Source organism: Calypte anna, chromosome Z (assembly GCF_003957555.1).
Source record: "Calypte anna isolate BGI_N300 chromosome Z, bCalAnn1_v1.p, whole genome shotgun sequence".
In the NCBI taxonomy this organism is placed as follows: Eukaryota; Metazoa; Chordata; class Aves; order Apodiformes; family Trochilidae; genus Calypte; species Calypte anna.
In genome coordinates, this window is record NC_044274.1 from 36,254,160 (window position 1) to 36,542,517 (window position 288,358).

The 288,358-nt window shown below is 39.2% G+C and overlaps 1 protein-coding gene across 5 annotated transcripts; it reads right to left on the reverse strand.

The window, feature by feature from the left end:
- Positions 1-44,767: 44,767 nt before the first annotated feature.
- On the reverse strand, positions 44,768-146,412 carry LOC103539396 (TLE family member 4, transcriptional corepressor). Of its 5 annotated transcripts, none has more exons than XM_030467494.1 (20): positions 146,220-146,393; positions 145,708-145,805; positions 144,507-144,570; positions 143,103-143,147; positions 114,195-114,257; positions 103,183-103,257; positions 89,061-89,262; positions 88,661-88,677; positions 58,956-59,075; positions 58,392-58,445; positions 57,619-57,771; positions 56,212-56,344; positions 55,736-55,929; positions 55,469-55,545; positions 51,671-51,920; positions 50,347-50,594; positions 49,264-49,411; positions 48,529-48,679; positions 48,112-48,188; positions 44,768-46,497 (listed from the first exon to the last, which is right to left on the reverse strand). In XM_030467494.1, exons 1-20 carry the CDS (start codon positions 146,262-146,264, stop codon positions 46,390-46,392), a joined length of 2,322 nt encoding a protein of 773 aa, XP_030323354.1. In that variant the 5' UTR covers positions 146,265-146,393; the 3' UTR covers positions 44,768-46,389. The 5 variants fall into 5 exon arrangements, with proteins under 5 accessions (XP_030323354.1, XP_030323355.1, XP_030323356.1 ...); XM_030467495.1 differs by having other exon boundaries at positions 46,240-46,497; positions 56,227-56,344; positions 89,061-89,265; positions 146,220-146,412; XM_030467493.1 differs by having other exon boundaries at positions 46,242-46,497; positions 89,061-89,265.
- Between the last annotated feature and the right edge of the window lie 141,946 nt (positions 146,413-288,358).

The following is a 288,358-nucleotide window of genomic DNA, read 5'->3' on the forward strand; positions in this document are numbered from 1 at the left end:
TTAATTGGAAAAACATTGCAATTATAAACTCAGGTAAACTACATTTAAGTAAAGAACCCAATATTCATTGGTACTTCTAGGGGCTTAGACAAAGGCAGAAAACTTGTTGGTTTTATAGCGTGTTTAGTCAGTCATGACAATGAAGGTGAACACTATGCAGAATGCAGCATATACTATGCAGTGTATTAACTACCACATGAGGAAATGTGCTCAACTTTTTTATTTCAATGCAAATAAACAAGTAGTATCTTGCATCTGATTTTACTAATTTCACAAATAATGTGGAAAAATGTTAATCTATCCAGTTTTCCCCTCATCTTGCCCTGAACTTAGTGTGCTCCTTAGTGTTTTGAAATCCATAGCGAGAGTGAAGTGTTTGAGTGGGGGAAAAAAGGAAAGATTAGGAATTGGAACTGAACATGGGTTGTGCAAAATACCAAGAAATCATTGTTGCTTCTTTATGTAGCGTATTGACATGGCAAACATCTTATAGTACAAAATGAACACTTTTTGAAATCAATGAGAATGATTTTTTGGAACTAACTTCCAAACTCTTATTAGCCATAATTAACTGACTATAAAAACTAACCACATAAGCTGACATAAACTGTGAAAAAGAATGCAGCTGTTTACATAATGATGTATCACAATAATATAAAAATACTATATGATCAATGATACATGTATGATACATAAGGTATAATATATAAGGTATAATATAATATATAACACACAATGTAGAATAGATATCATATAAAATATGTTATATAATACGTAATATATAATAAATATCTAATATATAATAATCTGTAATATATAATAATTCCTCACAATAACTGAAAAATTAGACCACAGTCTAGTAAGTATTACATTAAATAAGATTTCTCTGTTCCTTTATCTAGGTGTTAGGAGAAAAGTCGCTGCTTTTTCATTATCAAGTAATTATTACCAACTATATTCAACAGGTTGGGCTTTGTATTTCTGTGGTAAAAATTTGGCGTATGTCCATTTTAAGATATTTAATTTTTCTTTTTCCATGAGATGGGACATCTCCCTTTTAATTTGTCTATGATGGCAATTTTTTTTGTCTCCTGAGGACATGAAATATAATTCTTATTCATATACTTCCTGTTTTGAAAGAATATGCCTGCCTTAATTTTTCCCATGTGAGAACACTTTGTAACTTGTCTCTAATAAATCTGGCCAAGTTTCATTTATAACAATACTGCATTGTGTTGTTTTTGACCTTGCCCACTAGATTGCCCCTTAAAAGTGCAAATGAAACTTAACTTGTCAACAAACAAGGCACTGTACTGTCTTTCATAGCCTTTTTTATGTTTTTTAATTCAGTGCCAAGTTGCCTGGTATATTCACATATTCTAGATGTTTAGTTGTCCTTTACATTTTAGCAAAAAAGGTGTATTATGGAGGTGTATTATGGATTGTATCACTCATAGTCAAGTGGTCCTCTACCTCTCTGGAGGTCACTAGGTATTCATTGTCTCCTACCAGTGTTTAGATTACTTTTTTGGAGGGGGATGGGGAGAACCAAAGCCATTGAAAAAAACCACAAAACACTATATAGGGATTTATATGACAGTGTATACCCAGACACCACTTAAATAATGGGAGTATGCTACCACCGTGTTTCTGAAACTCATTTTTAATCATTTATACTTCAGCATCCAAAGGACTTGGCTAGAGAGATATAAAAGTCCTATATATCATGCAAAGATATGCTAAATGAGAGTCCCTGCCAAAAAGAACCTAGCTTTGTACATCTCAGTCACAAAAAGAGTGTGCAACACTGAATATACTGAGTATTGTACAACTCTCAGCTAAAGAAACGTGATTCTGTGTGGACTATAAACACATGAGACTGGAGATATCTGCCTCTGTCAAGATGTCAGGAATGAATTTAATCAAATAATGTAAAAATGTTAGTTTTTTAAGCCTTCAAGGCTATACAACTAACAGGGCATTTACCCTTGATACAATATAAATTAAGATACCTCTTCTGAGGAGTAGCATAATTTAAATATATTTTACTCTCCCCCTTTTCCATAAAAGGGCTGTTAACAAAAACTGAAATTTAAAAAAAAACTGAACATGAAATATAATGAGTCTTTCTGAAGAAGGACTTTTTTGCTTTCTTACTTTGCATACAGTGAAATATCATTCCTGGTTTTTCTAAAAGCATGCAAGCTATAAGAGAGAGGGCATCACTGCAGGAAGGTTAGCACTGTCTACACCTGCAACAACTGATAGCCTACCCTGAATGACAGGAGATATTTGATATTTTTGCAGTGTGAGGACATATGGGCAATATTTCAAAAATGTATTTCAGCCAAGCTAAGTTGTCTGTAGTGGCTGGCACAGCAGGAGGTAGAGAAAGGTGGACCAGTTCCAGCCCTGATGAGACACAAGATCTTCAGTCTTCTGCATCTCATTTGGCATTATCAAAATACGGAAGATTTCTACTCCTTCTTCTTATCAGGTAGTTTTTTGATTAGAAAGAAATAGAAATTATTTGCAAACACAGTACACAAAAAAAAAAAGAAAGTCTTGAAGAGAGTAAAAAGTTGCTCACACCATGCACAAAGACCACACAGATAACCAGGTTTATGGTTTATTACAAACTCCTCAGAAGTTTCACATACAAGAGAGTGAATCTGACCTATGATTTCATGATGACATCAGACAGATATAACAGTTTTCAATGAATGGGAGAGAAGTTTAAACTCTGCAGTGGCAGATTTGCTATTCAACATGCAGATAAAGAAAATCCATTTCTCCACAATTAACTAACTAAATACGTTTGCTTCAATTTTTGAGTCACAAACCTTCTGAGTTATGTCCAGTGTGGTTCAAAGTCCATTAGTTCTTTCATGTCAACTCCGTTTATGTGACTCCACTGTCACAGAGAATATGTCATTCACAAATCTTTCCTATTCAGTCAACTATTTAAAATAGATTGCAAAATGAGTTTTGAAAATGGATGCTATGTCTCAACTCTAGCAGTAATCCAGGTCACTTATTTAGTGAAGAAAAAAAAAGCACAAACAAGTAGGAAAAATAAAACAGACTGAATAGTACTTGGGAATATCAAGCAGGTTGATTTCCAGACTCTTCTTCCTTCAAGATCTCCTGCCCCACAAAGCTGGAACAGTGTCTCTCATTCTACCAGCCCCTAGAAATCTTTCTGCTTACGCTACCAAAAATTTCTGGGGGGAGAAGTATTGCCTGTAGTGGCATAAGTTTTAGCTAGTGTTCTAGAGAGACCCAAGAGGTGAGAATAATACATCCCTGCCAACCCAGTTTTTCAAAAGGAAGCTCTTCTTTCTACTGCTTCTTTGCTTCCCGATGGATGGTGCCTTGTACCTGTGGCACACAAATTTTGTTAGTTTTTTTTCCAGAAAAGGAGCAGGTGGAAAATATAAGAACATATGATAATATAAGAGTCAGGGCTCATCCACATCCCTCAGCTATCCTCAGCTCTCTCCAGGCACATAACTTACAGACCCCCAACCATCCTACGGACTACGATGTGAAGTCAGCAGATGAGTTAACATCTTCCTCATTCTTGTTGCAGACATTAACAATCTTTTAATTATGAAGAAAAACTCAGTATTTGATCTGAGCCAAAAGTGATCACAATACCTATGTAAGCAGTAGTTTTAGTCAGCCAGACCCAGAAATTCTATTCATGGTGAGACAAGAAATTAAGCTAATGCAATAATGAAAGTAATTTTCATTGAATAATTGCATTATCTTTTTGCTGCGTATGTAGAAATAGATTTTTATCCCTGATTATGTTATTGATATGTTTGATTGTCTGGAGAGAATCACCCTGCTGAATGTCAGTGAACGGTGTAACTTGCACCGTAAGTTACACTACTGCATGGTAACTTCAGAGGCACATTACAACCATATTTTCAAACTCAATTTGATTCTTCAGCATTGTAAAATGGATTTCACACTTACCTGCTGCATCACATGGTTTTCTTGTTTAAACACTTTTAAAAAGTGTTTGTCCAGTAAACCAAAGACCCAGCTACAAAGGAGCTGTGTAACTGATCAGCTGCATCTTGGACAAACCTCAAAAGCTTTTTTCCTGATTTGGAAAGATTGTTCTATAATTCAGCTGAGATTTTCCCATAGATTTTAATTTAGTTATTACTTGTTATCAGAGAGAAATAAAAAACTGTAATTTTCAGAGCTCTATACATGATATTGTGATTAGTAGAATGAAAGTTTTTCACATCAGTTTGTCAGATGTTTTGGGAGAACCTTTAAGCCACTTATACAACATTAATTATCTAGTAAACTAGTGAAGGAAGAGGGGAAAAAAAACCCAAACTACTTATGGCTTTGTATAGCTATGTTTTATTTCTTTTCTATTACAGCTAGTGAGGTGCATAAGCCCAGCCAGAAAACTATTTTGACCAATGACTCACAGACCATAACTTGAGCTTCTGTGATAGCTTTTGACTGACATAGTTTTTAAAAGTCACTCCTTCTTTATTGTTGCAGAATCAGGAATTTTATCCTTGGACTACAATACGTTTGTGTTTCATGCTGTTTTGTGGTTTTTAAGGGCTTGGTATAGAGCGTAAGTTATTAATATGGTTAAAAAAAAAAAAAACAACAAATTTTTTCAAGTATTTCTGGAGCTTGTTTTTCTGTTGAAAAAAAGCAATGAGTTCAGACTCCTGTGGATTTAAACAAACAAACAAACGAAATTGTAACAATTAATATTCTCATCTGGAGTACAAAACACACAATTAGAAATAACTTTTGGAAAGGCAAGAAATCAATACTCTGTTTTCAGCAACTAAGTTTGAATCCATGACACAGATTGCCTGTTCTAAGGTTTCATTTCAGTTTCTTTAATTCAGAAATTTGCAGCTTATTTCCATGACTTGCAGACCTGCTAGGCACTTGAAACTAGGCCTCTTGAGAATAAACAAGCTCATTGTTAGTTTGTAAGAATTTAATATGACTCCACTTCTCTACAACAGGATGCCTGACTCCAGAGAAGATCAGCTTTCTCATTACAGTATGAGGTTATTTTGCTTAACAATGGCCTTGTTTGTATAAAGAGACAATTTGAGGATTTTGGTAAAAGAAAATATAGATAAAATAAAAGAGTCAGTAAGGATCAGATTTACTCTGAAGTCTATATAATGTACTAACACTGAAATGAAATTTTCCACAAGGCTTTTTTTTTTTTTAACAAAAGAACTAGATTTCTTTCTGTTCATCTAAAGTCATAGAAGGATATGCAGCTTTGACAGTAACAAGTCTTTAAGTATTCAGGAATTACAGTTTACAAAGTCATGAAGAAATACAACATTAACAAGCATTCTTGTGGAATACAGAAACATGGCTACATTATTTCTCTGATATTTAGTCGGTCTTGATACATAAAAGTAAGGGAAAATAGTCCCATTCACATTAATAACAGCAAAAGCGAAATTTCAAATGTTGTCACACATTTCCTTAATTCCTTGCTTTCTTTTCATTTCATTTCTGAAAATTGGTATATCTTCAACTTTCATTTTGGTTTTGCATCACACTCCTGCAATGCATTCTTAAGACAAACCTATGAAACAAACATTACCAGAATATCTAAAACAATGCATTTGCTGCAGCTCATCTTCTCGTAGTAATTAGAGAGTTTAATATTTTGGTTTGTTTAACTGTTTGATTTGTTTGGGGTTTTTTTATGAATTTGCATCTGAAATACTCCAATTATTATACCTCATTTAGTGATATCAATGGTGACTTAATATTTCTAGACAGGAAGAGAACTCTGACCAAATTTCAGCTATTGAATTGGATTTACTAAAACTATCTGTATAGATATAGATTATAGATTAATCCACACAACAAGGTTATACACCTGTCAGTCCATTCTTTTAAGATCTGTGTGTTCATGCAGAAATGGTAATATTTTGCCATAACATTTACCACCAGGTCAAAGAAATCACCAAATTCAAAAATTTCTTAATCTGTAAAATCTGATTCTGCTATGATATATAAGATAAAAACCCTCCAGATTGCAAGCAGTGAAGAGCAACTCCCATCATGCGGGCAACAATACTTTTAACTGTCTTCCAGGGATTCAGAAAATTCAGCTTCCAAAGGTATAAAGTTAAGACAGTGCTCTAGGATAAGGTGAGGAAGACAACTGCAGTGATAGCTGCATCCAAGTTCAGTACAAGTGCTTCTATCATGGGTCAGAAGAGCAGGAATTACTTTTGTATTTAGCAACAATGAAATAAAAATTGTAATGAGAAGCTGAGTTTATTTACACTGCACATCAATGCAGCAGGATTTAAGTGGGTCTTATTTAAAATCACACAATAATGTTTATTTACCAAGCTGCTGAATTTACTTGGAATTATATAAAACTTCATATTCTAATTTTATGATGGTCTTAGACCCAAAGACATATGTTGGTTTTCTGCATGATTTTTATCTCTCTTTTTCAACACATATTTGAAAGAATTGATAAATGAAATGGCAAAACTGACAAACACCTTAACTACATTGATGTTAAAATGCTGTTCTGCAATAAAGGATACACAATCTGTGGCAATTGGAGTTTAAGGAAAAAAGTTTGACAATAGAGATTTTTTTCCAATATATATTTCCAATATATATTGTATGGAACTTAAAACTACTATTTTTGAATAAGCATGGCAATACAGTAACTGTAAAAATACTGCAAGGAAAATCTTTAGGCTGATTCAATGAAGTGACTATTTGTTCACAAATGTTCCTCTTCTAAATATTTTCCTGCAGCTTATAAACTGGTCATGAGGAGTGTGTTTTAAATGGAACTCAGAGTGACAGAACTTAGTCTAATAAATTCTAAAAATACCATTGATAATGTGTCATTTTCAGGTTTGTTAATATTTTTTTCCTTTAGCGTATGTAAAGATGCAGTGTAAAATTAATCTTTATATGCAGACATATATCACACATAGACACATGAATGTTTTTAAGATCGTCTTTGCGCTTTGCATTATGGAATAATCACCTCCTGAAAAGAAAGAGCAGTTTTTGCAGTTTCTATCAGTAAAAGGGTAATTATTTTTGTAGTATTACTTTCAGAAAAGCTGGAATTCATATTTGTTTTTTCCAAAAATATGTTTTATTTTATATTGTGAGAAGCAATTATACTACTGAAAAAAAGAAAAAAAAAAAAAAAGAAAAATTAGTTAGTTGTTAGTTTTTAATTTAGCAGATTATGGTTTTCCTGTCTGGCACAAGGTTTATAGCAAAACTAGACCAATATTTTTCTTGATGTTTACTTTTTTTTTTCAAATCTGGCAGAAATTACCTGAAATCTTACTAAAAAAATAACTTTCATGAACATGTAGGAATGCTAGTGGAAGGCTAGGGGGCACATAAAAGTAGTTTATACACACCTGGATTAAAAACAAGATTAATGTTTTTATCTGGTATTAGATCATAACCTAATTTAAAAAATTTAAAAAAACAAAAAACAAAACAACAACAACAAAAAAAAAAACCCAAACAAAAAAACCAAGACAATCCAGCTTTTTTGATGCCACATGGGAAGTGAACAATATTCTGTCTGTTTGAGAGGCTTTAGGGGATGTATGAACAACAGTGAGAAAGCACTCAGTAAAGCAAAGCTCCTCCAGGCACACAGCTAAATTCTCAGCTGAGGGGCATTAGGTTGCTGTTGACTTTGCACCTCAGAGTGGAGGGACCTGTACTCTTTCTTACCTACTTCCCTGATGGTCTGATGAAGATCAGTACCTTTGCATTGCCATGGCTGCTCTCTTACCCCCTCCACAATTCCATGGGCTGGTCAGATAGACCTGGAGAGAAAATGTCCAGAAGCAGGGAACATAAGCTACGTCAAGTTTGCAGTCATATAAGGAAGGTCTGTCCTGATATACAGCAGCGGTACTCCCACCCCAGCCACCTCACACCCTCCCTTCAGCACTCAGGACTAGAAAGGGGACTGGGTTGTATATCCCTGCCAGCTCTACTGCCTATCACTTTTACAACAGCCTCTAAAGGTCTGTTTATAATGAGAATTTCCAGAAAGTTAATGTTGTTTTGGTGGAATACATAACCCTATGGCTGATACCGCACTGATAGCTTGATATAAAATGGTATATGCTGATGTAATTTATCCCTGTTCAAAATTAGGTTTATTAATACCAAAAAAAGACAACTTTTTACATTGCAGCAGTTTACCTACTCTCTAAAAAGTAGAAGAAGAAACAGTCATAATGTTTATGATTTAGCTTCCCCTTCAGGATTAATTTTACTTTATCCCCAGTTTACCTATAAAGCCCCCTTTTACTGGATGAAAAAATTAAAATTATCAGACTGAAAATACAGCAACTAAAATTGCAAACTTTTGGAATTTTTTGCTGAGATGGAAACCAAATTCTCATGGTTAAAAAGTTGCAGTATGAGAAAAGACCTTGATCTTTCTGAAGTATTTGGGAAAAGGACAAATGTTTAATAGCGGGAACCAAAATAAATTGGGCTTGGTGAGCTACAGAAAAGGGAAACGTATTTAAAAAGATTATTCACTAAATAAACATATTCATGGGTGTGTATCATGAACCAGGTTCAATGAACACTAGAGAATGTGTATAAAATTCAAACACTTATGGCAAATTGTCTTAGGTGAATACGTAAGTGCTACACTGAACAGAGATTTTGCAAGTGAAGTTATGTTTGTTAGCTTCACTGACTTGCAACCTGTTAAATTTTCTGCAAAGAACATAACTAGTATTTTACACTCAGATACTTTTCTCATTGCCGTCATTCCTGTTTAACAGTGGAAAGGCATGAATGTAAAGAAAATATTCTTGACATAGATAAACTGTTGAGCCCATTCATAATTTCAAAGCATCCTGTCATGCAGCTTGGAAAAAAAATAAATAAGGACAGTAACTGTAGTGCTATACAGCTGTGCAATGATTAACAAGACTAAAAGGATTCAGATTTAGTATTTATTTTATGAAGGACATAATGGTACTCTGAAAGATCACATAGAGAAATCACAAAATAATCTGGATTTTTTTTGACGAATGAAGGTTTCTGTTATCACTGTAACTTCAGAGCATATGGCTACTGGCAACCATTGAAAAATTACATCATCTTTGACCTCAGAAATACAAGTGATAAATATATGAGGATTATAAACTATTTTCGATAGTACTTTAATGCTGCTTCCAAGCTTGTCAGAAATTATTGCCTTAGAAGCAAAGTAGTAAATATTTAAAAGTCTTCATTGCTGGCAGATTTAGCTTGTTAACTGTGAAGGCAACATTAACATAAATACCTTCTAAATAGTACCATTATCACTTTCTGGCTGTTCATATAACCAGGCCAGAGCTGAGCTGAGCTCATCACTCCCTACCACAGAGAAAGGGCTTACTACATGTTTTGGAAATCATTTATTTTCTGTGGCCATGGCTTACACTTCCAGTTTTCTTTTCTCTTCCTTCCCATTTCCATCCCTGTGTGTCCAAAGCCTCACAGCTCTGGTGAAGTTTACACATGATGCAAATAAAACACGGGTTCCATTTATTTTGAGGAACATAACCCAGATGCACAACTTAGAGACACAACCCTGCCACAGAGCTGTACACCACACACAGACTTGCTGATGCAAAGTGCTTTAGCTCCACAGAGTATGAGCGTTAAGGAAGGGCTGAATATCTCCATCATCTGCCTAAAAGCATTTTGAGGGGGTGAGCATTTTGTTCTATGCAGTGTCCTGAATCTCTGCCCTTTTTGCCACCTCCTATGAACTGTAGACAGCAAACAGAAGCTTTAGAAGACACCAGTTGCCCGCCATAATTCAACTTACCAGTTTACAGCACTAATGTCATCCCATGAGCTCTTGTGCCTATCAGGTGCATAGAAACACCAAGACCATGAATACAGATCAATGAATGCATTTTTATAAAATATATAAAGTATATCTAAAACTCTTACATAAATTTTTCTTTTCATAGGAAATTAGAATTAAAATCAGAGATATTTTAGAAATTTATCACCTAGGGAAAAGGAGAGTAAAATATTATATCACCCTTGTGTAACCCTACCCTGTTTATTTTATTTATTTCATATATCTGATCAAGAAAGTTAGTGTCTGGAATAGCATGGTATTCAGGGTTTAAAATTTCCAGCATTTAACAGTTTGTGCTGCAGTCCTATATGCAGGAGAAGGGGTGTAGAATTAAACCTTCAGGCTTATTCGGTGTACTTGTCTACTTCATATTTCATTAATTATATGGCTGCCCTGTAAAAGGAATGCCATTGAAAACAGGGCTTCTGTTACACACTCAAAGCTTGGAGTCATGGAAACACATTTACAAGAAGCCCTTTCTCATTTGGAGTTTAAAAAAAGCCTTTTAACATTGGCACTACTCAGCTGAAAGGAATAGCAAGATCTAAGCCTCGTTACAGGACAATCCTAAGTAATGAACTCACATGTCTGATCAGGCACTTGCATAGTGCTCTTGAATTCAAAACTAATGAATGATGCTTAAGTACCTTTGCAGAATTAGAATTGCAAGGAGTGGAGTCTCTACAAAATAAAACTATCTGCCCAGTATCTGTCTTTGTTTAAGGATAACTTGCATAAATAAGTTTGCAGAAGATGGAGTAGTTATAAATCCAAGAAAACCTTTCACCTACCCTCACTGCCCTGAAGAAGCAAAGGGCCAGTGCTAACCTTTGAATTCCTGACAAATCAGTTCAAAATAAAAAACTCACTAGAACCAAATGAAAGGACCTTCCACAACATTTAATTTAAATAAGAAACACACTGCTCTAAATTCAATTTCAGGTGAAGGCAATTTGAAATAATTAATTTTCTCAAATTTACTGTTTGAAGCTGGTAAGATACTGCAGTTTTCACAGAATTATTCTAAATAATTGATGATGGTTTACCAGTGTCAGCTTACTTTTGATGTTATATTATTTATCTTTCAGAAAGCACTTAAGTCTTTATAGTAGGATGGTTTTATTACCAGTAAACTGACCTATCATAGATTATTTCTTACACAGATCTCCAGTCCTGATATCACCAGATCAACAGGAAATATTTCTTTAAATTTAATTAAACAGTGATTAATGTTTTCAGCTGTTAGCCCAAAGGAGTAGAAGATACCCATATGTACCCTTGGGAGAGTCAAACACTGCATTCTTACTCATGTAATTAAAAATATGTCCTCCTACCTACTAAGGGGAAGATGTCTCAAAATGATGGAAGAACCATTGCCATAGTATTAATTATACCTATATCAAAAGAACTGGAGACTCACAAGTTAAGATGCTATGCAATCATTTGACCTGTGTTTTCACCTATCCTATCAAAGTAATACAGACAAGAAGCTGCTTTGATGATTGGGAGAGGGTTTATTTATTTGTTTGCTTTCTTGAATTTTAAGTCATCACATCTAAACACCAGCTGCTGCATGAAAGACCATCTCACATTTAAGAGAAATATAAATTTATAATCACATTTTCACATAGGCCAAGAGTGTCTTGAAAAACAAATAAGTAAAAACGTCCAGACTCAACCACCACAATTCAGAAGCCAGAAAAGAAACAAAAATATATCGGCATCAACTACTCAGCATTTATCACATGGTACTTTGGGGTCTAGCTTAATTTATTTAACCATATAATCAAAGAATCATGGGATCATCGAGGTTGTAAAAGACCTCTGAGATCATCAAGTCCAACCATCCTCCCTACAAACAAAACCACTAAATCTTCCACTGTAGCTCCTCATCCACTCATCTTTTGAACGCCTCCAAGGCTGGTGCCTCAACCACCTCCCTGAGAAGCTTGTTCTAATGTTTAATCACTCTTTCTGTGAGGAAGTTTTTTCTAATATTCAATGTGAATCTACCCTGGTGGAGCTTTACCCCATTTCCTCTTGTCCTACCACTGGTCACCAGGGAGAAGAGGCCGACATCTGTCTCACTACAACCTCAGGTAGTTGTAGAGTGCAGTGTGGTCTTCTCTCAACCTTCTCTTCTCTAAAATGAACAGCCCCAGTTCCTTCAGCCTGTCCTCATAAGGCCTGTTCTCCAGACCCTTAATGAGCTTGGTTTCCCTTCTCTGCACCTTCTCCAGCACCTCGGTGTCATTCCTATACAGTGGTACCCAAAACTGCATATAGTACTCAAGGTGCAGCCTCATTAAGTCAGAGTATAGGGGCTCCCGATCCCTTAATGACTTGACCCAGAGCCCTGAAATCGCTCTTTATTGCTTTGGAAGATCTTGTTACCACATTGTCAGTACCCACCTGAAAGGTCAAAAGTAGTTAGAGATCCTTACCAGGGTGGGAATTTTCCCAACAGAATCCTTTATCTTGGTCCCAGGGAGGCAGCAGACCCCCCTACGAAGTGGGGCCAGTCTGCACATTGGGCCTTCTGCCCCCCTTAAGAAGGAGTCACCCACAGCAATGACCTGTCTATTTATTTATATATTTATTTGCAGACTGAGTTCTGATGCTTGGTTTAGTGTGAGTTGCCCCCATTGGCACTTCTGGCCTACGTGAGGTATCCTCACCACTGCTGGACACTTCCTCCTGCAGGGCCTCATACCTGTTCTGCAAGGACAGAGGTGATGTTGTTCCCAAGGGGACACCCCTGTCCCATTCACATCGACATGCAGAGTCCTATTCCCATTGTCCCTGCTCCTGCAAGTTAGCTTGGGAATCTTTCAGATGCTCAGTGCACTATTTTCATCTAAAATATTTCTCAAATCTTAAGTTCTTTTTTTTTTTTTTTCCATTTTTGGAAATTCAACAGATGTTGTGGAAAAGACAAAAATGAAAACAATAATTCAACCTGGATGAGGCTGCCTTGAGGCTGTCTTTTCTTAGAAGGGAGGGCCAAAGACCCACCTGACCTTCACCTCCTCCTACTGAAAACTATCCCTCAAATTTTGCAGTGGAGTTTCCTAATGTGTGATTTCCAAAATAAATCAAATTAAATACTTTGGACTGTTTTAACTAACTTGATACATATGCAACAAATCAGCTTACAGAACATTCATATAAACAATTTTTCTAGCAATATAGGAGGCATGAATCTTCAGATGGAAGACAATGAAATAATCTGTCTCTCTACAGGAAAGGGGACAACTACTTCCCTCCCTCTTAGAGCTGCTCCTAGAACCTTCTTATTTGTCCTCCTCTGTCCTTGACTCTCATATTACTCTATGTACAGCTTCCTGGAAAAATAATATTAAAAAAAAATGCAAGTATATAATTTCAAATGTCAGAAATACTTGTGAAAACAGCTTGCACTAATACCTGTCATGTTAGTTTCCAATCTGGAATATATGTATGCATGTGATAATTTAGATGACTGAAAATGATCTATTAGTATAGATATAAGAGTTTGAAATGGAGATCCATCTTCAGGTCTCTGTTCAACTTATACATACAAGCTCACACACGAGTACACACTTCTGTCCCCATGATCAGTGCTATGGAGGAACTGCAAAGGAATGTAGAAGGGAATCAACCAGATGAAGAAAAGCTAAGGGATCTGGAATTTGCATATGCTACAGCACATAAATGGTTTAGAAACTTCACAAAGAACAACAGATGATGCAAAATATAGCACATATTTGAAGGAATTAAATTAAAAAATTATTCCCTCAAAGCTATGAGAAGTCGTGTGTATACATTTCTGAAGTTAAGTGGTAACTGTAAGGAAGACAAAAAAGTGTAAATAGGAATCAGCTAAGAACAAGACTAACTGTCAAAAAGATCTAAACAAAACCAAGCCCCAACAGCAAAGTATGCACTGAGACAAAAGAAGATCTGATGCATCTGCCTGTTCTAAACAAAAGACATGCAACTGCAATGCCTTTTCAACACTGAAAAGGAATATGGAGCAAAATGCACAGAGATAGAGGGTTTCAACACCTCTTGTCTAAAGATGATTTTTAGCTGGCAATACCAAAAAGGCTGTGGTGATAGCCAACCAGGCTTATGTAGAGATCACCATCTGGAATGTTAAGGCTGACAGAAAACTTAAGAGCAGATGACTACACTCAGATCTTACACAGTAACAAGAATTTTACGGGCACTGTCTATTATAAGCTTGAAAAACATCAGCAATCTTCAATTTCCTTCAAAGAGCTTCATCTGGAGGATATGTAGCATCTGGCTCAGGACAGATAGAGTGAATGAAAGAAACCCAGAGAACATATAAGGCTTCCCACATCTCCTAAAAATCCTTTTACTTTAATTTCCTTATTTAAACATTAATGACACAAGAATGCAAACAGAGATCTACCTGAAGAGCAGAACCTAGATCTGGGTTTAACTATACCAAGGGCTGTTTATAGGTTGATGTCTCATGCTGTATTTGACTTTCCTGACTTTTCAGATCATGCAATCTTACACTGCTCTTAAATACTCTCTCTTTATGAACTACATTTTAAAATGGTAAAAGAGAAAACTTCTAAGATTCAAAATGTAAGATTACTGTGTTGGAAGAGGGAGTCACAGTTTCATCCATGAAAATAAAATTCCAGCATTTCTGACATTTTTATTTTGATTGACTGATGAATAATTTCTTACATTTTTAAAGCAGAAAAGCATATGTATAGTATTTCGAGATACAAAATACTCTAAGTCTACAAAACCAACAAACGAGTAACTCTGCCAAAATGTCATGTGTCCCAGCATAAAGCATTCCATAAACAAACAAAAAAACCCACCCTATTCAAATGTAAAAAAAGAAAAAAGTGAAGATTTCATAACAAGCAAAACTAAGACTAGTTCTCTTGTTATCACATAATCACAGACCAACCATTAGAGAAGAAAGCAAGACAGAAATTTCTACAATTGTATCATTTGAGAATCTGTTTACAAAGAGCTGCACTGTGCTTATCTTTTCTACAAAAGCACTTTGGACACATAAAATACCATGGCTGCACCACCATGCAGCCACTCCCTGCTTCTCTGTACTACATGCTGCAAGTTGACATTGCTGCTCCTGGATGACAGTCTCATTATTATCCAAATTAGCTGCAAAAAGCAGGCTCAATAGCAGGTGTCTCTGTCATTGTCTAAAACAGGTTAGAGAGTACTCACCCAAACAGCTGTACCAAGAAATTTCAAGGAACAGTCACAGCTGTTAGGAGCTGGTGATAACAATTGATAGCATAAACAAATTCAGCTGGCAAAGATGCATTACAAAGAAGATGTATTTCTATGGAAAGAAAATTCTTGTTTTGAAAAGCTGACAATGCAAGTGGACCACACAGAAAATGGGGGTAGAAAAGAGTTGGTACTTTTCATTGGGGTTTTTTGTGTAAGAATTAAGATTATTCTATCTGTTCCAAGAAACATGTCTTGTGATCCCAGGGAAGTAAATCTGTGCTCAAGCCTTTTGCCATAATGTGACCTGGGCAGTCTGCTTGAGGTCATTCCTGGCACCAGGAAGAGCAAATGCTGTGTCCTGAGTCTTAGGTCAGTGTCTTACTGGAAACACAGTGTTCCTCTTGCCACAGAAGTTGCTGAGTATGATGCAGAATGTCCTAATTTGACTGTCCCTACGGAAGGTCCTGTTAGCTGCTAAAAAAAGGTAGTGCTGAACTTTATCTTTTGAAATGCTTTAGAAATGCTGACATTCCTCAAATTGATGATCTCTTGGAGAAAACTAGAGTCCTGTCTCCTCTGGGAAAAGCACTGGATTGGTTACTGCAGGACATCTCTTTCAGAATTTATTTCTCAAATGGCATTGTTTATATTTGAACTCCATCTGGACTTCAAGCTGTTGACCACTCTACTCTGGCTGTGACCGTTCAGCAAATTCCTTATCCACCGACCAGTCTTCTCACCAAATCCATATCTCTCCAACTCAATGAGTAGGATATCATGGGGGACCAACTCAAGGGCCTTGAAGAAGTCCAAATAGATCACATCCATAGGTCACCCCTTGTCCACTGATGTAGTTACCCTACCATGGAAAACCTCTAGGTTTGTCAGACAGGATTTGTCCTTCATGATGTCATGCTGGCTGCCTTGGATCACCTTCCTGTCCTCCACATGCCTTATCAGATCTTTTAGGAGAATCTGCTCCATGATCTTACCAGGCACAAAGGGGAGGTTGACAGGTTGGTAGTTCCCAGGATCCTCCTTGCTACCCTTTTTAAAAATGGGTGTTGTGTGTCCCTTCTTCAAGTCACCAGAAACTTCACCTGACTGACATGACTTTTCAAAAATCATGGAGCTTGCCCTGGCTTTCCTGACCTCATCCCTACACAGTTGGGCAGCACCTCTATACTCCTCAAGACACCTGTCTGTGCTTGAACTGTCTGTGCTTGAACTATCTGTGCAGTTCCCTTTCACCTTTTAATTTGGCCAGCAGTCATGGCTCAGCCATGCTGGTTTCTTCCCTTCCTTGCTAGATTTCTTATACCTGAGGATCAAAATCTCTTGCATTCTATAGACAGTGCCCCTGAAGATCTTCCAGCTCTATTCTGCTCCCTTGTCCCTGAGGACTGTTTCCCAGGGTGTCCTGTTGATTAACACCCTGAAGAGCTGGAATTTTTCTTTTCTGAAATTCAGGGTCCTGAATGTGCTCCTTGACTGACTCATGACTCTTAGTACTGTGAATTCCATCAGTGCATGGTCACTCCAGCCCAGGCTGACTCCAGTCTTGAGATCCCTGATAAGGTCGCCTGCATTGGTGACCAATAGATCCAGTATTGCCCCTGGGATAAGGGTATCTATCTCTTGTCTGAGAAAATTATCATCATATTCAAAGAACATGTCCATCTGAATCTATACAAAGAATTAAAAAGCAAATTTAATTATCTTAAAACTCTTCTCTCAAGATCCAATCCACACTCTTTTCATTCAGAAATACAGCATTATCTGTGGGAACTAGACAGACATTTATTCAGTGTTAGCCAATTTTTGGTCTGGCAAGCAAAAGTAACATCTGCTTCATGCCAGTATTTTTCATTCTTGTTTTAACAGTCATGAACACTTTCTCAAACTGAAAAAGAACAGGGTTGCAATTCAGATAAATTAAGATTTCTGAACTCTGAAAACTAGTTATTCACCGAATCAGAAGAAAATTGATTTTATTCCCAGAATGTCACATTCCATATGAGTATGAGACAAGGTTTCATAGTTTTAATCACCCACTTGCTTTTGAGTTCTGCAGTCCCAAGAACACCAGTGATTATAGGCATCGAGGACCATATAGGTTTAATCTCCTCAGTCATCTACATCACATAAGCACTCCAAAGAGCTCTTGAAAACCAAGAAGTCTTCATACTAAGAAAGTTAACCATAGTAAGTTGATCACAGATATCTTGGGAACAGAGGACTTTTGGGAAACTAATCAAAACCCGAATATATCTTCTCTCAATACTCATACTCTGGGGTATCATAAATTAAGTAGCATTTCCAGATATAAAGGAGCAAAATAAATTCTCTCTTAGTTTCCTGAGAATTTTTATACCTCATGTTCTCCTACTCTGAGAAAGGAATTATATAAATATTTACATCGGGTATACAAGCACACCATACTCTTAACTAGAAATAAATATAATTTCTAGGCAAATAGAGTATTACATAAAAGGACAAGTTCTGTAGAACATATGAAAACCTCCTTCACATATTAGTACAGATTTTACCTGTACAGAACAGGATCAGAATATATGCTTGCCTTATTTTCTGAAGCTGAGCATTAGATAAATCTTATTAAAAAAAGTTCAGACTCTCTTCAACAGTCATTACACTTAAAACACATTTCTGCCAACAGAAAGAATTTTCCTCTCTCCTTTCTCCAATATAACACAAGAGTTACTTAACAATTCTCATTGCAATCAGACTTTTGTTTTAAGAACTGCAATCACATCAGGCTCACCTAAACTTCAAGTGCCACCACATTACAGGACTTACATATTGAAGACAAAATTCTCTGAAATGTTTCACTTGCTCTTTCATTTTCCAACAGACAGAACCTAAAAATTGAACCAGAGAACTAGGAAAAAGTCCTAGGGAATCTAAAAATGTTCCACACAGTTGAAATACACACCCCCATTTCAGTCAATAATACTATAAATACATGGTCTCATACAAATTATAGCAATTAAAACAAGGGTGAGTTAAAAAGGAAGAGTAATAACATCTGCTGAATAAAACTGATATAAATTGGATCTCAGACAGTCTAAATTTGTATCCTTGTCACAGTTTTAGCCAATAACAGGGTGACAGATGCTCTCTATTATGCCTCCACTGCCTTCCCAGAGAAACATAAAAGGAGAAAAGGGCTGGCCTTTAAGTCTGGGAAATAAAAAATACAGAATAGGTTGCAAACAAAATACTAAACAGTAGCAATAATGTTAAATTACATACAAATATACACAAATATGTAAAGATATTGAAATATTTAAATGTCTACATACATACAGAATTCCAGCTCCTAAGTTGGCAATTGCTTTCCAGCCAGAAAATTCCCAAACTGGACTCAGTAGCAGATGGGTTTGCCTGAGTTCAGGGTCCCAGTGACAGTTCACAAAAGCCTTGGAGCAGCCAAGCTGGTCCTACTTGGGTAGACAGGAGAAGAAGACCTGTCTGGATGAGCAATGTTCTTCTCTAGCAAAAAAACATGATGCACAAACACCCACTGAAGGAGAGATAACGGACAGACAAATCCCATCCCAGCCAGCACACCAGCCAGGAAGACCAGCAGAGGGATGGGCAGGGATGCCTCTCATCGAGACAAGGTTTCTCAAAGCCTCATCTGACCTGACCTTGAACACCTCCAGTGAGGATGAACATCCACAGCTTTTCTGGCCAATCTGTTTCATAGTCGCACCACCTTTATACTAAAGAAATTCTTCCTAAAATCCAGTCAAAACCTATTTTCCTTCACTTTAAAACCATTTCTCCTTGTCCTATTGTAACACGCTTATGAAAATTCCCTCTCCAGCCTTCCTGTAGGTTCCCTTTAGGTACTGGAAGGCAGCTATAAGATCAACCTGGAGTCTTCTCCAGGCTGAATGATTCCAGCTCCCTCATCCTCTCCTTGTAGCAGAGGTGCTTCAGCACCTAGGTCATCATCATGGCCCTCCTCTGGACTCATATCAATAAATCTATGTCTTTCTTATGGTGGGCACACCAGAACAGGACACAGTTCAGAGTAGATGGTGAGAATCACCTTTCTTGATCAGCTGGCCTTGCTCCTAGGATGCATTCTAGGATGTGGTTGGCTTTCTGAGCTGTATGAGTGCAATGCTGACTTATGTTGAGCTTCTTGTCAATCAGCACCCCCAGGTCCTTCTCTTCACGGCTAGTCTCAATCCAATCTGTATTCAGCTTGTAATTGTGCCTGGGAATGGTGCAACCCAAATGCAGGGCCTTGCTCTTGGACTTTTAGAACCTCATGCAGTTTGAACTGGCCCATTTCTCGAGCCTGTTCAGGTCCCTCTGAATGACATCCCCTCTCTCAAGTGAATCCATCACACCACACAGCTTGGTGGTTTGCATGAGCAAACTTACGGAAGGTGAACTCAATGCCAATTGAGTCCGTGTCACTGACAAAGATGTTAAAATGAAAAAAAACCCCTAACATTGATGACCAAGATGTTAAATTAGAAGGTCCCAGAAGCTTTAAAAGATTATAAGGAAGAAATGGGACAGAAAGACTTCAAATAAAAAAAAATCCCAAAAGAAACCAGCTACTTTCATAAGTATGGTGTATTATTTGCATAGTATACAGATTTGACAAAACAACAAAACTACAACTACTACAGATAAAACCACTACACTACATCCATATACAAGCTGGATGGAGAAGGACTAGGTAGTAGAAATATATTGTATCAGCAAAAACCCTGATTACTTTTTCCAATAGTAGAAAGACACCCATCAGAAAAGCTGAAAAACAGGTATGACTTCATTATTTAAAATTGACACTTAAAAAAAATAAAATCTTCTAGGCAACCACAGCAGACTTGTGGACATGTCTGGCATGAGATGCCTCCAGAGGACACTCATCCTTCTGTGTGAGAAGTGTGAGAAGTCCACGTTATCTAATCTGTTCTTTTAAGATAGCAGTTAGAAGGAATATCACTGTCATCAAGAACTGCACACAGCTGTATTTATCTACATGCAGCCAATCTATGTAATGCATATCACTTGACAGCCCTGTTAAACATTTAAAGACACTTACCAACTGTTAATGAAAACAGTTTCAGACTACACAACTGGCCTGATGCAAATCTTTACTCTCAGAGAGACTAAATGTTAGAGTCTGCCAGATTTATGCAAATGCCTAATAATTCTCTTCTGCAAGAAAAATCAACAGTGCAATACAACATGTGTCTCAAAAAAAAAAAAAAAAACAAACCAAAACACCAAAAACAACAACAACAAACAAATAAGCCAGCACCTAAGGCACACTGGAAGTCCCTCTTGACTAGGTTGTTCAAGATCTGGCCCAAATGAAACCATTCATCCATTCACTTTTATCCTGGTATTGGAGAAGGAGTGAGGGAGAAAGCCTCAAAGCACAATTTAGGAAGAAACTTTACCAGACAATTTTCCATTGTAAGCTGATGGGAGTAAGGTAGCCAGGTGCCTTTGCAACTGTCCTCTCTAACTGCTTTCTTGTCATTAAATTTTATGGGGAGTAACAATATGTCTTATAAGTGATTAATACCTGCTCTAAAACTGGGAAGAATATAAGGTCCCGTAAAGGACTGCTTTTTTAATTTCATTTCCAAAGTACCTTGTAAATATTTGTACACAATGTGAATGGCATAAAATAGTGCATTACCCAAAGTGAGTATCTAATTTTTTTATTCTAGCAAAAATTAATTTTTAACAATTCAAATGTTCTTAATGTAATTCATGAAAATAAAATAAAATAAACCAAAACACTAAAACACTAAAAGTATTCCATGGCTGTATTTAATTTTCTTTCCACAAACCAGGATATATTTCCAGAGGCAAATTTCAGTCTTTCTTGGGGTAAGATGTTCTTTTGTAGATCCTTTTCCTGAGCTGCAAAAAAGTTTGCCCTTTGACAGGGAGCCAGCACTGGTTTTAAGCCCATAGCACAAACTATTCTCCAGCGTGGTTGCTTTCCCTGAGAGAAGCTTTCTCAACATTGTATCAGTGGTTTCTGGAACAGTCAGTGCATTCTTGCTCACCCAGTCCATCTTCACAGTGAAATGCCTCTTCCTGCTCTCACATTGCAGCATTACACCCAAGTCTCTCCCAGACGGCAATAGTGATTGAAAATCAAAATACTGAGTGATTTTCATGTCCATACTGGATTACTGAGATATAGAAATTTATTTTGTTTTTTATGTAGAAAACTGTATGAAACAATAGTATGTTGAGCTGGGCAAAAGAAATTGTTTTCTTAGTGGCTGAGAGAAATTTGAGATAAAAACACCTTTTACAGATACTTACTGCTCTTCCAATGGATAAAGTACTGCTGCAAGACATGACTCAGTGCTTGGTAGCATCTGACAAGGGTCTTATATGCTCATATCTCTTGTGATTTTGAGAAGAGAGGTGACCAGGATTTCAGTGTGGCTTATGAAGCACATGTCCATAATCTGGAAAGATTGCTCAGCATGTCTTCATGGTCATTCAGGCTCATCTAATCACACATCACTAGCAATCACTAGGTCCAATGTACCAAGGTCTTTTTGTACCAATACAAAAAGAGGACATCAAATTTTATGAACAACACTTTTGTTATTTAGCATAGTTGCAGTCAACTTCAATTCTCTTAAGCTCAACTACTCGTACCACAAGTGTGATTTTGCATAGTTTAGCTTTTGCTCTTCTGTTTTTCCTACAAATTACTTCATTCAACTTGAAAACATTTCAGGTTAAGATTCTTGGTGAGTGCATGCCACAGAATGCCATATCCTAATCAATAAGAGGATGCCCAAATGCTGAGAATAACCTCAAACTACTCTCCTTAAGACTTTTGGCAGGAATTCTCAGGAATGAGATCAAGTAAGTGGCATTTATTCATTCTCCCTCTGCTACAGAAAACAAGACATCTGAAAAATCTGTTAAAGAGCTATTCATCTTCCCCTTTTTCTTCCATTAACACAAACCCCCCCCATTAAAATAGCCTATTAAAATTGACAGTTTACTATACTGCAGGTGGAGCTGACTGTGTGAGCTCTTCATCCACTTTGGCTTGCCTGCGATATCTTTTGAAAAAAAAAAAAACACCACACAAAATACCCCCTAAAAAAAACCCAAACAAAACAAAAACCAAAAAAACAAACAAAAAAGCCACCACCACCACCAAAAAAACCAAAACACAAAAAGCCACACCAAGAATATTTAGAAAAGAAGGCAGTTTCAAAACCACATTCATCTGGGAGTTTTCTTCAGATATTAGAGAAAGAAGAGCAGATAAACAGAATAATCCTATTCCAGTGTTGTTTGGTTTAAACAAAGAGCTCTTTCTTTAACTGTGAGTGTCCTTTTGTATTCTGTATTTCAAGCATTTCATAGAAAGTAGTTATAGAGACTGAGATATCTTCAAGATTGTTCGTCACCTTACAAATGGTCCAATTACAATTACAATAATTTTTAACATAATTTATCTATCGCTGGTGTAAATCAAAATTAAACATTGACCTAAAGACCTTTGACCTTTGTTTACAGGAACTATCTACGCATCTTTGAATTTCCAGGTACATATTACATAATATGCAGTCTGGAGAAGAGGAGGCTCAGAGGAGACCTTACGACTCTCTACAACTCCCTGAAAGGAGGTGGGAGCTGGGGGGGGGGTCGATCTCTTCTCCCAGGCAGCTACCAGTAAGATAAGAGGACATGGTCATAAACTCTGCCAGGAGACGTTTAAGTTATATTAAGAAAAAATTCTTTAAAGAGGGGGTAATGAGGCATTGGAATGGACTGCCCAGGGAGGTGGTGGATTCTCCGTCCCTGGATGTTTTTAAGAGACTGATGTGGCACTCAGTGCCATGGTCTGGTTACCACAGTGGGAGTGGGCCAAGGGTTGGACTTGATGATCTCAGAGGTCCTTTCCAACCTGGCTGATTCTATGATTCTATGATTAATTATATATTTGAGCACTCCATTCAGCACATGCTGTTTATAAGAGAAAGACGGGAGGGTATTATATTTCACACCTGAACTGTACTTCACATTTGATTTTTTTGTAAAGAAAATAAATCTTAAGCTCAGAGTCAGTTTTCTGACCATTTTTTTCTTCCATGAAGATGAAAACATGTTTGATTGTAGGCTATTTTCTTTTGTGAAAGTGCATATGCAAATTCAAAGAAGGCACTTTTCAAAAACATTTTCATAGCCCGGATATTAGCTGTATAACAATATGAGCAAAGTTGATTGAAAGTGCAACTACAAAGCCTACTTGTATACATTAATCTTGGTGTTAGACCTAAGGCTTTCTCCCTAAGCAAAAGCACATGGAAATACTTTGCCCAAGTGAAACTAGATGAAAATCAAAGGACTGTCTCTTTAAGAAAAACGTATCATCCTTTATCACTCTGAATAGTTGCATTACAGCTCTACTACTTTTGTGCTTCAGTTGAGCAAGTTACAGATATTAAACAGAATGGCACATCACAATAGGACATGAAATGAATTATAGCATAATGAGTGAACACATCTACTGTATTATTATAGATAGTCACCTTTTATGTATTATGTAAAAGAACCCGACCTGAGCTCATTTTTCATTTTAAAAGAACTTCATAGGGAACAGTTATAATGTCAATTACTTCAATATCAAACAACAGATTTTTTGAAAACTGTAAGGTGCAGGAGGGAGTAGCAGAGGTAAGTACTTCACCATACACTTGGGATAAATGGCAAAGCAGTGTCAGGACCTGGACAGGCTACACAAAGGAATCACTAGTGTCTAAGGAGTATCTTAATGGTTACACCCACCATCCCATTTTACAAGTAGCTGCCTGTACTGCTGAGACATTTTGATTCAGAAAAAATGATGTCTGGATAACAAGGCAAAGCAGAGTTAAACAAAACATTTCTTTACAGGAGGAAATACCGTTCCCAGCAGTAGGGTGCAAAAATAAGGTTGGCTGCAGCAAAAAGGGATACAAGTTAAAACTAACTGAATTTTTCAAAAGGAATTACAACATTTTGTGGATTTTCTAACTTCTTCACAGAACAAAAGAGCATCAGATTCAGAGAGATGCTTGAGCTAATGCTTAGATCACCAATAGGTCATCCTGCACAAGATCAAATCTATGTCCATCAAAATTTACAGATGTTTATATAGAAAATAATACTTCAACCTGACTTCATGAATTATGATGACTTCTATGACCTTTTGATTTTTCAGTTACTAAAAAGAATACATCTGCAAATAAGCCATCAGAAAAACATAACAATGGAAACTGCATGTTATACATGGTGTCTCCAGATTAAAAGGTAGTTTCTTTTTGTTTCAAGATTAAACATTTGGTTTATATGTGTTATTTATTTGTAGCTCATCTGCATGCAACCAAAAGAACTATTGGACAGGTGAAACACTTAAAGAGGTTGACTGTTCTTATACAACTTTAGAAGCCTCAAGAAATACTGTTTCAAGCAAATCTCATTTTTTCCTTTAAGTTTTGCAAAATATTTACCTTGATGACACAATTTTTGTCTCAAATTCTTATATAAGCAATGTCTCTCATAAAAGGAAATATATTTTTTACCAGTTTCATAAAAAGCAAAACTTGGAACAGAAATGCAAACAAAGATACTGGTGTAAATTAATGAAAGCATCTTCCAACTCCTTGAGCTCATCAAGTACCTTCACCCACCTCCATTCACAGAAAATGCCACATTTACCCCAACTGATGGAACAGAAAATATACAGGACTCAACATCATACAACAACCAGGCTTCCATAACTACCACCATTTGCTATTATAAATGATGAGCAACAATGTACTCTAAAGAAATAGAAAAAAAGACACAGTTACACACTTGCTCTATGCTCTCTATTCACATAACAATGTCTGAAGAAGGTTTTCAACTACAATACAGTCTTTTGACAAACTTCACTCCTCCAGAATCTGGGTTCAGAAAAGGAGAAACGAGTCCCTAGTTGTGATAATGTATATATTAGAAGCACGTTTAGAGACTCAGAGTAGGCTTAATATTTTAAGTGTCTGGTCTGCTTGGGAAAGTGCTGCAAGCCTCCTTGTTATATTAAGTCCTCCTAAGAGACCAGTACCTCCAAGAGTAATATCATAGTGTGCAGCAAACACCAGCTGACAGACATTATGATATTCCTCAGGGAGGTACCTCATTTTATACATGAATCTGCATAATGAGACACAATGTGCAAGTGTTCTGGATTTTGGAATATCTACAGATGTGTCAGGTTTTCACACTAGCCTTTCTTTTGATCTCAAATTTCCTAATTCAGATAGGTTAAAAATACCTTTCTGCCTGTTAAAGTCTTTCAGAGAAATAAAGATACTAATTTATAAATTAATCCCTAAGTAAAAGGTAATTGTTACATTTTCCACTTCTAATTCACAGATATCAAAGTGTCTCATAAAAAAAGCATATTTATCAACTACACTTTAATATGGGATAGAAGCTCAGTTAAAGTAGCTTAGTAAAAAAGATTTCTAGAGGTTTCAATGGAGGACATTATCAGAATACTTAATTAGGAGCCACCGTTGAATAATTAATCCATTGTGGCCATTACAAAGAAATGAAACTTAATTTACACCTCACTGAAGTCACAGGTGCTGGTATATATAATGTAATAGAAAGCGACATCAAATTTGTCTTTAAGATCATAGAATCTGTCAAGTTAGAAGTGACCCATCAGGATCATCAAGTCCAACTCCTATGCCTGTGTAGAGCACCCCTAGAATCACACCAAGGGACTGAGAGCATCATACAAATGCTTGAAATCAGGCAGCCTTGTTGCTGTGACCGCTTCCCTGGGGAGATTGTTGGAGTGTTCAACCGCCCTCTGAGTAAAAAATCTTCTCTTACCTTCCAACCTAAACCTCCCCTGACTCAGCTTTCTACCTTTTTCCTGAGTCCTGTCATCAATCACAGGAGTGAAGAAATTAGTACCTGTCCTATCTCTTCTCCTCACGAGGAAGCCATAGAGGTCACCCCTCAGCTTCCTTTTCTCCATACTGAATAAACCCAGTGACCTCAGCCACTCCTCATAAGTCATCCCTTCTAGACCCTTCACCACCCTTGCTGCACTCCTCTGGATGCTCTCCAATAGCTTGATGCCTTTTCTACACTGTGGTGCCCCAAACTGCACACAGTACTCAAGGTGAGGCCAGACCACATCAGAGCAGAGTGGCACAGTCACCTCCCTGGACCGGCCAGTGATGCTGTGCTTGATGCACCCCAGGACACAGTTGGCCCTTCTGGCTGCCAAGGCACACTGCTAGTTCTTATTCAGTTTGCCATCAACCAAGATCTTCTAGCTTGGCCTGGATAGGATTGCAGCAGCTAATATAGTACCTCCTACGCCCCAACACAGAAAAGAGCTCCCAAGCCACCATAAGAAATTGATGGGAAACCTTATTGTAACCATCAACTCTAAACAGATCAAAAATTCGCAATTAATAGTTCAGGAGGACCTCTGGGCCCATGATTCAGTGAAGGCCTCTAGAACAAGCAGTGAAATACACAACTGCATATTCTGATAAGGTACAAAGATCTCAGAGAGAAAAGGGTCCGGTACACCCATAGAGAAGGCAATTCTTACAGACAAGGAAGCCAGAACCTAGGAAACAAGAAATGAAAAAGACACAGATGCACAGATGTGTACCCAATGGGTATGAACAATAGCCTGCAATGTTAGCAATATCTCTTGCTATTTAGCAGAACAGATGAATAAACATGAGCCACCCACCTCACCCAAGGTCATGCCTGGCGTGTCCTCATGCCTAAGAAGGTCATAATTTCAACAGAAATAGTAATTCTGAGTAATAAGAAAGTTTTGAGATGGAAATTTGTCCAAAATATAAATTACAGAGTGAATTAAAGTCCATAATCTGAGGTTTTCCACACAGGAAATATTTAACACTTTTTAATATGTACTTCCAGTTTTCTTGGAGGTTTTAATTTTATTTTTTTATTATTTTTATTTTTTATTATTAGTTAACATTAGTTAACTGGATTTAATGTAGAATAGAATAATTAATTAAAAAATAATAAAATATTTAAAATAGAATATCTTGAGTGGGAAGAAATCCACAAGAATCATCTAGTCCAATTCCTGAATCCACACAGAGAACCTAATAGTTAAACCTTGTGTCTCTGAGTTGTCCAAAAGTTTCTTGGACACACACAGGCTTCAATCTCTATGGCTTGGCTACCTTCACTGTTGAAAACCCTCTACTAATATTCAATCTGAACTTGCCCTGCTGGGTTTTAAGCCAATGCCTGTATCCTGTCACTGGACAACAGAAAGGTGCACAGCACCTCCCACTTCACCTCCCCTACTAAGGGAGTTGTAGAGAGCAATGAGATGACACCTCAGTTTCCTCTTCCTTAAGTAAACAAACCTAGTGTCATCACCTGCTCCTCCTGAGTCATGACCTTCAGTCCTGTCACCATCTTTATTGCCCTCCTTTGGACATGAAATCTTTCCTTTATAAAGGAAAGTTTACAAAATTAAGGAAAAGACCAACAATAGGACAAGGGGCAACAGTTATAAATTGCAGCATAGTCAGTTCCGTATCAATATAAGGAAGAATTTTTTTCTGTGGGGGTGACAGAGCTCTGGAACAGGCTGCCCAGGAAGGTTGTGGAGTCTCCTTTCCTGAAGATATTCAAAGCCCACCTGGACACGTTCCTGTGTGACCTGCTGTAGGTGACCCCACTTTGGCAGGGGTGTTGGACTAGATGATCTTTTGATGTCCCTTCTAACACCTAACTTTCTATGATTATATGAATCTTTGATAATAGAATTATAGAATCAGCAAGATCTTGAAGATCCTTTCCTAACATGATTCTATGATTGATTCCAACAGTCAGTCTTATAACACCCTAACCACTAAATCACCTCCTGAAGCACCACATCTACCATTTTTTTAATACCTCCAGGGATGGTGACTCCACCACCTCCCTGGGCAATCTGTTCCAATGCTTCACCACTCTTTTGGCGAAGAATTTTTTTCCTAATATCTAATCTGAACTTCCCTGGCACAATTTGAACACATTTTCTCTTGTCTTATCACTAGTCACTTGAGAGAAGAGGCCAATGTCTGCCTCAATACAGCCTACTTTCATGTACTTATAGAGGGCAATATGGTCTGCTCTCAAGCTCCTCTTCTCCAAGCTGAACAGCCCTACCTCCTTCAGCTTCTCATAAGAACTGTTCTCCAGTCCTCTCATCAGACTGGTTGCCCTTCTCTGTACTCTCTCCAGCTCCTCCATGTCCTTCCTATGCTGTGGTGCCCAAAACTGTGCACAGTTCTCAAGGTGCGATCACACCAAGGCTGAGCACAAGGGTAAAATCACCTCCCTGGCCCTGATAGTCACACTGTTCCTGATACAGGCCATGATGCCATTTGCCTTCTTGGCCACCTGGGCACACATGACAGCTCATGACAGCTGGCTGTCAATCAACACATTCGGGTCCCTTTCTCCAACCACTCCTCTCCAAGTACCACTTCTGGGAGTTGTTGTGGCCAAAGTGCAGAACCCAACATTTGGCCTTATTGAAGCTCATGTAGTTGGCCTCAGCCTGTTGCTTGAGATTGTCTAGATCCATCTGTAGATCCCCAGAGGCTCTACACTGCCCCCAGGAAGATCAACATTCCCACCCAGTTTAGAGTTGTCTGCAAATTTACTCTGTACCCTCTGTACCCTCATCCCAATCATCAAAGAAGATATTAAACAGAAGTGACCTCAGCACTGAGCCCTGGGGGACACACTCATGACTGGCCACCACCTGGACTGAACTCCATTTAACACAGCTCTTTGAACCTAGCCATGCAACCAGTTTTTTATCCATTGAAGGGTGTGCACATCTAAGCTGTGAGCCAACAGCTTCTCCAGAAAAATGCTGTGGGAAACTGTGTCAAAGTCAAGGCAGAGAACATCCACAGCCCCTCCCTAATCCAATAAGTGGGCCACCCTGTCATAGAAAGAGAGAAGTTAGTCAAACAAGACCTGTCCTTCATGACCACATGATGACTAGGAATGATCACCACCTGTTTTTTATGTACAGATGATGGTATTACTGGTATTAAGGATGATCTGCTCCATCAGTATTTCTGATGCTGAAGAAAAACTACCAGGCCTGTAGTTTCCTGGAACCATTTTCTGTCCCTTCTTATATATGGGGGTTACACTGGCTGAATTCCAGCCTGCCAGTACCTCTCCAGCCAGCCTGCACTGTTGGCAAGTGATGGAAAGTACCTTGGTGAGCACCCTCACCAGTGCTTTCAGCACTTTTGGGTGCATCCCATCCAGCTCCATAGATTTGTGGATATCTGTATGGTGTAGCAGATCACCGACCATCTCCTCCTGGAAAGGGGAAGAAGGACAAACATTCACCTAGTTGGGCTAAAGGGGCTATGCAGCACACACACTGCCCGCATATCTTGAACAGTTAATCTGAAACATAAAACCGTTTTTCTGTAAAGACTATGTTGCCACAAACCGACACTGGTTTGGGGCCACATAGAGATGTTGGTTGAAAGGCAGAAAAATTAAGAGTTTTCTTTTGCCTATACCTATACCTTGTCAACAAATTCAATAATATTCTTAAAGTAATTAACTGCCTCACACTCTGTTGCTTAATTAGGTCAGTTCTTACAAAAAGAAAGAAGAATGAACAATAATGAACATTTTTCTACTTTTTTGTGAACTGCAAGCACAAAAAACCTTGAAATTGCCAAGAGGTTGAGAGCCGTTGGTTGAACAAAATAAAGAACTAATACGAGATAAAGGACCTGCATCAAACTTTTTTTTTTTAATAGGAGAAGACTATCAGGAAGAAATATCAAAGATAAAGTTGCTTTTCTGAAAGACTCACTGAGAGCTGAGAAAAAGAGTGGATCTCCTATGAGGTCGCAACAGCTGAGAGAAAAGACCTTGCAATGCTCCCATTTTACAACCAGTCCAAGCCTTAGAAGTTTTAGATGCCTCTAGGGCTGGACAGTATAGGTGAGATGAAGTGAGAGGAGATCACTACATCATGTAAGGGTGAAGGCTGTACAGTGTGCCTCTGAAGTCAGAGACCCTCTGCACCCAGACAGCTAGGACCACCAGGCAGAGAAAACTGACAATATGCTCCTTAGGTCTCAAACATTTCAGTGACACCAAGGTGGAGGTTAATATTTCAGTGAGAGGTAATAAGAGAAACCTAAATGCTCCATGATCATTTCATGTCCCTCCTTCTCAAGAAATCATACAGCTATTTTGTGAAAGAATGGTTTGGAAAACAGCTTTATAATAATGAGAGATTATCAAAACCTGCTCCCAGTGCACCGTGGAACACATCCTGGTTAAAACCAAAAAGTAGCTATCCTGTATTTTCAAAAGAATATTGAGTTACTTCCTACTAGTACTGAGTATGCTTCCTCTGCTAAGTAGCTTCCCCCTACCAGTCCAGCTACAGCTGGAATTCAGAAATAAGGTTTTCCCTGGATTGTGCCTGTGGTTTATCAAGTACGTTGGACAAGGTGCTACATAAATGACACTATTTCTGGTGATTTCCTAAAGATGTTATAAATGATGTTAGGAGTAAATGTTACCACATGCTTAGTAGTAGTTACATTATCCTTCTAAGTTCCCAGAATAGTATTCAGTGGTCTCCTCTCTTAAGCCATTGCAACAGAGTGATGAAAATATGAGTGATCAAGCGCAGGTGCCTGTGTTTTTTTAGGTACATTCAACGTGCTGGAAAACAGAGGGACGTTCTTTTGAATTTGTTCAGTTTTGTTTTTACTTGTTTGCTTGTTTGCTTTCTTGTTTGTTTCTTAACATGGCAGGTACAGTCAGCCTCCTGACCACTTTCTGCATAAGAAAATTCAGTCATCATTTGTTACATTTCTTGTTTGTGTTCCCCTACCAAACTGCTGCATTCCAGCTGGGTACCATTCTAGGTACCTAACTTCAATGACATCAGACTCCTTTTTTACTTACCTACAACTGTTGTGAAGCTACACAAAACTCAGCTCACAATTTTCTTATGTTGTTGTCATTGCACTCTGGCACATTAAACAAGTTATTTGAAAAGATATACAGGATGGCCAACAATTTCTCTGGTCAACTGATGTTCAGTTTCAGAAAATGTTATGTTTGAAAAGAAAAAAAAAAAAAGGAGAAAAGAGAAAGTTAATTGATATGGACCAACTCTCATGGTGATCCATCAAGCCTGTACATGCACATTCACATTCTTCCAGCCAAAGAATTGCCCAGCCCAAAGTATACAAATAGCTGTGGCAGGATCAGAAATTTTCTTCTGCTAGGCATTAAGAAAATAAATGCTTCATCTAAAAGACAAGGCTAGTAAAATTTAACCTGGTGTAAGAAGGCTGCGTGTGAATCACATGTAACAATTTGGCTTTTAATACCATTTTCCTCTATGCTTCCTGACATGGTAAGGGAAGGGAATTCTTGTCCTCAAGCCATATTGCCCCCAGCAGTGCACAGCAGCGGCCAGTACACCTATGCTGAGCTGTAACCTTGCAGCCTCCCTCTCTTCCCTTGCTGTTATTCTGAGCAGCTTACAGCTACTTAACCCAAGTGCTACAGACATGACCAGTGAAAGACATCAAGGAGATGCATCTGCCATATCTCCAAGCTCAAAAAACCCCAAACATTTTGACTAGAAAAGAAACTAGATTACTTGTCTGGGCTGATAAGAATAGAAGCCCAGTGAGTATAAGCAAGCTCAAGCATATTAGAGCTTGAATAACATTCAATTTCATTGTTAACTATTGGTTTTAGATATGCAGAGTCATAATAAATAGACCTACCAGAGAAGTGCTTATTTTTCAGCTGCAGTGAAACACTACAAATTAGTATTTTCTCTTTGACAATCCTTCTGGTCCACTCTCTTCAACCACCTTCCTCCTCGTTCTCTCTCCCACCAAACTTTTAAAAAACATTAAATATTCTTTCATTTCATTACCTCTATCCTTTATATTTGCAGGTCAAGCACCTAAGAAGGATTGAAAGAGACCTATGGGCTATGGATGCCAATGCCTTGTTATCACACACACCTTTTCACAAGTGTGCCATGCTCCATCTTAAAAGCAGCCTGCTTTTTTCTTGGCAGTCTATGGATTAAAACCTGCTCCAGGGCTTCCATGCTCTAATGGGAGCATCTTTAATTCTAGGCTACACTGTTTTCCTCACTTGTTTTTTGTGCTAAGACTTATGTCTTTCAGATGTAATACCTTTTCACCCTTTATGAAGACATTTGGAGTTTTTTAAACATTTGCATCTGCTCTCAGTCTGCCAGTTTGATAAATTAAAAGGATATAGAATTTTCTTACATGATGCATTCTCCAACCCCTTGATTTTCCAGTCTACCCAGTAGGCCCTTCTGCCAACATCATTCCCATTCTCAATTAAATTTTTTGAGCTGGATGACCAGGTTTGTACTCACTATTCCCGACAAAGTCTCACCAGCACCTTGAATAATGGCAGCAATACTTCCCTATCTGTACTGCAAAGGCCTCTCCTGACAAATCCTAGATCACATTTGTCTTTTTCTTAGCTGTCTCCTGCTGTCACACTGCACTCAGCTAGGACTCCCAGTTCCTTCTCCCCCTCCATCATTTCCAGCTGATGAGCACCTATGAAATTTGGCAAAGCAGAAGGGTCAGCTAGACAGAGGATTGCTCCTACTGTATCTCTTTACTTAGACTGCTCAGAGGAAGAAAGAGGCATAAATGAGTCTGTAACAGCTGTTGCAGCAGTTGTTACAGCCAGCCAATTCCTGTGAACACTTTCCATTCCCATTTGCTGAGCAACCCATGAGATCAAGACCAAGCCTCAAGCAACAACATCTCTTGAGTGCTGAACAATAGCTTCAGGAAGGTTCTTAGTGGAAGAGGAAGGAATAAGAAAAAGCAGCAGTGAAGTGATACACAACCTCAAAACCCCCTAACTTTATTGTGACACTGAAAAACTATTCTGATTGTTTCTTAAAAGCCTGAATTAAATAAGCTAATATGCAGTGGAGGTGGGAATTGGAATTTTTTTAATTGGGAAAAAATGTGTGCATGGGTAAATGGGAGGATGACATTAACATTGCTTTGGAAAAATATTTTCATTGAAATAGTAACATCAGTATCCACCCTTAGGAGGCTAGACTGTAAAATGAGCAAATTTTTTTGTGTGTAATATCACTCCATGTGTTGGAGAGGGGAAGATGTGATAGCTATCTCTATTTTTTCAGTGTCACTATTTTTTGTGAGGTGGCTAGCCCTGCCACCATTAATAGCACAAGAGGATTTTGTGAATGTAAATTGGACTTCTACTGAATACCTCAAAGCCATGTTGTAACACAAGGAAGTTTGTTACTTTTATATCACATATTTTAGAATTTTTTTCCTCCCCACTCCAGGAGCAGACCACCAGTTTATGATGCAGCAGTGTAACTGCTTCATTTACACGTTTGCTGTGTTTGATGAAAGGCTGAAATGCTTGATTCCCCTGAGGTCTTCTTTGTTCTTTCCCCAGTAGAAAATGACTCCCTATATTTCAATTTGCTGTGAAATTTTTTCTAAATAATGGATATCTAGCCTTTAGATAAGGTCTACCATATAGAAAAATGTAAAAACACTTTACACAATGCTCATGCAAATCATTTCACTACATGAGGCAGCAGAGAGCAGAGCCTGGAGTCAGAAGCAGAGAGGCCCATTCTACCTGGCACCTTATGGCCATGGCCCTGGGACCTGACTCATTCTTACACAACATTTCTTGAATCAAACACATCTTAAATTATGGCCAAAAATAATCAAGACAGAATTTTTGAAAACCCTCAAAGTTTCCCCAAGCCATACTGGATAGACATCCAAATACATTGCCAAAAATTGTGGTCATTCAGAAAATGAGGTAACACCTTTGACCACCTTTGACCATGCTGACTCTTTTTAATGACAATAGCACTAAACCCTGCTTTGAATAGCAGCCGTATCACCTATGTATAGCATTAGTGTGGATTGTGCCAGAGCAGATTTGTTATAAAATTCTTCAAGAATAATAATAAAACCATGATAATTACTCCTGCAAACACTAGCACTGGGGTACTTCTTAAAGAAGAGATTTGATTGAAAGATAAAGATTAGCTTTAAATCCCTCCACCCCTTCTTTTATTTGCATATGAAAAGAAGGTGTAATACAAATGCTTACCTTGATACGACATTAAAAGAGAGTTTGGGTCAATATAACTGCTATAGAACAGTGGAATTTTTTTTTTTTAAATCCTTAAATATTTGTACTTATTGATTTTAACCTTCAGATGCATTTTAGCATGCTGGAGTAATCCGGTAAGTAAAAACCACAGATGCAGAAGTGACTACTAGACAATCCTTCCATTAATGTGTATACTATTCATACAATATCATAGGTTCATTATCCTTAATCAGATAAAAAATATTTCTGCAACAACATCATAGAATGTAACCATTAGAATCAAAAGTGACTGCCCAGAAGAGTTTCTTTGCACTTGACGGGCAGGTTTATGGACATGTTGTAAATGTCAGCCTACACCATTTTTAATAATAAAAAAAGACACTATAATACTGTTTCCTTGTAACCAGGACAGAAAATCATTTGGTAAGAGTAAGAACATTTATTGGTTTTGACATAAAAAATTCTTGCTGTGAGGTGGAAATGCTGTACTCCAAATACCAGAAGAAACATGAAATCTCAAGAGTTATGTTCAGTAACTCTTGGTTCAAAAGCAGACGTGGCCAGTGCATTATTTAAGAGCTTGTCAGAGATGATCTTCTACAGCATGCTACTCCAGGATTCACCTCCTGCTATGCCTGGAAAGTGGGACTCTGCTGTAAGTATATGGCAGAACTATCTGGCTGCATATCAAGGCTGTACCACCCAACCCGTGCAATGGCACTGTGGTCACTGCAAAATGTCAGTATCAGAAAAACTCTTGCTACTGAATGCAACTACTGCTCCCACATACCCCACCTAAGAGCAGTCCTTTTGATGAGCTCTTCAGTGTACATCTTCAGCAACATTTTCCTCAGCAGCTGTACCTGATATCCTAAACTATACTTTGTACTGTTGTATTCAGTGCTAATTTGGCACCACAAAGGCTTAGTACATTCAAGGCAAAAGAGAAACAGTTGCAGCCCCAGCTTCTGCTTTCAAGTTCCTGACTCACACTCATACAAAAATGTCAGCATATTTTATTTACATTTTTTTCTTCTCATTTTTTCAGAGTATAAATCCTTGAGCAGAAGGTAGTCGGATCAGGATTTGAGTAGGGAGGATCACAAACATGCTAGTGAAAAAACAAGAGAGGCTCAAAGGACCAACCAGTCAAAACAAAATAAAAAAACCCTAATTCAAATGAGTTGATTGAGTCCTCCATGCCTACATCAGAGAGCTACATTTTCAGCTGTGTAGGACATGGGAGCATTGTTATCTTCAGCACAGATGAGCCTGTTTGTACAGAGGCTCTGACATGTGGCTCTGTAGAAGGTATTCCCAGACCTGTAGATCTTTTTCTCTCACACACCCACCAACATTCCAGGAAAAAGGAACTGCTTGTGTGTTTTGGGTGACAGAGTAAAAAAAAAAACACAAAATCCAGTTTTAACTATACCAGTACAAATTTTTAAATCCTGCCTGTAGGAATCACATCTTTTTTTTTTTTTTTTTCTTTTTTTTTAAATATACGACTACCTTAAAAAGAAATAGAAGAGCAAAAATTACTTTTGGCTAAGAACAAGAAAAAGAAATATAATTTAAAATTACATATTTTTGGAAAATCTTATTTTGATGGAAAGTGCTCCCCTTAAGCATGTCTACACTGGCCAGTTAGAAAGGATACCAAGATTTAGAAGGAAATAGCTTTCCTAATGTATCATTGCACTAAACAGCATTTGAGAGAGGTAGAATAGAAAGAAAGCAATGTTTGTACCTTGAATACGGAGTATCCTGGTCACATGTTTGCAGTGCAAAAAAATACCTGTAACAAAATATTTTGCTCAAAACTGTCTTCTGCAGTGGTGAAAGAAACTGAAGAATGAAAAAGGAAAGTGAGTGGAAGGGAAAAGGAAAGAGACCTCATGTATATTTAACTGAAAACAAAAAGAAAGTAGCTCTGTGCATTCTCTCAGTTGCACTGAATCCTGGAGGGGAAAAAAATTAGGATGATTACACATTTAACTACAGTAATCCTGTATTAAAGCATTTAATTCACACACTATTAACAAGCCACCAATACAAACATTAATAATCAGATGTATGGCAGGCTGCTTTCACAGTATATGACTTGGCTGCCAAAATTAGCACTGGTACAAATTTAGGAGTATGTGATGTTTATTTTAAAGGGAGGCTTTATGCTAGGGGTCTTAGGGTTTTAGGTAATCTCTTTTTCTTGAACTACAAGATCATAACATCCTCTGCAAACATTTAGTAGGTGGGTTCTCTTTTGTTACCAAATGGAGCACAGCCTAGCCTTTTGAATTTTTGAATGTCTTGAAAATAGAAGGCACCTCTAATATAATATTTATTACAGGTAAATTTCATCTCTTCAGAAAAGAGTAACAATTAACAGAAAACATCTGTACCATGTTTACCTTTATGAAGCATTATTGTACTACTTTAAGTAGCACAGAATCTCCAAACAAGTGGGATCTTCTTCTGGTACATCGGGAAAGCTTTTCACCATTAACTCTAAGGAAACCAATAGCTCTGAGAGAAAATTGGCTCAGCATTTCTCCATCAACAAGTACTACCAGGCACTCACAGTACAGGTAAATGAACTCATCAGCTTAAGCCTTGCTGTGGTATTTCAAAAAAACAAAAAATATTCTCAGCCTGGGTTCAATCACCATCAGTCACCAAGGGCTGGCACATAACCACAGAGCAGTCTTGTAAGCCTGGGATTTCCAACATGCACAATGTCTCTTTTCAGAAATGGGTTACGGCAGAAAGTTTTAACAATTACCTTGGATTTTTCCGTTTCCATTTCTCTCGTTATGAATAACACAATTCCTCCCACTTCACTTCATCTTCTCCCCCCCCACCTGAAGAGGCATGCTGTGAGAGTCTGATCTCACTGGTTTGAAATTGTCTCAAAAAAAAACAATTTTAAAGTGAATAGTCCTGGCGAGGGTGAAGGACCTGGCCTGGCCAGAGGTGAGCAGGGGGTGACACCCAGGAAGAGATAAGAACTAAGAACTATTGGCTGTGTGGAGACTCCTCCCCCTTTTCTGAGGGCTTACAATGCTGGGATGTCCCTTCAGACACGATTATCCTGGCCAGGGTGGAGGAAGCCACCTGATGCTGATGTACCTGGCTGAGGGGGTTGGAACAGAGCTAAGAGTGGCACCTGGAAAGAGATAAGAACTGTGTGATGGAAGACCCCTCTCCAGGCAAGCCTGTTTTCAATGGCTCTGATGCTAATGGACCTGGCCTGGATGAAGCAGAACAGGGGTGATGCCTGGAAGGAGATAAGAACAAATGAGTGGGTGGGGGACTGCACCCTTCTGCAGAAGCTCCCCCCCTCCAGGCATCCTGTCTGCAATGGCTCTGATGCCAATGCCCCTGGCTTCTGTGGCAGATGACTGACAGCTGCCCCTTGGGAACAAAAGGAACTCAGGTACATATGGCTGTCCATGCTGTGGATGTTTTTGTCATCTCTTCACCCACCACTCTTTTGCATCGGACCCTGTCCAGGGTCAGTGACATCTTGAAGAAATTTGCTTAACAGCTGCACCCCTGGTGATGACTGTCTCTCTCTGTCTGTCTCTCTTTCTGTCTCTCTCTCTCTCTCACTTTCTTCTCACTTTCTTACCCTTTTTCTCCAGTTCTCTCTCTCTCTCTCTATCTTCTTCTCCTTTCTCCCTCTTTTGCCTGGTTCTCTAGTTTTGCTTCTGTCAATTGTCAAATAAAAGTCTGTTTGCACCCAACCCTTCTATGGTTGGACTTTGCTTCATGGATCCAAAGCAAAAACAAAAAAATTAATGTTACCTCGGACTGTAACATTTGGCATAGTTGGCACGACCCCATGAACAAAGGGTTGCAGCTGCTGAGCGACTTACAATAGGGGAGTGAAAACCTTAACCCAGCCACACCTGGGCTCCTCACAATAGTGAAGGATTTTAGAAAGCAAGAGGCTTTTTCCTAATCTTCCGCAAGCTGTTCACCAGCCTTGAGTTAATGTTCTAGAGTACGTGTAAGGGATAAAGTCACTATGGGGAGTTGAAGCTCTCCTGAATCTGTCTGGGTACAGGTAGTCATAGATGACTTTTTCTGGCAACTGGGCCAGGGTCACCAGATTATTGAATTGTGCCGACAGATTTGTCTGTGACAGGGTACTACCGTCCAGCGGACATGTGTGTAGAAAGTCAGGGGTGAAAACTGTTCTGGCAGATGATTGTGCGTGTGAAGCTCTCCTGAATCTGTGTCTGGGTGCAGGTAATCACAGATGACTGTTTCCAGAAACTGGGCCGAGGTCACTGGATTACTGTAGCTGTACCAACAGATTTTTCTGTGCCAGGGTGCTACCACCCAGTGGACGTGTATGTTAAAAGTCCACTCTGGGGATGAGAAGTGTTCTGGAAGATGTTTGTGTGTGTTGCTTGTATAAATGGGATAGCATCCCTTCATTGGAGCATGTTACGGTCTGACACAACATTAAAATTTATTTTTGTTTTGGATTTGCGAAACAAAGTCCAACCATAAAAGGGTCAGGTACAAGCAGATTTTATTTGACAATTAACACAGGCAAAAGAGGGAGAGAGAAAAAGAAGCTATAAGAGAGAGAGAAAAGTGGTAAGAAAGAATGAGAGAAAGAGAGAGTCACTACCAGAGATCCAGCTGTCCAGCAAGTTTCTTCAAGATGGCACTGACTCTGGACAGGGTCCGATGCAGAACGGTGGTGGGTCAAGAGACTACCCCAGCCACAGCATGGACAGCCATATGTACCCTGAGTCCCTTTTGTTCCAAAGGGGCAGCTGTCATTCAGCCAGGTTCGTTAGAAGGCAGGCTGCCTGGAGGGGAGCTTCTGCAGAAAGGTGTAGTCCCCCACCCAGTCATCAAATCTTCCTGGCACCACTCCTCCTCTGTTCCAGCCACCTTAACCAGGTACATAATCATGCCTCCAGGGACGTCCCAGCATTAAAGGCTGGCCCTCAGAAAAGGGGAGTAGTCTCCACCCAGTCATCAGTTCTTCTTCCAGGCGCTACTCCCTTCTCTGTTCCAGCCACCTTAGCCAGGTACTTCTCAAGTACAATCAAGGTGGCTCAGTCGTGCCTGGAAGGACCACCCAGCATTGAAGGCTGGTGCTTAGAAAAGGGGAGCAGTCTCTACCCAGTAGGTCTTATCACATCCCAAGGTGTCACCCCCTGCTCAGCTCTGGCCAGCCAGGTCCTCCACCCTACCCGGGGCTATTCACTTTAAAATTGCTCCTTTGAGACAATTGCAAATCAGTGAGGTCAGACTCTCACAGAGGAGTTCTTGGAAAAGTTTAAGTCTAAACTATCACCTTAGGGAAAAAAATGGTCCCTTAGAAAATTGGTCAAACCCCTCTGCACTGGCAGAAAGCATAATATTGTTACAATCACAGGCAAAACTTAAAAATGGCAAAGGTAAATCAGTCATTTGTGCAGTACTGGGTGGTGCTGTATTACCCACACAGGAGGAGGTAATTGCCCTCCAGAGTGAAATTGCAGCTCTCAAGACTGTACATGTAAAAGCCCTCAATACCGCCTTGAAAGAGGCTGACCCTCTCCTAAAGGAGGTAGAGACTTATAAATCTGACCACAAGGAGGTTGTTGTTCTCCACAGAGAATTAGCAGTCCTCCAAGCAACACATGTTGAAGCCCTTAAAAATGCCCAGGAAAGGGTTGACACTTTCTGAAGGGAGACTGAGGCTGCACAGGAGGAGCTTTGAGAAATGGCAGCTCTTCAAACGACGCATGCAGAAGCTCTCCTGGAGGTAGTTAACCCTCTCTGCAAGGAGGTGGAGGCTGGCAAGGTTGCTCAGCAAGAGATTGCAATTCTCCGCAGGGAAATAACGGCTCTTAAACAGAAGTTAGAGAACTAGAGTGCGTTTTTGCCCCTGTACTCAGCGCTGGTGAGGCCACACCTCGAGTACTGTGTCCAGTTCTGGGCCCCTCAGTTTAGGAAGGATATTGAGGTCCTGGAGCGGGTCCAAAGGAGAGCAACTAGGCTGGTGAAAGGACTTGACCACAGATTCTATGAGGAGAGGCTTAGGGAGCTGGGGTTGTTCAGCCTGGAGAAGAGGAGGCTCAGAGGAGACCTCAACACTCTCTACAGCTCCCTGAAAGGAGGTTGTAGCCAGGTGGGGGTTGGTCTCTTTTCCCAGGCAACTCTCAGCAAGACAAGAGGGCATGGACTTAAGTTGTGCTGGGGGAGGTTTAGGTTGGACATTAGAAAGAATTTCTTTACCGAGAGGGTGATCAAGCATTGGAATGGGCTGCCCCAGGAAGTCGTGGATTCTCCATCCCTGGAGATATTTAAAAAGAGACTGGATGTGGCGCTCAGTGCCATGATCTACTAACTGCAGCAGTAGTGGTTCAAGGGTTGGACTTGATGATCTCTGAGGTCCCTTCCAACCCAGCCAATTCTACGATTCTATGAATCAGTAAAGCCAGGGAGGTGCCAGATCATGCCCCTGTAGGAGAATTAAAAGAGCCAAATTGACTTAGTCTTCTAGTTCCCATCCTCTTAAGACTGAGTATGCATGTGAGAATGAACATCCATGTGTAAATACTTCTCCCCAATATCAGCTGTCGAGATCTAGTTTGTGCCTCGAGGGGCTTCAACTGGGGATTTCCCGGAAGCTTATAGCAAGGAGCTGCCAAGGCAGGTCCTGCAAAAACTTCTACACCACTGGCCAGAGATCCCTGGTGCTTGCACCATAAAAGATGAATTGGCAAATAAGCCCTATGCTGATTTGATCAGTCCATCTATGCCTCCAGCTGATCTGGAAACTGACACCTTCCACCCATCATAGCAGGTGCGGTGTTGGGGGGTGGGAGTTGATAGGGAGGCTCACTAAAAATGAGAAGGAAGAGGTTAATACAGTGGTAAATATTCATTCTTCACTAGCGTTAGAGATGGCATCAGCCACTACTCCTGAAAAGGTGGAGTTTCACCAGCATACTGACAATTTAATTGAATATCCAAAGTTTCTCCGGCACCGGACACCTATGACGGGATCACTGAACATTCAACTTTGTTGGATATGCAGATCCCTGAAGAAAAGCCGCCACCTCGAAGCCAAGAGGTTAAAATTCTGGGAATCTGGAAAGGGAGAATGTGTTGGTTTCCCCTGCAATTTCTAAATTCTCTAATCCAGATCAAAAGGCTTTTGAATCAAATACTTTGCCAAGTTATGGGCCTGTCACTGTTCTGGCAAAAGCATATCCCCCACTCCCAAAAATAAAAATAAAAAAAATAAAAAAAAATAGGGGGTTGGGCAGGACACTGGGCGACAAACTGGCCAGCTGGGCACTAAACCATGTTTTGATAACAGGATGGTGCAAATGCTCTCAGCAGTGTGTCTCTTCACCCCACTCCAACTCATTGTTTTATTCTTCCCTCACTCATTTTACAGTATGTCATTGGCATAATCCAAACCCTCAATGGGAGAGGTACTCCCTTGTACCTGCTCCTGGAAGGCTTAACCTTGTTATGCTGTTTCATGGGGTGAAGGGTGAAACAGACAATAAGCTTGTGAAACAGACAGTATGCTTCTTTGTGTTTTCTTCCAGATCCCTGACGCTGAAAGAAGAATGCAGTGTGGAGCTCTTGAAGGGACAACTTTATTTGTTATTCTTAGTATATGGGGACAGTTTTGCACCACTGATGCCTTCCCAGATATGGGAAAATAAAGGGGTTTACAAATACTCCTACTCCTTGTTTGAGCCAGGTGCTCAAGGTTTTACACCATTTGGGCCTGGGTTTTCTTTTGGCACTATATCAAGCCAGTCATCACTTTGGTCTTGCCAAAAGGTAATAAATTGTTTCAACTGGGAACAAAATGATTGGGGTAAGTACTATTGGCCAGTTTCTGCTTGTGCCAAAACCATACAAAATTGAAAAGCTTGCACCTCACAATGACTGCTATGTTTTCTCTGATGTTCTGGCTGGTTTAATCTGTGCCTGTAACGACAAGAGTATGTATACTTCCTTGTGGGATGGGTTATCTAGGCTCCAATGTACATTAGGTCACCCAACACTTTGTCCCTTATGAAAGTGGACTCCTATCCATCCCCATTGAATAAAGAGGGCAAAGGTTACCCTGGGATGAGAATGGCAAGATGCAGGGGCAGCAGCTGTATGACTTGGGGGGATAGGAGAGTTCTCGGAGTTTAGGAGTGCTAAGTTAGATCTAGTGTTACATGAAAATGGTCTTTGTGGTTACCGGAATTTCTCTAATAATGATTGTTGTATCTATATCCCTAATGCCACACTGGAAACTGGAACATGACTACTGACTGCACCATAAGGAGGATCTTACCCACGTTTCCTGTGGTGGAGGAAGTGTAAATAGAAGCCATAGCCCCCATGATAGTGCAAAAGCAAAAGGTGCTAGCTGTGTGGAAATACACACACAAGCCTGCACAATATTGATAATTCCAAGATTTCTGACCTGAGTGCTTGATTGGGATGGCAAAAATAAATAAATAAATAAAAAAAGATTCAGGACAAAATTAATAGTACACTAAAGTACATCTATTCTAAACTATAGTGAAGTTTTAAGTGGCAGCCACTGCTTCACCTGTATCCAAGTGACTCCTTAATGAAGGATTTTTGTTATTACTATTGTTGTATTCAATACTGTTACATTGTAAAAGATGTTCACAGGGTGATTTAAACTGTGTTTGATTGCTATAAAAGGACAATTATAAACAATTATAAAATTAATTTTCTTTCCATTTCTATTTCTTCACACTCCCTCTTTCTCCCACCTTCCTTTTTCTGTTCTGTTTTCCTCCTTTTTTTAGTTCTCTGTAAACACTACCCAGTGATTCTTTAAAATTGTCTTTGAGACATGGGCTGATGTGAGAGTCTGATCTCACTGATTTGAAATCGTCTCAAAAAAACCAATTTTAAAGTGAATAGTCCTGGCGAGGGTGAAGAACCTGGCCTGGCCAGAGGTGAGCAGGGGGTGACACCCAGGAAGAGATAAGAACTAAGAACTATTGGCTGTGTGGAGACTCCTCCCCCTTTTCTGAGGGCTTACAATGCTGGGATGTCCCTTCAGACACGATTATCCTGGCCAGGGTGGAGGAAGCCACCTTGATTGTCCTGATGCTGATGTACCTGGCTGAGGGGGTTGGAACAGAGCTAAGAGTGGCACCTGGAAAGAGATAAGAACTGTGTGATGGAAGACCCCTCTCCAGGCAAGCCTGTTTTCAATGGCTCTGATGCTAATGGACCTGGCCTGGATGAAGCAGAACAGGGGTGATGCCTGGAAGGAGATAAGAACAAATGAGTGGGTGGGGGACTGCACCCTTCTGCAGAAGCTCCCCCCCTCCAGGCATCCTGTCTGCAATGGCTCTGATGCCAATGCCCCTGGCTTCTGTGGCAGCTGACTGACAGCTGCCCCTTGGGAACAAAAGGAACTCAGGTACATACGGCTGTCCATGCTGTGGATGTTTTTGTCATCTCTTCACCCACTACTCTTTTGCATCGGACCCTGTCCAGGGTCAGTACCATTTTTGAAGAAACTCAATGGACAGCTGGGCCCCTGGTGGTGACTCTCTCTCTCTCTCTCATTCTTTCTTCCCACTTTCTTACCCTTTTACTCCACTTTTTTTCTCTCTTTCTCATATCTTCTTTTATTCTCTCCCTCTTTTGCCTGCTTCTCTAGTTTTGCTTGTGTCAATGTCAAATAAAAGTCTGTTTGCACCCAACCCTTCTACTTTGTTTCGCAGATCCAAAACAAAAATAAATTGTAATGTTACATCAGACCGTGTGTCTTAACTAAACATAAGCTGGGTTAAATTCTTCATCTAAAACCAACTGTACTCAAGAGAAGCCTTTCCTTGGGCACAAACAGGTTTCACCTCTGAAAATCACATTTCAGTACAATGGCACTCCCTATGTCCTCCTCAGCTCTGCACATTTCAGCTTAGTCAGAAGCAAAAATTGTTCCAACTTTCACTCTTTCCAAGGTATGGGACATTGTAAAGCTTGATATCTGACAGGTAACTACACAAAAGGGAAGTGGCAAATGTGGTGACATGGCCAAAGTCTTTTGGCTGATGCCTCCAAGAGTTCAGAATCACCAGTCAGGTAACTTGGAAAATTATAAATTAATTCATTTTGCTGTCTCAGAGAAATATTCTGAAACTCTGTATTGTCTCTCATCAGTAATGAAACCACAAAGTATCTGTAGTAGCACGCCCTTGGTAGTGACGGAATGCCTACTGCCCTTGCAGATGACGTTCTGCACACACAGCTGAGATTCTCACATGCAAAGAATAATGAAGGAGTGAAAAAACAAAAACAAAACAAAACATAGAAAAATGCATCTTAGAAGTTACTTATGTTTAATGCTTAAAAGTCTGAATGCACAAACAATAATCTACCATTATAGAAGTACTGGTGGCCAATACAATTCATTAGAACTATGTACAATGACACAGTTTAGTATAAAAATCTTTCTACAGTGTAGAGTATTACGAAACTGTTAATGACATCAAACACTAAGCACTTAAGACACCATTTTTTGCTACCACATTTGGAACTTCAATGAACAGTCCATTTTAACTTGCAGCATCAATCCATTTCTAGTATGAAATTAAGTAATTTTCTACTTATACAATAAGATTTATCTACACGGGTCTTTTGATTTTGATCCATAGCAGCAAAGGCACTGTACATCAGCAGATCCACAGACTTAAAGATTTTTTTTTAAAGCATTCAAAAAAAAAAAAAAAAAAAGTCACAGATCATAGTTTAACAGCAACAACAACAACATAAAAAGATAACACGTTGTCTCTGGCACAATGGCTCAGTCTGCGTCCATTTTAGGGACATCCAATCAAGACTTGGATTGAACTGCTGGCGAACAAAGCAAGTCCTTATTCCAGTGAGAATCCATTCCTTTTTTATATGTCGGAATGATTACTCTTGTAAATCCTACCTCAGAGGTCATTGCTTTTGTAGTTTGTATATTGGTAGGCATCCATTCTTATTTCAGTGCAGTTTCCAAAGAACGTATCAAATATTTTTCATAATCTCTTGTAATTGAAAAATTGCCTAAAGACACATATCCCCATTTTCAAGGAAACATTGCAAAAGTTTCCAGAAGTAACAAAGGTGATTCTTTGAGGCAACTTATTGTACTCTCTACAATATAACAAAGAGAGGTGTTTATATTAAAAAACCTAGCTTGACACCAAAATGCTTTATGTTTATCGACAGAAAAGCATTGAGAACAAATCTGTACACAGGATGCTATATTAACATTGCAAATATATAAATTAGCACATTCTTACTTAAAGTGAATTTAATTTAGATGTGAACTGAATTAGCCATTCATCACAGGCATGTAGATTACTGGCTACAGTTTGCAATTTCCTAAGTTTCCAAGACTGTCTAAAATAGTTAAGATACAGCATTTTCCCACCAAATTATACTGTAATAACACTTAGAGGTCTCATCCAAGAACAGGACTAAAAAATATAACAAAGTTTATTTTTTTAAATAGAAACTACAAGTCTATTTAGTGTAATTTTAACTATCTCCTGAACATCCTTCTCCAAGATCCCCAATTTATCCACCTGTAAAAACACAAAGTATACAATGCACCTTTCAAACTAAAGCCGGGCCAGACAGCTTTATTTAGTCAGTTCAATGTTAGAAACCCTTCTTTAAACAAAATAAATACATTGCAGCTATAATACATAGTTAAAGTCTCAAGTTCACTGCTAAGTATGCTTATTCCATCTTCTTCCAAGCAGATCTCTGACAATTTGGTATAACAAGTTCTTAATGAACATTCACAAATCAATAGCAAGTTAAGAAGGTAAAAATAAATTCCACAACTGTGATGAACACTTAAATTCTCAGTTAAGAAAGGAAAATAAAAGGAACATACAGCAAAGTGCTAGGAGAAGGAGTTCAGCCTGTGTTCAGATTTGTCTCTAATAGATAACTTCATAGACTGTAGCTTTCTTGTCCCCAGAGCCAGTGACAATGTATTTGTCATCCACAGAGATATCACAACTAAGCACAGATGAGGATTCTTTGGACTACGGGAAAGAAAAAAGAAAAGAGAAAAAGAAAAAAGAAAATTACATCTTTACAATGCTTCAATCCAGAAGGGTTTGAAGATTAATTGGTAGAGTTTATAGAGAGGGAATACACTGAAAGCTCATTTAAATACCAGTACCGAGGTGGGAGCTTTGCAAGAAGGCTGTTGCTCCAAACTGGTTCCACCTAGAGCTCTATGGCAACAAAAACAGCAGTGGAAAGGGAAATGAATGCCATGGACCCAGAAATAATCTACTAATCAAACAAAAAGAACTAGTCCTTTCTATACCCTTAACAAGCAGTGAGCATTTATTAATATTTCATATGTTAGCTTTTGCATCAAAATGAATAAAAAGCCATCTTCTGCCCTCTTTTGTTGTAAACCAGAAAGCCACACTAAGAATCACTACAAAGACCTACCCACCTACAGGTATGAAAAAAAGAGACTCCACAGAAGTAGCTGCATCAATTCTCACTATTTCCTCAACACAGCAGACAAAAGCCTTGGACAAATAAACTTAAGTCATCAGGAAGGAGGCACATATGAAAAGATACTGTGATGGATTAGGTTGTGCAACACTGTACAGCCAATGAATAGGAGACAGGATACACCAATGATGCAGGAGCTCTGTCTCTCCCAGCTTATCTGTCTTTTCTGAGATGATACTTAAGTACTGTCACATTTTACTTGCTATTTTACTGCATGTTGTCTGTTGTCTTTACCTAGTGTATGTCCACATTCTTTTATGCCTGTCACTGCAAGAGCTGAGCACTTCCCAACCATGCCAGGGTTTTGCCAAGAAACCTTTGCTGCACTGCACAGGAAGTTTATTTCTCCACCCCTCATTAAGAAAGCTGCACTGGGGTTTTAACATCACTTTCAATGATGTGTTCTTGTTCTGTGGGAGGTTGTTCAGGAGCTGAATAACCTCAAGTAAGAAAACTCAGACCTCAGCTTTCTCACGCCACGGCAAATTGCACCATCCCCAAAGGTGCAAATGTGGCATGAGCTAGTAAAGGTGGAATCTAACCACAGCAACAGTCAACTTAATTCAAAATATTCCCAGTACAGAGGTACTGTACATGAGAGAAGGACATACCAAAAATCCCACTTTTCTTTAAACACAACGTGCCATTAAATTTGGCACAGAGTGGTGAAGAATTACAGAAAGATTACAACTTCCAGTTACACTCCATAGGGCTCCTCTGCAAGGTCAGAGTCTTCAGGTCAGGAGTCTGTGGGTTCAAGCGTCTCATGCCAGAAAAATACATCTTGAATATGACTTTCCCTGTTTCAGCTACATTTTGTAGTGAATGCTCACTTAACAGCCTTACTTGCGTACCATATTACAACAATGCACCCATGAAGGTGGGAAAGAAGGATATTAAAAACAATTTCAGATTAAAGTCCTACTTTACTGTAAGAGCTGAATTACTCAAATGTTAGAAAGGACAAAAGTGGCTCTCTTTTATTACAGATAAAGTCTTACAGAAACATAGTAATTAGCCAAGAATTTTCATTTAAAAACTCCTTAAGCTAATGACAGACCAAGAGATGTGCAGCTCTACTGCACTGTAATGAATGTGGAAAATCACTTTTAGGGGATGATTACCTGGAATATACTGGCTCCATAAGGTGTTCTCCAGGCATTAAGAAGATTATCTTTTCCAGTGCTTACAAACCATTTGCCTGTAACAGATTGTTTAAATGTTATTGTTACAGCTTTTTGTTTTTTGGTTTTTTCCAAAGGACGCACAACAAGAGAAAGACAAACCTTAAAAACAATGCATTCACACATTAATGGAAAACATATCCAAAGAATAGTCACATTTTTATCCATGGTATGCACAACAATATTCATTCACAAGCTAAGCAGTTTACACAAAAAAGCAGTCATACACAATTTTAAAAATAATTATAATACTTACATTTAACATCTGATTTGTAAATAGATCCCTACTTTCTTTTAAAGAATAAATTGAACTAATTTCTCAGGAGGGAAAACACCGGCATAGAAACACTTGCTTACCACAGTGGGCAAATTTGAGTGACAACACACAGCTCTCATGAAGATGCAGTTGATACTTGTCCGGCTTAGTAACATGCAGCACCTCGACATTGCTGTTCTCCATTCCCACAGCCAACCATTCACCAGTTGGACAATAGCCCAGTGAGAAGATCTAGAATTAGCACAGCAGTAAAGGAATGAGCTTGAGATATTCAAAGCCAGCTCTTGCTACACTGTTAATACCATGCAAAAACACATTTTTGTCTCCTACATTTTAAGAAACATGATGATCCAATTACTGCAGTCATCAAGACGAATTAGTTCATGTAAAGAACGCTCAATTAAAATTGTCTTAGTAGAACACTGAAACAGGCTAAAACAGTCAGTCCTAACCTATCTGACAAAATTTAAAAATATTTTTGTAAAATATTTTTGAACAAGAATATAGAGAAAGGGAAGCAGACTGCACACAGGAACATTTTAATCTCACAATTCTTATACAAAAGGATTCTCTTATGGGAGAAGTGCTAATGTGTTAAATAGTCATAAACAAGAAAGATGTTTAGCTGCCACAGGAAAAAAAAGAAAAGGGAGGGGGGGAAGGGGAAAGAAGAAAAAGTGTGAGACAATGTGAAAAATTCTTTGGAGTTCTCTTTAAGCCTGCTTTTTTTTTGTTTAAAACAAAACAACAAAAGTGTATGTTACAGAAAACCATGAGAGATTTTTCTTAACATGTCTAGACTTCTGAAACTGAACCTGTGACGTGAAGTCATGTTGCTGCAGTTGTCTCCCCTCTCTGAGATCCCAGGATCTGACTGTATTGTCCAAGCCTCCAGTCCACAGTTTGGTGCCATCGTTAGAAATGTCAATACAGCTTGCTCCATCTGTGTGGCCCTGAAATTGCCTGAAATATTGAAAGAAAATACACATGTTCACACACTGGAAAGAGTTCTGAGAATGTATACAAAATACCTTCTTTCTTTCTGTCTTTGCTACGCAGCCATTAAGGAGTAATGTAGATTCCAACAGCAGTGTGAGATTAATATCCAGGAAGACCACATGAGTTTTGTGATGAACTGATGAAGCAACGTGGCCAGACAGCCCAGTGCTAATTTGATTTCAAAAACACACTTTACATGTCGGATACTCTGGGGGTCTTTGCTGATGATTGTGTGATACTCACTGTTTGACTGAAAATGCCCAACTCCCCCAAAGGAATGCAGTATGATTGTCAAAATTCACTGATTCTAAGAAAAAAATGGCAGATTACCAATAAAGCTGGAAAAAAAAGAGCACTCTAAATAGGAACATCATGGAGTAAAAGCCTGCCTTTACATCAAACACTGATATATCACATATAGTAACATACACATAGTGAAGTGCACAGAGAAGCTCTGTGTGACTGGCTACTAGCTTACTGTACATTAGTGTTAAGTAGTAACTCAAATTCTTAAGATGCTAAGTTTGCAGTGTAGTAATCTACACATATCTTTACCTGAGACATATTTGCTGAAGCACAGATTAAAGAGATTGGAGTGTGAGCACAGTGTATTTCATGGAAAAAAAGAAAACCAGGTGCTCAAAGTACATCGAGCAGTGTCAACAACAGCCAATCTTAGAAAATTATAGTTACAGCTTTTCAAATTATGAAACTCTCAAAACCTATAAAAAATTATACAGACTTTTGTCAAGGTATTACCACAGCTACTGGCCAGCAATGAAATACTGGAAGCAACTATGCAGATACCATGGAGAAAATAGTATATGTATTGAAACTAGCGCATAAGACCATTTCTAATTAGTTCCTCTCAACCTGGTGATCCAGTTCTGTTGACCTACCTTACTAAAGTCTGGTTATGCAGATCCCACACTGCAATGTTTCCATCGCTACAGCAAGAGAAGCACACCTTGGAATCAGGGCTGATAGCGAGAGCATAGCAAGCTGGAGCAGAAGATGTCAGTTCTGCTTTGATGCGAGGAGTTGGAGCTGCCAGGTCCCAAATGGATAATGTGCTGGCTTCCCCGCCAACAATCAGGGTGCGGCCATCAGGGAGCAATCTGCAGGAACGGATGTAGTTATCTCTGTTCTGTGGAGACAGAAGTCATCAAGAGATTACTCATGAGGAAAGGAAAACAGCATTAACATGAGAGCAGAAATCCATAAAAGTATTGTATTCCCTCCTGGTTTTAATGAGCCATTTATACTTATGACAATGATAAAGTGTATTAATGCCAGAAAATTACATGACATTAGGGAAGTACTTAAACTTGATCTACAAAATTCAGTAGTGAGAGATACTTAATCTTAATTAGCATCAAAACGCAAAGACTTGAACCTAGCCCAAAACAATTCAAGATAGCTGTATTCAACAGCTTGTGTAGAAAGTTACATTTTCATACTCGGTTTATTACAGAACATTAACCCCTCGGCATGGAGGAGTACCAAATTTCCTGTACACTCCACCCCCCTCTGTTCCAATGAGACTTGCTGCCACCATCTAGGAGATGTCAGAGGAAAATATTTGGGCAGTTTTCTTCATTTGTGTAACAACTTATGTAGCAATTCATTATATGTCTACATGTGCCTCACAGTTCTTATTTTACTGACTCTGTAACAAGAACGAACATCTTACTAAGAACTGGTAAATGACATGAGAAAAGCTCCTAACAATGGTTCATCTTGTTAGCACATTCACATAATTTGTGAACAACACTCAAAGATATTTTTAATTGTCACATTAAGATAGAGCAGTACATTCACATACATACACAAGACACAAAATAAGTGACGTAATCTTCATATAACCTCAGAGAATATAGTGGAGAGATAGGAATTTTTTAGGATATCAAGATTTAGGATTGCCAAAATCATCAAAGTTTATAAACAATACTTGCTGTGCTGTCTTTGATCTTTGCCCTACCAATAGCACTTTAGGATTTTAAAGACATTTTGATTCATTTGTGGGGGAGAACCACAAGCATGACACAGAACATACTTCAAACTCTGTTGTTTCTAAAAGAAACAACAAAATTACAATTGGAATACTGAGTTTTGATACTATTGACAGTACTCAGCCACTGTTCACTGTCACTTAATGGTATAATTTTGATGTTAATGCAGCCTGCTATCTTCTTCCACTATCATCTGCTGAAGTTCACTTACCAGGCAGTCCAGCTGAGAGACAGGGCTCTTGTTGCCAGGGTGGCTGATGTCCCAGACTTTCACACACCCTTTCCCACCCGTGTACACGTGTCTCGTCGGGTTGCTGATGGTAACTGCACACACAACTTCCCCGTGGTTCAGAGTGTTGATCTGACGGGCATGGCGAGGGATCCCAGGACCGATGAGGGCATCCGGAGGGAAAGGAACTGGCTGCATCTGACCATCTGCACTTACATGAAATGAATATGCTCTGCATGGGAAAAAAAAAGATAGGGGTTCATTTAAAAAGTTTTTATTGAAGTCTGTTTAAGAAAACAGAATTAAAGGTATGTGTCTGCTGTGGGCATTCAGACTGTGCATTCAGCACATTCAGCACAGACTGTGCATTTTGCCATTTTTTTTTAATCTTGTGAAGAATAAATTATTTATCTATAGCATGGCCCTCGAAGCATAAACTTGGGTATTCTTTTTTTAACATGGAAAGTCAAGCACCATCTACTAATCAAATGAGCTTTTACAACTCATACAATGATAATTTCTGACATGACTAAGGATACATGACACTACTGTTGAACCTGGGGCACAGGATGACCAGCACATGCAGAGAAGGGAAGGAAGGTTGGGTCAGGGCCCCTGGAAGACAGAAAGAGATGGCTGGCTGCTGCAGAGTATAGGAGGTAGCTGAGCACCAGGGGACATTCAGTTGTCTCTTACTGACTATAAATTGCAAATTTCAGCTGGACTGCTGCCAAACTGCTCCAAATGCCCTGTGGGTCCCACGCTCCTCAAGCAAAACTGCCCCACACTGTACCTAAGGGTGCAGTGAAATCTCCACCGTCAGTAAGTTAAATCCTGAAGGTACAGTTACTGACATCTGACATGACAGACAAGCAAAAACACACTGGAATTTTCTTCCTTCTTTTGGGATTGCTGCCTTTTTTTTTTTTTTTTTCTTTTTTTTCTGTGGACCTGACACAACAACTACAAATCCCAATTTCTCTTGGCAGAATCAGGGCTCTCGCTGAGGTAGAATGTGTTGTGTGACTGCCAGTTATGCCACCTGTGAATAACCTATCAACAACTTCATCTTGAAATATTTTTCAGGGGGAACAGTTAGGTTGTGAAATTGTCTTGTTCTGAGATGCTACTTGACACAACACATCTATTATAAGAGCACAAACTTTATAACAGGGTTCACCTACCCATACCAAGGTATGCTTAATGGAAGGTTTTAATTTCCTTAGACTTAAAAATTTATCACAGAACTGATGAAAAATCTATTGGCACAGTGGAGGGATGAGAAGAGCTCAGGAAAAAAAATATTTTATGAGAATACTTAAAATCACCTCCTAATTGTTACTTCCAAGTCACTGGAGAAGATGGTCTCCCGAATTCAACTACTAAATTTGTTATTTAAAATTCATAGTACATTAACATTAGAACAATAACTTTCAGTGGAACAAAATGCAACTCTCATTTTCACCTTTCTGCCCTATTCCCAGGTCTTTACATAGTCTTCTTATCCAGCACTCTATTTCTTGTTCTGGCAGGTCTAAATGACAGATCATATCATTCTCCATTTTTTGACATGGCATACATTCAGGAAAGGGTAGAATAGATTTCTGTGGTTGTTGGAAGCAGCAAACTGCCTGTATGAGTAGAATTAGGGTTCAATTATCACTGCAGAAATCTGCAATAACTTCCTTGTTATCTACCTAATTCCTGTTTGCTGAAGTAAAGTACTGCAAAAAGCAGCTGATGGTCACCTGAAATCTCTAACAAAACAAAGAGAATTTAATTTTCTGATTTCTGTATGGAGTCACTCTCTGCAGAGGCATGTTGAGCACTGAGTGTATGATACTGTTATCAGCCAAAGTGATTTTTAGCATGTTTATAAAGTACACAGGGAGCATATTTAACAATTACAAAAATAAAGCTTAGATCTGGAGTGATCTGAGAGTACATTATTCTCACTCTATTCATTACTCCATACTAGCAGATGTAATTAAACTATTGTTTTGTTGCGTGGTTTGGTTTTGTGGTGGCTGAGTGGCTTGTTTTTCTTTTTCACCCTGAGAACTAACACTGCATGCTGCTTATTCGAAGTATTCTAAATATCTTACAAATATCAAACACTATAAACACCTGGTGAGGACTTCTTTCTTCTTTTAGCTACCTTTTCTGATTATGTATTATACAGTATTTTCATACATATCCAAAGTGAAAAGAGAGTTATTAGGCCAGATGCCCACATGCTGCCCACTCCAGCAGACACTGAACAGTGTGGAGAATTTATTCAACTTTCGCTCCAAGGGAAAAGAAGGAGTGAATAAAAAAGAACAATACTGAATAATAGCTGCGAAAAGTACTGCACTTAAGATGAAGAAAAACCAATGAAATCATGCTAAAACAACAACACATTTCAAAGGTTTCAGGCTCAATGGCAGACAAATGATGGATACATTTTACAGGAAGGACTCCGCATTCCTGGTATTGCCATTTCTCAGACCCCACTCAGCACAGCCTGGTCAAGATGGTCCACCCCTCCTCCCAGGTAACTGACTCCACCAAGGATGAACTTGAAGCCAGCAAACATTTCAACACTATGTCAAGACATTTCTAAGGGCCTGTTGCATGTGTAAGATGAAGATCTGTGACCCACAGTTTGTAACACAAGAAGCTGGTCCAGAAGCTGTTGCACACACTGATTTCCATACCTATCTATGCAGCCACCCAACAGGCAGGGCAACAAGCAGAGAAATCAACAGACGAGAGATGGCAACTACTGTGTGACACTCAGAGGGCTAGATGTGGCTTATGATTTGTGTGGCACCTACGTACAAGAGGAGTGTCAGATACAAGGACTGATTGCTTGCCACCATTATATGTTATTAACCCTGCATGTTCACCAGCTCACTGGCAGGTAAGGGTACACATTTACTCACATGCACACAACTGTGTGACTACCCTCCAGCCACTCCTCCACTCCACAGAGGAGTAAGAGAAGGAATGGCACAAACATTCCCTGCCCTTCCAACTCTCCAGTACTAGCTGGTCACAGTTTCTCACAGGTGCCACACAAGAAGTGGAACTGGAGGACCCTTCCATAAAATCTGGAGCAGTGGGGTCTACATAGCTGTTTTATTTTTTTTCCCCTCTCTAACTCAAGAGGGATGTGGGCAAAGAGTTCTTCGTATCTGTGTAATTCTTTTTCCAAGGCTTAGAACAAGCAAAGCATGATAGAGCAGGTCATCTTTTAAGGTCAATTCCATCAAGGATGAGAATGAACATTATGATACAATACAATAATTCTTTATGGTATTTTCAATCAAACAAAGTATTTTGGCATTCCTTTCTCTGTACACTGCTGTTTATAGCAGTGCAAATAATTGCTTGCAAATAATTGCTAGGCTTCTGTGAACAAAAGAGTAATTTTTTTTAAACAGAGAAGCAGAGTGTGGGAGAGATGGGAAGCCAAGATCCCATTTCAGTTTGCATTTCCATGCAAGACCAACCAGTCAGATTCAGTATATAACATCTTGAAGCTCAGCTCCTTTTTCCATTTATTTCTGTCTCCTTTATTGTATATCACTCAGTCCTTGTTGGCTGCCATAAGTCTTCAAAACAAATTCACAAATGGAACTTTAAGATTAAACAGTGTTTCTCCGGTCCTTGCCAAACAGCTATATTTATTTCTGTTCACACAATAGTTTCCAGTAGCTAAGGGGTATTCCAGCTGGCAAACGAACACAACTTCAACAGATGACTGACTTTTAAAGTTGAATGTTTGATACTTACGGTTTTCCCCCTGGGATGCCTGTGAGATTGGGAGGGATGCCTGGGACTCGCATGTGGTGATGTGGATCAAACCCAACCTATAGTTTTCCCCAAGCACAAGAAAAAATGGTATTAAAGATGGAGTTAGGTACAGGAAGACTGTTTAATTAATGTCCTCCTTAGCATACTCGCCAAATTGCAGAGAGACTGAACTTGATTTAACCCTGCAGGTCTTATATTTAATGGAAACTGCTCTAGACTCCAAGTGTACCAGCAGCAACCACTTACCACCGGAGATCTCCCATAAGCTGCCGCTGCTGCTGCTGCTGCGGCTGCTGCACTCATTTGTGGAGAAATATTGTGTAGACCAGCATAGGCAGCTCCAGGGCTGGTTAACTCCCCATTCATACCAGCATGTGGCACAATCCCAAATGGAGTAGGGTAAGGACATGGCACTGCCATAGGTGTTCTTAAGCTTGAAGCTATCAAGGCAAAAAAAGAGAGAAGTCATGCAGCTAGCCCAGAACCATCAGATGAAACATGAGTTTGGAAACAATATATATATATATGTATATATATATATATATACATATATATATATATACATACTATATATATATATAAATACACACTATATTAAACTGCTGAAGAACCACCTCAGCATCTAACTTAAATAGCTGTAGTATACTGCCTTGTCCCTCAACAGAGCCTGGTTAGGGACACATGGCCACCATTTCAGACCTTTGAAACATACAGACACTGACCTAGTGGGTCCACACCTGGGGGTTTGCCAGGCACTGGCCTCAGTCCGGGAGTGGAGTTGCTGCCTGGAGTTGGGGCATCAGTTCGTGGGGTTGGGGTATTTGATTTAGACACTGGAGTGGTAGATTTCTCATTCTAATCACCAAAAAGGAAAAATGGAGACAGTTTGTTAGTTATTTTACTTCTTTAGCTGGTGGTTGAATCAAAGAGCAGAAAACAACCAGAGCATGCACAATCAACAATATTTAGCTTTTGGGTTTTGGTTTCAACAGTCCCTGGCAATCAAGAGAAGCTGCAGAGAAACTGAAGAAGACAGAATGGCTTTGGGAATTAACAGAGGTCTTATCAGCTTTCTTCATCAGGGTCATATGTATGATTCGGAATGAGATCAGTGACTGAAAATCATTCCTGTCTGACAATTACATTGGCAGAAATGTGAAATCTGTTGGTCTCACTCTACTCATGGTAGGCCTGCTCCCATTACAATTATGAGTTTCTGTCAGAGGCCACTGTCAAGTGGACAGTAGCAGGAAAAACAAAGCCCACAAGTGACCAACAATTCATGCCCAAATGTAATGCAGGAAACAAAGGATGGAGACAACGATGGGTATAAAGTCAGGAACTGTGCAATGCTGCTCCTGTGGCAAGCTTGTTCATCAGACAAAACACTGACTCCCATGCCTGAAACTGTCATTCCATCACCTTTCCTGAGCACTACATCCACTTTAAGCTTTCTTTTTATTTCATTTCATTTCATTTCATTTCATTTCATGTCTTTAAATAATCTTGTACCCTGACCTGTGAAGAACTGTGAATGGAGTTACTGTGCAGCTCAGGAAGGTGACTGACTGTGGTCAGAAATGAAAGGAACGAATATCCCTGACTTGCAGGCAGCTCTTTTTCTTGAATTGTGATTTGCAATGCAAGTCAAGGAAGGCTCTTGTAAATTACAGATTACTTTTTAGATAGAAAATAAAAATTATTGTTGTTGTATATGGCCTGATAACTCAAACAATGCTAACAACCAAACCAAATCCAAGGAAGGAAGTGAATTTGCTATAAACCACAGCACAGTAAAGCAGCTCAAGGAACCCCTGTGTACTTTTATTTATTCTCAGGATGACAGTTTTTTATACAAGGGAGGAGAAAAACACCTCTCAGCACAGCACATCCATCATCTACCTATAGCACCTATGAAAATAACCTCTTTCCGTCCCCAAAAGAGGATGTGAACTTTCTCTGTACTATTTTATTAAATTTCTTTGAAGAGATAAATTAAACAAGTTTTAATTGGTGCTTTATAGTGCTTTCCTGGTAGCTGTGGAAGTCCAACTTGTATATAGACAGAAATCCAGTAAGTGTGTGTTTCAGCATATAACCATGGATCAGGAGCATTCTGAGGAACTTACAAGGCTAAGTTCTTTGGATTTGGAGGAAGGAGTACTGCTGGATGATGCAATAGACGCCGGGCTAATTGGTGCATCTTTCTTCAGCAGTCGATTCTTGTCCAAGCCATTCTCCCGTGGAGAGTGTGCTGGGCTCCCCCGGGGAGAGGAAGGATCCTAAACATCAGCAATGTGGATTAATATAAAGACTTCATCCTAGCCACTAGTGCTTGTTTCAAGCAGTTCTCACTTCGCAAGGAAGATCTGCCATAAAAAATGATGTATGCCTTTGGTTCTGTATTGATTTAGCTGATAAAATTGTGAAATTCATACAGATCATGACAGGCAACTTTTAATTTTATTTAAAGTCTTAAAATATCATGCTATTAAAAATGAAAAATATTAAAGTTACCCATGGATATCAAAACAGGGAAGTAAAACTTATTTTTCAGGTTGAAAAGGTTTGAGACACTTGGCAGATCTCCTAAGGTTCACAAATGAAGACAAGGCCAAAGTGAAACAAAGCACAGATACTGTTACAAGCTGCATCCTAACTGCTGTGCAGGGCTTGCTTCAAATATCTCAAGCAGATTTTTGGTTCATACAAGAAAAAAAAATGCCCTTTGTAGAAAAAAGTCTTACAGATCTGATTTGAATTTGAGAGAGAGAGATGACCTGACTGGATTCCCTCAGGCATTTCAATCTCCTTTATGGAGGCAAAGGCTTCAATACGCACACAAACCACCAGACATCCCCTTACCACCACTTTAAAGTTGAAAAACCACTACTTTGTGTACCTCATTGGAAACATCAACTACCAAGTTGTCATCACTCTTTTCACCATCGCTGTCCTGCAATGACAAATCAGCACGTGTTAAAAAAATTTATTTAATAACCCAATACTTCCTAGTTAATAAGGAAAAATAAGCCAGTGAAAGGCTGCCCACAGCTATGGAGCATAACACAGCATATAGTTTTACCAAGCTTCATGTGGCAATACAATTACAATATTTAGGACACCTGTTGGGTCTCTGCTTAACAGGTTGCCACAGCTGATGAACAAGGACACAGAATGAAAATCCTCATCCAAAGTTAAGGTGCATTGAGAAGTGGAGCCAAGCTCAAGTGCAGATCTACCAAGTTCCAGCCTAATTAACACTCAGTCTTCTTGTCACATACCTTCTAGGTTCTCTGAATTTGTATTAATAACACTATCAGCTCTACACATCAAAACTTTCCACCCAGCCTATATTAGAAGCAGACAATAAGAACTGGTTAAAAATTTTGACTCTCAGTTTTAAAATTAGTTACGTACCAGAAGTCAAGTGAATTAGAGAGGAAGACTTAAGTTCATTACTCACATAACGAGCTGCTATTTCCTTCTCTTCTGTTTTCTGTTTTTTACTCTCTGAAGAATAGTCTGTTGAATTTCTGTGCTTTTCTGTTGTTCTGAAACTGGCTGAGGGAGATACAGAAGAGCTCTGCAGTCAGAAAAGAGATGAAGAAAACATCATCAGGTGCTCATTCAAAACAATGGTTCATTTGCCAGTATCTCTCAATACAACTTAACCCGGTAATGACCTGGAGTTGTTCTCACAAATACCACTTCAGGTTTGAATCAGTGACAGCTGCCCAGCAAGCATCTTGTATTAAAAGTGCACAATACATTGCAAGAGCCAGAAAAAGGCAATCAGCTGACTGATTGTAGTCGCTACCTGCAGTGTCAATGGGATAAATGCAGAGCTACTTTGGATCATCTTATGAATATTGTGGATTGGCTAGGTGTTAGATTGTTTCCTCTACAAATTTGTAGGGTTAAATTAATACTCCCAGAAGAAGGGTGTGCATGTGTGTATTTGCCAGTGTAAATCAAGAACACAGTGGCTCAAGGTAAATCACACTTCAGCAAACATCTGAATGAAGATTTTTAGCAAAGAAAGATGCTTCCAAATGGTCTCAAAGCAGGAAAGAACAAAGCAAAACACCTAAAGTAATTTTATTTTGGCACCTTTCGGCATTATAGGCTGTGCCTGCAACAGACAGAAACACAACATAATAGCTCAACGAGTCTCTTGCCATTCTGCAGCCCTAGCTTAGTAATGATGATTAAAACAGCGCACATATGGGGCAGGAATAAAAGGGAGATAAAAGGGAGATGTACTTTATGAAGTCATCCAACATTTCTGCTCTTCTCTCCTAACATATTTCCAAAGGTGGTGGAGCCTGCATATTGGTATACGAAAAAGTAAGCAATGAAATGTAATGTTTCCTCTGGGATTGATTTTAGCATCAGCCACAGCAGCTTTTGGCCCTAGATCAAGAAAGCATTTAAGCATGTGCTAAACTTTATTTCACACTGAAGTCAATGGTTAGATGTACAGAAGCATGGATGTGTTTAGGCACTTTGCAGAATTGGAACTGACAGGAATGAAGATGAAAGCTATTCTCAGCTGAAACACTACTATTGCCATCTCTCTGTCCTCCTTATATAGGGGTGGGAGGACCAACAATCAAAAAAGTCCTTAATGCTGGATTTTGGATCCTTTCATTCATTCAGAAAATATGTTTGGGGTTCTTCCTATAGGCACTGTAGACATTTGTTGTTCCCCACTGTACAATGCAGCATCCTGCTTGTGGCATTTTCAGTGCACAGCTCCCTAGGTTTGTTTTATAGCTGCTACCAGAACTGGAAACCAACAAGTTAAAATTTACATTGTGCACCTTCTGTTCCGCTGCTATTGCAATTTCTTTTTTTCCTTAACTTATTATACCAGAAAATTCTGGTAAGGATTAAGAACTCTTAATCAGAGATGTTAAGCTGTGGTTGTTGCCCAAGTTAGATGAAAGAATATTTCTCCCTGCTGGGACACTCAGGTCCTCCACTCCTCTCCACTTGTCTAAAATTTTTTTAACAGAGAACACTTCTCTAAAATTTCAATTCTTGTCAATACGCAGCTCAGTTTAATCAGTGGTGAAATCTGCAAAAATCTTCTATCTTTTTGACTAGTAAATTGTTAATTACCCTCTAAGTACACTGAATAGAAAAAAAATTATTTAGAAAAAAGCCAGTGCTGAACACAGCCTGCACCTTTCCGATTTTCCCACTTGCACTCTCTCGCCCTGACAGATTAAAATAGGTAGGCACAGATTCCCTACCCTGAGCAAATACATCTTAAAATGGGTTCACTGATTTACCTTTAGAGCAGATCATTAGTCAACTGTTACAGAAAATGACAAAAACTAACAATGTTATCTTTTTCTCCAAAGAGACAACATTTGGAGACAGCAGTGGAAGGAGGCACAGAAGCCCTTGAAATAAAGGCCAAGTAGAAATGCAACATTAAATGAACTGATGACTTGAAAAATGTGTTTACAGCAATGATACAGCATAGTCTTTTGTGAAAGATTTTAATAGTAGGCTCCTATTACATTTATATTCATTTACAATTTTGGAGGCAGTAGCTTGTAATGTGCATTCAATTCATTATATCTCGACTTCATCCTACAGAAAGCAATTTGCTTTAAAACGAAGAAAAATAATCACCAGTAAATTACAAATTAGAGTGGTGTCTAAAGAATTAAAGTAAACTACTGCACATATTTAAACAGAAATATTTATTTTCATAAATTCGAAAACATATAGCTATATTTTTCACAATCTAGTTAGTTATGTGCTATAGATACCATTTTAATCTTTGATTTCACTGTTTAATAAAGTAATAAATTAAAGCTCCCTACTAGAATGATAAAGTAGCTAATTATCACTAGCATATAAAGGATGAGCACCGCATTGGGCATTGAAGCAATGAACACTGTTTAATGGTTTTACTGCTCCAAAGATGGATCAGACCTGGTACCAATATGAAAAGTTCTTGCTGCAGCAGCTCACCTGACATTAGCAGAAAAAGAAAGACAACTCACCCACTGACAGCAGGCAGAATCTCATTTCCCAAATTGAAATTTGGCCAGTGTACTAGGACTAACATTATCATGCCTTAAGAGTCAATTACTACAGAACAAATCTAAATATTCTGTCAACTTTCCTACCCTTTTCCTTGCATGGAGCCCATTAATCAGCATCCCTGCAATACTAACTTCTTTTCCCTTCAACATGTAATGCACCTGACACATCAAGGTCTTCATGGGGTATCTGATACTGGTACTGACAGATCCAAATTTATCTCCTACGATAAGTAATAAATATCTGTCATGTACACAGCCAATGAGCTATTGCCTAAATCTTTCCATGGACTTAATACATACCACTTTCATTGTGTAAAGGACAACACCATTAACCATACTTGAGCTTTCACTTGCATTTGCAATAGCTTTTCAGCCTATGAACACAGTGAAAAATACTGGGATGTTAACACTGTCCTTACAGTCTCCACTGACACTAGATTCTTACATATAATCCTGTACCCACCCACACCTCGGTTCCTGTGTGTGCAAGTCCAAGAGATGTCCTTATATCTGCAGACTGTGCAAGAAAACCTCCACTGAAGCACACTGTTTAGCAGTCAGACTCTGCCCTATTCCTTGATTAAAACATCACTGCTCTCCTAAACAGCTGCCTTTAAGAAGCTGGAATGGGATTGCTACTTAGAGAAATTAAGTGATTCAGCATTATGACTTGGCAGGCTGTAACTTAATGGGCTGGAGTTTTCATTTTAGTAACTATTAAAATTTATAGAGAAATAAAGTCTTTTCACACTGCTGTTTTCTTCAATAAAATGTGTTAAGCTGCTAGACAGAGGGTAGCATTTTTCTACTAACCAATGCTGAGTTTTCGCACATATAATAATTAGATCAGACATAGGAAAAAATACTCCTTGGTGAAAGTAGGTTATATTTAGTTTCCATTTTAGCAAAATGTACCAATTTTTCACATTCTGCTTAGGTAGAATATTTTTATTCATGTTAAATACACCACAAAATGCTGACAAGAAAACAACTGAACATACACATTTATAGAAAGGCTGAGCACAGTGCCTGTTCACATAATTTGTTGAAGTGGAACAGTGTGTTTCTAGTGCACTAAGCTGTAAAGCATAGTATCTCTTACGCTTCAGTCTCTGTTTTGGGCAGTGCTAAGCTCAGTGCTGACTGAAAAGATCTGCCACAAGGACGACTCTTGTTTCCTCTCCAATGCTGGCAGGGTGCTGCTTCACATGGAGCAGCAGTGCCACACAGGAGCAAATTAAATGAACATAAAAAGGGACATACAAGCCTCTTATGCAGTCATAAAATTCTCACAAGTAACAGGGCAAATATGTGTGCTCACTGTGTATCTGGGATAATTAATACTTCAAATTGTTAGGAAGGAAAAAAATAAAAGAAATCACCGGTTTACCACCAACTTCTGGTGGAAGTTGCTTGCATTAATGTAAATGATCACCCTGTTAACATGGCAGAAGAGAAATCAATATGGTCAAATTGCACAGGCAACCAACTGCTCTCAATTGCTACAAGCCCCAACTCCCCCCATGCCAGCTCCTGCAGACAAAGACCTGGCCTGAGCAGACTAAGTGATAATTAAATGAAAGCAGTGTTAAAAGTAATGACTAGAGATGACAGGATGAAAAGCACTCCCCCATGATAAAGATGGTAACTCTTTAAAGCATTCAGGAATGTGACCATTCCCCAGCGTACCCTTACTACTATGACAAAATGATGTATTTGGAGTGCAATAATTAAAACAATAACTCCCAACAAAGTGGGAATTATGAGATAATTGACCAGCCTGAAGTATTAAGCAAACTGCAGTAAAAGCCAAGGATGCTCAATGCTAAGGTCAATTACAGTATAATTATCTGAATGACATTATTGCTGTTATAAAGTCTGTTGAAAGTATAAAAGAAACTATAAAAATGGATACAATATGCATCACAGGGAAGCAATCAGGCATTAATGCTGCTTGGTTGGCTGATGCCAACATTATAGATGAAAGTACCAGTGCTGAAGGCTGGACTCGGGCACTGCACTGGACTTGTGTTTGGAGCACTGTGCTAAGATAACGCTGTATGCTTAAATTAGAAACACACTGAGGGGAAAAAAAAAAAAAAAAAAAAACCAAAAACCAACTAATTTTTTTTTTTTAATGTGCTGTGAGTTCTGACATGACAGGGATGAGACTGAGCATGGAGACCACTCTGGTGAGTAATGAGTGGTATGAGGTGGGAGAAGTCCCACCAGAGAGGTGACAGGACAGGGCATAAGAAACATGTGGGAGAGAGGAGGAAGGGGCAGTCCTGTGTAGCCCATCAAGGCCGTCCACCCAGCAGAGGACAACCACAATCAGGAGTTCCCACACAGTAAACCTGCTGCATGTCTCTAATTATAACACAACACACATCTGTCTAAAAATTTTCATTTATTTACATACATACAAACATAGACACTACTGCATTATTTTTAATAAGCTCAGAGATGGTGTGAGCCATATGGAGTGTCTGCATAGTGGTGGTGGTCCTGAGATCACTGCTACTAAGCTTTTTTTTCGTTATTGTTACTATTACTGCTTTACTATTGCTACATCGCAGTATCTAGTCTAGGCTCACTGATTTTGTGTATTTTGCTTTAGTTTTCCAACACCTCTCCTTGACTCCTTGTTCATACATAGGCAAATGGGTTTTTCTTAGCCTGCTTTCCCTTTAGCTATATGTGCTGTATTATGATCAGGCTGACACAGTCAGTAAGTATAACCCACAGAGCATCTCTTTTGAAATGGCTCACCAAAGGAGCCAAATATTGTTCCCACATATATCACTGGTCACAGCGAACTTCTTCAACGTTTTCAATTCCCCTTCTTCCAGCTTGTTACTCTGCTTGTCCAAACTGAAACTCAGCTTCCACTCAGCCCTAACACAATCAATTTTTTTTTTCCCCCCATTAATTTGCTGCCTTCTCCCTGCAGCTGCTTTTTCAGATACCAGGAAAGTCTCAGTAACTGCCAGTGAAAAATGCTACTAACTAGCTAGGAAAGATACAGAGCAAAGCTGGTTTTATTATCACATGAGCCTGAGCTAAATGGATTGAATTAAGTAATCAAGCATGTGATAATTATTTTTAATACAAACTATGATTAGAATGCAAACTTTGATGCTTTATATACCATTTTTACCCACTAATTAACTTTGCTAATTGCAAAATTAATGAAGTTAATTAGTGGATAAGAGTGTCATAAAAACCATCAAAGTCTACATCTGCACTGCTGCTGCAAGAGCAACAAGATGGCCATAAAGAAGTTCAGAATAAAGAGAATTTGTAGGCTAGGCAGCTAGTGTTGGAAACATAAGTGTTCTCAAACGTTTTACATTTTAAATGTAGATATGTATATATGTTATGGATATGTATGTGTAATTTCTTTAAAAACCTCCATGCAACATTTTACACTAGTGCCCTGCCTGCTGTGGTGGTATCAGTGTGAGATTTAATCTGAGCTAATTAAAGGCATCAAAGTCTAGATATTATGAAATGGGTGGTAAACCAATAAGCCACTGCAGTTGGACATGTTAATTCCAGTCATGTCTTTCAACATACACTTATCAGTTTACTAGAAAAGCTAAGCAGGCCACAAAGTAGAAGCTGGAGACAGCAATTTTGACATATAATCCTATCAGCATGTGCTGTTGTTTCTCCAGCCCCTCCTGGTGTACAGATGCATTGTGATGTCAAGAAAAGTAGGTGTTTAAAGCAATGGTGAGGGCTGACAGCTATCCTTTCACAGATGAGTTTTTGCAATAAATCCTTTAAAATATAGCTTCTCCAGTAATAACTGGCTGAGGGACATAACACACAGAAGGCCTAATCACTACTGACACTGAGAGGGTCAAAGGATGGAGAGAACTGATGCAGTTTAAGCACAAGCAGTGAAGCAGCAGAGGAACACAGCTGTGAGGCAAAAAGGAAAGACAGGTTTAGGTTAAAGTATATCTTAGCACAGATGAATGAAGGTAGTGAAATCAAGAAGTGTGGCAAGAATAACAAGCACCCTTTGGTAACCAAGGCAGTTTGAACAAAGGATGTGGTTTCAGCAGGGAACAAAAGAAAAAGAAACAGATGGTCAGCAAAAGGAGTTAAACACTTCTGATAGGTTTACAGAAGCTTCAAAGTTCACAGATTACATTTACCATCAAGTCTGCTCTCATAAATATGGAATTTAACTGATGGTAACACAACCCTGTACTGTCAAGCATCCTCCCCTTTAATCCACAGAGCAATTCACCTGATTCATTCTCCATTCACTACCCTGCACTTCAATCTCCTCCCCTTTGAAGAGACCCCAAGCTAAAACCACATGCTTCAGCACACAGCAGAGCATGTAATTTGGACAGATTGAAAAGCTTTGCAAGAAGGTGTTAAGGCACAATTTGCAACTGGTACAAGCAATGCAGCCGGTGAGCCCTAAGGAATATGAAGGCTGCAAAGGAATTCTGTCCCTAATGATTCCAGAACAGATTAGTGCTCCCAGATAGCAAGAGCAAAAGCCTGGAAACATTACCAGAGAAAACTGTGCTGCTGGCATTTTACAAAATAAATGCCAAAATCTAGGACAAACCTGCATGTTGGTCATCACAGTGTACAAACCCTTAAATGTTATTTTAACCGAAGTCAGACACACTGAAACACTGAGGGATCAAAGGCGACTGGATTACAGAGATTCAGAACTGAGGGTAAATATAATCATGTTTGGAAATCTGAGGAATAGGGCAGTGCCAAAGAAACACAGAACTACAGCTCTTCTCTCCTCAAATATTTATTTGGGGTTCCAATTATTGATCTTTCATACTATTTCCTTCAGCAGAACCTGAAACAGTTCGAACAGCTCTCAGAAAATAGAAACAGAGAGTACTGGGAGTTAACTAGGGAGAAGGAGTGAGAGAGAGCATGTAATCGCAGGATAAGAAAAAAAGCTCAACCAGCTGTAGTATCCAATGCTGCAATTTAATTGTGGGCTCACCGCCATGAAAGGGAGAGAGCAGGACAGCCACCAGCCTGCATTATGGGCTTTGATTCAGCAGCATACCATGGCACAAGGAAAAGAAGCAACACTGAGAGTGTTCTTCAAAAGCTGATGATGGATGCATACAGAGAATTGCCAACATTCAACATCTCTCCAGCATATTAAAGCTAATTACATTTTCATAGCAGAAACCACAAGGTAACTGAGTTAGTTTTTAGAACAGTAAGAAAACACTAAAGAGAGAATGTTTTGTTAGAGCCATTAAAGGCTTTTTTTTTTCAGCATGCTCTACACTTTGTTAAAAAATACCTGCACGAATCACAAAATCCCTCTGAAGAATAAATGGCTTTTGCTTAGAGCCCTCTTTTCAGACCAAGCACCACAGTAAAACTGTTATCCTTTCACTTTGCACAGTGATTAAAATGGACTGTACGGCACTGAGCCAAGCTGAACGCAAACACTTTCCTACAGTGGCTCAAGCCACAGGGGTTATGAAAATCTCATCAGTACCAGCAACAGAGGTTAGGAGGTAAAAAATACACACACCTACACCCCTCAGATTTTCCAGGTTAAAGTAATAATGATAAAGGCTTTAAGCATTGCCTTCTCCAGGGACAGCTAAGTGGATTCAGTTTTCATATGACAGGTCCTAACATCTTTCTCTTGGGGACTTACATTCCCTATCTAATTCTTCATTTTGACCAGAAAGATAAAACCGAGCACTAATTAGCCATTTTTTTTTGTTGCTTTCAAACAACAGAGTTCACGTCTGAAGATATTCCCACATGACACTCCATTTAGCTTCTGCCAATAAGGTACCATGCCCCACATTTTGAGTTTGGTTACATCTAGCATAGGCTATGCTCATGCCAAAAGCATCAGTTTTCACATTTCTGTTCCTTTCTAATCTATCCATATGTATCAACCCTTCTGAGAAAAACACACTCATTTTCTTTCCTTCTGCCTGTTTGTCTGCAAAGGATTTTATAGTTGCTGTGCTGCAGAGGTGACCGAGGAGACGATAAGAAAACAAAGCAAATTATTGTTTTAACTGAATATTTCACAGATATAAATGATGATCTCTCCACACTTTCTGACTTTTTCCCTTCCTTCCCTCCATTTTTAATCCTGTTTGCTCCTGACTTCTCAGTAGAACAAGTCTTGCCAATCCCTGGAAGTGTTCAGGGCCAGGCTGGATGGTGATTTGGGCAATCTGGTCTAGTGGAAAGTGTTCCTGCTCATAGCAGGGGGTTGAAACTAGACGTACCTTCCAACCCAAGCCTTGTGGTGATTCCATAATTCTATGAAAAGCGATGAAAAAGAGATAGCCTTTAAGAGGCCACCATGATTCCAAAAAGCACCCTAAAATTCAGTAGAAACATTAACTTCACAAACCAATTGCTTCAATCAGCAGAAACATGTTTCACATGTTTTTCTCAGGTATTAATTAAGAGATTGGCAATTAGCTTATCTCTTCCCCTGTCAGGTCTTGTATGGCTCCTGAACACTCATACAGTTAATGCTTTTCTAATACTCTACCCGATTTAGGAAGCGTGCGTCACTGACAAGCACACAGTAAAAAAAGAACTCTTTATCCAACCAGACAAAACATGGCTGTGTGGTATTAAATATTTGAAAATTCCAGCTCATGATGATTCTGAAGTAAAATATCTTTCAGAAAGAAATCTTTGAACACTACTTTTTGTCTCTCTGCCCAAAACCAATCCAAGCTCATTGTATCTACCTCACTTCAACTACACTCACTTACTTGTGTTCCCAAGACCCTTGTTCAGGAAATTACTCCATTCCCTACTTAGGAAAGCACTCGAGCAGATGCCATACTTGAGGCAGACTTTGATCTCAGGAAAGTCACAAGGCAGACAAGAAATGAGAGGAATGTACATATGCTCTGAACTTAAGATGCCTACTGCAGGCTACCCTGAATCTGGACCTCAGCCTGCTGCAAAAATAATTGCCCCCACTTTTAATCTTCAAATCAAGGACTCTGATACATGGAATAGATGGAGAAGGGATGGGAACATAAATCCTGCAGATTTAGAGCATTTACATCAGCATATAACAGTACATTATATGTACAACACCTGCTTTGAAGATTGGAGAAGTAAAACACAATCCATTCTGCCAGATTTTTAGAAGCATTACAATTCCTAAATGTCCTAAAGCTTTGTCAAGAGAAGCAGCAGTAGCTTTTACTTTTCTGGGCCTTTTATTATTTATATTAGATAGGTCTCGCTGTTAATTTTTTAAACATTAAAAGCACAATCAAATACTAACTTCAGGCTGGCTGGAAATGTTTTGATGTTAGCAAAGAGCAGCAGATACATTTTTAATTCAGGCCAGAGGAGAGGAAAAGCAAAAATCACCTCCCCCTCTCCTCTCCCTACACTCTGCCAAAGAAGTTTAAGTGTGATAACTGGCATGCACACACATGACCTTCTGTTCTATTCAAATGAGTTATCTTAGATAATTTGTGAAGACTGCTCTCTCTCATTTAAGTACTTCATAATACGATCCATAGTTCCCTTTGCTTTTGATAAGGGAACACTACAATAATCCCCTTAGAACAGCATTCTGGCAAATGCTCCTAAATTATGTCATTCACTAGGTTCAACTCTACTGTTACAATAATTTTCAAGGAAGATGGGTATAATTCATTATCATTATAGCTATACAGTCCTGAGTTGAATTTTCCTTGGCTGAATTTCTAACACTTTAATGCTGCAATTGATCTGTTTTAAAAACATCATGTGAAAGGTTTTTTTACATACCATACATGTTCTAGCTCTTAATTTTAAATGGTTTAGAAATGAATTGGTGAAAACAGAGACCAAAAAAAAAAAAAAAAAAAAAGAGTCTTCTGCTCCTTCTGCTCTCTAATCTGACTAAGTACCTTGTAAAGAACAACAGGTATGTTTTAAAACAAACTATTTCAGTGTACAGATTACCTGGCAGGGATAGGGACAACTATAACAATGATCTGGGTTTCTATCTGAAAAGAAATTGACATGCCATCAAGGTTGTCCAGGAAACCATTTAAAAAATTTACTTATTAAAAAAATGAAAGATGTTTATTTCCATTTGGGATGCCTCTAGAGAAACTGACAATAGGTTTATTCACAAGTTCAAGGTACTTTTCTTGATGACTAGAAGTAACTTCCCTGTGAGACATTTAAGAGTGTGAAGATCAAAGGCCCAAGAAGCACAGGAAAACCAGAAGTGACGGGGTTAAGCATAGGCCTCCACAAACTTCCTCGATATGGAAAACTTCCTCCAACCATCATTCACTCAAGTAGTGCTACAGCAAAGATGAGTATTTTTTTTGCTTGCTTAGAAGTATGTTAAAAACTAACTTCCATATTTTAATGGACACCTAACCAAGCAGCTTAATTTTATGCAGTCAGGAATTATTTTTGTAAAGACTGATCCAGATGAGACTGAAGCCGCTAGACAGTGACAAGGCAAAGGAGGAGCTGGGAAAGACACATGAGATAATTTGTAAAACTGGTTTCTCAGTTGGGAAGGTCTCTTAAATCCCAGATTGCAGCAGTTTGTCAGTTCATTTCCTCTCCTTAGTAACTGTCAAGACGATGACTTTTCAAGGCAGAAGTCAGAATAGGTAGCCAAGTGTTCCCTAACAGAACAATTTACCACTATAGTGATCTCTGCACACACCATCTTCAAATTTGACATCAACACAGGGCACACTTGTCCTAACTGCATCGAACACAGAAAGCACTGCCAGAATGCCTCTAGGAAGAATTTAAGAAGCTGACTTCTAAGATACCTCTGTTTACTAACCAACATCTGGGCTGCTTAAGCAACAGCAGACTGTGCTTCCTTGCAACGTGACCGTGTTTACTCTCAGTAATGAGCTAAGTCCTGCCCCAAGACAGAAATAACCTTGAATTTTAAGATGGGTTTTGATTATTGCTTCCTACTATCATAGAGACAGATTCTGAACATGCTCAGTCCACCCCCCTCCACTTCATTGTCCTTCCCTGTCCTTTATATTACAGGTTGGGAGGTGAAGAAAAAGCTTTCAGTATTTGTTGCAACTTGTAAGAGCACCAGACTGCTCATTGTGGGTAGACTTTAGTTCTGACAGTAAGTGTAAATTTCCATTTAAAGACACCTAGAGTACCAGATGGAGCCCTTACAGTAAGAAAGTGTAACAAGCTCTTTCACAGCAGGCACAATTGTATCCAGAGCTCCAGCCTGCAGATGGAAATTCTTCTTCCCTGCCTACATGCTCTCTCTACAGGGAGCTTTCACTATGGACAAAAATCACATTCCCATATCCACCTCTGCGGCTGCTCCCTAGCAGCAGCACCAGAGGAAGGCTTGGAGAACCTTCCAGCCATGTAACAGCTCGTGCTGGGCACCTTCCTAGCTGGCAGAGGAGTCCAGTGATGACAGTGGTGCTGAACAATCTTTCAAAAGGTATGGGAAGTGGTAGACCCCAGCTAGCATGGCCCCAGGCCAGAGGTGCCAGGTGCCATACATGTAGAGTCATGCTGCTGGTGGGTGGTGTGCTACCAAGGCTGGCTAGCATTGACCCCACAGTTTCAGCATGTCCTTGGTGGCATTGTATACACATGCTCTATGACATCTGGTTAGCCCAGGGGGAGCACAGGGCATGCATGATGGGTCTCCTTGCCATGACCCCCCCCCAACAGTGGAGTGGATTTCCACCAATTCTGCTACATCTACAACTCTGTGAGGTATTGAGGGATGCATGACAGACCCAAGAGCATTGTAACCAAACACCAAGAAAGGGTGAAAATCCAACCACAGCTTCTCTTCTTAAAAAATTTCAGAGATTAGTTAGTCAACTGAAACCAGAATTAGCCCCCAGGGGACTGAGCTGGCAAACTAGCCCACATATGAGATAGCACCAGAAAGAAACGTGCATGCACTTGCCATGAATGGAATTCAAATTCACTGAGCAGTTTTAAAAGGAAGAATTAAGTAAGAATGAATCATCAGGTTTGATGGATATGAGGCAATGGATCATGTTTTGCCTTACCAAACACCTAAACTGGGAAGGATGGAAAACCGAGTTTATATTTGGGAAATCTAGGTTAAGCAGTCTGCTTTTTAGTCTTATCATGTGAACTCAATTAAGCCTTTTCATTCTTGACTTCATTATCTATAAAATAGATAGTGGCTTCAGAAGCCTACAGAGTGTTTCCTTCCCTTATAGGGATGTTGTGGGGAATAATGTATTGAAAATTTGCAGATACTCCAGTATCAAAGGGATGGATCCATTAAATATCCTACATTGAAATGGAAAAATAAAGGAGAGAGGAAAACAGAAAAATCAGTCCTTCTTTTATCAACAAAACCACAACTAGACGATTAGTGCAACTCAACTACTATAATGGAGTGCCTGTACTAATCTCCAGAAATTAATATATCCACAAATAGTAACTTTAGCCCAATCTTAGTTTGCATTAATCTGTGTCACACAGACACAGAAAATGTAAAGGAGGAATTGTAGTGTGTGTAAAGCTGTCACCAGCTAAACTCACAAGAACCTAAAGCTACTACATCTGAGATGTAACTAATTTAACACACTGAACAAAATTTCAGCAAAAAAATACTGCTTATGGTTGCTGTTGGTCTTTCAATTATCCATGGGTTACAGAGTTAACCAGGAAATGTGCTATTTGCAAGCTTGTCTTTGAAATTATTTTTCTCAAATTAACCACATGTATTTAATATGTGAACAAAGTCAAACTTGAAGCTGCCTAATAAACTCAAACTTGTACTTCAGAATGTGAGGCCTTCTTAAAGACAGACAGATGTCAGATAAAGCTCCCTGATTTCAGAAATGCAGAGCCAGTCTTCCCATCATCACTCCTCTCACTATAACCCATTAAGCATGCAGTCTTTATTGCATTGTGCTATGCAGTGTTTGCCATTACAACACACCATAAATAATAAAAACAAGTAGGGTGTGTACTTATCATATTAAACTCAAATGTAAATTATATGCAAAAGAGGTGTAGCCCACTGGCTCATGGAAAGCTGCCAGTAAAGACCTTCTGTGCTGAAGGCTGTGCACCACTGATTTAGGTCATGGTCTCTCTGCCATATTTCTGCCTTGTTATTGTATAGTTTTCTATGCTATATTATCAAATGCTCTTTCCCATCTCCACTCCTAATTGGCCGGTTTAACTCTCCATTTAATTACTATCTGACACCAGATTATGCACGAAAAACCTTGTACCATGATGCATAATCACTTTGCAATTTGGCTGAGTTGAATCTCAGTACACCACTTCTGCCTTGCCCTCTTGCTGCTGTAATCACTCAAAACTATCAATATTTCAATGCAAATTCTTTCCAGAAACACTTTCCTGCTTCCAGGTCTTGGCTTCTTGAAACCTGTGCCTCCTCCTGGAAAATAACAGCTTGGGGCCCTTCTTAGAAGTCTCCAAGAAAAGCAGATTAGCCTTAAGAGCTAACGCTGTGTGACCAAGTACAGGAGAAAGTGCATTTCACATGAAATCAGGAAACTATCCAAACTTGATTAAAAGCCATCCAGACAACGCTGCAGAGCATTCACAAGCTTTTTTTCAGATTTTTTTTGCACAATTCAGATGATCCAGAACTGGATTTGTTCTGATTGAGCTTTAAGTCCCTACTTTTCAGGGATTTCTCATTTTTTTCTTCATTTAAGGCTGAAATTTGCTATGGGAATTTCTTAAGCCCCCCACAGAACTGTTCAGGGTATTCCCTGAAGAGGAAGACAAAAAAGATTGGGGATTCATAATTCACAAGCTGGAATTTACAGTAACACCACTCCCAGCACATGTTTACTGGAAATAGCTTGAGATTTCTTCACTTTCTTTTAATATTTGTAGGATTAGAAACAAATTCATGTCCTGATCCTACAGTATTAACATCTGGACAAAACGCTTCTTGCTGACATCCACAGGACTGCAGTTCAGCACAACTAACAAGCTGTTATAAGAAAACTTAGCAATGGCAGCAGCAAAAGGCAATTTCTTCCTTATCTTTTTTGGGGCTTTCTCATTGTAAAGAGACTAGGAACAATATGAAAAATGCAACGAAGGGAAGTAAAGAACAAACTCACGGACGACTGCTCAAAATGTGTCCATTAAAGTCACAACTACATACCTACTTTGGTTTTGAAACCACTGAAGATGCATGAAGGCAGATGACAAAAAAACACCTTTGACAACTTTGGTGATCCAAAACCCTGTGGGCACTTCAGATACCACTGGACACATGCTACAGAAGAGGCAAAGATGCCTTTGTATTCCATTCAGACAGTAAAACAAAACTGCCTTTTCCTTCCATCGCTGCAGCGTGTTCACCCCTGTGAACTCTAATTGCCACTTTCCAGCTCACTTGCACAACACTCTGAGTTTGATTACTACAAGTATAGCCAGGATAAAAAATATGAAGCATCTGTCCTGTCAAGTGTTAAGACCTTCCAGATCACACACTAACTTTCTCCATGACTGTCCAAGGTAACCCTATTTCACAACACACTAATTGCATTAAGGGTCCCAAGTAAACATTGCTGAGGCACAATATTCAAGAGCCAAAAATGGCTAGAACAAACTTGCAGCTCTTTCAGGGCCAAAACTGCCTTTTCAGTAAAGACATCCTAACACAATTCTATTCTTCTGCCTCTATTCTCTGTCATCTCTGAAGACAGAGTTCAAAACCAAGGACAGCTGGCAAAAAACAAGCAGCGACAAAACCATGAGTCAGACAGAGGTAAAAAGGTTAGTCTCTAGAAGCCAGAAACCACAAGTACAGGTATCTTAGACAAGTAGTTTTCAATGCTTTCTTCCTCTCTCCTCCTTCTTTTCCTGAAAGACTAAATGCAAAATGAAATCATCTTACCGAAGGGCACCTGGTTCCCCCCTGTGCTCAATCATTCCAGTCACGCTATGTTGTCCAGTAACCTGCATTGATAATTCCTCATGAATAAAATACCAACATTATCATCCACAGCTATGTTGTTGACATGCTTTTGCTATTTCACTAAAAATGCCATTAATTTTCTGGCTTCACAACAGCTGAGCTACTCCCCATTTGAATATACAAAAGAGTATTTTGTTTAAACCAAATTAAAAGCGTTCCAGTAAATGACTTCAATTTTGCTGGCTATACTACTTAGTGTATACTGTTCTATTTAATCCTCTCTTTTCTCAACTCTACCTCCTCTCCCCCTTTTTTTTTTTTCTTTTTATTTTCATTTTTTTTTTCTTTTCTTTCTTTTTTTTTTTTTTTTTTTTTTTTTTTTTTTTTTAACTCCCTTCCCTTTTCAGACGTAATTGTTCCATGCCAGGCACCAGATTTGCCAAGCAAGACATCCACAGTCAGAAAGAGCTTAAAAAATGTGGTGCCAAAGAGTTAAGGCAATAGTAAAATTGTGCCTGCTCCATTTTTATTCACCCGTGTTTTTTTCCAAAACATATTTAGCAATACTTAAGAAAAGGAAGGCAAAGGGAAGCACTCAAATGCTGAAACACACCTTCCATTTCCCCTCCAAGTATCAACATTCCCCATTTAAGTCGGAATGAACACCACCATTACTGCCAAAGTCCTCCTGGCATCTCACCACTCTATTTGTTCCCATTTGTATCTAATGCTTTTGTCAACAGTTCAACAAAAGTCAAAGCAAACAACCCACTACAAACACTGGGGGTAACAGCAACAACCATGAATCCTTCACAATTATCCAGCCCAGCTGCTCAGTGCCTGTCCAGGCTGCTTTCATTTACAACAGTGTCAACAAAAGGCTGAAACCCAATAACTAGGTGGGTCAATACTACCACTGTAAACCCTCCGGAGAAGGAAATGCTGTTCTCCTGCTTAACTGCTTCAGCAAACATGCAGAATAATTCAGTTAGAAAGACAAGTGCTTGTCTAATCATTTGTCGTGTGAATTATTCAAGGCTTTCCCCATAAACTACAACGCCTCTTCAAATATTTCCAAGGAACCACCAGATGTCCGATAGGAAAGAAGGAAACATTAGGCAAATTCTGACCTAACAGAGGACAGTGGTAAGCTATGATCTTGAAAAGCACTCATGTTCTTAGGATTAGCATTGTCCTACACCTTGCTGCCAGTGCCACTGTATAGAGGGCAAACAGCTTTTAACATACAAGTGCTAGGCGTGCATCGGTCTAGCAGCTGCCTGATCTTTATACAGCATAATCAAGGCTGCTGTCTATGATTTTTCTTTCTGTGTTTTCAAGCCAGCTGTAATAAAGGTCTCTCCAGAGAGTATGTAAAATGTGGATAAAAATAAGAACAGTAGTTAGTCTGGTGGACGGAGAGAGAAAATATGGATTTATTCCCACATCTCTCTCTCTCTCCACTACCAACCATGCTCGTCTGATCTCTCCTTAATCACACACCTTAGCATTTCTTTCTCCGCAGCTGTAGGCAAATGTTCACTTGCTTTTCTCCAGAGGCTTTACTAAGGTTCATGTTTACCCTTTCAAAGAGCAGCAAACTAGTCATACAGCACAGAACCAAGTGCTAAGCATTTAATCTTTTACTTTAATTGCCTCTCTGCTGTGGGAAACACCACCTCCAGATGTCTGCTTCCTTGTTTTTGTTGGCTTTTGTCACAAGCATATCATTCCCTTAACATATTCATTTTAAACTTTTAACTAAACTTCAAGAAAATGGGCAAATCAGGTAACATGTAGTTCTTGTTTTGATGTAATCTCAGTATTGGCAAGAACAACCCTGGATATGAACAGTGTTTTTCTGAAGACCAGCTTTACAAATACATCACACTGCAGTGTTGGACAGTTACCTATCTTGACCCAGAACACAGTATAAAGTACTCTTGCAAATATTTTATTTTTGACATCTGCAGAACCAGTTGTGCATGATGAATAAGTAGTATTCCAGAGAGAAACCCTGGAAATTTTAATAGTTAGAAAAATAGTAAGAGAAATCCTGTCTGTATGTCAAATTAAAACACATATTTTTGTTTCTATAATTAGAGGCTTTGTTTCACAAACAAAATATGCTGTTTTACAGTGACAGCACTGAAGCAATCTCTGGAGTTGTGTGTTGTCAACAAAGAGACAAATAAGGTTTTCTTCCTCTTTCTATCCAAACCAATTATGAACTACTTGTCTACTGAACAGACACATCTCCATCACTCTATGGTCAGTGCAGCTGTTACTATCCACTTCAGCCTCATTCCACTTAGTGGGAAATTTCAGTTAAACTCACTATTATAAATCAGGTTATTGGTATTTGCACTTTTACATTTGTTTATTAGTAATAGCAGGACTGTTTCAGTAATTATAGGTATTTGCAAATAATTGCAATGCACTTACTGCATTGGTTTAGGATTCATGAAGACTGAAGGCACAACAGAGAGGTACTGTAGCACAGAAAATATTTTACAACAAAAGGGTTGCAAAATGCACAGATTAAGTGGGAATAATTTGCTGAGTCTGATGCTAGATACTCTAAAAATAATGATATAACCTGACACAAAAATGTCTTTCTTCTATCTCATCCCCTGGAACAAGAAATAGAACAGTCCAAAACCGGCACCTCCCAGTTTCACCATGGCTGGAGGCAATGCAGTTACCAGCAAACCTTCATAAACCATGCAGGAGTCCTACAGAAGGTCTGCTAAATATTTAATTGCTTTCGAACACCTGTGATATGATACAAAGCTTTTAAGCTTCCTAGGTGGTATGTGAGCATACAGTGTTTTCCATGAAGGCACCAAACTGACCCTGGACAGGCTGCCTTTATGCTGCAAACAGGGTGTCATTGTTACCTAATGCCCATTATTCATCCTGACAGGGCACTTGGAAAAAAACATACTTCAAGGAAATGGCAGAAAAAGTTTCTCTCACCCCACATGGTTTATGGTAGTTGATTGTAAAGGGATTATTTTAAAATTATTCAGACACTGAATTCCTCTCATATGTTGCAGTACGGGACAGCAAAGTTCATTAAAAAATAATACTTCCAGATCATTGCAAGAAACTCTTCTCTCAAAGCAGAGCAGGAAAACCAAAACATTAATTTCCTCCAGGGCTAAAATAAATTGCAGCTTGGTGTTTTTGAAAGAAAGAGAGGTGGGACAGAAATACGTATCAACAGGTATGGTTTCAGCAAATGTATCAGGGAGAGACAAGAAATATAAACACACAGCAAGCCAAATAAATTTTTTTCCTAATGGCTGGTGTTGTAACATCACAAGGCAAAGCTTTGTGGTTTTTTTCGGTCAGCCTTGGCTTTACACCTCAATGCAAGCAATGATTTCTACAGAGTATGGCCACTTTGCTGTCAAAATAAAATGAGCAACGGACTCAGAAATATGTTGCTGTAGCTGCCAAGCTTTGTGCTGTGTGTGATCTGTGCCAAACTAATACCATGCATCCCTGTGGACAGCCCTTCTGGGACATAAACTGCAATGGGGAAACACCTCTCCTGGCCCTTCTTCCATATACCTGTGCTGCACCTCTGCAGCACGCAGCTGTCTGACAAAGGAGGACACTGACAAAAAAAAAGTCAGTGTCATCACTGAGTTTGATCTGGCAAGATTAATACAGCAGGCGAAACACTGCATGCCTTTTTCAAAAACATAGGGGCTTGAAATATACCAGCTTCACTGCACCAAGAAGATAGGATACACTGCTCACCCTACAAACAAAAAAAGGAGCACACTGTCTAATTTTTTTCCTTCTCCCCTCCACCCCACTTACTCTTAAGTACGCATTAAGGAAACTCCCACAGCTGCATTCGCTGCCTCGCCTCTCCAGTAAAAGAAAACCAGAGGTACAGCTGGTGCCTGCTAATAATACTCGTATGCAAACAAGTAGCATCGGACCGGCTGCAACACCTCACTTAAAAGTACCTCGGTACTCTTTGATAAGCTTGCCGCTCAGAAAAGAAGTGATACAGAACAATCTGCCTTCCCCTTAATGCAATTAGCAGATTAAAGTGGCATTTCGCTTCCAATACTTCATTAAAACACTGATTGTATCCAGCCCTCGCTGACGATACGACATACACAGTGGTCCCCCTACAGTCCTACCGGAGACTCGGTGGAGAGCGGCAGAGCCGGCCCGGAGCCCCCCTCCCCGCCGAGGGCCGCGGCGATGAGGACTGGGGAGGAGGGTTTGGGGCGGGCGAGGTTTGGGAAGGGACGAGACACCCGCACACGGACTGGGGCAGGAGGGGGCTGGCGGGCCCCGAACCGCCCCGGTGCGGGGGGCGCTGGGTGAGTGCTCTGGGAACCACCGACCCCGGGGTTTTGCATCTCCCAGGTGCAGCGGCGGCTGCAGAGGCTGACACTGCTGGTTTGTGTCACACTGTTGGTTTGTGTCACACGTCTCCATTTTGCGGTTTGTGCGAGACCAGCCTAGCCCTCGACTTCTGTTTCCTCTACTGTCCAGTCAGAGCGAAGCACAGGAGTGGTGGCGTCCAGTAAACTGTGGTGTGGACACGATCACTTATTTCAGTTTTCCCTTCAAATTATTTTTTACACGGCAGACCTACAAGCCAAATAATGCTTCCATTTACAAGAAAATTCTTTTATTCAGCCCCTGTGCAGCCAAAAACATGCTAACAGCACTCCAGCCAGAGCACCATCAGTCCAAGTTCCTCCACCACGGGAAGTGCTGCAAGGGAACCTGGCCTCCCCTCCTCTGCCAGGTGCTGGAGGCATCCCTGGGGGACCCTCCAACTCTGCCCCCGACACTGCCAGCCAGCATGGCCCCTCCAGTGCCAAAGAGAGAACAAACTAAAAAAAGATTAATTCGCAGATGTTCATGCATTTCACACGCAGGATGCCCTGTGGTCCGTTGCCAGGGCAACAGGAGACCACCGGCGTGCGCTTTATTGGCTTTATGAAGTGCGTCTCGGGGGCTATAGTCCGAGAAATGCTGCATGATAATCGTCAGGCTTTTCAGAAGCCTTGTTTCATGTTTATCCACATTTAACCCTCTGAGCGTTATTAAGAGCATCACTATGCATGTCTGGCACACTCAGGGAAGCAGAGACGGGGAGGGGGACACACGGGCACAGTCCCCACTTCCAGCCTAGAAACACTGGAAGTGCATCCTCAGCATCTGCTCCCACCTGCCTGCTTGCCTGGCATTGAAGTTTTTGCCTGCAGGCCATAGGTAAGCTGGTCCCCAGGCTGTGATAGAGCGGGTCGGCAAGTGCAAAGGTGGCACAAGTGTGTTATAGGAGACAAGGAGGCAGGCACTTTATTCTCAGTAACTTCAGAAGATAAAAAAAAAAGAAAAAGAAGAAGAAAAAGAAGAAGAAGAAGAAGAACAAGAACAAGAACAAGAACAAGAAGAAAAAGAAGAAGAAAAAGAAAAGAAAAAGAGAGAAAAAGAAAAAGAAAAAAAGAAAAAGAAGAAGAAAAAGAAAAAGAAGAAGAAAAAGAAAAAGGAAAAGGAAAAGAAAAGGAAAAGGAAAAGGAAAAGGAAAAGGAAAAGGAAAAGGAAAAGGAAAAGGAAAAGGAAAAGGAAAAGGAAAAGGAAAAGGAAAAGGAAAAGGAAAAGGAGAAAAAGAAAAAGAAAGAAAAAGAAAAAGAAAAAAAGAAAAAAAGAAAAAAAGAAAAAAAGAAAAAAAGAAAAAGAAAGGAAAAGGAGAAAAGGAAAAAGAGAAAGGAAAAAGGCCTAGACAACGTATTAAAACCCACATTCTCATTTTGATCGAAACGTGACATCTGCAACACAACCATGCTAAAAACCTTTGCCACAGCCCCTCTAAATCTACATTCTCTGTGATAAAGGAAAATCCCATATCCAGATGATGCTGGATCTCAAAGTGCCAAGAGCTACACTACCATATATATCATACAAACAAGCCAGAGAAATAAACCACCCAGAACTTGGCTGCTTAATAAGCTGCCCAGAACTTGGCAGCTCTGCCTCACCCACCGCCTGCTCCCAATCTTCTTGCCACAGGCCAGTGCTAGCCATCTCCTCCGGCTGTCCTCTTACCAGCTGCTGCAGGGCTGGGGATGGAGGGAGGGACAGGGGTTAAAATCTCAAATACCAAAATGCCCCAAGCAGCAGCAGACACCAGCATCAAGCGCTAATCCAGCAGGAGAGAAGAGGGAGAAAGGGAGGGTGGCAGAGGGGATCAATAGAAGAAACGGCTTGCATTCAAGCTCAAAGGAGAAAGAGCATGCAGAGACAATAATTTCCTGGGAAAAGCTAAAGCCTAACGAGAATTTACTCTGCATCCTTTATTCAGACAACCAACCCTTTTGTGGCAGGAGCTTCCTGAGTGACAGGAACCCAGGGCCCCTTAATAGGATTTCCATATTATTTCCAACACCTGCCTAGAAGTTATTTGTTTACATTGAGGGAGGCGAGATTCTCAAATCAGACATCTGCTTCTGGTTCAGACATATCTTAGGAAACCATCTAGAAAGAAGCTTTGTTGCTATGGAGACATTTTTATTTTCTTCCCTTAGTTGGCTGAAAAACATTAGCATTTCCAATTTTTTGTTCTTCAAAAGGCCAAATGTCACTCAATGAAACACACAACTTTTCAAATTGCTATGAAGAATAGGGCAATCGAGCTTTGGCTATTTAATTAATTATTTGACTCAATTAGAGCTGTACAGGAGAGAGGCAGGAGACACGGTGTAACTTTCCCACAAATTCCCCTCAATGGCCGATTCCTGCTGGCCAGCTTAATTGCTTCTTCCCTCAAAGCACAGCTAAAACTTTGTAATTCACGATGCACTCAACAATCTTGCATAATAACTTGGGAATCAGTCAGGCTACTCATTTCTTTCAACGTCCTCTAAAATCAAACTATGAGACTAACAACATTCTGATTATGATTATGCTTCTCTTGCAATGCCTGGGAGAAGATAGGAAGAGCAACACAAATACACCTACAAATATTAACCTCTTACTAGCATTTGGTGACTTTTGCCAGAGGACAGAAACTCCCAAAGCATGTCATCCATGTCCCTGATTCCAGAAGATAATCTTCTCCTTCTCTGCCTTTAACAGATAATCAGCTTGTCCACGGAATGTATGGATTTGCATGAAAATAAGGAATGCTTCAATTTACTTTGAACCTAAATGTTTTAAAGAAAACCCAAATGCTAACTACTCAATACAAGAACAACAACAAAATGTATCACAGTGCCAACAGAAATCTGCAAGGCAAAAAGAAGGCATGCAGTTTGTGTACTGCTTTGGCAAAAACTTGAATTGTTTACTTTCTCCCATTACTTTGACTAACACCTATTTAACCCAGCCTGCAAATGGGTCCTTCATTCCATACGAATTCACTGTGGAGTAAGCCACGGATGCTAGCATCAAAAGTATGATTTTAATTGCATACTTACAGTAAGGAGAACTTCAAAAGAGATAATAAACAGATTCATTCTCTCCCTTTACTTCTTTTCCCCCAGCTATTACACTGTCAGAGCCTTTGCACTGGAAAAGACCTTTCCACCCACATCCTCACCCCAGCAAACTTCCTCTTCCTACTCTACGACATGAAGTCATAATCCTGTGTTATCAACATCACAGTCTGTTACCATGGAAATAATTAGACATGACTGCTCAGGTTAGAAATTACAGCCCATGTAAGTGTTTGCCTCCTGGGTGAAGAGAGCATCTGGAGAGAGAACATTTGAGGCACCTTAAATCACCAAGTGGCAAAATAAACTCTGATAGTGAAAAGCACTGCAGGAGTCTGTCCAAATGTGGGCACAGCACCAAGTAAGAGTCACCCTGTGGCAACTGGCAGAAGGGTGCAAAGTAAGAGATCAGCATGCAGTTAATAGAAATGGAAAAAAGAACTATTGGGTGAAGGAGGTGAAGCCGTGAAAAATGAAAGAAGCAACTAATTCTTTGCTACTAGAATATATGCTGTTATTTCATACAAATACTCTACACTAAATTAAAATTCCCAGACGGCCTCATTACAAAGGCAAATGATGTGACACTGAATGAAAGAAAAAAATGTAAAACTCAGTTGGCAGGGGGAGGGCAAGGGGTAAAGAAAAGAATAAAAAAACACACCAGGGAGATAAATACCTAAGGTTCAGTTTCATGTTATAAGAACCACAGGGCTTGAATGATGTGCTTCAAGTTGAGCCATGAAAAGGTTATTAAGAAAAAAAAAAAAAAGCAGTGCCAAAAATCAGCTCCGTAAGATAGACCGAAACAACAAACAGGACCCTGCTAATTAATATTTGTTCTGCTTCAGCAGACAGTTACTGGATGAGACTGCAACAAACAAGCATGTCTCACCCAATCACATCATTAATCCATTCACGTTCACCACCTGAGGACCAGCTATGCCCTACAGATATTTATTCATCTGTTCCACAAGCAAACAATTACAACACATTTTTGGAATTAGGGCACCTGTTACATTCTGCACAGCTTACACGCCTAGGGGCAGATATCAATTAATAGTGAAAAAAATACTGTATCACAAGCCAACAGAAGTTGCTCATTGTATTTTTATAATGCTACCCTCAAAACACCCATGAAGATCAAAACCACAACTCTTGCAGAGGAGAGTTTAATTCAAAGATGCTCAGCTTAAAACTACCACTTCGTCATTAAAGAAAGCAAAATTCAAGTGCTCATTTCTGAAAGGAGAAAGGCACAAGTAGAATCCATTACATGAGTGCAAAACATTTGGATTTTAACGAGCCTGTGAAGGGCTTTCCAGCTGAATGGTATTAAAAGTATCAAAATAACAACATAATCGAGAAATTAATTCTATACATTTCTTTAGGCATATAACAGCTAACTATGTTGCTCTGGCTTCTTAAGTGCACACTGAATGCAAAGACATCTGGTGGGACACTCATGCCTCTGCAGGTAGTCTCACTTAAAAGAAACCTGACTATTAGGACCAAGTCCACAGGAGTATGTCATGGCAGTTGAGGTAGCTTTCTCCTACCAGAAGAATTACACTCATACAAGTTTGTTTTTTTTTTCTTTAAATTATCAAATTATAGCTGCAGGAGCAAGCAGCTTGCTCTTTACCTAAATACAAAATGAACAGAGGTCTAAATACTTAGTAGTGGCTAACAGGTTGAGAAGCTAAATTTAGAAGTCCTAGAGCACCTGCCACCACAAATGTAAATGGAATGTGGGAATTGCACCCCTTCCCCCTTTCCATGTACCTGCCACATGTGTAATTATTAGCCCTTACACAGATTAAAGCAAAAGTAATCTACTAAACCTGCTTGAATTTTCCCTGACACACTGCCCCTGGGTCAATAGTATATTGGACAGAAATTCCCAAACCTGCATTTGATTTATAATTTCAGATCCTTGCATTTAGCACTCTTCTTTTTTTCTTTTTCCACAGGAATTTCAAACAAGCTTACATTCATTCCTGCCACAGGACTGCAGCTTTTAATTCCTGGCATTTTTGGCTGCTGAAACAGTAACACCAAAATCAGTAACGTAAAAACAAACAATCTCCACCAGGTAGGCAAGTCTTACCATGGGCATTGTGTCTGTTCCAAGTAACTTGCAATTGAAGTGAAAAACAAACAAACACAAACAAACAAAACAAACAGAAAAGAAAAATAAACAAAAAACCCAAACACACTACAAACAGGAAACACACCACATAGGTAAAAAGAACAGGTCTGATTTAACAACAGTTACAGGAGTTGAATTCTGTGAACAAGGAAGTTATATGGAAGAGACTGAGATTCCTGAATAATCTATTCAGGGGCATCCTGGCTACCTCTGGCAGGCCAGCCCCTTTCCCTTTTCCCTTTCTCTTTCTCTTTCCCTTTCCTTTTCCCTTTTTTCCCTTTCCCTTTCCTTTTCCTTTTCCCTTCCCTTTTTCCCTTTCCTTTCCTTTCCTTTCCTTTCCCATTCCTTTCCTGTTCCTTTTTCTTTTTTCCCCTCCTTTCCTTTTCTCTTTCCTTATTTTTTCATGAGTTTTATTGCTTTGAAAAAAGGATACACCAAGTCCTCTGTGAAAAGCTGCTCGGTTAACTGCAGAGCTGTTTGTTTTTCTGTCTAAACACATCATATTCCCTCAGAGCCTTTAAGCCAGGACTGCACTCTGAGCACAGCCCTGGTGCTTGCCACCCTTCCCTTCCCTTTGTTGGCTCCACAGCCTTGGTGCTGCATAAAGAGCATTCCCATGACCCAGTTTACTGCTTCTAGAGTTTTCCCACACTTCAAACTTTGTAAAGGATTTGAAGGGCTGAATCCAACATGAAATCAATGAGCTCCCAAAGCCTCCCTTCTCCACACAGCTTGTTGTGCCAATGCATTATTTAAGAATAGCTCCTGGACAATTTCATGTTTTCTACAAGGTGGGCACTCTTTCACAGAATGGTTTGGATTGGAAGAGACTTTAAAGATAATCTAGTTCCAACTCCCTTGCCATGGGCAGGGTCACCTCCCACAATACCAGTTTACTCCAAGCTCCATCCAACCTGGCATTGAACACTTCCAGGGAGGATGCATCCACATTTTCCCTGTGCAACTTATGCCAATGTCTCAACAACCTTGCAATAAAGAATTTCTTCCTAACATATCATCCAATTCTACCCTCTTTCAGTGTGAAACCATGCCCCCTCTTCCTAAGGCTACAAGCCCTTGTAAAAAGTCCTTCCCCAGATTTCCTGTTGGCCCCCTTCAGGTACTGGAAGGCTGCTCTAGGGTCTCCCCGGAGCCTTCTCTTCTCCAGGCTAAACAACAACAACAACCTAAACCCTCTCAGCCAGTCTTTGTAGAAGAGATGCTCCATCCCTCTAATCATCATTGTGGTTCTCCTCTGGACCCACTCCAACAGGTCTATGTCCATCCTGAAGGGACGGAGGCAGCATGGAAAGAAGACACAGAGAATCAAAGTGAAAAGGCCTTGGAGAGTTTATCTACTTCAGAGACAATGTCTACTTGATCCATTCCTGACTGAAGTGTGGCCACCAGATTCTCAAAGCCCAGTTGAAATGCTGCCTTCGTTGCTCCTCACACACAGATCTGGCTCTTAGAAAGCTTTCCCTAAAACCTAACCACCTTTCCCTTGCTCCCACTAGAGCTCAACAGTTTGGGCTCAGGCTGGGAACACAATGAACCCCAAGTGCTGGGGATCAGGGCCCCTACAGCCTGCAGCCTGCTTCCCCACCACAGCCTGCCACATCCTGCTTGCTCTCAGGAGGTGTTGGGCAGGACACAAGCCCCATATGGCTTACCAGGCAGAAAAGTTATGTTTAGAAGAGTGATGCAAACCACCTTTTCCCTGGCCTGCACCAGGAAGTGGGCAGGGACAGCTGGAGACACCGAGTTTCATGAAGACAACTGCCAGCAAATCCTAAATGCTGGGAGTGGTGGCAAGCAACAGGATGCTTCAGCCAAACTCCTTTCTTTGTAGCAATGGGCAGGGTACATTCATTACCTGAATCAAACACTAAAGTGTAAATTTACACTATATGAGCTATTCTAAAATCTGCCCTGCTTAATAATCTGTATCAGCAAGAAAAAACTTTAGTGTCTCTCACAATTAAACCCAGGCACAACCTTGTATAAATCAAAATTTTGCTACCATATCAAAACGTTACACTGGGGCTGTATAACATTGCCCATATCCTCATTACATGCTACACTAATTACTACCAGCAGATTCAGAATTTTCTGCACATTAGAGGCTTTTAGAGGAGCTATAAAAAATTTCAGGCACCATTAATTTAAATTTGTATTGAAATTTCCTTTTGACAGATGGCCAAAAATTACTTACTATTTAGAGTACCAGAGCTGCCTGTTTGCACATTAGAAGAGGAAAGGGAAAAATTAAAAGCAAGAAGGAAATTTATGTCACGTTCATTACCTGTTAAATGTTAAGAAGCATTATCCTGCATGAATAAATTATTTCATACAAGCACACAGGCTCCAGCTGCTGGCAACTGGCACGTTCTGGCTGACAAAAACCATCTCAAGTCACATAGCAGACAATCATAAAAAGCCTCTCTTAACCAGGAGCCACTTAAGGGAGGATAGATCGATCAAACAAGGGACTAACTGCTACTCTGGGCAACACTGAAAACATTTAAGGAAATTAGCAAACTATTTCACCTTGCAAAGCTGGCAGCAAGCCCCACAATGCTGACACACAAGCCAACTCACGACCTGAAAGCCCTGTGCGACAAACATCCACTTATCATTTCAAAGTAAATTGGCACAAAGTAGCATCGCCCTCCGCCCTCCACTCGGAGAGGTATGAATAACAGTGCCTTTAAATCACTCACAGACAGAATCAATCCTTTTGGTACAAACACTCCCTACAAAGCCCATGCCAGCATAAACATCCCATCATCCCACAGAAACATGACTAGCAAACAGCTACTGGCATATACCAGTAGTTCACTGGTATTATTCACTGTCTTGAGTGAAACACTCATGGTTCTAAAAGTACAGGTATGCAAACTCACTAAAGAAACCAGGTGGGTTTGTATTCCCACTTTTCAGTATCTGTCATACATGTTTGTTTGGGTGCAGAAAAAAAGAAAATTGATTAAACTTATCTGTAAACAGCGAACAGGGAGTGTTCTAGGAAAATCATTATTAATCTGTGGCTAGTCTTGCCTCATAAAGCAACAATCCCAGTTTCCAGCTCTCATGAGAAGAAAGCTGAAGTGAATCTGATGCGCTGTTGTCCTCTGTTGGCAGATAGACAACTTCAGTGCCTTTCGTGCTCACCAGAAAAACTGACAGTTCCTGTCAGCTCTTGGTTTTTATGCAGAGCCATGTGCGTAACAGGAAAACTGACAACCATCAGCTCAGCTGCACTCAGCTGGGACGTGGCAGAGTTGCCAGTGGTGGAACACTAGGGAAGGCTGTGGGACACATCCCCACCTGGAGCTGCCACAGAAGCAAAGACATCGCCCCTCATATGGCAGCCTTGGCCTCACAGGTCTCTGGTGGGGGCAAACATGGTGACCAGCACTGTGCTGCTCCCTGCACTATCTAGGGCACACCAGTAACATCTGCCTGGCAAGCTCCTGGTCACCTTGTATAATGCACCCAAGACTCATGCTATGAACACCTCTTCTGCCAAGAATAAACTACATCTTCCCAAAAAGAGCACCGTGAAAAACTTGACAAATTGTAAGTGCTTAAAAAGCACTTTTCTTACCCTTTGTAATAAAAACATACCTTTAAATTCAAGCTCACTATCACCTAAAAAGGCTTAAAATTATGCTCACGAGCAAGCCACTTGGGCTCTACTCTGTGATCACATCCAGCTTCCCCAGCATGGGCAGGTAACTGCCTGGCTGGTACCAGCTGGGTCTGGTGCAAGTTGGTAGACCTCCTGCAGCAAGGAGAGCAGATTGATCCAGGAGAGGACAGGGCCCTGATGCACTTCCCCGCTTGCAGGACTGAAGCCCCAGGAGATTCTGAGACATTCTGGTGGCTATCCAGTATGGACAAGTATTCACTGAACCATGGTGGCATAGGGCACTATATGCTTAAAATCACATGAGCCACAAGGTACATATAAACACCACCAGGTGTGGGGTGGTGCCCATTTGTATGCTGCAGAGCCATTCAGAGCCTGAAAATGAACTTTTGGAAAAGGAAGGCAGGTTCCTCAATGCAAGCACCATCTTCATCTGGGTAGGAAAAATGGCAGCTTGCTCCTCTCCAACTGCTTCAGCAAGGACAGGGGGCAGTACCCCTCCTCTCCCCTGTGAGAGAAAGATCTCTTCTTCTGTAACTGCCTTATTAAGACACATAAGAACTACCATGTACAGCCTCCAAATGTCTTAAAACCACTGGCTAATTCTTGGGCAGAGACCCTGCGCAGCCCTTTCCTTACATCTAGGAACAGCTTCAGTGCTGTTCCACCAAACTTACTGGATGGCACACTGCCCGAAATCCTAGATGCCTCACTACCAGCCTCTTTCTGTGTGTGATATACCATACATCAGGGCTATGCTAATCAAAACAAGTGCAACAACCCCCAGTTTCCCTCAGTGACTTTTTTCACCACGCTAGGACATACTTTAGAAGAGCAGAGTGTGCAGTTCTTTTGAGCCACACCTTACACCTACAGAATAATAGTCCTACCTTGATGGAGTCTCTGTCTGTATGCAGAGCAAAGAAAGGAGGAGGTGTTGGCAAGGGATGATGAGGTGGGGAGAGAGAGAAAGAGAAAAGTACTGGTTAGTTTACATAAAATTATACATTTATCATACTCAGAAGAAAGAATCCTGATGTCTGTTAAATAATAAATTGCATAGATGTTAACTTTTCTGTACAGTTAATTATTAATATTGTACTGCCAGATTTATAAAACTGAATTTCTAGCAATTTCTGGCTACCACTAAGTAATAAATACTGGAGGAATTAGATAGCAATTTGCTAGGAGGTTTTGTTTTCTCTTTTCAAAAAAAAAAAAAAAAAAAGATGACAATTTAAAAAAAAGGAAAGAACAAATGAAGCCACATATTCTTCTGACAGGGCCTACCTCTTTGGTGATCATTATCATGGTGTTTCTTCTCATCTTTAATTGAAAGGTGGGACTGACCCCCAAGTGCACTGGACAGAGCAAGGAGACCAGCACTGCTGCCAATAGGTGGGATGGTCGGAGGCTGCAAGCCTGAGGGGTGTGGAGTAAGTGGCACAGGAAGACCATGTCCATGTGATAAATGCTGGGCCTGGAGTTGTTGCTGCTGTGAAAAATGAAACACAGCTATTGAATTTGTTCAGAAAGCCAGTGGTTGTCTGAATGATACTGTATATCAAATGTGACTAATCAAATCAATAAACGCACCTGATCAATCCAGATATCAACCCTCAAAACAATCTGACATTTAAAAAATGTCCCAGTAAGTTTGGACATCATACAATTAGTGAACTTGAGACCTAATTAAAGAACAACAACAACAACAAAAACAATAGGAATTTTACAGTCTTGGTAACATTTTTATGTCTCTAACAGAGGTATTACATTTTACTCTTTCTAGCAGGAACGCACCACGTACATGTATAATCAAAACATATGTAACTATAAAAGCAGTCATATAATGAAAAAAAAAAAAACAACCCTGAAATTTGAGAAAATTAGTGTTAAACAGTCCTCCCGGTGCTACTGCACAGCATGCAGTGAGAGTTAATTTGAAAGAGAAAACCTGAATTAACAGTCCAGAAAAGGAAACTGGTTGCAGCCACCGTTTTAAGCCCTTTAAGTGTCCTCAGTGGTACTTGAGCAAATTACTAAAGAAAATCTAATGTAGCAAGGCTTGGGTCCTCCTGTAGGCTTGCTCAATAATGCTGAAATAATTGGGCACTCTGTGCACGTTTAGTGACGCTCGAATGAAAAGCTAGAGGCCTGCCCTTGTACTCTTCTCTAGCTGCTGACTCTGTGTTGTGACAGGTTTATTTGAGTGGGACTGTGATGCATGCACCAGTAACTGCGCTGACAAGAGTTTAAAGTCATTTTTACCAGTACACTGGCGACACACAGAGAAAGCCCTTGAGAGGTTCGAATTGGAGTGCTTGACCTCAACCAGGGCTGCATCAAGCTCTGTGCTATACTAACCTTTGCAGGGTAGATAGGTTGTTTGCTGCTATTCAGTGGGAAGGTAGGGGAAAAAAAAAAAAAAGTCAACACCAAACAACCAGGTGAAAAAGCTTTGTTACATATATCTCAAGATATTTATCCGGTCTAAGTCTTGTCCACTAACTGTCCTTCTAATTTCTGTTGAAGCAATAACTATATTAGCTCTGAATTTTTCTTTTTCAAGCAGTCACTGCTCAGAATTCTGGGCAGGGCAAATCAGAAGTCCTCTACGATTGCACTCTCCCCACTGCACATCTGTATACAGAACTTTGGAAGAAGAAGAAGAAAAAAAATTCTTAAATTGCAGAAAAACATTCCATTATTAATTCCTACTTTTGAAGATTCGAGTCCTACTTTCATTTTTTTTTCATTTGAATCTAAATAAATACACTTCCCCCCTTGCAACACACCTCTTTGATCAATCAAGAGACCAGATTCTGGTCACTTTATGTTTTCCTCCCGTCCTTAGCATGAATCCTCAGGTAAGGGTGAGCTGAAAGTAAAACACTGCGGTTCACGCCAGGTAACTCATGCAGCACAACGCATGCGTGCCTTCCTCAATGCCACCTGTGGAAGTACAGATCCTTCTCCTGTTCTTGGAAATACAGTCCAGGGGGTGGAATCAGACTGGCAGTGGCATACATAACTCATCTAACCCAGATCAGTACCAGGGAAGGTGAGAAGTTAAATAAATTTTAAAATATAAAAAATGGGGGGAGAGAGAAAAAAAAATTAAAAAAAAGAAACAGAAGGGAGAAAAGGGAATCCTTTCCCTGCTTGCAAACTCATTTTCTTCCAGCACATTCTCCTTTTAGTAGAAAGTAACAATCACTTTTTGCTTGCTTGATGTTCTTAGGGAAGGATGCTTCGTTTCCCCAAATTTTAAATTAACTACAATGAAATGAAGCAAGAACCAACAGTGTATTGCATAGCTTCAGGGTGTGAACAGGGCTGCCTGACTGCAAGGGAACAATCTGACATGCCTGACTTGGGGAGGGAAGAGGAGAGAGAGTAAAAAGAAAGGAATGGGCAAAATGATCTGTGTTGTGGAGTCTCATTTTAAACAACAAATTTCCAGTTCCTTTTGGAGAACATGCAACAAAACACCGCAAGAAGGTATCTGCCTGAACCCCTGTGATACGAAGAAAAGGCCTTAAGAAGAGCCTGAGAATATCTACAGTGACAGAGCTTTACCCTCTTTGACTATTTCACTGCCAACCGAAGTGTCCCTAGTTGCACAGAAAAGCACAATCCATACAGATCTGCCTACTGACCTACCAAACTGGTGCTCTATTGACCTCCCTTATGGACACAGCATGGCTTCCAAAGATCTTGATAAACAGCAGCACTGTGAATGCAGTCTCCTTTCTTACTGCTTTTTGTTGGGAACTTCTCTACGTAGGACAGCAAGACAGCAGCACAGACAGCACCTTCAAAGTACCCAACATCATTAATGCCTCCAGACATGGATTAAGACTGGTATTGGTAATGACACCTGAATGCCTTGCATTGAGGAGAACTGGAGATCACCTAGAACAGCATGACTAGCACAGTCCCTTCTGGCCAAGAACTGATGTGTTTTCACTGCAAGTTGAACTGAAGAGATCTCTGAAAATACCTGGAGAGCATAGGAAATAAAAAACTAAACGCACAGGCTTCCTGATGTGGAGAACTTTTCTGAAGAAAACAAGGAGAACAGGAAATCTGGAAAAAAAATTACACCCTCTGTCACAATGTCAGCAGAAATGTGGTGCAACGTGGTCAGACTGCAATGGCACAAGGAAAACACTGGTATGAAAAGAAAAATTGAGGAAATTTAAGCTAGGACCCAGAATTCCTGCATAGACATGAGCAATACTGTGTGCGTTGTTAAACTGAGTTGGGACTAAAAGTTCAACAGAGGAGGGCTCTGGAGTACAAATACACTAATACTGGAAAGGACTATAAGCTCCTCCAACATGATGAGCAATGTTGTACGGCAAGAGTGAGGCACTCATCTGAAAACAGAAAAGACAAGAATTCCAGTGAATTCCATCTTTTGCCCTCTGAATATAAAAGTTCAAAAAGAAAAAAAATTAAGCATAATTAAGTGCTGTTTGCTAACAGGCATACACAAGAAGGTAAAGGCAAAACGACAGCACAAGTCTAACTGATATTTCCAGACCTTTGAAATCTACTATAGTCCAATGGCCATGATATTCACAGGCTGATTTTGCTTTTCTGGTGCCAAAGGTGTCACAGGTGTCAGCTCCTAATTGTCTTGTTGGTACAGGGAAAATTATAAGAACATGAGAAATTCATTATTAATCTATTGGGCATCAGGCTACCACTACAATGTGGTAAAAAATGTACTTGTCTCTAGTCATCAAAGCGCACAAGATACGGAGGGGTAAAACAACTGAGAAATATTCTCAACACACAGAAATATTCCAACAAGGAAGAAAGTTTACATTTGTTTTTGCCTATACCATGAATTTAGATAATAAAATTTGACGCAGTTTAAAATTTGCAAGGAAAGCCTGAAAAAGAGCCAACCGAGCAACCCCGTAATGTGTTTTTTTGATGTTGCTGTAATGCTTTCACTTCCCAGTCCTGCATCTTTTCTTTAATCTGTTAGCCTTGGTCATGAACTCCAAGAATGTGGTTAACTTTAGATAACCCCATCACAGTTGACTACAGTATGTGTAAAATCAAGCATACATTTTCAGAATAAATGCATAATAGGTGAAAATTTGCAAAGACTGAACACCAGGCTTTATTGTGCTGTAAATTCTCCAGAACTACTTAAAAATAAAGCCAGCAACAGTTAGATACCAAGAAATATGCCCTACAGAATTGCAAAATAGATTGCACTGGTTTTAAGAAGCATCCAAACCAGAAAAATATAAGAGCAAGGTAAATGCAGCACTAAGAACAGAACAAAAAATGAAGACTGCGTTCTTTTCGTCAATAGGTTAAACAAAACGATTATTTAAATCAGCTCAGTAGGAAAAACTGAAGTAAAACTTTCAAAACATATTAGTACACATCAAGTGAAGATAACATGTGTTTGCTATTAATTTGTTTGTTTTATTTTTTTGTATATACTTCTAGGGAGTCTATTGCAAAGCCACACCTAAACAAATGGCTAATACATCTTTGTGAAAAGTTCTTATCTGAGTGTCACTAATTTTTATAACTGCAGTTCTAAATATTGATGCTAGATTAATTCTTTCTTTTCTCAACACATCTTAAGAGACCAAATTTAAAGTAAAATGCAGTAATAAACCCACTAACAAATTATCTTATAAAGCTCTCTTGTTATAGTCAGAAAATTCAAAGCCTGTTTTCCTGGAAAACCTTCAAGTTTTTACTGGATACTTTCCAACTAGCTCTGCCTTGCAGTAATCTACCACTTTTCCTCTTACAGGTTCTGAAAGTTCAAAGCTATTAGCTAAACAACCTGAACATATTCTTCTAACCTGAAAACATTTCTAACCTTAACAAACTAATGTATCAACATGATATTTTGTATCTATACACATGTGAGCCGAATACCTGCAACAGTGATGGGAGGGAATCTCAAAAAAATCTGTATAAAAGAGTTTCACTGTTTGTTTTAAATTTGCAAGATGAAATGATTGATTGCTCAGGGTGAATCATTATTAATCATTATCTGTATAGCATACAGATAAAACAGTAACAAAGTTGAAGAGGAAATAGACATAAAAACAACATCTTGAGAGTACACAATATCAATGTCAGTAGTTCAGAGACCAGAAAGAAAAGGAAGTCCTTAGGCACACACAGTATGAGTGTGCTTAGGATGATACGAATTTTTATATATCATGCCGGTCCCCACCCCTGACAAAATGTGCATTGTTTGCACTTTCTTTGTACAGTTTTATCTCTGATGGCATACCGTTACAAAAAAAGGTTTTTCTGATGTTAAGATACAACAGAGCAAAGACAGTCATGCAGCAGTTCCTCTAGTACAACAGTCCTGGAGATGCACACATAGATATAATATGACTGGTTTGCCATAAAGAGACTGTGGTACAGACTGACATCTGTAGATGGGTAGAGCAATCAACTATCCTTACTCTTTTGAAGAAGAGTGATCATTCTGCACATGAACATGCCGAGTGTGAAAGACAGGTATCAGATACTGGTGTGAACTCTAAACACTCATGTGCAGCTCATCTGCTGGAAAACACAAAAACTTTTTGTCTTCAGAAAGAGGAATAAATGCACATTCTTAAGAAAATCTAGGAAAAAAAGAATGAAAAACCATAAAAAGGTAGAGAGAATAAGGAGGAGACTAATAATACAGTTTTTTTGTTTTCTTTTTTAAAGACCCACAAATGTAAAGCTTCTTACTCTCTGAGAATCAGCAATTTCTGCCTTTGAGGATGCTGATTGTGCAGAAGGAAAGACAGGTCCACAGAATACTAGGGGGGGGGAAGGAAAAAAATCAATAGCTGTCATTAATCAGAAGGGGAACATTTAGAGCTCCTACATAAATAACAAACTATCAGAATCTTATCTCCACAAATTGCCTCAAAGATCTTTTAAGTGATCTGGGAACAAAAAGCCATCTCCCAAATCATACTGTGGAATGAAAGGCAATATATGCAGAGCACATTTCCGTTTTTAATCATATACATGGGAACATCTGTCAGGATTCGTGTTTCACCATTTGTCCCCCCTTCCCCCCTGACAACTATTTTTCACTCAATGAAACAGAGCATACAGAGGACAAAAGTAATTAAACTATTATACAGACCACTATAAAATAATATTTGTCTAGCATTTTAATAAAGGAAAAACCTAGTCCTCTGCAAAAGGCCAAATGCACCTTCCCCCAGAATCTTGGGAATTCCAGTAGTTGCTCTGCTCGCAGGACTTCTCTCCATCTCAGTTCCACACTGGGGGTAGAGAGAGGAAGAATTAGGATCTTTAGACTCACTTTCAACTATAATAAAGGGCAGATATTCTTTCACAAAATGCCACTTCTTGTCCCTCATTGATTGCTAGTGAAGGAAAAGAAAACCCACACCTACTGCAAAGAAGGCAGAGAGAACCAAATGCAAGTAAGCTTGTGGTCTCAGCATACAGAGTCCCAGTGGCGTAAAATGTGCCACATGTGCCAAACCTCCACTTCAAATCCTTTTCACAGAGATAAAATGCAGAGAAAAGAGTAACAATTACAGCAACTGGATGCCTTCTGTTACAGATGAGCAGATGGCAAAAATCCTCTCTGTAAGCGCACACTGGTTGAAGTACCTTATTCACCAAGGGATCCACTCATATCCTACCCAGAGACAATGGGAAGAAATTTCTCTCCTATGGATGGACAGTAAGAAAACAGTGTCCCTGAATCTTGACCCTTTCTTTAAAACTAGAAATGCCTAAAATTTTCCCAGCAGAGTCCTAAATAACCTTCTTCTGTGGTCCTCACATGAAAAAAGTTTCTGAAAACCTGGGCTACATATTCTTGACTGATAACTGAAAAAAGTACCATCTGCAATGGCTAGCAAATCAAATAAAAAACTGAAGAAAAGTTATGTAATGCAACTGGTCACAGAGACACCCAACTTGCTAAATATATAAGCAATTCTATCACCAGAGCTCTTAATGTGGCAACTATAATTGACTTCTAAGTATACTCTCAAGGTATAGTCTCAGAGCCATGTAGACTTCCTATAAAAGAGATGCATGTTATGTATCTCATACATGCATTTCTTTAATGCACCTTTTAAAGTCAGTCCCCAGCAAGTCAAATTTCTGGACAGCAATTACTGAGAAGCATAGGACTAGTGACTCTGTAAGTGCTAACACTAAATTTTGTTATGCTTACAACATACAAACATGCTCTGTGTTGGATTTCAGCAAATTGTCTTTGCTTGGGATAAAACCCTGGGCTGCTTCAGTTGATCCATTCTTGCATCTTTAAAGACTGCTCTGATCCTGTGCATAGCAGCCACTTCCCACAAGTCAATGTTTGGTGTTAGGATGCACAGATACCAGTACCTCTCTCCAAACAGATTTCATCAAGAGAGAAGATGTCCTGTCTCTTTAATAGAGTTTCCCCTTAGTCAAATAACTGAAATGTAAAGTGAGTTCTTTTGCTTTACTGCAGCTTCCCAGTTACAACAGTTTTGATAAAGGAAGGTCTTGACAAGAATCAAATCACCTGGATTTAAGTCACAGCTCTGAAATTGTGGAAGGAACATTTGTTCTCTTTGCCTCAGCTTCTTCCAAACATAGAACAGTGAAAGCAGTACTGTCTTGTATGAGAAATATTACTGGAATAAGTTCATCAATTCTTGGTGATGCATTCATATCCTAAGGAAGTCTCTGTGAAAAATTCACCAAACAATAAAGAAGAAACTATCTCACAGAAGTCCAACATTCTGAAGTATCACACATCTTAAAGACTTAAGACCTCTTAAACTTTTTCTTCATGGATGAACTTAACATCTGGAAATATTTTCCTTATGTAGTAGTATTTAGTGTCCATCTCAGGTAAGCACTAAAGTCCTTGCTTTAGCCTATATTTAGGATTGAAAACACCAAAAGAACTAGAGACATATCTGAAGGAAACTAAACACTTTACTGTTCTACTGTATGGAGTCCTAAGTCCTCGTTCAGAGCTGTAAGCAATGGCCTACCAAGTGTGGTTGGGAAGAAGTCCACATGACAAATATACAGCACTGTTTATGGGTGACATCTGAACTCTGCAGTATGAAATCATGACAACAATAACTGTCCTTAGGCTAACCTGTACAGTAAGGGTATATATTTAAATGGACACCATTTCCATCAAATAAATAAGTTGCTGATTTTGCAGTTAAGTATTTTTGGGAAATCCCTGTCTTCACAATAAAACCAAAACTTCATACACTTTTCTGCTTCTACAAAGCACCAGTATAAAACTATCACTGATGTTAATATATGGACCAAGAGTCTGATGGAGTGTGGCAAACATGTATTTGCTTGGAGACAGCTTCCATGCACTGGAGTAGAGAACACCATGGCAAGTGTTTTCTCCTTTCTACTGTGTGTAAAGCGAAAAAGAAGAAAAAAAAAAAGTAATAAATAAAACATTTTATGTTCATGCTGTAGAACATGAAGAAAATTCTCCATAGGATTCTTCATATTTGTACTGATAAATCCTAATTCAAATAAATAAATGCAGTGGTCACATAGCTTCGGCGCCATAGTTCGGAAAACCTTGAGAAAAATGGAGGCAAAATCCAGCTCTCCTCTCTGATCTGATACAGTGTGTGAGCTGTAATACCCATGTCATATGCACTTACTTAAGCATAACAAGTAGGGCCTCTGGCATAAGCATATGGACAGCAAGATACAGTAAGTAGTCTGCACTTCACACTGCAATGTTACCAACTGCTCATTTAGTGATAGACCAATATAAATTCAGTAGCTACCACAGCTACTGAAAATAGGAGGGAAAGGGGAAAATTCCAGCCCATTCCAGGTGTAGAAGTAGTATCTAATATCCATCCTCAATGTTTTTCCCTGTAAATATGGAACCTGGAATTATTTACATTCTAATTAATTCCCTCAGAAATGCCTAAAAACATCCTATGCTTCATTTTCAGCTTCTTTAAATCATGGTAATGCTGCATATGGAAGAGACTTATTTAAATGAGGCCTCACCTGCAAAGCTCTCTCCGAGGCTGGCTCCTGGGAATAAGGGGAGAAGAAGAAAAATCCCCACAAAACACCTCCCACCAAAACCGAGATGTCTTTAGCCTCGCCAGACTTCAGATGAATAATTCAAAACCAGAATTGCTTATCCAAAAGTCTCCTGTATCTACAATTCCTTCTACTATTCAATTTCAGGCACTAGGCAATGAAAAATTATTTCAGGACCATGATCATCACACATCCTCCATATACAAACAAGAGAAATTAAGTGTGGAGGAATGTATTACAACATTTCTTTCAAGGACACAAATATACACAATTAGAGCACATACCCATCTAGTCAACCACCTAAGCCCACCATAACAACCTGGGTAAAACACAGAGCAGGCAGCCAACTTCCAACTTCTTTTATAGCATGCAACATTCAACCACCACTTAATATGCCTTTGAACAAGAAATACCAAAGAGCTGGAGAGACAAGTGGCTGTAGCCTCTGTGCTATACACACTTGCTCATCCTACTGCCTTTCCCCCGCCTTCCCGAAACTTTCATTTCTGAACACATGTGCTTGGCAGGAATGACTCTGCCACACAAACCAGAACCAAAGCACTCCCCCTATTCTGAACTAGCTCAACCAGAACGCCCTGGTTCTTCCTCAAAAGCACAAGCACACACAAGAGGCAGAAACAACCCACCCTCCATGAGGAGTAGGAGATGCCTCTGAACGTTAACCACCTGTGCTAAAATTGCCCTGGTGTTTGGCAGCAGGACTCCTCGACCTCTGGCACCACAGAAGTGATAGCATGCACTGATGCATTTATTACAACTTGTGTGTACTTATCTGTGTTGTGAGGCTTTCAAAGGTTTCCATGCCTGCAATGGCATACCGTTATTTTATTAAAAAGGCACTGTTTCTACAAGGGAAAAAAAAAAAAAAAAAAAAAAAAAAGGAACTTTAAAAGGACTCTTAAAAAGAGCTACTTACTTGAAAGCAACCAAAAATTACAGACCTTTCGAGATAGGTCAAGCAAGCCCCAGCCTCCAGCACAGTGTAGAAATTGTGACATGGAGTGTGTCGAGGAAGGAACTTTATATCCTGATGATTACATGTGACAACACAGAGGGAGTCCTTTCCTCCAGTAACTGCCATTTGCTTATTTTTAAAGAAGATAATAAAAGTGACATAATAAAACAAAATGCTTAAAAATTAAACTAAAGCCATTTTTCTTTTACTCAGATGTACAGAATGGTAAAGGAAAAATCATTTAAATAATTTCCTTAGTAATACAAGTAACATTTAAATAGATTTAATAGTGCTGCTCCAAACCAATGAATTATGAGTTTAAAACCTATTAAAATGTAATGTTTTTTTCCTGAGCTGAGGGGAGAGAGATTTAAATCCACTGAATTTTAATATTTCAGCTTGAGCTGCAGGAGGCAGAGAAAGTCCAAATGAACTATTCCATCAGCACCATTCAAGCATGAACATTTTAATCAGTTTTACTTCCTTGGAGTTCTCCAACACAGTTTACGCTGTCATTCTGAAAGCACTTAACACAGAGGGTGTGAAAAACCACCAAGGCTTGTTATTGCCTTCACAATTGATGGCAAATAATTTTGCAGACCTCCTATCATTAAAATGTCACTGCTAAAAATTGAGGTTCAGCATTTCTTGAGCTAAACTGCATTTTCTTTGAACACCATCACATACCTGTTCTTAAGTTTTTGGTACATTTATCTCTCTCTATGTGATAAACAGGAACACAAGCAGTAGCCTTCATTTCTGCCTTACTACTCAACTGCAGCTGAAACCAGGTATTTTAAACAGAGGTGAAAAAAAAAGCCTCTAAAAAAATTCTTATGAAGTTACAAGTTAATTCTCTGGTTCCCTTATCAAAATGGAACCACATTCACATAGCATGTTCTGATTATACTGTATAACAAATTCTAAAAAAAAAAAAAAAAGAGAAAAATAAACCACAAACAAAAACATTTTAAGAGAGTTAGACAACTCAATTTAATAATACAGGAAATGAAAACATCATTCCTAATTAGAACATATTACTGATTTAAGACTACAATTTGTGTATTGTTCCAACAGTGTGATCTTGCAGATTCTAATTTAAAAACTCAGCAACCATGACACATGACAAGATCAACTGGATACATCATACTGCTCATCCAAATACACCCATCCTGGAAAGGTGTTCTGAGTGTGCAGTACAAATTCCTCCAAGAAAGAATTCAGTACCATACTGTCCACAGCAAACACCAGATGCAGAGTATGGATGCCTGGAGATTTACAGTCCTCCTGCAGCATGCTTATAATAACCAAGTTTTGGGTTAGCTTTTCTCCCTGCAACTCTCTAGAAGAGAAGACAGATGATATTTAACTTGTTCCAGCCTGTCAACAGTTTTAAACTGAACATGACCTGTGAAAGAAGTCATTATAACCGTGTTTCATTCCATTAAACACAACTAGTTTATTGTCAGGAGAACAAGTAGTCTCTCCAGGTTCCAGGCTCACTTCAGCATTTTGCATTTAAACTGCACGGATCAGTGATTTGGTTCATTTGCCAATGAAGATAGAATAATATTGCAAAGTTAAAAGGTGCTTCATCAGATTCCATTAAACCACAGCACATTCATACAAAAACATAGACATGTGAAACACAAAAAGTGACATGATTTCTGCACATTCAATTCTGGTTTTGTTCCACCCTCCATTCTGATAAAATCCATTTGCAACTCAGACCCAGGGCTCCTCCATTTGAACCGAAGGGGTTTAGCATGAGTGAGGTGAACTGAATACGGTCCTCCAAAAGCACAGAGAAACTTAAGCTACAATTGTATTTGAAAAACTCAACTATTGCTTCTGCCTTTGTTTGATACACAGCTCAGTGAGTAACTAAATGATATGTTTTTAAAAACTGCGAAGAGCAAGTGAACTTCAGAAGCTTTTAAAATATCAAAAGGTTAAAAGAACACAAACTCTGTCAGACTTAGCAAAGAGCAAAATAATATAAGACAACATAATTAGAGTTATAGAAAAGTCACGATTTCTACTTATGCTTAGTTTTATTTTATTAGTATTCACTTCACAAAGTATGACAGGCCTTTTTCAGTCTCATGCAACAAATTCAGACTTGAAATCAGTCTGAGTGTAGACATATCATTATTGTGGGTATTCAGTCAACTAGAACCTGAAGAGGTTTTTTTTATAACTTGTTATGCTATTTTTTTTAAAATGAATTTCTTAAAGATTGGATTAGATTACTTCTCTTTAAACCTGATGACAAAATTTTCAGTCCACATTGCTCCTGTTTATCTAAAATTAAAGGGCATATAGTTTTTTCCCACACAGTACTTCCTAAATCAACAGAAAACAGGAGAGTGAAATAAGGCAGTAAAGCGAATCAAGAATCAGTTTTGTGAGGTACCTGATATATGTCGCATTTTAATGCACAGAACCAAAATTCAGATATTATGAAAATTCAAGGCAACAAAACTTCAATTGACTTGCAGAGATAAATTAAAAGAGCAACAAATAAACCAGAAAATTTATTTCTGTCTGGGGGGGGGGGAAGACCAACAGAAGTTACTGACAACTCCCAGTTACTCCCAGAAGTTACTCCCAGACAACTGTCAGGTCTATTTTGGATATTCTGTGTGAATTAGTGGTTCATGAAAGCAAGATAAACTTAATGAGTGCAATAGCCGGCACCTATATAATAATTTTTTTATACCAATAAAATTATTCTTTACAAGATGGCAAATTGCCTTTTGCAGTCTCCATAATACATACAAAGGTGAATGGCAAAATTATATACAAGTAGACTGCAAAGTATTCATACAGATGCGTGTGCACGTACACACGCAAAAAGCGGTATATGCACATACACACACTCTACATATACACATCCAGCTTCCACAAATAAAGCCTTCTTAACAAAGAATCCAAGCTTTAGCTACTTACTTTATGCAAAGAATGTTAATAGAAGGCAATATTTTTGGTTAGGTAATGAAAAATAATTGGGAAATTACTCATCTCCCACTCTCCCCACTGGAGTGTAAAAGACATACAACAAATGTTATTCGTGATTCTACATGACTCGCTCTGATTCACCCCCTTATTTCTAACGGGCACTTCAGAGGAAATAAAGGTTATTCTTTTCCATTTATATCTTCTAATTGACTACCACTGTTTTCTTGTGGTCAGAAGGATACAAAATAGAGTTGGAAACAGCCTATTAAAAACAAGCTAAAATCAGACTGCTGCTCTACACCACTGTCAGCAATGATCAGAGAGTCCTGATTTCCTTGTTAAAAGACAGAGGCATAATTGAAGCAATATCTTCATTTCAGATTGATTATTCGGCGACCCTTATCCACATCTTCACTCAGCAATTTGAATTTTAATGAAAGTAAATGGAATAATTAGCATTTCAAAGTGTGTTTGATATACTGAATAAAAAAAAAGGAAAAGACTTTTCAGTATAATCTATACACAAAAGAAAAAGCATTTGGGAGGGTGCAGAAGATGGGAAGTGCAGTTGTAGTGTCTTCATTAGAATAACTTAAACAACTGCTTCCACCAGCTGCATAATCATACATGTGAATAATATGCTATTAAGAAATGACTTCTCACCTTTATTTTATGTACTGCGAACAGCCACGGCTTTTGTTGTTATGTTTCCTCTCCAGTTGTAAAATGCAAACACTGTGGCTGCCTACACCCATAAAATCTCGCAGGACTGCTGTACTGGGCTAGTAGCACTGGCAGTAAAGCCTTTACACCAGGGGCTCCAGAACACCCATATTTTTAGATGACTAGGAGTAGGGTGCCTATGAGTGTCCTGGTGTGAGTCGTTTTGCCATCAATTTTGGTTATTTCAGTTCATTTTTTAAGAAAAGTTACAGCTACTTTTAATGTAAAAATAAAAAACTGGTGAATAGTCACAGTCTTGAGCTACCACCCAGAAACAGATGTGGGTAGCAGGAATGGAAAAACCCATGTGTCACACACAGCTTGTTATACAAAGGCTACCAGTTACAGTGGTTGCAGCAGCAGACTGGCAGGTAGTGGGCAAAAAAAAAGCAATGTTGCTTTAAAGGAACAACAACAAAAACAGATACTGATTCAGCTTCAGGGGACGGATAGCACAGTAGACAGTAACTACCTCATTAGTCTTGATAGCAGAAGCAGAAGCAGAAGTTTTCAGGCAGTAACCAGCTTTCACGAAGATCAAGCTAATGAACTTCACCACTGGCCACAACTTTTGCCCACCCGATGAAAATGAGTTCATATAAGACAGAATGAAAAAGAAAAGCTATTTACAAACACTATTAGAGTGAAAACGGAAAGACAACATACCCCAATGATTGCGTTCAGTTCTGCCATGGTCACTTGCTTGGCACGCTCCACAGCTTGCACCACTTGTTGCTGGTGCTATAAATGAAGATCAAAAACAGAATAAATTATTTGTTTTCTAAATTATTAGGCACAGATACCTCTTTTTATCTTTTTTTTTTCTTTCTTATAAATATGCAGGGCTTGAAATAACTGTTCTCTACCAGACACTCACATTTTGTGCTGATCAGCACGAATATCAGCTAAGGGAAGGATTTTTTTTAATGCTATTACTTGATACACCTTCACTCCATAAAGGGTAATTTTACAACCTGGCTAAATGGGGAACTATCTTCCTTTTGTTCATCAGCACAGTGTGTTCTTGAATTTACATGCCAACTTAAAATGCAAGCCGTTTGCCTTACAGCCCCAGAAAATGTTTGATTTTAATTCTTTTCCTTAAAAAGCATACTGAAAAAGAAAGGCATGTATTTTTAAAAAGTGCACAGCGCCCACATCACTGAAGAATATTCAGGTTCTCCTTCTAGGTACATTTATTTCAAAGCAGCTCAACCGTAAGAAAGAAGTTTAAAACGCCATTCACAATTCTGTCAAACATGTGAAAGAGAACTAATTATTTCAATCCCCAACATGTAAATTTTAATAGCTTTAAGAAGTCCATCAAAAACACATGGTCTAATTAACTACACAGTTTACAAGCTTCAGTGGTTATATTATCTCAGTTTGAGTGATACTGTATTCCTGCAGTAAATTCAAAATTGCTGTATGCTGAAAACTGATGGATATTTATTTGAAAACATAAACTACAAATAAAATAAGTTCCTCATCATGCAACCAGATATGTGCCCGTGTGGAGCTCTGCCAGTGGCAAATTCATCTGCACAGGCAGCCTTGTAGGATCAGGGTTACAAGCCACAAATTGGTGCAACACAGGGTCAGAGTAAACTGCAAGTTGGATGTTGGATCTGCCCTGGGAGCAATTTTTCTCTCATCTGCAGCCACAGGTTGAACACAGTGAGGGGTGAGCTCTTGTCTATCTGGAGAGGTGCTGAAACTGCAATGATGAAACATTATCTCTGTATCAAAACCAGTGTCTGGATGTTTTTTGTCACAAAGTTTAAGGAAAGGGCTGAAGGGGTCTCTTTAAAGCCTCCAGCTTGTCCCTTATGGCTCAGTACAAGGGCATAGTGGATCTAAGGTACAGACCATGCAACAACATCTCCCATGAATCCTTACTGGGAGCAGAACACTGAATAAAGTAAGGTGGAGACCCAAATTTTCAAGACTTCTTTGTCCAACACAAGAGCAGTTAAAGAGCGTCATAACCTGAAGCCCTCTGGAAGAGGAAGCTGTAAGGAAGGGCTCTGCTACCTTGGGAGATTTGCTGGTTCTCTATCAGTAAACCTCATGAGTGAAAATGGAATTTTCATCTATAAACTCTCTCCCATAAAACCCATCAGGATGAGGAAAAGAAAGCCTAAAAATCCACCTGCAAGAAGTGCTGACCTTAACTAGAAAAACTGAATAAATGCAAATAACAAAGGAGATAATTTAGAAACACTCCTGGAAGGAAGAAAATGGTTTTAAGGATTGTTTGCTTTCAAGCAAAGAAGAATTAAATGAACGAAATGTCAGGAAAGCAAATAACATACTGCTGCAAACAGAAGCACAGCAGTCCCTTTTAGAATTTTGTAAAGCTACAGTGCTAGTGTAAACCAAATCTGTCACTTATAAGCAGATGATGTAAAGAACAAAAAGCAGACTGAAGAGGAGCAAATGTGTTCTTGGCATCATGAAAAAAAAAAAAAGAAAATGCAGTGATGTATCAACATTACAGATAGCCAATAAAAAGGAAATTACAATATTCAAGCCTCAAGTTCCTGATGATGTGTTACCATCATCACATGTAGAGGACAAGTATAGCCCTCCTTAATTGTGTAGCTGAAAGCCTGGTGACATATGACTATATGGCAGCAGGGTGATAAGAAAAATTACACCACCATTTTCTGGTGGAGGTCTACTGTGCCAAAAATGAGTCAAAGCATTTTTTATCAAGTCATAAAAGAAAAAACAATACCAAAAAAAGGGTTTTAAAATACTTATTTTTAAAAAAAAACCCTGACATTTACTGAGAAGTTTACAGTCATCTCTGCTTTCCTACCATTTCCTAGGGCAATGCTTTTTAGAACTGAGGTAAAGAAAGAGACTTAGCACTTGATATATATACGTGTGATCATTCAATTACACCTCCCATGTTCCCAGGGCCACAGGTAGGAGAAGAATTTCTAAGGAACATATAGAAAGACAGCATGAAAATATCAAACTTACTGTAGCAATCACTTCAATTTTCATTCAGTTTTTGAAAGAAATAAGTCAGATGCACAAGAGTTTGAATGTTTTCCTTTCATTTACAGCAAGCATACAAAGAATGGCTCTGAGGAGTATTTGGGAAAAACATTATGTCATTTGTAGGTGAAGAAACACAAGGCAGAAGCACAGAATACCAAAATCTCACTTTAAGATTTCTGTTGGAACGCACAATCAGACAGAAATTCCCTAAGCAGCTACACAAGGCATTTTTCATTGATTCTAATAGGTTTGGGATCAAGCCTTCATAGAGAGGGAAAAAAACCCATGGGCCTTGTAACACTCAGCCTAAATTAGGTATGGTAGAGACAATTAGAACTCTCCTATTGCTAGCTGCTGTAACATTCATTTAATCTTCAGTGGCACAGTATGCAAAAGACCCAAAATAGATGGTCTGTAATTAGTCTCTCCATCACTTCCACCTCATTGCAGCAACTCATCAGCCTCTGGTCCAGCTCCCTGAAACCACACAGTGGGGCCAGCCCCAAGTGATCCCAGAGCTATGGGCACAAACCACACACTTGAGTGAATACAGACAGTGAGCAGCACCACCCCATGCCATGGCAGGGCCCTGTGGAGGCTTTGAAAAGCCCAAAGACCACTCTCACTATCTCAGAACTGATTGGGGGCTCTGTGTTATTGACCTTGGCTCCAGCAACAGCTGGAGATCTTCACCCACAAAAGAGCCTGACCAGGTTCTGGAGATGTCTGCAACCCAAACCTAAGGTGAGGGGCAGGAAGCCCAAGGGCCAGCCAAGCAGGAGGGAAGCTGGCTCCAGACTGGCTACAGGCTAGCTACAGGACTTACTCTGTGCTTAGATGTCCTCCTGAGCCAGCACACTGGGAACAAGCAGTGCTGTGTTAAAACCAAGCAATGCAACATCAGCCTGCACATCAAGTGATCACCTAGTGTTTTACAGCCAAGTAAAAACAACAACAACAACAACACAACAAAGGGTTACTTTTTTTCCAAGCATAATATAGACACAGGGTTGCATCTTTCACATGCTTCCAATGCTAGCCTTCCTCTGTGCAAATGACAGACCCATTTTCTTCAGTTACAGAAAAACAGTATTTTGCATTGCATTTAACAGGTCAGAGCAATGAACTCAATACTCTTCCCCCACCTGTCACACAGACTAGTATAATTTTCCCTTTTTGTAGTGGAGTCACTGTCACTGGAGTCACTTAAAAGGCACATGTGGTGCTTAGGGACACGTTTTAGTGGTGGAGTTGGCAGTGCTGGGTTTATAGTTGGACTTGATGAACTCAAAGGTCTTTTTAAACTGAAATGATTCTATGATTGTTTCACCATGCTGTCCTGTCATAGAATAGAATCACATAATAACTTGGGTTAGGAAGGGAACTCTAAAGATCATCTAGTCCAACCACCCCTGCAGTAAGCAGGGACATCCTCAACTTGATCAGGTTGCCCAGAGCCTCAAGCCTCACCTTGAATATCTCCAGGGATGGGGCCTCAACTACCTCCCTGGGCAACCTGTTTCATTTTTCCATGACCCTCACAATAAAAAACTTTTTCCTAACATCCAATCTAAATCTACTCTACCTTAAAAACATTGCCCCTCATCCTATTATTACAGGCTCTTCCAAACAGTCCACCTTCAGCCTTCTTATAGCCCTAGTTCTTGTCCAGACATCACACCATGGTGGAGAATAGCTGGGCTTTTCATACCATGCCAGGGCTCCTCACAGCTCCTGATGACAGGGGAGCCACAGGGGCAGCAAAGCAGCTGAAATTCCCCCTAGTGTGCACGCACAGACATTGGTAAAAATGCTAATTCCAGCCTGCCTCCAGCATCCCCAACAAGATGCAAAGCAAAACTCACTGAACTTTACAGAAGCAGTCAGGCTGTTCTATGTTTTATAGATATTAATTTGCTGTTGTATTATCTGCTTAGAGGGACTACCCACCAACTCCTGCTTAAGAACTGCATCAGTGCCATTTTGAAAAGCCTGACCTAGACATGGCATAATGAAACAAGGTCACACCAAAACCACTAGTGGGGACCAGAGAGCAAACACACCTTCACAGTGGTGTATAGTACAGTTAGGAAATTAAAAGGGATTAGCAGGGTCACTGCATCCAGCCACTGTGACTGAGACAGTCTACCTTGACCTTAGCAAGGCTTTTGACACAGAATCCCACTACATTCTCATGCACAAGCATGGGACAGTGAGATGTGTTAAGTATTGACTACACAACAGAGCCCAAAGAGTAGTGATCAGTGGTGCAGAGTTCAGCTGGAGATCTGTGACTAGTGGAGTCCTCAAGGGATCAGTGCCAGGTCCAGTCCTGTTCAACATCTTTATCAGTGACCTTGATGATGGGACAGTGTCTTCTCAGCAAGTCTGCTGATGATACAAACCTTGAAGGACTGGTTCATTCACCTGAAGGCAGCAAGGTTTGGAAAGGCTGGAGAGCTGGGCCAAGAGGAACCTAATGAGGTTCAACAAGAACAAGTGCAGAGTCCTGCACATAGGAAGGAATAACAAAATGCACCACTACAGCTCAGGAGTTAATCTGCTAGAAAGCAACACAATGGAGGTCATTACATTGGACAACAAGTGGACAACAAGTTATCCATGGGATAGCAATGTGTCCCTGTGGCCAAGAAGGCCAATGGTATCCTGGGATGCATTCAGAAGGGTGTGTCCGGCAGATTGAGGGAGATTCTTCTCCCCCTCTACTCTGCCCTAGTGACACTTCCCCAAGAGTACTGCATCCAGTTCTGGGCTATGAGGATGATTAAGGGAGTGGAACACTTGCCTTATGAAGAAAGGTTGAGAGACCTGGGGCTTTTTAGTCTGGAGAGGAAAAGACTGAGAGAGGATTTAATTAATATGTATAAACATATGAATGCTGGGCATCAAGAAGGAAGGGAAAACATCTTTTCACTTGTGCCCTGAGATAGGACAAGAGGCAATGGATTCAAGAGAAAGCACAGGAAGTTCCACCTCAACATGAAGAAGAATTTCTTTACTGTAAGGGTTACAGAGCCCTGGGACAGGCTCCCCATAGAGGCTGTGGAGTCCCCTTCTCTGGAGACTTTCAAGACCCATCTGGATGCATTTCTGCCCTAGTTTTGGTCCTGCTCTGGCAGAGGGGTTGAACTTGATGATCTTCATAGGTCCTTTCCAAACCCTGACATTTTGTGATTCTGTGATTCTGTGACATAATAACCACTTCATAAAAATAAAAAAGAACAGCATTAGTATAAATTGCTAATAAAATGCATTATTTGGTAGGATTACAGATACCTAACTGCCTCATTGTACTGTTTCAGCTCTAGTCTAGAGCAAACCTAAAATGGAAGAAAATATTCTTTTTATTCTCAGGCTCTCACATCTCAGAGAAATAACTACTTTCTTCTGAACAGCATGTCAGGAATCCTGCTCTGCTTCTATGAAATGGATCTAACACTCTTATTCCAATTTCTGAACTTTAGAAGCATCTCTAGGGAATGTCTGTACAGAGAAGAGCAAGCACACCATGGCCCATATCTCTCTTGTAAAACGAAAACCATCAGCTAACACTGAAGTATTTGAAAGGAAAAGACTGCATGCAGCATTTCATTTCAGTATGTTTGTTTGCATGTATGCATACCAGTGCTTGGCATTTTATTGTACTTCTAAGTATATTTAACCACCTTTTTGTGCATAGGGAACTGAAGTTTCCTTTTAAACAGCAAATCATCTAGCTCACTGGCAGTTGGAAAGAAAAGTGCACCTTCCAAAAAAGTTTATTACAGCCTTGTTCCATTTTGCAGCATGGCACGGAAGCTGTCAGGGGACAATACCACGTACATTTAAGCTTCCCAATCAGCTATTGCAGTGCTGAGCTCCAGGTTGCCACAAATACATCATTAGCCACGAATCAGTCAGTTTTCATGTGTGTCATAAATATAAACACAATCAATATTTACTCAAAAGACAGTAACCTTGATATATGAGTATCTCCAGACACACTGAACAAATAGCAGTATCTAGCACATGAGGTTGTCCAGTACTCAATAGCCCTGAGTCCCACAATGATAGCCACAGGATGTAACCAGCCACACACACCACATTGACCAGACAGGAACCTGCCCCCACTTGAAAGCCACAAGGTTGTGCAAGTGTCATGCTTTACCACAGATGGTAAGTTCAGCTGAGACGCATAAACTAGCAGAGGCATGATCTGTAGTTTTAGATCTAAGCCAAACTGCACCTTACTGGCTAGATCAGTCAATGATGCTAACATCAAACCATCAATACCATACTAAATTAAGTTACAAGTGAGTGCTAACAACCTCTTTCTATAACCTTGCAGACACCCCTGCCACCTTTTGCAAGCGTAAGTATTTTGTGCACGCTGGTATCTCCCAACACCACTGTGGAAAATGACTGTTGCAACACAGGAAGCCTGCGACCGCAGCAGAAAACACATCGCCCCTGAGACCCGTCTCATGCCTCAACCACAAAGTCACTCTTTCCCATCAAAATGGGAAGCTCATATTTCTTGGTGATGTTTTTTACAGTCTGCCTAAGATGGAGTCAGTGTAAAAACAAGGTAACCACTTGACTGAATATTTAGGCAGGCTAGGAACTCTATTTTCAATATATGCTTAGATGATGTACAGCACAGTAAAACTGACTGAAGCTTGGAGAATTTCCTGAATACTTTACTGGATTGCCCCTTGAAACAGCAGACACTAATACACAGTGGGGTGATGTATTGTAATTGCATCCTTTTTGCCAGATCTCTAGCGATTTTGTCCACGATTTCTTACTTCTAAGTGAGTTATCACAAGCCATTGATTCCTTGCGAAGTTAACAAGCAATAAGACAAGTTAACCTGGTGCTATTATGTGGCAATAATGTTGCCATCAGTGCATGTAACCACTGTATTTTGTTCATTTTTCCCTCAGGTACAATACAAAGGAGCCTGATCACGTTTTTCAGACACCATTCCACAATTAGACAGTATGCAAAAGGCATAAACAGCGAAAGCATGCCATAATACAATTCTCTATTAATCTCGATGATTAAATGAAGAGACTTCCATTAAGACATGCACTTTTAAAAAACTCAAATTAAGATAGAAAACAAGACTAGCACAATCCTCATGTCTGGAGATAGATTCTAGTCCTGGTTTGGGCCAGGATAAAGGTAGTTATTTGTCTTGTACTTTGGCTTTCAGCTAAGTCTGTTGTAAGTAGCTGCACTTGCTGAAATTAACAGCAAGTTTCTCAGTCAGTGTGTGCTTCTAGGACTGATAATGCTCCATGTTTACAGTTACTGCAGAACCAGAGCCACTGATCAGTTCTGAGGAATATTTGGGACTCCAGAAAGAGAAAATTAGTAAAGAGGTCACACCTGCAGCCCTCCTTGGGGTAGGAATGGACAAGATAAATAACCAAAGTTGACCAAATAGAGTATTCCATCCCATACACGTCATACTCAGTGTAAATTTTAGGGATCACGAGGGTCAACCTCTTCCCTTCCTCTTCTTCACCTATCCCTGTTTGTTTTGGCATCCTGGGAAGATTCCATTCATTCGTCTGCCTGTGGTCCTGATCCGTGCCAGCCCATACCTGTGTGTTCCTGCCTCCAGCTCCCAACTGCTGCTGACTCCAGGAGTCCAGCCTGGACTTTCCCAGGGCTGCCCTGCAGCATCAGTGCTGACGTGAGAGTTATTAGAACGAAGGAGGGAGGGACATGGTATCAATGTTCCTCTGTATTTACATATATTTAGTAATTTTTCCTTTTGATCAGTACTGTTTTACTAAAGCTGTGTAGTTTAGTTTCCAACTCGAAAGTCTCTCTTCCTTATTCTCTCTCCTCTCTTTATTAGGGAAGGGAGGGGAATTAATAGAGAGCATTTGTTATTCAGTTTAATTGCTGGGCCAGTGTTAAACCGTGACAGTTCTCTTTTGCCTCACCAGAACGTCCCAATTTAAACTGATTTAGGTGTGTCTACTAGCAGAAATCAAACAATTGCCAGCATTTTCCTAACCCTAATGTGAAAACTATCACGATCAACAGCAACATCAAGACACGTGAAAAGTTTTCTTGTGCTTCCCCTTTCATCCTCTCTCAGCTGTCTAGCCCTCCACCCCCTTTTACTAAGTAAACTAGAAGGCACACTTGTCTCCAGGCAAAACGGATGGATATATTGGTTCAGAAACTCTCCCTTTTGTCTTTTCCAAAGCATGTATAAAATGCTTAAGCTGTAGTTTTTTTTGACTCTCCATCCATCTCCTCTGTACATCAAAGAACTTTGACACCATGCCACATTATGGGCCATGGATTTAAAAAGCAGAGGCACACTAGCACAGAAGCCAAACAAGAGCCTGTTTCCATATCTAAAACTGCTTAACTGAAACCTCTGCTATGAAGTATAACAAAGTAAACAGCAGTCATCACTGGGTGGTACTGTACCCACGACAGAAGTGGGACAACGTCCTTTCCTAAATTGATAGTTTGGATCATCTCCGTTGCCTATTTTAATAGTTCTTATAACTAGCTATTAACAACAAGCTATTGCAAGGTCTAAGTGCAGAATTACTTTAAATTGCATGGTCTCCATGCCTCACTTAATGGCCGGGAGGCTGTTAAGCCATGACCAGAGCCTTCAGCTCATAATTCACAAGCTACTGAGTGTTAAGCACCACAAGGGAGATTCTTATGGATGAAAACAATGAAGTACAATATGCAACATTCACAGTGTATGCTCCCTGTAAGGCGGGGACTTCAAATGTGCCATTATCTTCTTTCAGAAGAATGACTCCAGGGCCATGAAGCTCCAGGGACAGGAGAGCACAACGCACAGAGAGTGCAGAAAAACAAGAGAGACTATGCTCATTTAGTGGGTTCCCACTAGCATCAAAGATCTACAGATTTTTTTTTAACTTCCTCAAATCCACATGAGCATGCAGAGGAGGGTGGAGGCTACAATTTCCAAAATCAAAGGCCGAAATCTATCAGTCACTGTAAATCAAACACATCTTCCTTTAAATGTATTCTAAGCCCTTTTGCATGTCTAATTGGCAAGAAACACCTACTCCCAGAAAGCACATGGGCTGGGTTTGAGAAAGCAAAGCAAGCAGAGCAGCATGACTTACTTGTGTACAGTAATAAAGTTTTGTTTAGCATTTCAGTTGAAAATAGATGTACCAGTAGCAGCACTACACTGGCACAAAGTTTCTAAACATGGTATCATACACTCTAGAGAAGATGCCTCTGTTGTGGAAATGCTCATCCCATGTTTTTGCCAAAATCACAGCTTTGGCTGCCAAGTACTCACCCCTGCCTTTGTTTCAAAATCGTGTCATTTTAGTTCTTGTTTTAGCATGAGTATGAATCAGCTTTACACCTTGCTTTTACATGCTGTGCTATTTCTGCACAGCTAATAAAACCCTGTAACTAGAAATACAGAGATTCTGTAGTAGTCACAGTGCAAAATCAACAACTGCTCATTTTAGATTCATGCAGGACTTGAATTCCCCTGCAATGTACCTAGATCATAACACATCACTTCGTTTCCATAAATCCGCCTTTATAAACAGGGAGTACAGTGGCACTCATTAACATTGTCAGGTTCTAGTTTTGCTAGCATTATTCTTATGTCAAACACACTCAGATGCACACACACAGCACATTAGCTGAATGCTAATATTGAGCACACAGCCTGTAGTTTGCAGTATGATGAGCAGCTCTCTTGAAAAGCAGTAGCATTTTATGGAACAACTGAAAAGGTGGGGGAAAGAGTCACAGCATGTTCTCAGGCATGATGTTTTACATATGCAGTACACAACTTCCAGCTTTGACTTTTCAGCCACTGATTCTACTGAAATGAAACCATGCATTAAATACATGCATGCCAATGTGCACCAGTAGACCCCAGTCTTCAGCCCCTTTCCTCCAGCAGGCTGGGCAGGGAAAGCCATTATTTACCCAACCTCTCCTTTCATAAACCATGCTTTATTTTCACTTCATACATGCCTGGGGTTCCAAAGCTCCCTTGCTAGAACCGTAAATCCCAGTGCCCCTCAAAGTATCTACAATGCACCCAAGATGATACCAGTAAATCAAAATTGGCAGAAAATTAGTGCTTGGGGAAATTAGCTCACAGCGAGTTTCAATCTTCTCTATGTATTCCCCAAATACACAGGAAACAGAAAAGGATTTAAGGTAATAAGCAATCTGGGCAGAAAGGCAGAAAAAAGTTGCATTTGTACGCCTACCGTGTTGAACAATACTACTCAGTATAGCAAAATAGAGGTTTCTGCCAAACTTTAATGTCCTCTGCCAAGAATGTAGCACAAATTATGCCTTTCCAGAATTTTTGCAAGCTATCCCCTGATTTCAAACCAATAAAGTCATAAACGTGAAAAAACCCTCCATTGTACATGAGAGCAAAATATTTAAACAACTGGAATTTTGCTTAGCACATTACATGTTCTATTTCATAAATATATTTAAACCATACTATAATGACCTTGGAGTTACAGTGATAAAAGCACAGTGGAAGGTTGTCTACAAGCACCAAAAGATTCATAAGGGAACAGTTTACCCAAAGTCACACTTTTGTAATAGACACAATGAGACAATCATTTAGATCAACACCAGTACAAATGACAACCTACCTCTTGGGACAGGAAGGGAATGACTTGTGCACATATAGCATTCAGCCTCTTGACAATTTCCGCCTGAAAGTGACAAAACAAAGAAGTTCAGTTACATAAATTCTCAGATGTGTTTGTCACCCATGAAAACAGAAGATAAATTTGTTTGGGTTTTTTCCACCTTTAGTCATCTTCTGGCCAGGAGGTATTATCAAAATAACATAAGTATTTGGACATCAAGTCAACAATACCTAGGAAGCTAATAATTTCTAATGAAAAAGTTCTCCTTAAAAAACACAGTTAAGAACTAAGTCAAAGACAAGTTAATTCTGCTTATGTAATGAGAAGCATATGAAGAAAAAATCTGAAGGATATGTAACAAGATAAGCAAAATACTGTGTATCAGACTAAAATCTTCCCCCTAGGAGGCAAAAAGGATCATTCCAAATTACAGAAATGACACTGTAAGAGATGGAAAAAGTAAAAGTTACTTCTATGCTAACACTGCATATCATGAGAACATTAGCAACACAATGTACAACTGATAATCATTCTACTACACAGGAAGGGATACTGCAGTCTTGTTACCAAACCCGAGGTTAATAGTATTTACCTTTATGTTACAAAATGTTTTATTTTCATACCCAGAGATAATATCTTATTATGTTTTATTTAATGTGCAAGCCTCAATAAAGATGGAGGAAATCTTACGTCAGAACACAGGAATTACACCTCCAGAAACAGAATATTTAAAACCACATAGACTTCCTTACAATAAATCATAATTGTAATATAATAAACTGTAAGCAGGATCAGTTCCTCATTATATTGTAGGACAGAATGCTCTTACTCTTGCAAAGTCACTAATCACATGATGAAGACATAACAAACTTGTTCAACTTAGCCTTCCTTTTTTGAACGGCGATTGTTCCAGCCTTTCTGCTATGTTGTGTTTTAAACTGCACACTCCTAGAAAAGAACCTACAGAACAGAAAGGCTAGGACTAAAAATCTCAGAACCACATATAAACACGCCACTTATAAATATGCCACTTACACAGCTAGATCACTAGAAAACATGGTATTCTCGAAGTATAATAAATATGCCACTTACACAGCTAGGTCACCAGAAAACATGGTATTCTTGAGATATGGCTACACATGGAGCTAACTCTGCCCTCTCATGCCCACTGGGATGCTCTCCAGTTAATACACACTGCTTTGCAATAGAATTTCTTCATTCCCCTGAAATCCATTTAACTCCTGCAGGTTATTTACACAGCAATTTCTATGTTGCACTGTCTCAGTATCTTCTCACTGCCTATGCAAGTCCTCATCTTGTTAAAGTTATGTATTTTAATACATTTTTCACACTCATCTACTAAAACTTTTTTGTGTATTCAGCAACAAAGGTACCTTAAAGGACACCTGAGGATGTGTTCTGTTCACCACAAAGCTAAGTTACCTGCCAGTTTCAAAGGTCTAGATGTGCCTATAACATCAGATAACCCACCAGGTAAAACTTAAATACCCCTTTAAATAGACAGTGTTCACTGTATTAGTTGACACAGAGATTTACGAACTGCTTGTTACACAGACCAACACAGGGAGCAACAAGATGAGCACACCTAAGCTTCAGACAGAGAAGCTGAACGATCCAGTGAAGAATTACTTAAGAAACAATATTTGATTATGGAATTATAGACCATAATATAATGCACAGATGCAAAGAACCTGTGCTGTAGTGGTTCAAGAACCATTAACTTAGTCATTCCTAAACTTTGGGTCCCAGCCACCCTGCTTTTTTTTTTTTTTTTTTTTTTTTTTTTATAAGAACCTTTTTTCTCTATGAAGAGAAACTCTCAAGTGCTGCTGCCCTGACTTGAGCTGAAGCCCCTCTGATCTGTCATTTAATGGGTGTCTTAGTTTAAAAAGGCATGTAATGCTTTCCTCTGCTGCAAAGCAACTCCTCCTACACCTCTTTAAAATGCCTGTCACAACCTTACTCACCTCCTGTGCAGCACCCGGAGGGAAACTTTTCCTTTGGCTGTGCCCAGAAGAAGACTACTCTTCCACCACAGCTACATCAGCTGCATGTCTCTACTGCACTGCTTAGGAACTGAGAATAAAATTGGCTGGAAGTGTCACACAGGAGTGCACCGTGTAAATTTAATAAGGCTTATAAATTCATAGATTTTAAGGCCAGAAAAGACTGTTACAATTGTCTGAGCTCAACTCCTGAGCAATACAGGCTGTAAAACTTCACTGACTTCTCTGTCAAACCTGTAAATTGTTGTTCAGCTAGAATATAGCTTAGTCAACACAAAAAATTTTATTCAACTCACTTGGAGATATTTCTTCTCAATTTAAGCACTGAACTGCAGCTATTTCAAACTATTTCAGGTACGATGTTTTTCTTTTGATTGCTTCCCTCCCCAACAAAAGAACTATGTCTGTCTTCTACTGCTTTTCTGCCCAAAAAGTGGTTGAAACATATTTTCTCAATATTTAAACAAAAATTCACCTCTGGCAGATTCTGAGCCTGGCAAATGTTAAGCTAAAAAGCATTTCCAAAGAGCTATACGTAACTGAAAACAGGTGACTGAATACAAACAGTTACACAACTGTAATAAACCTCTTGATACCAATCCCACCGGAGTGTGCTGCAGTATATTCATCCTGTTTGTAGCATGGTGAGCTGATGGAGACAGTACCCTGTCAGGAAGGCAGGAACTCTGCTTTATGCTTAATCAAAATACTTTATAGTGCAGAATCCAACTCCCTAGGCTAGGGGACAGGGACCAGGAGCAGAGAAATCCCCACATAATCCAGAAGGAGTGACCTGCTCCATCACATAGATGTGCACAAATCTATGGGGCCAGAACCCAAGAGTTCTGAAAGAGCTGGTGGTGGTGCTCACCGAGCCACTTTCCATCATTTATCAGCAGTCTGATAAAGGCTCAGTGGAGAGATACCAGGAGACTGGAAAATTGTCAATGTAATACCCATATATAAGAAGGGTCAGGAGGATGATCTAGGAAATGACAGGCCTGTCAGTTCGACCTCAGCCCCAGGGAAGTTGATGGAGCAGATCATCCTGCATGCTGTTATGCAGTACATGTACAACCAGGTGATTAGGCCCAGTCAGCATGGGTTCATAAAGGGCAGGTCCTGTTTGACTTGCTTGATCTCCTTCTGTGATGAAGTAACCTGCTCATTGGATGAGGGAAGGGCTGTGGATGTTCTTTTCCTTGACTTCAGCAAAGCCTTTGACAAGGTTTCCCACAGCATTCTCCTAAGGAAGCTGTCTGCTTGTGGCTTGGAAGTGCACATACTCTGCTGGATAAAAAAATAGTTGGAAGGATGGATACAGAGAGTTGCTCCGAATGGATTTAAATCCAGCTGGTGGCCAGTCACAAGAGGTGTCCCCCAGTCCTCAGTGCTGGGACCACCCCTGTTTAACATCCTTATTGGTGATTTGGATGAGGGCATAGAGTGCACCCTCAGTAAATTTGTAGATGGCACTAAGTTGGGTTGAAGTGTTGATCTGCCTGAGGGTAGGTAGGCTCTGCAGAGGGATCTAGACAGGCTCAATTAATGGACTGAGACCAACTGCATGAGTTTCAATAAGGCCAAGTGGTCTTGCACTTGGCTACAACAACCCCCTGAAGTGATACAGGGTTGGAGAGAAGCAGGTGGAAAACTGCCCAGCTGAGAGGGACCTGGGAGTGTTGATCTACAGCAGGCTGAACATGACCCAGCAGTGTTCACAGGTGGCCAAGAGGGCCAACTCCATTCTGGCCTGCATAAAAACAGTGTGTCCCTTAGGACCAGAGAGGTGATCCTCTCTATATATTCTGCCTTAGTGAGACTGCACCTTGAGTACTTTGCACAGTCTTGGGTACCGCAGTATAAGGACACTGAGGTGCTGGAGAGAGTACAGAGTACAGAGAAGGCAACCAAGCTGATGAGGGGTCTGAAGAACAGATCTTAGAGAGTCCTGGAGAACAGGAGAGGCTGAGTGAAATGAGGCTGTTCATCTTGGAGAAGAGGAGGCTGAGAGGAGATGTCATTGCTCTCTACAACTACCTTAAAGGAGGTGGCAATGAGACAGATGCTGGCCTCTTCTCTCTGGTGACCAGTGATAGGACAAGAGGAAATCTCCACCAGGATAGGTTCAGGTTAGATATTAGGAAAAACTTCTTCACAGAAAGAGTGATTAAACATTGGAACAGGCTGCCTAGGGAGCTGGTGGGGGCACCATCCCTGGAGATGTTCAAAAGACAGGTAAATGAAGAGCTATAGTGGATGGTTTAGCGGCCAAGGGTTGTAGGGTAGACAGTTGGACTTGATAATCCTAGAGGCATTTTCCAATCTCGATGATTCTAAGATGCTTTAAGGTGTAGGCACTTATGATTTAGGTTAGCATCTTCATAGAATTATTTCTACTGCCGCTGGATGAGGCCTGAAAACTTGTTCCTTGTGTAAAGTACAAAGTCAGACACAAAATAAAACATGTCCACTACGCATTTCTGTGCTTATACAGAAAACCTTACATATTAAAACCAGCTTAGGATCTTCTCTTTTCTCTTAAGACATGAAGCCAATGTTTTTTTCATGAGCGACCTAACTGGCATGAGAAGGAAAAAGTATGATTTCATAAAATCAAGCAGTCAATTCTTCACATGAAATGCCAGAGTTGCCTCAGAAACATGGCTGCTTTCATGGTCATCTAATTTTGCCTCTTTTGTCTGACAGGACCAGGCTTTAGAAAGGCATCATTTATTTACAGGTTTTTCCACTGGGCTTTAGTTATTGGCCAATAATACTGTGGACATACACACTTCTAATGGTCTATGTTTTGAAATCAAGTCTAATCTAATGGCGCAGCGCCCAAACTCCTTTTTCAGCATAGCCATTAAAGGATGTAGGTTATTGCTGTTGTCACCATTGATATTTGTCATTGTAATGTAATTAGGGCCCTAAAATGATGCATTACAGCCCTTGGCACAGCTTCTATTAAAATCTTTTCTTCTGCTCACTGAACTGCGACCTGTTTTCTGATGAATAACAGACAGACAGCTTTAGGGTGAGGAGCAGATTCACAAAGAACTATTTTTCAGCTCTGGAAATAAAATAAATAAATAAATAATTTACTGAGGGCAACCTAAGATGAAATACAAGAGGAAGGGGTGGGGGTGGAAGGGTGGAAGCATACAGCACATTTGAATTTCATCTGACCACTTGAAATTCTGATTGCATCTGATGAATCTTTCTTAGGACAATATATTCCCAGCCTGTGAATCACATGGTTAATCAGGGCTCTAATCTGCTATCCATCAGCCTATGCCAGCACTGTAACTTCCAATCAAACTTATAGGTTATGTGGGTCACGCATCCCTGAACAACTATATTCACAGATACCCCATTTAAACCACCACAGATTCTGAAATGCTGTTGTTAGGGTTACTGAATGTTATAATACTATTCAAAGCTTTATGAAAGCTCCTGATAAACAGCTGCTAAATTATTGCCTGTGGATACAGTGTGATGCTCTGGAATAGCATTAATGGCCCAATAAAAGGGCAATTGTTCATGCCAAAATATAAAAAGGATAGCTTTTGTTGCCATGGTTTGTCAAATATGTTAACAAACACCGACACTTTTATTACTCCTTTTTCCTAAACACAAAAGATGTTTGGTTTTGCATAAAAACACACCAGCATGGAATCAGAAAAGATAAGGAAGATACAGGTAGAGAAGGCTTAGTCTGAAATTGTCTTTTAACTTATCTAATACAAGCTTCTAATCTTTGCATCCTTTGGGAGGCACCTACAAAAGACACTCTTTTAGCAGTTCTTAGCTCTTTTCATAGACATTTAAATACCATAAACATTCAGCATTTATTAATTATAATGTTAATAACTTTTTGCTTGTTTGCTAAGTGTATAAAGAGACAATAATAAAAACACTAAACCAGAATCTGATCCAAGTAAAAGAATGAAGAAGACCCATACCCCTTAACAGACTCTCAGCTATAGCGCAGGAACACAACACAAGAGCAACAGCTTAGGTCTCCATTTCAGCCAACTAATTCTTCTGGTTAGATGTTGCTTAATTGCCAAAAAAACACAACCTTTAGTTTGTAAGTGCCTAGAAAGCATTCTGAAAAATGCTCAGAAGATAAGCCTGTGAGCAAGGCCACATCTTAGGTCCTGTGAGGTCACGCAGCCCCTGAAGGGTGCTTAGCAAAGCTGTCATTGGGGTAGAGCCATGGCCCCACAGCTATCAGCAGAGGGGAGCGGAGCGTGTGACGGACCATTACACTCCTAAATCCCTTTGAGGATGGTAACAAAGGGGTTTCATTCAATTTACCCTTGCCACACACAGCTAACATAGGACATAAGCACACAGTAAAATATGGGAATGTGCTTAAGTGCCCTGATAAGTGTTTTAGCAAATGTCCAAACTTTTAACACAGAAGGGGACTAAAAGAGAAACAAGAGTCATATAAACTCCAGATACTAAAATACTCAGAAATGTTCTAATACATAAGGAGTTCAGAATCAATTTATTGAGTAAAAATCTCCATTCGCCTTCTTTTCTTGGCAGAGGAAAAAAAAGAGAATTAGGATTTTATTTATAGTATATAAACTTCAGGAAAATATTTCCACTATATTTCACAAAGTTCCATAGTTATTATAATTATAAAAAATTGCTAGTAAAGAATTACTACTGGAGGCTGTATGTTTGTCAGTGGAATGGAAACAAAACTACTATATATGTATTGGTAAAATAAAACAGAGTAATAAAACACTATTGGGCAACCCATTTCAGCAGCCAGCAGGAAAAAGAATATATGCAATTACACTTTCAGAAAAATAATATGAAACAACTGTTATTTCAAGGTTTAATTTGTTCTACACTGTGCATCCTTTGCCAAAAAGATCAATCTAGTTTATTAAGTGCTTACCAAGAATACATGCACACACCCATAATATCTAAACAGGCATTTCACAAATTAGTGAGAAAAAAAAATTACGCTGTATGAGACATACCACAATTTTAACTAAAGCAAGCAAAAAAGCTAATCTTAGTATTTTGCAGAAAATTACTTCTTCTTTCATAAAGAAGAATGAGTTTAGTTTTAATCACAGACTGCTGTCTGGAAGTGAAAATACTGCAAGCCTTGAATATAGAATATCTCTTCAGCCCTAGAGGAACGATGTTCAGAAACTGAGCAACAACTAGTTCAGCCTTGGTGTCAATGAGTGCTGGGCAGAAGGAAATTCTCTGGTGAAAAGAATACTAAACAGAAAACTTGTTCACCAAAACAATTGCCCAAATTTAGGAGATCTGAGTAATGTACACACAAGTTACACACAAGGCAGGACCACCAGACTCTGCTGAATAATCATAGGTACATTTTCTACCTCACCTTCCTATCAACCTTCTTCACAAACACCTCAGCTAAGCTCATGAAGTACTGTAGCTTCCTAACTACCCTTTGTGAGTTAATTTATGTGCTTATTTCACACAAAATGCTGCAGACAACAACCTAGGCAATAAATTGGAGTAGCAAAATTTTCAAAATCCATTTTCTAATGTACATCCCAATCCATGGGCTACTGAAGTGAATCGGTAAGACATGGATTTTACTTACTTTGTCAAGAACCATGTGGAGTTCAACTAAGCAAAAAAGGATACATATTGAATCATTCATGATTAAGACAATAAAAAGCAAGTCAAGTAAGGTGACATACAGAAATGCTTCAAGTCTGTCACTGCAGGAAGCTGATGGTTTTTGTTAATATTGACTTCTATAAGCATGCAGGGGAACAGAAATGCTTAATCTGGAGATCCCTATAGTCCTTCAGTTTCTCAGTCTGCCACCAGGCAGCAAGCTGCATCCCACACTGTCCTGCCACAATCACCTGCAGAGCATCCAAAAAAACCCAGCTACAACTGTAGCTCGAAATGGCAGAGAACAGCTTTACTTCCCTTCTTTGAAAGCAGCAGCAAACACAAGCACACAGGAACAAGTAAGAAGGTGACACTACTATGGGAGGTGCTGCTTCCAGTAGCAGAGGTTTGAAATCCTATATAAGGAATTATCCTTTCACCTGCTAGCAATCCTCAGCATTTCACAGCAATACTTGTTATTTGAAATAGGTCTCATAACCCAGGGATCAGAATTTTCTCACCACCCTCCACCAACTAAAGCAATCCAACTTCACAGTTTAGAAAAACAATACTTCTTATTTTAAGCTTATAAACCTGTGGCAACACACCAAAGAGACTTCAGCTCCTGGTAAATTCTTTTGCATCTGCATCCTAGCTGCATTTAGGTGAGAATTTCCCATTTTAATCTTCCCTATAAGATCTGAAACATGCTCATTTATGGCTCAACTCTTTCCCTCAAACAAAACTCCCTCCAAATTCTCTGATCACAGTTCTGCACAAAATGACACATGCTGGTCTGAGCCTGTCCTTCCAACTCTATCCATACAGTGGTGTTAACGTGCAACTTTTATTTTATTGGATACATAGTTGCCTATTTATTTACAACACAAGTTCCAACTCTGTTTCTCACAGGTAGATGGAAGTAGGCATATACTGCCATTCAATAGTTTCAATGTGAAGAACTGGAAAAAAAAAAAAAAAAAAAAAAAAAAAAAAAGAGAGAGAGAGAGAGAGAGAGAGAGGTAAGAGATAGAGATAGTCAAAACATCTTTCCCAGCAGACCTATGTTTAACTGAGGTGTTCTTAATCACTGTGGAAAAATATTCAGGAGGCAGCATTTCAGCAACAAGCTGAAAACCTCAAGCTAGTGAATCTCAGAAACCATGCTTTTAAAATGCATATATATGGTGTTTGGGAAGGGGGGTTCTGATGCTCTTTTTGAAGGTTACCACAAAATAAACAGTAAAATAGTTTTCCCTCTACAAAATAGAGCTGTCAGTGTCCACTTCTCACTTCTGATTCCCACCAGCACTTAAATTTCATTTGTAAATACACACAGAGGAAGACTCAGAAGTAACTACAGGTACCCAGTATCTTTCGCCAACCCTCTCTATTACAGCTACAGTGATTACTCTGGAGCACTACGCTCCAAATGGTAATCAGTGAAAAGCTGACACGCTATCACAGTTGAGAACTGTGAAGATTGTGCCAGACATCTAGTTACATTTAAATGGTTGTACTGTTCCTTACAATCTGCAAAAAACACTGCAGCCAATGGTAACATGTAACAGTCTGACATAAAAGAAACAAAATTAAGTTTCTCCAGCAAGAGTTGTTTTTAATGAACTACATAAAGCTGATCAATAAACTTATAAAAGCAGCAAAATCCCCCATAAAAACAGGGAAAATAACATGGCACATTAACCCAATTTATTTTCTTTCAGATTCATCTAGAGGTCAGGAATTCGCCCTTCTGCATCAGGGATAAGGTTATTACTTCTATTCCACCTCTGCTTTGCCTTTGGCTTACCTGCCTCAGCCCTGCACATCATGGAAGGTGAACCCTGCCTAACAATTGATAGGTACACTTGATTATGTTCGCTTACAGAAAATATAAATACTAGGAATCAGCACACTGATCTATTCCATGGATTTGTTATCTCTGGTTACAAGAAGTCTAACAATATTTTAAAACATCTCTTCTTCCTACCTAGCAATTCAACACTATGTGGAGAATTGTTATCTATTAGCTTAAGAAAACCAGCAAGAAAACCCAAAACAACAATCTAATATTTGTGTAGATTAGTTTTCCTTGAAAAAAAGGAAAGAACATTTTAACTTCTCTTCCTTTCCAGCTTCCTGAAGTACTACAAAAAATGATCAATACTCACATGCAGTTTCCATAGATTAAGGTAATGGGGAAAGAACAGTGTAACAGGTTTTATAGCAATGCTATAATCAAGCTTCAGTTTTGGATCCTTGCAATGACACATTCAAATAAGGCATGTTACTATCTCAGCTTTTAAACCAAGTGGAAGTAATACCTGTTAATTCTTTCTGAAGATAAATAAATGTTTCATACTCCCATTTCATCAAGTCCCAGTTCCTGGAGTAAAGTGATCACCTAAGAATCACATTACATTTAAGAAACTTTTCTCCCGTTCCTAACTAAAGAGCTTTTTTCTTTTTTCTTTTTCTTTTCCCTTCTTTTTTTTTTTTTTTTTTTTTTTTTTTTTTTTTTTTTTTTTTTTGGTAACCAACATATAGCAAGTAGAAGTTATCTAAAATACTAAGGGCTTATAAGTAAGGCATCATCATCATCTGCCACCACCCAGGTGATCTTGATTCACATTCTTGTTTTTTAAGAGGAACACTTGCAGAGACAACTAGCTCAATTGGAAGGGATTCTTGATGCAGTAGAAAGCTGCTGTCCTGAGAGCAACAGCAAACCAACAGTCTGTAGCTCTGACTCCTACTGAGGAGAAAACATTTATATGAATTGTCATGGTTCGTAATTTCAGTCATCATGGATCCTAACTAACTCTGCTGAAAATAACTCAGAGTTCAGCATTTCTACAACTGTTTTGGGTTGGGGTTTTTTTCTGTTTTTCTCCTAAGTGAAGAAGGACAAGGAAAGAACAGGTAATTTCATGCATAACACGTGAATATCTAACAAGTGGTAGTTTTCACAAGTGAAATAAATCTAAAATAACCAGGCAGTTTACAATTTTCTTCTTAACCTTCCTAAGAAGACAGATTTGCAAAGCAAATGATAAGACATTTGTAAGATATGCATGCTTAATTTGTTCAGGAAATTCACTAGTCCAAGACAGCTGGATACACTACGTACATCTTGATGTTCAATTCATTGGAATGGCATTCCCTCAGTAAAACTCCTGCCAGCACAGACTGAGTCAAGCAACACTAAAAGGCATTTAACTTTAAATTACACCAGTATTACTAAAGTTTTCAAATACTCTTCATCCAAGAGGGATTTCAACTTAAAATAACTTTTTAAAGAAACACAAATTTAAGAAAATGCCATAAAAAAAGCAGAAGAAGGCATGGAGCAAAGGAAAACCCTCTGCTTGGGAAACATGGATTTTATAAAACCTTTTCCAGTGCTGTAACTCCTTGTGAGATCACACTGTGTGGAGAGCTACTATGAACTGCATTAGCACAAATGCTCAATATATACCATATGTTAAGTGCGCTGTTCATCAGATAGCACCTACAAGCTTTACTAAAAACATCTAGAAAATGGAAAGTAGGTCAAATGTATGCAAATTAAAGGGGTAAATATTAAGCTCTACAAACAGATTAACACTGTGATAATAACACCTTTCTTCTTAACTGTGTACTTACCAGAAAAGGCATCAAACAGGATTCCTTCATAAAGCTGGTCCCATTTACACCCACGGCCCCCCTATAAAGATGTCTGGACCAGAAATACTGATTATGTGCCCAATTACGCTGTATGTGCTGCCCAGATAGAAAGAAAGCCTTCACTATAGTTTCACATGCACTTTAAATTGGCATAAAAACAGGCACTAATGAAGCTCTTCCCTACTCCAGCTATTCCTGTTCATCCCACCCTTGTGCTGCCAGCATTTTCGTGGCTATGTGGTTAACCAAGCAATGAATTTATCCAAATTAAAACCCAACCCCTGAAAAAAAAAAGAAATTGGTTTTGGTTTTTCTTTTTGCAAATAAAAATCCCATCCCAGATCCAGTTTACCATGGGGTTAACCCAAATGCAGGACCACCCCTTTAATTACCAATGCCATCTTCTGCCCACTTGAGCTGCAAAGAAAACTTCAGTCTCCGACAGGCAAAATCTCTAAGATGAGACTTTCTGTAAACACTCCTTTCAGCCAGAAATTAAGAGCACAGTAAAGAGAGCAAACCACACAGTGTCACTCCTGGCAAGCTGCTCATCCTGTTACCTATGCTGCCCTAGGCTTGGCAGGGCACCCCGCTTCTCTTCCTTCGCTATTCTGCAACTGAGATGTATTGCTAACAAATGCATCATAAACTTTTCACCTCTCATGTAAGCATCATGATCTGATTTAGGTGCAGGTTTCAAATAGTCTTTAGAGCCACCTGTTAGATCATCTGATAAAGCAAACCACAAATAGCCAATAGCACAGAGACTTCAAAACCATAAATAAATAAAAGCAAATGTACATTAGAGATGGAGATCCCAGCACAGTAATGGTCAGATGAAAAAAATCAAATTCTGTGGTCAAAGCTGTGAAAAAAAAACCACTTATAAAATAAGTTACCTTTTTTTCAGTTACAGCAGATAGCATGACAGACAGCAAAACCACATTTCCATGCCTGTTTTGTTTTTTGTTTTTGTGGATTTTTTAATGGACTTCTGGCTTTTTGCCCTGAAGTAATTTTATGGTTTTCCAAATGCAGTCCCTGAGCTTGCTTATTTCATATTTGGTTTACTAGGTCTGTAATCTTGCTATACTTTTAATCAAAAACAGTTCAGGCAAGCACTTATATAAAAAAAATACTCATTTGAATTCTAGTATTTTACACAAAATACATAGACGTTGTATCTATTTTGGTTTATGAGAATCTGTTTTTCACTAACTATTATAATTATTCCTTTTTATTACAGCAGCTTCCCATGACAATTAGAGACTTAGTTGTGCTATTCTGTTTGCATTCAAAATTTGCCAGAATTCAAGAAAGAAAATGTTAAAATCACTGAACTACCTACTGTCTGTTTGCAAACTTGTTTCTGTATAATCAGTACCTGTTTTCCAGAAAAACAAAATAAAAAGCCGGGGAGGAGGAGGAAATGAAAGAAGTTTGATGACTAGTGTATAGCTCAGACTGTTTCCTTTGTGTGAGTCTCCATGATGATGAAAGAGTAAGCTGGAAAATATTAACCTTCAATATAAAGGGAAGGCAGTTCAAAATGATGGATTTCTTTATTGAACTAAGTCAGTTTTCACTACTGCAACATAACCATGTTGCGTAGGTGAAAGCAAAGGGAAGAGAAATGAAAAAAAGTTTAACAGTCACCATCAAGGGATGCAGTGGCTTTACCATCACAAGTATAACTTCAGCTCATGAACATTAAACTGAAGGTTTTTTTAACTAGATGCATAACTGCCCAAGAAGATGGAGAAATACTCAGCACAGTAAAACACTGACAGCTCCTCAGCTGGCAGGAATCTGCTGTTAAAGCACACCTGTGAACACTCCAAGCACACTTCTGAACACCATCCACATGCACAAAATAGCACTTATCTTAACTCCATACCTGTAAACAAAGTTTTTTTTAAATAGATGCCATTTTCTGCCAATGCAGCCCAAAGCAATACAAAATTACTCTCAATATCCACTGCAGAACTTGTGTAGTCCATTTGATATGGCTGTTAATTAGTTTTTCTCCAGCTCTACTGACTAAACCTGTACCCTCAGAGATGACAGAATCACAGAATGTCTTTGGGTGCAAGAGACCTTCAAGATCATCCAGTCCAACATCTTTTAGTCTTGGTAAATTCACAGATGTTTTGCCTCCAAAACCGTCAGCATTCTGAGGAAGTGTAACCAAGAAAGGTAGCTGCAAAGGGATGCTCAGATAGAGACAGTGACCTATTTTACCATTTAAATCCCAGTGCACCGAAGTGGAAAAGCACATCAGTGTTTCAGTGGAGAGCACCAGATCTCAAACCTTCCTTCTATATTATAATGAAGATAGCCCTCAGACCAGTAATTCTTTTCCAAAACACAACTTTTATTTATGATTAAAACTACATTTACAGCTTCTCATGTGAGCGAGATATCCACATGATGAAGAGTGAAGACCCCACCAAAGCTGTAATCTTCTCTTGAACACTAAAACTAATTTGCCTAATCTTTTGGCAACTTATATTGTCATTATCTTCCTTCAACCTCTGTGACAAAAAATCAAGAAAGAGACTTGTACACTATCACTGTCCAATGGGCAGGGAGAAAATCAAATGAGGTTAAAAGGAGACTGGACAATTACCTACTTTAGACCTTCAACAAGAGCCTTCTTCAGACTAATTCTGCATAGAACCAGGAGACAAAGAAAGATTTAATAAATCCTGTATTTTCCCTAACTTTACAATGTAATTACTTGTACCAGAGAAACAAGATCCCACTGTGCTGCAACCACTGCACATACAACCACAAGCTCCACCTCTGGCAATTGCCAAGATTTGGGCATGCCGGAAGAAGGCAAGAACATGCTACCACAAGGAAAGAAAGTTCATTTAGGTTTTCCCCCAGATAACCCACACAGGTAAAAAAGTATTATGATCCCATTTTCCAGATGAAGAACAGAGGCTGAGAAGACTGACAACCAAGGACAAAATTCCTTACTGCAAATCAAAGTGTTGACTGCATTATTATCATAGAATTTTCAGGGTTGAAAGGTACCTTTAAGATCATCTGGTTCCAATCACCCTGCCATGTACTAGATCAGGTTGCTCAGAGCCCTGCCCAGCCTGGCTGCAAAACTTCCACGGATGGGGCTTCCACCTCCTCTCTGGGCAACCTCTTCCAGTATTTCACCACCCTCATGGTGAAAAAATTCTTCCTAACATCTAATCTAAATCTACCCTCCTCTAGTTTGAATCCATTCCCCCTTGTCCTAAAATGTCCCTCACCAGCTTTCTTGTAGGCCCCCATCATATACTGGAAAGCTACAATGAGATCTCCTCAGAGCCTTCTCCTCTCCAGACTGAATAACCCCAACTCTCTCAGTCTGGCTTCATAGGAGAGGTGCTCCAGCACTCTAATAATCCTCGTGGCCCTTCTCTGGACATGCTCCAGCATAATCATATCCATACTGTAAAAGAGCTCCAGAACTGGACACAGTACTCCAGGTGGGGCCGCATAAGACCAGAGGGGGACAGTCACTTCCCTTGACCTGCTGGCCATGCTTCTCTTGATGCAGCTAAGGATCCAGTTAATTTTCTGGGCTGCAAGTGTACACTGACAGCTTGTGATGAACTTCTCATCCAGCAGCACTCCCAAGTCCTTTTCCTCAGGGCTGCTCTCAAGCCAGTCACTGCCCAACCTATATCAGTATTTGGGATTGCCTCAGCCTTGGGATTGCCTTTATTGCTGAAAGGAACATCACTGGAACATGCAAATTGCAGATGGGATTGTAAAGACAGCAGAATTCACATGAGAGGCAAAACAAGGACAAAGCTGTCATGGGAAAGAGCATCCTGCCCCAAGCATCTTACAATAGAGAGAGATAAACACAGACACTTCTAATTGACTCCTATGTAGTAATATTTCACCCACCATTTCTTAACACATTGCTCTGTGGTAAGGGTTATGCTTCAGGAAATAGCATTCCTTTCACCTCCCACACAGAGAACTGAAGCAGTGAAAACTAGAGGTGAGGTCTCTAGAAGATATGTAATGGGATTTTTAAAAATGCCTAAGCAGACTAGACATGTATTCAGGCAGAAAAGCAGCAAAAGACAGCACCTCAAGAAGATTTTCAAGTATTCCTAAGCATGGGGGGAGGCAGCTACCCATACCTATAGATACATACATACATCTTTGCAGGTAAAAAGGTACATCAAATATGAAGGCTGGAGCACAACAAGAATCCAGGTGTTATAAGTCCAAATTGCAATTTTCAGTCCCTTGCACTATTACGTAGGAATGACACAGAGTTGACATCACCAGAAGTATACAGAGGTTTCCATCTACAGCACTGAAGCTCCCCATTGACCTTGCTGAGTCCACTTTCTATACATGCAGAACAGTCTTTGGCTCAACACCACCAAGCTCTTTGGCACCTAGCTCACAGCTGAGCTCTGCAAACACCCTTCACCTGCAGCTCCACCAATTCAATGCTTCTCCACCTATGTACCCCAAGGAGCTGAGAACTGCTGCCAGAATCACTCTCACATAAAATAAAGCAGCAGCACATTAAAAAAACTCCTTTTTCTGCTCAGATTCACTGCACAGGAAAACCCACCATCAGCTAAAACATGCACATGGGTTTGGGGCAGGGACAGGAACCCCATGTTTCTCTTTCTAGCTGACCAGATTCTTTACAGGGTGACAGGATAGCATGAATCTCTCCTTTTGCAACTCTACTGAACCACTAAGGACTTCGTGAAAACCAGATGACATTTCTGCTGGGTATCCTGGTCATTCTCCTGAGAGGAAACTGTGGATCTTGCTAGGAGATAGAAAACTATCTGAACTAAGATGAAGAGTGTTGACTTCTGCAGCTTTTATGCTCATTTTTCATTTAAGAAAAATGCACACTATGCTTACTTACACTTTAAAATAAAGTTTTGGTGCCACTCTTCAAGTCATTCAGGGACTGCCAATCCAAGGCAGCATGTCCTGACAGCACTAACTTTGGCATCTCAGCCTTCAAGCAGAGATTTCAGACACACCCATGACCTCAACATTTCCTTACAAGCTACCCTCCATATGTGTTGGATTTCTATGGCTCCACATTTAACTGCTTAACCTACCCCACATAGTGCAAGCATTGCCCTGCCCTGGTCCAGCTGGTGCAGAAGTCCCAGCATCACTGCTGCCATCTCACTGCAGACAAAGGTCAAAGTGGCTTGTCCAAGGTCTCACAGGAAGCCCATGAAAGCACAGTCCAGAAGCTTGCACCTGGCTCCACCCAAGCCCCAGAAACTGGCAGCTGCATCTCAATCACCTGGGAACTTTCTGCTTTGCTTCACATTAACGCAAGGAGTTATTTCCTGTGTCTGCAGATTTTCAGGCTCTCCAGATTCTGTCGCAGGCCTAAACAAACCGCATTACACTCAACACAGTGTATATTTACAGTGGCATTTTCTAAACTAAGATCATTCCAGCACCAGGAGGTTTAGATTAGGTATCAGGAAAAGGTTTTTCATCCAGAAGGCAGCCGAGCAGTGGAACAGGCTCCCCAGGGAAGTGGTCACAGAACTGGGCCTGCCTGAGTTCAAGAAGCATCTGGATGATGCTCTCAGGTACTTGATGCAATTCTGGGGATGCCCTACACAGGAACAGGAGTTGGACTCAATGATCCTGAGGGGTACCATCCAACTCAGGAAAGAAAAAAAAAAAAAAAGAAAGAAAGAAAGAAAAAAAAAAAGAAAAAAGAAAGAAAAAAAAAGCTGAACATTTATATCTGCAAAGGAATGTCTTCTGTCTTAGTGCAGAGGTAAGTTTTGAAAGTGTATCATAACAAGGTTGCTAATGTTAGTTTGAAAAGCATCTTGTATCCACATTTGAAAACTCATCTTCAAGAAGAAACCTACAACTTCAAAAAAAAAAAACAAAAAACAACACTCCACATGTATACTCCCTGAGGGCTTTCTTGCAGTGGTATTGCTCTTTACATCTCTATCTACATCATCAAGCCTAAGAACAAGAACATCATCTCCAGTAAAATGTCAGAAACCAGCCATTCCCCGGTAATTTACAAGATGCCACAGGCACAGAATTGCAATGCTTTTTTTGCTGCCAACAAGTGAAATGTGATACATGTGTTGGTATCACCAGTCTTGAGAGATATAGAAGGGAGAGTTGTGAGAGGTAAAAGAAATAAATTTCTTGAAGAGATGCATGGAAACTTTTTCCCCATGTTGTCCACCTTAAGGACACATTATTAGCTTTATTTTCCTCAACAGCCATCTCTAGAAGCATACGGAAGTAGAGACGTGCAAAGGAAGCAGGACATCACTCTTGAAAGAATTAAACCAAGAGCTTGTACAAAATTAATTTTTCAAGAGTTAAACCTCCAGATTTGCATGTGGCCAAATATGTGACAAGTAACTTTGAAGAAGTCCTCTGATGTCTGGAGAAATTGCTGTCTCTTCTATTGATAAAGCAAGAAAAAAGCAACAGATTCTTACCAGTGTTTGGATTTTCCTAGTTGTTGCATAGTGGTTGTTATTAAGGACAATAATGAGAAAGAAAACATACAGTTTGTTCCCAGAAATTAATAAGTACTGACAAAAAGTGTAAATAAGCAACATGCTCAGACTGCAACAGCCTTTGCAGTTAAGACAGAAAGTCTACTGGTTAAACTGAGTAAAAGAATACACTATCTATCCCTTACTATGCTAAAACAAACATATGAGGTGTATTTTATGCACAGTCTTTCCAATCTTCTTTTGTTATTCAAGCACTATGGACTGATATTTTAAGAACAGGCACTTACTTTGTATCCAGTCACAGGGTTTACAAAATTACAGAAAGAATATACTAGTACTATTGTAGCTGAGCCTTTAACACATCAGCACAGTGCCATCTTTCAAAGTGGGAAATGTGAAAGTGGGTGGTTGCCATACAGTGTAAATGGTACTGTAGGAAAATAGGAGACGTGAAAAGAAAACCAATTAACAAGCTTCTTCCAGTAATTCCCTGTTATCTGCCTCCTCCCTCAAAACAAGAATCTATCAGAAGTGTTTTGACCAGCTTTGGCCTAACTCTTTTGCTTTCCTTCTCCACATGTTATCACAAGACCAGCCATCTCTATTTACAACTTTTATCACCAACTACAGTTAAGAGAGTAGCAGGCAGGACAATGAAAGCACCTTTAGTGCTATCTTCTGGTAACCTCTGGGGCATAAGATCAAAGGAACTACCACAGCAGTTAAGGCATAGCTTGACCTCGTTACACAGCAGACATGGTTTGGAAGGAGTCTTCTTCCCACCACAGCAACTACATGCTGATTCAGTATGCTGTGATTGCCTTGAGCCTCTCATCTAATAATGGACATTAGCGAATTAAATCTTACGTCACTCCCTATCATGTAAATATCATCACCATTTCAGAGAGGGAGACAGAGGCACAGAGACTTGTACAAAGTGCTGCAGAGTGCAAGCTCAGTCAGAAACCACAACTTGAATTTGTCACATGCTTTAAATTTAAAATGGCCTCTTCCCTAGCTGCAAGCAGTCAAGCCCCTGGGCAGGTATCTGCAGGTATCCAGAGCCAGAAACAGAACAGTCATCAGTGCTGACTTTTCTCTGCAGACCCACAGTGTTTCACAAAGGATGAGTACTGAACTCACACTGTTCCATCCTGGATCTGTGATAAAAATCCTGTGGAGCCCTACACTTATCACAAAGTCAAAACCACTACCTAGCTTAGCTCCACTGCTAGATTCAAATGACTGCCTGGACTCCCTGCTGCCACTAGCTACACAGCTCTCAAGCAGCTAGATGGTGGCCTGTCCACCTCAAAGCCAACACATGATCTCCCAAGGCAGGGAAGCTGCTGGTCAGAGACACTGCCTGATCTACTTACAGAAACCTGGCCCTGCACAGACCTCGGTGAAGCAAATGGCTTTCACAAACACACATGGACATGCATTGCCAGGTCCAAGTGCACCCTCTTCCTCAACCCTTGGCTGGGCTAGACTACAGTTACTTTGCCTTCACTGCAGTTATTAATGGGAATACTTAATAGGAAAACACCAATTTTCAAAACAGTTCAGAAGTGTTTCATATGTAAGGTATGACTGAGAACTCCTTATTCGTACCCATGAAAGGTTAAAAATGGGAAAGAGTGGTTGTCCAAGAAAAAAACTTTCTTCAATGGTTGCTCCAATTTCCCCACAGCTTTAAAAGGTAAAGTTTGAATCAAACACTAACCAGCAGTTTGGCTGACCAAACTGAAGCTACTGAGATGGACAGGTTAACTGGATATCTAACCATATTAACTTAGAAGCCATCAGTTGGTTATCTATGTTACAAAACACGAGCAAAAATTAAGTTCCACCTCTTCTGCCAAGAAGCAGAGACATGAGAAAGAAAATTAATGATGAAAATGCTGCCTTCTCCCAGCTAAAAACTCACTCCAATTTGCCTTGTGATTAATTTTAAATAATGCTGTCACATTAATGTGGTAAATGATGGCTTCAGCGACAGAGCAACTGTCAAGAACATTCTGAAACTGAGGTCCAAGCACCCCACACAAGCCTCCTCCCATCCACTGCAAGATGGGAGGGCACCCTATAATGAGTCTTGAGGAAGCTCTCTTCCTTGAGGAAACAACAGACTCAGGCTAGGCCTTTTTGCTGCTGTTCTTGTGTTTAAAACTGTGAGTCTTAAATTTCAGTAGCATTTGCTGTCACCCCCTACAAGTACCACCATGTTTTGTCAGTATTTGCAATGAGCATGTGTGGGCCCTGCTTGATTTGTTGATTTGTTGATTTTGGAATCAAAGTCAGACCAGACAATGGGAAAGGGCCCCTTTTGCTTTTAAAGTACTCTTCTGACATAGTAAATTTGCATCACTGAATATGCCTGTAACTGAGACCCAGGTGATTTCTTAGCAGCAGCTTCACCACGCCTTCTATATGGTGTTACTCCATCACCACCTACTCAGTCCTAAGGCAATCACTTCTCTCTGGAGAAAGCCAGAATAGGGTCAGAGAGCTTTATTCGAATTTGAAAAGTATCCCAAGAGACACTAAGGGAAACTAGCCACATAAGCAGAAATATTAAATACAAGCAAAGCAGTTTACTGTATTTAAGATGGAAAAAAGAGCACCATTTTTAAAAATTAAATGCTCTTAGTAAATATACACAACACACACACAGCACACAGCAAGACACAGCCAAGTAAAACCTACAGACAGGACCTGTTGTTATGCAGATTCTTCATAGCAAGGAGGCTACAGATTTTTAGTTTTTAGATTTTTCTGCTGAACTGTGAGATGTTCTGATGAGGTTTTTTAGGCAAACACAAGAAAAAAGAAAAGCATACGTTCTCATTGCCAGTGTTTCACATCCCAAACATAACAGTGAAAGGTTTTTCACCTTTGAAGAAGTTGAAATTCATCCAGCAAATGTCAGAAACCTCTGGCAGTATAAAATCCTGCAGAGAAACCATTTCAGTAGACCAAAAGAGAAAGGTCAAGTTAGAAAACATCCACATAAAACTGTATCCTTTTTCTTCCTCACCTTCTAACACAGAATGGGGAATTGCCACCAGCCTATGTGTCACGATATATCACAAAACCTTAAAAAGCTGTCATGTATGACCCACAAAAATTTAGCTAGAAATTCCTGAAAGAATATGTATATATTTTTTTAAACTTTGCTTTGTCTTTGGAGAGCACAGTTCAGATATTTTCTGAATACAGGAAACTGTGACAGAAGCTGCCAGTTTTATCTCATAGCCAGCTTTCTTGACTTTATCATGAATCTCAGGACATTTCAATCTTTATTTGTGAAAAACAATTATGGAAGAATATTTGAGGAAAAGCCTAAGAAGCATGAGCCAAGCACAGTTCACAGAGTAGAGTTAGAATGGAAATAAAAAATAACCTACATTTATTATTTCTATCTCATGATTAATTTTAAGCCAATCTTGTGATTTTAAGGGAACTGGCATGATTTAATATTTGGGGCTGCTAATACAGCATACCATACAAATACATAACCATAAAGAGACCAGTTCTAGTTTACTCTGGGGACTATAACTTTGACTTGCCTGACATCTGCACATTTAAATGTCCCAGCCATAACACCACAGTGTGCAATACCAGAGTGTTATTTACCTGTCCTGGGCTAGGAAAGATGATTCCTTTTGTCTAAATCCCATCAATGCAAGCAAGCAGTAGTCACAGTTCTGTTCATTATTTGCGATTTATTTCAGCTATTTTTAAAAAACATCATTGAAAAAGAAAGTTACAGACAACTGATTTTGACACTGTAAAATGCTTCCTGCTACATTGAACTCAGGAGTCTATGCCACCACTGATATAAACAAAACCAAGGGGAAAATTTACATAAGAAGTACTTCAAGGAACTTATGGAACTGTTAAAAGTAGCATCTTGAGCCAAGACAAAACCTGTAAAAATATATAGATAGACAGAGAAAAATAGGTATGCTTAATACCACATCATATTTTTGTATTTTAATATAAGGATTAAGTTTTAATTCAAACACTTAGTTTCTTTCATAGAATATAACCTCTTTAGTAAAGCTAGGCTAAGCATCAAGTATATTGTCATCTGCTAGTTAATGCAAGCATTGGCTTATGCATCCTAAGTTTCACATCATCATCTTTGGTTAGCTCCTGCTGTGCCTTGTGGCTAAATATCTTTTCTGAAAGTCAATGGTAACAGATGTGCTCAGTCTGCAGAGAGCAAAAGAAGTGACTTCTGTTAACAATTATAACCACACTGTTCACAAACTGGCTCACATTTGTGACAACCCAGTTCTCTACTATGTCCACAAATAGCACATTGTACCTTCTCACTAAAAAAACAAATGTAAAAGTCAGTAAAAATTGATGATTCTGAATTCTAAATATTTGATAGCCTTGGTATTGAAAGTCCAAAAGTCTGTTTCCCAGTTTTAATGCACCAAGTTCAGAGTAAACACTGTGAACAACCTATGTGAGCAACCCTTCACTTTTTGTAACATAAACCAAAACTAGAATTCCTGCCTCAAATACCTTACAATCACAATTGCCTCACATGACTGAACGCTTACGTTTAAAATTATTTGCCAAGCCAAGCAGCCAAACATTTTGAAGTCAGATTTACTACCACCTTTGCAGCCATACTTTGACTTTCCTAATGTCTATGTTATGCACTGAAACAAGATCATCTAGGAAAACTGGTAATAAGGTCAGTAAGTATATAACTAAATACTGCACCGTGTTGTACATACACAACATGGCAGCATCAAGCTTCAACAGCTGCTGAAAGGTTTAGGCATATGAGCATCCTGATACCTCATTTTGAAACCAACTGATAATGCATGTTCCTGTGCTAAATAACCTCAGCACTTCTTTGCTCCCAAAAAGGAAGGCAAGTCTCACAGCACAAAATGGTGCAGAAGTTACTACACACAAAATGGTGACACAGCTTCCCTCTCCTCTGGGTAGTTATTAAGTCCTGAGCATCCAGCAGGAGCCTTCTGCTGCCTCCAGCCTCGCTGGCCAACCAAAGAGCCACAGCCAGGCAAGAGGGGAGTCGCCTTCTGCTCAGGTCTACATCAGCCCTGCCTCTCCCCCTGCCTTCATCACAGCAAAGATGGTGAAGTTTCTGGTACTAAAAAAAAAAAAAAAAAATATCCAAACCTTTCAAAATGGCAAGAATTTTTTTACATAGAGGAAGGTGTTAGGCAACCCTAACCACAGGATCACCACTGGCCCTCTGTAACTACAAGTGGGCCCATAAACAAACACAGTCAGTGAGACAGCATCATGGCAATTAGCATCTTTCAAAGACTTAAAAACGCTTTTATGTTTAAGCACTGTAGAGCACAGCCTTTTGACAGTAAAAACAGAGCGTATGTCTTAATTTAAAAGTTTGCTCAGCATTCTTTGTGTTACTTCCTGTGTCTTAAGCATCTGTCTGAATTGCCAAAGTGATGGGGGAAAACGATGCTTTCCATTGTTTATGAACAGCAATACCAGAGTGAAATGGAAGTTCTTGTCCTCGTGCAAGTTATTCTGCAGTTGCAGAGGGAAAGGGTATTTCAACATTAACTCACCAAGAAGAGCCAACAACAAACTTCCTAGTAGTTAACAGGACCACTCCACAAAAAGACTGTCTAGAGTGAGTATCATGAGAAAAAGAAAACACAGAATCCCATTTCAGAACTTAGCAGTTGTTACCAAGTAAAAGATTTCTGGTTTAACTGCAGAAATTTTCTACCTTTTCATAAGCTTCTAAGCTTTTCTGCTGGCTTCAGAGGCTAAATAACCTAAAACTGGGACAAACAAGCCTCAGTTGTCAAACTGATTTGACAGCCTATTTTTCACATTTTGCGACTTTGATGGAAAAGCCACTTGTTTTTCTCTTTCCCCTTAATAGTCCTGCGTGAGCTGAAGTCTTCAAAATTTCACTTCTAATCTCCTTCATTTTGAAGTTTTCCAGTTCAGTTCTGACTATCCACTGCCTGTATCTCTATTAAATCTTTCCTACTGTTTATAATGGAGAACAAATTCAGCTGGTATAATTTTAGCTGGGTCACCAGCTATTCTTCAAATGGAAGACAATATACATTCAACTACTGGCTGCTTTTTGAAAAAAAATTGCACGCATGCATGTACACGCATTCAGACCAAGCCCAGACCATTGTGAAATCAAAATAAGTAAATAAATACATAAAAGACAAAAAGGAGAGTACTTTTCCATCATGCAGGTAGTGCATGTACAAACCAATTCTCTGTGATATATGCGTTTTATGGCCACGAAGATGAAAAACAGTCAAAACTCTGCCCTAAATTAAACAAATTGATTCCCATCTTTACCCCTTTACCAAAATAATTTACTAAGCCTTAAGAAGCAAGCAGACTCAAGGCTGGGATGTCGTACAGCCCATACATTAACTTAGTTGGCAATAAATCTCCCCTGACTCTCCATACTACTTTCTTAAAGAGCTCACTATAAAGCCCCAACCTAATTAAAAACAGCTTTCTCGGCAACAGTGGCCTTGATTTCATTTATTTACACATTAACTGCAGCCTCCATTCGGCCAATCCAGTCTACTCCCTGTACCACGCAAGGCCTTTTATCTGCCCTGGACAGCATTTTCTCCAGCAGATGAAGTAGATGCCGATTGATTTGCTGTCGAGCATGGTAAATTAATAGCAACAAATTGCTGAGGGCCCCATCTCACTTCTCCACCATGCTTCAGCAGTTTTGCTTTATTTGCTCCATGATGGGCAGCAGTCAGGCCTCTTCAAGTCAATTTCTTCTTAACAACCTGCAATACTTTTCAATGGTGAAAATAGAGCCGTTCCTTGTAAGTCAGAAATCAATATCCTATTGCCCTTAGAAAATGCTAAACAAGCAGTATTGGCAATCCACTTGGTACTGGAGGGTATCAGATATAATGCAAATCCATACTGCTTCCCTCCTCGTAGTTATTACAGTTTGCTAAAAGGTTCCTAATGCCATTTATCATCATTTACCATTGACTACTGCAGCTATGATTATGATATCCTATCAGCTAGCAGAGCCCTTTCATTTCTACCCAATTAATATTTTAGCAGCACTCAAATGGTTGTTGCCCAAGTCTTGTAATAAAATTTACATAGATTGGACCAATTATTTTTTTTCCTGTGATCTTAAAAAATAATTTTAGCTGTTTTTTAATACACAGCTTTTTAAAAGACCTGAATTATTTTCAAAAATGTTGCAATCCAAAATTTATTATATGAATTAGTTCAAAGACAGAGGTCTAACCAAAAACAGCAACTCAGAATTTACGTGTTGCCACCTCCTAAACCACAATTAAAGTAAAAAGAGTAATGCTGTATCTTATTCATGCTTTCCATTAATCCCATTCACAAATATCTATTTTCTGTAGCCAAATACAGACACTTATTTTAAGCGGTAATTACAATTCTGAATGAAAACCTTCAGCAAGCATGTTTGATTACAGCAATCTAAATAAACTGTTTACCCTAACATTAGAACTTAATAATTTCAGAAATTAAACCAAATGACCACCACCGAACAGCAAGAGTATATTAGAAACACAAAACAGCACAACACCTATTCGATTGATAAAGTATCAGCTGAGCCTCTTGAAAAAAAAAGGTTAAAAAAACAATTAAGAACAGCATCTTCAGACCATACTGAAATATTCATGTTTATGCTAACAATAGAATTTAAAATTGTCAGAAAATATCTGTTCATATTGCAACCCAAAAGCCCTTTTGGTTTTTGTTTTTGTTTTGTGGCTTTTTTCTAGATGGGGAACGTGTCTATTTTGAATCTCCATTGATCCAAGTACAGGATATCAAAAATTAGCTTAGTATTTTCGGCTGTAACACCACATGTCACAACATAACCCATACTTGTCTTTAAAAAAAATACAAATGACTAATTCTACCAGTCTAATGCTATTTACTCAGTTACCAAAATTTAAATTAATTATGTTCTCAAACATAATTGTTAAAAATTGGCAACATTATGCAGGCTTAATTAAGATTAAATCCAATTTGCTAAATGTACTTTAATTGGTACTAATTACATTAGCTTTCCTTTCAGAATGACAAATTCCCCATAGGTTTCACTTTAATAGTCTTCTATCAAAATCAACACAGGATGACTGATGATGAGCATCACACGAGGGGTAGGAAAAGAGATGCTCTTTCCCCCTCTACCCCCCCAGACACACACGCACACTCACTACCGCTGCTCTCTGCACGTTTATCCTTTTATCAATTTGCTAAGTCACAGAGTCATGACTCGATCACAGCCATCATTTTCTGTTCCAGTGAAAAATTTCTCTAAAAATAAATACTCTCTGGCTGGGAGCAGCCAAGAAGAACAGAAGCTTTAACAGAAAAATACACAAAGGTTTCAAATATCAGGGCCACCAATTACTAGGGTACTTCCAAGGACTCCAGGGAGTCCTGCTCTTGAACCCTTTGAGACACAAATCTAATAAGTGAATAAGCCTAACCTGATCTTGAGAACTAGGCCCAATTACGCCAAAGGGCAACTTCACTGCATTATTGCCTGCTTTCCATTACAAGGGCATCCAGTGAGTACATCTGGAAAAGAACCTGAGAGGAACCAAGGCTGTCTGCCCAGAAAAACAAATAAAGACAGATATGCCTCTGTGCTAAAGTGAAAAAAAAAAAAAAAAAAAAAAAAAAAAAAAGAAAGAAAATAAAATAAGTAGGTGGTTTGCAGGGCTGTCTGTATTTCATAATGTGATAAACTGCCCTCAGGATTTTTTTATATGATTGAATTTAGAAAGCTGGGGGGGGTTGGAGAACCAAAAAAACAAAGGATGATTCGCTCTATTTCAGCTGAGTAAAATTCAAAGATGGGAGAGGGAAAAAAGAGAATTTAAGGTGGAAAACTAAAAGAGCTTTGTGCACATGAAATGAAGCAATCAAGGCCTACGCAATAATGTACCACATTGGACCCCAGCGCTGTGATCACAAAGCAAAACGGGAAATAATTTGCAATTGCTGAAGCAAGAGGAGGAAGGAAGAAAAAAAAAAAAAAACCAAAACAACTGCTGTGGCTATAGAAAGGGAGACATGAGATATGATAGTGATATCAGATTTAAGAATGCTTGTGAACAAGCTTCTTAGCCACAGCTCATCTGAATCAACATCAGACAAAATATTTAAGCATTTTGCATGAAAGTACAATACTTAAACTACTAATTTGAACAGGTTGAACAGTAATGGGAAAAGGTGTTTAATTAAAATCCCGTCCTTTGAAACACTCACATTTAGTTCCAACTAAATACTTAATTTCTCCAGAATATCACTGACAACTCCATCGTCTTAATGGTATACAATTTATGAAATAAAGTATTTAAGAAATTAGGTGGGCTTTTGCTGCGGGTGTTTCCCTTCACTTAAAACAATTTAATTACACAATGCACTTGCATTGTGTCCCACAGAATTCTGTGCAGTCATTCTAAGTCTACATACAAGAAATTGCTGTAAAAACACGAGTACCTAGAAATAGAAACAAGTCTGAATGTAATGCTTGCTTTCAAACACCTGTAAGAATTTGCTATGTAGGTGGCCTGTAAGGAGTCTGGTCTTTGTAAATTGTTTCCACACTCACTACTTTGCTGATCTGGCGGGAGATGGGTGAGGGGAAGGAGGAGGAGCATGTGTGTTGGGTTTTGGTTGCTGCGGTTTTGTTAGGTTTGTGATTGGTTTTGTTTGCTTGTTACGTTTTGGGGGTTTTTTTGTTTTTTGTTTTTTTTCAGTGGGACCTGACACAAACTGGCTATTCATTTGAGAACATACCTTGAGAGTCAGCAACCAACCAGTCTTCCCACCAGTACCCACAACCTGCAGCAGGTCGATAAAGTCACCAGGTACATAAAATATGATCAGCTGTAATCACAGAGTTTTCCTCTCAACCAGCTGCTAAACACACTTACTGAGTATTCACCATACCTGTGAGGTGGACACCTGAATTCAACAGGTCTACATATCTATCTGTAAAATAAGCTGTATGTATAAAATCCCATAAGTTTGGAGCTGCAGATGCAAAACACTGTGAGGCAGGAAACACCACCATCTTTGTATTTGCATGCCATCTAGTGCAAAAGACCCCATCAGTACTGTGGCATTGGGATGCTAATGGAGTACAAAATATAATAAATAACATGAAAAAAATATTTTACTTGTATGTCTGCTCTCAAGAAGATAAAGAAATCCTATTTCCACAACCCAGAGAAGTTCCAAATCCCTAACTTTGAACAGAAATGCGTAAAAACCAATTTTCAGATGGTCTTTCTTCTCTCATCCAACCATTTCTTTATTTCTGCAGTTTACACTCCTGAGTAAGGCTGGCAAATTGCTCAACTGTTTGCTAAAATGAGTTGTCAGTATTAAACTCCACTGAATAAAAAGTTCCCTCACTGGAAAAGAGGTCAGATGTTTAATTCATTCTCCTCCAGAGAAGGTTAAAAACACACATTACCAAATAAGAAACTCTGATTTACACTACCATGCTCCATCTGACTAATCTCCTGCTAATCTTGGCCTAAGTGCTAGACTTCAAGGCACAAAACCAAGCATATTAACACCCTCTAAGGAACTTCATTTACTCTTTGGTGTTTGAGTTGCTAAGACACTGGTTTTGGACAAAGGTCCAAGTAAGCAACCTCAGGGAACAGGAACATGGTTGTGCATCAGTTGCTTTTGTAGCTCCAGATTAAATCAGTCCAAGTTAACCAAAAACAGCAGTCTTTTCCACAAGCAAATAAAAATCCCTCTATGCCTAATACGCATTCAGAATGTAGCTATCATCCCAAAAAGTAAACCCAGAGGTTCAAAGTCAGACAGACCTGAAGGTGGAACCCACATACACATCCCTACTCACATACAACCTCCCCGTACAGTATAGGACCACTTCCAATGCACTTGTGCATGCAATTAAAGCAAGTCACACAGAACACACGTATGTTTTAAAACTTATGGAAGAAATCACACAGAGCGTTCTCACACAAAACACAGTATCTACCTACCTGTTTATGCATCTCTATATTCAGCCCATAGGACATCTCATAATACTAAGAAAGAAGAAAATTACTTGATTAGAAGTTGCAATTGTGAAAAGCATTCCAAAATTCACTTGTACTTAAACATCATCTGTTCAAAGACATGGAGACCTAAAAACATCCATTGGCCTTGAACTGCTCCTAGAATATGAACAAACATTCCCTTTTTGGAAGCTTTATCTTCATTGCTTCATGTCAAATTTACAAGTAAAAGCCACAAAAGAAGCAAAAAACCTGACAACAACAACAACAAGGTACAAAAAAATAAATAGCTACACAGAAAATGCTCAATGTTTTTAACTTTTTATAAGCTTGCTCACATAAAAAACCCCGAAGTGCTTGATGCCAGACATACATACAAACCAGCAATGTCTAGCAGACTTTCAGTATTTTAAATAAAAACAAAACAAAAACATACTGCAAAATAACTCTGCAATTAAATTGCAAGGATGCAAAGAATGAAAGAGCATGGAAATTCAGGGCCAAAGTTGATACACCAATCTAAGTATGTCTGATTGTGCCCAAGTATTATGAGGAATGCAGTTCAGTGCATAACATTGTTACCAAACAATCTCCAAGACTTGTATCTATTAGCCATGAAAAAGACAACTACAAGTCTTAACATTTGCTTGTGTTCTTGCTTATAATTTTTTCAAGGTAATTTACACTTTTTGTAAGTACAAGAGCGTTATTTGTCACCTACATACGGAAAGGGGCTATTCCTTCCCTGATGTACAAGAGAGCAGACAGCAAGAGTTCCTCCAGAGTTATCATGATCCATCAGGTAATTACGTATTTAGAGATCTCTTCTTATGCACATGATTTAACCAGGCAGATGACAACCATTGAGAAAATCCATTTCAAAGCTCAGATCCCTGCCATTCTGAATTTAGCAAAAAAACAACCCAGCTGCCGAGGTACAAGAGTTTTCTAGGAAGAAGGCTCCAGGTTTGTATGTATACATGCATAGTTTTGGCTTTACATCCATCACAGAAAAAAAACATTATCCTCAACTCTTTTTCATAGATACATGACCATTGGGATAAGTCAGCAAGACTTAAAACATCATTCTCAAGTATACAATGAAAGTTGTACATGACTTTTAAGGGCTGACAAGTAGACTGCTAGCATTTGGGGAAAAAAAATCCCCAATTGCTTAAGCAGCTAAAAAACAGGTTTTGCGTGGAAACTAACTCCTGCAAACAAGTTACGAATCTCTGAAACTAAAGATTTATAATATAAGCATTAATGTAACCTCTACACCAGCGGTGCTACTGTAATCTCTCTGCTCACCTCCAGCAATCCAAATGCGTTTTGGTCTCACTATACCAAGCTAAAAGATGCTTTGAATTTGTTACGCAGCTTGCTTACCATGACATAATGCCGCTGCATCTCTGTCTTCTCACTGGCCAGTTTTTCACATTCCAGCTTTAAACTGCTCAAAACATAAGAAGGAGAACAAATAGGTACTTTGTAACAAAAACTGACATTCTTCTGAGCACAGGTTACTCCCCTCCTCACACATTTCTCCAACGCACAAACAGAAACATGCATTCCAGCTCTTGCTTGGGAGTTCAGGGTGGGGTTTCTACTTCCCATTTTGTGAGATAACTATGCACCATACTCATCTCTTAAACAAACTGCATACAGAAAAGAGGGGGTTTTTCTCTTACAAACAAGAAAAAAACAAAACCAACACTGGCTCACAGAAGAAGCACGCAGGGTTTCATACCTATAACACTTTAAGCTCAAAAAGCCACAAATCCGTAAGTCACATTTCAAAGTTTTTATTTACATGTGTTCTGGAAACACCACTTGCTTCCACTCAACCCACAGAGGAATGAAAACATAACCATTTCAAGGAGAAAAAAAGTTGCCTGGGTTTTTGTTGGTTTTTTTTTCTGTTACTGATGACAGAACTGCAAAGAAAACACTGCAGGTAATTTAAGGAATACCGTGGCGAACATGAACACTTCCGCTGCTATTTTTTGTTTGTTTGTTTTCAGAAGCCCGCTAAGCAATAGTGCCAGAAGTCACTTGTCACTTTGAGGACACAGCGCTCCTCTACCCAAGGATAATGAAACAGTTCGCCGCCTCTCTTCCAGGTTATCAGCACTTGACATGTCAATGCAAGGCGCGAGGGGGCTGAGCAAAGACGCGTGTCTTGAGAGCGGCATTTTGAAGAAAAGCAGAGGACGAACGTAGCTAGCCACGTATTTTTCCATCAACAACCCCCCCACGCGCACACACACACACACACTCAAATAAAACAAGCAAACAAACAGAAGTGTGAAAAAAAAAAAAAAAAAAAAAAAAAAAGAAAACAATCAAACAAGCAAACTAAACCCACAAACCGGAGCGCGGGGAAAATCAAACAATACGCTCGCACCGTTCGGCTCGGGGCCCCGGCGAGCCCCCGCCGTGAGGGCCGGGAACGGCGGCGGGATGTGGAAGAGCGCCGGGCTGAGATGGGTCCGCCCGACGACCCCGCCCCGCCGGTCCCCGGGCAGCGGCGGTGGAAAGAGGCGAGAGGTGACCCCGCGGGGGCTCCCGGAAAAGTGTGCAGCGTTACCTGTGGTATTGAGCCTGCAAAAACTGAAACTCCTCCTTAATCCGATCGCAGGACTCGGAAATGGTGAATTTAAAGGGCTGCGCTGGCTGGTGAGGCGCCTGTAAGCAAGCAACAGCGGGTCTTTTATTCGCACCCTCTCGCCCGCCGGCCGCTCCCCCCGCCCAGCCGCCACCACCCACCCCATGCCCGCCGCCGGGGCCCCCGCACCCGGGCTCCGCGGAGGTGTAGCCCCGCCGGACCCCCACCCGCGCCCAAGGCGCCCGGGGCTGCTGCCCCGACGGGGACCCCGGCGGTCTGCGGCTGCCGCGGGGGGCGGCCGTCGCCTGCTCGGATCCCCCCCACTGCCGGTAGCCGCGGGACTCGCGCCGGGACCGCGGTGCACCAAGCGAGGACAACTCGGAGGAGCCAACCCCAGTCCGGGCGGCGGCGCGGCGGACAACAATAAGAAAATGGCTACAACTCCGCGGTGGCCCCGCCGGAGCGTTGCCCGCGGGGCCGCCGCCGCCACTCACCGGGTGCCGGGTCTGCGGGTACATCTTGCTCAGGTCACGGATCATCCACGCCGCTTCGGGGGACGCTGACGGCCGGAGCGGCGGGGATCACGGATGCAGGCGCGGCGGCGGCGGCGGCGGGCAGGGACGCCCCTGCCCCGCCGCCCCGGGGCTGGCGGGGCACCGCCGGCAGAAACGAGGCGCGGCGGCGACGACGTTGTCCGCTGCGAGCGGGTGCCGCTGCCACATCCCCCGGGGGCGGTCAGCGGGCGGCGCCGACCGGCTCTCCCGAGCGCCTCCGCTCCGCGGGCTCCAGCGGGATGCGAGCCCCGTGCGGCGGCGGCGGAGGGCGAGAAGGAGGAGGAGGAGGGCGGGGAAAGCCCCTCTGCCGGCGCCGGTGCGCGCTCCGCCAGAGATCCCCGCCGGCAGTTTTCTCCTCTTCTGCAAACTTTTACTGCTGCCGGCGGCTCTCCTGCACCGGCATCGAGCGGAGCGGGGAGCCCGGGAGGGAAGGGCGGGAGGGTTGCCGCCGCCGAGGTGCGGTGCCGTGCCCTTTTGTGTGGCGGGCTGGTCCTCGCTCCTACCAGCCGGACCGCATCTCCCCCGCTAGCGCTGCTTGGCCGCTTTTTCCTTTCGGGTTGGTTTTTGGGTTGGTTTTTTTTTTGTTTTTTTTTTTTGGTTGTTGTTTGCTTGTTTGTTTTTAAATTAAAGAAAAAAAATATAAAGCGAGAAAGATAAGAAAGAAGGTACGGTCCGGACTGCTTTATTTATGTCGTTTGTTTGGGTTTTTTTCTCCCCCTCCTCGCCTCTCGAAACTCTGAGAAGTGGCAGCGACGGAGCGGAGACCCGTGCCCTCCGGCCCTACCCAGCCCGGCTTTGCTCTGCTCGTCTCGGCTTTGCTTTGATTTGCTTTGGTCGGCTCGGCTCGCCGCGGCTCGGATCGGCTCGGCTTGGCCCGGCCCGGCCTGGCCTGGCCCGGCCAGCCGCCGCCGCTCCGCGCCGCTCCCACGGCACGTTCTGGCGAGGTGACTTCTTTGACCAAATTTAGCAGTGTCTCATCATTAGCATTCTGATACATATTCACAGCAGCCGGAAAGCCGCCGCCGCCGCGGGGCACGCTGGGAGACGTAGTCCTTTCGGAGCCGCCTCTTACGACCCTGCCCGCTGAGCGCCGCGCCCGGGACTTCTCCTCCCGTTAGGCAGCGCGGCACTGCCTGTTCCCCCCCTCCTCTCACGCCCCCTCCGCCGCTCCGCCTATGAGGGCGTCGCCGGCGCCCAATCGGCGGCGGCCGCACATTAATCCCCGTTCCGTGTTGGTGCCCATCATTTTGCCGCTGACAAATGGGCACACGGACCCGAGGAGAAGGGGGGAGGCAGCTCCGGGCTCAGCCCCCACGTGGGAGCCTGACGCCTCGCCGTCCCGCCACCAATCACAAGGCTCCCGCTGACTCGCCACCCTGGTTTCCCCGCCGCCCGAGGTGGAGCCTGGAGATGGCTGGCGTTCCGCGGCGCCGGCGTTCGAACAGGGGAAACATTTGTTCAGCCGTCAATCAAAGTAACGTGGGGCAGTGTCGGCTGCGGCGGCCGCCGATGCCGCTGCTCCCGCCGCTTCCTGCGCGCGGGGCGGTGGCGCGGCGGGAGCGGGGTTAGAGGGGTAGGGGAGAGGGGGGGGGGGGAGGGCGGGAGCTTCCCCGCCTCCCGCCCCGCCCTAGGCCCCCGCCGCCCTCCCTCCCGCCCGCGCTGCCGGGGGCGCGTGCTAATTAGGGGCAACGTCTCTTTAAAGAGGCGGGCGCGGCGCACCCCTACCCACTCCCTGGGCCGCGGCGGGCGGGGCGCCGTACGCGGGCTCTCAGTCTGCGGGCTCTCCTTCTCCGGCCTGTCGTGGAGCCGAAGGAGCCGCACCGGAGTAGGCGGGAAGGGCAGGGAGAGGGAGCTGCCCCTGCCGCTCCCACCGCCAGGGACGGGCGGGAACTGCTGAGCGGCCGGACGGTGTCCGCGCCTCGTCCCGCCGCGAGAGGCAGGGGCGGCGGCCCGTTCTGAGCTATAAGCCTCCGGAAGGTGCTGGGGCAGGGGCGGCGAGGCCCAGGCGGGTGCCGGCAAGGCAGCCCCCGGACCGTTCGATGTCTTCTACGCCGCTGGCCGGCGCCGCTGTGCGGGCGGAACGGTGCTGGGTTGAGTGTCGGAATGGGAGAGGGTGCAAGGCGGCTGGACTGGGGAGCGGTGGCAGTGCGGGTGGGTGTTCCCGGCCCCTCACAGGGGCAGGCCTGAAGCCTTGACCTTTAAACGATGCGTGGTGAAAGTACGTGAACGTTCTGCGGGGCATTCTCTGCCGGCGTCAGGTGGGAGGAGGGTGGCCGTGTACCCAGAGCCCAGATTCTGAAGGAGCAATAAAGGCATCTGGGAATGACCTCTGGCGAGGAAAGGGCCGGTGGCGGGAGCCGCCTCTCACGAGCAGCTCGGCCGTGGCCGCCGCGGGCTCCGGGAAATGCCTCCCCGACCTGCCCGCCGCACGCTGCCGGCGTGGCTGTTGCTCTGGCACGTTGCAATGGGAGCGCCGGGCTTCCCCGGGAAAAGGGATCCGCGCCTAGTGGTGCTGTGTCCTGAAAAGACCCCTGAGCCGGTTTTCTCCCGAGCCTCACCGGAGACAACGCCGTGCGATGTCGCACACGTGCGGGAAGGACTCGGAATTTGGTTTGGGTTTTTTTGTTTGGGTTGTTTGTTTTTTTTTTTTCTGCCCGTCACGGCTAGATTTTCCTTCAAGCAGTTTGTCTCCCTGATGAGCTGCAGTTTAAAGTTGCGTGCAAAACAGATGCAGCTTAGTCACGTAATTTTTGATGCCTGTATTTGAAATCTGGAGCCTCAAAGCTGGCACTCAGCAATTAGTGCCCTAGTGGTGAGAACTGAATTATATATACTTTGCTTTTGGTCATAAATTCTCTTTACTGCCCACAGCTCTGGCCAAGCCAAGCACCAAGCTGCCAAGCACCTTGAGGCCCTGATGGGACATGCCACCCAGGTTTTGCCATCAGGGTTCTGCCTTGCTTAAGTGATCTCTGAGGACTGGTAGAGCAATCACAGGGCAGGACTTTGAAGCAGAGTAGTGGTTGTGCAGGTGAAGGGGGTAGTAGTGTCCATCTTCTGCCACTGCCTAGGGCTTGGCGACACAGAAAGAGCACAATAGAAATTCCTCTTCTTTTTGAAGTGCAGTTTGTTACCAAGATCGTTTGCTCCATGTTGAGTGCTGTTACAGCTAGCATCTAGAATGTTTTGTGACTGCTGCTGAATCCTTTTGGAGTAATTTTTTTTCTCAAAGTGGAATATGATCCGCTGAGAGATGAACGAAGATGTGTCTGTCTCACTGTTACGTGAGGTATCACAGTGTTCAGCCTTCATTCTAATTGTGTGTTTCTTTTCTGCTGGAATATCCATATTTACTGAGTTGGTAATCAGTGTTCCAGTGCAACTGAGACCTTCAAATACTGGTAAAAGGTTTGAAGATAAAACACCTGCCTAATTACGAAAACACTGCTTCTCATGTGTCTAATTCTTCCAGCAACAAAAACCCTTTTAAAAGATTGGTTATGAGTACTCTTCACTAGGCAGTGAAACAGAGGGCATTTCCCCTGTGCCAGGATAGTCTTGACATTTAGAAGTATCCCTGCCAAATCTGCAAATGATTAAATGCCCATCACCCAAGAGCTCAAAAGCCGTGCAAGGACAGAGCAACTCCTTCAGCAGAGCTGCAATCAACTCTTGGGTTTTACCATCAAATACACAACCTGGAGAAGGATAATTAGAGTTGTAACATAAAACACCACATGCGAAAAAATGAAATTCTGAAAATAACAGTAGTCATTGTTCCTTGTCACTCTGCATGAGTTTGGCTTGAGGTACAGAGCTCTAAGTGGAAAGGTATTCCAACAACTTCGAAGGGAAACCCATACAGCTCTTTGGTCAAAGCAGTCCCTCTCCTTCTTCTGAGGTCAGTTCAGCGATGTTTGACAAACTTCAGCACTGTTCACTCTTGTTTTCCCATTAGTCTTGGAATGATTTGTGTAGCTTGAAGTAGGGCAGAGTTCAGCTTGCTAGTCTTTAGTAAGATGTGTACACAGTTAACCCCTCACATAACTAATGACTGTTTTTGCACTTTTGCCTCATTCTGACAAGATCCATGAAACCCAGAAGTTTCAAGAGAAAGTTCACTATAACTTGCCACTTTTAATTGTTGGAAAGTTAAGACCAGAATGTCAATGCCAGTCTGTTTTCCTGCCTTTTTTCACTTTTGACACAGCCTTGATGGATCTTTAAATATAAGCTGTTTTGTATTTAAAGTTCCTTGTTTTTTTCCTCCTAAGAAAAATCTTTTGTTGTAGCTTATATAACCTGTACTGTTATCTAGCAAGTGCAGAAGGTAGCTTTTAAATGTTTTACACATTTTGCTAAAGATTTCTGTTATGTGAATTGACTGCAAGAAATACGTAGGCAATTTTATATGAGCAGTAAGTGTGCTGAGTTTTGACTGGTGTAGAAAAACCCTTACGAAGAATCACAGAGAAGCCTGGGGTTGAAAAACCTCTCAACTCTTTCTCCTTTTATCAAGAAAAGCAGTGTGCTGTTGCAGTCCTTCTAATTCAGCGTACATCTGATATGGTTTACATTCAGACTCTGAAATTAAGAGAGCTTATATGTGCTTATGTAGGTATTTTACAGAATAGGTGAAATAGAAACTCTATTTTCTAGAAATTCTATTTTTTGCTTTCAGACTGGTGATTTTTTTTTTTTTCAGTTGAGCCATAACCTTATTAAAGATGATTACCAGTGCTAGACGACTTTTTAAAAAGGGTCCAATCCTGAGGTCATTTTGAATGTACCTCCATGGATTTCCTGTCTGGAATGCCTGTAGCTGGAAGACAAAAAGAGTTGTGCATAGCACTGCACATTTTGGTTTATTCTGGGACCAAGTTACCAGGTCACCATGCTTTGTCAGCTGTGTACACACACACACACACACACACACACACACACAGTGTCACTAAACTAAAGGTAGAAAACTGGTAAATTAATCAGTTCGAAATGCCTGAGGAAATCTAGCGTCAGTACACATTTCAATGCACTATGTAAGAAATACTCTTCTTTCAAAAAGGTAACTCAGGATTTCGGTTGAAGTGGCACCAAGTTCTCTTTTAAAACCTTTAATTACAGTATTAATCCAGGTTTTACAAGAAGGTAATGGTGTGACACATGGTTTACGTTGTGTTTTTACAAGAGCTATCAAGTGACTGACCCTGTCTGAGTACATTTTTAAAACACTCCATACCTACAACTTTCTAAATTAGTCATTCGTGATCTTGGGATTATGGTGTAGCTAGTGAGCACATAAAGCGAATTTGGACTATTATGTATTACGGTGATTTGTATGTCAGTTTATATGTAGTGCTCTTAGAAAACAAGACTTACATGTTCCAAACTTGTGTTCAGCGGAGTCTTTATATTCTTCAACACAAAGTCTTGTTTTATTTAGTTCTTTTGTTGGCTTTGTCTTTTTACATTCATGGTCTTTGTCTTTTTTCAACTTGATTCATGGCATGCAAACTCCTTGACGTAAAACCATTCAGATATGTTTGGAATGTGTCAGGAAAATTGTTAATAGACTGGAATTTTTTTTCTGCAGGAAGGCTAGCAGTTTATGGCTGTCATAACCTGGAAGCTGTATTTGCAAACTTAGGCACTGCAGAATGGCTTGGGCAGATATTTGAAAGTTATTTTCCCTTCCTCATTGCTCCCTTCCTCATTGAAATGTATGAACGGGCATTAAAGAATATTTTTTCCTGTAGCAAACCCATGACAAAGTGTTTGGAGAGAAAACAACTCCCTTTGGGAAGTCTCATCCTATGTCATTATTAGGCTGCATTTCCACCTTTTTATCATGTTTCAGATGTGAATGCTGCCTACTCACTCCCCTGTTCAGTGGATAAGGAGTTGGCAAGATGGTCACATCCAGAGGGTAGTGGTCAGTGGCTTGAAGTCCAGATGAGGACCAGTGGCAAGTGGTGTCCCTCATGGGTCAGTGCCGGGACTTGTATTGATCAGTATTTTTATCAACATTATAGACAGTGGGATCAAGTGCACCGCGAGCAAGTTTACAAATGACACCAAGCTGAATGGTGCTGTCAGTAAACCAGAGGGACAGGATGTCATCCAGAAGGACCTGACAAGCTGGAATGGTGGGCCCAGGTGAACCTCACGAGGTTCAACAAGACCATGTGCAGGGTCCTGCACCTGGGTCAGAGAAATCTTTGTTAGCGGTACAGCCTTGGGGATGACATTTTAGAAAACAGCCCTGCAGAAAAGTACTCAAGCTGGTGAACAAGAATCTGTTTGTGACCCAGCAATGCATGCTTGTAGCCCAGAAGGCCAGTTGCATCCTGTGCTGCATTAAAAGAAGCATGGCCAGCAGAGCAAGAGGTGATTCTGCCAGTTCCCTCAGGTAAGACCTCACCTGCAGTACTGTATCTATCTCTGGAGCCCTCAGTAGGGGAAGGATATGGACCTGATGGAGCAGGTCCATATGAAGGCCACAAAAATGTTTAGGGGACTGGAACACCTCTCCTACAAAGACAGGCTGAGGGAGCTGGGATTGTTCAGCCTGGAGAAAAGAAGGCACTGGGGAGACTTAATAAAAACCTTCCAGAACCTGAAGGGGGCCTACAGGAAGGCTGCAGATAGGCCATTGGTAAGGGCCTGTAGTGACAGGATGAGGGCAATGGTTTTAAATGAGGGAAGAGTAGATTTAGATTGGATTTTAGGAAAAATTCTTTACTTTGTGGAAAAATGGAACAGGTTGCCCAGACAAGTAGTTGTGTCTTGATCCCTGGAGATATTAAAGGTGAGGCTTGATGAGGCTCTGAGCAACCTGATCTAGTGGAGGATGTCCCTGCTTACTGCAGTGGTTTGGACTAGATGACCCTTAGAGGTCTGTTCCAACCCAAATTAATTCTCTTGATTCTATAATTCTACAAAAGGGAGTTACTCAGCCTTGAGGCCCACCTGCAAAGTTTGCTAAGTGGGTGTAGCTGTAAGGCTGTTTGTCCTGCATTTTGTGGTAACATTCGTTTGTTTCACTTGCTGTAAACATGGAATGAGTGTAATACTGCTTGAACTGACAAGAGCAGACCTCAACAAAGCTTTTTCCCAGAATTACACCTTACACTCACATTGCAGATACAAATTACACCCCTGCAAGAATACAAGATTTCTTAGTGCACCCTATTAATATAAACTATCTTAATATCAGTAACCTAAAGTTCACCAGTATATTCGCAGCACTGGATTCAAAACTTTAGTATCTTTTAAAGAACTGTGTTTCAAATAAGTTTATTATATGCAATGTAAAATTTGTCCTGTCTTACAGGAGTGTTGGCAGTTTCAAATGTTTACTGTATTTCAGCACTGAAACTTTTAAATAATAAATGGATTTTGTGAGCCACTGAATGCATTCTGTTTCTGTTTTTGTGCCTATTGGATTAATGTACAATCATCCTATGTATGGACATAGTGATCAAGTCACCAATCCTTTCTTCAGAAAATGGTAAACATTAGGCTTATGTTTAGGGTGTTGTGAAAGTCATCATAGAATGCCAAGGAGAATGGGACTTTAAGGATCATCTGGTCCAACCAAAATATCACCAAGCAGATTATGTCAAAGCAGGTTGTGAGGTTACCATCACAGTGCAGCCCTGACTTTCAAGGTTGCAATTCAAGTCCCCAGTATCAAAGGGAGGTCCAGTGGGGAGTCCAGAGGATCATCTGTGGGCTGGAGAACTACCGTCTGTTTCCTGGGGTGGAGCAAAATGGCTTCTGGAAGTGGTGAGACTTTGTCCTGTGTCCTAGGCATGATTTTTACTAAGGGTCATAGTCTCATCTCTGTGAGCAAACTGTGCGGTTCTCTTCAAAAGATGCTGTCAAACTGAACTTCACAATCCACAGCTGAAGAGGAAGCAATTGAAATTCAAAGGACTGTTTCTGTCTGTGTTACTGGATATACATGCAGTGATCCTCACTTCAGATACCCTAGGTGTCAGCCAGTTCTTTAACCCACACCTGTCTCAAAGGTAAACAGTGATGTTTTTTCCTGATAACTAATCCTTTTGATGAGGCAATCTCATGAACATCTGTAAAGTTTACTTTAGAAAACAGTGAATGGGGATTTACTCCCTAATTGCTTGTAGCTCAAGTGACTATCGTATTTAATGGCACTGCTTTGGGTGAGCACTTGTATGAAATACAGGAAGGATGAAACCCACAGGATCAAACTGATTGGGAAGTAAACTTGAGAGGCAATCACATCACTTGGTTTGTATGCAGCCTCCGAGATACATTGGGTGGAACATGACATAAGCCATCTGAAAACCAAACAGGGAGTAATTTACTAAACAGACTTTTTTTTTCCTTTTGCATCTAAGAATCAAAACAGAGCCAGCCCTAACAGAGTCCCTGAATGAAAAAGGAGGGATGGAGTAAAGCTGAAGGTAGCAGAAAAGTAGTAACTTCTTTTAAGAACAGTCAGTCACTTCCTACAATCAAAACCATGCTAGCATGTGGCCTGTTCAAATAAAAATTACTGGACCAGAGCCAGGCACAAAAAAGTAATCGATAATGTGGTTTTTTCAAACCCACCCATCCATCAAATGTGTCACCCCTTCATAATATTTTATTGCCCCTTCTGAAGAAAGTTCTTTAAAATTAATTGTGGGCACTTAAAGGAAAGTGTCCTTGTACTGGTTTATAATGGTTCTCTTTTAGATTTGTTTTGTTATTTAATTACATTCTCTTCTATCGTGTATTTTTGTACAGATAGTGGCTGGAAATTTCTGCTGCTCTTAAAGAATCTTTTGTGCCATATCAGCTTGCATTCTCCTTGGATTGTTTGGTGCTGGTGTCTTTTCACCAACTTTAGCACTGGAGTGCTGTAGTCATAGTTTCTCTCAATAGATTGTAACAGATTTATTGACCCTTTCTCTGCACTCCATCAGATCTGTGGGAAATGCTTTTTACATTGTTAAGGTATGTGCTATAATACAAACAATAAATTAACTTAACTGGAGAAGGCTTTCAGAGTCGTAATGCAGTAACCTAGCAGAAACCAGAGTTTATAAAAGCTTTCTACCTATGAAATTTCAGGTATTTATCTTTTATAATGTTCTATACCTGTTTTCTACACCACCCATTTACTACTGCTCTTACTATACAGATACCGTGAATAATGCTTTGTAATTTCTTGAAATGAGTTATCAAAGCAGTCATATATACTAGATTCATTCAGTTGAATCTTTATATTTCTTCTCCAGCATTAAAGTACAATGAACACTATTGCAGGAAATTATTACTCTGAATTAGAGGGCAGTGTTAAAAAATATGTTGTGCCAGTTTTATAGGGACTGTTAATGATTACCCTCAAATTACAGACCACAGTCTAGTTAAGAGGTCAGGTAACGTGATACTAATTAATTAATTAAAAAATATTTGTATTATAATATTTAGACTGCTTTTTCACATTCTAAAGTGTAAGAGTTCACAAATTTTCTACTGACAAGCATAGGTACTTGTGCTTGTGGGAGTAACAGCAATCTTAAGCAGGCAGAGGCGAGGGTGGATGTATAGTTGTGGTAACAGAGAAGAACTAGAGGGGAACGTGAACAAAGAGACCACCTTCCTTCAAAGGAAATATGCATGGCCTCTGGATCCAGGAGAGGGAAATTTCTACTCACAGGCTGTCTCTAAACTTTCCTTTGACTTTAGGAAGTTAATACTGAGTATGTTTCTAAATGAAAAAGAAATGTGGCACCTCTTCTTCCTGAAAACTAAAGGTCCAAAAAGTACAGAAAAAGAATTTTACCAGTTCTCAACCTAGGACTGATTAGCTGAAATGCAGTAACTTCAGCCCAAAGTCTGATTTATCAGTGTCTAGATGTTTGAATCAGATACCAAATCTGATTTGGGAGCAAATAAATGGCTATTAGATGTGTGGTGCCAGCTCCACCACTCACTTCTTGGTTTTCAACAATTTATTTCCAGTTTTGCTAAGGACTGGTTAAGACTTGCTGTAATTACTATTTGTGCAGGACTGTGGAATCTGTAAATTATTGTATTTCAGGAAGACGCGTCAAGGTTACTATGTGTAAATCCAGGAGTCCCTGCAAAGACATGAAATACATGTACCCCTTGACATATACAGAATTGCAGGGGTTTCTTTGACATCAGTTCTTCTAGTCACACACGACAAATCCAGCAGTGTCTGGGAAGCAGCCTCAAGAAGCTTTCTGACCTGGTAGTTGCAACTGAGTCAATAAAGTGCTTTAAGCATTTGCTTAACTTCAAGCTGTCACGGTTTAACACTGGCCCGGCAATTAAACCGAATAACAGACGCTCTCTATTAATCTCTCTCTCCTTGATAGAGAAAGGAGAGAGAATAAGGGAGAGAGACTTATGGGTTGGAAACTAAACTACACAACTTTAATGAAACAGTAATGATAAATAGGTAAAATTACTAAATATATACAAATATACAGGAAAATGGAAACCACATTCCTTCCCCCTCTCCCCCAATAACTCTCACGTCACCACCGAGGCTGTAGGGCAGCCCTGGGAAAGTCCAGGCTGGACTCCTGGAGTCGGCAGCAGTCGGGAACCGGAGGCAGGAACACACAGATATGGGCTGGCACGGATCAGGACCACAGGCAAACGAACAGACGAGATCCTTCCAGGATGCCGAGAAGGAAGGGGAGCAGGAAAGCAGGAAAAGATCCGGAAAAGATCTGGCTTGGCCCTCCTGATGCCTCAAATTTATACTGAGTGTGACGTATATGGGATGGAATACTCTGTTTGGTCAATTCTGGTATCTATCTTGTCTGTTCCTCCCTAAAGGAGGGTTCAGGTGGGACCTCTTTACTCCTTCTGGACAGTAAAATGTTTTCCTCAGAGCTGAGCAGTGTCCTTGGCTCTGCATACCAGTCTCTAGCAGTAACTATAAACATCAAGTGTTATCAATCCTAGAAGCACACACTGTCTGAGAAACTTAGCTAAAAGCAAAAGTACAAGACAGAAAATCACCTTTATCCTGGCCCAAACCAGGACACAAGCCAATGAGTTGTGCTATCAATTTGGTGAAGCTAATCACTACATTAAATAAAACTCGTGCCTAAATGCCTCGCTGGACTCCTACCAGAGTGCTTGGTTTATAATTTAAGTATCTTTCCTAAACTTGATGAGATCAAAGGTCCCAATTTAAGAATTATTATTGTCTAGCTGATAGTGGTGGTGGTGGACTTAGATTTCTATGAGAGCCAGTTTGGGATAAGAGATCTCTTAATATTTACAAGTATTTCTGCTTATGTAAACGTTGTCTAGTTTCCATTTAGTTATCAAAACTTTCCAAATGTTACTGTGTATGACTCATACTCTTGGAGCTCGTATTTAGTAATTTTATTTCTTTCAACCCAACCTGTAGGTATGTAAACCATCACGCCTCATGCAAATGCAATAAGGCTACTGCAGCTTACATGTTTGGAGATCTGGCTCCTGCTTCATACTACTTTAAGTATCAGTGTTACCATTTGTAGTACAATATGAAAGTAGCATGTGTAGAAACATAAGCTGCATCTTCCACTTATGGAGCAGTCTCAGTTAATAGATAGATGTGGCACTTCCAGAGATGATTTAGTGGTTGAGGTGGTGTAGGACTGGTAATTGGACTGAATGATCTGGAAGGTCCTTTTCAACCATGATTCTGTTCTCTAATTCTATGATTCTAATTGCAGCAGGCCTCTTGCAGGTAATAGGCACTACTGAAAGGTGCATACAGCCTTGCAGTATCAGGTTTTAAACTGTATTTTAAAGCTGAAAAATAAGGCTTTTACTTTGAAATGCATATTTGGGGGCTTATCTCCATAAAAACAAAGTTCTGCCTCTTTGGAAGATACCAAGGCATAATCTATAAAAACATTAAGTTATAAGTAGCAAGTGGGTTATTTAGGTAAAAACAGTCCTCTGGTGTCTTCACCAGCACCATTCCAAGTAGTGGTCTGAAATTTTCTGTCACAGGTCAATATTCAAAAAATGAGTGATTAATTTGTGCTGCTGTTTTTTTGTTTCCCGTTGAGTAGATAACGGTGTAGACCATTGAACCATCTGTAATACAGAAATATTTGTATTGTAGAGGTGCTACTTTTAATTATCACTGTAAAATATTGATCTCTCAGTATGCTGTAGGCAATTTCAACTTCTGTCTGATTAGCTTATGGGAATAGGTTATTTACATTTGTTATGACAATTAGCTTTTTAAGAGTTGTGCACTATGGCAACAACGAATAAAACGATGTTGCAGTCTTTTGGGATTAAGGGTTTTATTATTATCCTAAATAATAGAACTTCTGTTAGAATAGATATTTCTTTCCAATAGTAATCTCATTTGAATATTTTGATCTACCAGAGCATTTCATGTTTACTTAAAAAACACATTTTCTACTCCCTGGTGAAGTCCCTAATGCATTCAATGAAGACTGAGAATTTGAAAAAATATACTGAAACCACAGATTAAAATTAAAGAGAAACTGTTCTAGTTTTAGTAGATACACATGTTGTTGAATATTAGTGATATACATTTTATTCATATGTTACATATCTCCTTTTGTCATCATCTGAATAATTAACATCTTTCATCCATAGTATGTATGCTTTCCAAAGATAATGCTGCTGTGTATTTTAATATTAAATTCTTAGATATTTTAACTGAACTTTGGAGAACAATAATTCTTTTCTGAAGTGAAACTACCTGAGAAGTTATATGTGACTAAGGTGGAGTTAGGGCATTTTCTTAATAGTTGTTTTGATAAAATCCAAATAGTTGATGTGTGACTTTAGCTTTATAGGAAATCTACGCAACAGCTTTGGACAGGAATTGAAGAATTCTCTACCTATCTGAAATTACAGAGGGAATTCAGAGAGCTAAAGCCCAATTACATGAGGTTGGAACATGGCCAAGATCCTTGTGTTTACTTCCCTGTTCTTATTAGAAGCTATATATAAGGTCTCACTTCTTGTCTGTCTTTGCTGAACATTTGCTGTGTATATATTTATAATTTTTTTAATTTTTAACTTTTTTTAAGAAAATTCTGAAATGTTTGGGTTTTTACTTTTTTTCATTTAGAGAGAATGCAAATTTCAGTGGCTGGATGTGTGTTTAAAAACATGTAGGTATGTTTGGTTTTTATCTGAGTAGCAACTTATGATCAAACAGTGGTACTGGTTTAAAAACAGTACCACTAAGACGTTTACAGGAGTCTAGTAGACAGGTTGAAATGAGTAGATGTGGTCAAGACTTAAAAAGCCTGGTATAGCCTCTAAAAACATAGTGTGAAGTCCTTAATTTCTCAGGTCCTCAATAAAATTCTCACTGACCTTGGTGAAGGGAGGATTACAGAATGATGCTGTTGGTACTTAATATTTTTAGGCTGCATCTAGCAGTACTTTGTATTCTGATCTTATTCTCAGTCGCAAGTCTTGATTATCATATGAAACTTTTTACTTCATTTCTGAGGTGTCTGGTGCTAGGGCCAAATCTACAGAATTGTGTTGTCCCAGATTTGACTAAAAGGTTTGATGCCCTTTGAAGGCATGCTTGTAGATCTTGATTTTTAGACAGTCACACTTTTTATCTTTCTCCTCCTTTTAGCCGAGCACTCATACAGATAAAGCAGGAGGTGCCTTAGATCCTCATGTCACTCTGGCCATGCTATAAACACTGCACATAATTTTGTCCCCTATGCACCAAGCAATACCTCTGTAATGGCAAATCTAAACAAGCTGATGTGCAGTGTTTCACTTAAACTTGAAAGTTTCTGAAGTGACTGGAATTATTCATTACCAAGAGAAGCAATATTTAGGATATTTTGGACAGTTCTAATTAGTTTGGGTTTTTTTAAACGGCTTTGTCATACAGGTTGTTGTGAATATCGTCATGGCCAAAACACATTTTCTACTGAAGGCATGGAAACAGCCACTTCGCACAGCCAGATCTAAAAATAAAAGGGATCATAGTAAAAATTCTGTTCTGGTAGTGCTTCGAAAGAGTGCTCTGGACTGTGCTGAGTACACTGAAAAGTGGAGGTTGGTGTGAACTTGGGATCATGGACTCCTACTCTCTTCCTCTAGCCTACTACACATACATAGAGGTGTGGATCTGCAAAAGTGCCTACAACCTCTTAAGGAAGGCGCCCACAGAACATCTGAAGAGGGCCTAAACTGTGCTTTTGAACAAAGGCCAAAAAAATTCCCCTTATTTTAGTGCAATTAGATGACTTCTTGGCCCAAGTCATGATTTTTCAGTGCTCAACATGGAAAATATGGAAGATATCTCCATGAGGCTGTTCCTTCTCCCTTTGCAGAAGGTAGAAGTATCCCATTGCAAACTGGTTATAATGAGTATCATCAGCAGTAGGGAGCCCTAAAAAGTTTTCCACGGTAGTGGAAAATATCCGGATGGGATCAGGAAAAAGTTGGTACAAAACGTCTGATGGCTGTAACTTTATTGCGTCAAGCCCTACTTTGTTCTCTTGTGGACACTAGGAGATTTTACCTCGTTATTGCAAGTCCTTGAAAAAATCAGAGTTCCTTTCATCTTGATGCACTGCTGTAGCAGAAGGGCAAACCAACCACTAACAAAAGCCCAGAATATTTACAGGAATTGTATTACCAGCTCAGTTCACTGAGCAAAAATTAGTTGCCTCCATTTAAACCATTTATCTCATATGTATTTTTGCTTCTCTAATAACTAGAGTGCTAAGTCTAAGTGTTTCTGTGATAACTAAGATTATCTGGAGCACAGTCAGATTCCTACCGTTGATCTGAGGGGCCCTGAAGTTTTTTGCTATTCTGTAGTAAACTGTTCACTTTTAAATTATATGTATCTTAGTCAGGAGAACACTCAAGGTTTCTTGTTTAAAGAACAGAAAAAATAAAGGACTGAAAACTGAAGAAAAATAGAACAGATTTCTTTATGCCTTATTTGAGTGAGTGTGTATGGTTCTTTGATCATATCAAAAGAAAACTGTTGATGACATGTGCTGCAAAATAAAACAACATAACATATGGCTGAAGTCATATCAGCATAGTACTTCTTTTTTTACATCAATTTCTACTGAATTTTCAAAAATCATATTTGCTAGTATTTTAAAAATATACTGGACTGTTCTATTTTTTTTTCTATTTGTTATTATGACAGCTTCAGAAATACTAATTTTTTTAAGTAGCCTACTGTCATAAATTTTTTTGAGCTTGTTTGACAGCGAACTCACTGTATTAATTGTGGAAAATACTAATCACAAACCAACAGTTTGTAATCAGAATGTGTTTTCAGCAAGGTATGTATCCTACATGATACTCATACTCTGAGAAATGAATAACTGCAAAAGTACAAGCTATATTCAGATACAGCAATATTCCTTTCTGTGCAATCTTGAGAAAGGTTTATGCAATGAATGCCATACAATGACCTGGGGTGTTTCATACTCTGATTAGTGGAGATAGTAAGTAATTCCTATGAGAGTCAGAAGTAGACTGTTCCTAGTCACTGTGATTAAGGACATATTTACCCCTTCAGGTTGAAAGACAAGTGAAAAACTCCAAACTCTGTGTATTATAGTCTGATCTCTAATTCTTTCGAAAGCGATATATGTTTTTGTAAATATAAGCATATTTTTAAATATTTACATATTTTTAAATATAAACATAGAAATATAAGCTATATGTATATTTTTCTTTTTTATATTTTAGTCCCTAATCTCAAGACCTTAATAAATAATGATGTGCAGGATGAAAATCACAAACATTAAATTAACAGGCACCTTTTAGAATCTATAACCACACGAGCCAAAATTTCAAAGCTATTTAACTTTTAGCAACACGAGCAAGTTTAGATGATGAGATCATTTAGCTTTATTGTTAGCTTTAAATTTATGTAGTGTCTCTTATGCCTTAACGAGAAGTGCTGATCTAAATAAATTGTATGTAATTAGCCATATGTAAATTATTATTAGCAGTAATATTTATTATTATTAATTATCTTCTAGTAAAAGTACTCTTAAGGATTTCAGCCTTGAATTTCAGAATCAGGTGAAGTTCTTAACAAGGAAATAAAAGCTTATTTCCTCACAAGATTTTAAAACATGAACAAATACTGTTGCTATTTGTGTAGCAGGGTACTAGCAGTAGCCAAATGAAATTACCTGCTTGTAGCAACACAGGGTGCTAATGACATAGCCTGGAAAAGAAATGGAGCATCGCAAAGATCCATATCCTGCTGCCTTTCATTGTTATATTTTCCATATTCAGAAACCCTTCCTGGGGGAGATTGTTGGGTTAAGTAACAGTCAGGATTTATTAAAGAGGCAAGGAGGTTAAAAAGAAGGGTTCAGATTTTGCAATGATTTGGTTTTAAAGGCTCTATGTAGAGGAAACACATCTATTTGATACTCTGCATTTTAAAAAGCCACTGTACAATGACAGCTTGTACCTTTGTGCAATGCAAGGAAACTAATAATTGAAAACCTCTGAAGGGCTCATGTCATGTTTTTAATGTATTCCTGTTCAGTGTTCTGAGCGGAAGTTTTATTGTTGCTATGGGTAAGGGATAGATTGAACTGATTACATACTGTGTTATAAATAAGTGTATTTTGTTCCCTGGGAAATGATTCTTCCTTCGGTAATAGGAAAAATAAACAAAGGAAAAAGGGTACATTTAGGTTGCCGTCAAGTCTTAGCTATTCCTAGACTTTCAGATTTCTCTTCTCAGCTACAACGTTCCACCTATAAAATATTTTCCTTTTAATTTTAAATCCTGTTTCTAAATGGTTTAAGGAGGTTTAAGGTCTCTAAGTTAATCTGCAGACCTACAGTTGCTGGATAAGCCCTTAGTCTGCCTGAATTGCAAGAAAAGTGGGGAAAGTATGTTTTGAATATACATTTTCACTCCTGTGATTTTGGGACTGGCAGGAGCCAGGTTCGGCGTGACATAAATTAGAGCCATCTGAACCTGTTCTCTTGTTGCTGAGTACCTGAGACTCTATGGGATCATTCATAACTGAAGGTCAGGTATAGTGTGCCATGCTCTGGAAAGGTGCTGTAGCACATGGAGGATCCTCAGTAAGCCAGCTACATTCATTTTCCAGATGCCTTGTACCACTTGGACAGAAGCAAAAAATGCCACATGCCAGGTGTGACAGCAGGATTTTACAGAAATGCAGAGTTCTGCTTTAAATAAACTTGCTTCAGGAAAACAGTGTTGCATTGGCTCTCTGGAGTTCAGTGCAAAGTGAAAATAATGGACAAATTAATCTTGTGAATTCTTTTAAGCAGTTGAAGTTCATGTTTCTTCAGTGACATGGCCAGATCAGAATTAATTTAAATTTAACTTATCTATGTTGACAAAAATAGCAGTTGTATCTTGTGCTGATGTAGACTCAGCGCTATAAATATCCAGTTTTTCACTTTTTTTTTTATTTTTCAATAGACCACTTATCTTTTCATTTGAAATGAACAATTGATCTTTTTGTGTATCCTGCCACTAAGTGATAAATCACAACTCTCATAGTGACTGGTAATGCCCACATCAATTTGTGTGACAACCTTACAGTTAAATCTTAGCTGCAGTCATCACTAATTATCAAGGGAATTTGTTGGTGTCTTTTCTCTTATTCAGCATTCATATTGCCAGTTATGATAATCAGCAAGAGAAAGTTGAGTTTTTGCAGACCAGTTAAAAAGCAACATGCTTTTAAAAGTGCACAGTACTTCCATGGAAAAACAAAACAAAACAAAACGAAACAGCTCAGTAATGGAGAGATATTAATCTTTTATTTTTCCACTGAAACGCAGCCACATATAGCACAAGATAAAATATAATCATTATTAGGCCACACAGAGCTACATTACATGGCTGCCTGGGAGAGAAAAGGAAATATCGTATCGAACAGAGTAAGGCAGACCACATGGGGAAGCTTAGGTAGACCTCGATACCCAAGCTGCAATTTAGCTATGACACTGACATTCACAAACAATTCCTTGGTAAGTACTGCTATTGTGTGACCACAAATACATACATATTTTCTCTCAGCTAAAAGGCAGTGCACCCAAAGCGACTATTAAGAAGTGGTGGAACAGCATTGTTTACATGACCAGTTATGCCATTTCCTGCAGCACTTCAGTTTCTACTGAAAGCTCCTGAAAGGATTTTGTTTATCAGGATGAAGAACAGTACTTACATTATTTCATTATGAAGAGCTAAACTTACATATCTGAGCTCATATTAATTATTTTTTCTGGGAGAAGGAGACCCCACTTACTCTCTGGCAGATACTTGTTATAGATGCTCTCACATATACTATGATGATGTACCACACATACAGTTTACATATAAAAGATAAAGAAACATTGTGCCATAGTCAGACTCAGCATGAAACAAAGTACTCAGTTTTCAGTCATTTAGGCATTTCCTTCCTAGTATTTTCCTCACTGGATCTTGTGTGGCATTAATTTGATGCATTCTCTGGATGTGTCTTTTCTTCTGCTTTGAATGTTGTGTGTTTTCTTGCATGCACTGCCAGAATTGCCTCGTTCTAATGCAGGATCATACTTTGCTTTCTCACTTGCCTGTTTGTCCACTTCAGACTAATGTTAGTAAACATCCCTTAAAGACAATCACTTTTAATCTTGTCAGAGATGCCTGTGTTCTGAGGGTGAAAATTAGTTATTAGCTTAGCTTTTCATCCATGCATAATAGGATGTTAAAATCAGAGATGTTTGCTTGGGGCCATGAGAAGCATCCCACTATAAGCTTACAAGTTCTGAATTTATAAGATGCAGCATATTTAAAATAAATAAGCAGAAGACAAATGCCAGTTTAATATTAGAAGTCTGTTATGTGTACATTGCTCTTTGTGTAAGGCGTATAAGGCATCTTCTTCAGTAAAAGAAGAAAATATGCTGAATCTTTGCTGATTCTTATCTCTCATCCCACCTTTGCTATAAAAGCTGATCAACATGCTATGCAATGCTTTTCTTACAGTGAGGACTTTTCCCCTGAACAGGGTTGTCATCAGCTTGGTCTCTGCAGCATTAAGTATCCTCAGTCCTTGTGCTGTACCTTATCAAATTAAGCCGAGGAAATAAATACTGGAACAAGCCTGAAGAAAAACCCTAAATGAAACCCGTCCCACTCAGAATAGTGCAGATACTTTCTTTGAACCTGTATTTCAAGGTAAAACTGAATTAACTTAGACAACATGTAACCTAAAGGCTCTTCTCTTTCTTCCATAATGGAGCATCTGTGGCAGTGCAGGGACCTAGGATCTCTCTCTGCTAATACCCACAGAGCAGCGACAACTTCCCATTTTCCTTCACTTATTCCACTTTAGTTAAATCAGCTAGAGCAAAGAATGTAGAGTAGGTGATAGTTCCCTCAGGAATATCTACGTTAGAATCACAGTAATTGGCAATGAAAGCAATCAGTAAGTTCAGACACTTTCAGAGAGACCTTTGAGTGTCTCAGTGCTCTCCTTTGTCATCCCCAGTACACACATAATAAAAATGGCTACTGAAGAAACAGAGGTAGGCATCCTGGCTCTAAGTGTGTGTATAATACACCAGGCAGAGTTGTACAGCAGTCTGCCGGATGACAGTCTTGAATATTTGGATAGCCTACCAAGTGTTGATGAAAAGCCACACAGATTCTTAATTCAGAAATTCCAATTTTTCCTCTGTTCCTGTGTTCATTTGCTTTATCAGCAGGGGATGACTTACACTTTCAAAACTGATTAACATTTTAAATCTGTGGGAGCACTTTGTGTGGCATTTGAAATTATTTTAACCCTTTAGCTTTTTACTGGAGCTCCTCTGAGGGTTTTTTCCCCCCTCTTTTTTTTTTTTTTTTTTTTTTTTTTTTTTTTTTTTTTTTTCTATTGGGAATACAGGTTATGAAAGCACTTCAAGAGGGGAAGTGTTTTGCACTAGGCAGAAGACAATGGAGACAAGTTTCGTTGGTACAAACAGGTGGAGTGTTAGCAGCTTTTACCTCAGCGTCTGACCTGCTCACATAGTGGAGACATCCTTTCCTTAGGACTTTGAGAGACATAACAGTTTCCTTAGTCCTTTTTCACATCCTATTTTTCCTCAAAATAATGTCTCTGATATAACAGTTTAAAGTCAACAGGATTTATCCTTTTTGGCACATTTTCCTCTCCATCTCTTTTTTTTTTTTTCTTATGCTGTCACTCTTATGCTTGAGCACATTGATGTATGGGCAAGGGAGAGACTCTCTTGTATCCAGAGATCCATCTTCCACCTGTGCTCCTTTTGCTCTCAGGAAGTTGAAGCACATTCTCAAGCATGGCTGAGAAATATTCTTCATGTAAGTACTTGAAGGCATTTTCCATATCTATAGATGAACAAATAGCTGCCATCTATGTAGGATCATTTGCAGCTGAAGAAAACTGTTAAGCAATAACTAGAGACTTCAGTCCACTCACAAGTGCTACCATCTGTGAATTGAAAAGGCCAACATCATCCATTCAAGCCCACTAATTGGGTTCACAATACAGCTAAAAATACACAGAAAGGATCAAATTCCAGTGTCATTTGATTAAAGACAATGTCTACTGACACTGGTGGGACTTGCATTGAAGACTCAATTTGTCTCATGACTCCAAACACGAAATAGGACACTACTCATCAGTTGCTGTTCTGCAGTGATCAGCAGTGACATTTAGCACTGTAAATAGATTGTATATATAGAGAGAATATATATTATATAGTAATATATATTTTACATATAATTACATATATATAATCCATATTATACAATGTTCTTATTACATACGCATTATTATTATTGTATAATTATACATAATGTAATCTGTTATGTGTAGATTATTTCTTCTATTTTTCAGCAAGAAGTCCAGTAACAGGAGAGTTTTCTTACTTTCTTATTGTTAAGAATGAAGGAACAAAACTACCTTGCTTGGTTTTTATGATATATTGTTCTGAAAAGCTGGGCACAAGCCTGCGCTTTTTAGCTTACCAGTTTTAGACATTCAGAAGAGCTGGGCATGGTCCAGCAGCCAAGGACAGGAAAGAAGAAAAGGCAAGAAAGGCATATTACATATGCATCTAAAGATAAAGTATACATTTCTCAACCTAAAAGTCTTTTAAACTTTCCTTCCTTCTTTCATTTTCTAACTCTGCTTTAGCTGAGCTCCACCCCCCAGTGCCCAGATTCTAGCTCAGGATTCCTTGGTTTTGAGATTGCTATTAGCTCTGTCCATTTAGTGATGAGCATCTGGATTTTAGTATGCATTTTTGTAACATATTTGATAATGACCTAGTACCATTCTTCTGCATATGTTTATCAATAGATACAGTAAACAGAAATCTTTTAGTCATGCCAGCAGAACAAAGAAATATGGAAAATGCAGAACACTGAGGAGAATCAATTAGAGACTCTCAAAATTCACATGCGCTTTCTGAACATAAAATTCTTATGACAGTTTTAAAAACAAAGTCCTTTGGTTTTAATCTTTTCCCTGGAATAATATACAGTACATGACATTTCAATCAGTTTATCTTTGTTTCATTAAACAGGGTTATGCAGAAATGGCAGAAAGTAGAAAATTTACTTGTAGAATCTTATAGCTAGTCCCTATAAAAACCTTGCAAAATATGAAAACTTCCATAATTTTTCAAAACCCATTTTTTAAAAAATTATTACTTTACCACATAACTAGTGTTCTGCAATATTAGCAGTGTTGTGAAAATTAGTAGCTTTTTTGACATATCATTAGCAGGTGTGAGCAGCACTTTTTCAGGCTTGGAGGCAAGTAATTTAAAGCTTACTGTAGGGGAAATGGAAAGAGAGGAGTGAGACAGGAATGTTTCATCTACATTTCTTCCACTTCAAAATTTTCCTTTTAATATTGAGGAATGATTTCTCTTTTGTGTGGTTTCTTCCACTAGCTGTATTTTAGTTAACTTAGTTGTCCATTGCAAATAAAAAGAAAGAAATCTGTCAGTTCACTTTCAGATTTATTCTTTTCTTTCCCCCAACAAAACTCACACATAGTTTTTTTTCCCTTCCCTTCCCTTCCCTTCCCTTCCCTTCCCTTCCCTTCCCTTCCCTTCCCTTCCCTTCCCTTCCCTTCCCTTCCCTTCCCTTCCCTTCCCTTCCCTTCCCTTCCCTTCCCTTCCCTTCCCTTCCCTTCCCTTCCCTTCCCTTCCCTTCCCTTCCCTTCCCTTCCCTTCCCTTCCCTTCCCTTCCCTTCCCTTCCCTTCCCTTCCCTTCCCTTCCCTTCCCTTCCCTTCCCTTCCCTTCCCTTCCTTCTTAGATAACACAGAGGGTTATAGATTCTTACAAGCAGTTTCCTTTCTCATCTGTTACTAATTGTTAGATTCCCAAGTATTGTCGGTGTTCTGACATAGAACACAGTGTCATTAGGATCTCAAGGCAAATCACATGTAAGAAAATGAAAACTGATGAGGATGTAGTGCAAATACTCCTCCTAACCATTGTCCAGCCTTACTTACTCAAGGGAGTTATACTAAACCAGTTCTATCAGGAAAACAGGCTTCCTAGAGGTAGGTACCAGTGTTGTCTTCCCTTCATCACTGCATAAAATAATTAAATAAAAAAACCCCAAAACCCAACTAAAATTCTTTCTGCATCTTTTAAATAATTCATATTTATCTTTAGAAAAATAGGAACATGTATTCCTTTTTATGCTCGTTCATATTTTGGAAGTTTCTTCTAATGTACTTTTTCCCTTCAAACTAAATGAGTTTTTAGTGGACATATATGTATCAATTATTTTGTAACTCCGCAAAAGCCAACAGTACGAACATTGCAGCAATTAATAAACACAAGGCTAAAATGATCTACTGAAATTACTCATCACATGTACAACTTATCATATACTACCTTGAAACAAGGGAAGAGTTATACTCTATTCAGAAAACATTCTCTTGAAGTTTGCATATATCCCCTTTTATTTTCTTGTGAAATTTTAAAGTTCTCCACACATAGACACTTGCTCGGAGCCTTATGAAACTGAAATGTCAAGTGAGAGTTGCTTTATATCTTGTTCTGTCAATCAAAGTAAGCAAGGCTTTATGCATCTGTTGCTAGTATATTGGCACTTTTTGAAGAGTGTTTCGGAGGGAGCGAGAATAAATAAAGATCCTTCAGGCACTTTCTCATTTATGGATGAGGAATCAAAGCAGTCTGAAACTTCATTTTCAGCCTGATACCCTGAAGATTGTTGGCTGATAATTCTGGATGGAACGGCTTATCTGGGAGGATTAGGGAGAACATGGGCTTCCTATTACTGCTGGCTTCAGCCTATTCATCTGGGCAGACTCTGTCACACATTATCTGTGCCTTTACATACGTCACTAATCTTATCTATATCTTTTCAGCTTTTTCTGTTGGAGCTGTGGTTTCCTGTACCTAAACCTCCTGTTTCTTCATTACACCAGCTGTATAGGCATTAGCATCCTCTTAACAGCCTTTCTGCACCGTGTCATTCAGTAATGGCTAATAATGCAAAGGTATGAGAAGGTAATGGTAGTCCTTTATCTCAGATCTTACAGGCCTCATGTCAATATATCAAATGCACACCTCCCTTCCTACCAGCATCCTCAGTCCTCCCCAATAATTTTTGGCCAAATATGCTTAAAAAATAAAATTTCCTTAACAACAGAGTATCTCTGCAATCATTAAAAGTAATGGAAACAGGCAATTTGGGTGCAGGTATATGTGCTAGAAGGGTCTGTAACTAGCAGAACTAGAATGTCAGCAGCAGAACTAATCTGGAGCTTCTACTGTCCTCTCCTGTGTTACTAACTGATGTTGCAGACTTAGTGGTGTTGGTCACTAGGATAAAGTAGATCAGAAGAAGGCAAGATTAGATGCTCTGAGAATGCCTGCCCTTTTTAAATTTTAGAGGGGAACCCCTTCCTCAGATTGGCTTCCTCTCTGCTGAGCTGAACTCCATCCTTCCACTCTTGTCCCGCCTTTGCTTTTCAGTCTTTCTGCCACACCACCACTCTGGTGTCCTCTTTCCTTCACAGTTGTTTTTCTCTAGTTTCTTCACCTCCTTCAGCTATTTTACCTCATTCCCTGTTACTGTAAAAAAAAATTACAATAAATGAATATTTTAAAGTGAAGGAAATGGAACTAATGATATATCACTTTGCCCATTTATTTTCTCTATAACAGTGTTTTTCACTGCAAGGTATTTTTGGGCAGTGCTTTTAGTGTGCCCAGTACAATAGATACCAGACAAAGAGAAAAATAATCACTTGGTTTCTATCTTGATGGCTTTTTTGGGTACCATCAGATTGCAAACTAGAAAACAACATCAATGATTTCTGACTTATAACTCACTCAACAGTACTATCTGGTACTTTATTTGCAATTAGTAATTCAGCTAGTTCTATGTATGGTTGATTTTAAATATATTTGAATACAATTTAAATAATTTTAAAGCAGAGAAAATTTCCTCCTTATTTTTACTGCCTTCTCATCTTCTTTCACTTTAAATTGCCAAGCTATTAAGGATCTCTATCTTGTCTTTTCTCTCAAGGTTGAAACAATAAGCTTTATATGAACCTGACAAACATAATTTCTCTTCTTCACAAATGAATGCCTTGAATGTCATGGTTTCCCGACCCCACAACCACAAGCCCAGTCAGGGCCATGTCTTTTAACACAGACCCATTTTTTATCCCGTGACAAGCAGGAGCAACAAGAAGTGAAACCTATATCCCAAAGCTATACAAATTCTGCTGAATTATATAGGCAAGACAGACACAGAGTTAGGTTTCCTTCAGCAGTGCTGGCAGCTGCAGAAAATAATGTTTTTGAGCAATGGAAAATTTCCTTGCCTACTTAACAGCCTTCCAGAGATTTGGAAAAGCTTCTCACTGTGGCCTCTGTAAGAACTGTTGTTCTTCAGCATACCCAGGACACTCATGGTCACTAAAGCAAGTAAGGAAGAGCTTAATTTCAGACAGTACTGAGGAAATTTTCACTTTTCTAATACATCCTCCTTCTCTAGGTTCTTGTACACAATCTTTTTCCACAAACACTGGGACAAACTGAGTGCTCAGGATAGAATTCACTTTGCCCACTGAGTCTGGCCAGCTATGCATGTCGCTACCTGATAAGTATGGGCCTAAGGAGGGCTAGAATAATTCTCAATACAGCAGAATCCAGCGTTTCACCGGGTGCACCAGAACCCCTTTATGATACATACAGGCTGAAGAAATATATAAAGAATCACTTAAATACTTAATTTATAGTCAGCCCTTGCCTGAGTACGTGTCATTTATGACAGGATAACACTTGGCATATGGACTCATCATTAGCCCAAGGTAATGGAGGTTATGACTTCTAATTCTGTTCTCAACCCTGATACAGTGTTAGTACATGACCTTGCACAAATCACTTGACCTTTATGTGACTAATTTTATCCATCTGTAAAACGGGAATAATAAAATTTTTAGCTACACACAGCAGGAAGATGAAAATTAATTAATACTGTAAAACTTCCTGAGAAAAAAAGCTTAATGTACAAGCCTAATTCCACTAGCATTCATTCTCTGGCTCTGTGTCTTGAGCAGTTGCTTCTAGCTGAGGAAATTCAGTCTAAAAAGGTACCATGTGGATTTGTTAGCATTGCTGGTATTCTCTGCCTTAGATACAGAGCACACACAAAGCACTCGAATCAACCCAAGAGAAAGTTCAAGCAATTAATTATTAATTTTAGTTGTATAACCACATACACACAGAGTACAATCAATAAAACTTGAGCATTCAGAATTTCATAGCAGGGGCTGTGAGATTGTAAAACAGAATCTAACTAAAAGCACCTGTCTGTTACTGAATCTGCAAACTCCAGTAGGGTGACAATATTCCCACATGCATAGGTGAAAAAGAATGCCCATTACTCATGTCATTCTTCAATTTCCATTTAAAAAATTTGACACTGAGATATCATTTCTTCTGGATGTGGAGCAATTGTCTAACAGCATATGATTTTCGTTAGATTACTTAAGTTGGAAATGTAGTGTCATGTCACCTACTATCACCTACTATCCTTTTTATAGGATAGGACTTCATTTAGCATAAGGTTATAAATTACACAACATGATAATCCAGATAATACTTTTTCTAGTAGTTAGAATGAGGGGTGGAATGCTAGACCAAAGATGACCATGCTGTCTTTACTCTGCTACAGTTGTGGTGTTTTACAATGGAAAGTCAGAATGTTTCTTAATCAGATTTCCATTCCTATGGAATAAAGACAGGAAGAAATTTCTATACAGTATAGAATGAAGAGTCTATAGTATTTTAGTCTGTTGTTTTACCACAAGTGTGTGTGAATTTATGTTCAGAATAATCACTCTATTTCTTGCTAGAGCTAAGTTAGATTTTTTCAAGTTACTGTGATTATTGCAGACTCTCTCAAGTAAACAATATATACGCACTCGAGCCAGAAGATCAGTCCACACTTATAATACTACCAAGAAAGCAGAAAGCACCAGTCTTGTCTGTAGATATCAGTAATGCAGTTGCCTTATCCTAAACTAGCAGCACAACAATGGATCAGTGGTTCAAGATCAGGTTGCTTGAAACCTGAGGTATTCTGTGGCAGGTCCTAACTCAAATGCCCTTTCAAATTAAACTCAGAAGATTCTTCATCATAAGGAAAAATTAATTCTTTATGTAACGAAAGTGATTAACCTTGAACCTTCAAAGTCAAGATGATTGGAATGGTGGAAGAGGGAAAGAAAAGTGGGGGGGACAAATTCTGCAGTCTCCAAGATGTTTTAAAACTGATACATCAAGGAGAAAACAAACACAATAAATTAATGTGTCTCCTTTTTTTTGCATTTGCAAAGCAATCCAGTATATTTTGATGTAAAGACCTTCTCTGTTTTAAATTATCAGAGCAGCATGTGAACCATTCCGGTAAACAACTGCAACAATCTAGAAAAACACCAATACACTTAAATGTTCTATTTACTGAGGATGTTAGTTGAAAATAATAATAATTTGTAGGTCCTAAAAGATTTAGATAAAAATAAGTAATTAGAAAGAAATAACAGCTTGATTATATTTATGATAAGGTGTGTGGAGTGGAGGAGAATAGTGGTGACATTTTTCTTCTTTGTGTATAATTAGGACTCAAATTCAGGACAAAGGGGCTTTTTGTTCTAAACTTCCTGCTTATAAGGTGTGACTTACTGCTATGAATGTCTGAGGGATAGGCTAATTACGATTGTATAAATTTCTATTGTGAGCCAAGAAAACTTTACTTGCATACTACTAAAATCCTTTTGCAGCTTACATATTTATGTTAATAACAGCAGAGAAGATGAACATAGCAGAAAGGGCTTAACATAACCAAATGCCAACATAGCTTCCCTCTAAACATGCTCTCCCTTGAGTAAGACAAAACAAATGTGCCGTTCTTGGAAAAATAAATTAGTAGTAATAAACAGGTAGTAATAATAATGCAGTAGAGATTACTTCTACAAGAAACAAGCAAAGCTAAACCATAAAGAATTAAATGCAAGGTATTCCTAGGAAGATTTGATTTTGTGTGTTTTGATAAACTAACCAACATATATAATTGGGCTGAATAACTTTCTCTTTTGCTTCTCCATTTATTTTCCTCTCTGGCATCGCTTCAGTCCCTGTATCTCTTGACCCATATCAAGAGAGAATTTAGGTAGGGGATGATTATCTAAGCAGATTAATATTTCCATTGTCTCACATTAAACATATAAAAAGGCTTTTCTGATGTGACACGTCATCTGTGAGGACACTCGAAGGAGACACCCACCTGCTGACCTTGCATTAAGTTCTCCTACTCCCACTCTACTCTGCCACAGCCTGAGCTAGTCTTCTCAGCCATTCATACCAATTCAAGCTCAGTGTAGCTGCTGATTTCAGGTCTTTTTCTGGTAACACCCTCAAACTGTACTTTGTTTAAGCAAAGCCCAGCGGCTTTAAAAATTTCCACTTCTCTCCAAAATGTCCATCTCTTTTTAATCTTCCCTTGCTCAGGCCAATTTGCAGTTCCATGCACTGCCTTAACTAAACTTCTAACACATGGCCTTCAAAATGACAAGGAAACCAACCTTCAACTATATTCATACAAAGTCTGTTCGTTCAAGAGACCGCATCATGCAGCTTATAGCACTGATGTGGAATAACAAGGCATAACCTTGGGGTACGTTCATTTTAAAAACTATTTTTTTAAAATATTTAATTATTTTAAAGGCATTTTCCTGTTTACTTTGCTGCTGACATAGTCTTAACGGCAACACTTTTGTAGTACACTGAAATGAAACTGATGTGAGGATATGTTTTTTGTAATACTCTGAGGTGTATTCCAAGGTGCTAGTCAATTTATGAAGTGAGACAGAGAATACAGGTGATATGGTGTGTACCATTCAGTTTTTTATTTTTACCTTAGAACATTTTCTTAACTTACTACTGGTTAGACCTAGTCAAAATTAGTATATCCATAATGATCATTCATATATGTACATGTGCCTTGATTCCAAAACTAGTAAAGCAAATTTCTGTGTCATTAGGTGCCTATTTTCCAATTCCTCTTTATATTAATTGGGACTTATTTTTCTCATTATAAGTCAAATAGCAGAATCATTGAACGAAGAACAGGGTAAAGGTGACTCATCTTACCCGAGGTCTGCACTAGTACACACTTGGGTTTAAAAGATGATAGCAGTGAAATAAATATGTTCAAATTGAGGAGTATGAGACCAACCTGCTCTGCACTCAAGGGTCTGGAAACACTACAGTTGGCGCTGATTTAGTACTATGATGGCTAGGAAAAATTCCTTCTCAGAAGTTAGAGATCCTGGATGTATCTAAGTATGTGACCTGCATCTATCCCACTAAATGCAAACATTGCTGGAATGATCCCAGATTCCAGGATGGTATTATCTCTGTCAGTGAAATGATGGGACATCTTTTAACAGTCAAGATGTAGTAACAGGACACCCAGCAGCATAGACAAGCCTTGTAAACCCCCTTCTAGTAACTATCTGATAAGTTACTTACTTTTGCTTAGGGTTTGTGTATACACTGTCACTGTCTTCACAGAAATGTATGTAGAGGTTTTTTGCCTGCCTCTTCTTAATGTGTACATTTCTGACAGGCACATTTCCTGGGAGGGAGATAAAGGGAGGTTTTGAAAAATTCTGTGTAGATTCAATGGATTCCTTTAAAAATAGATATTTGCATATTCTGTAGCTCATTTTAATTATTGTCTACTAACATCAGAGGAAAAACAGTACAATTCTTTGCCTATTTTACTAGAAGAAGTGATACTACACTGTAGAATACAATCTGTATTTGCTGTCAGTGTTTCACCATGAGCAGATTTGTTATTAAAGAAGTACTCTTTAAAACAAACCACTCCTCTAAAGGAACCCATCTGAGAAGGCTATCTAATTTCCCATAAACCCTTTTCTATCATAAACTACAATAATTTCCTGTAAAGAGCTCAGGAATAGGTGTACCCAGACTTTTTGTGGTGTGGAACTTCTATTACAGACAACAGTCTATCAGAGTGCTAGATTAGAACTGAAATGTCATCAGTTGTATATTCCAACATTTAAATAATATAGAAATAATGAAAAATAGTTATTCTACCTATTAAAATGCACCTGAATAGCTTGTAGTAGAGATTATCTTTGTAGTTCTTTTCACCACTAGATTCTTTAGGAAAGTTTCCAGGTATCTTTCTTTACATATTTAGATCATATTAACTTGGGTAAAGCTTTTCCCAAAGCAAATAGCCAGCCCTGTATGAGCACAGTGCATACCCTCAGACTTAGTAGAATTAACAAAGCTCTATGTTTGCCTTGAGTTGTCTTCTCTCAAATAAAAGACCCAGTTAATCCTAAAAAAATAAAATTATAATAAAGCTAGAGTCATACTTTTCTTCTACTTTAATTTTTTTTTACTAACTATCAGAAGAACTAGATAGTTTTCTTCTTTGCTACTAGAATGATGTGTATTGGGAAGAAATTAAGCTATGTATTATGAGAAGTATTAAGCTATGTGCATTACTAATACATCTTTGAAGTGAAGCAGTAAAACAGAATAACAGATCTATTGGTAATGTAGATTCGTTTTAACTGCTGAATAGCCATCAATTCAGAAAGTAAACACAAAGTGTGTAGATTCTTCTGATTTCATTAATATATTTTCATAGGCAGAAAACAAAAAAAGACATAGCAGGCTTGGTGAATTTTTCTGAATACTTGTTGAGTTTACAAATCTTTTTTATCTTACTACAGTTTGAGTCTGGTGAATAATTCACAATGAATTATTGAATGAACATCACAGACGTTGCCTTTTTGCAAAGAGGATGTCTTCAAACAGTTCATAGTTTTCAAGATTCATTTGTTATTTGAAAATACTTGTGGGGAAAAAAAAAAACAAGTGAGAAAACCCAAACAAAGTAGGCATGTATATTAATCCAAAAACCATTACCTGCAAATATTTGACAACTCAGTTGGGTTAGTTAGTTATGGTGAGCTAGATAAGTCACAGAGTATTGTTTCTATTCATGCACTGGAACAACAATCATAGACTTTTCCAAGAAATATTTACACACAAGAATATGACATTTAGTTTCAGTGAATACCCCTGCATGTGATAGGGGAGCATGTGTTCTGTGACTATTTGTGTCAGAAAAAGGCAGTCATTCAAATGTCTGTTAGAAAGCAAACACAGAAGAGAATTGTGATTATCACATGGCCAACACAAAATACAATGCCATTCTTAAACAGAGGAATGAATTAACAATATGATGTTGGTAGAGCAGATAAGTGACACAGAGGACACAAAGACAATCCCTGTGGCAAATATTTGCATATTACTTGTCCATCTCCCCTTTCTGTGATTGTTCGATACTTTTTTGTTAGCCATGAGTAAAACATATAACTCTTTGTTAAAATAAAAAATAGTTCCTAGGCAGTAACAAATTAAGCTGATGACAGTAGAAACAGATATCCAATATTTGTCCTCAAAATTGATTTTGTTCCATGCTGTGGTGGCTAACCATTGTCCTCGGGGTTGCTTAAGGAGGCAGAAATCACTTCTCACTTTGTAATATACGTCTCCAAAGGCTAAAAGGATCTGGGTCAGAGAAGCTGTTGTGGGGGCCTTAAGTAAGTTGAGGATTCTTCTAACCAAAGAAATCTCCTATAACTGAGTCCAATCAATTTATAACCATTTAACCTATTAGGTGCAAAAAGACTGTAATCCAGTTTAGAAACTAAAATCTATTTTTATAGAACAATAACACACTGAAACCTGTACAAGATTAGAAATTTCTCTCTGCCTGACACATATTATTTTTTTCAAGTAAGAGATCAAAAATGGATAGTACCTATTGTCATCTTGTCTTTGTATGGGCTGTTTTTTCACTCAGTCATACCTAGCACCTAACAGTTAGCATGTTTTTTCTGTGATGGAAATGGTGAGCCCTACAGAATATGCTGTCATGTCCCAGCTGTGCTTAAAACGAGATTAGGGAGGCAGAGGTACCACAGCCAGCTGTACCTGAATTTTAACTAGAGAGTTATCAAAACTGGTTTTACTAGTGCTACTTTCCTCCATTATACTAAAAGCATATGACTGTCACATATGTTCAGCCCAAACAGACAATAAAGGAATGACAGTAGCAGGTAGATATTATTATTAACACATTTCCAAAAATCTGTTGTAGGCAGAAGTGCAAGTGTCTTGATTTATTTGAGGTAGTGACATTCAATTTCAGTGAGAATTAAGTGCCTGACTTGTTTAGGAATTCAGGTAAATTCTACTAAACATGCATCTTCAGCTCTAGGCAGGTAAATAACTCTGTATTTATAGCATTTAGAAGAAGTTGCTGAAGCTTTAACTCCACTCTGCCAGCATGTTAAAGAAGACAGATTCTAACCAGCGTAAGACTCTGCAAAATAGGAAGGAAGTATTAGCTGACACAGGTTGTTACCTTAAATCTTTACCTCCAGGCGTTCTCAGGGTAAAATAATTTGTCACGTCACTAGTTGTGGCAAAACCATCTGTGTTTCTATTGACCAGGAGAAAGACACAGAAAGACACAAAATCTTTTCTCAGCCTCACCAAAATCAGTTTTTCTCTTGCCATTAACTGAACTACAGTATAAAGCATGTTTGAATAAACCTCAGACAAACGAGCTTGATTTGCTTATTTGGGGATTAATGACTATTAATGATGATTGTATTCAATATTAATAATTCTTATGACTAATGTGAAGACCACCCATTTACATAGACAAAGTGTACAGATATGAAAATATTTCTGTGTACAGTGAAAGAGTAGCCATTAGGATCACAAGAGAATATCATTTCCCCTGCATTGACTATGGTCCCAGTAAGTACCTCATTTCCCCTGATAGAGAGAATGGCTTTCAATGAATTCCTTAAAAAGAAATAAAAATATTTAAAAAGCAGCTGAAGTGCACACACGGCATAAGCACTTTACTAAGGCATTACAGTAAAGTGTCATGCAGGCTGTTAAAGAAAATCTGTTACTCTGGTGATAATGTGTGTATTCATTCAGTATAAATGAGTAACTTCAAAATACCATACAATGAATCTTGGTTGCAAGGCCAGACTTACTTTGATTAGCTACACTGGCACAATGAAATCCAACAGAGCAGTCACTGAAACATTTAGCTGCAAATGTAAATCTTCTTGAACTCTGAAAAAAACATGTTAGGCAATGAGAGGTGGTATATAATACAGCCATATTTCATACAATGAAAAGGGGAGGAGGTTGTAAAGAGAAGGAAATGTTAAAAAGTTTTTATGCTATGTTTGGCAAGAATGAGTCATTTCAAATGTGTCAATCACGATAACCCAACATATTTTCAATCAAAAGGTCAATAGAAGCAGTGGTACAATAGATATGCTAAATATGAAAGCAAGCATTTATAAGACAATTTCAAGTATTAATACAGAACCATAATGTGCCTTGGAGAATTAATCCCAGTTAAAATTGAAGGCCACGGATTGATCAAGGTAAGAGAATTTTATTTTTAAAGTAGTGACAAAACCCATGACACTTTCATTCCAACAAAACTTCCACGATGAGTTCCCAGATCACAGGTATGTCTTCACAGTATCAATGAAAGGTGTCTTTCCTACCAAGAGGTAGAACTTGCTCCGTGTAGTTGAAGCCTGGGATCTGCTGTTAAAGTAGAGAGCATGATTTTCTTATACAGTCACTGGTCATGCATCTGGACACAAAGGTACATATTTCATCCTAGGAAGCAAATCTGCCTAACCGCCGTTAATGCTAGTAGAAGATTACTTGTACTAGAGAAAATCTAGTCTTGAGGAATTCTTCCTTACACACATTTCAACTCAAACATCACAGGTTTTCTTTATAATTTTCCTTCTGCTCTGTCCCTTTTGTTCCTGCAATTCACCACAGTCCTAGAGAACATTTATTTCAGGTCTCTAGAATTGTTACAAACATGAAATACAGATTATGAACAAAGAAAAAAAAAATAACCCAAAAAAGCCCCTGAAAACTCAACCCCCAAATAAACAAAACAAACAAACAAACAAAACCCCAAAACCAAAACCAAACCAAACAAAAAAAAACAACCAACCAATCAAACAAACAAAAAAACCACACAAAACCCCACAACAACAACAGCAACAAAAAGAGCTGGGCCAAACAGCTGATTTAGCCAGAAAGAAAATTCCATTCTACTGTTGGTTTCCATTCCATTCCATTCCATTCCATTCCATTCCATTCCACTGTTGGTTGCCCAGAGGAATTACTGGGGAGAGGACAGAGCAAAAAGTGTGGTAAAGAACTTTGCTGTTATAGTGAGGGAAGCTGAGGTGTTAGGATGTTGTTCCTAGAGGTGTGTGTGGCCACAGGCAGGGAGGCCACAGAAACACAGATGTGAGGAAGAATCTCAGTGATTGTTTGGTACTTCTTCCCATGTAAGGTGGGAGAAAGGAAAGAGTTCCTTTTTGCCGCATCTCACTGTCAAGGTAAAATATTGGGCTTGCCATAGAATAAATGTGTTCTTTTGCATATGGGACACATATGGACTATAAATTAGCTGAAATAAAGAGATTTTCTGTTACCACCATGGAACATGGTCAGATTTGGTGTAAGCAGAACCAATTTCCTCCAAGTCAGTGAAGCACTGGATCTCAATAGGCACTACCACTTAGGTACTTCTTTTACATAAAAGCAGTGAAACAGAACATTAAAGCAGTCACTACAAAAGCCATAAAGTAAGCCTTTATGTTTCAGACTGTTCTGTAGAATACTGCAACATCTGCTTTGACTCATAGCCTACTCAAGACCACTTCTTCGAAATTATTCCATTTGAAGAACTGAAACCTTGAATAAATATGTGTTGTTATCAATAAAATATAGTATTTTGTGCATCAAACCATAATGTTCACAGCTGTTTTGAAATCTATAAGTGAGTCAATTAATTTGAAGGTGGATGTGTATACTAACTTGTAAGCTTCAATATCATTGTGTTGGTCCAAAGGCCTTGACATTATACCAATAGAAGGTCTCACACAGTGAGTAGATTAGGAGTTGGAGCAGAGTGAAAAATGTCAACAGCTTGCAGTGCTTGAGAGGGATTGAGACTTTACTGGAAAAGACAGGAAATATTTTAGAATTATTGTTTTGCTAACATCTTTTAGATATTAGGAAAAGAGGATCTAACTAATCTTTTTACAATGAAATATAAGGAAATCAAGGCACAAAGAATACCTTTTAACCTGTTAGCAATTCATGGTGAATTTCCAAGCCCCAGCTATAGATTAGCCACTAAATCCATATTCCAAGACAAACAGAAGTATCCTGATCAAAGTTGCTTGTTCACTGTGGCCATCGATTTCCTTCAAAACACTGGGCAGTAAGTGGAAAACATGTCTCTTAGTGCTGCTAAAATATTTTCTATTATGCTTGTAAACTTCTCATTAGGCTTTTTTTCTTCATCAATTCTCCTAGTCAATATGGAGATTGAGACAGAAGAGAACTAAATAACTCTTTGATTTCCTCATCTCTTCTCACAAGACTCTACTGAAAGAGCTGTACAGTTTGTGGTTTAAAAGGAGAAAAAAGAGCTTCCTTGGAAAATACCTTTCCTTAAAAAAATTTTGTAAAGTGACACTGGCTACAAAATCACCTGTATCTGTATGCAAAATTCAAACCCATTCCTGGTTGCAAAATATTATGAAAAATTAAACACAAGTAGGTTTGTTGCATACCCTTAAGGACAGATATTCTGCATCACATGGAATTTGTAGCTTTATAGGATATACACTCAGGAGTTCCACTCACAAGATTTTGACCCCGACAAAATCCCTTTGTTTGTGGGAGTGCTGTGTAATGAGCCTGACCATGAGCAGGGAAACAGTGGGAGCAAGTTGGCCATGTCTCAGAAAATAAGGCAATGAATCCTCCTTACACAGGCTGAGTAATGTCCTGCTCTGCTCAGTAAAATATTTCTGTATTCGTATACGTAAAAGATTAAAACACAGGTGTTAGTACCCTAAATAATTATAAAATAAGAATCCTAGGAAGATGCTCTTCTTTTTTTTTCATTCAACTGTTGCTTGGAGAATGTGATTGCTATTTATTACAAATTAAGCAAACCTACTTAGCCAGTCTGTCTCAACAACCTGAATTTTCTGTTTCTATGTGCTAGGTGATTTCTTCACCTGCCTCTAACTTTTATAAATGGTAGCATGTGCTGATACTGAGCTGCATAGAAATAGAGTTCATTTGGAACATACATTGTGGGCATGCTGTGCTTTTTCCCTCTGGTGCAGCAGAGAGGGAAACGCTGGGACCACACAAACAGGGTCTACACGTGAGTCTTTCAGAGACCTCTCCTGGTAGAGCCCAGAAAGTCATGTCTATCTCACTCCTCACCTTGGCCACAGTGAGCCTTCATGGACAAATTCTTCTCAAAAGACACATGAACCTGAAAAGCTATTTTCTATAATTTTAATGGCCTTTGTTGCCTATCTCTCCCACGGAGCTATTTCTAAAATCCTGATGGTTCCTTTAGTGATGATGGTTATTGCTGATAATAGACAACTCTAGATTTCAAGTTTCCATAAATCACACAGCGTGATGTGGGTAGGTAGATTATGCCTATTATATATTCTTTGACATGTATTCTGACCAGTGGAAATGTGTCTAAGTTTGAAAATTGAAAGAAATACAATAAGAAGTTTAGATCAGAGGATAGGAGCAGTATTGAGGTAGAGCACAGCTAAATGAATTACTGCTTTTCCATTTTATAGCGAGAAAAGATTAAAGCTGTGGAAAAAAAAAAATCCCAGCAGAATAATGTATCTGTGATAAACCTTCAAGAGCCCCAGTGGTGGAATAATATCAAATCTGGCACCAATTTATGGGGTAAGTTTGAGAAGCCTTAGAATCCATAATAAGCAGGAAAAATCAGCATGAGAAAGACTTAAGTAGGTAACAGTGTCTTCTGCCAGTATTAGTGCTGTGTACATCTCCCTAAGGTCCCTTGAGTGATTATGCTTATATCTGCAGCACTAGGATTGCATGCCTATTAATCAGGATGAACAAACCTTTACATCTCTTCTGTGAAGAATCATACACTGGGAGACTAAATACAGGCAAACAGACACAATGACTTTAACCTTACAGCACTGTGACATAAGCAAATATAAATCCCAACTGAGAACATACTCATTTCTTCAACTAAATAAATTAGTTACAATTATATGACCCCAAGGTCATGTCCTTTAGCAGATGCCTAGCACTTGAATTAACTAGTCAACTCTTCACAGTAAGTGGCCTCAGCCAATAAATGCCAAAAAATACTGCTGAAATATGCACTGAATTATCCTAACACTTGAGCTCCTTAGTTGTTTGGTTTTCTTTATTTCCCAGCACTTTTTTATTTGCTGATTTATTCTGGAAGGGTGATAGATTTCTGAGCCTAGTCTTCATAGACTCTGGTCCCAAAAGAGATCACAGACAACCCTCACAGAAAAAAATGGTTACAAACAGGCCATTGCTCCATAAGATGGAGCAACAATTTTTTATCCATATTCTTTAATTTGTTGATTTCAAGAAGCAAACACAAACTGCTAACTTTCCCGAAGTTTCTAAAGTATGCACTTCCAGTCTTCTTTGCCAGTTTAGCTAAAGACAAAATGCTTCCTCTAATGAAGATTCCATGTTTTGTCAAACTCAGAGTTACTAGTGTATTAAAACTGACATGTAAAATATCAGTGAGCTCACCACAGAATTCTTTATTTTAGAAATGGCATGGTTCAATTTACACATCATCTAAAGCCTGCTACAAAAACATTAAAATGTAAGTCCTTCTGAAAGACAAAAGCTGCTTTCCATCCTCCTGACTTGATAACATTAATACTAGTGAATCTTTTATTTTAAAGCCTGAGCCCCATACCTATAACTTGAGCTTAAGTCCTCTGCATGGCATTGCATGGGACTCCTGTGCTGGAACATATCTCACCATTAGAAACAAACAGTAAGTTATAATTCAGGCTATTTATATTATGTGTTACTGCCTAGAAGAAAGAAAGCTCCTATCATCTCTGCTGTAGATTGGAACATAAATGAATTTACCATTTACTTGCATCAGTGTAAATAAGAGCACTGTTTGGTCCTGTATACAAAATAACTCCTGTATAAGTAAAAATTACTATCTTTTATTCTGGTACACTTTTTTGGATTTTCTGTGGTTTTCCATGTAAATAAACAAAGACATCCAAACTGCATTATAAAAAAGACTCTCATTTTGAAATTATTTGGAATCTAATTTTCATTAATATTAATTGCAGAATAGTAGAATGGCTGGGGTTAGAATGGACCTTAAAGATCATCTGGTTACAACCTCCCTCTGCATGGGCAGGGACACCTTCCAATACTTATTAATTATTCACATTAATTATGTTACAGAAGAAAACAAAGGTAATGACACCATGTGGACTGGTAGATTTCGTATCTCCAGAAAAAAAACAAAAAACAACAACAACAAAACCCCCTAAACTAAATTGTTTAATTAATTCTTAAAGAAGAGATATTCATTATTATGCTTTCTTTGACAAGATGTTTTGTTTGTTTTTTTTTTAATGACTACCATAATTAAGCCTCTCATAACAAACATTGCTATTACTAAACAATACAATTTATATAATGTCCCCATTCTAGGAGACTTGGCTTTTTTATCAAGGAAAAAAAATCAGATAATGACTTAGATCATACTATAACACTATTGCTTTTAAGGATATTGCACAAAATACACATAGGATATATTAATCTTTTATCAAAACTTAGCCAGACTGTGGCTCTTCAACCAGAAAAAGAAACAAAGGATTTGTCATAATTGTAATGCAATGTTGATGTTTCTCCTAGTTCTGGAGGAATGTAAACATTTACTTATACCTATGTGACACTTTTATGTAGCGTAAAACATTTCCGTGTCATTCATATACTTAATCTAGGACTGGGAGAATTCTGTATAGACAAAAGTAACTTGAATCTACTACTAGCCAAGTAGGGAATGTCTTCACAATAACTTGTAGTTTTATGAAGCTTATTTTGCAACTGCAAGGACATACTATTTTCAGCTTTGCCTGTGGAGATCTTTGGACAGGCCCTAATCTGGAAGTCAAGTCAGTTTGTTATCAAAGACAGGTATTTAACTGATCTACACCCTTGTTTTTCTGAGCAAAGGACAAAAACCAAATGTGACAGGTAGCTGCTTTCAAAACTTGAATTCTAAATACCAACACCTGAGACTTCGTGGGAGAAGGTACCTGAAAAATGCTGATAAATTGCTTATAATATTTCTTGAAATTTTTCTACTGGGTCCAGAAGTGCTTCATGAAACAAAAACAAGAAATTTTGCACAGTTTAAATAGTGCTCAGCCAACAACATTTCCAAGAAAAATGCTGATTTAGCACATTGATGCATATGGCACATTCTCTTGCTGTTTCTCTGATTAACTGTGTGGCTGTACCTTCTATTTACATTACAAAGTATGTTGCAGAATTACACAAATACAGGCTTTTTGTACTGAGTAAGTAACTTGGGAACAAAAGGATTTGTCATATGAAAGGAATCTATCCTCCTAGATTAATTTAAGGGTAAGGATTTTGGATACCCTGCCGAAGACATTTGTATTGCAACTCCATCATTTTTTTCCTGCTGCAATTTTAGTGAAGAGCAACACAATTATTAAGCCTGTTTTGAAGAACATAGCAGTGTAATCTGGGGAGAACTTTCTGGTACCTGGATTTGATTCAAAGTGGCATTTTAAAGTTACACCCCAGGCTTGCTGATCTTTTGGTCAAGCTGTGCAGGTCAAATCATGTTCTGTGACCTGGGCGGGCAGAGGAGAGGGTGCTCCGTCATCTCCAGAGGACTTTCCATCTTTTGCTGTCTAGACGCATGTCTCCTGATGATGTTAGTCAGTGATTTCAACAATTAAGAAATAGAGGTAGATAGGTATTTTCTATCTAACTGGCTCTTTCCAGATAATAGGAAACAACTCAATAGGTGTCCAAACAAACAAACAAACAAAACCCGAAACACAAGTTGCCATAGGAGGAAGAGAGATTGTTTGTTTTCAAATAAGAAAAATTAGAACAGAATATTTTTTTCAGGTCAGCTTAGCCCAAAGCAAAAAGCCATGACCTGACAAACTGAAAAGAAGCTTTTCATTTCACATCAATTTGACAATACTCGATGTCTGTCTGAAGTGCTGTTACATGCCATTAAATTTGTGGTGCTTTGTGCTGGGGACTTGAAAGCATGTTTCAGCTGCCAAATCTAAGTACATGTCCTAGCTCTGTCCTAATAAAACCTGGCTGTACATCATCCACCTCCCGCTTTTTTCCCCTCTTTTTTTGCCATGCTTTCTCTGAGAAAGAAATCAAGCTCACAGAGAAAAACTGTGACTCGAAACTGTCAGTCCTCTCATCTTGCCAGCTGTGGGCACAGGACTGCAGTTTGTCCTGTGGAGAAAATGTGCCTGCTCTTTGATCAGAGTTGAGAGCTCCACAGCTGAGCTGTGCTTTACTTTACCATCATTTAAAAACAAGAATTTCTTTGGGAAACAAAATAATCTTCAATGTACCAGAATATGTCCCACTTGTTTATAGAGGACCATAGAGGATGTTCACTTTTTAATCTGTAACTTTGTGGAATTTCATGGGTTTACTGTAGGACAGGACGTTCATGAACTGCATAGTGACAGAAAAATAGGCTTCACCATCTCATAATCTATCTCAGTAATGTATTTGCTTATTAGCTACTAAATTCATAATACACCTTTGCCACACCAGAAGCATTTTTAAAGTCAAATCACTAATTTAAAGACGCAGTTCCCTAAAGCTATAAAAAAGTTACTGTTACAATATGTTTGAATACATGACCTTAAGTGGTAAAGACTAAAACTGGTAAGAGATGAACAAGCATTGCTAGAAACAAATTTTTGCATTAACTGTGTTCACATAAAAATACACACACTATTAGAGTGAAATATTTTTCTTGAAAAATATTTGCTAAAATGTTTTACATGTTATGTAAGAGGCACAGTTTTACAGGGAGTCTAAGGGACTGTAGATCTTCTGCCACTAATATCCCATGTAATGGAGCACACATGCCAAATTACTTAAATGAAAATGGAATATCCAGCCTCACAGGTCCTGAATCCTGCTCATGGCTGCATTTTTCTCATGTTTCCTGGCCAGCCTTGGTTCAGCTCTACAAATCTTGCTTGTCTCCTGCAGGATAAAATAAGTTAAGCATCTTTTAGTATCACCTAAACACATCCAAAATATACTCTTATGTGTATTACAAAATTATGAGAGTGCATGAGAGTATTTTTAGGTGAAAAGGGATCTAATATTTATTATATATCATACTGCATTCTTGCTGCTCCTTGCCAGTGAAATAGGAGTACACTTTGCAGGAACTGCCCTCTTAGGCTGTTTGCTTCCTGATGGGAAATAAACTCGTGCCACCATGGGACAGGGCCATTGCTGAGGGCTACATTGTTCAGGGAGGCAGAATAGCTATAAGCACAGGTCAAAAATACAGCCTATCCAGGCAGAAAAGCTGCGTGTTGGTGCCTTGTATCTTTGTCTCAAGCCACGTATCTATGGGCTGAAGCATGGTATTCACAGGAAAGTAGGATAGCCTAAGAAGTCACCTTATTCCTCTGGCAATTAGGAAGCAGTGTAGTGCAGAACAGCCCCCCTGGGGATACCTTTTCCCAAAGGACAGGTAGGGAGAGCTGACAGGACTCCCCACAGTAGCAGAATTTGCTGGGCCAGGGCCCCTCAACTGGTGTGCTTAGCAGGGAGTGCCTGCCTGAACTGGGAACAAGCATCAAAACACAGAGTGACTCCTGGCTGAACTGCCCCTTTTCTTGGGCTGGTATCAAAGTCACTCTTTTCCCATTTGAACTCCATAGCATGGAGGATGCTCCTGATTCATAACCATTCTGCTCCTGATTCATAACCATCTGCCTAGGAAACTGAAGGTAGCTCATTTGAAAAGGCAAAAGGCATGATAGAAGTAAGAATGAGCTGCTGGAATCAGACAGAGGAACTTTGTAATTTGCAGATCATGGTGCTCTGGAGGTATTTTTTGGGAAAAAATAAATAACAAAATTTGTCTCTGTTTCTTAAAAACTAAATAAAAAAACTGAAGCAGAGATAAGGACCATATATTCAACCAAAGTACTCAGCAACCCTTTTTTAATGTTTGCTGGATATGACTGCCATGTGAGCAGCAATTCCAGTTAAAAATTTAAAATTAAATAAGAGACAAGAGACTTCTACTGTCTCATTATAAGAGAGGACACTCAGGTACAATGCTGATGATCATGTTTGTTCATGGCTTGAAGACAAGGACCCGTATGCTTCCAGCACTCTTTCTCCATTTTTGTGGAACAAAGGCCTAGATAGAAGTTCTAGTCTGAAGTAGCTTTTGTTATATTTTTTCTGGTGACATTACAACCATTTTCCTACAGGATTAACTCTGAGTGAAAGTAACCACTCCTGAAATTCTAATATTTTTCGGATTCTGGAAGAATCTACTGGCAGGCATGCACTTAAATTTAATATAGAAATATCAGAAAATTATGTTTGATATTACAAGAATAGAGAGGTGAGATGGAGGCATGCCAAAGTGAAGGAAAACACTAGTGGCCAAGAGACTGAAAATACTCTTTGATGTAGCAGATGACACTATTTTGGAAAACCATCACAGCCTAGGTTACACTGTACAACTGATAATGTTGACACTGCTATGACAGCCCATGCTGAACGGAACAAAAAATTCATATTAGAAAGAAGATACTAGTAGGAAAGAATGCCAAATTTGATGTTCAAACTACTTTTGTAAGGAGGAGCTACAACATTCTTGCTTCATATCATCTGAGTAGCTGGGCTCTGCTCTAGTAGACTAACAGTGAGGGTGAAAATTGCAATCCCAAAATGTTTTTCCAAACTGAAAATTGTGTTCCTTTTTCCAGTGTTCCAGTTTACATTCAGCATTTTCCATAAATTGCAGGTTTCATGTCTGCTTGAATACTTATCCATCAGCTAAGAGGTATGGGGCAAGGTGGGGTGTGGGGCAGGGATTTGCAAAGACATCAGAGATGAACATGACTAAACAGATGCTGAATACTTTAAAACTAATCGCAAAAGTATAGCCAGAAACATTCAAGTAGATAAGCCATCTTGCTAGACAAAAGTGATTAGAAAACCTACTTTTTACCTTACGGAAGATAAACTGATGTAGAGAGACATTGTCAACCAGGTGCCTCGAATTGCCAGTGAGTGGGTGTGAATCCACCTGTGCCTGATTAGGACAGGCCCCTATTGGGCATGAGCAAGACCAGGGGGCCAATAAAGGTGGGACACACACCCACAGAGGAAGCTCAGCTCACTCTGGTGGGAGGCATGGAGAGGCCAGCAGCTCGTTGAGCCTCTGGAGCAAGAAAGGCTCTTCCCGCTACACTTCTACCCTGGAAGTGCTGTGTGGTGGCTGGAGTCCTGGAAGAGACCAGCGGCTTGTCGAGCTTCAGGAGCAAGAATGACTCCTCCCGCTACAAACTGATTTGAGTTTAGTTTTTTATTTTACTTCTGATGAGGAGGTGCAAAGTTCCAGGACTGTCAAAATTTACTTTGAATTCTTACAACACAGAAGGAGATGTACTAGCATATAAAACCTATGGTCTTCAAACAATGGGCTTTCATTTCAAATTTCTGTGTTGTTGTACAAGCTATAAAGTGCATTTTGTTGAACAGCAGTGTTATTATCTTTTGCCAGGTTACAAAGTTTTTCACATAGAATCTACCAATTTAAGATATGATACCAGAAAATCCCACACAACAGCTGATATCTAAAGACAAGGTAAAAACCTACCAGATGGCTTTCCGGATCAGTAGAGGGCTTGTTTTGAGAAATGAGAATTACTGATAGCCCCAGATCTGAATGCCTCACTGATGCAGCAATTCCAGCAGCCTCATCTCAGAGAGACTCCAGTAGCTCAAAGGGAGGCAAAGACCAGAGAGAAAGACACAGATTAGAGTACTGTAAAGCTTGCTGTAGAGCAAGCTAACTTCTCTCAGCCTTTAGAGTATCTCTTCTTAATACCTAAATTTTTACCATTGGATTTCATAGAATCATAGAATCATAGAATTGGCTGGGTTGGAAGGGACCTCAGAGATCATCGAGTCCAACCCTTGAACCACCGTTGCGGTTGCTAGACCATGGCACTGAGTGCCACATCCAGTTTTTTTTTAAATATCTCCAGGGACGGAGAATCCACCACTTCAGTGGGCAGCCCATTCCAATGACGGATCACTCTTTCCGTAAAGAAATTCTTTCTAATATCTAACCTAAACTTCCCCTGGCACAACTTAAGTCCATGCCCTCTTGTCTTGTTGAAAGTCGTTTGGTAAAAGAGCCCAACCCCCACCTGGCTACACCCTCCTTTCAGGTAGTTGTAGAGAGCGATGAGGTCTCCCCTGAGCTGCCTCTTCTTTAGGCTGAACAACCCCAGTTCTCTCAGCCTCTCCTCATAGGATCTATGCTCGAGTCCCTTCACCAGCCTGGTTGCCCTCCTTTGGACCTGCTCCAGAACCTCGATATCCTTCCTGAACTGGGGGGCCCAGAACTGGACACAGTACTCAAGGTGTGGCCTCACGAGGGCTGAGTACAGGGGGAGAATCACTTCCTTGGACCTGCTGGCAATGCTGTTCCGGATACAGGCCAGGATGCCATTGGCTTTCTTGGCCACCTGGGCACACTGCTGGCTCATGTTCAGCTTCTTGTCGATCCAGACTCCCAGGTCCTTTTCTGCCTGGCTGCTCTCCAGCCACTCTGTCCCCAGCCTGTAGCGCTGCATGGGGTTGTTGTGGCCAAAGTGCAGGACCCGGCACTTGGCCGTGTTAAACCTCATCCCGTTGGAATCAGCCCAACTCTCCAGTCTGTCCAGGTCCCTCTGCAGAGCCCTCCTGCCTTCTAGTTGATCAACACTCCCCCCCAGCTTAGTGTCGTCTGCGAATTTCTCCCTCTCCTCCCCCCTCTCCCTTAATTTCTCTTTCCTAAAACAAAGTTTCCTTCCTCAAACTTATCCTTATGCTCAGTGGAAAAGAAGGAGGACCAAACGTTCCCCAGTGGATGCCTTTCATTTGGCTCAGGTTGAAATTGGTTAGCCATAGCTGCAGATGCCAGCTCTGCCTAGGAAGTGCAGGCCTCATGTAAAGATACTCTGAAAAGCATCAGAAGCATTTTGGGCATTGACTTCTTCCTTTCATTATTTCATGCTTTTCTTCCACCCCCTTTATTTTCAGCCAGGCATGTGTAGCAGTGTGTTCTGTATATTGAGGCATGGGACATGGGGGGCAAACAGCCACAGACCCAGATGCAGCTCAAGGTGTGTTCTGTGTATGCAAGAGCCCTGTCTGTGTGAGCCGGGCTTGCCTACCCTGTTCTGTGAGATAACATTCAAGGGCCATGCTGAAGTGGGAGAGAAGGGAGGGAGGTGATGAATAATCACCTTCATGGAAGTAAGGATGTGTTGCCCTTTCTCACAGGAAGCCCTACTTATGGGTAGGAATGAGTACATCAGGGAAATCTGTGTCAGTGGGAAAGACCTGGGCTGGGGGGAGTTCTAGGAGCATGGGGACCTTGAGGAGAGAGTCATGCAGGAAATTCTGACCAAAAGGTTTAAGAGGTAAGGAGGCAGTGAGGGATTTTGGGTGTCCATCCTGGAAACAGAAACAAAATTAGAGAAGAGAAAATTGTGTAGGACTCTGGAGTCACCTTTGCTACAGCCAGGCTTCTTACAAGTGGAACTAGGCATATTGAAGAGAGACAGGTGGCTTCCAGACCAGGGGCTGGAAGAAAATTAGTATTACAGAATAAAAAGGACATATTTGGAAAAAAATTAACCTGGAAGTTTGAGGAACTAGAACAACTACTTTGCTGCTGAGGGAAGAAGAGAAAGGAAGCAGAAGCTGCTAGCAGCAAGAAGGTAAAATTGTATCTCTACCCTTGACCCTTACAAAAAATTTTGTTGGAGGCCAAAGGAAATAGTAAAGAATATTTTGCACTCAATAACCTCAGACATTTCCTTTGCTGCCTTTTATCCCTCCAAGGATTAAAGGAGAAAGGACGGATCAAAAAAACCTTTAGAATCATAGACTCATAGAATAGCTCTACTTGGAAGGGACCCATAAGGATCATGTATTCCAACCCCCTGCTCCTCACAGGACTACATGAAAATAAACATATGACTAAATAATTTCATGCTTGCCAATGAAGCTTCAGAAATCCTGGCAATTAGCTTGGTGGAAACCATAAACATACATAACTCTCAGCTTTTCAAGATCCAAATGAGAAAAGCAAGATATATAAAAAATATTGATAAGCACAAGATTGAAAAACATTTTGTACTAAGAAGATGGAAGATATGGCTGAAGACATCAAAGACTGCCATTCACTGCAGAGCTATGAGTTGATTTCAAGAGGAGGGTCTGCTTGCTTTTGTGTTATGAAGTACATAATAATTACATTTTTCAATGTTATATACAAATGTGCTGTGTGTTAAAAAAACCATGGCAGACAAAAGTATCCACTGGAGAAAGTTACTATACTGTTAGAATGATATCTCTAATGCATGTTACTCTCCAAAATTAGTGTCTCATTTAATTACTTTAAAAGTGTTTAAAAATAAAGATGAGGACTATGAAACTGGTGTGTCAGTGACTCCTTTTTAAAATTTTACTCAGAGTTGCATTTTCTAGTTGGGGCCATTTTCAGTGTTATTTTTTGACACACCAAGTTAACATCACAGTCAAGCCAATAGCACATCCTTCAGGAAATATTTACCCCATTCATAAGAGAAGTTCTCTTCATGAAGAAAATCCAATACTGAAGTCAAATTAAGGCTACATCCACTGAGCGTTCAATTACTGAGTAAATATGCACTAGATGTGTGCTTTGAATACTGAAGCAGAGAATTACTTCCTATGATGAAACACTTCTGTGCTCTTTCTATTAGTATATTGTTACTTGTTTTTGTATATTCTGCTACCTCAAGCTTTTTTTCAAAGTATATCATAAAAAGCTCAGAATACCTATGTTGTATATGGAATCTTGTAATGAAAAACAATTTCAAATGAAATAACTTTAGTCTCTGTTGACAGATATTCTGAGAACTACTTTTAGAAAAGTCTTCTTAGACAAATATGCTAAAGACAGTGTCAAAAAATTGGGAAACATCAGTTGGTGAAGAAATAGCTCACAGTGTTGGCAATGTTCAATATACCAGACAGAAAACTGTAAACAGAGGCCTGCTGATGCTTAAAACTTACTGCCTCAGGAGAAGGGAAATGGTAGGCTTGGATTCATATCATGATTAGGTGAACTTTGCCCAGGGAAGGACCAGTATTTCTTTTGGATCATTTGTAAATTTGTTTTTTTGGCAGTCTGTATGAAGACATGCTAATTTCTGAGGTCATGTAATCATTCTATGGAAATAAATGAAGCATGTATGAACCTGTAGGTCATTCAAGCTATGACTTCTGCTTTAACACAGAAAAAAAAAAACAACTGAATACAGATTGGAATATTATAGTTCTCAAAGAGTGCTAACTGCATTGCTTGCCATTCACAAAGACTTCTTTGTTAATCCCCAGAATGATACATGTAGAAAAAAATAAACAGCAGAGGGTTTGGGGTTAGGAAGGGAGCCAATCTACCTGTGCATTCTATTTGAAGTCTGTCAGAGTAGAAGAAAAAGAGTCAATTAGACAAGAAGTGTAAACTCAATATTTAGTGCCAAAAATAAAAAACCAAAATGAGGGACATGACACAGTGGGATGTGTGAAATGCTTATAAAATCAATATTAGACATATATTATTAGTTTATTGTTGATTGTGAAGTATAGCATACAATTAGTTTGCTAAAAATAATGTTTTGTGGGGCACTGTAACATCCTTAACCAATCTGAGATTTCTGATGCAAGTCTGAACTCATGTAAAGCTTGCGCCATGATCACAATACACAAGCTTCTGCTCCTGGTTACACACAAAGACCTATATTGCTGTCAGCAATCTAATGAATAATTTTAACCAATGTTTTCAGTTTTCTTTTCAGTTAAATTTAAAAAAATTCTAAACAAAAACATTTTTGTGAGTTGTATAAATACCCATTCATTTTCCTTATTCTGCACTCCAGATAACTTGTTAAATTAATCCTGTCTTCATTTGTTTTATGGTGTCTTCATGTTTAAATGCTGATTTTGTGAACATCTGTTTCAATCACAGTTGCAAACCCATTAATTTTATGAGCCTTACATATTTTAGATAGATTTATTGTTGACCTTTGTTAGGAATAGAATGTTTTTGTTGTTACTTGCATTTCTATAATTGATATTGCTGTTAGTGCCACCAGAGTACTTTCTTTAAATGAAATACTGTGTCTTGGCTTATAATCTTCCTTAACCATGCTAAATCAGAAAACTATTATTTAATTTTTCTTGGCTTTGAAACAAAAAAGTACTATTAAACATTCCAGTGCTAGACAACTGTAAGTTACCACTCAATTCAAATGCACCACTGGCACAGTTTTTTGTTTCTTATTTTCTCATTTCTTGTTGTTTCCTCACTTTCAATTGCCATCAAATAACAAAAATCAGGCAACTATGCTGTTTAAGTAATTGCTATGTAACTAGTGAGAAAACAAGTTCTCAGTCTATGAATGAGGAACTACATTCTACCTCCTTCTTTAATTAAAAAGAAAAAAAAAAAGAAAAGAAGAAGATATATATACAGCTTGGCATATACTGACTGTGGAGCACTTTAGTTTTCTCTAAAGCACAAGCCATTCCTACTTGGCATGCATCATCCATTCTGTTGTAAATCCAGGTTCAAGTGTGCAGCTTCAGAGTGCTGTGATTCACTGACAATTTTCACCTTCAGGCTGAGTTCAACTCAGTCATCCTTAAAGAAAGCATAAACTAAAAGTCCAGTAAAAGTGTAGAATACTTTAAAGCCATCAGTTTAATGACATGCGGGATGAATTCCCTTTACCTCCTGCAGCAGGCAATCTGAGCTTAACACATGGGCTTGTGCACCCCTTGGGTGCTGCTCCACTTAAACCTTGTCAGATAGGATGGAGCAAAGGGCAGCCTGGTGCATGGTAGGGTCTCCTTTAACCAAATGCCTTTCAGTAAGTGGGTGTTCAATACCAGAATCAAGTGCCTGCATACAGCTCTGTGCAGGCAAGCCCTGCATGATCACACCAACAATACTCATCAGTAAAGCCAATCACCATCTCTCACTGATAAATTCATTGCAGATTTCAGTGGAACACAGTAGTTTTCATACAGTGATGTTTCTATAGATATTTGTGGTAAGACTTCTTGACAAACTGGTTAAATAAAGAAAGCCTTCTAGCTCTAAGGATAAAAGTTGCTTTAGCTTCTCAGTTAAGCAAAGTACAATTCTTCATAATTTTTCTTTACCTTCAACTTTGGAAATAGTAGATCATAGCCCACCAGAGACGTTTACTCTGCAAAGTACTTAAGTGTGTTTCTGAAGGTAAAGAAGTATTCTCTTGTATCCATTACACAATTTCCTGTTCTTAAATATCCAGGCAGAGCTGCAGGAAGAAGAGGTAAGAAAGCCTCGTGCAGTGGAGCAAATATGTATGTGAAGCCTTAACACAACTGCTAGAAATTAGAAAGAAAAACACAGAGCAGAAAAAAGGAGAATATATGATTATACTCAGACATAATTACTATCGCACCTGCAAGCCTGGAAGAAATTACGCTCTAGGGACCAAATATCTTGATAGGCCTTTGCCTAGATATTTACTTTGATTCAAGATCTGGTTTCTTCTGTTTGTGCCTCTAATTCAAAATACATGAACTTAATAAGACACGTTTTAAGTATCTGCCATTTCAGTTGGAATGAATTTTAATGGTGTACTATAGAGGGAATGAGGGTGAATGTGTTGACCCCAATTAATGAAAAAAAAAAACCCAACCAAAATTAGCATAAAATAATGATAAATGACTCTTTAATTTTTTTTGTTAGTATCAGATAAATAATCAGTTACAGTATTTGAAAGAATAACCCATTAGAAGAATGAGGTTTTGACTGATACAAAGTCTACATAAGATACTATTTATTCTGCTGTCCTTAATGCAGAAAGAGTCCCTGCTGGATATTTTCTAGCATTTTGTCTTAACTAGTTTTAAAAATCTTATGATAAATGGTTGAAGCTCCATTGGAGAGAGTAATAAGGTTTTATGGATGAGCTATATCTCATTGTCTCAATAAAAAATAATAAAAATCCCTTTTTTCTGTTTTGAATGTCATCATCTTATTCCTTATTATGGTTTTAGTCCATCTTGATGTTTCCATCTAGTATTCATCATCATATATGAGAATACAAGCTATTTTTATATTTTATAATGGTCATTGTTTATCTAACTTATTTCAGAAAATTAGATTAATATTTCAAATACTGCAGGGAGCTTTTCCATAGAAGCATCATTTAAACTCTTCCCAAATCCATTTTTTAAATGCTGTGTACTCCTCTGAGGATTTTGGTCTTGACTATTACCAGTTTCTGTGGCTTCACTTGTTTTCCTTCACTTCTATGTGTTCTCTGTAGTGTCTCTATACATACAATGCTCATATAAGACTTTTCCAGAACCATTTCCATAATTTCCACTATTTCAATCTCCTTCCTTATTCCATGGAACTAAATGAATCTAAAGTTTGCTGCTGAATGGATCATTTGACTGATCAAGTCAAGCTAATTATAACTACCTTCTACCCCTATTATGGTTTTCAAAGCTGATTAAAATGGGGTCCAGGTCCTTGCATGATGTCTAATTTACCATTGGCGCTGGTTAAATTGCATTTAATGACAGTCTGATGCTAGAATAAAGGATTAAGTTTACGTCTTCATTTTTGTTTTTATTACTTTGTGAAGAAGAACAAAAGTACTGTCCGGTTGGTATATATTAGTCTAAAATTCATACATTTTTCTGAAGACATTGATTGTCAGTTTAGGGTTTAATGGCATAACAAAAACTCATAGCTAAAGCACATACTACATGCTTGAAAACGCCCTATTCCAGAATCATGCTTTATTCATTGGAAGTAAAAAGATAAAAGCAGTATTAAGAGAAATAAAATGATCATGTCTGTATAATGGAGACTTTACATCTAACAACAAATATTTTCAAGCTATTATAGCACACCAGAATGGCACCTGAATTAAAATACTTCATTATGTCAAAACCTTTTGAAAACTAGTAGGAGAGCAGTCCATAGTTGTGCTTTGTACAAGCAAGGCACCATGACTGTAGCTCATCCAGATAATTCACATCAAGCTCTGAATAAGCAGAACTGGTAGAAATGAGTGAGAGGAATAACCTAAATTCTGTCATTCTCTGATGAAATACAACTCCAGAAGATGGAGAATCAGCCAAGGTCTTACGAAGCTGAGCTTCAGATTACCTCACTTCACCCCCTGGCAGATATCACAATAGGCAGAGGAGGAAGGGTGTCATCAGCATTGATAACATCACAGAATTGCAGAAAAAGAGCAGCATTTGTAACTTTCACAATATCTCAAAGAAAGAGACAGTCTGGAAAGACATCAAGGACCTCCTTAAAATACTAAGAACCTCCTTTCAGACTGTGGCTTTACAAAAGTTATCTATATTTTTCAGGTTTGTGTCTCTCTAAGGGAAATACAGACCACACGAGTTGAAATATTCTATCTCCTTACAACAAATAAAGAAACAAAAACAACAAATCACAAACACCTCCTCTCCTCCCCCCGCCCCTCCAGTATGAAAATCCCATATTGAATCTAAATTCTCAGCATTAAATATCCTGGGTTTAATCTTGGTATATTGCAAAGCCATAAGCCCCTCCCACCACCCTCAATAAGTAAATGCCCAACTCCAAATTTCACCTCAATTTCTGATGCATCAGAAGTATTAGGAGAAGCTGTACCATGCTGATAAAGCAAGTCTTGATCATAAAGAACCAATATCAGTAAGTTAGATTAACAATGAAGTATAGGAAATATCTCTCTAGTTCAAAGAAAGTCCCTTTCCCGATTAATAACTTAAAATTACTTCAAACCAGCAGGCATTTAGGGAGAACTAAAGGCAGATTTTTTTTTTTTTTTTTTTTTTTTTTTTTAAGTGAAGTACATTATAAGATCACACAATCAATAATATTCAGCTCCCTGAGCAGGATCCAATGGTTGTGCATCAAAATTTTAAGAGGGAGGTGAAGGAGCACATTTACAAAGATTAAGTCATCCCTAAAGCCTTAAACACTCTGACCAAAGAGCGGAAGGGTAAGTGAGGAAAATCTGTTAGAAAATGTGCTGAATGATGATACAGAGGTGATAAAGACTCCAAGAAACCAGGCATAAAGGTTGACCCTTCCCAGGCACCTGAATGAGGGAAAATGGAAATTGTCCAGAATTAGATAAGAACATCTGTGGCTGAACCCATAAGAAAACAAGGCTGGGAATTTGAGAGCTACTCTGACAGGTATCAATGCCTTATTCCCAGTCATCTTAATTAGGTGACTGACTCCCTTGCTGCTGCTCTAAACTTCCAGCCCCTGAATACACTCACTCCTGATTGCTTCCACGCCCCAAGTGTTGGCAGTGAAATAGAAGGTTTTCCAGGAGTATATTTTGTTAAGCATTGGTGAATAATGTGACAATTATAGCTAATAAATGTTGAATTTAAGAAATCCAGAATGTGTGAGACGGATAATATTTTCTAAAACACAGTGTATCCCCTAAAAAAAAAACAACAGATGCACCTTCACCACTGAGACTTTTAGTTTACAGCTGCTTTAGGACATCTCAGGATTTCCTTGAAGTGAAAATACTACACATTAACAGCGAAGAGCCAGACACAGACTGTTTAGATGCCATGAAACAGTCTTCACCAGGAACCAGCCATCACCAGAGGCAGGGGTATGGAACAGTTACTCCCATCCTAAATGATCAAGCAACCAAATAAATGTGGAGGAAAAATTAAAAGGAAGACAGGAAGTCATTGCTCCAGAACCACTAGACAGATTTAGGAACTTCACAGCAGTGATACAAGCTTTTCTGAAGGAACAGGGAACTGACCTCCTTTTCCATACTATTTCTGTGATTAACGTGTCCTCCAACCTGTCCCTTAGGGTAAGATGTGTTTGGGATGAAGGTAGAGAAGCTTTTTTTTGTTTATTCCCCCATAAATGGGAACAGAACAAGAAGCTGAGAAACCCAGATTTCCAAGGAGGCTTTCGAGTTAGGAGCATACTAATTCAAGCCTTTTTGTAACCAGAAGGAAAATATGGACAATCCTGTCACATCCAGCACTACATGGACACTAATGTTTTCCTGTTGACAAACAAGAATAACAAACAAGAGTTTGTTGACAAACTCCATACCATGTAGGCTCCTACTCAGTTAGTTTCAATGTCCAAAACTAAGAAATATTTCAATCAGACCAATGTCCCCTTTTCAGCCTTCACTGATCTTTCATTGGTAACAATCTATTGAGGAATAGTATGATTTTTACCTTAGCTTATTTGATCTCTCAGCACACTCTGTGATGAAGTTCATATAATGCTCTTTGAATTTAATTCCTTTGAGGATATTCACTTGAGATTAAGGGCTTCCTCTTCCCCATCTTTCTTCCTCACCCATTTTGTCTATTAGAATATAAAAAGTGACAAAAATTAAAAGAACGAACTAGGAGACAGAAGTTCTTGCGTGATATTTCACTTGGTACATGGTCAACCTAAATACACATGATTCTACTCTGAAAAAATGGTTTCAAAAGCTATTGGAGATGTCCTCTTCGCAAGTCACCTCAGTGTCAGTATTGGTTAAAAATCAGGCCAGACGAGATACAACAGCAAAGATTTTTTCCTTTTACAATATCAACATATAAAAAAGGTAATTACATTGAATGAGAAAAAAACAAAACCCCAAAACTAAAGAACACAAAATCAGAATCATAATAATAATAAAAAAAATGTTCTAAAATATTTCAGGTCCTTGAGGGAACTACGAAGGAAGCACAGAGAATAATGTGACAGGAATTTGAGCTCTGGAATAAAAAAATAATCTGTTTTTTATTTTAACTCATCCCTCTCCTTTGATGTCATGATAGCTCTGTTTAGCAGCAAGTCCTGAGATAACAGAGCAGTCTCTGGGAATTAATTTCTTCCAGCTGAGCCACACAGAGCTGGTACTCAGCCCCTCCCTCCATTGCAGTATGAGTTCTCTGAGGCCAGTTTCTGATAATGGTAGAATTCAGAATTTTCTGACTTAATCTTACAAATTTAATAAATAAATAAATATTGTTCAATTAAAATATTAAAATACTTATTCTAGAGCTTAGTTGGAGCATTTAAAGACAAAAACCTCTTCTCTTGATCTCAACATGCTGCTTAACAAAGGCAAAGACAAACTTATATTTAGGATAAGTTAAATTCAGAGAAGGTTAACAAATAACATACAAAAGGTCATCAAAGAGAAACCCTATGTGATGTTGTAGAATTTTTTGGCACCTCACGGTAATAAAGGGAGAAATAACTATTGAGAGGTTAAAGCTTTAAACTAGGATTCAGTGTACTGCTGCTCAGCTGACAGTGCTGTCAAAGTCTTCCAGTGCAACTTTGTAAAAGTCACTCTCTGGAAGTGTTAGCTGCCATTTTCCTTTTTGAAGAAGAAACAGTTTCTCTTCTTCTTATTCATCTGTCATACCTATTTAGTTCGTAGAGTTTTGAGAACAGAGATTCTGTAAATAGAATACGAAATTTTGTTTTAAAAGTCTTTTGTCACTACTCTGCTAAATAAGAGTTTGCAGTTTGATACTCTGCCAGTGTTTAAAAAGTACATGTGTGTGTGTGTGTGTATCTTCCATCAGTATTAGTCAAATGTAAGAAAATGCTACAATTAAGGTAATCTCGTTTGTTGCTTCTTTGTTCTGTTACATTATATCATTTATGTGATCCTCAGGAAGATTTCTAGGCTCCAGCAGTGCAGTTTATTAGTAAAACTCTGCTAGTTTTAAATTCCATTTAGAAACAAAAACTACCTTTTGAAATAAAAGCAAGGAGAGATAGAGAAAAAAGAGTTTTCCAGTGCTTGAATGATCTCAGGTCTCCTCTGGGCTGTGGAAAGCAGGATGGGAAGTGTCAAGAAGGTGCAAAGGTAGCATCAGCTCTTCCTGTAATAAGTAAGACATACCAAAAGAGGTACTTGATGTAGAAGGGGAGCTCTTGCCAGATACATGACCTCCAGCTCATCATCTTCTCCTGTCAAACAGCTACGTTTTCATACAGCAGTACTGCATTTAGTGTTGCCTAACAACTAAGGTGGTGGCCACTCAGGAGTGCTTTTGCCCCTGTGTATTTATTGCTCTCCAACTTAGCTTTTGATGTGAAATTCTTCTCTGGGTCATAGAACTGTTTTTGACAAAACCAGCATTCAGATGAGTGCATTTCCAGAAGAAGAAGCTGCAGAGAAACTGGTATTTTCTGACAAAACAAAGAAACAAGCAAAAAGTTTTTGTCAAAACAAATTCCCATGTAGCTTTTTTTTTTCTTTTTTTCTTTTTTTCTTTTTTTTTTTTTTTTTTTTTCTGGAGGGCTTGCAGAGTAAGCAGCTATTCACTGTTTTGCTTTATCTTCATTCTGCAGTGTGCGGTCCAAAGCTTTGTTTATTTTCCACTATTCAAACTTTACTCTAAAGCCAGAGTCATTAATTTCTTCATGTGCTTTTTATACAGTTCATGAAAGTGCTTAACAAACAGGAATTTATTTTTCCTCCGTTGTGCTGACAGAAAATTGAGACAGAGGGATTAAGGTCAAAAGTGCTGTTTATGTTGAGTGCTCAATCTAAATCCCCAAAACCAGATCTCACAGGCTACTTACTGCTACTCACGGCTTTTTGCATTGGCAGCTCTCTCCCTCCTCATCATAGATGTGGGAGTCAGGACTTCCCATCTCAATCCCCACTTTTGGGTACCCAGCAATTAAGGAGTGTAATTAGGGACCATCTGTGGAAGGTACTGAGCCCAGACCAGAAGACAGTGGCAGTGACCAGGCTAGAAGGCTTGGTACCACAAGTATCCCGAGGCCTTCCTGAGGTAGCCTCTTTCCCTGCAGGGTACAACTGCTTTTGCAGACCACAGCCCAGTAGTGTGTGAAGCCTCCCTGCACTCTCCTTGCCAGGGGATTTTTAAAGACTGGATCGACCACATCTCCTTCTAATCTCTCCTGATCTTTGATAAAGTGAAATTGTGTAAAAAATATTGTAATTGGACCAGCCTTGCCTTTTTATTTTTCCTTTTTTTTTAACAAAAAGTGTGATGAATGTCACTCTGTCTTGTGGACTATTTATTTTTCTTCACTTAAATTTTTTTTTGGCCTTTAAGCTGTAAATGTTCTTCATGTATCAGCTACAAGAATCACAATGTTTAACAAGAGCAAACGGATATTTTTTATATCCTTTTTATATCCTTTGTTAGTTGGGTTTTTTCTCCCCTGAAGTAGCAAACTTTTTTTTCCTAAAAATTTATGAAAACTAAATTGTTATTGAAGTCTACTTAAAATACTGAAAAAAAGTACCAAAGCAGATAAAGTTCAGAAAAGTTTTAAACCAGTGTAGATAAGGCATTAAAATAGGACGTCAGGGAAATTTTTGTTCTGCCTATAACAAATAGGACTCTAGAAGAGACATACGGAACAGAAGGGAAAAGTAGTCACCAACCCATCATTGCTTTGTTACTTCAAACCCTTTTGTCCACACCTAACAAGCACCTGTGCTACTGATGTGATGCACTTACAGTGTGGCACCAGTTAATCATAACTGCTCAGTGTCATTTCCCCCACTTCTCTCACCTTGCCAAGGCTCTGAGTACAGAGGGAACTCCTTATGCCAGCCACAGGGAACCTGAAAATCATGTCCTCACCTACCAGTTACATTGGGCATTGAGGTCAGTTTATGCTTTCTTCTGTAATTGCACTTTTCTGTATCAACCACACATCTCTCAGACCTAGAGGTATAGGTGCAGAGGTAAAAGACATATTGGTCTCTCTCTACCCAGTAATACTATCTCCCTAAATTGTTTCTACAGTTTTATCTGTGGACTACACAACAGTTGTATGTGTTGCAAGATATAAAACTTATCTCTCTTATAGGTAAGAATAACACAGATATTAAGACCCTCTTGACTGCATTTATAATGTTGAATAGTGTCTCCTTTTGAGACATGGATAACCTTTTCTGCTTCCTGTTAGCAATTTCTTGTTTCCCCCCCTTAGCCTTTAAATGGAAACACAAGTCTGCCATTTAATAAAACCACAATAATGATCCTGCTTTAAAGGACAAGGGCTAATCACTTGCTGCTTAACATTCCAGACACATGACAGTGGAGGAGAATAAATCAGTTAAACAGCAAGATGCAGCACAACTAATTTTCATGTAAAAGGGGTGATTGCCGTTTTTTTTTTTTAACCATTGTGATTTTTTTAAGCTGTTAAAGCCCAAACATTCTCATCTATCAGCTTATGAATTATTAATTAAGAAAAAAAAAAAGAGCGAAAAGAGGCTTTCTTTTTCTAAATATCATCTGCTAAGCCACCACAGACTGAAGTGCCTCACACTGATTCCTGATTTACATAGTCCCAGTTGGAAGTTAATGAAGACTGCTGAGCCACCTTTCAACATGCAGATAAACCTTCATGTATTTAAAAGCAGGGAATATGTGCTTGTTGCTGGCAAATTATTCATCTAAGATCTGAAGTTTCTGACACCGCCTGCGTCAGATAAACTGTCACCCAAATTGCAAACTAATTAGTGATTCAAACATTTTTGAGCTGATTGATGACAGAATAATTTACGCTTGTTTCTCAGTTTCCAGCTGGCATAGGCTGTTGACTGGAGCCCTAATTAACGCTAGTACATCAGTCATGTTCTGCCAAGGCAGCACATACAATTAAAAGGCAGTTTAAATGGAGTATCACATTAAAAAGGCTGGTAGATGCAAATGTGAGGAAACGGCACTTTAGGATAAAATGACAACAGAATTCCACAAACCAAAACAGAATGGAACAGGGATTTTGTTTGTTTTGTTTTTCTTGATGGAGAAGTAAATTGTATTCCTCATAGGCTATTTAGCAAAATAAAACAACTGGGGAGGCAAAACATGCACACTAAATTTGTCATCATCATCACCATTATTATTATTAGTCTTAACTAGATTATTATATCTTAATATTTGTTAGAAAAACTGATGTGTACTTGCATGTTCGGTTTCAGCTGTTTAAAAATTAAATAGAGGGTGTCAGTGGTAGATGAGAAATTGTTTACAGTGGTAGTATAAAAAAAAGCAGAAATATCAATATGTGTACTTGTGAGGAGCATATCTTTGAGCAGCCTTCAGAACTAGTTTTAACTAACAAAAGATCTAACCAAAAACTCAATATAGTCCATGGAAATATGGTCCTGGGAAGTTCAGAGGAGTACTGTAAATATCCAGATGCCCTAGTTTTTTCTTTTTGGGTGAAACTACTAAATTTTTGAAACATCAGTACTGTATGGTAAATGTATAATAATTTCTAGTGGCATTCCCCATGTAATTTCCTTTGAGGAAAAATTAGTTATTGTATGGGTTTTATAAATGTTCATTATAGCTCTGAGTGCATATCCAACTTGTGGTCTTACTCTGTTACAGGAACATATTGCAGCCTGCAACTTTGAAAGAGAGTCCTCTGCAGTGCTGCTGTCAAGCAGCTCTTTTATTTTATTAGGCCTATTTTATTATATTCATATTCTGAACAGTGATATCTGTATATCAGTTGCTCTCTAGCTATCAAGCAGTCAGGTAAGAGAAAATGCATTTTGTCATCTCAGTAATAGGAAATGAGGATAGTTGTAACCCATGTTCTTATTAACATTTGAACTACAAGAGCTTTGGTTGTCCCAAACTAATAATAAGGCTAAGGACAAAAAGAGTCCTCCTTGAAGCAACTCACAAAATGTTAAGCCTGCATTGCCAGAGCCCTGTTGCAATGTATGCTGCATATTTGATGACACTGGTTTATCTTACTCAATGTGACCTCTGCAGGATAATGGGGGGGGATGTGTGTGTGTGTGTGTGATGGAGCTGGGGGTGGGTGGAGTTTTCATGAATATAAACAGCCCTGGGGTTCGTACGTTGTCTGCTAAGGTGTTTTTGAGATTATCTATAGCACATGACAGATGAGCCCTTGACTTACAGCTCTCAAGCACAGAACAAAGAGAAGTCACTGTAGTAACTGCAAACAGACCTCGAGATGGGAGATGTGTGAAAGAACACCAATTTGTTTCTAGAGGCACGGCAGACTAAAAGCTCACATCTCTCAGTGCAGTCACACTTTGCTGTCAAATGCCATTTTGCAATGCCATATATTTTCACCTTTAAAAAATTTTAGATAAGTACTAATTTACATGAGATATAGTGACGGGGGGGTTCATATATCAGCTTTGACAGCTGAGCTATTTTAAGTAGCTTTATAAACCAGTGAATTGGAAATGAGGGGTGAAACTCACCTTAGATGTAAATAAGACTAAGTTTCGAGACTTTGCTAGAGTTGGGCAAGATTTTTGCTGTGAGTCATTGCAAAGGCCACATGCTTCTGACCCTGCATGAGACAAGAGCCACCAGAAAATCTTGGTTTAGGTTTTAGAGGCCATGTCACATAACTGCTGCTGGCTTCACTGAAGTGTCTGTCACTGAGCTTGTCAGTAAGCACTGAGACACTCTGTAAAGTGCCCAAGGACAGTGAATTCCCAGTTGGCACAGCAGATGGGGTGACCAGCAGCTGATGGAAACTACTAGATGAGGACCATCTGAAGAAAGGAGTGTGGGGAGGGTTAGGCAGCAGATGAGCAACAGTTGTCAGGATTTCTATACAGGATTTAGGGATGTAAATTTTCACACTCACACTTTCATTCCAATGTCCACTTTTTAAATCTCTTTTTCACACCTTCATTTACAACAAAAATATTTTCTCCTCAGCAGGTGAACATGGTTGAGGACAAGATTACACTTTACCTACTGAAAAAGATGTCAAAAGCATTGATCTACCAGCAAAGCTACCAGTAAAAAAGAGTTCTATTATTAAAGGAGGAAACAGGACAAATGTATAACATTTTGCATTTTCAGTAAGAAAGCATATCATGTGCAGCAGTGTTCAGATTCTGTTTTTTATCACAAGGTCTTCTTACCAATCTCATAACCTATATCCAACAATGCTGTTCATACAGTGCCTGAGAGTAGAATTTGAGATTGCTAATCACAGGAGGTTTGGATTGGAAGGACCTTAAATCTGTCTAGTTCCACCCTCTCCCTGCATGGGTGGGGCACCCCCCACTAGATCAGGTTGCTCTTAGCCCCATCCAACCTGGCCTTGAACACTTCCAGGGAGGGGGCATCCACAGCTTCACTAGGGCAACATGGGCCAGGGTCTCACCACCCTCACACTAAAGATTTTCTTTTGGATGTCTAACTTATATCTATCCTCTTCCAGTTTAAAGGCATTTCCCTTTGCTACATACCCTTGTAAAAAGTCCCTCCTCATCTTTCCTCTAGGCCCCTTCAGGTATGGAAGGCTGCTGTAAGGTCTCCCTGGAGTCTTCTCTACTCCAGGCTGAACAAGCCTAACTCTCTCAGCCTGTCTTCTTAGGAGAGGTGCTCCAGCCTCTGATTATCTTCATAGCTCTCCTCTGGACTCTCTTCAACATGTTCATGTCCCGTTTGTGTTGGAAGATCCAACAGAAGTTGTGGGTTAAACAAATTGGTACAAGAATCTTTCCTGCTACAACTTTCTCCTTTTGCTTCCATGCTGTTGCCGATCACAGCAGTGGCTTGTTACATCTCCCCAGAGAGCAGCCAATCCCATAAGAGAAGGAATTCTCAGTTCCCCATGGAAACTCAACACTCCTACTGTGGCAATGTAAATACAGCAAGCACTAACTGGTTTGTGTTTATAACATATTAATCAAGTGCAGTATCACCTCCCTGGTGGCGAGACCAAAAAAGCCTGAATGTGCAAGAGTCTTTGAGCTTTCTCTAAAGCTCTCTATCTAATGATGAACACATGTAAATTTTTTCAGTGTGCAGTATGCCTTCTTCCCATTTAAATATTGCCTCACAATGTGAGGACCTAATGTGAGGGTTTGTTTCTTGGATGAGAAAAGAGCCTACTAAACAACCTGTTTTTAACGGAATTTACTTCTGTAACCCAAAGGAGAGGAAAGCATTCAGAAAAACAGGTTAAGGGTGCTATTTAAGATGCTATAGTTTTTTAAGAGGTTTTTTATTATTCTCTTATGTTTAGAAGGAAATTTTAACCAAGTGCCAGGGTTTAAGGAAAGGTAATACTGTTGGAGTGGAAATAAAGACAATGTTGCAGTGTTCAAACTGCACCTCAGAGATGCAGTTTCAGTTCATTATTTTACCACAGACTTATGTGACCTTTGGGAAGTTACTTAACCCAATGGCACCTCATTAACCAATTTGTAAAGAGGGTAAAATGACATTTCCCTTCTCTTTAACAATTTTAGCTGTTCATTTGAGCTTGCAAAATATTACTTGTATGAACTGTTCCATTAAAGATGTGATTGTCTATATATACTTTTTGGTGCTTAGCTGGCAACTCTTCAGGATAGTCTCTTAGCATCCGAAAACTTAGTGCCAACTGTATTTGTAAGTCTTACTTGAATCGACAAAAATGTGAAATAACTAGAGTTTTCCACAGTCAAACCTAGACAATTGCACTTATTTTTTGAACACAGTTTTTGAGCCTTGCTACAGCATGCTTGGTAGATTCTGAAGATTTCAGAATCAAGATTTCTGAAGTGCTTTATTAACATGTGATGTATTTAAAAAAATACATTTTACTAATGTTCTTGCATTTTTTTTCCACATATTTTCTTCCCACAAATGACCACCCTTCTCAGAAGTATGCAACCTGTAGTAGGAAGAAAAACAGACATCTCTACTGCTGTGTGGATTGTCTAATGGAAACTGTCTTGACAGCAAAATTTGAAATCTTTCTGACCCTACAATCTTAAAGGACCACCTCAGTTTTATTCACTATCCTATTAGTTTTCCATTAGGCCTTATTTCTTATTCTTCTCTATGTCCAAAAGCAAAATATTTTAAAAAATATTTCAAAAACTTTATAAAAATCAACCTCCCTTCACTGGGAATTTATTCCCCAGTTATGTTGGCAGACATGACATCCCAGTGGATTTACACCAGGAGCATCTCAACAAAAGGTGATAAGCTGTTGAAATAGACATAAAACTGAAAGCTATTCCTGAGAAACACATCATCATTAAAATATGAGGAAGATTGAGGAGAAGGGAAAAGAAAATAAAGGTTTTGTGGGAAGCCATGGTGTTGAGAAAGTCTTGCAAGTGTACCAAATACATTCCAAACAGAGCTTAAAGGAAGTGCTGAGAACTTCTGGAACATATTACTTAAAAAAAACACTTTATATGGCAGGTAGGAGTAGCAGCAAGCCAGGCAGGAACACAAAGAAAGTGATGTTGATTCTGAACTGGAAACAGCTTTTGTTCTTAGCTTGGCTTCCTTTTTTCCTCTAGATTTTGCAGTTCGTGCTTCAATGACACATTTCAGGATTATACTGTAGTATATGGAACACAGGTGAAAGGAAATACTCTGTGTAGCTTGAGAAGTTAACTAAAGCAGTAAGATGCTGATGAATCATCTCTGTCTGTGTCCCTTACAGAGGTTGGAATACACAAAATTTGGTTGAAACTCCATCAGCACTTAATGCCAAGACAGAAACAAGCTATGCCTAGACCATGCAACAATGAATGCCCGTGGTATTCATTGGTACAGGAGCAAACATTAGCAATTACAATAGACAGTAACAAGTAGCCTAGAGGTTTTAATATAAATAACAAGAGGCTCAAAGAACAGCAGATATCCTTCCTTTGCAGGAACAAGGCTGTTTTAACACTCTGAAATCTCAAGGCACTAATCTATCCATTCTTTTTGACAGAATTATATTAGTTTTATGAGGGTGGGTGGTTGAGAAATGATTTTGCTTGTCCAACTGGGAATAATTCACAAGATATTATAAAGAATAAAGTTAAACATGCTAAAGAAAAAAAAAAAAAAAAAAAGAAAAAGAAAAAAAAGGAGACAGGAAGGGAAGGGAATTTGTGAGTCTGATCTCATGTATGTGCCTGCACGTTAAACCACATTTCAAAGTGAGAAGCATTCTATATTCTAAAATTATTTCAGATCTGTTTGATGAAATCCCATTCCAGAATACATAGGAATATTCCTGTAGATTTAATATAGCATTTCATTGTTTTCTACTTTTTCTGTAAAATCACTTAATACATGAAAGTATTTATATTGGTATAAATCTTTAAAAACTTGATAAATATACTGTGGAAATGGAGATGACCTAATGGGTTAAACATTGATATTCTAAGTTTAAAAATGGTCATGTTGTTGGCCAAGATGGTTCATGAATTGAGAAGAATCATGGTAGTCCATGCATAGTTGGTAAAGTACCAAAGAGCGGTGCAGAACTACTGGTTTTTTTAATGGCTTTTAAGCACTGTTAGACTAACCAGTGCTTTACAATAGCAGCTTATTAACTTTCGATAAAAAGTGATTATTTCAATTTATTCCCTCATGGACAATCAAATATTCTCCTTTAAAGGAAATAAGAATGGATTACTTGTTCACCAGTGATAATGGATTATTCAGTCCAATGAAAATGTGGAGGAAAAAAAATGAAATACTGTGGGTTTTTTTAAGAACTACTTTTCTATTCAGCAAAATCTTAGACTCAGGTATGTCAACTAGTTTCCATTCCACAAAATGAATTAGAGCTGCAAAAACTTGGGCAAATGCTATAAGTTTTTTTCTGCATATATTATTATATTATAAAAAAACTTTTATCTTTGTTGTTTCTTGTTCAGAAACAAATGCAAGAATGTTTGCTGGGGGCAAAGTTGGGAGGAAAATGATGAATTGTGCAAGAGCTGAACTGCGTCCATGGAAAATAAAATGTAAATGTGTTAGAACCAGAAGCCTGATTTGAAGGCTACGGTTCAATTCATCCTCCAAAAAAAGTTCACAATTTTTCTTTCAGTACCTCCCACCCTACCTCCCTTCCACACTCCCTCCCACTCTCTTACTCTGCTCTCTACACTGTGCTGGCAAAGCATTCACATAGTAAGAAGGCTGGGAATCTGATCCAACTGAAAACATAATTAAACAGCGTGGGATGAGAGGGTATGTTAGCTGATCAGCTTCTAAATATGTTTGCTGCAAGGCTGTGCAGATAGTTGGGTTGGCACAATACAAAAGTGGGGCACCATAATGCACAAGTAGCAGGGAAACTGGTGGGATTGTTCTGTTGTTGATGACGATGCTGGTTTAAATGTATACCCAGTAATGATTACAGAGTTGTCCGTCTACTATCAACAAAAATACATTGTCACTGAAATTCAGCGTAATTATTTTCACAACTAACCAACTAATCATAGCTGAAAACTGAAATACCATTTATAGCAATCTTGCTGAGTTCAAGCTGCAGTAGTAATTTCCCAGACTGTGATTCATGGCTCAGGCAGATTCAGAGAAGTCACATACAATTTGAAGAGCACTGATTGGAAAAGGCTACCTTTTCCCCCATAATAACATTGAATTAAACCACTGTTGGTTAACAGATACAAAAGTTATCAGGAAGTGCTGGCAACCTGGCCTTGTGTGTAAAAGTATCCAGGGGCTCATAGTACTTAATCTGGCAGATTTAGTTGAAAGACCTCAAGACACTGGTACTGTCTTCCCTGTCACACTGCAAGACATGTTCCTTCCATGTAACAGGTGAAAAGAGTACAATAGGTGTCTGTAGCAAAGCCTGTCCTTGCTCAAGATCCAGTATATTAACTTCAAATGGACCACAAACTTGAGCCTGAACTAATGCAATCAGCAGTACACCATATCTGCTATTTCAGTGATAATATCCACTGCAGGGCTTGACAGCCTTCACCAAAGGAACAAGACTGCTATAGATGGTATCGTCGTAAGTGTGCCAATGTTATCTAATCCAATACTTGGTGCAGCTAAGAAGAGAACTGTAGCATGAAGGAGAGATGTTTTTCATTTTACAGTCAAATTAAAAAAAAAAAAAAAAAAAACGAAAAAAAGTTATTTGCAAAATGGCAAAGGAAGAAAAATTGAGATTTTCTCACTTCTAACTTACATGCATTTATTTGTATTAATAGTCTCCATTGCAATAAAAGTTATTGCTTTGGGTGGTTAACCATGGCACCCAAGGAACATACACCAATTCTAATAAATGTAAAATACAAGTGCTTTTAAGAAATATCAAGATTTGCCCAGGACAGTTTTTTCAAAGGAAAAGAATATTCAACTAAATATGCCCTGTATTTTTCACCCTAAATATTTAGAGAAAAAAAAAAAAAAAAGGTCAATCTGTGGTGGTTTATCCTTTCTTTCACCTAGAGGCTGTCAGTGTTATCTGCTATGTATGGCAGTTATTTTAACTTCAAGTTCTAATTGCTTAATTTCATTTTGCTTAAATTTAACACTACTTTCTTATCCAATTCAAACCCCCCCATGAAAACAGATTTGGCTACATTCTTGGTGTTTACTTCATCAAATATTCCTTTTTCTTTTAGAAAGACATAAGTAGTGTTTTATTCTTTTAACTGCGTTGCAGGTTTGCAGTGAAAAAAGGTGTAGGACATATTTCAGGAAGAGACAATCCCTTCCTAATCTTCAGTCAGTCCATAACTTTACAGAAAACTGGAGAAACATCTTTTTGAAACCACATTTTGAACAGAGCTGCCAATGTTGACTGTCAACGTGATTTTGAGTCTGAGAACAATGTCCAGCTGTACCCACATGGATTACGGCCACAGAAATGCTCAGTGTAGAATTTACATAGGTCAAACCCCAATAAAAACAGAGCAATAAGCCTGCAGACACTATGTGTTTCTTGCAGTCCTAATGTGAACATGCTACATGAATAACGTATTCTGAAATAGGAGGATGAAATACACATGTAATCTGCTCAGTTTAGTCTGCTCTGATTACTTAAAGCAGCATATTGTTTTGGAAGCAAAAATTTTACTAATTTTGCCTGTAAAATATGTCAAAAATGTCACTTTAGCTACCAGATGTATTGTCTGAGACATTAAACTAATTACTGTGGACTTATTTGAGGTCCCATAGTCAAATCAGACAATGCTTCAAGATAAGATCGCTTTAAAGGAATGATTTATAAATCTAAAAAGAATTTTTTTAAAGTCTAAGGTAAACCTTGTACAGTGGCAGTTCTATCTTTAGCCCTGGCATAATTGCCTTGAAGCTTGTAATGTTTCTTCTCGATCTTAAAAACTCATATATGTCTGTATGCACATGCATTTTGTCAATTCTGTTCTGTTGATATTCACTTTCTCCACTTTTCTTATATACCTTCCTGTTTGTTTCAGGGCTGATTATTTCAGTCTCCTTTTCAATATGGTCAATGTTTCTCCAGGCCAGTCTTTTGGTTCTCTTTAGCCCTCTCTGAAGTCTCTTTCAGACAGACCATTCCTGAGGTAAGTGTGACCCACATCAATTACTGCAACCCAGAAATTTCCATTCTACAACTGTGATATTTTCTTACATCATTTTCCATGCCTTTTGTTTGCTTGCCAGGGAAGTTAATACACCTGCCTTACAAGGCAGTGTGACAGAGTACTTGCTATTGTCATGAGAAGAGGAACTTGGGGGTAAACCAGAAAAATTGTAACAAAACCACAGCCTAAATGCAAGATATCAACACACCAAGGCCTCGATTCAAGCAGCCATAGACATGTTTTAGTCCCTGCTAGATGCATGTACAGGACCCAAAACCAGACATTGAGAGGAAAAGTCATCTACAAATATATCAATGGTACTGAAGTGCTAGCTGTGTGGGACATGCTGAGCCTCAGACAAAGCTGTGTCACAAGAGCCTTTGTCTTCCTTTTTGCTGCAAGATTTTCATGATATGACAGCTGATAGCAACCCAGTAAAGGAAACAGGAATTTGATGAGCACAGATTAAAAAAAAAAAAAAAAGTGGGGGGAGGGAGTGGAGAGAAAGAAAAGAAAGAATAAAAAAAATAAATTCAACCTGCAACTGGTGAATATCCCTGAAATCACATTATACCTCAGGCTTTCCAAAGAGAGAGCTGTGAATGTTATTGTCACTGACTGAGTCTCATTGAGGAGGAGAATTTTTGGCAGAGAACAAGATGTTACTTCCTATTTGCACTCCTTGGAGCAGTGACGTCAATATTTCAAGGCCCTGTGTCCATCAAAGAAAAGAAAAAATTGTTGTAAATAAAAGCATTGATCCAGGAATCTGTAAGGGTAATGCTGCTATCAATAAAAGGTGTATTGAACCTGAGGGTAAATGGTATTATTTTCCATTGTGCAAGGACAATATTTGAATGTTTAGCTTTTCCAGGAAGGGTCCAAGATTTGCTTCATGTTTGCATAGCACTTTGCCCAAGTGAGCACTTCAAAGCCACAGAAGTAACAGCCTATCTTGCACACAGAGAAATGTGGCATCTCACAGAAATCTCTTTAGGTGCTACAGTCATCTCAGTCTCTCTGAACTACCTTCTTAATCCATTTCTCAACAGGCACTGTTCTTTTTTCTAGTGTAGTCAAAAGCCTTTACTTGGCACTTCCAGGATGTTGGGATTTCCAAAGCTGCTCCCCCTGCAGATACCAACTCTTCATCGAGCTGAGCTGCATCGAAGCCCCGCATGTGGGAGCCAGACTCACAAGTAGCCAAGACCAGTTCACTGGCACCACGAACAGTGTGGTTATTCAACATCAGACAGGATCATTTCTGCAGACAAGTTTTCGTTATGGGAAGCCATGGAACAAAGACGGGGTGAATAATGTGGTCAGAAAACTACCATCTTGCTGAGGAAGGTATTAATGGCAGTTTTGTGTTGAACAGGAGGTGGCATGAAACTCAGATACAACTTAGCCTGGTGATGGCAACAGCAGAGGAATCCTGGAGTCCTTGTAGATCTTTGGCTATAAGCACTAATGCTTTCATGGGAAGTAGTTAGTCATGCTCATGAGGCACTGAGGCATGAGCAGTGAAACATCAGACCAGTATTTCAGTTCTCTTTGAGAAAGCCTCAGAGCCCATGCACTTGGCAGCATTTTCTGAGCCAGCATGCCAGAATGATGAACCCGACATTTATCCAGCTGCTGGCCCAGCACTAAAGCACTTCTGAACTTATCCAAAAATGTAAGTCAACAAGCTGGACAAAAATCTATAAGCTTCAAACATTCATGGAGTTACAGGATGGACCAGCTTGCATGCAGGTGTCTAGCCTCTGGGAGAGTGAGTAAAGGAGAGCAAGGGAGATGGAAGGACAGGAAATATTTTAGTTAAAGAGGATTGACAGAAACGGAGAAAGTCAGAAGGAGAAATAGGTGTAACAAGTGGGACAGAACGAGGAAGATGCTGAGTAAATGGAAAAAATAATGACAAGAATAGCCAGTTAAATCACTAGTAATAAGGCAATGTTGGGTAAAAAGAGAGAGATTTAATGATGAATGGCTGCTGTTGAGAGTAATGTAACTTCTATATGGGTTCTCTGTGAAATCAAGCAGTTTACTCAAGATCTCTAAAGAATGCATGAGAGTTGTGCTAAGGAATGAAGATATTAAACATTAAAGCAAAGTCAGGAGTATTTTTCTTCCAAAATCCTGCATCCACCTAAGTGATACACTTTTTAGTAAGATAGCTTCAGAGTATTGTTACTAAGTATAATTTCAAATATTCAATTATACTTCATAATAAATAAAATGCTTATTTCAATAATATTATTTTATTATTATTATTAATATTATTATTGATAATCTATTCGTCAGATTTGTAGCTCATTTGCACAGTGGTGAAACAGAGGTAAGTCAGCCTAAGTTGATGCAACTTTATCAGTGAAAAGGCATCAGCATTGTGCCTCTTCTGCCAGAAGTTAACTATATTGTCACCATTGTGGGAATAGCTGTAGGTTAACTTGAGTTTGAGTACCTCTCTGCCTTCACAGAACAGAAAAGCATGGCACATGTGGTCTCAACCAATACAAATATGAAGAAAGACAATGTGACAGTGAATCACCAAATCAATCATATCCTTTGCTTCATATAATTAGGAAGGACTTCAAGTTTTTCTCCTTGTAATTCTACCTTGATAATCCAGCAAATATAGATCACAGCAGGCACTTATACCAGTCTTATGTTCTCCCAAAATACCAGGGTGACTGACTTTTGAACAACGGAGCCAAAAATTATTGTTCTTGATATAATTACAGAAATTTTCTTAAAATAATAATTAGAAAATAACACAGTCACGTCCTGCAGCCAGGAGATAAGCTGTAGCTGCATGCACTAGGATACCTAGTGCAAGAGGTAGTGGAATGGCCCTATTATATTATATAAAAAAAATATTAGTTTTCAGTTTTCACTCAGATATCTGGTCACTGACATACATTTATTTAAAGGTTGAATGAGAGGTAAGAAGGGGGAGACATTAATCTCAGACTGGGAAAAGCTGCCAAAACTGAACTATTGAAGCAAATGCCGGACCAGGCAATGGGCCAGTTCACTTATCCTTACTGGCCACCTGCAACCTGTATTATCAAAGCCTCTGAAGTTTATTTTTGCAGTTTATTATCCCTCCATTATGAATATAGAAAAAAAGGAAATCAATGTAACAATTTTGATACCAAGTTTCTCTCCTGATACTTAGCACTGAAATCCATTTATATTTGCATGGGAACAGGTTCTAGGACAATTTTTTTCCTCTATCAGTGACAACCAGATGCTCATGCATACATGTAATGTCTTATTGTCACCGTGTGGAAGAAAAAGAACCTTTTGCAATGAGAAATAGACAAAGCAAAAGAAAGAGTCATTGCATCAGTTAACATATTAAATAATCACATCCTGAGAGGGAAGCTAAGCACAACCTAAAACACAGCCTTCGGGGAAAAACTAGAACCATTAAATTCAGTGGAATCTCATCAAAACAGCTCACTTGCATGCTATCCTTTGCAGCTGAGGGAAGGTCTCACAGGACATTGACATGTAAGATGACAAGTACAAGACTGAGGTCATTCATATTAATATCCTTCAAAATTTTGAAACACAACTCAAGGTAGTAGTCCCTTGACTACTGCCTTTCCCAAGACAGAACTGTATGTTTGAATCAAATCGTATGCATTGAGTGGGCATTTCTGAGAGTCCAAGGATCCCTGTGAAATATAAGATCTTGAAGATTTTTTCAGATTGCAATGTTCAAGTGCAACAAAGCATGCAAATCTTGTGTGTTTTGCTTGCTCTTATTTAAGTACAACATTTTCTTTATAAAAAAGGGAATAGACATACCACAATTTGTGGGAATATTGTTTACTTATTTTAATCAGATGGGCTTAGCATCTCTGAAACTGATTTAGTACTGTTATAGTTGTTAATAATCTGATATTATTACTAAGCAGATTGAGTTCTGTAAGAAACCTTGTGTTTGTTATCTAGACCAAATGACATGTTTGGGAAAAAAAAAAAAAAATCAGACCATCTGCAGATCTGCCTTCCAAAAGGTCTCACCAGCTATTTCTGAACTACATCAGCCATTCTAAACAAAGACAAAAAGTTCTCCTGAAAAACTTTATCTACCGTCACTTGTAATTTAAACATTGGGAGAACCAAATTTCTTTCCTTTGGTACACAGAAAAAAGTGGTCAGAGTGGAAGGAGTAAAGGCAAAAGTAATTCAGACTGGTACTGATTTCCCCTAAACTGGGGCATGAACATCCTCCTCTCTCTTACTGGTGAAGTCATTTAGGATCCAGTCAGTCCTTAGTTGTATTTTCCATGGAAAATAAAGCTCATCTCAATGCTAGTATGAAGGGACAAGGCCTGAGAAAATATCCAAGGTAGCTGGTTCAACTCTGAGCTCCTTGTGAAAAGAGAAACAGTGAGGAGAACCAGAAGCAGCTCAGCAATAATGTTCTTTTTTTTTTTTTTTTGTGCTCCTCTTCAATTGTTTCCAGGTTGGTACAGTTCAGATATTTTATATCATGGCTGTAACTAAAAAAAAGCAATATGATGAATGCAAAGGTTCTTGCCCAGGAAGTGTGATTAGGTCAAGAAGTCACTTTGTACACACAGTCTGCCTTCTGCTAACATCTCCTCCACTTTTAAGAACATTGTTACCACCTGCATTCTGATATTAAAGACATAGCCCTTATGAGGATGTTCCTCAAGCAGGGAAAAGCAACATTAGCAGAAAGAGATTGTAAGGAACCTTGCTTTGTTACAATGAGAAGGAATAATGTACCCCAGGATTGCCTCCTTAGAGGAAGCAGGCTTCAACCATGAGGCTTTCAACTGCAAGGACAAAAGCTTGGTTTGCCTGAAGTCTAACTGTCCTTTGCCTCACAAAGAATTTGCTGAATTTTTTCAGTTCCAACTGCATTTTCCTTGCTCTTTGGTCATGCTATCTTTTTTAGCAAAAAACTTAGACAAAAGCTGTTAAAACAAAAAGAAATACCTTCCAGTCTTCATCAGATTGTAACTATCTGCAGCATTCATTGTGAATCTCTTTAGATAAGACTTTTCAATGGTATGAACTGCATGGTCCAAGTTATTCTCTACTATAAAGGATGCAGCTCCATCAGGCTAAGCAGTGTTACCATCCATTAGATTATAGCTGAATTTTTCATCACATCTCATTGGGCAAAAATACCAGTTTCCTTCAAAACTTACTGATGTAGTTTCTATCAAGAGAGACCCAATAAATAAGATTTCATATATATTTATTTTATATTATCCACAAAGCCCCTTCTTGTTAATTTGTCATCCCAGACACTACTTAAAGATGACTTTAACAGGGATGTGTATATTTGCAGGTCAGGTTCATCAAACATTCACTGTTCAATACTGTGGCAGCTGGTAGCAGACATACACACTGTTCCCTTGTTTGGTTTTCTGATAGAACCTGTCAAGTGCTGATTGTCTGTAACTGAATTTGTCACCCTCTCAGCAAGGTTATATCTTTTCTTACTAGCAAATAAAGCAATAAGAAGAGTGGTGTAAGCTCTAATTTTATTTTTAACCTACATTAACAATGCAAAACCATATTTTTTTTATCAAAAAAAGAGCTAGCAAGTACCCATAGTTCCCTTTTCATTATTAATTCCAACATATTCTAAAATCAGAAAATCATGCCTATGAGAGAAGTTTCTAATCCCTTCAACAAGTGATAAAACAGCCAGCCACCACAGCACAGGATACTCAGGTATGGTAGCATTATCCAGGCAAAATTAAATATTTCTGGACTGCCAATTGAGTCAGTCATTGGGTTCTGCTACAAAGAGCAGCAACCAATCCATTGTAGGCAGGGTTCACAGATTTGGGAGGCTCTCTCTGGCGTTACTGTCCATTGTGCACTTCCTAAGTGTGGGCAATCTTACCCTGAGTTAAACACTGAAGTATTAGTAAATTGGGAGGCAGGCATATCAAAACTTAGCACAGGATGGTGTGTGTGGAAATTGGTTCAAAACATTTTCAATAAAGAGAGAACATGAGAAATGTGTCTGTCTTGACAGAGACCACAGCTCCAGTACAAACTTTAGATATGATGAGGAGGATGGCACCAGCAGAAGTAAACGTGCCAAAGATGCCAGTTTAATGAGTGCAATGCAGATTCACACACTGATGTGTGGTTTAACCCTACATGTAATATACAAATAGCAGGAGCTACGACAGTAATCTGAAGTACTGAAAAAATACTCTTATAGCAAAATCAAAAGATTAAATTTAGAAGACTATTGCTAAAGTTCACACAAATGTTTGGGAAAATTTTAATAAAGTGCTGAAATTCCACTGAAAGACAAGAGAAGTACGTACCTAAAAACGTATCGTAAAAAAAAAAAAAATATCTTTTTTTAATTCCACAATGTTACTTTTTCCTTTCTCAGGACAACTCTGTGACATTTCCATGCACTAAGTAGAATTCACCAAGACTTCTCTCTCTTTCTGTGTTAACATCCATCCTACAACCACAAGCTAACAAAACAAAGTCAGATAGAAAAAGCATACTGTCATTTTAGACGGGTTTAAATTAGTATTCAATGTGCACCTAAATCCATACTTATGAAAAAAAAAAAAAAAGGGAGAAAAAGAGACAGTTATAAATTTTAATCAATATGATATGTAGAAATAGAAACTATAGAGTAGTGTCGGAAGCTAGGAGCTCAGCAAAATATTTTTTGTTTTAAAATGTACATGAAAATATATTTCTTCTTCAGTCATACCCTTTGAAAAAGAAAAAGAACCCCACAGTTCTGCTATATGTAAGAATAAATAATATAAATAATAAAATAAATAAACAATAAATATCATATAGGTGTAAGATATAGATGATAGAGACAGAGACAGATAGATAAATTAACAATGTGAAAAACCTGATCACAGAGACTTCAGTATCTTTGTTGAGCTGAATATTTAAAGTACAGGGCTAAAGAATTTCTCATAAGGTTAGACACAAGGCACAGGTTTCAATACCCCTGTTAAACCAAGAAACAATCTGTCCTCCTTAACATAAGACTACAAAGAGAATTTCCTCTTTGGTTTGCAAAATAACCTAGACACCAGAGGGAAAAGCTATCACCTCTAGAAGTCCATAATTTCACTCTGTATTCAGAACTTCAACAATTTCCTTGGAAAGTCATTCAGTTTTCATTCTTGATCTTGAACAGCTACAGGTCACCATCTGCTTTCAATTACTCCATTGCTATTGTCTCTTGAACTACTCGAACAATTATTCTCTGAAGTGTTACTCTAAACTTCATGATACACTGGTGAAAAATAAGAAAGAAAGTTCATACTTATTCTTGAAATTTCCAAAGTATAAGTGTCATCAGAGTTTTGCTTCTAGCCAGGTTTCAAAACCTAAATGTAATACTCTAACTGAACACTTTAAAATGCCAATTACTGCCTCAGGTTTTGAATGGGTTGCATTCTGAGAAGTCGGGGTGACTTTTGAGTCCCATACATTGATACCAATTGATACATTGATGCAATATATGTGTCATAAAACCACTCTCTCAGGTACTGCATTTATGCATGAGACAAGTTCATTCATGTTTGAATGCTTCAAGAGTAAGTCTTATCTCTGCAGAAAAGGAAAAGATTTGACTTATTGTATGGGAGACATGAAAGTCAAACAGGTGGGTCTTACAAGGTCTGAACTGCATTTTATTTTTGAGTGCTCCCTGCTCCAGCTAGACTTAGATTATGATAAAAACTGACTGTGCACCAAAGCATTTTCATGACCTACAAATTACCCAGGTTTAAGAGCTGGTGTATGCCACACTGCAAGAGATTCTGAGTGGAAGTGTGCCTCCAAGAGACATCCAGGCATTTTTATAAACTCTTTAGGCTTCTGGTGTCTTGTGGTATCATTATGTGAACAATCAAATCAGTTCTGATTTGAACGCTGTCACTTGGATTAGGGTTTATCTATCGCATGGTAGCACTGAGTTAGCAGGCTGCAGAGATGAATAGAAGTACTGATTGCTGAACTGACAGCCTTGAAGATGAGTAGCATTATTTTATCACATCCTCCTTTGCAGCATGTGCCAGTGGGTTTTAGCTGTCACATTTTTTTAAATTATCAAGCCTCAAAGTAAGTAACAGGGCTGCTTCCCTCGTGCATAAGAGTCTCCTACTCTTTTTCTGATCCTGCTGAATCTGCTGGCTTTTATTTTGCCAAACTGTGTACTTGTGTTTTTATTTGAATAAACAAAAAAACCTTCATTCTGCAAACCACAACATGGCTACTAAATTAGTTGCTGCTAAAATGCTTGTTTGCCAGTGCACCTCTTGCTGCCATTATACTTTACAAAAGCAGAAAATCACAGCAGAAATATTTAACTTGTTTGTGGAGGTTAAACGAGTGTCTTTAGGCTTACTTCTTCATAACACCTAAGGCTCATTCACTAGGGACACTTAAATATCAATGCGTTTTCTCACACAACCATCCTGCAGCTCACCCATGCTCCTGTGTCTTGTGAAGTTGCTATTTCTCAATCAGCTTTCCCCTGACTAACCTACTTGTCTTCTGATCACAAATCTTAGACTATGGAGATGACTTTTGACGGTGTTATGAAAGGCTACCCCAAGCTGCTGGGAAGGTCAGAGCACTGGGTGAACAACCACTAACCTCCTGGCTTCTACAGAGGATGAGCCTGATCAGGACAATGAAAGAAGAAGACCACCAACAGTAGAACATGATTTAGACTCAGTGATGGCAGGGTCTGTCCCATCCTCTGAAACAATTTTCTTCTTTGGTGGAGTCTTGCTCCTGTTCCAGCTGAAACAGCTGGAGGTCCCTGGAGCCTGGGGGCCCAGGGTGGTGGCAGATAGAGGCTACAGCAGCACAATGTTAAACCTTTGTGCAGCTCCAGAGGAAGGGTCACATTCCTGTGAGACCCAGCTGGATACTCAAACCTGACTGTTCATCAGGATCCAAGCAGTGAGGGGTGGGGATGTGGCACTGGAAATCCCTCATGTGCCCAGTGCCCTGCCCTGCCGAATTAGTCAGACTGATGGCCTATGAAATCTGCAACATTGGACAAAACAGAGAGGTTCAGTTAAATTAACCTAGATGTTGTCAGGGATGTGTAACATAGTGCCACTTGCTGTCACCTTATCCAGCTTATAACAACCCATCCCAACCCTGGATGTGTGTGAGCACACACCAAAGCCAAAGCATTTAAATCCACTCATATGGGGAGTGGATCCACAAGTAAGGAGTCTGCATTCTTTAACAGACAGTTCTAGGTTTCCCCAGAAGTTTACAAATATACCTTTCCTTCAGCTACTGCTCCACAGTAATAAAAATCACAATCTCCAGACAGTGGAATTATAGGTGCCCCAAGAAAGCAATAAAAAAATCAGTGAAAATCAGGAGCTCTGCAGGACAAGGCACTTGGAAGGCTTTCTCTCCAACACTTCTCATAAGCAGTACCCTAATATTCAGCACCCCAAAACCATAAAAGATGAGTAGCTTTAGCATTTATCATAATTTCATTTTCTATAGAAAGCAATTAATTCTTATCCTTCTTGATGAAAGAAGTATTTTATCATCTCTCTCACCCATCTTGAATTTAACTGCACAGATGCCACCATGTCAGTAGATCAAATGTCATGATATTTCTTACCTAAAAGGGCACTTCTGAGGATATCTGGAAACTACATTCACATTAAAATAGATTCTTTTAGCATTTGTGCTCAGAAAGATATAATTTTAAAAGATCTGTCATTTTTGGAAGCTTCTTAGGATTAGATCTTACAATATGGGCAATTATTAATACAAAACACTTGAAAAGAAAATCCCTCTGATGGGGAAAGGAAAAAAAAATGTCACAAGGCCATTTACCTTTTAAGGACGGGAGAAATTTCTAGACAAGGTATTTAATAAGCTTTCACAAAGCAGAAGTCTTTTCACTAAGTGGAAGTAATATTGCCAGTGTTAGAAATGGGTTTTTAGCTTCATTGTCATAATTCTCCACTGCAGAGCCTTTACAGTTTTTAGTGGGACAATGGGAAGCACTATTTTTTGGCTGATGTTGGAATGAAATTTTAAAGTACGATACTCTGATATGTAGTGAGAGACAACTGAAAAAGTCGTAGTAACAGTGAGATACAATTTATTTTAAGTTATTTTAGCAGATTGCTGTAATACATTTCCATTTGAATTTGAATTTGAAGTAGGAACAAAAGTATTTAAAACTATTTCTTAAAGTTTAGTGCATATTTTAATATGAGGAAAGAGCTGCTGAGCAGAAGGTAAAAATTTGAAAAGCTGCTATTTTCACAGGACTGTGATTCAGTTTTATATACTATATATTTTTCCTTTGGAGAACATTCTATGACATAATTTTACAAAATGGAACAAACACAAAAAGGAGTAATTCATAGAGGTAGAAGAAAATAAGAGCAAACATGAACTAGATCATGATTTCAAGAGTCAGGGAAAAGTTTAAACATTTTTCTAAAAGTCTGCCTACAGCTGCATGCAGCTGTACATGAGATTGGCCATGCCATGTATGGTAGTGCTGGAGAATACTTTCCAGCCATGCTGGAGAGGACTGAACATCTGAATAAGCAAAGTCAGTGAAGATCAAGATGTTAAAAAAAAAAAATTCGTCTGGCAATTACAAAGGAAAAGAGAGCCAAGGAAGGTAAGACTTTTACCTGGTAGTAGGGGGACTTTTTCCAACAAACTTCATAGGTCATCAAAGAGAAGATAAGGGAGAGATACAGACTTGGGAGGTAGCATCTTCCTACTGACCTTCCCATCTAATTGCAAACACCCTCGTGATGCATGGCAATGACTTGCAACACTCACCAGCCCTACCCCTGCTGCAGAGGGTGCTCCCTGGCAAAACACATCCTCAAATATCTTACTGATCCAAGGCCCAGCTGCTTAGCAGTTCTCTTGGGAGGAATATGTTACTTTTCTTACAGAACTGTGATGTTTTTCCCATAATAATATATGACTTTTTCTTACAGTTCAAATAAAACTATTTATCAAGTGATGAAAGAGGAATTACCTGTTTAAGACGTGTGTCTTTTTAGTAAATAATAAAACCTCTACATGACATACGTATGTGGATGCACAAATCTTTTGAGCTTTATAAAACTTAACAACTATTATTTCAGTCTTATTTCTTCCTCTTTTATTTTAAAACTCTGAAACCACTTTAGCTTACTTTTTCTCTCATCTCACTTTCTAAAACACTGTTCTGAAGTATAAAATTTCAAACCAACCAGAACTGGAATTGTATCTGTAATGTTAAAAATGTTTTTTGTTTTTGGTTTTGGTTTTGGTTTTTTCTTATCCTGTAAACAAAAATAAAAACCACATAAAATTCATTCCGGACTTACACTCAGAGTAGAAAATATTAACCTGGAGCAAATTTTTATGTAGGCGAGTTATAAATCCCTGGAAATTACAGTATCAAAACCACACTGACCTTTAACTCTAGGATTGCAAATGGTAATGCTATAATAATTGTGTACGTCCTTTTATTGTGTGACTGACTCCCCTCTCCCCCAGACCATTAGGAAATAGAAAATGATGGCCTTTAGCAGTCCTTTAAATTGAAGGTATTGGGATGCCTTAAGTTTATTCCCAGTTATATATAGCCATGTAGTATCATTATTATTTATATCTTCCTAGAGGCACTTGGAATGCAGCTGGTCCTGTGGGTACCTTGTAAAGGACAGTGCTATATGTTTTGAACAATGTGTACAGGCGATGATGCTGTATAAATGCTTTTTTTCATATTTTTTTGTGAACTAATACTAAAGTCTCTGAGAGAAGGATTCCGTGCACCATCCAATGATATCAGAATTAAACAAGATTTAATGAGGGGATGGACATTTATATAGATACAGTGACCCAGCATTGCAATACTTAATGCAAGATGAGAAATAACTTATCAGGAAATAAAGCAGGATGTTTGCTTTTTAAAGCACTGTCTGGATAAAGTATTTAAACGAGATCCTGATTGCCTCCTATTGGCTCAGTGTGGAGATTTCTTTCATTACTTTCTTGAGATACTGGTGCAAGGACTTCGGAGGAGTTGAGCTGGTCAGCTGTCCAGTACAAATTTTCCTATTTGTATGATTTTGCAGAGACTAGTACTGCTAAAGATCAAAGTACAATATAAGTTTAACAAAGTCAATAAAAAAAAAGCAAACTGATAATTGCAAAACCCTGGGATATGCTCTGTTTTTTTTTTAAAATAACTTCTTTTGTATTTTTCAAATGTTGTTTCCAATCTTGAACAATATAGATACTGAATTTAATATTCCTCTCTCCTTCTCAGGAGGAAAAATATAATCAAGAGGCAGTCTTTTCTAACCTTGTTCCTTATGCAGGGCTAAGATAAGCACACGTATAAAATAAAACTATGGAGCTATTTTTTTAACTTTTTCTGTCATATATTCAAGACCCTCCAAAGATGTCACCAGCTACTGTTTCTTTTAATTCCCTAGCCTTCAGGGTAAGAAAACTGAAGAGATGAGGAGCTCTCTCTTTCCTGTTCAATGGATTTGTGTTGCAGTAAATTGGTACCAACCTTCAATCTCATGGTCAGGGCTCTCCAGGGTCCTTCCATTGATATGACAGAGCAGTCAGCTTGATAAATGGTGCACACCCCCTCCAGTGCAATGGAGAGAGCTTTCCTCCCTGTCTCTGCAATTGTCCCTCTCACATTAGAAAAGAAGAAACAGCTCTCTTACTGAAATAAGAAATGTCACTTATTCTGTCTACATTGTGTTAATTACAAGGCACATTTTTTTTTCCCTTGATTAATTATGTCATGGAAGGTGGCAAACACAGGATATGGCCTCCTTGTGAACTGGAGGGAAGAGAGAGTCCTTAAATTGGAAAACTCCATTTGATGCAGCACTCCCTTGGCCTCAAAATAGGGACAATAGGGAAGTGGCAGGAAAGGGAGAAGCACCTAAAATAGAATTCCAGATTATATTAAATAAAACATATTTACTTAAGACACAGCTCAGTAAGAGAGTTAAATATATGCTTAACTTCAAGATTAGGAGCTATTGATAATGAGGTAGGGGGACTGTGAGGTGTTACATTATGCCCTTATCACCTTGTTGAATTGCAGCTCATAGATACAGAGTTAACACAGGGACTAATATAAGAGCTGCATTAAAGCACATTCAGTGAAACATTTAAGTGAGTGCTTCTCTCCTATTCTAGTTCATTCTGCTTCATCAGTTCTCTAGCACTCACTTCCCTTAACTGGGACAGGGAATCGTGAGCACTTAAGGGGTGTGATCTTGGTCCTTTCACTGTGTGTGAAAATATAAAGGGATGATGAAGACTAATGAAAAGGCTTTAAAAACTAGATTTTAGATTCTTCTTTTCATAGAAACTTGGCCTTGAACACCGAGGCATGTTTGTATGTATGCCCATGTATTTCAAATTTCCTCATGCAGACAGCTGATTTAAAAGGATAAAATGTGAAACTTATAAAAGACTAGCTAGAGGATTTAAATAAACAAGTCTTAAAACACCATATACATATACACCATAAACTGGCAGATAAACAGGTGGAGGATTAATGCACAGTGGAACAAAAATAAGGTTTCTATTAAATGATACAGTAATTAGTTATGATTCATACCTGTTGAAGACCAGGGGTGAATGTCTTAACTAAAGTTTCATGCAGTTCCCTATTAAAATTCTGTAACAGCTTTACCCAAAATAATCCATAGGTTTAAATAATACTATCGAGTAGGCTAAGTATGTGCTAAAATCAGTCATTTATAAAATAGCCCACGGGAAAATGACAGATGCGAGTTGGAAAGGTTAATATTAGCCTTTCATCTCACACTGCAGATTTCAAAACATTTCACAAGTTGCACACCAGAGTCAGAATTTCTACCCTGGCCTGTTCTAAGCCCACAGAAGAACAGAGCTGCCTTTCACTTCAAACTGCAAGCTGATCACTCTTCCCTGTCTCAGCCTTCCCATTGTGCCTCTGGCATTGCACAGGGCTGGGAAAACAGTGTGTGATACAGGCCATGCAATGATTAATAGTTGCTGGCAAATCCAATGCAGTGAATTAAGCATAAAAGGAAAAATCTTATCTCTAAAGTTCTTCACCTCAGTGTACTGACCAGAGCTTTACAGATAGATGTTCAAAGCACTGTGTGTACCATCAGTTGCCTGAAGCCAATCTTCAGGAACAGAAGCTGATTTTCAAATTGCTGGGAATAAATTGTAGGCGCCAAACACAAACCATGCAGGAATCAGGTGCTGGAATAATCCTAGAACTCTGAAGGGAATTATAATTTTCTTTTTTAAAAAGGCATATTAGCTGTCCCAGGCTTACAAGGAAACTGTGCACTGTGCAGGGTTCATGTAGCCAACAACCAAGCACCCATATAGCTGCAGGAAGAGGAGAAAATAGAAGGAAGGAGAAAAGGCTCATGAATCAAGATAAAGGCAATTTTATAGGTGAAGCAGAAGCTGTATATGCAGGCAAAGTGAAGTTAGGAATTTATGCACTACTTGCCATAGGTAGAGAGATGTGCAGCCATTCCCTGGAAAGTAGGGCTTTGGCACACCTAAATGGGAAGACAAATGAACCACAAATGTTCCCCTTTATTACTCCTTTTCTTGAGCTTCTGTTGCTGAGCATGACATCCTATAATACAGGGTAGCATTTTGGTCAATTTGTGTCAGGTTACCAGGCTGTGTGGCAGTTTCTTGCCCATCTCAAGCCTACTTGCTCTGAGGACAGAGACCAAAAAAATATAAGACCTTGAAGCTATGCAAAGAATTTTCAGTATTAGCCGAAACATTGTTGTATCAACACAGTTTTAGTCACAACATCAAAAAACATCCCATTATGGGCTGCCATGAGGAAAACTATTTCCATCCCAGCCAGATGCAGCACAGAAATCGAGAGCTGAAACCTACCAATGAAGCTGCTTTCAGTCAAGTTGCATTCAGACACTTCCACAGATGATAGGAATTAACCTTTACATGGACAAATCCAGTCCATCACCAGCCAGCTGATCTATCTGCTTTCATTTTCATATGTGTCAGGGAAAGTCACTATCTCTGGAAGTTTGTGTTGATTATCTCAGTATCATATTGTGTTTTCTCCTTCCTGTCAACAAATGGAGCCATGCATTCTCGGAAGTAGGGGTCAGGAAAAGTGTTTTTTTTATAAGGTGATAACTTCTCCAGACAAGTATTTTTCACTATGGCTAATACTAAAGATTGAATCCATCACATTTTGTATAAACAGTCTCAGCAAATATCAACTGAGAAGGTGCTACTGAAGGAAAAGCAGTAGAAGATATGACCAGTAGAACGAATCAGTACTGTTAAATATCTTCACCAGTATCATACAGAGTGGATCAGATGCATCCTTGGCAAGATTGCAGACATCACAAAGCTGTGTAGTGTGGTTGACATGCTGTAGGAATGGGATGTCATCCAGACCTGGATTCAGCACAAGGAGGGGGCTTTTCTGAACCTCATGAAGTTCAAGAGGACCTAGTGCACTTGGGTCAGAGTAATCCCCCATATCAATTATAAGCCAGGGGATGAAGGGATAAAGAGCTGCCCTAATGAGAAGATCTTGCAGGCTGATTGATGAGAATCTCAACATGAGCTGGCAATGTGCACTTACAGCCCAAAAACCAACTGTAGCCTGGGCTGCAGCAAAAGAAGCATCACCATCAGGTAGAGAGAGGGAGGTGACTCTGCTCATCTACTTGGTGAGACCCCATCTGGAGTACTGTATCCCACTCTTGAGTCCTCAGCTCAAGAAAGACATGAATCACACAGGTCTAGAAGAGTGGCATGAAAATTATAGATGGCTGGAGCACCACTCTGGTGAAATAAAACTGACAGAGCTGGGGCTGTTCAGCCTGGACAAGAAAAGGCTTCAGGGAGAATTCATTGCAGCCTTTCAATACTTAAAAAGGGCCTGTAAGACAGATGAGGACAGACTTTTTGTAGGGCTTGTAGGAATTACCCCTACAGCGTAGCAGCAATGGTTTTATACTAAAAGAGGATAGATACAGACTAGATATTAGAAAGAATTTATTTTACGATGAGGGTGGTGAAATACTGACAAAGGTTTCCCAGAGAGGTGGTAGAAACCCCATCCCTGAAAACATTCAGGTTCAGTTTGGATGGGGTTTTTTAGCAACCTGGTCTTGTTGACGATGTCCCTGCTCATTATAGGGGTGCTGGACTAGATGGCTTTTAAAGTTCCCTTCCATGATTCCATGATTCTACAATTCTAAGACTTGTGCCACTGTTACTTAAACCTCACCTGTAATTCATTTGACAGCATAGAGACTTGGAGATAGGATTTGAGGTGTTTCTGACTCTATATCATGCTTAAATTTGAACTTTTTCTAATAATAGTTATTTTTGAAAACAGAATACTTAGTTCATTCTAGTTTTCACATTAGGGAATAAATAAGGTATTTGCATGAAAACAGACAAATTGCATGCAACAAAGGAAATTCTACTCATCTGCTCAAACGCCTAAAGGCCACTGATGCCCATTGCTGTTAATACTAAGCTCTGCAAACAGTGTATGATTAGGGATACAGGGTCTGAGAGTACATGTACACTGCCACAAAATCCTAAAAAGCATTTTCTATATCTACTCTTGTAACACAAGATGGTAGCATACAAAAAGATTACTGGGAAAGTTTTTTAAAAGTATGACTGCTGGTGTAAAATTAATTTTTTCTAGAGGAAAAAAATAATTATTATTTTTTTGCCTTCTGCTTTTTTTTTAATCTCTGCTCTTACATATCATGCCATACACCCTGTTCAGCATTCATGCAGTAAGCAAGCACCTCTTCTGCATGCCACAAAGTCTTTTCAAGGCACCTCATCAAACACTGGTTGCCAGTATAGCCAGCTGGTAAGAATGGACATCCACCCATTGTTGATCTTGAAATACACTGGATCGGATCCTCAAAAAAATGTTGATAGGTGGAGTAAAACATCCAGACTTGTGAACTAGCATGGCCTATTTTCATTCACAGATATTAGGTTACCATGGGTGTCTTATTCAGAGGGAAATTTTACATGCAGAAGAATGTCTGGAGTTTTATACTGCCAGTGTAATAATTCATGACCTGAGTAATAAAGAACTTACAAAACCTATTTCTTGCTTTTCCTTTACACATACATGTCCCAGCAGTTTAAGCCATACATAGTAAGCACAAGTATTTTAAAGGATAGTGTAACAATTATCTACTATTCTTGTATATATGAATTCATTCTTTTATTTTCCTCTTCTACATTGTTAACATAACTAGGAAACAATACATTACCCTAATTACATGTTATTTATGAGGCAGCAAGCAAATAAGTAATTCAAAGACAAATCCTGTAGTTATTCATGGATTTGCTTTAGATGACAGAGATATAGTAAACCAAGCAATCTCTCATTGTTTTTATTACACACGCTTTGTACTAATGAACAATAATAGGCTTTGCTGAAATAATGGCTTCTGTTCTGAGATCTGGTAAATGTTATACAGGCCACATACATCAAAAATGTGTCAAAGCCATGGATGGCCTCTATTTCTGTCACTTGTGCTTGAGGAAATTGGGTAGCTGGTGAACAACAGTGATTTGGAGGGTTTAATAAACATAATGTAAAATAATTAACGTTTTTAAAAAAACAACATTTATAATATGTTCATGTCAGTTCAACTCCTGAGAAATACACAGTGGTGAAGATCTTGGTAATTTATTTTTATAACCTCTATGTTTGGAAAATTCTGTGCATTCTCTTCACTCTCATTGTAGGACTCTATCTCTGTGTTGTTAGGCAGGCATTAAATCTGCACCACAGTGGGATGAAAAATTCTCGTTAACTTCACTCATCACTTGGAATTAATGAACCCTGTAAAGCAAAAGAAGTAAATTTGAATATGAAATCACTGGAAGAAAGAAATATAATAAAATAATTAAGAGAAGAAAATGGCTTTGGACTTGACATTTTTTTACTACACAGGGTTTTCTTTTAGAAATGAAATTGGAATTCCTATCTTTTTCCACCCACATAGAAGTCCTACATATAATAATACAGGAAGAGAGCATTTCTCCTTCTGGTGAATACTTGTGGTCCAAAGAAGCTGACATGAGACAAGATAGAATAAGAATATTCTTGAGTGTGATGGCCAGGGTCATCTCCCAGGAAGATTTTGAAATAACCTTTTATGATCCAGGTATTAGAGAATATGATCTTCAGTAGTCTGTAGAATTACCAACCTTCTTGTGTACTGGGTGCCAGTTTTAGTTGTCCTGATGTTTTTCTAGGCCTGACCTGGCAAAAAATATAATAATGTTTATTGGAGCACAGAGTCACAGAATCGTTTTAGTGGGAAAAGTCATTTAAGGTCATTGAGTCCAACCATTAAGCTGACTCTATTGAGTCAACAGACTCACAGAATTACCTTGGCTGGAAAAGATCTTCAAGATCATTGACCCCAACCATTAGTATAACACCAGCAAGTCTTTGACTGAACCATGATCCTAAGTGCTGTCTATACAGCTCTTAAATAGCTCCAATAATGGTGACTCCACCACTGTCCTGGGCAGCCTGTTACAATGTCTGATAAACCTTTCAGTGAAGAAATTCTTCCTAATATCCAATATAAACATCCCCTGGTGAAACCTGAAGCCATTACTTCAAATTTCTACCTCTTACAACTTCACTGACTAAATAAGTCCCCACCTCTTTACAGCTTCCTTTAAGGTAGTTGTAGAGAGCCATAAGGTCTCCTTTCAGCCTCTTCATTGATAGGCTAAACAAGTCCAAATCACTCAGCCACTCCTTGTAAAATATATGCTCCAAATACTTCATCAGGTTTTTTGCCTTTCTTTTCTGTCATCATCCAGTCATTCATTGCCCAGTGGTAAACCATGTCATTAGACACCATGTCTTTTGAACATGTCCAGGGATAGTGATTCAAACATCCCTGGGCAGACTGTTTCACCTTTTCAGAGAATAAGATTATTCTAATATCTAATCTAAACCTTTCCTGGTGGAACGTGAGGTTAATCCTCTTCTCCTATCACTTGTCACTAGGGAGATGATAGCATGCCCACCTCACTATAACCTCCTTTCAGGTTGAGGTAAAGGGCAATCAGGTCTCCCCTGAGCCTCTTTTTCTCCAGACTAAATCCCAGTTTCCTCAGACACTCCTCATAAGGCTTGTGTTCTAGACCCTTCACCAGCTTCACTACCCATCTCTGGACTCAGTTTGGTACCTCAATGTCTTTCTTGTACTGCTGGCTCATGTTCAGCTTCCTGTCAATCCAGACTCCTTTTCTGCCTGGCTGCTCTCAGCCACTCTGTGCCCAGCCTGGAGTTCCCCATGGGGTTGTTGTGGCCAAAGTGCAGGACTCAGCACTGGGCGTGTGGAACCTTATCCCATTGGAATCAGCCCAACTCTCCAGTCTGTCCAGGTCCCTCTGCAGAGCCCTCCTGCCTTCCAGCTGATCCACACTCCCAAATAATGCCATCTGTGAATTTGCTAATGGTGGACTCAATTCCCTCATCTAAATCATCAGGGAAGATATTAAACAGAACTGGGTCCAGCACTGATCCCTGGGGTACAACTGGTGAATGGCGGCCAGTTGGATCAGCACCGTTCAGAACCACTCTCTGGGTGTAACCATCCATCCAGTGTGTTATGCACTGAAGACTCCATCTGTTGAGTGCACATCTCTCCAATAGATAGATAGCTGGATCCAGGTCCAGACTGCAGCAAAGCCACACCTATGGCTACATAGCAAATAACTCCCCCACTGGCCACATAAAAGTGGAAGATAATGTAGAAGAATGGAAGATTTCAAAGGGTAGAAAGGCAAAGAATTCTCCCTCTGAGAGAACTGCTTCACAGTTCTGCAGACTGAAGAAGAAAAACATGTTGCATTGGATAAGTTGCTGAAGCAGTGTAAGGCAGCCCAATTTGTTCACCATATATGATGTGTAAACAAGAAAAAGTGACAAGTGATAGTGGTGGCAGAGACTATTTTGAGCAGTACAGAGGCACCCATTTGCTTACCTAATCCACTCTAAAGAAGTCTGCTGCTTAACACTGGCTCTTATCAAAGATGTCACTGAGACTACCAACCTTGTATATTGCACTATTATCTGCTGCTGCTGTTCCCTGTGTACAACAGTGATACAGCCAGCAACACTCTAAAGACCAGTAATTAATATTACAGAGACTTGGGAGTGACAGTGAAGGATTCAGGAATACGGATAGTCTTTTTATCAACCCTCCTGGTCAAAGAGACAGGATTTAAAAGGGTCAGTCAAACTGGGGAAATCGGTATAAAAATTTACAGGAATGGTGTCACAGGCAGATTTTGGTTACTTAGGCCATGGGACTTGCTTGGAGAAACCTGGTCTCCTAGAGGCTGATGGGGTCCATCTCTCAGAGAAGGGGTAGACCATCTTTGGTCATAGGCATTCCAATTTAGTCAAGAGGGCTTTAAACTAGAGTTGCCAGGGAAGGGGTTCCTCAATCCAACTCACTGCCACCACTTTTAAGCCAGTGCCACTAACAGATGTTCTGGGCCTGGAGAGGGATTGCAGGCCAGCAGAAGAGCACCTGAAATGCAGGAAAGTGTAATCCCAGCTAGTAAAACAGCTTAAATTGAGGCTTAACTTAAATGACTCAGTGCAAATGCATATGGCATGGGGAACAAACAAGAGGAGTTATAGATGTGTGCAAACCTGCAGGACTATGATGTTGTTGGCACAACAGATGGGGGACTCCTAGAGCTGGAGCATGGAAATAGACGGATACAAGCTCTTTAGAAAGGAAATGCAGGGAAGGAGAGGAGCAGTGTCATCCTCTATATCAATGACCAATTGGACTCCGTAAAGCTCTGCCTCAGGATGGATGAAAAACTGATGAAGAACTTACGGGTCAGGGTTAAAGGGAAGCCAGGGACAGGTGATAAAATAGTGGGTATCTGCTACAGGCCACCTGACCAGGACGACTGAGCAGATGAGGTCCTTTTAAAAAGATTAGAAAAGCTTTGCATTCATAAACCCTGGTCCTCACGGAGGATTTCAACCAACCTTGTATTTGTTGGAGGAAGAAGCAATTTAGGAGGCTCCTGGAACGTATTGACAATAATTTCCTTCTGTAAGTCATAAACAAACCAATGAGAAAAGGTTCTATGCTGTACCTTGTTCTCACCAACAAGGACAAGCTGGTGAGGAATGTGAAGCTTAAAGGCAGCCTTAGCTTCAGTGGTCATGAAATGGTGGAATTCAGGAAAGAACAAGGAAGCAATAAGGGTGTGCAGCAAGCTCACTACCCTGGATTTCAGAACAGAAGACTTTTAACTCTTCAGGGATCTATACCAAGGGATTATATCCTGAAGGCAAGGGGAGATCAAGAAAGCAGGTCAGTACTAAAGGATTATCTTCTCCGGGCACAGGATCAATGAGTCCCGACAAAGAGGAAGGCAAACAAGAGTGACAGGTGGCCCATCTGGATGAATTAAATGCTCCTGGACACACTTAGATGTAAAAAGAAAGTCTATCAATACACAGCTTTGTAAAAAGTCCCTCTCCGGTTTTCTTGTAGCCTTTCTTCAGGTACTGGAAAGTTGTTCTATGATCTCCCCCGAGCTTTCTTGTTCCAAGCTGAACAGCTCAACTGTCTCAGCCTGTCTTCACAGAAGTGCTTCAGCCCTCTGATCATCATCACCAGAAAGCCCTCTGGACTCACTCTAGGAGCATATGTCCTTCTTATATTTGGGGTTACAGAATTGGAACCAGAACTCAAGGAGGAGTCTCACAAGAGCAGAGGGGGAGAATCTCTTCCCTTGACCTGCTGGCCATGCTCCTTTTGATGTACCCCAGGATACAGTTGGCTTTCTGTGCTGCAAGCACACTTTGCCAGCTCATGTTGAGCTTCTCATCACCTAGCATCCCCAAGTCCTTCTCCTTAGAGCTGCCTTCTAACCTATATTTCTTTTTGTTATTGCCCTAACCCAGGTGCAGAACCTTGCACTTGGCTTTGTTGAACTTCATGCAGTTTGCACAAGCTCACCTCTCAAACTTGTTAAGATCCCTCTGGATGACATCCCCTCCCTCCAGCCTGTCAAACATGCCACACAGCTTGGTGTCATGGGCAAACAGTAATACGAAGTGTACCATATCCTATATATTTTCAAAATTAGCTTCATTTTAACACTGGTATAAGAAAAAGGTTCTCCAAAGTCAAATAATATCTTTGGATCCATCCTTCTCCAAGTCTGTTTGGAAGTTACACAGGCGCACTATAAACTACCGCATTTGTCTCTTTATATATGAGTCTGATGGATCATCATTAGAGGAAAATCAGAAAAAAGAGCAATGGTTCATTCACCTTGCACCCTGCAAAAGGGTTGTGCTCTGAAGAATAAGGGTGAGTGCATCTTCAGGACACAAAAGAAACTTATGCTGTGATAAATGACACTGAAGATAGGGCCCTTGGTATCCAACACTGTGGATGATTAATGCTTGTGAACTCAACGAGTTACCACGAGGTCCCAAACATAATGAAGAAAAACCCCACAGTGTTTTAATGTGTAACAAAGCATATAAACACATTCATTTATTCAAAATGCACAGAGACACATGTATTGCCTAGACCCATATGAAGCTTTTTAGAGGTGTAAACATTCAGAAAAGGCTCTGCTTCTGAACTGAGAAATATAGTAAATGAATCATTGTTAACTTGTTCCTTGCTGCCTAACGTATAAGACTACTGCATCATCATGTACCTAGCAATTCTCCTTTGAAGTAATGAACAAATAACACTGACAAAAGCTGCCATCACATAATTGTTATAATGAGTTTCAATGGGGATGAGATTCTGAGCATGATTTCTGTTTCCTTAGAACTGGAGTAGATTAAGACTAAATCATAAACGTTACTGCAATTTAACCCTTACATCACTGAGGCAGAAATATGACCTGCATTTTGTAGACAATTTTTAGAACATCTGAAAACAAGAAAATCTGTCTAAGATTGACCAAGAGACATATAAAACCTTGTGGTGCAGATGCTAAACATCTTACAAGCTGCTTTAGAAATAACATAAGTACAAACTGCCACCTGGAATTAGACCTGCAAAAGGTCGTGTTAGTAATGGCTTTCATTTGGTCTGCTAAGCAGTAAAGGATGTTCAGAATTAAACTGTTAGCACAAGCTTGTGCTCTCAGGGAAAAGCAGGACAGCTTCTTTCTAGGTCCAGCTCTGCTATGGTACTATTTATGTTTAAAGAACTCTGAGTCAAACAGCTGCCATTCTTCTCATCTCTGTAAGAAGAATTTACTTATATTCTGTCCATTTGAGTAGATGGAGAAATACATACATATCTGTATAAGTAATCTTGCAAATATTCAATAAAATAAGTTCAAGGTTCCTTCTATCTTAAAGTAAAAAGTAAAAAAAAACCCCACAGATACTCTGTCTCCTAAACTCAGCACCACGTTTGTGCTGAGCATGTGAAATTTTCTAAAGATTGTCACCATTTGCACTTGTTACTTTATACTCAGCAAAAGATGTTGAAATTTCTTACTTCTTTCAACAAATAAGCAGTCATATCGGGCTTTACAGTGACATTTTTTCCCAAAAGTAACACTAGAATGGAGTCTAGATCTTTTTCTCCAGGTCCTACTGACTTAGGTTTATTTTCTTTCCTAAAAGCTTGTTCCCCCACTCTTTATTGGGGCAATTTTAACAACTTTTTCTAACTCAAGATAATCTTATTCAAACATGTAGTGGAGATGTCCAGTACAAGGAGGGGAAGACTTGAGATGGAAATAAAAAGAGATGAAGGATGATGGGGAATGTAAGATATCTGGATGGTGTGATTCTGTGCTGCAGTCCTTTCAGAAGTGATGCAGAGGCAAGAGTAATGCAGTGCTGACTATAGAAACTTACAGTGGCCAAAATAAAGAGATGCTGCAGGACTGTGCTTTTCTTTATCTTTCCCTCCCTTCCCCTTCCTTCCCCCCTTCCTCCACATTGGGTTGTGGTTTTTTTCCTCTTCCTTAAAAACATTGTAAAAATAGATCTTTCTAAAAAGAAAGTGAGGATAATTGGATGGTAACTGTAGTGTACATGATGCTTATATCTCAAGGCAACTGTTCAAAGTAAAACACAGACTCTATTATTTAATCAGCTGCTAAGGCCATCTGACAGATGAATGTGAAAGCAATTCTCTGGGAAAATTCTTAATCACCCAAGGACAAGGGAGCCCTGATTAGGTAAATGTGGAGAAACAGTGCTCTTTAAAACACAAGAAGTTTTTCACCTCCATATTGCCAATTATCTGTTATCCTCAATAAGGAGCCAGATCTTAAAGTTGAAGTGTCTAGATAAAACAGAAATATGACACATGAAATACATATAAATCAGGAAGAAGAGCAGAAAGTATGTAAAGGATAAAAGAAAACTGGTCACAGCTGATTGTGGAGCACAAATTCCTGAGCTAGTGGCCATGCAAACAGATGAGCACACAGAACAGATTGGCTGAACATGGCTATATCTGTCTTTTTGCAACATTGGCTTATACAAAGCCAGTCAAGTATCTCTGACCCACATCCAGACTTCTCAGATACTTCATCTAGAAACACTGAATAACTAAATGTAGCAACCGAAGAATAAAAAACATGCAAGAAAAGTTCATTAATATCATGCACACTGACCTCTGTGAATTACTGATGCCTAGTTCATGAAAGAAATCAATATGAGCAAGCAAATGAGTTGATAAAGGTCCACTTGAAGGTCTCAATTGAAATTGAATTTCATGAAAAGAAAAAAAGAAAAAAAACCCAAAAAAGCAAAAAAGAAGAAGAAAAAAAGAGAACAACAACAAAAAAAACCAAAACCAAAACCTGGAACATGCTTACATGTTTTAGCAGCTACACTGGAAAAATAAATGCAAATACAAGCAATCAAAAACTGTTGTTTCCCATTTTCTCTCCCAAATCCATATTTTGGAAAGCAATATTACCTTCAGGAGTAAGAAAAATATTCTGAAAATCTGTACTTATCCTGGTTCTTCCACAAATTATCATCATATTAGGCAACCTACTAAGTCCTCAAGTCCCTATTTCTACCTATAATAAACCAACTGCTTAACAACATAGTCATACCTTTCTATGACATTCCAATATTTGAGAATTATTTTTAGGCTTACAACAAGATTGAGAACAATTTGGAAAATATTGCATGAGGATATGAATTGAATTTTTATGCTTAAAAAATTAGTTGGTCTTGATATTTGGATCAACTTTATTCTCCTTATATATGACAGAGAAAAAAAGAAAGGAAAAGAAAGGGAAAGAAAGCAAAAGAGAAGAGAAGAGAAGAGAAGAGAAGAGAAGAGAAGAGAAGAGAAGAGAAGAGAAGAGAAGAGAAGAGAAGAGAAGAGAAGAGAAAGAGAAGAGACGAGAAGAGAAGAGATGAGAAGAGACTAGACAATAACATTTTCCATCCACAAAGCTATTTTTTAGATAAAAAATGGTATGATGAGAAAATTCTAGAAGAAATTCTTATTTCCATAAATAGTTTTTACAATTTCACTCAGAGCAGAAAACCTCAAGACCATTTTTTGTAGCTGTAGCAAGCATTTTGAACATGCTAAAAATAATAATTCTACTTTTAAAGAAAAATAGTAAAACTCCAAAAAAGTATATTTTATTGAAAAAAATGATCGATTGGATCAATTGCTTCGAGATATAATAAATATAATAGACTTAGTATTCTGAGAAAAAGTTATGAGTAGATAGAAAATTGTCCTGAATAGATTTTCCCTCTTTCTTATGTTTTATCTGACACTCTAACAATTAATCTGAGAGTAAAATTCAAAAGCAAGCTTCATAAAGCCTGCTATGATTCAGAGGTTTTGGAAAATAGAATAATTTCAGATTCATAATTACTCCAGATTCTGCCTCCCACGTGAGACTGGAGCATTTTAATGATCAGTAGTCACTGTTAACAAAATTGACATCAATGGAAACTCCAAATGAATGGTATTGAGCAAAAATGCACCCATTATGCCAACTGCCAGATTAACCCAAGATCTGATGCTGATGTCCTGCTTTTCTGTTTCTTATTTCTTCTGAGTGTTCTCAAATTCATTTCTTCAACATCTCATCTATGAACTCAGACAGCTATTCATAGATACATTTTATCTGTGACTTGACATTAAGACTTTTGTACCAAAAATGGAGCTCTTGGAGGGAGCCCAGAGAAGGGGTACAATGATTGAAAGGCTGGAACACCTTTGCTACAAAGACAGGTTGAGAGAATTGGGGCTGCCCAGGCTGGAGAGGAGAAGGCTCCAAGGAGACCTTATAACAGCCTTCCATGAAGCCTACAAGAAGGGTGCCTACAGGAGAGCTGAGGAGGGACTTTTCACCAGAGAGGGTAGAGAAAGGACAAGGGGCAATGGTTTTAAACTAGGAGAAGGGTTGATTTAGGTTAGACATGAGGAAGAAATCCTTCACTATGAGGGTAGTAAGATACTGGAATAGGTTGCCCAGGGAGGTTGCTGATACCCCCTTTCTGGAGGTGTTTTAGGCCAGGTTGGATGGGGCCTTGTGCAACCTTCTCTCATGAGAGGTGTCCCTGCCCATGCAGGGGGTTTAGAACTAGATGATCTTTAAGGTCCATTCCAGCCCTAGCCATAAGCAGTGAATACAATTGTCTAAGAGTAATTTATAGTTTATATAATGAAAGGTAAGTATTTGCTATAGTGATACAAGTCACCACAACTGCCTGAGTATTGTGAAGGAAAGGTGAAACTGTAATCCAATTGCTTCTCACAGAGGAAGCAATGACCAAAGAGTCACTCAGAAGGATGTTTTTTTAAACTCTTTGAACATGTCCATCTCTCTCCTTGGGATATTCCTCTATCTCTCCAGTGCCCAGATGAAACCTGTTCAATGGGAAATTATCTTCTGGGCCTGCTTATTGTAGTTAAGAGAACAAAGACAGAGCTTGGAGATTGACCAGCATACATCGAGAATGTTCTAGCCAGGGAAAGGACAGATAGAGATCCTCTTGCTGGAAGCCACACTTCAATCTCTACAGCATTTACCATTGTCAACTTCTGCTCACCAAGATGAGGCAATGCACCTTCATGCCACTCCAGGACCCTGTCCCTTGGCCACCCATCTGGAAGTGTCACTCCTCAGTTTTGTTTCTTACCGGTCACTTTCCAGCACAATTTTCACAGCTGGACAAAACCAGACACAACTGACATTTTCATGAGACTTTCAGTAGTGGTTTTTACAAAACCCCTGCAGGTGGTGGGGAGTCTGGCAGCAAAGACAAAACCTGAGAATGGGATGGAAATACCTCATCACTCTGAATTTCCCTGGAAAATTCAGACCAGCTCCAAGTTTTGAAACAGAGCTGCAGTCAGATGGGGTGTGACTGGTAGAGATGAGTGAGTCAGAGACTCAAAGAGGGAAATGTGAAGAAGGTGCCACACAGACAAAGATGCAAGACTATCTGGAGAGCTTTGTTTTTGAAACATCTTTGAAGGGTCAGAAAGAGAATGTCTCAGGTCCTTAAACATTGCTTTTAAGCCTCTTAAGAATCTATGAGAGAGAAGAGGGAGCTAAGCCCTACTTCTGCTTCACATGCAGCTTCACCTTTCTTTGGTGTAAAAACAGGGCTAGAAGGGATAAGCAGGGACAGGCACCGAACTTGGCTTGCTGCTGCTCTTTCTGCCTAGGCTGGTTGCCTGGCAGATGGTCTCGTGATTCTGGAATACTTGCAATTCTAGGAAAAAGATCATTGCTGTTCTAAGAAAGACTTTCCTCTTCTCATCTCTCCCCTTTTCACCTCTGCCTGCCTATTTATCCATGAACAGTTAAGGGGAGAGGGTAAACACTCCATTTCGAGCACAAAGATGAGAGAAAAACAAAGAAAAGCAGCAGAAGAATCTCCAGTTCCTTTTTCCTACCCCCAGAAGTCTTATTGGATTCTACCGTAATTGAAAAGCTAAGTTCTTGTGAGACTTAGCCTTGTGGCTAAGTGCTGTTTCTTTTAATTGAAGGTAAACTTTTTCTTCTTTAAGCAAGACCTAAAAGCAGAAAAATTAATCCAGAACACTAGCAAAATTTCACAAGAACTTTAAAAAAAACAATATATGAGATGGGAAAAGAGGAAGATCCCACAGTTTCATAGAAAAAAAAAAAAAAAAGACACATAATGCAGAGCAGCTACAGCACCATTAGTATAACAGTGAAGAAAAGATTATAGGAGTGAAGTTTGCTACTGATCATTTAATTTTGCCTGCTTGGGAATCCATGGGAAAGTTCAAAAATTTCTGTGAAATTGCTCAGCACCTTGCAAGCTCATGCTTATTTGTATTGAGGCTGGAAGGGAAACATAAAATTAGAAGTGTAGATTTGTTTTCATGTAGTTAATTTTCTGTTTATTTTATGTTTCTACCTCTTTGATGCTCTTGATTCTTTAAATCAGTGATGAAGTATTACACATTCTAAGAGTGTGAGTCTAAGCTAATTTTATAATTCATGTTAATTAAAAGACTTAGGACATAAGCCCACTCTTTATATGACATTCAGTGGAACAAGATAGAAAGGAATTATTGTAAAAGAAGTGTTTAATTTCTCCAGTGCTATATAAACATTACTGCATTGCTGCTCTTGTTTTCAGACCCTGAACTCCCTTTCTTCCCATAATTCTGTTCCTCGATGGCTATAATACAGTAATTTTCAAATATAGCAAATTATATGACAGTTTCTGAAACATGAAATAGTCCAAATGAGACTAAGAATTCAAATCAGGTTGTCACTGAGATCAATATAGACAGTCATTCTCATCTGTGGATAAAACCCTTGGGAGACATCACTATATTAATTTCCATTCATAGTGTAGCCTAAGGAAAGAATCAAAATCCACAGAGGAAAAATGCTAACTGCTTTCAACTTCAGCATTATCTTATTCCCAGGTTTTTCAACCCATGTTTTCACATAATATCTCTAGATGCATCTGTTCAGCTTTGGATACTACTCTTCCTTGGTTTATCTCTCTCCATCGATTTCTGAACTATGCCCAAGAAGCATTACAGACAGCAGGAAAGCAGACAGGAATTAAGTTTGTTCACCAAACCAGTTTTCTCAGGTTCACACAGGTCTGCACAGAAATGATTCTGAGGTTCATGACAGATGTTTTTGAAGAATGTGTCATTACAGGCTCTCCATACATTGGTCCTCCCTTCCTGTCACACTGAGTACTCTCTAATGGGCTCTTAGAGTATTTGTTCTGCACAACACTTACTAGCATTCCCAGACAGCCTTTACACAGCTACTGCTACAGGCCACCCATCTGTTTCAAGTGCTTTAAGAACTCCTGAAGATTTTGGTTTCAAAAGTTTTGAACCTATTTATAAAATGTCACTGTGTTTTCTGTGAAATAATTTTACCGGAGAAGAAAATATCTTTTATTCAAAGAAACATTAATATTTTGAATTTAGTTTTACTGGCTACTGCCAGAGCAGTTTCATTGTCTCTGACCTTTAAAAAGCAGGCTGGATGCTGCCAACTAGGAAAGCTTGGAGAAAGATATTCAGTATGATGCAGGGGAGAGGGGGAAGGGTGAACATACCTGGTATTTGGTATACAGCTCTCAGCAGTGGACTGCCAGTAAAATGGTATTCCTCTTTCACAGGCTTTCATACTTTGAAGATTATGCAGGGAGTAGTTTTGGGGGAAAATGTTTCTACTTAGTTGCAAAAAGTTCAGTCAAATGGATGAATAGATCTTTGGGATGCTCCAGCTATTATGCAGCATTCTGGTACACACAAACAGGGCAAAACCAGCTTTATTGCCAGTGTCTGAGTTCAGCATAAAAATATGTCCAGATCTCTATACTGTACTAACTTAGACTATTTCTGTCTTTGGAGTTTTGAAGTAATAATGCTAAATCATTAAAACTGCATCTTGCTTTACATCCTATAGATTTATTTATCATTTTTTTTATTATAAATAAGGAAAAAATATTTTTTCCTGAAAGAAATAATATTTTTTATTAATTTCTAAATTTCATGGTAGAAGTGAAAAAATACAATAATTTCAATAATTTTAGCCTTTTGAAGATTGGGTTACTGTGTAACCCAATTAAATATAAATTTAGCTTATTAAATATGACTCACTTCAATAAACATGGCACTAGCTGAAGAGTGATTTATGAACACTTCCAATATAGTTTTTTTCTTTCTTTATATATTTCCAAGGCATGGGGTGCCAGAAAGAGCACAAAATTACCAGAAAGACTGCTTAAATGCTTGACCACACGTGAGCCTGAGACACAACAATAAGGCAGTTAATTGCCCTTTAAACACATTGCCATTTATTCTCACAGAGCTGAAAAAAACAGAATCTGGTGGAGATGGTAAAAAGCTTATCTGCTCTAGCTTCCAAACTCATTCTATAATCCATTATTGTCTAAAATATAGTTTCAGAAGACCAAATCTGCCAATTAGAAATTAACATAACAGGAATTTAACAAAATTTTTTACTTTGTCTGAAGTTTAAAGAGAAATTATTATATTAAGTGAAATGATGTAATCAAACAAAAATTTGTCAGAGACTTTAAGGCCTGTGATTTACAGATTACCTATCAGGTGAAACAATATCGGAGTTTTAAAATTATGCCAGGTATGGTGGGAATTTTAAAAGTTAAAAATAATTAAGATAATTCAAATTCAAGAGTATTACAATCTAATATACACACATAGTGATCAAAGTGCACATCCATATGTCTCTTAGAAATGTCTCTATATGGAACATGAATAAATAATTAACCCTGTACTCAGGAGGCTCGAGGATTAGAGTAATTTAATTCAAGGCCTTGTTGGTCTACACACAGTGATAAAGATTGCATCCTGCTGGATCTTCAGATAAGGTTTTCATTAAGTGTAGTCTAAATCTATCACTTTGAGTGTGCATCATCTTATCACCTGCAGCAAAGTTCTTCAATATGAGCATTGCACATACTTCTACAATATGTTGTGTAATAATTTGCAGTGTAAACCATCCCCAGGCTTTCTGGCAGTCAGGTCCCCAATGAAAAGTTTTTTGATATGATCAGAAAGGATAAGGGAAAAAAAACCTACACCAAACAGCTAGGGAAGGACTATATCATCTTATCTAGAAAAATCACTGATTACACAGTGATTACACTAAGCTTAAAAACTGATTCCAAAACCAGACAGCTGAAGTTGTTCTGGATTTCTTTTAAGAAAGCAACATTATAGAACCCTGTGGAAAGAATATGAGCAAAACGAGGGAAACACTTTTGAACCTGGGAGTATGACACATTAGATTTCCAAAGCAGACACTGATCAGTATTAAGCAATGAGATTTAATTTGCAGATCTCATGTAAAATTAATTTTCATAATTCTCTTAGTTCCTGCCTACATATACATATTTTTTTCACATTATCTTCTCTATTACCGTTTTTGAATTTTCTTGTTCTATGTCTGGGAAACCAAAGTGAGAAATAGGTATTTCAGTATGACTTCATGAAAAATATACTCAAATCTCAAACTGTTGGTCACTCGAAATGTATTAGCGTGGCATAAAAAAGGGAACAAAATATTAACTGTTCCAATGAATAATCAGTCCAAGTGAAATTACTGCTAAAGTTATGTTGGGATTTGACATTTAAAGTGCTTCTTATGCAATCAGATTTCCCACTTAAAGTTCACTGTTCAGTTTGACACATTCTTCTAATAGTACGTTTAAGAAACTGCAGACTGAGAGATAATACCGTCAGTAGTGACCCATTAACTCCATATCAACAAGCAAAATCAGCACAGGCACTGCTACCAAATACACCTGAGTTCTTCCGTTTAAGTATAAGGAAACATCTGACTGCTTAGCTAGCAAGATTTAACAAGATTACAGCCCAGGGAAGTATAGCTTCAGGCTGTCATCATGTTCACTCTGACTCATATCCATAATGTCTTCTGATCTATCTTCAGGCTCATAATGTGCAAAGGGGGAAAAACAAAACAAAACAGAACAAAACAAAACCAAAAAGAAAAAAGAAAAAAAAAACCCAAAACCCAAACAATCAAAAAAAAAAAAAAACCACCAAAAACCAAAAAGTATACAGATGTTACTTTTCTGCCAGCTTTATAGCGAAAGAAGAAGAAACAGGATCTGTAAAAGGAATTTATGCCATTACTTCATCGAGTCAGGGGGAGCAGGAAGGAAAAATGTATAACCCACATCTTATATAGGTTGATAGGCTGTATGAGTGAGATGCTCGTCTGTAGAGGAATTTGAACATCTATTGCAAACCATCCCTTCCCTATTCCATAAGGCTAGCAATGTGTTACCAATGTGCAACTAGACTTGTAAAAAAAATAAGTATGACCATTATAATTGCTTTATTTTGTCAAATCCTTTTATTTTCATGTCACTCTGAAACAGATATGTGAAACTGGAACAGCATGGGCTAATGATGTTTTTCATACATGCATTTTCTCAGTGGCAAATGAGAATTTTTTAGTATGGTGCTAGATTTTTAGCAAGGTCCATTAGACAAAATGAAGAAAAAATCATTCCTTGGGCTGATTCTGTTGTGTATATACAGCTTATTACTACCTGATGACTACCTGATTTCACATAGTATGTATATCCTAATGGGCTGTCAAATGGAAAACTTCTCTAGATTTAGGGAAAACTCTCCCAATTCTTTAGAAGGGGCTAAGTTCTGACCTCTCTACTCCTTTCTGCGAAGTGAATAATGTTCCAAACATATACATAAAATGAAAAAGATTTGTATAGGATTTGCTATTAGAGAACATGTCAAACACAGTTTTTAAAACCATGAGTGAACCACAATTTGAACCTCAGAAAATGTTGACACAGTGCTCATTCAGAACAGCAGAAGTTTCCAAGAAGTTACTTGAATTATACATATGTCTGATCCCTAATCTATATCACCAATATAAAGAAATATATACACATTTATATACTTATATACTACTCAGGATTCAAAAAAGAGAAGTGAGAGAGAGAGAGTACAGTTTTGTTATGTTCAAGGTTTCTCCTCATGGTTCACAGGAAAAGCACATCAAAAGCAAGAAGTATAAGGAGGTAGATTGACAAGATGAAAAATCTGCTCATTGTATTTCAGAGTGCTTAAATTTTATCAACATAAGTCTCTTAACTCATGTAAGATCATAAACTAAGAATGTTTTGGTATTGCAGTCAGCAGTAAAGTAGTAACATGAGCGTGAAGCTCAAAAACAGAAAGAATAAAGTTCAGGTGAGAAACCTGCATTGATAAAACTGCTTTCCTTACTTACTGCTTTCCAATGATTTCCTTACTACTTGCTTTTTTAGTCACTGGAGTCCTGTGCAATTGTTCAGAAATCTAAATAGTTTTGAAAGCTCTGGTCCATATGTTTAATGTAACTGCAGCATATGTTTCTTGTCAAAAGTTAAAATTGAGGCACACACTGTGGGATTTCTAGATATCTTTTAAACCAAGGCACACTCCAGATCATTATTTCTAGCTCAGAAACTTCAGTCACACTAGAGAGCCACGCAAAGCCTCTGTCAAGAAGTTCAAAGGTGACTATTGCAGCCAAAGAAACTAGCCAAAATAGTGCGAACAGAGCAGAAACAGATTTAGATATTGATTCAGCGAATTTCTTTGTCAAAGTCTTGCGGTAGGTGTGACTGCAAATCCTAAATGTATTGTGAAAACATCCAGTATGAAAATTTTTCTCCAGTGTCACATTTGTTGACTCAATGGTGCCAGTTCTACTTTTTTGTAGAAAAAAAAATTGTATATGGAGTGTTTGTCTTAAGTCTCTATGGCTCTGGTTCAGAAAGCAGCACAGGCCCACTTGAAAACAGTCTCCAGTTGTCTGATTTCAAGACCATCTAGGCCATGGCCCCAAATTTCCGGAAAATTTCTATCTGACCAATCTCAATACTGCTGAAACTCACAGTTAAGGAATACCCCCTTTCAGTAATAGTTGTTGAGGGAAAAAAAATGCATATAAAAACAATCCATATATCTAAGAAAAGGAAATACGTTGGTTTATGTCTGGCCTACCTTCAAGTTAGTCTTTCCTTGATTAAACTTTAAAAAATACTAAGCAGCGTTTCAGAGAAGAGTTTTCTGTCTGAGCAGAAATTTCACGTATTGGTGCACCCTGAGAGTCTCTGGACGCCAGTATTCCTTATATAAAGTACTCTATAGATCAAGAAAAATAATTCCTACCAACTTATCTGGTGTGTAAATGGCTGCAAGTGGAACTTCTTTTTACTCAAGCCCTGAGTAAATAAGAGTCTCTTTTTACATGCAGTGGTAGACTGCTGACTCTCTTCAACATATAGGCTTCTACTCAGGGCAAAGCATGATAGTGACACGGAAGCAGGGGTCATCTGCTGCAGGCAGGAGGATTCCTGCCATTGTCGGTCTGGGCAATGCCTTACAATTTTTAAGCTTGCTTTGCAGCACACTCTACTCCACTGTCATTCAGTGGCAGCAGGAAGAGATAGATCGTCTGAAGAAACTGGGACAAATATTTGATTTGGATGATTATCCTGCAGGTGTGTCATCATCACCATGATGCTTAGAATTACTAATTCTTTTCTTTCCATTTATATGTATCTTGCTGTGAATATTCATGGAACATGTAATTAAGATTCTGATCAATGTGCCCCTTGACCACTCTTCCAAGGAGAGCCTGCTAATGGGGAATATCCTGTGCTGGAGGAAAGAAGAAACACCAAAGGTGATCCCAACAGAAAGCTTGGTCCATCTCTGTTTCTGGTTTCTTTTTTTCCACTAATGGAATACCATTCAGGAAATTGTAATGAGGCATCTATCAGGTTTCCTCTGTCCATTTCATCGAGGTTTACACCCTCGTGTGGCTAGACTTATTGGCTCCTGAAGCTCTGCACAAACATAAAGAAATTAATAATTCAGGTGCCAGCACAGGTATAACCATTTTTTAAAGCTGTTACCAGTATTTGATATGACCTCTTAGGTATGAAGTATTGTTTAATCGTCTACATTCCACGTCTGGAATAATGGTATCACTCAAATACTAACCTGTCCCTTCATAAAGGTCAGAGAGGATGCAATTTTGTGTACACATAATGAAAATCATTTTTCCTCACAATAATCACCAGCACAACCTACTTTCCTGGTAGGTAACACTAAAAGAATGATAGGTGCCTTAAAAATAATAACTTAATGGTATTCAAACAGCTTACCATGTTTGATCTATTGGATTGTTTTTTACACTACAAAATAAGAAAATAAATTTGTCTAAGTACAAATGGAGATAGAAAGGGGAACTGTTAGTATCTCACCTCTTTTCAAAACCAAGTTAATTTTCAAATGACAAAAACAATCATGCCAAATCAGGCTTTTTCCATTGGAAAACATGCAATTTTTTTCCTTGAGATTTTTTACTATTCTATTGAGCAGTGTTGGAAGAGACAATGTTTCACATTGATGAAAACTAAATATCTTGTTACATTAATTGCTGATATTTCCTAGGTAAAATGCTGTAAGAAGGTCCTTGATGATCTGCAGCCTTTAGCGCAGCTCAGAACAAAGCTAGTTTTGAGATATTGGGTAGTCCCTGCAGGAAGAAAACTGATTTTTCAGCTGCATTTCAAAATTACATTTGGGAGAATGCAGTACTGTTCATATTTCTGTGTGTTTCTTTGTACAAGTTTCATGGGCAACAAGTTCTTTTACAGAGACCTGACACGTGATTACACCTATATATATATATAATTAAGGGGTTAGAGTATAGACATATTACTGCTCACTAATGTCAGCAGCAGAAGCCTCTTCACCAAACATTGAAAGTGCTTCATTCTAGCAATTAGAAAAAGAATCATAGATGAATCTGTATTAAGACTTTACACATGCTCCAGTCTGGTAATTCAAGAGGTATCAGATTTAAGAGCAGCTGTGGATTCCCAGCAGCCTACATAACACCAAAAATTATATGCATAGACAATCAGCATGTGAAAATTTGTGATCATTTCATGAGATAGAGATGGGCCTGAATACACAGGCTGCCTGTCCTGCCACTCTTGCACTATAGTACTCTCCAAGACAGCCAGGAAGTGGCCAAGTGCAAGTGGAGGAAGCAGAGAGGCAATTAGACTTAAATGAAGTGGCAAGGGTGGTGTTGGGAAAAGAAGGACACTTCTTCCTGCAAGAGAGGACAGAGAAAAGCCCAGTTAGGTACAAAAAATAGTCTCAGGAAAAGGGACCAACAACACATGTTATCGAGCATCCCTGAGACTCAGCCTCCAGCCTTTATTTCTCAGACTGAATCTCTGATCAAAGATATTGGGGCCTGGAGGAAAGTGGCAGCATGATAGCTGGCAAATACAGACTTAATGAGATAACTTAAAGGCACTCTGCTTTAAAAAGAAGAAAAAAAAAAAGAAAAAACAAAAAAGAAAAAAAATTAATAGTTTAACTTTCTGTCCAAACTGGAATAGGATTTGTAGCTGCTTCTGAAGTCTTGAAAATTTAGCAGCAGCTGCTGGAAACAGTTTAAATTGATGCTGAACAGAAATAATAAGGCTTGCAAGTTGCATAGTTAAAAGGCAGTCAATTGCTTCCTTAGCATGTTTTCAGATGCAACCTAGGTCCATCAGATATGGCTTGAAAGGCCACCCAGGATGAAAGCATATCTGTTGACTGACTGACCAAAGGCAATCAATAATAGGAGTCATAGTAGGAAAGAAAGAGCCTACTGCTTCTTAGGATAATGACATCTAGCTTTAAAAACAAGACAGTGGATGTGAATCAGACTGAATTTCATTATTAGAGTCATGGAAATGTCCATTTGACTAGATGACCCTTCCTCCTAGGCAGCAGAGCAGTAGACACCAGAGGGCAGAAGTTTTCAGGCTCAGTAATGAAAAGTGACTGTTACTAATAAATTTTATCATTTTCTGATTGGTTTAGATCTATACAAATGTTGACATCCCAAGGCTCAGGAGCATCTTCTTGCTCCCTGTTTAAACAGCAGTCAGACTGGTAAGACAGAAGGGGGTACAGAGATAAGTGTCCCTTCTTTTTGATTGAGATAGGTTTCTAGTAGCTGGTCCTTTTCCTACCTGATGCCAAGCCCCAGGGCAGGCAATGCTACTTAACAGTGTAAACAGCAGGAATGCTGGAGGCATGGTCACACACAAGGAACCCTGCCAGGAGCAGCAAAACAATGTTTTCCCATCTGTTGCAGGGAATAAATAACCCATAGCTTGTTCTGCTCACCTCTGCCACAGCTGCAGACACTTAATTTCCTCCAACATACACATGGGTGGTCTCAGCTACACAGTGCCCTACAGGGGCTGCCCAGCCACAGCAATGAGATGTTGACCAAATATGATCTCTGTTAAGGATCTATTCATATATCAAGAGGATGAGAAGGAAGGAATCCAGGCTCTAGGTAGTCAGGGCTTACAGTAGGTTAGATTATTCTGCTGTGTTCTTGCTCTTGGAAGGCAGCTTGCATTTCTCAAGTACAATCTAAGTAATAAATCTTCTGTTTCATTTCCCTCATCCTAGCTGAGGAATCTCTTGGAATTGCTTTTCTCAAGTCTCTACCGAACAAGGTGGTAATATATACTTACATATAAAAAAATCTCCTTCATATATTCGATATATGTATTATAAGTATCTCCCGCATTGGGAGGTGGAACAAAGGTAGCAGGACATTGATGTTAACAGCGCCTTACTGCAGCTACTCAGAGAAAGCTGTTGATCTCACACATGTTTAGTTATCAGAAATGCATTTCTTCTAAAATCTATCTGAATGTTTCAATTAAATATAAAATTATTCATCTTACTTCTATTCAGTGTCTCCAGATGGAAATATTGTCATACTTCACACTAAACCAAACATGCACTGAGCTTAAAGGAGAACAGTGAGAAACACTGAACCCAAGAGAACAGGAATTAAACAAAACATATTGGCATGTTATCCAAAAGAAGTCAGGTAGAATGCAGACTCAGTCCCATACCTATGCACGCAAAGATAGAAATATTTAAAAGTTTAGATTAATTGAAATTTAAAGTTTAGTTGAGATATACCAGAGAAAGAAAAATATAAATTTTGAATGTTTTCAAATTTCAGTGCTCAAAGCCTAAGACTTCGTGCTACATTCTATATTAGGACTTGTATGAAAGTTTCATTTATGGAAGTTTTGGAAACAAATAATTTTTAAATGTAATTTGTTGGTACAATTTTTATGAAGCAGAAAACCTGTACATGACAGTAATTTCAGAAAGTTCACACTATAACAGAAACTGATTCAAAAGCATTTTCAGAGCCTGCAAATTTGGCCAATCATATTTTCTTGTGAGAGAAACAAATTTAAAATAGAAGAAGCTGAAGGACAAAATACAGTCAGGGAGAGACTGCTGTATAAAGGCAGAATGAGATTATTTTTTTTCAAGGAGGATGAAGTCAGAGGCACATAGAACAATTTAGAGAAAGTAAATTGTCAGCTCTGATTTATTCTTCCAAATAGCATGAGAGCAGGTGGAAACAGGAAGAAACCAAATTTCAGCAAGGCCTTCAGTCTATATAATTAATTTGTGGAATACATCACTACAGTAGCTCACTGATGTCTTGAGCTTGGCCACTTATATGGTTAATAAGAATAGCCAGAATTGTATGGAGTATAAAAGTATTCTCATAAAGTCATAAATTTCAGGACAACCACTTTTTATTTATTTATTTATTTACTTTTTATGGGTTATTGCCAAAGAGAATATAGATTTTCTTGCAAAAAGGGAAATAACAGTGTACCGAACTTCAATGAAAATGCCCTTTTTTCATTTTATGTATCTTGTTTACTTGAGATCTAAATAAAATTATCTTCTGACCTAAAGCAAGACACTTTACATGTTTTTCCAGCCATTTTTAATAATGCAATGCAATGTAAATGAAAACAGGAAGACAGTCATTCTTTGTGTGAAACTGTGGAGAGAAGGAGAAAATTATTACCTGTGTTTTTTCTGAACAAGTTATTCTGTCCACCATCTGAGGAGATGAAACTTGAGAAAGAGCCACAGTTTAAAACCTACGTGGTAATTCTCCCTGTCTGTTTGTGGGACATGGAACAATGAACCATACTGCCTTTGTAGTGGATCTTTAATTAAGAACTACTGGTCCCTCCCACCACCTGTAAACCTGTTACTTCTGGACCCGCACACAACTCCTGTATCCAAGTCCCAGTTAATTTCACTGTCACAGCCTGATTCATTCTCATGGTGCCAAATGGCAGCTTCAGCTGAGGGTCATGCTGAGAGCAAGAAGACCAGGGCAATGGAGTCTGCTGCCAACAAATGCATGCCCAGGGGCTGCAGAGACAGGCAGAGATGCCACTTTCCCCTACCTCCCTATATTTGGAAATATGGCCAATGACGCACTCCTGAACCCCAGCCCTGGTCTTGTAAATAGCCAACATAAGCAAGAGAGGCTAGATATCCCTAACCAGCAGAAGTGGAGAGATTAATAAACCTGTAAGTTTTATTACATTAGTGAAAATTAAGCTGAGAACCCAAAACATCTGGCACCTATGTTTTTTTTCAGTTTCATCCCAAGATTAGACAGGCAGTGCATTTCAACTTGGTTTCTCTTTTTTGGACATATTTGGAGAGGTGGTAGGCATATACAGAATGTGACCACCAGACAAAACCAGTGACTACTTGGCTTGCAGGAGGCAACTGATCATCTCCAACCCAGGTATATCCCCCCTGTGACACATGTGAGCCTGATGCAGTGGTGCTGTGGTGGTTAAGAACAGCCCTGGGCACAGCAGTCCCAGGAGGTTTCAGAGGCCATAGTCTTCTTCCTACCAGCTGCTTAGCAGGGCTGCATACTCTGTTTGACCTCTGGATTCCAAGCAAATCCTTATGCTCTCAGAGCAAAAATAATCCAAGAGGGAAGAATAGTGGCCACGGTGGGAATAACAATGGGGTAGAGCCCAGAACTGTCCCAAAATGTCCATGAGCATGCTGAAGGAGGGAAGAGTCCCACATGATCATCTAGGAACTGGGATGTAGCATACTCTTGAACTCCAGTTTTCCTCCTCTTGAAGCCACACAGACAAAGGAGGGGGGACTAGAGAGGGACAAACGGAGTCTCTGTAAAACAGCAGCAGCCAGACATAGCTGCCCATTCTGGTGTCTGCAAGCACTGATGTGGGAGCATGATGGCCGCGGGTGCAGCACTTAGCAAAATGCTATAATCAAAGGGAAAAAAAATCCCACACAGACAGGTAGAGGACCTAATTAGAGTTTTCTAACATAAAAGCAGCAGCAAGGGTTGGGTCATGCAGAGCCTGGAGAGCCACTGCTCATGCATTCAGCAGCAAGCACTGCTGTTTTCCAGGGTTTGTGCTCCCTATATTCCTATTGTTTTAACAGCAGATGGGAAGGGCAATGTAAGAGAGTCGGTTTTTCCTCCCTCCCACTTAATCACTTCCATGCCTCTTGTACTACCAAAGGATTTTTTTCAAGGTCCAGCCATGCTGACAATAGCCTTCTTTCAAGTTCACCTTGTAGAGGGGAGAACAGAGGCACCCTAAAGCCACCCTAAAGGAGGGAGGACGATGGGGTGTGGGGGCAGAGGATGAGATGATAGGGGCAGAGGGGAGACAGTCAGAGAGGCAGGATGAAGGAGAGAGGGAGACAGAAGGCGGAGGGAAAAAAGGGAGTGCAAATCCAAATGTCGATTTGTAGGCACACTGAGGAGAGCCTGCTGGCTGACAGGCTGATTTATTGGATTCTTCCAGTTAATCACTGCCGGCCTGTGGCCAAACGGATCTCCAGCAAAGCTGAAAGGCAGCTGAGGGAAACAGGCTTATAAGCATAAAGCCGCATAATGGTGTTCAATGAAGTGTGAGACTTTTAGTTCAGTCTCAGTGAGCCGGCCGCATCGCCGGAATGTCAAAGAGGGATTGTGGGTGGAAAAATTATGGATTTAAACTGCTAGCTGTAAATGAGGTCAATATGTCTGGTTCATAAACAGTCCAAGCCTATTCCAAGAATTCAGTGAGGGGGAAAATTAGCGTGAAGCCAACACTGTAGACAAACCTCATTGAGATATAATTGCAGCTATAAATACAAGCGAAAAGCTTACCGAGTGCAATAAAATACAGACACGGTTTTTTATCTCCTCCCCCCCCCAATATTTCCTTCTTTCAATCTATGCATTTGTTAAGTGTTGTGCATCTGTAATGTTCCCCCCCCTCTCCTTTTCCCTCCGACACCCAGTGTTGAAATTAATTGAGTGTCCTTGATCTCCCATTCCATTTTATTCAGGCAAGATTGGAAAAAATCAAAAGAGCACATCTAAAGCATTTTCTTCCCTTTTGCCTTTCTATTTGAATCAGGTTGAAATGTCTAAAAAAAAAAAAAAAAAGCATTGCAACTTTTTTGTATCCTAAAAAAATGCAGTAAAATGTCTGTTTAAACTAATACATCTGTTAGATCATTTGAATCTCGATTTAATGAGGTGACATCAAAGGCAAGCTTTGGATCCTATGGAGAGCCTCTTTCACAAGATACCTGGTCTTTGCTTATGAAACATTGACTTTAAATTAATGTGATATTTCAGATTTTCTTTTTTCTTTTTCTTTTTTCTTTTTTTTTTTTTCTTGTGGGTCTTTTATTACTATATGGGAGGGGAAAGGAAGCAGTACTAAAGGACAGGAGGATAGATACTGAGCAATATGCCTACCCAGTTTAAAAACTGATACAGTAATAAATTGAAGTCTAATGGCTATGGTCAGGCTGTTTTTTTTCTCTAAGTCAATTGATTTAAATGACAGTAATTTGGCTAGCAAGGCTAGTCCTGTTTAAATTAAACCCATTAATATAATAGCACCAGTCTTGAATGAAATCCTTCTGTAGCAGAGCCTTCACCGGTCAGTGGTTTAATAACTGTCCGGGGATGTCCTGAAAACACCCACATCTGTACAAACAAGAAGAACAGATAAAAAACACGATCTAGAAAACCTCCTGTTTTACTAAGGAAAAGGAAGAGGGAGAAATTTTTTAAAAAGATAGAAAATAACCTTTTTTTTTCCTTTTTTTTTTTTTTTTTTTTTTTTAATTGCAGTACAAATATGTAAGAATAAGATGTCTGTCATAATCAGGGAGGGAAAAGCCACAAACCTTCAATCTTCCTCCTGAAGTACAATATGAAACTTCTTTCTTTTGTCTTTATGTATAAATTTTCTCCCGCCCCTTCTACTTCTCCTCACCTTTGTAATTACGCTGAATTTTTTTTGCCTAATAAACTATACACATGTTGACTGATGTAAAATTCATTTTCTGAAACCATCCTACAAAGCATAAGGCCCAAAAAGGACATTGAAATATATGTGAGGATTAACATCGAATGTAGAAAGATTACTCTTGGCAGAGGACTTCAAAATGTGGTTAGGATTGATCTTTTAACTTCCTCCTCCATTGTTCTTGATTTCCATTGTTGCAGGCTGCTATGTAGTGAGAGGAAATATCTTTCATGGCTTGAAGGACTATGAGGAATTTTCCTCAGACCTATTTCATGTCCAGCCTTGCCTGTGGGAACTGGAGGATGTAAATCTTCTATTTCGGAGAAAGCATCATTGTTCTTCAGTCTCAACTTTGTGAGATCAATAGCTCCTCCAAGTAGTTCTTATTTTGAAAATAGTCTTATAATTTCTCCCTTCATCTGGCAACTCCACTGTATTAGAAATACTCATTTTACATTTTGTTTAGTTGCCTTCCAATGACTTCCATATGACTGTTTCTAAGTTACGATTCATCGGGTTGGACATCAGTAAGCTTCAGGTGAAGTTGTTTGCTCCATTAGACAGGAGATTGGTGTTGAGACTCATGCTTTATAAATAATATATATTTTTTAAAATTTAGTTTTGCATTTTGCAGTAGAGGGAATGAATGATGTTTTGAATTAAATACATCAGATGTATTCAGTATCCTTTTGCATACATAGCTGAAGAATCCAGATCTAAGACTGCACTTTGGGTTTTTAATAATTTGCCACAATCCCCTGTCTCAGAACTGCTGCACAGAAGGCAAAAAAAAGAAAGACTTTCACTAATACCTCTGCCAAACACTCCTCCAGTAATTCCCCCCCATGCTCCTCTGAACTAAAAAGAACGAACAGTACATCCTCAACTTTTTTCTTAGTTCTTATAAAACTGCCTCAAGTTAAGCTTGCCTGACATTTTACATTATGAGTCCCTGCTTTCAGTCAGTTACCAGTTTTCTTCATTTAACTGAACAGAAAATTTCCAAGTGTCTCTGGGCAATGCAGTAAAATGTGGTGGAATCTACAGGTTTTGCCAAACTTCACTGCATTTTTTGGGACTATAGAGCTTTGTCCTTTTACTTTGTCCAGACCTACAAAAAGCTATGTGAACAGTATTAGTCATATGCCTGGGACAGACTTAAGTTTTGCATATGTAAACTATTCACAGATACAGCATGTCAAGATCACTGTGACCAAGAGAGCCAGAGTTTGAAGTGATTAGGAGGCTCAGTCTTCCCATGTTTTCTTTGATCAGACATAGACCAATGCAAATTGAAGATCCTGATAATACTTCAGCATTGCAAAAATCCCATGCTAATATTCATGATTGAGTGGCAGGTTTTCTTAGCTTGGGTTCAGCCTGGAGTTAACCACGAATCTTCCAGTCAGGTGAGAGCTTCTGCACAACAAACATATCTTTCAGAAGTAGACCATGTGAACATAGCCTCAGACTATTGCCCTAAGGGAGGAAACACTATCAAATAAAAATAAAATTATATTCAATGTATAATCTTATCCTAGACTGATTACATAAATGAATGCTTTCACTGGAATTTATTGAGCTATCTACCATGCTCAGAATTTGCTCTATCTCACAGCAAAGTGATTCTTAAAGAAATAAAGGAAGTTACAGCTAAACTTCCCACCCTGGTGAGGCCTTCATTTTATTACCTAGTCTTGGACTTTCAGATGGGTAGTGATGAGGTGACAACTAGAAGTCCAAAATTGATCCAGAGATATTTCAGGGCCTTGGGACAACTGGTTAAGGGGTCAGGAGTGAAAGCTATGTTATCCTTCATCCCACTAATGCCAACAGAAAATGGGGAAATTAACAGTAAGAGCCAACAGATCAATTCATGGTGCCAGGGCAGGTGTCACTGGCAGGTCTTTGGGTTTTTTGATTATGGGTCATTCTGTAAGTCACCAGGCAGGCTGACAACAGATGGGATGCACCTGTAAAAAGGATCATAGGGAAGGAGTTACCAGGGCTCATAGAGCTTTAAATCAAATTTGAAGATGGAAGGGGATAAACCAAGGCCTGCTAGGAATAAGTCTGGGCTAGCGTGCCAGGGTTTGTAGGGTGGTGTGTAGTGAGAACCCACACTCTGTCATCTCAGCTGAGATGGTTGACAGAGAAACAATGGGAAATGAAGACCAGACGTCCCCACAATCCAGGAGGAGCTGGTCTGTGAACTGGTACAACATATAGATGTCTGCAAATCTATGGAACTAGATGGGATGCACCCAAAAGTGCTGAGAGTACTGGTGGGGGTTCACACCAAGCATTTACTATAATTTACCAACAGTCCTGGCTGACTGGACAGGAACTGGCAAATTTGAAAATCAACCAATGTAGCTCCTGTATATAAGAAGAGACAGAAGGATGATCTGGGAAACTACAGTCCACTTAGTTTGACTTCAGCACCAGGGAAGCTGATGGAGCAGATCACCCTGAGTACCATTACAGGGTACATGCAGAACAACCAGGTGATCATACACAGTCAGCATGGGTTCCTGAAAGACAGGTCCTATTTGACTAATCTGATATCCTTCTCTGACTGTGACCCACTTATTGGATGAGAGTATGGTTGTGGTTGTCATCTACCTTGATTTTAGCAAGACTTTTGATACAGTTTCCTACAGTATTTGCCTGGAAAAGCTGTCTGCTCATGGACTGGATGTGCACGCCCTCCAATGGATAAAACCAGTTGGATGGCAAAGTCCAAAGAATTGTGTTAAATGGAGTTCAGTCCAGCTTATGGCCAGTCATGAGTGGTGCCCTCTAGGGCTCAGTGCTGGGGTCACTCCTGTTTAACATCTTTACTGATGATTTGGATGAGGGTATAGAGTGCACCCTCAATAAGTTTGCAGGTGACACTAAATTGGGTGGAAATGTTGATCTGTCTGAGGGCCAGGATGCTCTGGAGAGGGATCTAGACAGGCTTGATTGATGGGCTAAGGCCAATAATAAGAATTTCAACAAGGCCAAACAACAGGTCCAGCATTTCAGGCACAACAAGCCCCACCAAGGCTACAAACTTAGGGAGGAACAGCTGGAGAGCTGCCGAGCAGAGAGGGACCTGGGGATGCTAATTGACAGCCAGCTGAACATGAGCTAACTGTGTGCCAGGTGGCCAAGAAGGCAAATGGCATCCTGGCCTGTATCAGGAACAGTGTGACTATCAGGGCCAGGAAGGTGAATTTACCCTTGAACTCACCCCTTGTTGAAGCTGAACCTTGAGTACTGCCTGCAGTTTGGGGCACCAGTTTAGGAAGGACATCGAGGTGCTGGAGAGAGTACAGAGAAGGGCAACCAGGCTAATTAGGGTTCTGGAGAACAGGTCTTATGAGGAGAGGCTGAAAGAGCTGGAGCTGTTCAGCCTGGAGAAGAGGAGACCTCCTTGCTCCCTACAACTACCTGAAAGGAGGTTGTAGTGAGGCAGGTGTTGGCCTCTTCTCACTAGACCAGTGGCAGGACAAGAGGAAACAGGTTCAAGTTGTGCAAGGGATCTGTTTAGATGAGATATTACGAAAAATTTCTTCACCAGAAGAGTGGTGAAGCATTGGAAGTGGTTGCCCATGGAGGTGGCAGCGTCACCATCCCTGGTGGTTAAGGCAGTGTAGGACTGATGGTTGGACATGATGATCTTGGAGGTCCTTTTCAACCATGATGATTCTATGATTCTATAATATATATATATATTCTATATATAACCTCAGTCAGCATGAGGGCAGATATTGCCAGCCACGTTTCAGGTGAGAAGTCCATATGAAAAAACAGATTTTTTCCAGAACAAAAAAGAAAACTTTATCTGGGTGTGAATTTGGAGATATGAATTACAACAGCTTCTGTATTTCATATGCTTTGACTGGTAACTTTTATATGATCTGATCATAAGCTTTAGCAACTAGATTAAAACTTAAGAACTGAGCATTTGGTAGATCCTTTCGACATTGTCACCAAGGCACATGCACATTCATATCCCATGTATCTTCCCAGTTTTAGGGCAAAAAACTTGGATGGCTTTTAGATTGAACCAGAAAATACATCTCAGACATGACCATATGCTTTTCCTGTGCTTCTCAGTTTCATTTATCTCATCATAGCAACACTGAGAGTGCTCAAATCATGGTATCTGACACCAGCTGATGACCATATCCTGATCAGTCATTACCAAAGACAGTATATCAGAGCATGCAAAACTCTGTGGAATTTAATCTTGTTTCTATGAAAGATACATGATCGTGAAGGTCTTGCAATATAAAAAAAAAAAAAATTAAAAAAAATTATTTTGTTACTGGCAGAGTTATCATTCCTCTCTGTTTTACTTTTTGAGCCTGTGTTGGGGGTGGAACGGATAGTTGGGACACAGTGGCTTTCACTGTTGTCATCATCTTATGATAAAAAAATGTAAACATACTTGTAATCATATGATATTCAAAACATGCCCTTCCTACAGACATTTTGAAGATTTTCTTTTTTTTTTCTCAATTTTACTCACATTTGTTTTGGATCCCATCTGTAGACAGAGACCATGTTTACTTGAGATAGCTATTTTAAGAACATAAATGTTTCTAATCCAAAAAGCTCTCAATCAAAGCAATGAAGAGAGATTATTAAGAAGTACATAGAAGTACAGGGAAAAGAAGATGTAGATCAAACTCTCTCATTCCAGCCTAGTCCTGTTTTTAACTTTCTCAAAGCTGAGAACAGAGTCTTATTATACTGCTTAGAGGACTACCTTTTTTTTTCCTAAGCAAAGGTGCAGGAATTTTCCCTTGATTGAAAAAGTCATCCTTTGACAAATTTCTGAAATATTTAGTCCAAGTGTCTGTACTACTGTTGCTGTAAATACAGCAGTCAAAAAAACATCATCACTTTTGGTCAAATCCTGCAAGACATCAATGAATGCTAAGCAAAATTTTGTGAGCCCATTGCCATATATTTGGGCATGCTTATCTTTCTTATCACAAGCTTCCCAAACACAGGATATCACAAGATGCCACAGCTTTACATCATTCAACTAAATTGCCATTTAACACTAGGATACTTCTCCTGCTTTCATGTGCAACTGGTAGAGAATTTGCTAATATTCACAGCCTTAATTTTTGCTACTACAGTCTTCCTTAACTGATGGATATTTTTGTGGTTTATGTTAGCCTATGAAAGTCTAGAGACTAAAGTAATTGACAAAACCAGATCTTGCTGCTGGATATGTAGGACACTGACACATTTAAGGAAAGCTATACAGCATTTGGGTTCTATAGTAGTTTTGAAGAGTATCCCACGAACCGTCTGCTCTGTTCAAGTTTCCTGAATGGGCTTAATTTTTTTTTAGAGAAAAAAAAATCTTTTTAATGTGAATTTAGTACACATGAAAATTACTGGATTGACAAGGAACAAGCACCTTGCAGAGAACAAATTTGTTTCTATTCAAACAGTTTGGTTTTGGTATTAGAAAATATCCTGTCACACAGTGTTCTAATTCACAAGAAATTACCAAATGAGGAAATGATGTATTCTTTAAAATGTTAGCCAGGATTCTATTTGCCAAAAAACTTAGAGAGAGAGGGGGAAAAAAAAGAAAGATTCATGATGCTATTGTCATTTTACTTTCAATTTATCAGTGATTGTGTCATGAAATGAAGTAATATAAATGATAATAACGTGTTGTTATGACTCTGTGTGTCATTTGCATTATGTGACATTCTGAATTTTTCAATTCAAATGTTTAGAACAGTGTTCTAAAAAAAAGTGTTGTCTTTGTTCATGTATTGGAAGTACCTGGTGGGTGAGTTCTCTGTAAAAATATACCTCTTGGCATATCTTCATTTAAGATTATAAACCATTTACTAGAAATTGTGATCTCATACCTATACAATTACAGTTATAAAGCCAAGCATTAAGACTTACACATAAACATACTGTATAAGTTCACACGTACCTGAAGTCCTACAGATGAGAGAGTTCTATGCACATTGATATATTCTGCATAGTGTGTGTTCATAAATATAGGGTTTCTGATGACAGGAAGGACATCATACTTCATTTTCATGAGTTAAGAATGACTGCATAACTCACAGGTGGCAGAGCAAAGCGAAGTCACTAATGGTTTCTGTACAGTCATCCTTACTGGCTGAAAATAAAATTCCATTACACTGTCCACCCTCACATATTATGTTTATACCATATCAGAGACTTGTGTCTACAGAGTAACTAAACTTTTTTTTTTTTTTTACCCTTTGCTGAAGAAATTAATATCATTGAAGAAATAAAATGATATATTGCTGGGTTTTATTTCCCACTGGCAGGGACTAAATATGTATTTCATACAAGTAAACACACACATACACACACATTAATAATATGGTGTTTTTCCTAGTCCATTGCTGAGAGCTACTGAAATGAGTTCATCTGTCCCCTGGATATGATGGAATTTTTGTTCCTTAGATTTATACATCTGGGGTTTTACATCTTTTCATTCTCTGAATGCGATTCATGACTTGCTGTGGTGTAAGAATAACTCCCTGAAAAACAACACGTGCCATCAGCCTACAGTGAAAGAGAATTAGGTCTTTGTTCTTGATTTAGATGTGAAGTCATGGTTACCTTTTGCACTTAAAGGACAGCCGAAAGTAGCACCAAAAATTAAACCAAGTCTGGGATATACACATGGAAACTGGTCTATGTGTTATTACTGGTATCAAATGGTGATGAATACAGTAACAACCAAACCAGGCAAGAAAAAACAATCTCTGTGCAGTGTTGATGAATAGCAGTATGCAATCAAATGCATAGAGAAACACAGGAAAATATTAAGCTTCAACACTGTAAAGGTCTACTCTCTTTGCTATTTTTCTGTTCTTTTAAATTTAATGTGTTACTACCTTCTATCATAGAATCATAGAATCATAGAATAGGCTGGGTTGGAAGGGACCTCAGAGATCCAACCCTTGATCAACTACCGCCACAGTCACTAGACTATGGCACTGAGTGCCATATATATCAGCAACATATCAGCAACAATACAAAAGAGAAGCTCCTTTTCTATTTGTAAAACCTATGTAGCTACCTGATCTGATTGTGACAATCCAATTTTTCCTCATTTAAACAATGCTTAATTTCCTTTAGAAGCTAGTAACCATTCCAAAAAGTGCCAAAAGTGTCATTAACTTGATAAGTAGATATTGGACTATGTAGGTATTATCTCAACCAAGATTTTGTGCCAATTTTCACATTTGAAAAGGAGCTTAATGATAAATAATTGGGCAGGAGGTGAGACAGAAGCCCCAGTTCTCTTCAAAAGAACCAAACTGCAGTTTTTACCATGTAACTTTTTTTTTTTTTTTTTAACTCAAGCAGAAAAATAAAGAAGCCAGTTCTCTAAAAGATCTCTTGCCATGCTGTGTTTGAATGTTTTTTTTCACAAGTTAAAAGAGTTCAAGTTAAAGGAAAAGGGGAAACATAACTTCCATATTCAAAAAGGGAAAAAGTAAGAGAATTACAGGCCAGTCAGTCTCACCCTGTGCCTGGAAAGATCTTCCTAAAGGCTTTGCTAAGGCACATGGAAAATAAAGAGGTAATTGGTAACAGTCAGCATGGCTTCACCAAGGGAAAAAATCCTGCCTGACAAATCTGATGGCCAACGGGGTCACTGGGTCAGTGGACAAAGGGAGAGCAACTGGTACCATCTACCTGGACTTGTGCAAAGTGTTCAAAACTGTTCCCATATGACATTCTAATAACTAAATTGGAATCATGGATTCAATGAATGGACCACTCAGTGGCTGGCTGGTCACACACAAAACATTGTGGTCAACCACTCAATGTCAAAATGGACACTGGTGTTGAGTGGTGCCCCTCAAGGATGGACACACGGACAGTTACAGTTTAACATTGTTGTTGATGATATGAACAGTGGAACTGAGTGGACCTTCAGCAAGTTTGCTGAGGATATCAAATTTTGTGGTGAGGTCAACAAGCTGAAGGGGAGGGATGCCACCAAGAGGGACCTTGATAGGCTTAAGAGGTGGGCTAACATACACCACATGAAGTTCAGCGAAGCTAAGTGCAGGGTTCTGCACCTGGACTGGGACAAGCCTAAACATAAATGCAGGCTGGGTGGAGAATGGATTGAAAACAGGTCTGAAGAGAAGGACTTGGGGGTGCTTCTTGATGAGAAGCTCAACATGAGCTGGCAATGTGTGCCTGCAGCCCTTAAACAATCTCCTGGGCTATATCAAAAAAATAGTGCTCAGGAGATCAAGTGTGGCAATTCTCCCTCTCTGTTCTGCTCCAATGAGACCCCACCTACAGTACTGTGTCCAGTTCCAGAGTCCCCAGTATAAGAAGGACATAGAGTTCTTGGAGTGAGTCCAGGGGAGAGCCACAAAGGTGATCAGAAGGCTGGAGCAGATATATAACAACAGGCTTGTTCACCTTGGAGAAGAGGAGGCTGCAGGGAGATCTTACAGCAGCCTCCCAGTACCTGAAGACCTACAAGAAGACAGGAGAAAGACTTTTTAGAAGGGTGTGTAGTGATAGGAAAACAGGCAAAAAAAGTTGAGATGTTAATGTGAGGATGATGAAACATTGGCATAGGTTGCCCAGGGAAGTTGTGGATGTCTCATCCCTGAAAGTGTTCAAGGCCAGGTTAGATGGGGCATTAAGAAACTTGGTCTAGTGGAAGGTACCCTTGCCCATGCAGAGGGGTTGGAACTTTAAGGTCTCTTCCAACATAAATCATTCTATGATTCTATGATAATGTTATATTTGGAGATCTAAGCACTTGCACCAAAAAAATGCATATACAGTCTTAAATGACAGACCTCTGGACATCATAGTATAGTAGGATGCACTCCAGCTTTTCAAAATCATACAAGGAAAGAGTATCTAATGTGTCATCACTGTTCTTTCAAATCAAACAATTACTTTGATGAAACAACTTTTAAATTGCTGCTTGCTTTTACTGGATTGATGCTCTCCAGATCACTGAAACACTGGCTAGACAACTCTTTCAGGTAACCACCTGATTTCACTTCTCCTTATATGGTGTGTCCATAGGTAAATACTGACTTCAGTACATTTGTCAGTACTTGCACTAACATAAACAGAATAAGAAATGCTTCCCTTTACAGAAGGATTTTGGACAAAAGGGAAAAAAACTTTTTAGCTTTCTATTGCACAGGGTAATCCAAGTACTAATGGACTCACTGGCATGAGAAGTCACAGAATGCTACTATGACTTTTTACTTTATGCTTAATTGTGTGAAAATGTAAAAAATATGTAATCTCATGTCCCACTCAGATAAGAAGGATCTGATGCAATCTTTTTACATTTTATGTATATTCTAAAAAAATAAAATAAAAAAAACCATGGAATATTATATTCTTCACAGTTCCAAATACTCTAGGATCTAGGCTTCTGATGCTATATGAAGGCAATGTTGCAATTACAGAAGTTCTAGCAGAAGCATTTGTCTCTATCCTTCAGAGGTTCAGTGTTGTTGACTGGTCGGTCACTCTGTCATCAGAAATTAACTTTCACTATTTCAGAATCTTCATGTGAGGGAATAAAGTTTGGTATAATAAATATATCCTTCATTTGTCTTGACTTTTTTTTTTTTTTTCCCCAAGAAATGATTTGGTTTGCAGAAATAGACAATAGGTTGGTTTAATAAAACTGGTCTTCTTCCTCCTACTAAAAGTTTACCTACGAGAGCCCCTAACATAATAAAATCAGATTATGAAGGCAATCATATTTACTTGTAATAAATCAAATCTTACAGACATCAGTTAAGTCTCCCTTTCTGCAGTGGGACAATATCACACATGCATACATCAATACCTGAGGTGTCAGAAATACATTTCATAAGTTCAGAAAAATTGCATACACACTTGCAGCACTAATATAAGCAGTGAATTTGTAATGTGAACATTATGATGTATAAAGTGGCTTTGTTCCTACATTTAATAAGCACCACATGTCAAGCCCACAAACGTAATGGAATTTGCTGGTGATTTCTTACCATTAGATGTGGGTTATTGTTTTCAGGAAGAGAACTTTTCCACACTTTATCAACATTATCCAATTTTAAGAAGCCATATTCTTTCTCTCCTCTGAATGCATCAGATTCTTTAGATTGGTGAAATAAAATCCCAGCCAGTGGGATACTCAATTTAGTTCAGCTCAGGAAAGGACAAGACAATTCCTGGTGCAGGAAAAATGTTTCTTTTGGACTGCTTCTGCAAAATATATGTCTTTATTATTCTATTTCCAGTACACATTAGAATACCAGAGAATTAAAAAAATTCTTTACATAACCCACAAAATGTTGAGCTGCACAGAGAGCATTTCCTTATAGTACTCATTAGGTCTTACCTAAGGTACAGTCCATCAGCTCAGCATAAGAGCTAGAGAGTAACACTTGTGCAAACATCCAGAGGTATTTTCAGTTGTTTTCTCACCTAGTAAGAAAGTCCTAGTAAGGTCCATTGACATATCACAGATACTTCCAATCTAAGTAATAGGAAAGCAGAACTTTTTTGTTTGGTTAGTCAGTTGCTTTTGTTGTTGTTGTTGTTGCTGTTGTTGTTCTTTTAGAAATTGATAAAATGAGAAGATGTAGACTCTTAAGTCTCTGCTGATGGTGAGCCATGAAGCCCCCAGGGCTGGAATACTTACAAGTGTCAACAGTCTGGTAACAGCACAGATGTTTTCAGAAGCTCCAGGGTCGTAACAGGAAGAGTGAGCCAGAAATGTCAGAAAGTGATTGGACTACCAAAACCATCCTGAGATATGTCTGACCCAGCACCTAGGTTGGCATTTTCTATCAGTAAAAGATTGTATATAAAAAAGGAAAATTGTGTTTTCTGTACAGATTTGTCTTTCCTGAGGCTCAGGAAGTTTTTCCTGGCTCAAGTAGGTGTAATTTCTGGCCCTGTGCTGCTGGATATGGCCTAGTTCATGAAATAAAGAAAAGGACTCTGTGCCTGCATTGCTAGGAATTCCAATTTTTCATGTGTTACTGCTCACAAAATAATTAACATTTTACCTACTGGCTTTTAGAATAAATACACAAGAGTCCAGATCAGCAATTCAGCTGAAGAAACATTCCTATTTTTAATTTCTTTCTGAAAAATTGCATTAAACATTATTTCTTGGATCAGGATAATCTCTGGCTATGCTTTCCTGGTGTATTTGCAAAGAGGGTCATATTGCAAATACAGTAGTTAACTAGCTGAGTTCAAAGAGGAAGCCTTTTGAAATTCTATCAATAAACAATAGAAAGAAAATGCAGGAACTGCATTATGCTTAGGTGAGTCAATGTAATCCTATACTTCCCAGTGAATTTACTTTATCTTGTAAATCTAATGAAAATCTATGTAAACTAGTCTCAAAAGTATATTATCAAATTGGGTAACTTTTACAACATGTTTCTCAGAAAATTTACTGAAAACTTTCAACATATAAACAAACAAAGGTTAAGAAACTTCCTGATTATCCCATAAGAAGTCAACCGGAGCAAAGAATTAAATATTCCATATATTTGGTTGGTTGGTTGATTGGTTTTGTGGATATTTCTCAATGGACAAATATGGAAATCCTGGAAGATGTATTTGTCACTAGTTTTACTTTGATATTTAAAATGCTAATAAAATTAAAGCATTCTAATTGTGCTGTATAGGGACAGCAGCATAAATAAGCAAGTGACCTTACTCTTCCCTGTGGAAAAAAAGAAATCTGAAGAAATCTGTCATGCCTTTGCATTTTTTTTCACTGTCTCATGTGCTTACACTACACAACAAACAATTTCAGCAGCAGCAAATGAAGGCTAGCAATGCTGGTTTTTGTAAAACATCCACATCTTACTCTCACCTCCATCTTTTCCCTTACCTAAGAATTTTCATATTAGTTCTGTCACCTACAGTCAACATAAGGCAACCTGATGCATTAAATCCAGGTATTCCTTGTTCTCATTGAAGTTTGTCTAGACTGCAGTTGGAAAGCATCCCTGCAGTTCATGAGGAGACACAGTAACAATGGTTTAGGTTAATGTGTCTGATTTTCATGGCACTAGAAATAGAAAGATGAGCTTTCAGTGGAGGCTGCACTAGGTTGCCTGGAAATCAGACCATCATTTCAGGGAGGTAACACGCAGCCAAGACCTTATTTATATTATCTTGTGTTCAGACAATAATTAAAATAAAGCTAGGATTATATAACTTTTACAGTCAGTCTGAGGAATGCCCTACAGACTCATGTCTGGAGATCAGCTCCTTATGTGGGCAAACTGATCATGGAACTAGACTACAGGCTGAATAATTGCACAGAAAGAAAGGAAGCAATTGAAGAGGGTGGAACTGATACCTGAAAATAACCACATTCATTTAAAAAATGTTTGATACCTCAAACCAAAATTAATTGTATCCACAGGGAGATTATGAACCTACATGAAATAAACATTTCTTGAAATTAATTTATTTTCTTAATTTTGGGTCTTACAATATCACAAGCACACCTAGAGGAAGAGTGATTTTCTGTTTGCTGTGCACTTCAGTACTGTCCATGAGAAATATTTTACTGGGGATAAAGTAAACTAGAATATTTGAACATCAAGCTAGTGAACATTTTGAATATTGAACTGAGGAAAATCTTTCCTTGAAGTGTGTGGTAAAAGGTCTTTAACAGGTACATATAAACTTATAAAAAAATTCCTGTAGACCCTAATCCTACTAGATGATATGAGCCACTAGTATTTACTTAGGGAAAAAAAAAAAAAAAAAAAAAGAGAGAACACAGGCCATTGGGCCCTCAATTTTTGCTGGTTTTATCATGTGAATAAAGACAGTGGAGTGTGCTGTGTGTGTTCCTTGGAGGTGCTGTTTTATATTCTCTTAATAAGACCATCCATAGTGTTGTAAACTCTAAGCAGCAATGTCTTGTGGCTTTTTTAAAAAAAAATTTGGTTAGAAACAGAAGTGCTGAGGTAATAACAGGGTGACTCCTGTTCTTACCTCTTCTGTCAGAATGGTTCCAAAGAATGTTTATCAATATGGTGATCGGTGCTTTATATGTATAAATATAAATGCATATATAAAAATATATATCTGTTATGGCTTATTCTCAAGCAAGTCTTCTTGCTCTCTTCTTTAAAAAGTCTTTTTTTTTTCCCCCAAGCAACTTTAAAACAATCCATTATTTTAAAGAATTGGTAAATTTTATTCCTTTTAAGGCACTACATCAGCACCCCACTTGCTGTTTCACAGACATTTGTCTAAGGTAACATTCAACAGTCCACATTCCCTGTCTAAAGCCAAGCTATTTTTACCAGCCATAGTTCCCTCTCCAGTGCCTCTTTTCCTTCCTTAACAAAATGTTTGCACAGTCTATAACTATAAGAGGAGAGAACGTGGTTTCAGATCACCTTGAAAAGTGTCTGTTGTTTGGTAATAATTTCTCCATTTGGATACATCACTCTGGTAGGAAACATACCCGCAAAAATGAGACAGAGAGGAGGGTGGGAGACTATCTAAATAGTACTTGGACCTGGCACGAATGTCCAGTCAACCTCTCACCAAAAAACAACATAGCTGTGTGGAACAAGCAAACATGAAACATACCACTGTGGTATCCAGGGTCCTTGTGTATGTACTGAGTCTGGGTAAAATGCAACAAGAGACAAAATATATTAAAACATTCCAGCTTCTGTTTGAGGACACAGCAGGTCACAAACTTAGTGTTTTAAAAATGAAAACCAGTAGGAATGATGAAAACAAAAAAAAGCCCTAAACACCTTCCAAGTTCTAGTTCTCTTGATTTGTCAGTACTGATAAACTTTGCAGCACTCTCATGAAGTATTATATTTTTATAACTGCACACAACATTTCAGGCAAAATTTAGGGAATATGGTAAAAGTTTACATTTTGAAAGACAAACATTTCAAGATTTTATCTATATACCTTTAAAACCAGACCTCATTAGCTTTTACAAATCTATAATTTAATAAGAGAAATAATTTCAATGTACAATATTTTCAGTTAGGAAAAAAAAGAAATTTAAGCTCTTATTTAAATTGATTTTTTTTTTCAACATTTCTTTCAATATTACAGAGTACATTTAGAGCTTAAAAATTTAGGGGAAAAAAAGCCTAAATAAACCTTCTAATATCTTTTTGGTCTACATTTTGAAGTCTACAACTTGTTAAAGCTCTGACCTGATTAGTGTATTATCTTAAAAGAGTAGCCATATGGATTTTAAAAATGAAAAACCAAGATACATGGAGAGTAGAGGCAAAATGATCAAAATGTCCATCAGTATGGTGTAACAAACCTGAAACAAAATGACTTGCTTTTCTATAGTGAGCAGCTTCTTCAAAATGCAGGTTCTATTGATTTCAGTTGCAGATGTGAGCACTCAGCATTTCTACAAATCAAGATCTAGGGATTTTAAATTAGCAACAGAAAATGAGGAGTGTACTCAATTAACCCCTTAGAAAAATGGTGATATAAAAGTCTTGCCCAAGATCACACACAAACTCAGTGGCACTAACATAAAGTAAGGTGTTTCATAAAGGACAGGCATGTCCTTTTACAGGACTGTTTTCTTTCAAAACTTTGTCTCATTCACAGAATCATCTGTGTTGGAGAGGACCTCAGCGTCCATCAAGTCCAACCCTTGATCCACTCCAACTGTGGTTACCAGACCATGGCACTGAGTGCCACATCAGTCTCTTCTTAAAAACCTCCAGGGACGGAGAATCCACCACCTCCCTGGGCAGCCCATTCCAGGGTCTGATCACCCTCTCTGTAAAGAGTTAATATCTAGCCTACACCTCCCCTGGCAGAGCTTAAGACCATGCCCTCTTATTTTACTGATAGCTGCCTGGGAGAACCATCTAGAAGAAGTCACCTCTTATACAAAATCCTGGTTTATTCACAGAAGCACTAATAAATGAAGTAGGTGTCCTTCACAAGGAAAAATGTATTGCAGCTGTGTGGCTAGCTTTGGCTCTGGCCTTTCTTAAGTTCTGAACACTTGGGCTTCCAAGTTCAGTACACTATATTGAATATAACTGTGGAAAATATTAGTTCTGTAATGTTGAAATTTATCTTCCTACATGGTCCTCAGTACAGAAGTTATGTGATTAAAAAATACTATTTAATTTTCATGTCCACACTTTAGAAGTTCATTCATTAGCTGGTTAACATGGTCCCTTAGCAACTTCTAATAGAAGAATACTGCATGACTTATTCTTTCAGTATATCCATAGACAAAGAATTACATATACAACAGTCATCAGTTTAGTGGGATCTTGTTTTCTATGTCTTTTGTACAAACTATTAGAAGCTTTGAGAGAAAAGGACATTAAAAGTTGAAGTGATCCTTAGCTTGAGGGCAGTGGCTCTAGGGAAATCATGTTATGTGATAATTTGAACCATATCAGAATATATACCCATGCAATTATTACAGAAACTAGAAGCTTTATCACTATTTCCCACCCTTTGGCAACTTAAATAGTACATTTTCAAATATATTATTGTAGTGTTAGTTTTCAAGACCATTTCCTAAATTTAACAAAAAAACAAAACAAAACAAAACAAAAACAAAAAAACAAAAAACAAAAAAACAAAACAAAAACAAAACAAAAAAACAAAAAAACAAAAAAAAAAAAAAAAAAAAAAAAAAAAAAAAAAAGAACCAAACAACTATTTGCTAAGAGTTCTTAATATGAAACCATGAAACCACCCTGATCTCTCACATAAGGCATTTAGATACTCAGCATGGATTTCTGCTATTTAATCAGATGAAGCTGATTGTGAAGCGTTAGTGAAGTTGAGGAAGTTGAGGAAACAAAGCTTGACCTTTTGATTACACAGTACAGGCACAGAGCACAGACAGAAAATGAACTGAAAACAAGGTTGAGATAAGTAGTTTAATTTTGATTATTCAACAGGTATTCAGAAAGAAAACTGTAAGAACAGTTAAAGCAAGAAACACAAAAAAGATCAGATGAAAGTCCTCTGAATATTTAGATCACAGAACCTCAGAACCATCATGGTTGGAAAAGGCTTCTAAAATCAATGCATCCAACCACCTTCGTCCCCCCTTAATGAAATAAAAATATATATATTTATCTGTATATATATATATATATTTATCTGATACAGTATCTGTATCACCATGCCAATAGAGCATGTCCTGAAGTGCCTCATCTACACAGTTTTTAAATATTTCCAGGGACGGTGATTTACCACCTCCCTGGGCAGTCTGTTCCAACACCTAACTACTCTCTCAATAAATAAATTCTTACTATCTAGACTAAACCTCCCATGGTGTAACTTCAGTCTGCAACTTCAGGCCATTTCCTCTAGTCTTATTATTTACTTGAGAGAAGAGGCCAGAACCTCCCTCCCTACAGCATCCTTTCAGGTAGATGTAGAAAACAGTAAGGTCTCCTCTCAGCCTCTTCTCCAAACTAAAAATCCTAAATCCCTTAGTTTATCCTCATAAGGCTTGTTTTCCAGACCTTTCACTAGCTTGGTTGCCCTTCTCTGAACTTTCTCCAGCAACCCATTGTCTGTCTTGTAGAGAGAGGCCCAGAACTGAACACAGTACTCAAGGTGCAGCTTCACCAGTGCTTTTGGAGCTTTTAGAGAGAAGTAAGGAGCTGAATAGCCCCCCTGTAATCCAGTAGGGAACAGTTTGTGACCCTCTGAGCCACTTGGATCCTCACAAGTCTATGGGACCAGATGGGATCCACCCAAGGGTGATGAAGAAGTTGGGAGAAGTGTTCACCAAGATGCTCTCCATCATTTACCAGCAATTCTGGATTACTGGGGAGGTCCCAGATGAGTGGAACTTGGTGAACATCACGCCAATCCACAAAAAGGACTGGAAGGAGGACCCAGGAAACTCCAGGCCTGTCAGCCTGACCTCAGTGCCTGTCAGGGTTATGGAGCAGATCATCCTGGGGGCAATCACACAGCACCTACAGGATGGACAGGGGGTCAGGCCCAGCCAGCATGGGGTTAGGAAGAGCAGGTCCTGTCTGACCAACCTGATCTCCTTTTATGATCGGGTGACCCACCTGGTGGATGAGGGAAAGGCTGTGGATGGAGTCTGCCTGGACTTCAGAAAAGCCTTTGACACCGTCTCCCACAACATTCTCCTGAAAAAGCTGTCAGCCCAGGGCTCAGGCAGGAGCACTCTGTGCTGGGTTAGGAACTGCTGGAGGCCCCCAGAGAGTGGGTGCTGAACGGTGCTGACCCAATTGACAGCCACTCACCAGTGGTGTCCCCCAAGGGATCAGTGCTGGGCCCAGTTCTGTTTAATATCTTCATTGATAATTTAGATGAGGGGATTGAGTCCACCATTAACAAATTCACAGATGACACTAAGTTGGGGGGAGTGTGGATCAGCTGGAAGGCAGGAGGGCTCTGCAGAGGGACCTGGACAGACTGGAGAGTTGGGCTGATTCCAATGGATGAGGTTCAACACAGCCAAGGTTCCAGGGTCCTGCACTTTGGCCACAACAACCCCATGGGGAGCTCCAGGCTGGGCACAGAGTGGCTGAGAGCAGCCGGGCAGAAAGGGACCTGGGGGTCTGGAGTGACAGGAAGCTGAACATGAGCCAGCAGTGTGCCCAGGTGGCCAAGAAGGCCAATGGCATCCTGGCCTGTATCAGGAACAGCGTGGCCAACAGGTCCAGGGAAGGGATTCTGCCCCTGTACTCAGCCCTGGTGAGGCCACACCTTGAGTCCTGTGTCCAGTTCTGGGCCCCTCAGCTCAGGAAGGAGACTGAAGTGCTGGAGCAGGTCCAGAGAAGAGCAAGGAGGCTGTGAAGGGATCCAGCACAAGTCCTGTGAGGAAGGGCTGAGGGAGCTGGGGATGTTCAGTCTGGAGAAGAGGAGGCTCAGGGGAGACCTCATCACTCTCTACAACTCCCTGAAAGGAGGTGAGAGCCAGGGGGGGCGTCAGTCTCTTCTCCCAGGCACCTGTCAGTAAGACAAGAGGACATGGACTTAAGCTCTGCCAGGGGAAGTTTGGGCTAGATATTAGGAAGGAATTCTTTACAGAGAGAGTGATCAGAGATTGGATGGGCTGCCCAGGGAGGTGGTGGATTCTGTGTCCCTGGAAGTTTTTAAGAAGAGATTGATGCGGCACTCATTGCCATGGTCTGGTAACCACAGTGGTAGTGGATGAAGGGTTGGACTTGATGATGTCAGAGGCCCTTTCCAACACAGATGATTCTGTGGTTCTGTGTCTACAGGGGCACAATAAATTCTCTTCTCCTGCTGGTCACACTACTGATAAAAGCCAGGATGCTGTTGGCCTTGTTGGCCACCCGGACACACTTGCTGGCTCACATTCAGCTGGATGTCAATCAACACCTCCAGGTGTTTTTCTGCCTGGCAACCTTCCAGCCACATCTCCCCAAGCCTCCAGTGTTGCATGGAATTGTTGTCACCAAAGTACAGGACTCAGCACTTGGCCTTGTTAGACCTTGTATTATTTGCCTCATCCCATTGTTCCAGCCTGTTCAGGTCCTTCTCCAGAGCCTTCCTACTCTCAAGCAGATTAACACTCCCACCCAACATGGTGTCTTCTGCAAGCTTACTGAGGAAGCCCCCAGACACCTCATCTAAATAATTTATGCAGATATTGAACAGGACCAGCCCCAGAACGAAGCCCTGGGGAACACCAATGGTGACCAGTCATCAAATGAATTTAAGTCCACTGGCTACAATTCTCTGGGTTCTACCATGCAGCCACTTTTTAACCCAGCAAAGAGTCTATGCCATGAGCTGCCAATTTCTCTAGGAGGATGCTGTGGCAGATTATGCCCAAGGCTTTACTAAAGTCCAGATGTTTCATCTTGCATTGGAATGGGTTCATCTTCTTTTATATTCTTTTTAATTATTTGTTTTCAAATCAAAGAATTCTCTGTTTGAAGTACTTGCCTGAGAAAAACTCTTCTGTTCTTTTCATGATAAGAGAAGACTCCCACTCTTCCTTGGTCATGGTTATTACTTCTCTAGACTGGCTGGTTTTAGTAAGAAAACTCGGGAAAACTTTAAATCATATGCCATGAAAAAGCTAGAAGGCTTTGTTGCCTGCAACATTCTCTAGGAAGCTACATTTCCACATGAACCAGTTTTTGAAGTCTGACGGTGGGTGCTGGTGGGATAGCATCTCTTCTGCTTGCTTCTGGGGCCACAGTAGTTCAGTCATGCCACATTCAGGTCACCTGTGAAACTTCTCAAAGACAGTGTAATGGAAAAATGCAATTTTACAGAATCTCTCCTATGTAGAAAATTCATATTTTAAATTATCTAACCCCCCACATATATTTAATTTTTTCAAAAGCTCTACTGACTTCTTTGCCAATATATATTTATATGTGTTGGCAGCTGTTTTCTGTTTGGTCTAATGATTCAAAGAGGATACCAAAATGCTGAAGTTTTCTGGTTACAAACCTTATCTCCATGGGCAGATTGTTTATCACTTTGAGCGGAAGTTCATCATTCATTCCTATTCATGCTGTGTACAACTAACCAGAAAAGGAAAAACATCATCCAGATTTTCCCACTGTGCCTCCTGGAAGCAAAGCACATGCAGCATCATCTCCAAGAATGCAAAGAAATTCCACTTAGTCAAAATCAATTCCCAAAAATAACAATAAATAAATTTAAAATAAATTAAAACCAAGAAAATTGGACATATTATAAAAAGAAACGAATGGCCCGGAGGCATTTCACACCAGCAAAGTCTAAAAAGTATTTTGCTCAACGAAGTTAGAAAAGCTGGCTGAGCAAAGAGTGCTTCAGCATAGCAAAATAGCAGTAGACACTGGAAAATAAACAGATGTGGGTGGTCTGAAGTTGCAAAACATCACAGAATGAATGCAAATAAACTGTTCTTGAAGATTGAAAAGCTGTTTGACATGCTTATGTAGACATAGTTTCTGTGATTAGCAGATAAAAGGGTGTTCTTTCGGAAATGGTTTTACACTGAGGGGTTAGATTATTTTGTCTGAGAAGCAGCCTAGCATTTCTACCACCACTGCTGTCTCATAAAACAACTCAAATGGTCCCGTGACCTAATTTGCTCTAGCTCTTACCTTCATAATAGCAAAACCAATGCAGACCAGATGTTCAATTTAATCACAGAATGGCTAGGGCTGAAAGGGACCTTAAAGATCATCTAGTTCCAATCCCTTATATAGACAGAGACACTTTCCACTACATGAGGTTGCTCCAGGCCACATCCAACATGGCCTTTAACACTTCCAGGGATGGGGCAGCCACAACTTCCTTGGTCAACCTGTTCCAGCATCTCACCACCCTCACAGGAAAGAATTTTTTCCTAATATCCAGTCTAAAACTCCCCTTTTCATGTTTGAAAACATTTCCCTTGACCTTTTGTTAAACACCTGTGTAAAAAGCCCTGCCCCATCTTTCTTGTAAGCAATTAGAAACATATTTCAACAGTGTGCTAATATTTAGCCAAGTCATTGCCACAGATTATTCTGCAAATCAGAATGAAAAATGAAATTAGTATAATAAACACGCATGCTCTTCTGTTCAAGAGGGGCAGGGACTTACTTGAGAGAGTGGAATGGAGTATTATGAGGACAGTTAAGGGAGTGGAACACCTGTCTTATGAAGACAGTCTGAGAAACCTGGGTCTTTTTACTCTGGAGAGGAGAAAACTGAGAGGGCATTTAATTAATGTGTATAAATATATGAACGCTGGGCATCAAGAAGGAAGGGACAACCTCTTCTCATCTGTGCCCTGTGACAGGAAAAAGGGCAACAGATTCAAGAAAAAGCACTGGAAGTTTCACCTCAACATGAGGAAGAATTTGTTTACTATCAGTGTTACTGAGCCCTGCAAAAGGCTCTCTAGAGAGGTTGTGGAGGCTCCTTCTTTGGAGACTTTCAAGACCTGTCTGGATGCATTTCTGAGTGACCTGCCCTAGTTTTGGTCCCGCTCTTGCAGGTCAGTTGGCCTTAATGATCTTCAGAGGTCTCTTCCAACCCCTGACATTCTGCAAAATCTGTGAAATAACAACATTTCTTCTTGCTTGACATCTAGTATACTTCTAAGTTACGTCTACAGTGCCGGGTTAAGAAGACAGGGACCTCTGTGTCATAGTGCTCTCATCATTCTTGGAATTATTCTGATTCTTGTTGTACTAAAGGGCTATGTGGGTAATTTATTTCATCACCCCCCTTTTTTTTACTATAGAATGGATTTATCAGTGCAGAATGCTTTGTTCACCAAAGCACATTAGTTACTTTGCTTTTCTGAGAGAAAAGACCACGGAGATGCTCTCTGAAGTGAACTTTACTAACATCAAACATCTCCAAACTTACTTCCTTCAAAACTGTCCAGATTTTCATTAAATGGCAAGGTACTTCATCCCATTTACACTAAAATGAGAAAAAAAAAGAGGTGAAAACCAAGCAGCAAGTCAGAAAATAAGTAAGAAAATGCTCATTGGGATATGAAGCCAAAAGAAATGTTTTAGGTTTGTTTTTTTTTTTTTTTGAAAGAAACATGATAGTGAGATAAATTTTTATATATGGTTGCTATAAAAATTAAGGTTCAAAAGAGTTCAAGGGGTAACATACATACATATGCTAAGCAGTGTTGTCTGTCACTTGATCCAAAATTAACCACAGCCAAGTTGATTCAGATGTGATTATGCTGTTCAAAGAACTAACTAAGATGTTTTCACAGATAACAGGACTGGTGGGCTGGAAAATACTTGATGAGAAACAACAGAAGCTTCAGGAATTCACCAGAACATTCTTCTGGATGACAATTACACCTGACCCTGCATGGCACAATCTTACACCAGAGAACTGAAGGGTGGCTGAAAGATTTTTAACCTTTGTAAACCAAGATAATAAAGCCTTCCTGTAATGGCTCCAACAGGAATAAGCATGGGTTCACCTATTCTCCGGGCAGAAACCAGATGGAGGTGGAGCATCAAACAAGCAGGCAAAGAGGAAAGTAGAGATGTCATTTCCTGATCTGTCAATAGACATTTAATAAATTTGAAATGAAAGCAATTTCTTTTCATCAGCCTGAAAAACCTGCTATGAAAGGAGGTGTCTGTGTAGCATGAAATAGCAGAAAAGACACCTAGTAGAATGGAGCCACTGCTACAGTAAGTACAGAGAAAATAATGAAAACTACATAGAGACTGAGTCATTTAAAATCTCTCATAAATTGCTCATAGTCTGTCATGCTTAACTTTTTTGTGGGGTTTTTTTTTTTCAAAATAGACAAATTCCAGAAAATTTCAATTCTTCTTGCATTAATAAATTAATTGATCAATTTTTATTCCATTTTGTATCATTTGGTGATGATTGGAATCAAGAACACTAGAGTTGTCTACTTGATACTTTTTCAATTGTTTCTTTATATTTTATATTCTTATCCAATATCAAAGCAATATGAAAATTCTGGATGAAAGAAAACATTCATAGTTTCTTTCTGGAACCACATGATGAAGTTACTGTTTCAGTACTTTAAAATTCTTTTCGTGCTGCAGAACAAATTCTGTTGCAGAAGGTAACTTTCCTCTAAAACAAGTAAATCAGTGAAACATTTCCTTCTTTTAGGCATAGGTGAATTTTAGAGTAAAAAGTGTAAGCTTACAGAAACAAATTTTTATGCAACAGCAGTTACAACCTTCTTTCCATTAATATAAACTAATAGTGTACAGAGTTGAAATACATAAAGCTTTATGAACCAGTAATCTGTATCATTCAAGGCAATCAGGATAAAACTATTGCAAGGAAAGATATCTGGTTTGTGGAATTACAGTTTAGATGGTATGTGCAAATGGTTTTGTCTCTGGGTTGGAGCTGGTATGGGCTACTGTAACTTAAATTAAAATGCTGAAACTAAAAGAAGTTATTGGTCTGGACAGGGGGAATTTCAGAACAAATTCTCAGACATGTTTACATCACCATAATTTGCCAGAGAGCAGAAATTTAAAGCTTACTGCTCTAACCATCCACATAGAAAATGCTCTTGAAACTAAAATAACTGGGAGCTGAAGCACAGGATAATTGCAGTTGCCTATGAAGTATACCAGCATTCAGACCTCAAGGCTTAAATCAGCTTTCTTGGGAAGGGCCTAGACCTTTTACCCAGAAGACTTTCATGTGGAAATGATTTGGGAAGCTGATCCTTGCTTCCTCTCAGCTGTTACCTAGTAACTATTGCACGAGTGCTTCAAGCCCATTTCACAGCCGAGTCACACAGGTTAACTTAAATGGCTCTGCCAGGCAGCCAGAAAGCCTGGGCAAGTCAATGGCACTGGAATCATCACGGCTTGGCTTCAGGAACGAAGCTTTAAGAAGGGCTCTCCCCATGCTTGCTGCAAGCACACTGATGGCTGGTAAGGCCAATGTGGGACAGGCAGTGTGGCTGCAAAAGGCACAGCAGAAAGTCTCTTGTGAGGGGACAGCCAAGGCACGGTTCTTTCTGCGCTGCCTTTTCTCCTCAAGACTGATTCTGTGTGTGTTCCCAAAGGAGGCAGCAGTGTTATGGATGGTGTCTCTATGTCTCCCAACTGGAGGCCAGAGTGAAGCACTGATGGCAGTCAGTATGGCCAAAGTTGAGGGGTTGTTTCAGGGAGTCCTTGTATCTCCTCTTTGGGGCTCCTCTGTTGCGGCAGCCAGTGGCAAGTTCCTCACAGAACACAATCTGAGGGAGGGGGTGATCCTCCATCCTGGAGATGTGCCTGCCCATCACAGCTGCATCCTCAGTATCATGGCCTCCATACTGGTGACCCCTGCTTGTTCAAGGACAGGAACATTGGTCACGCAGTCAGTCCAGTGGATGTTTAGGATTGTATGGAGGCAGCACTGATGGAAGAGTTCAAGAAGTCGCAGGTGGTGGTGGTGGATTACTCATGATTCAGACCCATATAAAAGAGTAGACAGTACAATGGCTTTGTAGACACTGATCTTTGTACTTTTCTTCAGGTATTTATTGCTCCAGACTCTTTGGTGAAGTCTTCTAAATATGCCTTTGCTAATCTGTTGTCTCTTTGTTGATCATGGAATCTGAGGAAATAATGCATCCCAGCCAGCTCAACTGCTGGACTGACTTAAGCTCTGATTTGCCTATGGTGATGTGGGGATGATGGAAGTCTTCCTGTGGTGCAGGCTGGTGGAGAACTTCTGTCTTCTTCAAGCTGACTTCCAGCCCCAAAACATCTGCAGCCTCTCTAAAGCAGGATGTTATGTGCTGCAGAACTGCTTCGGTATGAGCAACGAGGGAGGCATCATCAGCAAAAAGCATCTCTGGGACATGGTGATTTAGGGTCTTGGTGTGGGCCTTCAGTCACCTTAGGTTGTATGGGCTTCCATTGGTATCATATTGGATGTAAATGCCATTTTCTTCATCGAGGTCTGCCATGGGCCTTTGGAGCATCATGCTGAAGTAGATTGTGAATAGAGTGGGTGTGAGAACGCAGCCTTGTTTCACACCACTGATTATTGGGAAGGATTCAGAGAGTGCACTGACTGCACCAGAGAAATGTTGGTGATGTCCGTCATACCTGAGCGATGCCCAGTGCAGAATGTCATACAGACCACCACCTTGTGCCATGCAAACTTACCCTACACTTTAACCCCAAACCTAAGAGGGGTGGCATCCAAAGTAGGAGGTGCAAAGTTAATGATCTTCAAAACGATACAGTGAGACACAGCTTCTAGATAAACCTTCAAGCTCAACTTTTAGATCATCCCATACATAGATCCCTCTCCTGAAGTGCTTTGGCAACACATTAAAAATAGCATCCTGCAGTCCCCTGAAGAATTCTTTGGGTTGTCCTCAAAGAAAAACAAAGATTGGTTTGATGAAAACAACCAAGAGATCCAAGAACTGTTGACAAAGAGGAAAATCACTCATCAAGAATAGCCATCTTACCATGGCTTACCATCAGACCATTGGTTCAGGATGGAGATTTTATCTGTGAGAAGCATTTGGCCATCTGCGCTGAGTAGGGGGATTTGGACCTGGTGTGTGGGTTCATACACTGCTTTCAGTTCTTCACAGAGCCCTCTGTGGTCACCCATAACTGCATACAGTTCAATCTTTCCTGCTAGGTTGATCCACCACTTGTTCTGGATGTCTTGAAGTTTCTCTTGGAGCTTACTGCATGCAAGACAAAAGGCTGCTTTTCTTACATGGCAAGATGGCTGAGAGAAGTGTTCTTGGTTCTCTTCTTTGTCAACAGTTCTTGGATCTCTAGGTTGTTTTCATCAAACCAATCTTTGTGGGGGTTTTTTTGAGGAGAACCCTAGAGATTCTTCAGGGGACTGCAGGATGCTATTTTTAATGTGTTGCCAAAGTGCTTCAGGAGAGGAATCTTTGGTCTAAAAGTCCAGCTTGAAGGTTTACCTGGAAGCTGTTTCTCACTGTATCTTTTTGAAGATCGTTAACTTTGAGCCTCCTCCTTGGGATGCCACCCCTCTTGGGTTTGAGGTTAAAGCAGAGGGTGAGTTTGCATGGCACAAGACAGTGGTCTGTATGACATTCTGCAGTGGACATCGCTCAGTATGATGGACATCACCAACATTTCTCTCGTGCACTGAGACACAGTCAGTGAGGTGCCAGTGCTTGGATCGAGGATGCATCCAGGTTCTGTTGGAAGATAGTATTGGTGTTGGTGAGCTGCTGTTCAGCACAAAACTCTAGCAGGTGACATCCATTGTCATTACAGTTTCCAACACCATGCTTGCCTAGTACTCCTTTCCAGGCTTCATAGTCCTTTCCTACTCTGGCATTGAAGTCACCAAGGATTATGATCTTATCACCTCCAGGAACCTCTTGGGTGAGGCAGTGCAGCTCAGTGTAGAATTTGTCTTTTTCTGCACGGTCAGCTTGTAGAGCTGGGGCATAAATACTGGAGAGAACAACATGTTGCTTGTTGTGTAGTAGGAGGTGTAAGGAAATAAAGAAGTCAGAATGACCTTTTACCTAGAAGACTTTCATGTGGAAACAATTTGAGCCGATGATTCTTGCTTCCTCTCAGCTGTTACCTAGTAACTATTGCATGAGTGCTTCAAGCCCTTTCCCATAGTTTGGCTTAAATAGCTCTGCCAGGCAGCCAAAAAGCCTGGGCAAGTCAATGCCATTGGAGTATTACTGAGGCATTCAATGGGTATTCAAGGAGGAGAATGCATCCAGAAAGCATTGGCCTCCAGGAAATTTCAGGCAGAATTATTTGATTCTTACAGCAGCAAATTTTTGTTGATTGGATCAGTGTTGACTAGCTCAAGGCAGTGACTAATTACTACTGTATTACTACTAATTACTACTACTAAAAGCTGTCACTATTGTCACTATCCATCTTCTGCTGAGATTTAGGAGCAGTTTATACCTTCTGATCTGTGATCCACTTCATCAGGATTGATTGCTTACTTATGCAGATAAGCTGCCATTGCTGACCAGCTTCTTCATGTTTTGATTAACTCTGGGGATAAACAACACAGTGAAGCAACAAATTATTACTGAGGCTGCAAAATGCACAGGTATTTACAGCAGTGAATTTACCATAGAGGAGTACCTGATTATGTTCAGGTGATACAACTGGCACATCCACAATCCTTTCCGAACTTTCTCTCCCTTATTGATCTCCCTACCCCTTGTTCCGCCACCTTCTACCTCTCTCTGTCTTAATCATCCTTCCCATGCATCCCCCTGCCCATATCTGTGTTGCTGTCTCCCAGCACATGAGGGCCTAGATTTCTGTGCTAAGCTCAGGGCAGTCAGCTGGCTGGGAATAAACACTCTTTGTTGGCAGCTCACACTGAGGAGGTGAGGATGTTGAAGAACCTGCATGGGTGCAGTACTTCAATAAGAGCTCATGGATTATATGGCACAGGTTTTGAAACAGAAGCCTGGAAGAACACTGTGCAGGTACAGCTGCCAAACCCGGTACTGTAGTGGTAATTGACAAAGCCATGGAGACAAGGAGTTTGGAAGTGAAGTCGACCAGTTTGAGCATGCTTACCTGTCATGGTGTAACTTGTCTTTCATTGTACTTCTACTGAGGAATTGTTTTCCACTTGATGCTAGCCTTCATTCATTCACAAGCTGAATGGAATGCTTCTTGAATTTATTCTGTCTTACAATTAAAACTCTTTTATCTATTGACCTGAAAATTCTAGGAAATATCCAGAAAAGTTAAAAAATTATTTTTCCAAAACAAAAAAACAAAACAAAAAAAAATTAGTTGAAATTATAATCTACACAAAATTATGTTAAAGTATTATTGGAGTGCTCATAACTGTTATTTTCTCAATTTGTTATTGCTGTGCTATCTTTGCCAACTTTAAAGAAATTAACAAGTTTTGTTTTCCAAAATCCTAGAGAGAATTGTCTTTGTGATGGTGATGAATTCTGTCCATGAAGTACTCATGTGATTTTCAGAGCTCTTTTGGTTGCACCTGTGCTCTCCAAAACTGAAATAGAAAATGTTTTTTTGACACTGTTGGATAAATGATGATCCTCTTTCAGAGAGACATAACAACAATGTTGCTGTTCCATCTGAGGTTGTTTGAAGTTTTACCATTGATTTAATTCAGTGCAGAACAAACCCTTCACCCTAGATTTGTCTGCAGGGTGTCATAAACAATTATGTTATTTAATAAATAGCTTCCCAATTATAAGTTTGCCATCTTACCAGGCTAGATTGATTTCTACAAATTGTTCTCTATCTTGTTAGAAGCTCTTTATTTTATTCCTTTCTTACCTCTCAGTACAGGATTCAAGTCTCTTTTATATATGTATATAGGTTTCTTGCATATTTGGATTCCTTATTGCCCATATTTTTAATTAACTAGTTTATTTAGTCCTGTTCTTTCAATAAACCATGCTCCCCTGTTTCTCTTTATCTTCTCTATCTGGCAATGGTTACAGTGAATCAAATGGAGACAGAGAGACTTTAATGTGATTCCAAAGCAGTTTTCTTTGTCAGGAGGTAAAACAAACCAAGCTTCCCTATTTGATTTTGTCCCTCTACATACATAGAGTATAATATCTGTGTAATGGCTTCAAATGCAAGCAATAGAAGTGAACGAACTTAGAGTGAAGCATTTATTGCTTTCTAGATACGCATACCAAATCAGTAGGAAAAAATTGACAGGCTGTGTCTCAGGCTATAGTGAAGAAATAAGTAAGTGACTGAGTGAAGGTTAATCATTGCATTTCATAGAGGTCTTGATTTGTAACAGGAGATGGTCAATCCCATATCACCAGGGAGAAAGACCACTGGCATAATTTGAACTGCTGCAGTGGAAAGGTGTCAAACATTTTCTTGCTCATTAGCTAGTGAAACCTAGGGTATGAGAAGAGGTGAACTCACACATCAGAACATAAATCATTGCTGAGGACTGGATCTCAGGCTCTGATTTGCCTCTGATGATCCAAGTGATGAGTCTCTTGCTGTTATGGGTATAGCATTAAAGGGAACAGAGGGTCCTTGGTCTTCTCTGTTGAAACCATTTTAGTTTGCATTGATGAATAAACAAAAGACCATAGTCAGGTGGGGGAGTCATGACAGGGAGGTTGACTCTAAAAGATTCTAAGGAGAGAAATGATAGAAGAAATAAGTCTCTACTGCTTTCAATTTTTAGTGATTTAGGCAAGTGAAATAGCTCCATTATGAGAAGATGAGAGAAATATGTCTCAGAAGAAGAAATGACTTAAGGTACCTGTCTGTGATGTGGGGACTTGTACCAGCACTTTCTGAATTTTAGATTATGCCATCACTAGACATTCTGAGGTATGGTCTTGAAGCATTATCCTGCCAAAGTCTATTTCTTACATTTCAGACAAAGTTTAGTTAAAAATGCATGAAAAATGATGAATCTTTAGTCTCGTATTTTTTTCCAATTAAAAATATATTTTAGTAAAACATCCCTGAGAAGTTCTATTTGCTGTGAATGGATCAGAACAGACGGTGCCACTGCCAATCTGCTCAATTCTCTGTCTTGTATTCAAATTTTACCTTGATAAGTTTAAAAAGATATATTAACTTGTACTCTGTAGAATGCCTGAAATGCATCTAGCATCTCTATCTAAAGAATATGAACTGTTTGTAGACTGAATTTATTTCAGTATGAATTTCAGCCAACTATAATATTAAAAGAATTCCTGCTGAAACTGGATCACAGAAACACATCATACATGGTAGCATTATTAAATCCCTTTCCTCTCAGATATATTTCTAAGGAAAATTATGACTCTTTTGAAACTTTTTCTTGCCATCCCTTTACTTTTTGCAAATGGTCATCCACTGCTTTGAGAAAATGTGAACAGGGAATGGCATATTTATTTTTTTATCTGAAGCCATTTAGAAGTCGAGATTCTCTGTAGAACACACAATTTCATGTTAAAAATGCTGTCATCATAAAAACATTTAGAGAGGAGAAAGTCCATTACTGGGATTTTATATTTAAAACAGAAATATCTTATCCCTAAATTTTGCAGTAATGTACAGCAGAATAGATATACTTGTATTGTTTCGGTTTCTTATGTTGTGGGAAGTTGTCTTCTTCTTTTTATACTCACTGAAAATTCACACAAATCAGCTTACTCTGAACATTGTTTTAACAAAATGTAGAGACACTGAAAATTATTACAATGCATAGAGATTTGAGTAAAATGGATTCCTTGAATTAAAAGAATTCTAACTGCAAAGAATAGAAATATAGTTCAATAATATTTTTCTTTAAATTAAGTATTAAAAGTTTAAAAAGTTCTTTATGAATCAGTTTCTTTAAAGAACTTTATTTAAAATTCCATTCCCAATGTTTGTTTTGGTTTTGGTTGTTTGTGTTTTTTTTTTTTTTTTTAATTCTGGGAGACAGAAGATTTAACAAAGTTTAAATAAGAGTATTTCTTTACTGTTCCTCATAAAACTGGAAGAGGGCAATCCAGTTTCCATTAGAGGCAAAAGGGAATAGAACATGAGCTTTGAGAAACCCCCTATTCATCTCCTTTACCCTCTCCTTTACCCTTACCCTTACCCTTACCCTTACCCTTACCCTTACCCGTACCCTTACCCGTACCCTTACCGTTACCCTTACCCTTACCCTTACCCGTACCCTTACCCTTACCCTTACCCTTACCCTTACCCTTACCCTTACCCTTACCCTTTCCTTCTTTTTCATTCTCATTCCCACTTCCTCCCACTCCCTGCTCTCCTCTCTCCCCTTCCTCCCTCTCACTTCCCCCCCTCTTTTTTCCTTTTTTCTCTTCCTTTATCCTTTCCCCCTAATCTTTTCTGTCTCCTCCCCATCCTTCTTCCCCCTGCTCTGGAGAAGTTTTAACCAAGTCTGTATATCACTGTTACCATCTAAGGAGAACTGAAAACACATTTTCTAGTCCAGTTAGCCCTAATCTTTGAAAGATGTTTGAATTTTATCCAAACCTGCACATGGACAGTCCTATACAACATCACTTTGCCTTGGCATTGGCTCAAGATCTGCATTCTTCTTACATGATTTGATCAAACTATTTCCAGCGGTTACTGAGCAACATACACTTTGCTCCCAGCTTTCTAGCTAGTGAGTGATTTCTGAATGTCTATTTTCTGTGAAGTCTGAAAAAACAGGATTGAAACTAAGAAGCATTAGCACACTGTGTATTTTTCACTTGCTCTTTGTTAGTGGTAGTTGGTATATCCCTTAAGATAGAAGTATTTTTGTCTTCCCTGGCCCAGCAAAGTTCTTCTAATCCTTAATAAATAGAAAATAGCAGACTTTGTGCATGTGAGTGGAGAAATAGCTACAACCAGCAGCCATTTTCAAAATGTCTCTGAGAACAAAGCATTCGTTCACATCTCAAAAAAAGATAATGATGAACTTTTGATGATTCCTAGAGTTCAACCCAGCAAAGTAAAGTGGATTCACACTATGAGTAAAACAGGTCCTCGAAGATTGTATTGTTAGAGTTATCAAACACCAAGTTGATGCTTACCCAGCTGCTTGTAAGGCTTTTCTGCTCAGCACTCTCTGGGCTAATAAAAATAAAGGTGACCTACTGTTTATGCAGTATTGTTCTAACTTCTGCACCCAAGTCATGAAGGATCACATTGACAGCTGATGGATAGCACTCTTGTATTCAGATATCTTTCCAGAAATTATTTTTCCTGACACCTGAAGAGGCATAGGGAGGCAATGGGAGTGGATTTTTAAATTTCCTAATTTTGCAAAGTGCCTTCAGATTTCCACAGCTTGAAAATACTCTTAGGCAGCTGTAATTTGTAGGCCTTTACCCTTATTTCAGATGAATCTCTTTTCACAACTATACACATGTTTCTGCTTAGAGCAATGAATTAAAAAGGAAAAAAGTATTAGCAATTAAAATCACATCTGCCATCAAGCTCTAGTACAGTAACTAAGAAAAATAAATTAGAAAACTGCTACCTTAATTTGAAAACAGCTACATAAATCGGGGGTTTTTTCTGCCTAAAATTCAAAATCAGAGTGATATAAAGGGGAAGCATAACCAACTGCATAATGTTTTCTAAAAGATTCCTAAATAAGAGTGAGATTTTTTTCAAAATCTAATGAATCACCAACTCCTACTTAGAGATTTTTCAAAAGATCATATTAGCTAACACTTCTGGAAACATGGCAACATATTTCAATGCATGCAGGAGGAAGAACAGGACTGGAGAGTCTTTTTTTCCTTACAGCCTGAGAGTCCCACTTGATAAGCTACCTCCTCCAGTTTCAAATGAGTATAGATAGATAGTTCTGGCAATTCTAATTAATTTTTCTGACCTTCCCCACTTTCAGCCCCATTTTGTGAGCAACTGGACATGAATGACCTTTGGTCTCCAAAGGCACACCTCCTCTGAGCAGTGAGATTCATCACCCTTTTCCTCCCAAACTCTGAGACTGAATTACCTTCTCAGCACTAGGTAGGATAGAGCCAAACTCTCCAAATGACTCCCTGCTCCATCAGTTATATTGTCACATCTGTGTATCCATGCCCTTTCCCTCAGAGTTTCCCATCTACCATGTAGAGAGGCAATATTTCCCCTTCCCCTCTCTCAGCTCAGCTCCAATTGCAGGGCCAATTACCTCTGCACAATTGTTATTTCAACTCTCCACTGGTTACATGGTTCAGCAATTTCCTGAGCCACATTAGTGATTCCTTTTTTGTTCAGGCTGCACTCTATACATTGTGTTTTTCCACACTGAACTCAGTTGTTCTGTAGAGGAACTCAGAATCCTGAGATGCTTGAAAGTACAGCAAGTACCTAAGGAGCTGCCCCCTTCTCTGCATGAGGACCATGGGTGCAGTTTTACACTGAAAAGCTATTAGCTCAATTAGCAAGTCTGATTTGGGATGCAATCTACAGATTACTTAGTGCTTACTTAAAAACTGATGCAGTAAACAAGTCACTAGAGGCAGATGAAGCCCTGAATATTGAAACAACAATACATCCATGTTGGTTTAGAGTAGTAAAGTTGTAAGCTGTCTCTTTCTCCAAGGAACTAGAGAAAGAGAAGGCACAAAAAAATATATGAGTAGAATTTCTTCTTAGAAAATATAAGATCAAGAAAGTTCTGTGGAACATATACTCTTCTTTCTGCCAAAGCAATTTTTACTCTGAGGCCAAATTTTCACAACTGCAGCCTCTTGGTGGACACTTGTTAATAGATTTTCAAACAGTTATGATCTTAATAAACAGAAGGCTTGCTATGGTCCCATTAGCCTTTCACTGAATTTATACCTACCAGTACATTCTACTTTCTAAGTACAGTTTCAAAAAAGGCTGCTATGAAGATGGGAAAAAAATTCTGCCTTCTACTATCAACTTTCTGGGTCAAGTCGTGCAGGGATCATATGATTTTTCTTCCCCTCTTTTACACAGCCACTGAAGACTATTCCAAATTCCATGGTTTCTCTTCCTTAGAATCTTCTTCAGGCAGCATGACAAATACAAAAGTCTGCCTCCTTCAAAAAATGGGTAGGAATATATCTCCTTAATAAGAACTAAAAACCAGTGTAGCCACTCAATGTATCTGTGTCCCTCTGACACTACCCCCTGTGCACACTCAATAATTGCCATTTTTTAATTTCTGTTTTCAAAGGGCCTTTGAAATAGAATTGAAATTGCTGTGGCAGCAGGATGCTATCAGTTGCTGTACAAGCACCATATGATGCAATATATATATGTTGTATATGATATACATTTTTAATCTTTCAATTTGTTCT

Bases quoted from the DNA above. Each gene is read 5' to 3' on its own strand.
- LOC103539396 (XM_030467493.1), bottom strand. From the start codon at position 146,264: ATGATCCGTGACCTGAGCAAGATGTACCCGCAGACCCGGCACCCG. The intron at 58,446-58,955 runs GTGAGTAATGAA...TTGTCATTGCAG, and splicing joins AGGAAATAGCAGCTCGTTAT to GACAGCGATGGTGAAAAGAG. The intron at 46,498-48,111 runs GTAATCATCCCC...TCTTTCCCGTAG, and splicing joins ATGGAGCCAGTATATTCCAG to TCCAAAGAATCCTCATCTGT.